Genomic DNA, 280,000 nt, shown 5'->3' with positions numbered 1-280,000 from the left:
CCTGCGTGTCGTAGAAGGCGACTAAAAGGGGAGGGAGCGGGTGGCTGGAAATCCTCCCCTCGTTTTTTTTTTTTTTTTAATTTTCCAAAAGAAGGAACAGAGAAGGGGGCCAGGTGAGGATATTCCCTCTAAGGCCCAGTCCTCTGTTCATAATGCTACCTCGCTAATGCGGGAAATGGCGAATAGTACGAAAAAAGAAAAAAAAAAAAAAAATATATATATATATATATATATATATATATATATATATATATATATATATATTGGTTCTCAGTGAATGTAGGTTTGCGGCAGGGGTGTGTGAAGTCTCCATGGTTGTTTAATTTGTTTATGGATGGGGTTGTTAGGGAGGTGAATGCAAGAGTTTTGGAAAGAGGGGCAAGTATGAAGTCTGTTGGGGATGAGAGAGCTTGGGAAGTGAGTCAGTTGTTGTTCGCTGATGATACAGCGCTGGTGGCTGATTCATGTGAGAAACTGCAGAAGCTGGTGACTGAGTTTGGTAAAGTGTGTGAAAGAAAAAAGTTAAGAGTAAATGTGAATAAGAGCAAGGTAATTAGGTACAGTAGGGTTGAGGGTCAACTCAATTGGGAGGTAAGTTTGAATGGAGAAAAACTGGAGGAAGTAAAGTGTTTTAGATATTTGGGAGTGGATCTGGCAGCAGATGGAACCATGGAAGCGGAAGTGGATCATAGGGTGGGGGAGGGGGCGAAAATCCTGGGAGCCTTGAAGAATGTGTGGAAGTCGAGAACATTATCTCGGAAAGCAAAAATGGGTATGTTTGAAGGAATAGTGGTTCCAACAATGTTGTATGGTTGCGAGGCGTGGGCTATGGATAGAGTTGTGCGCAGGAGGATGGATGTGCTGGAAATGAGATGTTTGAGGACAATGTGTGGTGTGAGGTGGTTTGATCGAGTAAGTAACGTAAGGGTAAGAGAGATATGTGGAAATAAAAAGAGCGTGGTTGAGAGAGCAGAAGAGGGTGTTTTGAAATGGTTTGGGCACATGGAGAGAATGAGTGAGGAAAGATTGACCAAGAGGATATATGTGTCGAAGGTGGAGGGAACGAGGAGAAGTGGGAGACCAAATTGGAGGTGGAAAGATGGAGTGAAAAAGATTTTGTGTGATCGGGGCCTGAACATGCAGGAGGGTGAAAGGAGGGCAAGGAATAGAGTGAATTGGATCGATGTGGTATACCGGGGTTGACGTGCTGTCAGTGGACTGAATCAGGGCATGTGAAGCGTCTGGGGTAATCCATGGAAATCTGTGTAGGTATGTATATTTGCGTGTGTGGACGTATGTATATACATGTGTATGGGGGTGGGTTGGGCCATTTCTTTCGTCTGTTTCCTTGCGCTACCTCGCAAACGCGGGAGACAGCGACAAAGCAAACAAAAAAAACAAAACAAAAAAAAAAAGATATATATATATATATATATATATATATATATATATATATATATATATATATATATATATATATATATATATGTATTTATTTATAGATAGATATATAGATAGCTTTTGTGACTGGGAGGGATGCACCCAGTTATGCAGAGGTGTGTTATGAGTTCATTCAGGTCTCATGACAGAATTCGTCCATCTTGGTTTGAGGACGCTCACTCGAATCTCTAGTCAACCAGCCATGCTACATTATGTCCACCCCCTGCCCCAGACAGAGGACACCCTTCATGCACGAAGGTGGAAAGGCGATCACAGCCTTGGGTATCGGGGAAAGTTAGTAATGACGACGTTGTGTGTAAGTCTTTGCTTCCCTTCCCCGGCTGAAGGTGTGTGTGTGTGTGTGTGTCTGTGCTTCACCTACACCCATGGTTTGCTGGCATTCAGTCCACGAAATCCTACTCTTTGTCCATATCATACATGACACTTGACAACGCATCACTCACGGCTTTCCCTGAACTCTTACTAGACTTTCCCCAGCCCCATGCTGTAAAAAATCTTGTCAGTACACGCATGCAGGAATTTTCCAGCACGCGAGCTCGCATGTGGTCAGAAATGGTCAGAAACGGTGTGAGAGCGCACAATTGATCGTGTGACACCCTAAGTGTAGGGAGGGTAATTAGGGACACCAAAAAGATACGTTGATCACATGACATCTCAGAGGTGTAGGGGGGGGGGGGGAGTAATCAGGGACACCAATCAAGGGACAGTGATCACATGACTCACCTGAACGTCTGGGTAATCAGGTACACCAAGCAGAGACGCTCTGAGCTCGAATGTCAGATTGAATTTGTCAACAGAGTTGACGGAGAAGTACTTGAGGAATTCTTCTTCAGTCGGTAGTGACCTCGTGACGGCTTCGTCCACCGCGATGAAGTACAACTCGGTCCCCTGAGGCGTCCGCTCGTTCACCTCGGCCACCAGAATGATAGAGTCACTAACACCACCGAACACGACATCGTCCGAGACGATCAAGTGATCGAAGCAATCGCCTGGAAAGGGTTGGTCAGGGTTAGGTTCAAACACACCTCCCCCTCCGTCCGCCGCAAAGCTGTCGCTGCGACGGGTGTTGACAGGTGAGTTTAGATAGGCATCCTCCGGGGCACGACGGTACGATCGGTGAGAACGACGGTGCGTTCCTTGAGCACAACGATACAACCTTTAGTGGTCGTATTACACTCAAGAGTCATATGGGTCGAGCTCAAGGGGTTTGACATTAGCCTCCTGTTTTAGCAGGGCGCGCGCGGCTTAGTTGAAATCTATATCACTCAGCGACTCCGTCTCCCGACGTGAAGGACAGTGGACTCCATCTCCAGACATGGAGGCCAGTAGATTCCGTGTCTAGACATGGAGGCCAGTGGACTCCATCTCCAGACATGGAGGCAAGTAGACTCCGCCTCCAGACATGGAGGCCATTTGTGATCATCGCTGGTATAATCAGGCCGAGTTGATCCCACCATTCAGTTAACGGTCGTATGTTGAGATAACCAATCTTAAAATCCTTATGAAAGCTTGTAACGTCTATCCCACCTGATGAACCTTCAAAACTTATAATTTTTTCCGAGGAGGAAGGAGGTCGTATTATGGTATTCAAAGTAAACTGAAGACGTGCAGATACAGCTTAGTTAAACTCCGTACACTAACGATCGGATCAAGAACTTGCGGTCGTGACTGTGTATATGGTCGTGTGTAAACAAGTTGTCACTGTGCATATGGCAGTCTCCACAATTTCATAAACAAGCCATTAATGAAAGCAATCTTAGACCTCAGAGATGAGTAGACGGAAAAGTTACATTAACTGACGTTTTAAGAATAATAATCCAGTTGTGGCGATTACGGCTATAGGGGAAGCTTTACCTCACGTTAAGGAACTCTTAAGGAAGTTCGTGGTTGCTACCACTATAGTCATCGTATGGAGGGGAGTGTTACCATTCCGCTCGTCCTTCGTTGATCACTTAAATGGCCAGATGTTGCTTCTCTTTGTAGTTCGCTTTCAGGAGGAAGAGGGAAAAAGATTGATAAAGGGATTTATCAGGCGAACAAACTGGTCAAGAGGAATATATTTGACCTGTTTTTTGCTTTGTACGTCTTCCTGACAATAACACGCTTTTGACGAGATTTCCTAATGATCATCAGGGTGACTGGCTTAAAAAACAGAAATAAAAAGGAATGAATAATTGGACATGGCCTTTTCTAGGGTGATCTAAGTACAATAGAGCATGTAGGCCTTGGATACAGTGGGTTACGCATGGTGGCTATTGTATACCGACGAGACAATGCGAGTTGATAAGATGGATCGAGGCGTGGCTGTTTATCTACCTTATTATGAATGCCCGATTGCCTCTGCTACCATCCGCTCTGGAGCGGATTACGGGAAGGGTTCGTGAGCAAATTGGATCAAGACTTAGCGGGGAGACAAGGATGTGGGGACGCTGCTAAAAGACCCATGGGACACGAGGAACGTGACGGGTTCCGTTTCGCAGCTTACCCGATGCTGGGGCGGGGGACATTACGACGAAGAGGATCAAAATGGCGGCGGCTGGCTGGGCACCGCAGCTGAAGGATCGTCTCCGTCCTTCCCTGGAGGCCATGATGGCCGTCCTGTGGGCCCCTCCTAGGGGACGCCCTGGTCACCTGGTTCTTCACCCGAGTGAAGAGCTTGCGTCTTGAGGTTCTTCCTCGTCCAGAAAGACACTTACTTATCTCTCCGACGAGAACCGGCTATAGCGATCTCTCAGAAGAGATATCGGGACGAGGCGCTGGAGGGCGCCCTAACAGGCAGGGATCTCTAGGCCCTTCCTGCCACTCGGCCTTAGCTGTTCTCTTTTTTCCTCCTGAGAGACTCAGAACCACACTGTCACTCAGGCACTGTCACCCAAACACCATTCTTAGCTCCTCGGTTCTCTAGGAAAGGCGTTCGCTACTCCGCAGCGCGCTTCACTGCCCTGAAGGCCAGCTATGACTCCCGCTGCCAGCCGATAACAACCACTGGTAACGGAGTTATGTGCTTGATAACACGGCCCTGATAAGAGAGATATGCAGCTGGTGATAAGCGAGACAAGTGTGCGATGGGGCAACGACACTTGTCATCATGCGTCACACACCATGGAGCCAGACATATGTGTGTGTGGATAATTCAACCTCAACACGGCAGATAATTATGTCGATTTTGGTCAGCATAAACCACTTGTGCATGAGTAAGATAAACCACCGATAACGCAGAAATAGCCAATGGTAATGACGATCACAGGGACGGAGTCACTACCTACATACGACACCAATTTCCACACAAACCGGAATCATGAGAAAGAACCACATTTTTTTCTCTGTTTCATCTGATAGTCACGTCTGCCACCAGGAGACTGTGGTGTCCTCTCACCTCCCTGCTTAAGGCCCTTCGCGCAGGAGGACTACAAACACACATCACAAGGATGTACTTCATTGCACCCCGTTACTGATAATGATGGCAGTCAACTCCTCTCTGATTCCTCTGGCGCCAGACCAAATGTGCTAGTCGTAAACGCGTCCCTGGCCGTCTCACAGATAGGCCTTCGACTCACCTTCAGCCTCTAGCCATCTCCCGCTACCACTTGATCATCGTCAGCAGTTGCAGATCCTCAGGTGAACTACGTCATCATCTTTGCCAGTGGTCATGATTCTCACACTTCTCTCGACATAACTTCTTGCAGCCATTAAACTTAGAAGTTGACGTTAGACCCAGAAATGATGGTTTATGATTCAAACCCTTGAGTACGACAAGACCGCTGACCTGACCTGACCTGACCTGACCCTTGAGAGTCATCATAACGCACGTTCGTACCGTCACACCACGAACAGTTGTGTGTATCAAAACCTCATTTTTCTTTTTTTTCAGAACTGCTGACTATAAGAGGATTTATAGTTTGTTCATTGCCCTATGAATTTATACACTAATACTGATATATATGAATCATATCCAGAGAAAATGGTTCATATCAGAGATTGATCGATGGTTTGCAAGACTTGGATGAGGAATAATGACTTGAAGTGATAACCTGGTGATACACATACATAACTCCTCCTCAAAATGTCCAGACCTTTTGATGATACAGCAGAGGGGAAGCAGGTCAAACTGTGACGGTGTGATACATTTCGGAAATTCCATAGCTGGGCCTACCTGGTTCCGTTATCAGGTCGTTACCTTCGGAGAATGTTAATCCGTTACCTCTGTCTAGGGGCAAAGTGATTGTTAAGCTCATAATGATAATGATAACGAAAATTCTGATAATGATAGTAACGTTAGTAGTAGCAGTAATAATGATAATGATAATAGTAGTAGTAGTAATGATGATAAAGACAATGATAATGATAGTAGTAGTAGTAGTAGTAATAATGATGATAAAGACAGTCATAATGATAATAAAAATGGTAATGATAATCTCTTTCGCATCAAGAGAGGCTGCACCAGGCCAGTGTGTAGACACAGCTATGTAACAAAATGGCCGCCTGGCCCACTGGTTCAGGTGATCAATACTCTATCCCAAACACCATCATATCCCGCCCAGATATGACCAGTTATCTAACCAGTATAACCTGTTATCCTCGCTCTTTATTATACTTTGACTTTTAACAACCCATTATTTAACGAGTGTACTCTGTTATGTTTGTTCTTTTTTATACTCTGACCATTTGTGACCAGTTGTCTGACAGGTATACTCGGTTATCTTCGATCTGCGTTATATCCTGACCTGTAATAACTAGCTATCTAACAAGTATACCTAATTGTCTTTGATCTTTGTTGTACCTTGACTTATAAGAAGCTGTTATCTAACAAGTATGCTCTTATCATCTTTGTTCTTTGTTATGCCCTGACTTGTAATAACTAGTTATCTAACAAGTATACCTAATTATCTTTGATCTTTATTATACCTTGACTTCTAATAACCAGTTATCTAACAAGTATACTCTTATCATCTTTGTTCTTTGTTATGCCGTGACCTGTAATAACTAGTTATCTAACAAGTATACCTAATTATCTTTGATCTTTATTATACCTTGACTTCTAATAACCAGTTATCTGACAAGTATACTCTTATCATCTTTGTACTTTGTTATACCCTGACCTGTAATAACTAGTTATCTAACAAGTATACTCATTTATCTTTGATCTGTATTATGCCTTGACTTCTAATGACTAGTTATCTAACAAATATACTCTGTTATCTTGCTCTTTGTTATACCCTGACCTTTTGTATCCAGTTGCCCAACCAGTATACCCAGTCATCTTCGGCCTGTGTTATATCCTGAACCTGTAATAACCAGTAATCTAACAAGTATACTCTGTTATCTACGCTCCCTAATATTCCTTGACCTATAATATCAAAAATTGTATAGCCATTACGGTACGAGTATGTCGTAGTGTGAGTGCCAGTCTATTGAGGTTCAGTGCAGTCTTTGTTGATGACGTTGTGGTAGTGTTGATGACGTTGTGGTAGTGTTGATGACGTGGCAGTGTTGATGACGTTGTGGTAGGATCTGTGACTGATTTTACAGTGTTGCGGTGGAGTCTCTGTCTATCTGTGGGGCTCTGGTAGTGTCTATGACTGTCTACGGTTCTTATGGTATCGTCTGTGTCTGACTGTACCTTTCTCATGCAGTCTTTGTCTCAGTGGGTTGCGGGAGTCTGTCTCTGTAAGGCTGTCACATCGTCTGTAGAGTGGTGTTGTGGTAATGTCTGTGGCGCTGTGTAGGAGTTTGTCTCGGCCGTGCCGCCACAGGGACAAAGGAGTGTGGAGCAATACCACAGGAGCTGTGGTGGTACCGTAGGCCTGACCATCACAACCACAAGCCACTCTCAGAGCACCATAGATAGGCACAACAGCAACACAGACAGTAGCACAGGCATCACCGCATACATTACCACACCACCACAACCACAACCACCATCACCACCACCACCACAGACACTACCATGGCGCGACAGTGATTTTCAGAGCAGAATTCAGACTTTCATAACACGACAGGCAGGAGCATGAGCGCTACCACAGGCACTGTCATGGCACTAAAACTAGCTCCAGAGCGCTACATCGAATACCACAATACCACAGGAACTACTAGAATACCACAGGGACCACTACAGTATCACAGGCACTGCTACAGTACTGCAGGCAGTACCACAGCACAACTAAAACCGTTATTATATCATTACAGACGCTACCACAGCACCACAGATACTACCACAGTGCCACAGCCACTGCCACAGTACCAGAGGCAGTGCCCCAGCATCGCAGAAAGCTACCACAGCTTCACAGACACTACAACAGACACTGCTAGAGGACCACAACATTGGTCAGCAAACGGGGAAAGATTTCGGTTGTTTTAACAATGATAGATCTAGTGATGACCAATTTCAGCTTAACATTTGATGCAGGATACGTTGATTTTTTTTTTTTTCTTTAACTTTTTTTGACGTACGGAAACCAAACAACTGTTCGGTTCTTGTTGCATGTGTTCATAGTTTGTATATGCAAATGATGGTTGCTATTTTGAAAATAAGATGAAACATCATGTTTGAAAAATACACTTTCGTCTTCTCCTCCCGTGACCATAAAAAGAAGACATGCACTAGATACATGTTGAATGATTCACTTGTCTATGTTGGAGCTATCCAGCAAAGCACATCCGATTAACCTGCTTTACCTAAAGCCAAAGAACCTTCTTTTTTTGCACTGTCCTCTCACTTGTTGCCTCAGGATCGTCAGTTTTCAAGTAGCAGTAACAGCAGAAGTAAATCAAACGTCACATAGTCATGCCACCAGCCTCAGTAGCGCCTTACCATTTTAGAAGAGTCGTGGTGAACTCTTGTCATCCTGTTCCTCACTCACTGCCCCCCCCCCCCCCCCCCTCAGGTGTTCTGGGAAGAAAGCTACATTACAACCCAATACGTTCGTACTTTGCGACATATGTCCCCGACAGTATCGTCATCTTCACCATACGACTTGTCGTTTCTTAGAAAGATGTTTACGACGGCCTCATATGCGAGACAGGCATCACCTCCGTGGCTTTCCATTCCTGGAAACCTGTCATTGAACAGGTGTAGTATATAAGAGTCAGTAAACATTACTACTTTCACTTTTGCATGGCTGATTCTGCGAGAACCCGAGACAGACATAATGGAAAACCTTGGCCCTCTTTTCCCATTGCCTGTCTCGATTTCTTTTCCTCAGTCCAGGTGTAATGTGCAGCTTTGACGGCAAGACTGTTATTCACATGAACCAGTGATCATCTGGACAGCTCCTTGATACTTGGATGAATTGAACTTCCCTGGGTCAATTTATCTTAAGGTCATGTCGGTCCCTGGCTCGGCTTTCTTACGGCCATAGAAAGCCTCGGATTTTGCAAACCCTCCTCATGTTCCCAAAAGGAAAGCTGTTGAGTTTTAGATCACCGTAGTTGATCTCGGCTGAAAGAATCCCATGACTCTCGTAGCTTTTCTTAATCTGAATCGAATGGCTTGCAAGAGGAGAGACAATGTTGTCTTCATTGTATACAGTTGTAGCGCTTTTAAGCTTCGCTTGTGAGGGTCTGTGAAGTCTACAGTGATCAGTCATTCCTAGCCATCTACCTTTACAAGGCTGGTACGTTGTTACAATAAAGCCAGAGATTCAGATTGGGTAATTGACTGGATCTTTTTTACCTTCTCGCTTTTGATACTGGTAGAAAGTGTCTGTAGAACGAGTAAGCACCATTCTTTCTGCACTCACCCAGGTGATTTAAGCTGGTATCGTTAGGTAACGCTAAATCTCGAAGTCATTGAGGTCAACCATACTGATTCACCTCAAAAACTGTTGTTTACTTGGCCTGTTATCCACGTCATCATCTGCCCACGAAGTCCCTTCTTGGGCGTCATCTGAATCAGTGGATGATTTCCCAAATGATTAGAGGTGATTCTGATGTCGGAATTTCTCGTAGACACGATCCAGCCGTGCATGGCAGAGGAAAATTTGGGGTAATCAATGTTCCTCTTGCTCTTATTGGCTGTATCCAGACAAGTTAGCTTTACTGAAGTAATAGTGATCGAGATGGTTAGTCAGTTCCACACTATACCATCATTGGAACTTCATATAACGTACTCATATCCATTCAACCAAATCGTCGTCGGAAATATAGACTTAAAGGCTGGATATAGTTCCCATGACTTCTCATGGTCGCCAATTTTTTGCAGCCGAAACTGAGGTGGTGGCATTTTCCTCACATACTGAGTAGAAATCTACTTCTATCTTGCATTAATAAAGAGTCCACAGATACAACCAACTGAATCAGCCTTACTTTTTTACACACTAGAAATCTGAGAACGAAGCATGATATAGTACACAAAGAGTACTTGAGATAACCTTGGGTATGACTTTCCAACATACGTCCATGCTTTATGGGTGAGTCTGTAAGCAAAACACGGACCCATGGTGTTTCTGTTGAACCACAGGGGTTGATGCAGTACACAGAGATACGCTGTAAAGTGATCAGCACGTGATATACTTCTCAAACAATGCCACATATTTGCACACCGTTGCCATCTGTGACCACAACATTACAGACACTACCACAGCATCACAGGCAGTACCACAACACCATAGGCACTGCCATAGTACCACAACATCATAGGCACCACCACATGCACTGCTCAAGTACCACAGCTCCACTGGCAATACCAGGCATTACAGGCTTTGCCACAGCACCACAGCAATCATCACAGTACCACAGATATCGTAACAGTGCCACATGCAGTGCTACGGCATTACCGGCACAACCACAGTGACTATGGCAACATTACAGCAAACATCACCGCACCACAGGCGTTACCAGAACACCACAGACATTACTACAGCACCACAGGTTCTACCACCGTACCATAGGCACTACCACAGTGCCACAGGAACTACCACAGTATATCTCAGACACTACCACAATGCCACAGACGCTACCGCAGCGCCACAGTCGCTACCACAGTACCACAAGCTCGATCAGAGACCTATAAACATTACCACAACAGCTGCAACAATTACCACAGGACCACAGGCGCTACCACAATACCTCAGACCCTATCATGGTACCACGGAAACTACTACACCAATACAACAATTACCGCAGCACCACAGGCTCGACCACAGTACCACCGCATTACCACCAGCATCTCCATACCACAACAAGTCACTCTTCACAACACCTTAAGCGTTACCAAAGCAAGAACCGTCACCACAACACACATAGGAACTACCACAACACTGGTAGCACTACCAAAAGATATCAGGCGCTACCACGGGCTCTGCCACAACACGGGAATCACCACCATCATACCATTATACCATTCCTACCACACCACAGACTCCTCATACACTACCATACCCACCACCTCAGCGTTGCAAGCGCTACCACAGTCCTAAAGGCAGTGCCACATGATTGACCGACACTAAACGCTGGCACCGACACAGCACTGCCATCATTCCCCAGACAGTGTCACAGCACCACAGGCAATACTACAGGACCTGCAGACACTACGGCACAGCACAGACAAAACCGAAGCACCACAGACACGACCGCCGCGTCACGGGTTCGACCACAGAACTACAGGAGCAAACCATAAACTACCACAGTCACTACCACAGCAGTGACCACAGACTCTACCACAATACCACAGGTGTCATTTCAGTACTACAGGCACTACCACAACACCAGTAATTCCCACTGCACTTACAGATGCTACCACAATGCCATAAACACTATCATAGTACCACAGGCACTACCGCAATGCCACAGACACTATCATAGTACCACAGGCACTACCACAATGCCACAAACACTATCATAGTACCACAGGCACTACCGCAATACCACAGACACTATCATAGTACCCCAGGCACTACCACAATGCCACAGACACTATCATAGTACCACAGGCACTACCACAGTGCCACAGACACTATCATAGTACCACAGACACTACCACAATGCCACAAACACTTTCATAGTACCACAGGCACTACCACAATGCCACAAACACTATCACAGTACCACAGACACTACCACAATGCCACAAACACTGTCATAGTACCACAGGCTCCACAAGGGTGCTGCAAAGAACGCCACAGCACCACAAGTACCATCATGATACCAGAGACCATTACCAGAGTACCACAGACACTACCACAGCATTGCAGGTACCATTACAAAACCGGGGCCACTACAACAACACAATAGGCGTTATCTGAACACCACATCTATTACCACAGAGCCACAGGCACTGCCACGGTACCACAGACACTACCACATTACCATAGGCAGTACCGGAGCACCACTGTCACCACTACAGCACCACAGCTATTACCAGAGTGCCACAGTCGCTACCACATCACCACAGGCGCTGCCACAATACCACCGCAGGCGCTACCACAGCAAAACGGTCACTTCCAAAACGCTGAAGGCACTACCACAATACCACAGCCACTATCTTAGTTCCACAAGGCCGTACTACAGCACAATGACAATTACCGCAGCACCACAGGCGCTACCACAATACCACGGCCTCTATCACAGCACCATAGGCATTACCACAACAATACGACAATTACCACAGCATTAACGAGGCCACCACAATATCACCGAAGGATTACAAGCATTTTCAGAGCACCGCAGTACGCTGTGGTAACACCCCGGGCATTACCATAGCAACGTTCATTATCATAGTACCACAAGCATTAACACAGCTCCATGGTTGCTTCAGCATTACAGACAATACCACAACACCACAGCATGTCAGGCACTGCCACGATAATAGAGGCAATACCACAATACCACAGCACTGCAGACACTGCAACAGCGTCAAGAATACTACCACAGCGCCACAGGCACTACCACAATACCACGAGCTTCATTACGGTACCACAGGCAATACTACAGCAACTACCACAGCGCCACAGGCGATACCACATTGATCACAAGAAATACCGGAACAACACAACAACAACTACCGCAGTCCCCACACTCTACCACATTACCAAAGGTACCGCCACGATGTCGGTGGCAGTACCACAGCATCAGAACACCACAGGGGCTACCACAATACTGCAGACTCTATTCTAGTCACACAGGCCATACCGCAACACTGTAATGATTACCGCAACACCACAGGCGCTACCACAATACAGCAGACACTACCACAGCACCTAGGCGGTACAAGAGTACCACAAGTACTACTACAACATGGGAGGCGCTACCACAATACCACAGGCAATATCACCGCACTACAACCATTATCACTGTATCAGAGGTACTATCACAACGCCACAATAACTACCGCAGCATTGCGAGCAATATTACGGGCAGTACCACATCATTACCCACACTACCACAGCATTAAAGGCTTTGCCACTACCACAGACACCTCCATGATACCACACGCTACCACATTACCACTGGCACTAGCACAGTATTACACCCATTCCAAAGCGCCACAGACATTGCCGCATCACCACAGTTTCTACCACAGTACCACAGTCTTGACCACGATCTAATAAGCGCTACTGTAAATCTACAACGATTACCTACATCACCGCAGGACACTACCACAATACCACGGTCTCTATCACAGCACCATAGGCACTACCACAACACTACCACAAGTACCACAGCATTAACGAGGCCACCACAAATATCACCGAAGGATTACACGCATTTTCAGAGCACCGCAGGACGCTGTGGCAACACTTCGGGCATTACCACAGCAATATTCATTATCATAACACCACAAAACTACAAGCATTACGAGCACTACGACAACACTTACAGCACCACAAGACTACAAGCACTACGACAACACTTACAACACCGGAGGCACTGCCACAGAACCACAAGCACTAACACAACTCCATGATTACTTCAGCACTGCAAGCCGTACCACAACACCACAGCATGTCGGGCACTGCCACAATGATACAGGCATTACCATAATACCACAGCACTACCACCGCTACCGCAGCACTGCAGACACCATCACCGTATCACAAATACTACCACAACAGGATCTACCACAGCGCCATAACACACAGGCACTAAACACAACATTACAGTCATTACCACAGCCCCTCTAAGCATTACCATAATACCACAGGAACTACTTCAAGATCACAGGCACCCTACCACAACACCACAGGCACCATACCACAACAGTTACCTCAACACCACAGCTACGACGACTACATCACAAGCGCAACCACAACATTACAACATTCACCCCATATAACCACAGGCGCGACCATAGTACCACAACCACTATTGCTGCACCACAGGCGCTATACCATGATATATCACAGACCACTACCACAAATATGTCCACGTGCCGCAAGCCTCATCATAGCACCACAGTCACTATTAAAACACAGCCACCATTATCATAGCACCACGGGAATTACCACAGTACCACAGGCACTACCATAAACAAAATAACTACCACAGCTCACTCCCTCAAAGGCACAGGCTCTCCAACATTACTACAGTCGTTACCACAACGGCTCACAAGTTACCACAGTATCCCAGGCTGTACCACAGCACCAGAGTCAGTTCCTCACAACCACATGCTTCCCAAGATTACCACAGTCGTTACCACGACGCCACAACAGTTACCACAGTCGTTACCACAACGCCTCAACAGTTACCACAGTCGTTACCACAACGCTACAAGTTACCACAGTCGTTACCACAACGCCACAACAGTTACCACAGTATCACAGGCAATGCCAGAGCGCCACAGTCAACTCCCACAAACCCATAGGCTCTCCCACATTACCACAATCGTTACCATTACCACAAGCGTTACCACAGTGTCACAAGTTACCACAATATCACAGGCACTCTTACAACACCACAAGCACGACCAGCACAACGCAGGCACTGTCGCAGCGCCACGGGAACTACCACAGAATCGTGTGGACAACCACAGTACCACAGGCACTACCACAACGTCATTGGCACTACCACAGTGACACAGGCACAACCACAGTGCTGTTGGCACCATCACAGTAACACAGGCACTGCGACAGCACCATATCACAACCACAGTGCCATAGGCACTGCCACAGCTCCAGAGACGCTGTCACAGGGCCACCCTTGTAAGAACTACCTCAATAACACGTTCAGGGATTAGTACCCGTGGTGTTGTGGCAGTGTTGTGGTGGCGTCTGTGGTAGGACTGTGGTTCTGGAAGTGCTTTTGTGGTGTAGAGGTTTCTCTTCTCGGTCTGTGAGGGCGACCTTTGAGCTGTGGCACAGTCTGCAACGTCGCGGCGGTGTTGTCTTTGCTGTGGCTGGGCTCACTCTCCTTACCTGTGGTAGATGTGGCACAGGATGAAGTAATTTCTTTTACTGTAGGAGTCTGTTGCTGTGCCATGATATTTCTTATGGTAGTTGTTGTCTCTGTTGCTACACTTCTTGTACACATTACAAAGGCGTTGTGTAGCTGTCTGTGGTATATGGGCTCCAGACTACCCACCTATTACAACCTGTTTTACGCTGTGTTAGCGTCTATGTTTGTCTCATGAGGGCTTTTTTAGAAGTGTTCGTTTGGTCCCCCTGAGCACGACGGTACGACGGGCAAGCACGAGAAAGGGTTCAAATGCCATTCAGTTAAGCATCAGACCAGGGTGCTTGTGATGGCAGAAGAGAGCTGAAACACAGAGTTTTGAGAGAACAACAGCAGCAGCAGCAATTGATGATTGAGGAGACATGCCCATAACATTTTGTTAACCAAGGAAGCGCATGTGTCATGTCGGCCCTGGGCTTGAAGCGAAGTATTCATTAAGTCCGTTTACAAACATTGATGATGTTTTCAACGACTGTGGTTGGCAAGTCGCCCCATATGTCAACTTCAGTCCCGTCCTGAGGAAGAATTACTTTGTATCATTCGAGATATACTCGCGAGTTTGTGTCCACCACAGCGGGCGAAACCAGACAGATTCTAGTTTTAGATAGCTGTTTAGATCATCACTGTCGAAGCCTTCAATAATTTTGAATACATGTATCAAATCACGTCCTAACCTTCTCTCTTCAATGGTCAGTAAGTTAAGGTCGTCTTGATGGTTTTCAGAGCTTTTGTTTCTGAGTCCAGGAGACATCCTGGTAGCTCGCCGCTGCTCTGTTGTATGTGTGTCTCTTATTCAATCAGAGTGACTAGAAATGATCAACTCAGTGTTCAAGCTGGGGACGCACCAGTGAACTATGAGGAGTGAAGATTACTTTCTTGGAGTTGAATTCGAATGCCGTGCCCCTGAGACCCAGAAATCTGCTCACCATTTTCTTACTACTTACTTGGCTTTAGGTCATGAGAGAGATTATAACACATGAGTCTTCTGCTTCACTTAAATCTGGCTTTAAGATCATGAGAAATTATAACACATGAGTCTTTTTCTTTACTTAAGTCTTGCTTTAAGGTCATGAGAAATTATAACACATGAGTCTTTTCCTTTACTGAAGTCTAGCTGAGGTCATGAGAAATTATAATACATGAGTCTTTGGCTTTACTTAAGTCTGGCTTTAAGGTCATGAGAGATTATGAAACTTCTTGTACTTTATCTTTATTTACATTTATAACTCATTAGATGAGTTTCTGTTGTAGTTATGCTTCTCAGTACTTATTGCCAATGTGTCAGACTTTACAGTAACTGATATGAGATTCGTCTGTCGCACGTTACTGCAGTTTATCTCTGTGTTGTATCAGGTTGTAACTGACCCTTTTTTGATCGACCTTTGACCTCACCCTTAAGAGTCAGGTCAGAGGTCAGGCCATTATACTCAGGGTCGCACGCTCTGCGTCAGGAGTCATTGGATATAAAGTTTCATTATCATCGCCTGTTGTGTGGTAGTCGTTTGTGCGTCGGCTGTGGTAATGGTTGTTGTGTTTGCCTTTGTGGCTCAGCGGTAGCGCCTGTGGTCATTGCTGTGTGGTGATCTAGTTGCCTATGTGGCGTCCTGGTTGCTTGTGTGGTTCTGTGGTAGAGTCTGTGGCGTCCTGGTTGCTGGTGTGGTTGTGTGGATCTGTGGCGTCCTGGTTGCTGGTGTGGCAGCGTGGTTCCGTGGTGGCGTCTGTGGTATTCTGGCTGCCTGTGTCGCACTGCAGTGGTGTCTGATTCTAAACTTCAGACGCTGTAGTGGTGCTGGTGCCTCTGTGGTAGTATTTGTGGTGGCGCTGTTGCCTCTGTGGTAGTATTTGTGGTGCTGTGGTGGCGCTGTTGTTTCTGTGGTAGTATTTGTGGTGTTGTGGTAGCGCTGTTGCCTCTGTGGTAGTATTTGTGGTGCTGTGGTGGCGCTGTTGCTTCTGTGGTAGTATCTGTGCTGCTGTGGTGGCGCTGTTGCCTCTGTGGTAGTATTTGTGGTGTTGTGGTGGCGCTGTTGCCTCTGTGGTAGTATTTGTGGTGTTGTGGTGGCGCTGTTGCCTCTGTAGTAGTATCTGTGCTGCTGTGGTGGCGCTGTTGCCTCTGTGGTGGTATCTGTGATGCTGTGGTGGCGCTGTTGCCTAGGTAGTAGTATCTGTGCTGCTGTGGTGGCGCTGTTGCCTCTGTGGTAGTATTTGTGGTGCTGTGGTGGCGCTGTTGCCTCTGTGGTAATATTTGTGGTGTTGTGGTGGCGCTGCTGCCTCTGTGGTAGTATTTGTGGTGCTGTGGTGGCGCTGTTTCCTCTGTGGTAGTATCTGTGATGCTGTGGTGGCGCTGTTGCCTCTGTGGTAGTATCTGTGATGCTGTGGTGGCGCTGTTGCCTCTGTGGTAGCATCTGTAGGGTTACACCGCACACCCAGCACAAAATACGTTTCCCCGACTTATTTTTTCTCGTTCCCTGAGACGTGAATTCGTGATATCCAGCTGTTGGACACACACGATAATGTCATGTGCGACTGAAAGTCAGTGCTGGTGTCGTGCATGATATATCCCCGTTAGTGAAAGGTTAGAAAAAAAAATAATACATAGATTTTTCACATAGATCAGTTATATCTCGCTGAGTGTTGTTAGGAATTGGTAGATACGTGGCGAGTTACACATTACCACGGTATCATAGAAACTAATTTCAACCAGCTGATCGGATAGTGTGGCTAGAAAAATGAAATTCTTCTGAAAATTGTCTTATTTTGTACGATCGAATATAGTCATACACACGTGATTTGAAATGAGGTGGCATTTCTGACAATTATGTGTAAATGAGAAGACTACATTTCATCTAGATATGTAATCCCCCTCATGTGCTTAAGATAAATGGAATATAGGAAACTTGAAGTAAGATATCAGTACATTAGTAACAATTACCTTTCATGTTAAGAATACATTTTATGACTGCTAAATACTGGTAATTTGTAGTGAACTTTTGATAATTAAGAACCCCCTCAATTTCATGCCGTCACTTTCATAAGCACAAGTAGAAATGATAAAGCGTAATGTAGTATTGTCTTTTCACTCACTTTCCATTTTACTTGTTTGTGAGAAAGCATATGCACGTGTGTGTTCCACACAATCTCCAATCTCGGGACGCTGTAGTGAAGAGATAATGCTAATATTTTCCCTGATGTGGCTTAACATAGCAACTGATAAAGTGTCTGTTTGAGATTACTCATTTGCCTTGGACGTTATGCTTTTATTTTAGGTATATAGACTTCAGGCATAAGCATTGCCTTTTTTTTTTTTTATGACGCCTGTGTATTTCTGTACATGTTGATGACGCCTGTTTACTTCCGTACATGTTTATAACGCCTGTTTATGTCTGTACGTACATGTTGCTTGTGACGCCTGTTTATTGTGTACATGTTGTTAATGGTGTCTGTTTACCTCTATACATGTTTATAACGCCTGTTTATGTCTTGACATGTTGTTTGTGACGCCTGTTTATTATGTGCATGTTCTTAATGACGTCTGTGTACTTCTGTACATGTTTATGCCGCCTGTTTATGTCTGTGTATGTTGTTTGTGACGCCTGTATATTGCTGTACGTGTTGTTTGTGACTCCTGTTTATTTCTTGATAACACTGGTCAGTCTTTCATGTAATGGCGAAATTATGTGCATTTACGGTGTTCTTAAGCGACTGATCCCCAAACCTGATCACGGTGAGAAATGGCGCCTGTGACAAGGGATGCCTGGACGCATGGACTCATGTTCCATTCAGAAGGTGAATGATCATGAGGAGAAATAGATCCAGCGATGATGACAGTGTAGTTGACTAGTTGGTTCAGGTGTGTATCAGTAACTGGATAAATCCTGTCCAGGGATATGATTAACGATTAAATTGTGACATTCTTATTGTGTAAGATTATGAAATGATCTGGTACCCTGTGTCACACCATGCCACATGACATCACCTGCCATGGCATGACATGTGATCTGATGCAGGAGTGCATCAAAGGAGAAGCTGCTCTGAAGGACATTGGTTGACGATAGATTTGACAGAACTGGAACTGAAGACTTGTAAGACCCTCCCACACCTTAGGTTGAAGACATTTCAAAGCCTGATCAAAGGAAAGGAATGTAAGAACACCAGACAGACTTCACTCCTGAACTTAAACTGGAGTATTTGGCCAACTGATGGTGACCGGACCGAAAACGTAACACTGAATTATTCCCGCATTACTTAGGTCCCATGGTCCTTAATGTGACTCCAGACGGCAACTTCGTTAAGACAGCTGAGGCCTTGTTGCACAGGGAACTGCAAGTGGAAAAGATGGTCTGTGTAACATAGCACCTCAAGGACCACTGATGGGCCGGCAGTCACACATACCTTGATTGTGGATGCAGTAATGACCCACAAGAGTATGGCACTTGGGATATTCAGAACCACTGCAAAAAATATATAAGAATACAAAGGAATCCAAGCAGTGGCAGACCATTGGCTTCTTTCGAGGCTATTTATGTCAGTGCAAGAGATCAGAAACTCACATATCAGTGTGGTATGAGTACAGAATGGCTTACAGATGATCCATAGAGAAAAATCCTGTATGTCCTGTTAGTATCAGTTCGTGTTGAGAGGGTTCTTTACATCTACCAGGCCATTTCACTCGAGAACGTTGAGAGAAATCGTCGCATGGGACACGCAGAGGTACTTGATGGTTACAGTGATCCATTGGTGAGAGTAAGCGAGCTCGGATCAGAGACTTGAGTGGAGAAATGCCAGGGGAGATTAAGTGTAGAATGGCAAAAAGGTGAGAGTGAATAAAGCTCGGGAAGTGAGTGAGGAATGGGAGGTGTTTATTCATCATAGTAAAGAATTGGTCACCAGTTTCACAAAGTCGCTTCTTGAACCAGACTTCAAGGAACACACACACACACACACACACACACACACACGGCTACATACTAGATGTGACAGTGGGAAGTGGTGTTACGTCTAGTAGGTGATTACTGTCATGAATAAAATCACTTCGACACTAATCCAGGAGCTGTCTTGTAACCATGAGGAATCAGACAGAAAGCCATGTACTCTGGCATACATTATTTTGTAGTCATGAGGAATCAGACAGAAAGCCATGTACTCTGACATACATTATTTTGTAGTCATGAGGAATCAGACAGAAAGCCATGTACTCAGGCATGCATTATTTTGTAATCATGAGGAATCAGACAGAAAGCCATGTACTCAGGCATGCATTATTTTGTAATCATGAGGAATCAGACAGAAAGCCATATACTCTAGCATACATTATTTTGTGACCAAGAGGAATCAAGACAGAAAGCCATGTACCTTGGCACACCTATTTTGCTGCCCGTCAATGCCCCATCATATTTGTATTCAGAATCTTGAGGTACTGCTACACTGACCCAGTAGTTCTGTCCATAGGTATAAGCCATGATAAACGAACGACTAGAATCTTTCGTCCAGTAACGCAAGCTACCTCACTTTCTCTGCCGCTGGATCTGCCCCTGGAGAAGTTGTATTGAAATTATTGATAGGATAAACTGGAATCATGGACACACCTGAGGCGAATATATTACATCAGGTGTGAGTCATCTGTCTGTACGTTATATGACCAACGTGAAGAACATTTCGACTATCTCTTCCAGTTGACCTGCCAGATTACCATCACATGAGCATCCATTTGATAAACACCTCTCGCGTGCAACGGATCCAGCTACCAGTTGGCCACATATTAGTATTGACTAGGAAATGTATTGCGAATCATCAGTTCTCTTGTCGTCATTGTTCTCGCTTCTGCTACTGTGCACTCTGCTGTGAGGATATGGATGACACAGCGGCGCTGTGGTAGTACCTGTGCGGAGGTTTGAATCTATGTTTGTGTGGTGCGCTGTGGACGCAAGGAAGAACTCGTCTGAGGTAATGTTACCTGGACAGAGGACGGGGTTAGATGGTACGGGAGCGAGCCATCACGTACTGAGGATTTGACCAGAAGGGTTTGGTTCACCTGACCGTAATGCCTTCTACGATGGTATGACCCATGAATTCGACGGTTCGACCTCTGGGCATGATGGCGTGGTTTCTTTCCCTTAAATCGGAAAGAAGGAGGTCGAATGCCAGACCATCGTAACTCAAGGATCGTACCGTCGTGCTAAAGAATCGTACGTGTTTAAGGAGCGTACCGTCGTGCTCACGGGTCGTGCCGTCGTGTTTAAGGGCCCCACCGTCGTGCTCAAGGATCGCATCGTCGTGTTTAAGTGTCCTACTGTCGTGTTCAAGGGTCGTAACGTCTTGCCCAAGAATCGTACCGTCGTGTTTAAGGAATCGTACCTTCGTGTTTAAGGAATCGTACCGTTGTGTTTAAGGAATCGTAACGTTGTGTTTAAGGAATCGTACCGTCGTTCTCAAGGGCTGCACCGTCTTGCTAAGGAATCCTGCCATCATGCTCAAGGGTTTGACTAACCATCTCCATACAAACCTACGCTTGTTAAACCAAAACAAAACAACATTCAAATCATTCCTATCTGATGGTGTAAAATCAGTCGACATGTTGCAGACATACTGACAGAGGTGAGTCTCGCAAGGGGTCACGTCTTGCAAGGCATTGTTTCCACTCTCTAGTCCTAGTTGGATGACGTAGCGTACAACCATTGTCCTAACAACCATTTGGTCATCGAGGGTGCAGATGCCCGCCATCCAGGGATTTGTCTCAAGGACCTCCAGGGGATATACCAAGGGTGCAGAAGCCCGCCCTCTGGGAGACTTGCTTGGTCTGCCCAAGACGGTTGAGGACAGGGAGGAGATAAGTTGCTCTGAGGGCTGGGTACCGGTGCGTGAAGTGACTTGTTCCCGAGGTACCCTCTCTCTCTCTCTCTCTCTCTCTCTCTCTCTCTCTCTCTCTCTCTCTCTCTCTCTCTCTCTCTCTCTCTCCCGGAGCAAAAATTCCCGTCATAGGTGTTCGCAGAGACGTAGGGAAATCTCCATCCAGGGGCGAAATTTCATCGTAGGTACTTGTAAGTGGGGTCTTAACAACACTCCCCCCCCCCCCCTCTCTCTCTCTCTCTCTCTCTCTCTCTCTCTCTCTCTCTCTCTCTCTCTCTCTCTCTCTCTCTCTCTCTCCTCTTCCTCCCTCTCCCTCTCTCCTTTCCCCCCTCCCTCTTCTCTCCTGCCCCTGTTCCTCTTAGCTCTCCCCTGCCCTTCCCTTTTCATCGGTCCCCCTCACACATCTATTCCGTTCGTCTGCTGCTGCTCTGCTTCTCCTGCCTTGACGTCATACCCTCGCCCCCTCTCCCAAATCCCGTTCTCTGTTCGTATTGATCTCCGCTCCGCCCCCCAACCAACCACACCCCCCGCCGCACCCGCCTACCCTACCCATTACCTAACAGAATTTTTCTTTACCTTCTTTCTTGCCTTAAAAAAAGAGAATAATGGTGGACGCGAAGGTAGGAGAATCTAAGCGGCTTGCCCGTCGCATACGTAGAAAATAATCATTCAGTGGATTCTAGGCTGCTTCCCCATATTACGTCATCAAATTCCTTTTTACCTTTTATCTTTTACCTTGAGGAAGTATGTGATGCACCTCACCCACGTAAAGCAATTAGCCAGGATTGTATACCCCGGATATTGGTGAGCATATCTCTCTTGCCCACAGTGTGGTATGTTATCCATCCTTTTCTGTTGTTATCACAAGTGTTTATATGATGAATAGTGTATATGATGAGTATTATGACTCAGGTCCTCCTTATATCACCTCGGGTTTATAGCCTAATGGTATACCAGCATACCTCGTCCCCACAATGCCTAAGTTCATGCCATCATACCCGTGTGAAATATACTGTCATGCTCTTCGGTTTCTGTTCCAGAGTATATCTTTGACAGTTTGTTTTTTTTTTTTCCCGTGGTTTATCGTATTTTTCGGCCATGCTTTACCGTACACCAAGTCCTAGTGTACTATATATGCTGCCAGGTTATGTAGTATAACGTTAGTATATCCTAGTTTCCTTCGTGTTTTGTTGTATTGTCTGCCATGATAGAATGCCCGTGCCTTTAGCATATACGTTATACTTACGATATGCCATATACCCTTTGTTGGTATACCTTATATCGTGCCGTTTTTAACACATATATCCTGCCTTAATGCATCGTGTATACTGCTGTGGTACAAGCTATATCCTGCCTTAATGCATCGTATATCCTGCTGTGGTACAAGCTATATCCTGCCTTAATGCATCGTATATCCTGCTGTGGTACAAGCTATATCCTGCCTTAATGCATCGTATATCCTGCTGTGGTACATGCTATATCCTGCCTTACTGCATCGTATATCCTGCTGTAGTACAAGTTATATCCTGCCTTAATGCATCGTATATCCTGCCTTAATGCATCGTATATCCTGCTGTAGTACAAGCTATATCCTGCCGTAGCGCACACTTTACCCCTGTCTTGGTGCGGTGCATCGCGTCTCGGCATCCCTCATATCCTGCCGCTGAAGTATGATCCATTTTTTCCGGTAATTTCATCCTGCATCCTGCTGCTGAAGTACATCCCTTGTGTTCGGCTCCACGTATCCTGTATCCTGCCATTGGAAATTTGTCCCATGTATCCGGTTCCAGTGGCGTGTGGTAAAGATGGCGTCACTTGCAGAAGGATATATTTTGCCACGTCTGTTTTAGCTTTTCCCTTATGCAGCGTAATGTTACTTTGGCTAGTCTTACCTTACCTTACCTTACCAAGCGTTGTGTTATTCTTACCTTATCTAGTATAGCGTTACCTTACCTTACCTGGTGTAGCGTTACCTTACCTTACCTGGTGTGGCGTTACCTTACCTTACCTGGTGTGGCGTTACCTTACCTTACCTGGTGTGGCGTTACCTTACCTTTCCTGGTGTAGCGTTACCTTACCTTACCTGGTGTGGCGTTACCTTACCTTACCTGGTATAGTGTTACCTTACCTTACCTGGTGTGGCGTTATCTTACCTTACCTGGTATAGCGTTACCTTACCTTACCTGGTGTGGCGTTACCTTACCTTACTTGGTGTGGCGTTACCTTACCTTACCTGGTATAGCGTCACCGTACCTTACCTGGTGTAGCGTTACCTTACCTTACCTGGTGCAGCGTTACCTGAACTTATCTTATGTAGCGTTACCTTACCTTAACTGGTGTAGCTTTACCTTACCTTACCTGGTGTAGCATCACCTTAACTTATCTTATATAGCGTTACCTTACCTTACCTGGTGTAGCGTTACCTGAACTTATTTTATGTAGCGTTACCTTACCTTACCTGGTGTAGCGTTACCTTAACTTATCTTATGTAGCGTTGCCTTACCTTACGTAATCTTACATAACCTGGAGTAGTCATATATTTGTTACCCAGCGGTCGTACCTAACCTAACCTTATCTTACCATACGTAAATAAAAAAAAAAAAAAGATAATGTCATATATATATATATATATATATATATATATATATATATATATATATATATATATATACATATATATATATATATATATATATATATATATATATATATATATATATATATATATATATATATATATATATATATATATGTTGTATGGTTGCGAGGCGTGGGCTATGGATAGAGTTGTGCGCAGGAGGATGGATGTGCTGGAAATGAGATGTTTGAGGACAATGTGTGGTGTGAGGTGGTTTGATCGAGTGAGTAACGTAAGGGTAAGAGAGATGTGTGGAAATAAAAAGAGCGTGGTTGAGAGAGCAGAAGAGGGTGTTTTGAAGTGGTTTGGGCACATGGAGAGGATGAGTGAGGAAAGATTGACCAAGAAGATATATGTGTCGGAGGTGGAGGGAACAAGGAGAAGAGGGAGACCAAATTGGAGGTGGAAAGATGGAGTGAAAAAGATTTTGTGTGATCGGGGCCTGAACATGCAGGAGGGTGAAAGGAGGGCAAGGAATAGAGTGAATTGGAGCGATGTGGTATACCGGGGTTGACGTGCTGTCAGTGGATTGAATCAAGGCATGTGAAGCGTCTGGGGTAAACCATGGAAAGCTGTGTAGGTATGTATATTTGCGTGTGTGGACGTATGTATATACATGTGTATGGGGGGGGGGGGGTTGGGCCATTTCTTTCGTCTGTTTCCTTGCGCTACCTCGCAAACGCGGGAGACAGCGACAAAGTATAATAAAAATAATATAAAATAATATATATATATATATATATATATATATATATATATATATATATATATATATATATATATATATATATATATATATATGTAATAACTAGGGTGTTCAAAAAATGCCCTCAGAAGAAATAATAAACTCACGACTTCCAAAAGATTTTCAGTAAACCGGTACACAAAACACATGACGTAAGAAGTGAATCCGAACGTTGTAGGAAGTCGAGCATGGGTGTGGATACTGGATGTATTTACAGCTAAGACAAAAATATTGATAAGAGATATGGAAGCATCCGACTGGCCTCAGCGTAATATGTTGGGTATACCGCACACCTCAGCGTATGATTTATTTGGTATATCACAGACTCAGCTCTAGGACCCATATTTTTCATGATATATATATATATATATATATATATATATATATATATATATATATATATATATATATATATATATATATATATGTATATCAAAGATCTGGAGGCAGGTCTTGCCAATGGACTTTTAAGTTTGTCGATGACCCGGAATTAGGAAGCAAACTTCAAAGTAAGGCTGCTTAATGATTCAACACATGGTTTACGGCAGGGGAAAAAAAGATATTCCTCAGGGATATGAGAAATGGGCTTTAGCGTAGACATATGCAAAGTAATACATATTGCGTGATAAGACTGGTAGTCACGAATGTTGGATATTCATCAAGCCATTGTCAAGAAGATGAGAAAGATCCTTGGGGTGATAATCTGCGGTAACCTTAGATAATATGATATAGTATATAATGTGATATGATATATAACACAAAATGTACAATACTTTATTCCTTGTAAGGCGCTAGTCATGCCTCATTTAGAAAATGCTATTCAGCCCAGGCACCCAACTTAAAGCAAAAATACAATGAAATGTAGAAACAAATACAGAGAAGAACAACAAAACTAATTTCGTCACTCAGAAATAAATCTTATAGAGAGAGACTGAGAATGCACAGACACTCCCATGAAATCGAGTAGAAGTCTTCAGAATACAATGTAGTTTGATGAGCTTAACTTATATCCTCTGTGTATCATGGTAACTATGATCAAACTTTCTAGTAAAAGCTACCCACTATAGCCCGCTACAAACACCTGAGTTCCAGAAGCCTTTGTGGACTAGAACAATGGTTCCAGTAATCCGACGACACAGCCGAGGCTTAAAACTCCTCAGAGCCGAATTTTGTGAAGACTTACTTGCCAAAAGTGTGTACCTCCGAATGGGGGAAAATTGTTAGGAAGCATTGTGATTATTTATATCTTGTCTACATTTCATTACCGTCTGCGATTATCATAGATGAAATTTGTCTAAAGATTTAATCACGTCGTTTTGGAGACGTGAGGTAGCCAGAGATTAGCCCTTTGTGTGTGTGTTTTACCCCTTTTTTAAGGTCTGTTTTGTTACCCGTACAATGCAAATTGTGCAGTATTAGTTCTTCACCTATGTATCCGTAGTGGCAGCAGTAGTAGTATTAGTAGTTGCAATAGTAGTAGTAGTAGTAACAGTGAGTAATAACCGTGTGAAGCATCTTCGATATGTGTTTACATTCCCTGTTATTGGACCTGTGTAAAGGGAACATGAGTAGTCTGTCATAAAGAAGGAATGTGGTCGGTGATTATAGTTTAGAATTTGCTTACTTTTTGTAGGAACAGGTGCTGTTCTATTTCAAGCTGGAGTTATCTTACTGCTTGCAGAATTACTCTGTTTTTTTTCTTAAAAGATAATTTCATACGTGACCGATTCTTGAAACTAAAGAAATGGTACTTTCATTCTATTTCATAAGAATATGAGCGGAATAGAAATTACAAATATCTTATGGTAAATCATTTTCTTTTTCTGAGAATATTCTTAACGTTTTATAAACTTAACCAGAGTGCAGCATTTTTCTTTAATGAGGCTGGAATTCAATCTCTCTCTGTCTCTAAATATCTCTAAAACCTTGTATATGCGCAGCATGTCTACGTTGACGTATTGCGGACGAAGGCCACATACATTATCATGCCAAATCCTGTGTGAATGTGTGTACATGGTCCTTCTCACTGGCAGTAGAACATCTGTCTTCATTCCTAGTAATGAGGACAAGCGACTGCACGTCTCCAGACACTGGCCAAGACGTTATCCCTGAAGGCCAGCACGCGAGTAGTGTGAATTATTTGTGCTTGTAGTGCAGTAATGCTTCAGGAGAACCTCTTCCCTTCACCAAGCTGAAGTAGTGTGAATTATCTGCGCTTGAGCTGTAGTAATGCTTCAGGAGAACCAAGCTGAGGCTACTAGAAGGATGAGGATAAGGAAAATGGATTATGGAGAGGGATAGAAGACGTACGAGAAGAGTAGTGCATCTAAGGTTGTGGTAATATAATTTTGTTCTTGATTTCGAAGGGTCTGGTTATGCAGAAAAGTCCTCTGTATGGCCAGGCCTTAACTATCCCTTAGGTGCCATACGCCTCTATTGCCATTCACCATCCATAGGTTCCAAACGCATCCATTTTCCTTTTAAGCACCTGTCATCATCCGTCAGCGTCGGAACACATAGCTCACCTAAGCCATCAGTTACATGAACACATCCAGTGATTTGAACTACGCCTCCCTCTAGGTTATTACCCTAAACTACCCTCCCTGCGAACAGAGTCGTTCACACCCATGGCAGCCGTCGTCAGAATATGTCTTGACTGCTTCGTGAAGCCAGACTCAGTACCCGAACACATCCGTACCCTTAGAATCACCCATCATGAAAAGAAAGTCTTCCTTAGCTTAGGCCTTCCTATCATCCAGACCAATCACGTCGTCTTGAAAACAGGGATGTTTCGTCATCCAAACACATCCATCACCTGCCCCAAATCATCCACCAGACACATCCATCACCTTCCCGAAAACCATCATCCGAACTCACTCATCATCCTCCCCAAACCATCATCCGACGACACCCATCATCCGACCACATCCATCACCCTCCTCCCCCCTAAAAAAAAACTACCCATCACCCAAGCACATCTGAAGACAGTCGGTTACACATAGCGAGGCCAGTCTTCAACATGGCCTCAGAAGACGGCCAACTCCAAGGACCTCCAGACTTGATTCATCCATTCCCGTGGACTTGGTCGTCACCGTGATTCTGCTGTGGCCACCGTGGTTCGACGCTCGGCCTGGCAATAATCCCGCTCGCTTGATAAGATAAGCGCTGGCGTGTGTGTGTGTGTGTGTGTGTGTGTGTGAACCTGTCGTCAGTCGTTATCAGATAACGCGAGAATTCCGTAGGCGTCGAGCGAATCATTAAGTACCTGGTTTGCTCTCTCCTGCAATCCTCACCTTCACTTGTACAGTCGTGGATGATGGCACCTGACCACGTCAGGTGTCAGTCCGTCACCTTTGTGTGTGTGTGTGTGTGTGTGAGTCATCTAGGCTCGTCTAGATTTGCCTGTGTCGTCATCTGGGTGTCATCTGGACCGTCACCGGGACCCGTGTATCATGTGTGTCACCTGGACCTATGTGTCATGTCGCCCTGTGTCACCTGGACCAGTGTGTCATGTTGCCTTGTGTCACCTAGACTAATGTGCCATGTAGCCTTGTGTTTCATCTGGTTGTCTGTGTCACCTGGACCGGTGTGTCATGTTGCTTGATGTGTCATCTGGTACTCTGTGTCACTTGGTCTGTGTATTATCTAGCTGTGTGTCACTTGGTGTAGTTTGTAAGTACAGTAAGTTTACATATAGGTTTTCTCAAGAGATAGGAGTAAATTGTAAGTAAAATAGTTTACAAGTAAGTTTTTGCAAATGGAAGTAGTGTTCTGTACGCTCGGAGTTAATGATAGCAGTAGGTTGTATCAACAGTTATTACAACAGTAGTTTGTAAGTACAATGCCTTTACAAGTAGATTTCTACGAGTGATATTAGTGATTTGTAAGTAAACAAACTTCATAGTTTTCTGCAAGCCATAGTGGTAGTTTGTAAGTATGATAAGTGTAATGATAAGTTTTTACAAGTGATAGTAGTTTGTGTGTGAGATAAGCCTGCAAGTAGATTTTTACATGTGATAGTATTAGTTCATAAGAATAAATGGGCCCTCAGAGAACACAGCAGATTTAAGGGTCCCAGAGAACACAACAGAGATTTACAGGCCTCAGAGAACACAACAGATTTAGGGGTCCCACAGAACACAACAGATTTAGGGACCTCAGAGAACACAACAAAGATTTAGAGGCCTCAGAGAACACAACAATTTAGGGGCCTCAGAGAACACAACAGAGATTTAGAGGCCTTAGAGAACACATCAGGTTCAGGGGCCCCAGAGAACACAATAGATCTAGAGGCCCTCAAGAGAACACAACAGATTCAGGCGCCTAAGAGAACACATCGCGTTCTGGGCTGATTTTAGAGGTGAATTGTCTTATCTTACTAATCCTACGTACGGCACATCTGTATCAATCAAGGTGATTAAAGTTATCGTTACGAGAAAAAGGAATGATAGTTGACTTTGTAAAAATAAGCAATATGAAGAGGAAATGAGATTTATATAACAATTCATGCCGTGGGCGATAGATTTATGATTCAATATCAAATATATAAATGTCTACTGTATCATTTTTGTTATATTCCCAACACTGAGATAGAAAGCTGAAAGGAACATTAGGTCATCTGTGGTACATTTGTCACAGAAAGTTATACAGCTAAAGTATTCTCCTCTGAACACTGTACATCAGAAATGTATAGATATAGTGATAGAGAACCAAAATTATTTAACATTTCAGTACATCATACAAGGAGAATATTTCAATATACACTCAAGTTCTCCTTAAAATAGGCAGAGAAGTGCTCATAATTTGACTGTACGGGAGGCAGTAAACACCAGCTTCAGATGAAGTGAGAAATTCAGCTGATCTCTCAGAGAAGTAGGAATAAATACGATACATCTTCATATTTCTGTTATTGTACGGGACAGTCCTAACAGGATTAAACGGCATTGGGCTGGTTATTTCCCATTGCTGAGTCCTTCTGTATTTGCTGAATTACGACAGTGATCTCTCGTGTAACGGGAATGTCCAAGATCCTGTCTTTATTTCAGTAACTGTTAAGTTCCCATGTAGTCCTCTCGATACTGCTTGAATTCTGGATTTCCGGCGAGGTTTAGAGCCTTGTGTAGCCAGAGGGAGGTAGGGCATCATGGCGAATGGATATATCTGTATAGAAGATTTTTAAGTATATTCCTTATAGATATAGTTAGAATTATGACAATCTAGAATTATAGGAAACTGTAATTATACCGATATATCCGCCGTGTTTTTTTTTTTTTTTTTTTTTTTATTCCGACTGCTAGAAGTATCCATTTCGCATGTATACTCTTTCTCCTTCCTTTACACGTAAGCCTATACATTTCGGTGCCAATCCTGAATGCTATAAGTATTGCTTAGAAAGTCGTATATGAGAACCGACAGTCACTTTAGAAAAGTTGGTGTTGGGTTTTAAGTGAGAGGAGACGGAGGACATCAAGGATGCGACCAATGTGCTTGGCTCGGGCAGCTAAGACGGGGAGGTAATACTGGGGATGGAGACGTGGGCAGATGATAGCGGAACTTTGATGAAATTCACAGTTTTCACCCCATTTTATGGGGATTAGTTTTTCTTGATTTGCGTGTCACCCTGTAGCTGGGCATCAGACTTGTGTGTCACCCTGTAATTGGGCATCAGACTAGTGCGTCACCCTGTCACTGGGCAGCAGACTTGTATGTCACCCTGTCATCGAGCATCAGACTTGTGTGTCACCCTGTAACTGGGCAGCAGACTTGTGTGTCACCCTGTAGCTGGGCAGCAGATTTGTGTGTCACCCTGTAACTGGGCAGCAGACTTGTGTGTCACCCTGTAACTGAGCATCAGACTAGTGTGTCACCCTGTCACTGAGCACCAGACTAGTGTGTCACCCTGTCACTGAGCACCAGACTAGTGTGTCACCTGGATTCATGTGTTCCCAGCCTCTTTGTTTCACCTGATTGTCTGTGTCACCTGAGTCTTGACATCGCCTGGAAGTGTATGTGTGTGTGTGTGTGTGTGTGTGTGTGTGTGTGCGTGTGTGTGTGTATGTGTTTGTGTCACCTGTACACTGTTTCTGGACACTTTACGTCACCGGATGCAGTGTCACTTGGACCTGTTATGTCCCCTGTACTTGCGTCTCGCCCGTACCTGATCAACAGCCACAACCTTGAGTCGTCTGGGAGTCACCCAAGACACCGTACAGTGTTGAGGGGCCTAAGGGTAAAACGAATATATAGCCTTAGGGTAATGTTTGTGGATGCTTTTGCCTGAGTTCCTTGACTCTCGTAGACCCAGAGATTGCTTTCCTTCGGTTAGTCAGTTCCCGACAGACCCAAAGTACACTCCACTTGGGATTCTAAGTTCCCGAGAGACACGATACTATGATCCTTCAGAGAGTGTGTTCCTGCAGGACACACGTCCTTGTGATGGACAATTGTTTCTCAGAGAGATAGCTCCTCGAATAATATGTCTCCAGTGGACAGCTGACAGACAGTTTGACGAATAATCCACATAAAAAAAGAACTCTTCACCCTCCTGAAGGTAAGATCCGTGTAGGACCACGTCGAACGGGTGATCATCCCCAAAAAGACAGTAACGTTCCGGGAAGCAACTTATTGTCTTCGTGAAGGACGCTTTCAGTAGCATAGCTGGTAATCAAACGACTCGACTACAACCCCGATGGGAATATCCAACCTCACCTGCATTCTGGACGCCTCACAGTTCGGTGCCATCATTTCTAGCTTCTCGCCCGACACCAGCCTGACGATCAGCTCCGTCCTACACTGGTACTCTACGGACGCCTTTCTATATCGGAGTATTCTTTTACAAAGATACTCTTGTGTTCTCACCACGGGTAGGGAGGTATACCCTGGTGTGGGTGTGGACTGCTGTCAGAGCCAGTCTGATAGACTAAGGAAGAATAAAACTCCTGCCCTCCTTGTCTTACTCTCACATCTCTTCCCTTTTAATCTCATATCATTATTTCTGGTCATTGAGAGTACCTGATGTGAAGGAATTTTCGTATGTCCTTTTGCCGAAGCCAGCCATTTTGTTATTCTGAAAATTCCTATTAGAATTTTGAGTCTGCGATTGTTCTGAAAGAGTGATTATAGGTCTATCTTCATAAGGCTTATCGTTAAATGATCTGTGGAGTTTTTTATATATTTTGTGGAATTTTTTTTTCATATCCTCTTTACTGGTTCTCATCTTCCTAATCTTATCTTCAATTATTGGTTCTGTTGGGTGATGCTTAACTTAGATGCCTCATAACCTCTCTCACAGCTCATTTTCCACTTCTGTATGGTCGCTATCTCTCTCTTTCTCCTTCTCTCTCTTTCTCTCAAGAAGTATTTCATTCTTGAAGTTATTCCACATCTTGTGTCACCTGCGACCAGGAGCCTTGAGGACATGGAGAGGGAAGAGTGAGAAAACCACGAAGAAACCTCCTTCTGAGAGGCGCCTACCCTCAGCAGCGAAACAACTCCACCTGTCGTCTGACTAGGATGACACCTGTGTGAGGGAGGGCTGCTCCCCTCCCACGAATCCCCAACACTAGACACCCAGCAGGGCCGGGCATACCCTCTGCCGTAAACATTCCCTCATGAACGTAGACCTATACACAGCTGTGAGCGGTCGAGGTTATCACGGCTCCCATGTGGCAATCTCCGTTGAGAGGCCTTCCTTATGGTGTCCCCTGATAACAATTCCCTCTTGAAGTGCATCGGGAAATAAAGGCGGGTTAACCTACGATGCAGTGAAAGCAGTCATTACATACGGTACAAGTTTGCTGAACTTTGGATTACCTGAAGTGTATGGGCATCCACTTAAGGATCGATTGTAGTGAAAAGTAATTCAAGTGAATTAAGCTAATTACATTCGCTTTAGGACCACTATAACTACTTAGGATATACAGCCGCTGGATCACAATGATATTCAGGATTCTTTACTTAGACATAAAAGCTTCACACACGGGAACTGTTTTGACCCAGAGCAACGGTATCAGGCAGAGATAGCAGGTTATCTCTCTTGATATCTGTGACGACCATCGTGATAATGAATTTTTTAGTCCGTTTCTACCGAGACAAAGCAATGTGGGTGAGGCGTAGCCATTTTGAAAATCGCACCGTTGTTAGATATGACATAGATCATCAAGCAACGGCCCAGTTCTATTATCTCACTCATAGAGGTGGGAAGATGGATAAACTAGAGCCCAACATCGGTTTACGGAAATACGTCATTCGCATATCTAGTATTGTATTCTGTATATAGGCAACACAGACGTCGATTCTAGGCTAGTGAGGTATGTTACAGTAGAGCCTGTGTGTTCCTCCATTAGAAGAATTGACGTGCCATGCTGACCACCAGCGGTAATTTCCTGTTGATCTCTTTGAAATCATCGTCAGCCAAGATCTTTCTGTGATAGACACATAACACAACAGTACTGGTGTTTGGTAAAACTTGATTCTCTTGCTGTCGCTGCCGAAACCATATCCCTCCTGACCACATCCAGGTCCCACAGACCTCTCTCTCTTCGTGGTTTACCCAGGCTGCTCCACATGCCCTGGTTTAGCCCAACGATGGTAGACTTCGCTGGCAAATGACAGACCTAAGAACTGAAATTGCGTATCGTCCCGAAGCCACAGATAGATATGAGATTGGTTGACCCTGACGGGGTCAGGGCTGTGGGAAAGATTATTATGGTGGTGTACACTTTCCCTTTTGTACACGTGTTTATTCCTTTGTGTGTGTGTGTGGTCCAGGCGGATTTTCCCTAGACTTACGGTGGTTGATTAGTTGTTTGAGCTTCAGGCCTATCACTTGCCAGGGTCGGTAAGGCCGTCAACGTCAAGCTTCTTCATCCACCCAACCGAAAAGACTTTTTAGCTAACGTCTCCTTCAGAAAAGACTTCGATTAACATCTCCCTCCGGAGTTAAGATTCTTTATAAGACTACTGTGTATATGGCCCATGGACTCATGGTTGGATTTGAGAGCAATCGTATTTAGTTATATGTGGTTTTGAATCACCATAAAGCCAGCTTCAGTCGCAATGGTTCTAAAATAGTTTGAGCAGGTCTGAGTTTCTGCGCAGCTGTTAATGTCTACAAAGGACAGTTGACAGCTACATATCGAATTGATCTGGGCGAAGTGTGTCATAACCTTGCATGAACTGTCCCAGATGATTAGATTGCGGCCATGACGAACAGTGAAGCAATGAAGTGATAACAGCATTTTATGAGCACTGTTTAACATCAGTGATATATTAAATGCTTCTCATACCACGTCTAACAATGGCTTCTCTTGAACTGCAATTCTTTTCCCACGAGAACTTGCCGCGGGTCGTGCTTTAAAGGCGTCGGGAGATGCTCTCCTAATGAGGCGTCCTCTGTACACTATTATAGGCCCTCCAGAACACGACGCTGCGACACTGCTCACTTGCACATTGCCGGAGGAACGTGTGTGACGAATTCATGCGACATGTTCTCAACGCGAGCATGTGTCAGTACCTGTGTCGCCAGGTGTTATAATGCGGTGCCGCAGTCCACGATCACCGTGACCTCAAGTCTGCCACTGTCCGACTTGCTGTTGTAAGATGAATGATTACATGGGACTTATGCTGGAAGGCCGGCCATGAGTTTGACACTTAAGGTTATTTAAGTGTTTTTTTTTCTTTTCTTAAGTCGTAATGGACGGTGCTGGTATAAAGTGCATATCTGACACCTAGGTTTGGGGAGTAGGGTGTACGAGCCCCCTCCTCGCATGACATGTCTGACACCTGGGTGTGGTCAAGGTGTCATATCAGCCTCTCGCATGACAATTGCTTGTGGTATAGGTGTCATATCAGCCCCCCCCTCCCCCGTATGACATAAATGACATCTGGGTGTGGTGAGGTTGTATCAGTCCCTCATATGAGATGCCTGACACCAGAATAGTTGATGGTGAATCTATTCCCGTTTATGTTTGGTTTAACTACTAGTTAATCCAAGTACCTGATGGACATTAGACCTTACTGGAGAGAATACGAGTATTTAAAGAAAATATCGCGTGAATTAATATTTCAATCGTCCTCCCAAGATATAGCTAAGGTTGTTGGGTTAGAATTATTCCGTTTCTCGTCGTCAGTTCAAGGAGATCCGCGAGATAGCTGGCTGGTAAAGGTTGTCAAATGGGGAGTGTTCCTGCTGGGAATTGTCCAGTGGCGAAGAATATGATGGGGTGAGCGCTCCTGGGGAATTTCCAGTGGGGAATTTTGCAAGGGGGACTTGTCCGATGGGCAGTTGGCCGATGGGGGACTTGTCCAATGTGTCCACCTGTGGTCAAGTGGCCGGTGAGGACTGATCCACTGCTGATCACCTGACTGGTGAGGGTTGGTCCATCTGACTGGTGAGGGTTGGTCCACTGCTAATCATCTGAGTGGTGAAAGTTGGTCCATCTGACTGGTGAGGACTGTTCCACTGCTGATCACCTGACTGGTGAGGATTGGTCCACCTGACTGGTGAGGACTGTTCCACTGCTGGTCTACTGGCTCTTAAGGACCTGTCCAGCCATAAGTTGACTCGTGTGGACTCATCCACTGGAGATTAAGGATCAAGAGGACCCATCCACAGACGAGATGACTGGTACAGGAAGGAGACAATAGGGTATCTTAGGGAGACGCTAGCTGTGTGTGTGTGTGTGTGTGTGTGAGAGAGAGAGAGAGAGAGAGAGAGAGAGAGAGAGAGAGAGAGAGAGAGAGAGAGAGAGAGAGAGAGAGATTATCCTTTTGGATGATGAAAGTGACTCTTCAGTGTTGATGGGTCTGGCCAGGGAACACATTTGACTCGTCTGTCGAATGTCAGTGTAGAAAATAACTAAGATGCATCTCATCTTAATATTAGCTCTAGGAGTGGGCTGGTACTGGGGGCCCCATGACTGCCCATGGGTCTTTCCTCTGTCACATGTTATTCTTTCCACTGTGGTAATATTTCTTGACCGTAATTCCGGCTTCTTACTTCGCTGATCTCCTTGTATCTGGTAATTTGTGTTTTCTCGGGGTAATTATCTTTACCAAAAACTTGAGCTACATCGAATAAGAAATTAGAGCTAATTGATTAACGGTCTGGAGTCATTTGAACCAGTTGTCGGAGGTATTTGTATCCGACATTGAGTTCTGGTTTACGTACATTATTCTACAAAGAAATACAAAAGGCTTTTCAGACAGCAACAGACCACTGGCTCCTTTCGAGGCTGTCTAATGATATTGGTAGATATCATAAGCTCACAGAATAGTGTGGTAAAAGTTAGAAGGCATAAAGGTAGTTGAAAAGAATAGCCAGCAGATTGCTATTTTCGTAAATTTTAGATTTCCTGGATATTGATAAACAAGAATGAACACCTGAACTTTAGGGGTCAGATTCAAAGGTCAGGTCGGGCTAGGTTTTCATCGTCTTGCTCATGGTTCGCACCGTCGTGCTCAAGGGCATGTACCGTCTTGTGCTCAAGGGCACGTACCGTCGTGCTCAAAGGCACGTATCGTCGTGCCACCAAAGGCTCGTACCGTCATAATGCACTTTTTTCCATCTCCGTCACTGCGTCATGAGAAACACAGCTATTCCGTCGTGTCCATGAGGATCGTGGCCAGAATGGCTGTGTGTGTGTGTGTGACGTAAGGTTACTCCCAGACTCTCTTGGGAAAGAACCCATTTTTCATTTCATTTTTTTTTCTTCTCAAGCAATCATACTTACCCACACCCCACCAGTACCGACATAAAACAAGTCATATCCATCTCATTCATCATCCTGCCCCGCGTTCGACCCCTGGGACCTCACGTCAGGAGGAGGATGGAGGAGGAGGAGGAGGAGGTAGGTGTTGAGTGAGGCAGGGCTGCCAGCCCCCCTCACCCCCTAACGTGTAAGAGCTCTGGCGGCGGCGGCGCGCGAGGCTCGGCGCAGCTCACATCACCGCCGCCGCCGCCACCCACCGTGAAAAGAAAATGGCGGGGCTGCTGCTCATGTAAACATAAACCCATTGGGTAGAATTTTTACGCGGTACGCCCCTATGCCTGCCTCCGCCTGGCCCCTGCTTCGTGCCCTTCACCCATACCGAATAAAACCGCTTTGTCCATGCATACTTAGACGAGTAAAACATTCAAATCCACCCAGAGTTTATTTCAGTATTGTAAATAATAGATTTAATCTGGGCTGGCATTCTTTTATTTACCATAATAAATGGACTCTGCTAAATGAATGCACTTTAAAAGGGAGGTTCATGCTGGCGAACAGGTCAGTTATGATTATCTATGGCCTTCCATGATTTATGCCACGCTCGTGCACTTCATTATACACAGAGTTTCGTAAATCTTTTACGGATCCCCGGAAAAAAAAAGTGACAATCAACCACATTAACAGTGTACACTAGGTTTGAGTTTCGTATGTGGAAAAATTCGGTGCGATTTTGAGTTAGATTTTTAAGATGGTGTATTGATGAATAAGGTCCCAATGAATCATACTACAGGAGCAAATTTACTAAGTATCTACATCGTGCTTAAAGAAAATAAGAAGGTAAATTACATATATATAGTAAACGATAAAAAAAAAATGGCGACTTTTTGTACCAAGGTGAATTATGAAGAGACGCCATAACATTGCTCACGTCTTTATGCATATATCTTGGTCTGTTATCATTATCACCGTTCCCATATCCTGTTACCATTAACACCATTCCCATATTATGATACCATTAACACCATTTCCATATCCTGTTACCATTCCCATATCCTGTTATCATTTGCACCATTCCCATATCCTATTACCATTAACACCATTTCCATATCCTGTTATCATTAGCACCATTCCCATATCCTGTTACCATTAACACCATTCCCATATCCTGTTACCATTAACACCATTTCCATATTCTGTTACCATTAACACCATTCCCATATCCTGTTACCATTAACACCATTCCCATATCCTGTTAACCATTATCACCATTCCCATATCCTGTTACCATTAACACCATTCCCATATCCTGTTACCATTAACACCATTCCCATATCCTGTTAACCATTATCACCATTCCTATATCCTGTTATCATTAACACCATTCCCATATCATGTTACCATTAACACCATTCCCATATTATGTTCCATTAACACCACTCCTATATCCTATTATTATTAACACCATTCCCATATCTTGTTACCATTAACACCATTCCCATATCCTGATATAATTAACACCATTTCCATATCCTGTTACCATTAATACCATTCCCATATCCTGTTACCATTAATACCATTCCCATATCTTGTTATTATTCACACCATTCTCATATCCTGTTACCATTAACACCGTTCCCGTATCCTGTTATTATTAACACCATTCCCATATCCTGTTACCATTAACACCGTTCCCGTATCCTGTTATTATTAACACCATTCCCATATCCTGTTACCATTAACACCATTCCCGTATCCTGTTATTATTAACACCATTCAAACATCCTGTTACCATTAACACCATTCCCATATCCTGTTATTATTTAACACCATTCCCATATCCTGATGTAATTAACACCATTCCCATATCCTGTTACCATTAACACCATTCCCATATCCTGTTACCATTAACACCATTCCCATATCCTGTTATTATTAACACCATTCCCATATCCTGTTACCATTAACACCATTCCCATATCCTGTTATTATTAACACCATTCCCATATCCTGTTACCATAAACACCACTCCTATATCCTGTTATTATCAACACCATTCCCATATCCTGTTTCCATTACCACCATTCCCATATCCTGTTACCATTAACACCACTTCTATATTCTGTTCCCATTACCACCATTCCCATATCCCAAGTCTGGATCAGAGGCGTAGACACCACATGGAGAATGAATTCTGCACAGGTGGGGTTCCTTAGATTGATCCTTGAAGGCTGGCGGCCGGCAGAGACGCCCAGCTCTCCTGGGAAGGGAAGCCTTCCTCTTAGCCTCATTCATAATATGGATTATGTGGAGGATTGAGGGACAAAGTCCACGTAGGAACATTTCTGTTGATGGAATTGATGAGGTTCATATTCGAGGTTTACCCCAGCACCTACAGTTTTTTTTGTTTTTTCTCTTTAAACCATTTCATAAGTTTTGCTGTAATGTCTTTAGTCCCGTTCCTGTTTTAGGTGACTTACAAAGATCCATCGTTTCTGTCAAGTTAAGCGACTTGTCAAGGTCTTCTTCCATCGTTCCTGTCAAATTAGGCCACTCGCCATGATCTTCCTTTACTGCCTCCTGTCAAATTAGGTGACTTGACCATATCTTCTATCGTCCCTGTCAAATTAGGTGACTTGACCATATCTTCTATCGTCTCTGTCAAATTAGGTGACTCGCCATGATCTTCCTGCATCGTGACCGTCCGCCACATATCTGTGCGTGTGAGCATGAATGTAACATTCAGTCAGAGGAAATGTCCAGTGTGTGGTGGTGGTGGTGGCGGTGCGGGCGACGGCATATTAATGCCCGTGTTGGAAGCAGGGTTCACCATGCCTCAAGGCTCGGCATCAGGCAAGCCGCCATACCTTATTTACACCAACAGGGTCGTGTCTAGACATTCTCCTCCATAATTAACCCGACCGCCCAATATATACCCGAGTCTCACAATGTCTCTCGGACAGAACCGATGATCCCTGGCGTTTGGCTAAATGATATGTACAATGCTTCAATGTATGGATGAGGAGTGTGCTTATTGTGTGTGTGTGTGTGTGTGTGTGTGTGTGTGTGCGTGAAGCACTTCTCATGGTCGAAGCCACTGTTCGATACCCTCTGATACCATGCAAGATATTCCAGCTTCCACAAAGTTGGTTCCCAAGGGGATTTTGCTGTACAACCCAGACTTTGTGGCACCTGCACGAGGTCTTGTATATATGTATATATATACCTCATCCCTCTATCTTTTTATTCCAAGAAGTTTACTGATTCTTAGATCATGCTCTACTTCCTTTCCTGGAAGTAAAGAACGACGGGAAAGAGTGACGACCATGTTTTACCTGCCTCTTGAGGTCCATGAGATCAGGCACTTTACCAGAGAATCATCAAATCATCCTTAAAAAGATAGAAAAAGGAAAAACGTTTCTGGTCTTAGTTGTCGAGTTTATGGATGGAAAGGTTAATGGCTGTAGAGGCCTAATTTACCGAGTGCATCTTAACTAGGGGGAGCTGAGGAGGAATTAGGGCGTGTGTGTGTGTGTGTGTGTGTGTGTGTGTGTGTGTGTGTGTGTCTGTGTGTGTGTGTGTGGTGAGCTAGGTGTGACAGCAGTACATGGCAGCTTGCTTCATGAAGCCCCGCTGCTCGTGTTCTATGAATATAATATACTTGAATGTCGGATGTCGTACACTCATCCCTGGCGACACCACCCCACTGCCTGGCCCCCCTGTAGTTTCATCCATAGTTTGGAATGTATCGCGATGTTTTCTGTGGTACAAAAGAGCTGGATAATCTACAAATGTTTTTCTGCTTGTGGTTACCTCTTGGTCAAAGGATTGGTTTTGCTCCTCTGTTCTTATCGTGCTTTTATTTTTCTTTTTTTTTTGCAGTTGGTCTGCGTGCAGATAGTGACATCCTTTGTCATGTGCGGTGAGGTAAGAGTGATATTCTCAGGTAGTGTTCATTAGAAATTGATACATCCCAAAGGAGCCAAGTGGAGGTATTGTGTAATGTGATCAAACTTTGATGATAGTGTGTGTGTGTGTGTGTGTAAGCTCTTGCTTTCTGTAGCTTTGCCATGTGTAAAGATGTTTACAATTAATTTATAATGAAAAATTTATATTATCTTCCATAAACCACAGGACATTTTGTTTTCACCCACCCAATATTCACAAAAAAGTAGAGACAAATATATTCTAGAATGATTTTGGAAGCATGACTTTTGTAGGATTTTCTTATTTTCAATAAACTAAAAAATATGTATCTGCATCAGTGAGGGCTCAGGTCCACAGTTCATTGCACTGTAGTAGTAGAATTATTTTTGATAATTCAGACCTTATCTTAATGAATATGTTTTTGCTGTATGCATGTCTCTGTGAGTCATCGTATTTCCTTCCTTTGATTTGTTAGATTCATGCTTGTAATACTTTAACTGCATATTTTAATGTATAATTATCATATCTATTACATGCAGGAAGCTGTCTTATAATTACTTTGGTTTCTTCAGAAAGATTTACTGCCTCTCGATCGAACATATCCTGACTATAATGTCATCAATAATTTCTCTCTTTTGACTCTTCTCAGAAAATGTTTAGACTGATGTATATACTTCTTCATCAAGTATTTCTGACATGTAATATTTTAGATCTTTTTTTTCTTATGTACGTAATTGTCTTTTTCTTCTTGACGAGGCAAATACAGACGAACAAACTGTTAATATCCGCATTCATCCACTTTTCTAGCTTCTTATGTATGACCTGATATGACAAGATGGTACAAAATTTATGTAATCATATTTGATTGATGATGTATCATGTTCCTATACTTTAGAGAGTGACTGAGGCTTCTCAGGCCTTGGCATACACTCCTCTTCCTGTAATGATAAAGGGCTGACCTCTTGACCTCTGAACTCAAGAGGGTATGACCCTTGACCACATCGGTAGAGTGCTGTTCGTGTATGATGGCCTGGCTTTTGATCTGGCCCCTTGATGATCAGATCATAATGAGGTCGTTCCATCGTGGTCATGAGTTGTATCGTCGTGGTCAGCAAGTTTAAGATTACAGCGTCGATATCTAACAGGGGAATGAGAGCAGTACAGTCAGCTCAGTTGTTATCATGTATCTTTCCGAATCGCGAAATTGAAATTATCATTTTCATGTAGATGTAAATGATAAAGGGGTAGATGTTTCGGGCATGTAAGTAGCTTCGTTTTAGTTCAGGAAGCTTAGCATTTCTAAAATGGAGGATGTAAGACGGTTCTGGGCACCACCTCAGCATTATTTTCCGGAAAATACCCTACATCCACTAATGTATTCTCGATATCGGTCGGTTAATAATTTACCCCATTGGATAATCCTTGTAATGTGGCGTTGTAGTGATAGACTAAGGTCCTGTGTCAACCTCCAGGTTCCCTCTCACACGTAGATTCCTGGTGTTTGTCGTCTGGAAGTTGACAGTCATAAGCTGGCCTCCTCCATTGTGTACCACCGTCTTCATGAAACATATATCCGGGTGGACCTTCTCCATCAGTCATGCGTCTGACCACAGATGGAGCCTCTCTGTGTCTCCTGCAAATTGTCCCAACTCTCTACACTCCTTCCTTCTCTCTTCCGTCTGCCATCACTCGTAAATTTTCAGGTTCCTGTTGTAAGTAATTTACGGGAAAAAAAGGGGAATGGCAATATCAGATCTTTTTGTGTCTTTTTTTGGTGTATTAGTATGTGCATGTGTGCAAATATATGTACGAATGTACACCAGAGCGTATTTGTGTTTGTTGGGAGGATTTCTGCTTTTTAGTGTTTCGTTAATGAGTTTGAAGGTGTGATCCTCTTCATTACTAGTCTATAGATTTTTTTTCTAATGCCCTTATCTTGAGGTGGGTGTCTGGTGGGAGCCCGCATACCAGGTCTTCGGAGGAGTTATCTGTGTTTCGTCCTTCCATCATGAAGGCGTCTTTGGAAATGAGTCATGCAGAGAACTGAAAATGGCTGTTATGGTACTTTTGCGTCCACTTCTTTCTCCTTAACGAAACATAAGTCTGTGGAATGAGCCACGAAGAGAGGAGGGAAGCTTTCAAGCAACCCGTATTGGAGGAAAGAGTGAGGGAAAACATGATAACTACTTATTACTTTACAAGAAACCATGACGACGTGAGCAGAGAACTGGTCCAGAACAAGAAGGTACACCTGGAGAGGTGTAGTGAGGAATGTGGGGAAGCACTTTCTCAGCAGCGCAACAGAGATGTGGATTCTTGGAACACACGAAGCGAAGAGGAAGTAAATACGACTAACGGAAAACTAGAATAATGATGATAATAATGATATGACAGTAAAGCAGGGATAAGAGGCAGGGCCTAATTAGTGTAAAGCTCCCTTTCCTTAATGAACAAATAGAGATAATATAAAGCGAGTGAAACGGGTGAAAAAAAAGGCACCTGTCGCATCCCACAGGGCACTAAGTTGGAACCTCTCTGATTCCTCATTCTCGACAGAATTACGTCCATGTCTCATGATATCAACGTTTGGAGCAGCTCTTTCGACTGCATCGTCCTCCAGATCATCCTCAACAGCAGTCTCCAGAACTGGGTTCGCTGCTAACCTATATCACCAACATCCGCAATAAGACTGTGGCCATGTACGTCATCCTTGCCTCCAGACATGCCCCACACCCTCCAGCTTCATAAGGTCCCAGCCTCCATCAGGTTGCTCATATCACCTTGGTCCTCGTTGCGAGTGACATACTAGTCTGGATAGCGCAGGTCTACGCCAATCTTCATCAGATCTTCTCGCTATTTTCTTCACACAGAACTCCCTACACCTGAACCCAAGAACATTCATACAACCTTCGTTCTCTCAGGACTCACCTATACACTTCCCCAGCCTGGCCTTCCCCCATAGCCACCAAACAACAGAGACTGCTAAAGAAGGTGCAGAAATGGACATGCGTGGCCACAATCGCTCCCTTTTGTCCCTCTTACACAGGTCAGTCAAGAGACAATCAACACACAGAACCTCCTGATTGTCCAGCCACCACTTGGACATCATCTGACAGGTCGGGATGAAGCTTCTACACAATCCTCCATCACCATCACCTCCTGCCACGAGAGATCCCACGTCCCCGAGTTAAATTCACCACCACAACCCCATCTAGCCCACAGAGCTCGTACAGAACTCTAATACAACAGTATCCCCGTCCCAGCTATTGTGATCAGTAATAAGTGGACTGTACACTAACCTCCACATTTGTATTTGTGTATAAAACTGTGTAGCAACTCGCCTTCCCCCCACCCCACTGTGCATTCTCTCTCTCTCTCTATTGTGCCTTAAATTTTGGTACATTGTAAGTGATAGTTATTCCTCAAATACTCACCTGTGTTCCTGACGCTGCTTTGCTTAGGCGAGAAATGGCGAATAGGCATGACAGAATGAGAATTGATATACTGAAACCAGTTGCCGCTCTTTCCAGTAAGTCACTTACAAATGGTATAGTTCCAGGGAATCGGAAGTCTGCCAATGTGACACCGATCAAAAAAGAAATAACAGTGTACTACATTTCTGCCCGGATGTCTGTAGTTGGAAAATTTATGAAGTCATGATTCTAAATGAAAATTGATTATTTAGAGGATCACTACTTAACAGATGATTCTCAGCGTGGTTGGCAGAGAAATCGTTCACGTGTGACAGAATTGCTCGATTTCGTTTATGATATAATCATATTGGACGATGAAAGTAAAGCAATCGATGTCATTTCTTTAGATTTTCTGAAAGCGCTCCGTAAATTTCCTCCGCAAAAGATTACTAGCAAAAGTTAAGTCATGTGGTATAGATGGGGTTCTGCTTGGGTTGTTAGTAAATCAGTTGATTGCCCTTAATTAAACAAGAAATAGTAATTAATCACCAAACCTCAGAATGGTTATCCGCAACGAATGGCGTACCACAGGGGTCAATGTTGGGTCCAGTTTTATTTCTTCTATACATTAATGGTATTGATATGGGTTGCGTTTTGAAATATCAAAATTCACAGACCACAATAAGCTAGAAAATGAACCTATTACAGAAATTGAACGTTTGCAGTTTCAAATAATTAGAGACAAAGTGATGGACTGAGCTCACAAATGGCGAATGAATTTTGATATCTAAATAACTGCAAAGTTTTCCACATCGGTAACAAAAACGCGAAGACAAGATACGGTATGAAACCTGTTCAACTACAAAAGGTAAAGCAGGATAGAGACTTAGGTGTAATATCATTTGATAACCTAAACCCAAAGGAAAAAAGAAAAAGAAACCGCCTCGAAGTAGTAAAAAGATTGAGTAGAATTCTCTGATTCATAGGTAGGCCTTTCGATTTCATGTCTGAAATAATTCTCATTCTTTACATTTCACTGATTCGCCCACACCTACTCCTTGAAAGCACAACGCACCTCTCTTCAGTGTTGTTTCTACCTTCACACACACTCTTTTCCGTAATATTCTGTTTCCTCATTATGAGGAGCATGTATTATTCAACAGATACCACCAATACCATTTTAAAAATCAGGTTTTCCACTCTCTGAAAAACTCTTTACATTAATCTTTTCCTTTTCGCCTTTTCTCTTAAGACCTGGCCTCGATAGAGATATTTTTACTTGCCTGGAAACTTCAAGATTAGATAAGTGACTGTGCCAGAGAAATATTTAGACATTTACAGATACATGTAGAGTTTACTAGATAAATTTATATACATTCTTAGATATATATGCAGAATTTACTAGAGAAATGTATATACATTCTTAGATATATGCAGAATTTGCTAGAGAAATGTATATACATTCTTAGATATATGCAGAATTTACAAGAGAAATGATCATACATTCATAGATATATGCAGAGTTTGTTGGAGAAAATGTTTGTCTAGTCATAGTTGTGCAGAGTTTACTATAGAAATGTCTATATATTCATAGATATATGGAGAGTTTACTTTAGAAATATCTATATATTCATAGATATATGGAGAGTTTACTTTAGAAATATCTATATATTCATAGATACATGCAGAGTTTACTGAAGAAATTTCTTTATAGTTTACTATAGATATATCCAGAGTTTTCTAGATAAATGTTTGTCCATTCTTAGATTTAGCCAGAGTTTACTAAAGATATATCTTCACATTTATAGATATATTCATCGTTTATTATAGAAATGTCTATACATTCATAGATATATATAACAGAGAAATCCTTTTACATTCATAGGTATACATAGTTTATGCAGTTATGTCGCGTCAATATATCAGACGAGGTGTTGGATAAGTTAAAGTTTATTAACAGATTTCGTATATTCGGTAGCCAGACGTTAGCTGCAAACCCTCATTCCTTAATGTAATATTGTTGTTTGAACTAATGTTCCAAGTTGGTCACTGTTTCTCGCATGGTGTCTCTTTTATATATATATATACATATATATATATATATATATATATATATATATATATATATATATATATATATATATATATATATATATATATATATATTTTTTTTTTTTTTTTTCTTTCTTTCTTTTAAACTATTCGCCATTTCCCGCGTTAGCGAGGTAGCGTTAGGAACAGAGGACTGGGCCTTTTTTGGAATATCCTCACCTGGCCCCCTCTGTTCCTTCTTTTGGAAAAAAAAAAAAAAGATAGATAGATAGATAGATAGATAGATATCACTTCAGTGGTATAATTCAGTCACTTAAATTTTGGATCAACATGTGGACGAACGTTTCATTTCGAAGAAGGCAGAGAACGTTTTAAACATAGAATGACTTCAGACTTAGAATAGAATGACTTCAGACTTAGAGTAGCTGAAAGCAATGCCGCACCTAAGTACAAGACTGGTCTTGACACATTCTTCGCTTCGAGTCCACGACTGACACTATTTGCGCTTCCTTAGCTACATACATATGATGTTTGAAGGCATTCCTCCTTCGGTCATCTGTTTGCTCTTCTGTTCGTAATACACTCGTCTCTACACTTCTCGTCTCTTCCATTATCTCGTCTCTTCCACAAACAACCTCAAAAGGACCTTGTGGTTTATTGCCATATATATTCCTGTGTGGGTAAAGATGGCTCAACAATACGCGCTGGTGCTATCCATTTCAGATATTCTGAGTTTCTCAAACATTTTGCTGGTGTGGCCACGTCTTTCCACGTCTGTTTTGATGTGAATCACCTTCATCTAAGGAGTCACTGGTTATTTAAAATCTCTACAAACTACAGTATCCCCAAGCAGTTTGGGATTAATGTGCGTTTGTAAATATACATAAATACATGCCTTGAAAATGGTACTTTTTCTTAATCCGTAATGCCTTATTTATGTAAGCATTCCCGTCTCTTGTATTTTCTCCGGTTTTCGTATTGTATTTAAGGCTATGTCTGTTACATTGCTGATGTCCTGCATTCCTCAACACTGACTTCTGATTATCTTCATGTTATATCCATCAGTAGAATATGAGTCTTTTAAAGAGGACAATCTCTAGTTTATTTCTGTCTTTTTTTTTAAGAATATAGTTCTACTTATGGGTATCAGTCGATCAGATGGTAGAATTATTTACAATCCAGAACGGTATTAGAATTTATGTTGTTCCGATCAAACTTGGCTGGGACTGGATGAATACAACCAAAAATAAACAATACTTCTGCAATAACAATAAGAAAATTCCTTCTTCATGATACTATTAACGTGAACAGAATGAATACATCTGATAATGTCTGAAAAGACAGTGAAAGCGTATGCTTTACTGTAATTCATTAACGAGGAAACTACTGAGAGAAACCTCCTTATGAACTGCAGAACTATGTGGTATTCAGGATTAAGAATCGCTTCAGACCATAAGAGTATAGGAATCTCCTGGTGTCCAAGACGTGCTCATATCAGCGGAAATGAAATAGCAGATGCTGAGGCTAAAGCTGCTATATCTAGCAATGTGTATGTGAGAATTGTACCTCACACTGGATTTATGAGCGTAGTGAATGATTATGTTAGATGTAACTGGCAAGGTAGATGGGACTTGTAAGCCCTAGGGAGAATAACAGACCCAGAGGATATATATATATATATATATATATATATATATATATATATATATATATATATGTATATATATATATATATAAAGGTGTTGAAGTATGGCGTTCCTCCTTCTAGAGGAATGGCCATTTTGAGACAATTGTTTGTGGACGTAGGATTGGTCATAGTGTGTTGTTGAGCCATGATGGAGAGGAGACCTGCTCCAGTATGTGACACCTGCAGGATTGCCTGGCTACATCTACCGACCAAGTGACACAAATATACGTGTGTTTCAAATTTGAATTATTCGATAAAATTAGAAGTAATAGAATTATCGGATAAATTGTAAAAAAAAAGAAAAGTGTCATTATGAAAAGACCGATGACTGTTTCAGAGTAGGCGAAAACAAATACGTTTCAAACATATGGTTTTAAGTTTTAGATACCTTGTAAACGCAGCCAAAATATATGATTCTGTATAAAGAGTTTTTGTTTAGATATTTTTCATCATTCTAGAATTCCCTGAAAAAAAGCAATAGATATTCTAGTGCCTTATGAATTCCACGTAATTATTAACATTTCATTATTGTTATGATAATAGCATCGGATTCTTTTTTAACCTTGTCCTATATTGATAACATCGATTGGCTTTATAGTAGTAAATAAGTATTCATTCCTCTGTTCTGCAGTAATAAAGTAGTGTCTCTTCCCTCATTCTTCACCTGTGAGGGCTGGTGTACCCTTAACCCTAACCCTGAAGGATACACATCTTTCAGTGGCCCTTAATCCTATAGGAGATGCTTCTTCCCGTGTCCTACATCCTACAGTACAACTCCCTCTCATGTCGTACTCCTTTACATGCCTACTGCTCTCTTAGTGCGTTATCCTTGTAGGATTACTGCTTCCCTGGTCCGTTAGCCTTGTAGGATACTTGCTTCCCCTGGTCTGTTGGTCTTGTAGGATTATTGCTTCCCTTGGTCCTTTATCCATGTAGACCTGCTCCTTCCTTGGTATCCTGGTAGGGCTGGTGCCTCCCTGGTTCCTTACCCTTGTAGGACACCTATTTATTTCCCTTGCCCATTAAACTATTACGGTCACTTCCCTTAGGATTACCTCCCTAGCCCTTTATCCTTCCTAGGGCTAATTTCTTATGCCTTTATCCTTCTTGGGGCACCTCCATCGTCCTTTGGCCTTCCTAGGGCTACATACCCGGTCCTTATCCTTCGCAGGACTCCATCCCTGATTTTTTAACCTTCACAGAACTACTTCCCTTGTCCTTTGACTTATTTTGAGGACTATATCTACCCTTACCTGATAGATACCTCTCGCCTTGTTCCTTACCCTCACAGTAGTAGGCTACGTATCATCATCTCATCGGTATAGGACCACCTTTGCCCTTTGCTATGTCACTCCAAAAAAGAATTACGTCTGCCATTTCTATCTCCTCCCTGCAGGACTATTTCACCCATGTCCTTCACCCTCAGAATTCTACTCCTGTCCTTCTCCCACAGGCCTGAAACCCGCTGTTCCTACTTTTGTCTTACGTCCTTGAAATACTACTACGACTACTACTACTACTACTACTACTACTACTACTACTACTACTACTACTACTACTACTACTACTACGCTTGTCCCATATGCCTTAAGTACTTTTCCTACACTAGTCCCACGCCCCTTAGAAGCAGCTTCTCACTGTCTTACCCCAAAGTTGCAGACAAATGGATAAAGTCGTTTTTTCTAATTCTGGTATATTTGGGTAAGCAGCGTTTTTTTCTCTGTTTTTTGTTATATGATCATAGCGTGCCTTTCTCTGATGTTTGCCGTCATCAACGGCTGCTTCGCTGTACCGGCCAGGCTTACAGGCTTACAAAGAAGTCACAGGGCATTCTCGTGAGTCGCCACCAGTGTAGAGATGGTGTTACAGAAATAATGCATGACATAAACTTCAGGGGGTTTTTCATATAGTAGACTTAATTCATATATGCAGTCTCAGACTGTCATTACCTGACCGTGAAGCAGATAAGATCGTGCGCCATCATCAGCAGGGTTTGGTTAGACATGTCTGTAGGAACTTCCCTCTCATTTTAGATGAATGCGAAGAGATTTTAGTGTATGTGTATCCCTATCACTGCCCCCCCCCCCAACCCCCCCTCACACTTCACAGTTGTTATGATCAACATTTGCAAAATGACTTTTAAGCGCTGGTTAATATGTATTTGTAGCCAAGCCTTCATGTAGCAGAGAACATGTCGTAGTTGAATGATCTTCCTTTCTACACACACACACACACACACACACACACACAGAAACATATACACACTGTCTCAGATCATAAATTTCATGATACTGGAAAATTTAATTCAGTACTGCGCTGTCTGCACTTTCGTTACTTGCTTCTTAGATTACGTGTTAGTTCTGTCTTGATTGTGGTCTTAAGTCTTCCGCTGAACGACTCAGCGTTGTGTTCAAAAGCATCTTTTATCTCGTGTGCATGTTAGGCTCCCTGGGGCCTGTGTGTGCGAGAGACAGTGCACAGCAGCGGGACTGATATCCCTCCACCAGTAATGCGTACATATCTGGCCTCAGGGACAAGCCTGTTACATTCTCGGCTCAAAGGTATTCTGGGGGTATTTAGAGGATCGGGGATAATTAAACTGTTCGTGGTTGTAGTTTGTGCAGGCTCATTACATTATGCCCGTGCAAGTACCTATGTTTTTTTGGGTTTTTTTTTTTTTTTGGGTCGCACGAGGTTTAGCAGTGGAGGATCACTGGTGATATAGATCATGGCAGGTTCAGACGTTCACCTCACCACTGTAGATAAGTCGTGATTGTGTCGATTATTTCTTTATTTTACCAGTTCGTGTTCATGATCCGACGTCTTTCTTGAACTTGAACATTAATGTATTTTTTCATGGAGGGTTTTTATCATTTGGAAAAACAGTTTGATTACATATCTGAGCGATTGAGATTTCGATACAATCTTCGGTGTGTATGAGTAATTTTTTTGAGAGAGATCTACAGCATTCTATCACTCAGTGTAAGTTTGTATATGTGAAGTACTTTGTTCAGCTGAAGGTCTGAAGGCTATTAACATTGTTTATAATACTGTGTCAGTGACTTCTGAAATATTTTTTGCCTCCTTTTCTTTTATTTCTGTTTTGTTTATTTTTTTCTCTCATTTTTATGAGGGTAACAAGAGAGTTATTGTTCTGGCTGAGGTAAGCAGTGTATTTCTGAGAACATTTCGTTTACAGTTGCCTGTATTTCTAACTGCAAGTTTCAGATATATATATATATATATATATATATATATATATATATATATAGGTGTTACCGGACTCCGCCTGCAGGAGGTTACACCGCAATGAAAAAGTCTCCTTCGGCGAAGCTGTATTATCGTCAGTAGACGGAAGGAGTGCATTCTCGACGAGGAACTTCAACAAAGATGTACATCGTCTTCCTGCTACTGATTGTAGCGCAGTCAGATGCATAAACCTATATATCAAGTGATGAAATATGGTGCCTTTGTGAAAATCACTAATGATTTCGAGAATCAAGTCTTGGAAACAAGAAATTGGGGTGAAAATGTAATTTCCCAGTATCGAATAACATCGGAAACAACAGAAGGAAATTATTTGTTCAGAATGTAATTGTGTCTGTGGTTTTGTGCTTTCTTTCATGACGTAATTGTGACTTCCATTTGTTCATAAGTTAATGGGACTTCCATTTCTTTTGTTCATAAGGTAATTGTGACTTTTTTGTGATTATGTTCAGAATGTAACTGTGGCTTCCATATATGCCATTATGTTCGCAAAGTAATTGTGACCACTTTGCCCATCATGTTCAGAAGACAACTCTGAACCTTCATTTCCCTTTATCATTTATTCCTGAAATTTTCCTCTACCGGATCACCTTGATGTTTACACGGCCCAGAACAATGGAGGAATTTCGTTGAGGCAATAAAGACGAAAGATTGTGTACACATACAGTAATCAGGAGCACGAAAGATTGTGTACACGTACAGTAATCAGGAGCACGAAAGATTGTGTACACGTACAGTAATCAGGAGCACGAAAGATTGTGTACACGTACAGTAATCAGGAGCACGAAAGCCTCGCACTGAACCTATACCAGACACCGCCTTACTGACGAACCAGGAGGCACAGTGTAAAGCTAATTGTACACAAACCTTGATAACTTCAGTAAGGTCCCTTAGTTATCATCAGACAAATACTGTGGCATTAACGTGCATGATAAGGTCTCATCCCCCAACACTCCCCAGCTTCACGCAGACGGTGGTAACTCACAAACATCTTCCATACAATTGAAGGACAAAATGACTTTGATACTTGTTAGTATGACATGTCGTCTCTCCACTGCTGGATTGTGCTGTGTCAAGCCACTGTGGGACTGTGGCACTCATGGATAGTAATATTAACACTGAATTACTTGATGAATTGTTAATTTTCCGTCCGAGAGTAGTTTTACAAAGGGATGCGAATGTTGCATCATGCATTTAGCCTTTCTCGTTTCTAAATTTGGTTAATTTGAAGGAAATATGCGTATATTTGCTGATACCTAAGGGGTTATCAGCAAATACTAGAGCACATGCATTATTGTGACCTCATTGCTATATATATATATATATATATATATATATATATATATATATATATATATATATATATATATAAACTAAGCCTTCTTTGTTGGCCGCTACCGAACTAAAAGAAAAGGACGTTATTTCATATATGTATAAAATCAGGAACAGTGCTTATGTTTTAGGCCACATTAAGCAGCATACTGCGGGTAAAGTATTAAGTATCTCACTATCCGTTTTGTATCAGATATTCCATCAAACCATCTTAATGCATTGCGACCAGAAAGTGCGAGTTTTTTTTTGGCTTCAGATACTTATTTACGACATTGAAAAAAGAAACAATAAAATCCAAGATCAGGGAAATCAAGAATTAGTCAAAAGACATAGACTGTATTTCCTTAAGTTTTGAATTATCTGTAGTAAAACGTATCTATGCGTATTAGCCATTCTTTTTTTCTCTCACGGTATCATCGGCTTAAAGTATGACGCTTCGAGCAGCTGGCGAATATGCCGCAACTGATGACATGCATCGTCTTCACGTTTAAAAAATCATCCACCATCATCTGTCTCTTTATGTTAATGCCAACACCGATCCTAACATTCGCCTCAATGGTACAACCATATGTCATCAGCAAAAAGATAAGATGCAGGTCTTTTCTTAGTGGCACCTGTGTTCTGGGTGGGTTGAGGCGTATTACCATGTCCCGCCGTCTGAAAGGCTTTGGACAAGAGGCGAGCCACTTGGACACTGTACTAATGACTACCAGAGCGGCGTGAGGTGTCCTTAGTGAATAATGGCAGGGCGGATTGACTTCACTTTCTTGTTCCGGCGGCACTTCGGGAGTCCGGCATGATATTATCATAGCTACAGGCTTCAAGGCTCTGGCTCTGGCTCTCGCCACACCTTCGTCATCATTCTACTTAAATCCCCTCGACCACTTAGCCACTAAACGCGACTCTCTGGCCGCTTTTTTTTTTTTTTTTTTTGAGCACGGCGGTACGACCCCTTAAGGGGGGGGGGGGCCATGACGGCCTATTTTCTGTGGCCCTTCGTATCCAAGGGTGGGTGTGTCGTGTTCAAGAGTCGGGTCGTCGTGCTCAGGAGTCGTACCGTCGTGTTCGGGCTAAGCCCGGTCTACAGAAAGAGTTAATGAGTAATGTCTTATTCCCAGATATAGGAGAAACGTGTATATCTTGAGTGCCGATGGATTAGCTTAAAATGATAAAAAAAAAAAGTGGGTGAGCCATGGATATGTAATTGTGAGGTCATTGACGGGAGGGCCAAAATTTTGGACAGAGAACGTCAGCTGCAATGGCATCAAAACCAATCATTGCGTCGCCACACACTCACATAATGGCGCTCTCCTGTCCACCAGTCAGTGACTGGGGTCCAGATCACTTCGCGTCCTTGTCTGTTTCGCTGGTATGTCCTGAAGTAATCATCAGGTTCAGCAGTATTTCAGGACATGGTTCTCGCCGACATTGGCGAAATTGTCATCCAAGGTTGAACAGTCTGGGAGGTTTGGCTGTTTATGCATTGTTCAGGCCAAGAGCTGTACAAGCTGGGATTGGCATTTTGGCATTACTTGTTTGTGTTAACAGTCGTTAATAATCGCCCAGATCCTCCTGTCGTCCCGTTGTACATGTCTCTGATTTATTATATGATAATTAGGTTTTGTTCCACGCACTGTGATGTGATGTCTGTGAATAACTTCACCTTGGGTTATATATCTGCTTAATTGTTACTCGTTTTCTTTTCTTTTCTCCTTTTATCTATCTCTTTTGAAGGATTGGCAAGAAACTTACAGTAAAATAATTATTTGAAAATGGTAGAAAAGTTACACAATACAAACAGTAAGATAATTATTTGAAAATCGTAGAAAAGTTACACAATACAAATTTAAGCATAAGGAATACTCAGGTAGTCAATAAATTTGTTTTTAATGATTAAGTAAACATATTAATATTCTCTCGACTTAAGCACATTTTTCACATATAACTGTTGTATATACAGGAAGGCATTCGATATTGTTCATATATAGTTGTACTTGCGAGGACGTACACCATATACTTTTGTCATGCACTCTCATAAAGTAGATGAAGTGGTTATGTTAGGTTAGGTTAGGTTGGTTAGGTTAGGTTAGGTTGGTTAGGTTAGGTTAGGTTGGTTAGGTTGGGTTAGGTTGAAGAGTTGGTTTACAACTGGCAGGATCAAGGGCATGTGTGTCTATAAGATTCTATTCTGTTATAGATTATCGAGGCAGAAATTTTGTCCCATATATATATATATATATATATATATATATATATATATATATATATATATATATATATATATATATATATATATATATATGTATATACAGATAGATAGATACTCGTGGAATTGATTGTTTAAGCACGTCAGGAAAGTTCCCTTTTTTTAACATAAGGAATAGAAAATTTCTTTTTAGATTTATGACATTGGTTGGAGTGTATCTTAAGCCTGTCACTAACGTGGCGCCAGACTGTTAGCCATCACATAACCCTCTGAGCACGACCGTACGACCACGTAGTATGTCCTGTTCCCTGAACCTGAAGTGTCAGGGCATGACATTTCGCCATCATGCTTAAGAGTGGCACCACCGTGTTCAAGAGACGTGCTTCCGTGCTCAAGGGTCACATCCCATTGATCAAAGGTCACACCATCGTGCTCAAGGGTCACACACTGTCGTGCTTTAGGGTCACACACCGTTGTGCTTAAAGGTCACCCCGTCGTGTTCAAGGGTCACAACGTCGTGCCTAAAGGTCACACCGGCATGCTCAAGGGTCACAACGTCGTGCCTAAAGGTCACACCATCGTGTTCAAGGGTCACACCGTCGTGCTCAAAGGTCGTACCGTCATGCTCAAGGGTCACACCGTCGTGCCCAAGGGCACTCAACATAGCCATCGTGATTCATACATCGCCAGCGAACAGGACCATCACAAGAAACGTAGATTTTAATTGAATCTCGTCGGAAACTAAGGTGTGTGTGTGTATCTGTGTAATAGGTACACGTCCTGTAACACCCTGCTTCATGTGGGTGACGAGAAACTGTCATTTTAAACCCTTCATGTCCTGGGTGTGGGGGGGAGGCTTCGGGCCAGGAGAGACAGTATATACCCCACACTGAACAATATATCCTGTAGTGAAAATGATGGGAATTGTTTATATGTATATATGTATTTTTCATCATCATGTGCTGTCACCAGACGTCCAGTCTTCACTGTATATATGTTGATTATTTACCTTTATTGAGGATTATTCATACGGCTGATGCGACCTAAGGTCAGGCAGGTCGCGTTTGAAGTTGTACGGAAATAAGAAATGTTTTCGTACAGCAACACAAAAATATATGTATATAAAAAAAAAAGGGGGGACTCCCTCCCCTGGACAACAACAACTGAACCCCCACCACTCCATAACCCCTACCCCCCCACTCCCACCCCTACTCCCACAACACCCCCTTCTAGAGGAAACTAACAAAACATTGATTTTGGCGGGGCTGTTCGGTTCGGCCAACGGCCCAAGCTTGAGGCGCAAGATGCGCTTGCGCACCAAAGATGTATGTATACGTGCCGGGGAAACCCCTTCACTCGTGTAAGCCTCTCACGCAGCAGCGATCCATGCCAATCTAACCATAGATTAAAAAAAGATATATATTTATTTTCCATAAAAAAAGGTAGAATTCGTAAACTAAACACAAAAAAAATGTGCGCTCCCGACCCTCAGAAATGAGAATGCCTTCGTCTGTGTTGTAATTAAGGTAATCCAGTCTTGTGGAAATTACAGCAGCCTGTGCGTCTGTATTTATTGCCCTATCACTCTTTTATTTCCTGTATTATCATGGGATGCTCTTTTCCATATCTATCCTGTTCAATACAATTTTTCTTCTTCGTGGTAACATGATTTGTTGAAAGTCTCTTCGATATTTTGTTCACCAAGTGTTTGTTCCCTTATCTGAAATACTCGTTAGGGTTGTATATTTCTATGCAAGAACATTTTTGTTCATTTTGTCTCTGGGGTTTGATCTGTGTAAAAGTCTTTGCCTCTGTTCTTGTTAGTTGACTCAAACTTTGTATAGAAAAATATAGATATATAAGTGACTAGAAAGTATATATATATATATATATATATATATATATATATATATATATATATATATATATATATATATATATATATTGAGAGAATATTTGTCTGTCCATTTATGACAGGAATTCCATAAAAGTATAAAGTCTGTCGTTCGTAACCTGTCCATAAAAAGAATATGTAAAATTCTTACTTTATTACACAGGATAGATTTACCAGGCATTCACCTAGACTACAGCATACAATGCTACAGTCTCCCTGCTATTGTATCTTGCAACGTCGCCTGTTGTATTATGTACAGATACGACGAGGCGTTTGAAACATACTAGGTCGATTTCTTTTTAACCTCTTTGAGCACGATGGTACGACCCATCGGGGGTGTATGTTTGATGACCTGACCTTTTGACCTTACCCATAGGGATGAAGCCAAAGGCCACGCCAGTATTGACCACGAGCCGACCAAACGGTGAGGGGCAGTGCCGCCGTGCTCAAGGCTCGCAATGCCGTGCCCTAAGAGTCTTACTTTGTGGGCGATTTCTACTGACAGTGTCCTCATCGTGTACGTGGTGACCTCTTCAGAGCTGTGTTGACCTTGAGGGGTCACCTCCAGGGCAACAAGTAGTATGATAAGAGGTACAGATATGATTATCATGTGGGAAGAACTCTTATAAAGTTACGACGTGAAATTCAGAAATAAACTGAAAATTCTCATTTGAAGAAGATACTGAAGATATATATATATATATATATATATATATATATATATATATATATATATATATATATATATATATATATATATATATTTATATTGAGGAGCTGAAGCAGAACAGCTTGAGAAATAATGAAAATGACAGTAATTAAAGGATCTCTTGGTTACATTCAGAGTTACCAAGAACGTGTTAGAACTACTACTACATAACTACAAGGAAACTTTAAAAAACTTCAGAAGAACCGTCAGTTCGATGCAGAGCATGATGAGCGTTGTACCGACGTAAAGATATGCGCTAGAGTGATGCATACCGTACGGCAAGACACTTAAGAGTAGCTAAAGAAGATGCCGAAGGAATACAAATTGACAGGGAGAGTTGAAGACAGAAGACGCTGGTAAAATGTAAACATCTTAGGCCGGTGTTGTTGATGAAGTCAAATATGAGTATGACTTGTGTATGTCTAAGTGATGTACGTGTCTCTGCATCGCTTCAGGTTAATGATGATTATGATTTTACTGCATGTAAAAGATTGGTTGTGGTAAAGTAGTCGATAGATTTATCTATTTGGTAATATAAACTTGCTGATTTCTGAGAGATTACACCTCTAGACTACTGGAAGTTTATATAGAATTCACATTTATGGCTTATTCTCTCTGTTTTTGTCATATACGTTTTTTTTTACATCAGCTGTCTCGCTATGTATTATTTTTACTAACGGTCTTGCCTTTTCATATCCATCAGAAATTGTATGCAGATTGTGGCCTTTCTCACAAAGGTAGCTAATATATTTTGATATCTTTATATCATCTTATGATAATTTAGCTTTCTCCTGTCGGTTAGGTTTTGAGAATTCATAAGTCATTAATGCCGTCAAGTTAAAACCAGTGAGGAAGGAAGGATATATATACGTGTTAATGATTATAACTGAGAGTCGAAAAATTCCTTTTGCTCAGGACATTTACCTGGGGATTGTATTCTCTCGGTATGACTCCCCTGGAGCTCGCATGCCTGTCGGGGACTCATGAAAATGAAACAACTCAGCCACAGCAAAAACATGCAATAATGTGCTGTATAGAATGAATAGAATATACTTACTGCTGGATGAGGGAGAGTGAGAGTGGTGTAACAAACAATTAGCTCAAAATCGCTGGACTTCCTCGTGATTTCCAGTGACCTCCTCTGATTTTTCAGCACAGCTGCGTCAGTGTCTCAGAGTGTCCTACACTGCACACACCACACCACACCCACACCCCCTCCACCTACTCCTGCCGCTGCAGTGAACAAAGATCACTCAGAGGTACGTTGATTTTGGAACCAAGAATGGTCAACGGTGCACTGTACGCAGTTCGTACTGCCAGTGATTCAGAGGAACTTGATATATATATAAATACATATGTACCGCGAGCGAGTCACCTGCGGCGAGGTTGTGTCACCATCACTGGACGAAAAGGAGTACAGTTTAGTCGACGAACTTATCAGGCTTGAGTCCATCGTGACCCTGTTCCTGATTGGAGCGCAGCCTCAAGGTTATAGGAACGCCAGAAAAGGCGTCATAGGGATGTATATATATATATATATATATATATATATATATATATATATATATATATAATATATAAGATGTCATTGACAAGGTAGATGGGAGTTGTAAGCCCAAGTGAGAACAACAGACCACAGAGTATATATATATATATATATATATATATATATATATATATATGTATATATATATATATATATATATATATATATATATATATATATATATATACATATATATATATATATATATATATATATATATAAAGGTGATGAAGTATGGCGTTCCTCCTTCAAGAGGAATGGCCATTTTGAGACAATTGTTTGTGGACGTAGGATTGGTCATAGTTTGTTGTTGAGCCATGATGGAGAGGAGACCTGCTCCAGTATGTGACACCTGCAGTACTGCCTGGTAACATCTGCTGACCAAGTAACAGATATACGTGTGTCTCACAGTTATATATAGATCATATAATAACAATGGAGGATGAAGGAATTTCAGACGATGGTGTTAATATAAATCATAGATATTTTAGAAGGCAAAATATATTGTTTCACACAGCTAGTTTAGCGTTTTTCGATTTATTTTGAATGAGGCCACAATGTGTAACCACATATAAAGTTTTAAGGTTTGATATATATGTATATTTCTCAGGGTAAAAAGCGTTGAGTAACCTACATATACTTTCCAGCGTTCCACAAATTCCACAAAATCAAGCCTGAATTCCTCAGAATCAAACCAATTAAAAAAAAAGAATAATTTCGTGGTTCTAATCTCCAATTTTTTTCTACTCCATCATCAGTAGGATACATTGCTCATGATCTCAACGTCAGGTTGCCCCCTTGGTACAAACACTCATAAACTTACCCGCCATCGCAGAAGCAACAACCTGGACGAATTTCTCTCTTAATAAGAAGACCGAAGTATTCCCTCTTGGTGTCCCTTACCTTATAGAGGTATATTGGTGAGCCGTCTACGCTGTCTGGGGAGGCACTGGTCTGTCTGTCCTGTTGCCCTTGGTGGGGTGGCGTCGCTTCTTAACTTTCCTATAATTTAAATGACTCTCTCTCTCTCTCTCTCTCTCTCTCTCTCTCTCTCTCTCTCTCTCTCTCTCTCTCTCTCTCTCTCTCTCTCTCTCTTTGTTTTTTGTTTGTTTGCTTTACATACATAGAGGTTGTACAGCTTCCTCGACCATCTACTGAGTGAAAACCGAAGCTCATTTGCTGCCTATCTTGCCAGGTCGTGAGGGGGAGTACGTGTGTGTGTGTGTGTGTGTGTGTGTGTGTGTGTGTGTGTCGTACTAACGGGAGTTCCCAGTGTATACTTGGCCTGGCAGCGAAGGCTTAAACCTCCTCTGTTCATTTGATACACCAAGGGGTCATTTTCCTCTGTTAAGATCCTATATTATAACGAGAGTGTGCTGCTATGTTGATATTGCTCCCCACCTTTCTTCTGTATTTGTCTAATACCTCCTCCTCCTCCTTCTCCTCCTCCTCCTCCTCCTCCTCCTCCTCCTCCTCCTCCTCCTCCTCCTACCCTTCCCCCTCCTCCTCTTGCTCCTTCTTCTCCTCCTCCTCCTCCTCCTCTTCCTCCTCCTCCATTGGAATATCTCTGAATCACCGGGTGATGTCCGTAGAGTTTATCCCATCCTGGACCCCGCGCACGTAACTGACGGACGGGGATAATGTGAGCGATTCTCATTATGCCTCATTTGCTGACGTTACACTGGCTTGAGGTGCGTCCATGACCTCCTCATCTGGTCGTGTGGCACAGCATATGAAGTACACAACACGTGCGTTTCGAAGAGGATTTTTGTGCAGGTTATCCTCACTACATTTGATGAAGATCATCTGTTAGATCCATTAATCGAAGGATGATGCGTCTGTGTCATGGGGTGTTATGGAGGCCTGAAGCCCACATGGCATCTTATGAATACCAGAAGCTAAAGCTTCCCTGATAGCTTGCTAGACTAAAGACTGAAGCTTTGGTGTCAGCTTGATACATCAGAACTGGAAGTTTTAATGAGAGCTGATTACACCAAAGATTGAAGCTTTGATCACAGCTTGTTATATCAGAAAGTGAAAAGCTTTAATGAGAGCTTATTCCACCAATACTGAGACTTTAATGGCATTTTGTTACATGAAAGACTGAAGCTTTTCTGACAGCTTGTTACACGAAGACAAGCTTTATTTACAGCTTATTAAATAAAGCTTGGTGTGTCCAAAGACTGAGGCTTTCCGCTAAAGTTTCTTTATCAGTTCGCGACATCAATTACTGAGAACACAGACTCCCTTGCCAGCATAATATGTTGAATACTTAGGCTTCCCTGTCACCATGCTATGCTGAACACTTAAGTTCCCATGAAAGAAGATCATGCTGAAAACTGATAGCCAACTTTCAGCATTGTTATACTGAGCTGAAAGTACTTCTGAAAGAATATACATTATGCTGAAAACTGAAAGTTTTCTTCGGAAAGAATATTTTGCTGAAAAGTTTTTTTTCTGAAGGAATATTATGTTGAACACTGAAGGTTTTCTTCGGAAGGAATATTATGATGAAAACTGAAGATTTTCTTCTGAAAGGATATTATGCTGAAAACTGACACTCCTATAGCAGCATGTTATGATAAATACCGAAGTTCTCCTGGAAAAAGATTAAACTGAAAACTGATACTCCTTTAGCAGCACATTATACTGAACACTGAAGTTCATCTGAAGAAAAAGATTATGCTGAAAGCTGTTACTCCACTGGCATTATATCGTGCTGAACACTGAAGGATCGGTCCTTTAGTAGTTTATCCTGTTAAAAAGACACTCTACCGAGAGCACATTATACTATATACTGAAGTGTCTTTATCAGCATAGTATGCTGAACACTGAGGCTGGCCCCTCTAGGAGCAATTGATAACAAAAAAAGTGAAGTTTTATCATGAGGCTGTACTATGGCAAGCCAGATCTCCTACGTGCATCACTTTAATGAATTAATTCAAATCAGTGTACCCTGTGTCTTCAGGACACTACCTGCCACCCACACACACACACACACACACACACACACACACACACACACACACACACACACACACACACATGCACCCCTGTTACTACCACGGCTGAATGCCTAATTAATCCCTCCTCCTCCTTAATGAAGTCTTAATCACCGATGAATCGCCACATTTTTTCTTTCCTCTTTATTGTACAACTTTCTTGATATTATCTTTACTTATTTCTTACTTTATGCAATATTTTTTGGCTTTTTCTTTCTTGCCATTCTTCATAATTCCGTTGTCGTGAATACGTTCCATATTTCATGCAATTTCAAATTCATTTCTTTATCTTCAAGTGGTGAAAGTTCATTCACAATTCTGTAATCGTTGGCGACATTTCCTTCATCGTATCTTATCTCTTCCATGTATTCTTTTTCAGTGCCTAATCTTCCTTCATATTTCTAATTTTTCATGTTGCTTCAACGGTCTATAAAATTCTTTTTTTCTATATAGCATATCATTCATTCATTCACTTTATGCAACTGATTGATCTGTTTCATGGCGTTTCCCACATATCATTCGGTTCTCTGAACGTATAGCTGATTTTCGATCGCTGTTCGAATATTGATCTGCTCTTGCTTCTGCCATTAGAAAATTCTCATTCTATTCTTATGTAATGTTGAGCTTATTAATGTCTGTGTATTGACTGTATAAGTTTTTTCTGTTTTGCCTTTTTTTTCTGATTTATTATGTGTGTCTTTTTAGCTCATGTTTCTTATTTCTGTTTTTATCCTTTTAGTTCTTGATTTCTTGTGTACTTTCCATATTGTTTATGGTTTATTTTGTCCTTTATTCTTAGTTTCTTATGTTTTTATTTCTGTCTCGTTTTCTTCAGTTTTTCCTATGTATTTCATGATTTCTACTGTTTTCTCTTTCAGATCTTTTTTTATATTCCTTTTTTTTTAGGTCTATGTCGGAGGCTCAGACTTGTTCTAAATATTCTAAACTTATTTGAGATATGTATCAGTTAGATTTCCTTCTAACATCATGAACGTCTAATTACATCTTTTATGTACATAACTCTGAATTTTTCTTGCAAATTTTGGCATTGATGGACGCCATACAACACAGTTTACTGAGGAGGTTTGGATAAGAGAGCACAGCATAGCTTTCTCATTAGGTATAAGGAGTAAGCATAGTGTAGCATTACTTATAAGGTATTAGGAAACAAGAAGACGCTAAGATACAGCACAGCCTAACTTACTGATGAGGTATTGGGAGACAGCATGATCTAACTTACAGATGAGGCATTAGGATACAGCATAACATAGCTTACTGATCAGATTAAGGATGTAGCATAGTTTTATGGTGAAGTATGGGGAAATAGCACAACGTAATTTACTCACGAGATATGAGATGGCAGTAGAACTTAGTTTACTGGTAGTGTAAGAGAAAGACAGCATAGCACAGCTTCCTGGATGAAGTATGTGGAAGCATCATGATACAGCTTATCTTAAAAAGTGTGAGGGGACAGAATAAGCTTAGCTTATTAGTGAAGCGCAAGGAGAACAACATAGCTTAGCGTACTGCCAAGGCAGCATAATATAGCTTGCTATTTAGACATAAGAAGGCTGCTTAGCATTTGAGGCCTATTTTGTAAGGTATGAGAAGTTATGATAATATCACTTCATTGTCTCCACTTAGGCAGCTTAGATTACTTGTACTATCCTAGAACTGAGCCTGAAATATCTCAGAAACTATCTTGATTCCTTCACAAATGATCACAATAGGCATTAAGACATTAAGAATAGTTCTTATGATGTATGAAAAAGAATACGAATAGTTCTGTGAAGATTATATTACATTATAGTACATAAGTATAAAGTTCTGTGAAAATTATATTACATTATAGTACATAAGTATAAAGTTCTTGAACGAACAGTTCTGCATGTTCAAGACATTCCTTTTGTGACTCGTGTTAAATGAGTAAACAATTGTTGAACTTACGTGTGACGTATGGTAGGAGTCTGCCTTAATGACGTTATCTGTCTGTGGCCATGAAATCCAACACTATGCGTAGATGTTTCACGACGACCCAATACCTTTAGAAATTAAAGGATCTGTGCATTGTATATTGCAGTAGAATACTCGTGATACAGCTGCCTGTGTCTTTATACATCCTGTGGTCCACCCCACTGTTGTTATGAATAATTCAAGCCTTTGGGCACGACTTTACGACCGTTGATAACGACAGCTCGACCATTTGGGGATGAGGGACCTGCTGGTCTCCGACGTTGACCTTAAAGAGTTATGTCAGAAAGGCATCGCCAACATAGCCCAGGGGTCGTAACTTGGCGCTCGAAGGGTTGATAGATTCACGTCGAAGCTCTGTTGATTCGTCACCGTTCCTGGATCATCACTATACTCATCATCCTGCATCGTCACTGTACTCATCATCCTTCATCATCACTATACTCATCATCCTGCATCATCACTATACTCATCATCCTGCTGTTCTGAGCATCATGGCTGGTGGACACCATCCAGTCACTCTCTGTTATCCTCAGGGTTAAGGAAATGATACAAGTTATTTAGTCTGCCACTAGCGTACTCAAGACGGTATTTCGGATGTCTTATTATGTACATCGATTCAGTGCTGGTAATAATGTTGAGTTTACGTTTCGAGCGCGACGGTGCGATTAACTTGAGCACGACGGTGCGTTCCCTTGGGCACGACAGTGCGTTCCCTTGGGCACGACGGTACGATCCTCTACAGCACGTTCCCCGATCACGGCAAGTACTGTCCTCTACCGCGATTGTATTAACCCTGGGGTCGTGATGGTGTGGCCTCAGTCCGACCCTCAAGAGTCACGACCCCGGTGGGTCATACTCACGTAGTTACTTAACAGTCGTAACACTGTGGGCAAAGCAGTCTAAGGAAAGGTAGCAGTGAAAATAAAAACTGATGGGTGTTTTCGGCCGTAAATGATACTGCTGCATGTAACGCCTTCTCCAGACTTGAGGCAAAGCTTTCTCGACGACCCCAGTGTTGCCACGCCGCACGACCTACCCAACCCAGCATAGAGTGACGAGGGAGCCCAGCCCACACCTTGTAGTGTGACTCTTAGTGTGCCTGTGTGCGTCTCGCCCGCATCACACTTCCTCCATCACACTTCCTCCACTCTCACTCACTATTAGTGTGTGTGTGTGTGTGTGTACCGGTAAGACTTTCGTTCACGTATATAAGTTAAGATATGGTTTTAAAGTAGTGTTTGTGGCTCTCCCCACATCCGTACCCACAGCAATCACTGCTCTTAATGGCATCAAGTCGGGTGGTGGACCGACTGTAATTCAGATAGCAGTATAATGCAGGATGAAATACAGTTAGGTCAATATAGACAACTTACGACGAACTGTTTGGTCCAAGGTGCAACTGCAGGTAGGTTGATGGGATGAATTTGTCATGGGTGTGTATATCCTTCAAGATGAAATACATATACATAGTTAAAGAGAACTTGTGAATAACGGTATATCGTACAAAATCAAAAGCGAAAAGATAAATATGTGGAACTGACGGATTATTTCGTGTTTTTTTTTCTCATGATGTCCTCTCTTCCTTTTTATTTTTTTTTTTTGTCAAAGTATTTCTCAATCCAGTGGGTAAGTAGACCAGTCGAGTTGCTGAATTTCACTGAATATTCGTTTTGAAAATGTCTGGGTTTATTCCGCAAGAGAGGATGCGTCTGAACTTGTGATTACACAGTGTGATAAATGTCCAGTGGTAATTCACAGAAACCGATCATTTCCAGTGGTGCGACAGTCATATGAACGTACACGGGACATCTGTACACATGCATCATATTATGTACGTTCTCTCTGTTACAGGTACAGTAATTCCTCAAATGGCACCTGTTTATGTAAGTTACTAATTACCAAAGTTAGTGCGGCTTACAGTATGCAGTGGTCTAACTTACAGTCTATCTGAATAGCATCTACTCTGATTTACCTCATTTAAACACATGCAGATCTGTAGTATGAGGTGATTGAGTCACTTACAAGACAAAGGTAATTGCTTTTGACGAATTGTGGTTTATTTATCTTAGTCTGATTAAAACCCCACAATTGCTTGTCTCATTGGTACACCTGTTTATCTTTGTTGTTCTGAACCATTCAGGATCCTAAGTTTTAAGCCCAAACGAGAAGAGCCAAATTCATACTGTGATTTCCCCATGACTGAGAGATATAGTACACCTGATAGTCACTGGTTATGTTGGTTCATGATGGTATGTGTCATGCTTCATGGAATTGTGCTGATAAAACACAAACACCCTCGTACGTGATGTTAGAAAGATATTCTTGTTTAGTGTTATCCTGTAACGGAATGAAGCAGTGAAATGAATAACACCAGACTAAATGCGGTTTTCTCTTTACTTCAGATCAGAAAAAAAAAAATCTAATGGGTTTATGTAACAAAATTTGCACAGGTCATCTGATGACCATTTGTTGGTTGAAATGTACTTAGGAGTTCACTCAAGTGTAAAGAACAGCAAACGGTACAATCTATTATTATTATTATTATTATTATCAATATTATTATTACTATTATTATTATTATTATTATTATTATTATTATTATTATTATTATTATTATTATTATTATTATTATCATTATTATTATTATTATCATTATTTCCAAACTTTGTATGGCACAATCCTACGGTCTTAACCGTTGCTTCCTTGTGTTGTTGTTCCAGATTTTACGTTCCTCTGTCTCTCTGTTGGAGTTTGACAGCAGTTCGCTGTTAGATGAAGAACATCATGAAGAAATTTTTTGAAGTTCTTCATGTGATTGTAGGTTTTGAGACGTTATACACACGTCTTGGGGTCTCGCCATGCAATGATTCTTTTTTCCTTTTACACTTCTGTGAATTCCTGTGTTTAATTCTATCTTTCTATCTGCTTGTCTCACTGTCTTTCTGTCTGGATATCACTCTGTAGCTAACTATCTATCTGTCGGTTTATCTCTCTCCTAGCTTACCTCACTGACACCTACGTCTTCCCTTCCATAATATGTTCTGGTTCTGAGAGTACAGTACCCTTGGCGTCCTTCTGGTCAAACCTCTGGGCCCCACTATCAAAATGTCTTTTCTCCAGACTTATGGTTTTCTAGTTATGATATGTCTGTGTAGTTACATCAGAGGAGTGTGTAACCTCTTCTGTAGAGCCATTCCAGGCCATGAAGGCCAGAGGACATCAAATATCTGAGATAATGATATGAATATCCGTGTGGCCGTATCTCTATTTGACGGCTTCGACGTCTAGCATCATATGAAGAGCTTTCCTTCTATCTCGCATCATTTGGTGTGTAGATTATTGCCTCCTTAAGGGTGTGAGGGACACACTCGCCACAGCACCTAGAAAGGACGCGTGAGCACTAAAGACCACTTAGAAAGGACGCGTGAGCACTGAAGACCACTTAGAAAGGACGCGTGACCCTTTAAAAAAAAAAAAGATTTATACGCACTTAAGACGCATAACCACTGAGAAAGAACGCATGACTGTTGAGAAAGGACGCATAGACATTTCGAAAAGGACGTATGGGCATCTAGAAAGGACGCATGACCACTTCAAAAAGGACGCGTTACCACCTAGAAAGGACGTGTGACCACTTAGAAAGGGCACATGCCACGCTGCCCTTGTGAATCATTCACGTCCGACGACTTCGTCGCAAGGAAATCTGGAGCAAGAATGACCTCCGGGCAACCGAGGAAACAAGAAGGTCGAAGCAAAAAGCGGATCATACCCCACGACTACATCACCGATCGTGTTCATATACCTCCCACCATATAGTCCAAAAATCAGTGTTGGCAGACGTAGCCACGGTGTTGGTACATGCGGGTTTTCCTTATTGGTGCTAACCGCTGATGAATCACTGGGATTATCACACTTATCACTCATGACAATGAAAGGTAAACAGATCTGTTGTTTAGCTGAGGTAAAGAGGGTGACAATCTCTGATTATGTGACGCCAAATTGTCCACAATGTCTGGCCAAGCTGGAGTTACTGTGTCTGAATGAATACTTTAGGCGCACTCGCCAAATAAAGCCTAGAAATCATAAGAGGGGAGATTATATGGGTATTTCAATGACACTTGATCCTTATGAATAAAGGTCGAACGAAAATCATTCCCACTGTGTTAGATAGTCAAATGACACTGTGGTAAAAGTGGTTAAAAGTAATGGTAAAATCTTATTAGTATTTCGCTCAGTAAACTTTATATAACATCCTATTATCAGTGAAGATAAAACTCATTTACCTGGTGAAGAGTATGATAGTGTAGGATTTATTTGTCGGTCAAATTTATTACTTTGTGGCATGAAATGTATTATTTTGTGTTGTTTGCCTTCTCGTTCGTTCTAATTTACAATGTTTCTCGGTAATGTATGCTGTTGTTCTTGCTTTGTTGTGCCCGTGTTTGCATTGTTTCTTGTCTCATTGATTACACACACACTGTTAATTGATGGTCTTGCTTCGTAATTAGGTATTGGCAAAAGAAAAAAAAATTGTTGGACCGTTCACATAGATGATTAGTTTTAATCGTTCTCCATGTGTTATTCTTGCAGTTCCTTTTGGTTATATTTCTTCTTTCTTAATTCTCAATAAACCAAACACAGCATAGTTGAATTTGGAAGATATTGCACTTGTCACAAAGTGTCAAAGTGCCAGGTCCATCGTGCTTGCAGGAGAACACTCATGGATGGAGTGACGGAAGAGTACATCTGTTTTCATAAACAATTCTTATTACATACCTATGATTATTGTACGCTGTGGTTGTGGTTAAATTGCGCAAAAAAAATACATATACGTATATTACTGTACCTTGTTTCAAGACCCAGGACACACATGTGTGATCCTAATAGATAACCTGCTCCCACTGGTTCTTGCATGTTTTGATGGTGAAAATAGTGTGTTCTTTGCAAACATTGTGATGTGCTTGTTGGGATGCTGTGAGCGTTAGTGTAACATATAAGTGTGCTATATATTGTCTAAACTGAGAAAGAGGCAGTTTTTGCCTCTCCTAGCATTGTTATAGATGCATTATAGCTGGTTTTCTAAATCTGGTGTATTTCATGTGGAAGTAATTATGAAAACTGATTCTTAGTGTAGCTTCAGAGGAGACTACCCTTTCTTGTGCTTCAAATTCCTATGTACTTTATTATCCAGAAGGATTCGCAACCTCCATAATTCCTTTTCTGTGTCTCCTACTGGTCTGGAAGGCTCTTAACATATTTTCCATGGTACCGAAACCTTTTTAAGTCGTCTTCCTTAACCCTCAACCCCACCCCATATTCATCTTCTGATTATTTTTCATACCCATCCTGAATTTGGACACCTTATATATCATCTTCAGTACCCACCGTGATATTTGGACACCTTATATATCATCTTCAGTACCCACCGTGATATTTGGACACCTCATATATCATCTTCAGTACCCACCATGATATTTGGACACCTTATCTATCATCTTCAGTACCCACCGTGATATTTGAAACATTCCATCTTATCCATACTTTCCAAGATACTGTGATGGTAGAAGCTGTGGTAAGTTTTCCCATACCTTCCATGATACTGGAAGATATGTAAACCTCAACCATTCCATGATGGTAGGGTTAGGATTTCCTTACCTACCATGGAACTGGAAGCTGTATAGCCTTTCCATACATTCCTTAATGATGAAAACTATGATAAGTCTCATACTTTCCTAGATACTGGAAGTTGCTTACCACTGCCATATATCTGTGATACTGGAAGATGTGCAGCTCTTCCATAACTTTCATAATACTGGATACCATGTTTTCCTTCCATGATACTGGGAGCTGTATAGCCGTTCCGTACATTCAACGATGATATAAGCTGTGGTATAGTTCCCAATCCTCCCATGATATTGTAAGCTCAGGAGCTCTTCCATTTATCCCATAATACTGGAAGCTTTGTAGTTCTTCCATAATGCTGGGAGCTACATAGGTCTTCCATAATACTGGGAGCTATGTAGGTTTTCCATAATATTAGGAGCTATGTAGGTCTTCCATAAAACTGGGAGCTATGTAGGTCTTCCATAATACTGAGAGCTATGTAGGTTTTCCATAATACTGGGAGCTATGTAGGTTTTCCATAATACTGGGAGCAATGTAGGTCTTCCATAACACTGGGAGCTATGTAGGTTTTCCATAATATTGGAAGCTATGTAGGTCTTCCATAATACTGTGAGTTATGTAGGTCTTCCATAAAACTGGGAGCTATGTAGGTCTTCCATAATACTGGGAGCAATGTAGGTCTTCCATAGTACTGGGAGCTATGTAGGTTTTCCATAATACTGGGAGCTATGTAGGTCTTCCATAATACTGGGAGCTATGTAGGTTTTCCATGATATTGGGAGCTATGTAAGTCTTCCATAATACTGGGAGCTATGTAGTTCTTCCATAATACTGGGATGTGTGTAGGTCTTCCATGCTTTCCATATTACTATACTTTATGCAACTCTTCCATACTTTCCATAATACTGGAAGCCATTTATCCTTTCACTGACAGTTTATGGTGGGCGGTATGTACCCCATCCAAACACTTCATGATAATAAGCCATGGGAAGTTTTCCACACTTTCCATGATACTGAAAGATGTTCAGCCCATCCATACATATCTCTAATACTGGAAGATAAGAAGCTCTTCCATAATACTAGAAACTATGTATCCTTTCCATGAGACTGGAAGCTGTATAGCCGTTCCACACATTCCATGATGGTAAAAGCCATATTTTCCATATCTTCCATGATGCTGGAGGCTAAGTAGCTCCGCTACACATTCCTTGATAATGGAAACCATGTGACCCTTCTGTACATTCCAGGGTATTGGAAGTGATGCATTTCACCCATTCTTTCCACTGTATTGGAAGTTCTATGCCTCGTCCTTCACACATTATATACCACTGGAATTTTGGTTGTCTACTTCTTATATATCTAATGGAGGGGGAACTGATGATTCGTCCCGATTTAAAGCGTTATATGATTCATAAGGTAACCAAAACATTTGGCATGGTTTAAGGCGATGAAGAATAAGGCGGTGGCTGTGCCTAAATGTACTGCATCACCTGTCTCCTTAATTATTCAAGAGTGTGGATGAGGCTATCCCGCTTCCCTCAACCTTGATGACTACGAAATGCGAGATGTTCATGTCCTGATGTATAGAATCATTCCCATCTAAATGTAAACTTACCTCAGAATCTTCTGCATCTAGTATATTACACATATGTTACCAATATCTAGTGTAACGCTTACCTCAGAATCTTCTGCATCTAGTGTATTACCCACATGTTTCCAATATCTAGTGTAACGCTTACCTCAGAATCTTCTGCATCTAGTATATTACCCATATGTTACCAATATCTAGTGTAACACTTACCTCAGAATCTTCTGCGTCTATTACCCATATGTTACCAATATCTAGTGTAATACTTACCTCAGAATCTTCTGCATCTAGTATATTACCCATATGTTACCAATATCTAGTGTAACACTTACCTCAGAATCTTCTCCATCTAGTATATTACCCATATGTTACCAATATCTAGTGTAAATTCTATTCTGAACTTATGTTAAGTCTTCCCAGAATCTGTGGATAAGTGTTTTTTTGCCATGTATGAAGGCTGAAGATAATGGGTGTGAAGTGTAATAGTGGACTGCAGTAACACAGTCTTCTGGTGGATTTGTGAACTAGATTATTGTTCATTTGAGTACTTCTGGAGACAGATGTAGGACACTCGAATGATGTTCCAGGATCATATACATCCTCCTCTCATTAGACTTGGACCGTGATGTGATCTTGTGTTGGGTAGAACTCTCAGTTCAGTGGCAAAGAGGTGTAAAGTGGCATTTTCAAAATGAAATTGCCCATCTGATCTTCTACAGTAGCACAGTGTCTGAAAGTAATTATTGGATGGCTGTACAATTCTTCGGTGTGATTTTGAAAAATGCAAGTGACTCAACAAGCTAGTAATAGCAGTTTATTACGCCACTTTTCAGGTTGATTAGTTGTTTGGGCTTCGGGGCTATTGAGTGCCAGTGTCATTAAGACCATCATACCTTTAAATTATCAAAAAGACACCTGTAGTAACATCTTAAACACCTTCCTCAGGTGTGCAAGATAACGCGAAGGCTATATATATACACACACTCTGTATATGTGGTCCCCCTCACCCCCTCCCCCTTGCATCTCATAGAAACATTGAGGATTGATGCTAAAGAGACGTTCATTTTCTCATGTTTTGCTATAATGAGAGAGAGAGAAAAAAATATATTGTTTCATCGAGAGTCAGAGTTCGTATTAAATGTTTTCTGTATTGAGGAATATCTCTTGTTATTTGCAGGCGTTTACGGAGTGAGAGGGAAAACGTTGTCAGGGATAATCATATCTCTCGTTTGAATAGAAAAAAAAAAACATACGGTATTGCCACGGTTAGTTGCCATTCCGTATTTTCTTTTTCGTCCTTAAATTGTCCATCTTGTTTCTGGTGTTTTTGATATATGGATCGCCATGTCCTCTGACTGCACTGCCAGTTTACCCTCGCCTTACAGGATGCACTTTTACCTATATTTGCTTCAGATTTACCCAAAAAAAGAGGGGGAAAAAGAATTCGCTCTGGATTTTTCCCTCGTGTTTTAAGGAAGGCGATATATATACGTACATATCTTCTTTTTTTTGTTATCGATAAATAATTCTTAATTGGCCTTGACAAGATTTTTCTTGAGTCTCCTTTTTCAGCGTGATTTATTGGGTTTATATTTTCTGAATAGCCCGGGCTTCGGGTGGCAACAGAGGCCCCGCCCTAAACACGTCACGGGAGTGTATTACCAACATGAGTTTCCCGGATGTTGGAGGTGGCGCCGCCGCCCCGGGTGTTGGTACCACTGCAGACGCGCCCCGCCGCTAGAGGCCAGCACCATCCAGAGGCCGCCATGCCTCTCCAGCTCCCCCTTTAACCCCCCCAAACCTTCCTCTCCTCCTCCCCCATCCCCTCTTTCCCAAAACCTCCCTTTCCCACCCCACCCCAACTGCACCTCCATCTCTCCTGTGTAATATAACCTTGGTATATGCATTTTTTCATATATATATTTTTACCACATCCAGATAGCCATGTTCTTTTAACTCAAAAAATTACACTTGATACCTTAAAGTGACTTCAGACCTATAATATACAAACTGCTTAAAGGATCTATGTCTAAAAAGGAAAAAAGAAAAAAAAAAGTGGGGGAAATCACATATTTTCGAGGGTGAGATTTATAATGGAGCAATTGGACCACAGCGGCAATCCTTTAAAAGGCCTTTAAGCCGGCGTGTAACTGGAGGTATCAACTATAAGCCAACCAGAGAAACGGCCTCAACCACACATTATCTAATGTCCCCCAATTCCGTCAGGAAATAAGAAAAAAAAAAAAATCTGAAGCGCTCCTCTTCCTGTAACCTATATATAAATCATCCATCCCAGATAAGAGACTTTGAACTATTACACCTTAAGAATTTTACATATATGTATATATATATATATATATATATATATATATATATATATATATATATATATATATATATATATATATATATATATATATATATTATATCTTTTTTTTTTATCATACCCCCACAGTAATGAAATAGTTTTACTGCATGGGTCAGCACAATCACCGACAGTTATCGTAGTGGGAAAAGTCATACGATGGTTTGGGAGGGGCACGACGGTAGGGTTGGATGCCTGTGCCAATGGATCGATTCGCGAGAGGCCCCTGGCCAACTCTGGCAGGAGGCGGAGCCATTCCCCGGGAACGCATCACTTCCTCCTCTTTTATCTCTCTGCCTTGAAAAATATATTGGGAGTCCTTTCTTTTTTTCCCCCTCTTTTTTTTTTTTTTTTACTTTTCCTGTTTCGTTAACTTTATTCGTTCGCAGTGTAATATAAACAACACCTTATTGTTGCTCTTTTTTATATATATATATATGTTCCTTCCCTGGGGGGAAAAATGGAGTGGACTTTGTTAAAATCTACGGATTTTGCATTTTACTATTCACAGAAGGAGAGGAAAAATAGGACAGCTTTCACTGATATTTGAATGTGTGAGACAGGCATGCGGGTTGGGACAGCCTCTCAGCACTGAAAAATTACATACTATGTTGCTTGTACTGAGTGTATACCCAATCGGGCTACATATGTGGTGTGCTGTACCACTGGTATTGAATGTGGTATGTGTCATCTCATCCTCGACACACTGTGTGATTGGAGTTCCGTTCTCCTCCCCAAGTTAGGCAACATATGTGGTGTGTGTATGTATGTGTGTGTGTCATCCTGACATAAAGTTAATTACATATTAATTACACCAGTTCAGAACACATGTGTGGTGTTTGCCCACCCACCCTACAGTAAACTGCCTTTCTGGTATATGTCTTCCCTACTCAAATCTAAACTGTGATATGTGGTATGTGCCTACCTCAAATCCAAGTAGACTACATAAGTGGTGTGAGTCTTTCTGACCCCATGGTAGACTATACATGAGTTTTATGGTACCCTCATCCCAAGCTGGACTTCATATGTGGTTTGTCCTGTCCCTACCACAGGTTAGACCACATGATGTGGTGCATGCTGTTTTGACCACATGATAGACTACATAATGTGGTGTATGCTATCCTGACCACATGTTAGACTACATGATGTGGTGTATCTTGCCCTGACCACTACATATGTAGTGTGTGTCGCTTTCAACACACGTAAAGACTACATATGCGATATATGCCGTTCTCATCACAAAAAGCCTACATAGGTGGTGTGTGCCACAGCTGCATACGTGGTGTGTGGTGGTAGATCATGACATCCTTACTGCAGTAAGAGCTGGGACAGCAGTACACAGGATGCGGATGTTCTCGTTCTTCCTGTAATAAGAATAAATAGAGTGACATTGCCTTTCAGTTAAGGACAAAGTGTAATATCGCTGCTAAAGTAGCTGGGTTATTATTATAATGATAATGATTATCATAAATTTCATTATTATTGACTAAGAGGCTCTGGATCAATAGATATCCCAGGATATTTTATTAGACGATTTGATAAATCTTAATCAGGTTCGTCATTCATTCACGAAAGAATTACAAATATTTTTAAATCTGTAGCTGTGTAACTCTGGGCTTGCTGATTATTTGGAATACGCGCCTTCTTTTGAGGGAACCGTAAATAAGTCATAAGTAAACGCTGATGAGATGCGTGTGCAGCAGTGGGTGGTAACTTAGGGTTGGGGGGAAGGAAGGTGGCGCCATGGGTGGAATGTTCTGGACGACGCCGGGCTGCTTGCTTGCTTGCTTGCTGCACTGACGCAAATTGAGCTGCCCCCGCTGAGCCATTACTCCCGTGAGTATTGATCATATTCTTTACGTACATTATAGATATTACCATCAGCGTTTGCCAGGTGGAGGAAATATATTACGGCCGCTCGTCTCGTCTCGCCAGAATTATGAGGATTTTAAGAACGTTTTCTCTGGCGCTTGTCTCCGCCCACATCCTCTCTCACTCCCGCCTGGGAGCCGTGGAGGTTATACCCCCGAGCTGGCAGCCGCACGGTATAAATAATTCGGAGGTGTAATTTCTCAGCGAGATAAGAAGCATACACGAGAACTGCGAGAGGTGAATGTTGGGTGAGGATGATGGCGTGTTGCGGTGCCTGGGTGATATCCGGGCCGCGGGCCACACACACACACACACACACACACACACACACACACACACACACACACACACACACACACACACACACACATCCGTCCACCATCCTGGACGCTACAAGGTTCTATCTATCAATTGGTCGTCCATAACGCGTTACGTGCTAGACCCGCCATGCCCCAGGAGGACATCAAGACACGTCTAGCTTCCGACCCTGCGGCCGCTTGCGAGCCAAACCCCCGACGCTACGAATATAGCTTTTCCTTCCCCCCTCAAAAAAAAAAAAAAAGAAAGAGGAAGATTATCAATACTTCGAATTTACGATTTCCATACATGAGTTACCTTAAAGTTAGACATATGTATTGAAAGATAATTTGTGGATGGGCTCCCCAGCACCGTCCTTCCTCAGAGACGTCTCGCCCTGGCTGTGTGAGGGAGGATTGTAGGAAGGTCTATGGTAGCGAAGTACCTGTCATCTTGGTTGACTGACACACATCAATCCCTGTGTGGGAGCCTCAGCCAAGTGAAGACTCGTATGCCTGTATTAATTACAAGAAAATCTACATCATACTTAAGACAGTCTGCCACTATCTGTGTTATCATTTGTCATGATCGCTAATGAGTTAGAAAATACGTGTGATAATTGGATGATACGATTCAGTAGGGTTTAAATCCGTATATTAGCCTTGACCTTAACTGAATCGACATGATAAATGCCAAAATTTGAAGAAAAAAAAATGGATACGGCTGAAAAGTATTTCTATTGACTCATTGTGATTATTTGCTAATAATTTCTTATAATGAGAAAAAAAATGTATTTATTGTTAAGATAATGAAGAGCAACATTTAAACATTAAGCTACATTTCAACGTAGTTACCAAACTTAATGGTTTAATGTATGGCTGAAGATTTTACCTTGAAAATTTGACAAGGTCTTAATCACTATTACCTAAAAAGAGATTATCATCTCGGAGATTAATATTAAAGCTATGAGAAGAACCTTATGAGAAATTAAAATCCGATTCGACTTTAGATAAAGTCAACAACTCAGGATTAATTACATGAATTTTTATGTTCCTGTCTCCTGCAGTATTGGCAAAGGTTTCCCCTTCGTTTTGCTTATGAAAAAATGTTATGAAAAATATTTTCAAATTCAGGCTGGGGGGAGGGGTCATTCCTCCCGTCCTGCATATCGATAAGAGACAAATTCTAAATATATATATATATATATATATATATATATATATATATATATATATATATATATATATATATATATATTTGTGTATGTGTGTGTGTACATGTACAGTTGGTATGAACATAGCAAATCTGACTAGTGTTTCATCAGCAGATTAATGTCAGTTATCAGGTTTTAAACTGATGTTCAGTCCCTCCACAACGAAGTTCGAGTATACAGGAAAAAAAAACCTAATACAGTGACACACATCCTTCGTTGTAAGTAAGACGAACCAGTCCTTGATGTTGGTGCCTTCGTCAGTAGATATGGTGAAGTATAAGTAAAACTTACACCGTTTGAAACACTCCTCAAGATTGTAAGTAAACAATATTGCAGAGAATTTACAGATATGCCAATAAAGTTAGATCTAGCCCAAACATAGATATCGGAAGATTGTGTGAAAATACTTGAAAATCAGGTATGGGAAGTGATACCTCATATTGATTCCCAGTATAAGATACTGATCTATTTAAGAATTCTCAAGCGATTTTCTCAGTCAAATGTCATCTATTTCAAAGCCATACAGTTTTGATTCGGTGTGAGACAGTGAGTGAAAATTGTCAAGGGGTTACCTTAACCCTAGCTAGCTCACATGTGAGCATGAGAACTCACAAAGTGCTTCACAAAAATACTTAACTTGGCATGTGAGACACGTAGATTTGTAAACAATCGCTGAGCAAGAGGTGGTACATAGCTAGTGTTTACGGGGGGAGTTTTTCTTCATTTACACTAATGAAAATGAATAGGAATTTCATGTCAGTATTTCATGAGGAACTTGGGAATATTTGGAATGTTATGGTTTTAGGAGGAACTTTGGTATATTTGGATTTTTTTGAATATATGAGAAATTTTAAAATCGTGGTAATTTTTGAATTCTATAAGGGAACTTCAGAACTTCTGTTTTATGATAAGGAAGTTAATCGTGTTTTAGATTTATCCCTTTTATTTATAGGGTGACACTGTGTTGAGGTCGAGTATTTCCTGAAGGATCTTAAAAAAAAAAAAAAATCGTATGCAGGAAATACAGCGTCTGGTGACAAAAAAAAGATTCTTATCCGGGTAATTTGTGCAGGATCACTGAAGCACTTGAACAGGAGGAATTAAAGCACTGATATTAAGGTCTGAATAGACGGCTCTCCTAATAGATGAGGGTAACATTTTTCCACATAAACCATATTTTAAAAGATGAAGAAAATGTATCGTACAATCATCTCCACATTCTCTGGTGAAATAAATGATGTGGTGGTGTTGTTGGGTGTTTGTGTGTGAACGTGAACTGAGGAGGGAGCAGCTTGTTGGTCCTTGGTGTGGTAGTGACGTGTGGTGATTACATGTGCGGTAACACCACAGTGAAAGGTGATGATCACATCAGCTGTGGTACACCAAAAAGAAATGTGAAGGTGATATTACCACATCTGTGGTAACCCCCACATATGATGATCATATCACAGCTGCGGTACCCCCACACAAGTGGACACCATAGCTGTGGTAGCCCATACATGTGAATCATCACGTCACAGCTGCGGTACCCCCACACAAGTGGACATCATAGCTGTGGTGACCCACACATGTGAATCATAACATCACAGCTGCGGTATCCTCACACAAGTGGACATCATAGCTGTGGTAGCCATTACATGTGAATCATCACATCACAGCTGCGGTACCCCACACAAGTGAACATCATAGCTGTGGTAACCCATACATGTGAATCATCACATCACAGCTGCGGTACCCCCCACACAAGTGGACATCATAGCTGTGGTAACCCATACATGTGAATCATCACATCACAGCTACGGTACCGCCACACAGGTGGACATCATAGCTGTGGTAACCCATACATGTGAATCATCACATCACAGCTGCGGTACCCCCACACAAGTAGACATCATAGCTGTGGTAGCCATTACATGTGAATTATCACATCACAGTTGCGGTAACCCCACACAAGTAGACATCATAGCTGTAGTAGCCCATCCATATGAATCATCACATCACAGCTGCGGTACCCCCACACAAGTGGACATCATAGCTGTGGTAGCCCATACATGTGAGAATCATCACATCACAGCTGCGGTACCCCACACAAGTGGACATCATAGCTGTGGTAACCCACACATGTGAATCATCACATCACAGCTGCGGTAACCCCACACAAGTGGACATCATAGCTGTGGTAACCCATACATGTGAATCATCACATCACAGCTGCGGTAACCCCACACAAGTGGACATCATAGCTGTGGTAACCCATACATGTGAATCATCACATCACAGCTGCGGTACACGACAGGACGCTTGGCTCATCAGCGATGATTCTTGATGATAAACCTGTATGTACATCAGGTTTAAGGCGGCCACGACGCTGTACTCACCCAGGCATATCTACCTGTTGCATGCGACGATAATGATGGGGTAAAGTTAAGTCCTTAACACTTGATAACAAATCTTCCCCGTCCCACCTCGTTTTACCCAGATGTGGCACATTTTGCTCCACTGCAAGAACAAACATTGACAACACCTTAAGGAATTGTTTTGAAATCATGCTAAAGAAGAATTAATTTCTTTTTCCAATGAAAAACTTTTCTAGTTTGTTTTGGATATTTTCTTTCATTTTATAGGTAATCTATCATATCATTTTTTGTCGTTTGAAAATGTTCTTGTTTAAAACATGTGAATTAACTCACTTTGTTGCTTTATGTCTGTATCACACACTAAAGTTTATAAAAATTAATTTGTAATGTATCACTAAAGGTGTTGCATATATATATTATAAAGATCAGTGCATAGCTTTTCTTCTGTATATGATAGAGTACTTCAGCGTTGGGAAGGCTCCTGGTAATTGCAAATATTCAGTAGTTTATAAGACGGTAGAATTTGATCTGTAGCATTGACTAGCAAAACAGATTACCTTTCTGACATGGATCAAATTCCTTATCGTACAGATTCTAAGAAATGCTCACATTGTATACTTGAAAACTCTCCTAAACTCGTTGAGCAAGACAGTCAAGTGGGATAGATGCAGCGAAAATGTATATGTTTGTTTATGTTTTTAGATCTATCCTGCATCCATGAAGAAGTTGTACAAAATGTTCGATCATTATTGATCAGTCTTAATGACCCTGGCAGGCGACAGGCCTGCTGCTCAAGATAACTAACCGAACTGAGCAAGATTGGTCGGTGTATCATTAAATATGTTTTACCCAAAACCATTACTGGAAAACTCTGAGAAACTCTGCTTTATCCTTCATCTTCAGCGGTCACATAAGGCCGCCATCAGGTGCACCAGTCGTCGCCCTCTACTTTGTCTACCTTACAAAACGTCTTTACGTGTCACTGACTTTGCCTCGTATTATCTGAGTCAACCACTTGGGACTGTGCTAGTAAAGACTCGTGTCAAATTCTTTATTGACTCTAATGAGGTCGTTGTGATGGCTAGCACAGACTTTAATTGAGTAGTTGTGATGGCTAGCACAGACTTTGAGAGACAGGGCGACATGTACTTGTGCACGGAGTGAAGCCAGTGGAATATCTGGGCCTATATCTAGACTGAGAACACAGGAGGAGATTCATTTTTTTTCCTTACGATTCTGTGTAACTTTCGTAATCCCTCACCTGGATTACCCAGTTCGGTTTTTGGGGGGATGTGTCTGTGTGTAGAGTGGATATCGATTCTCTGGAACGTAGACGAAGACGGACAGTATTGATAAAGAATCTTAGGAATTTACCTTAAGTTCATATAATAAAGTGGACTCACGTTCTCTTGGAAGACCCAGTGGGGGTTGATTTGATGTAAAGTGATGAGATGGATGAAGAGAATAAAGAGAACAGACGCCCTTAAGGAACTAGCATTAAGTAATCAAAACAGAACTGGATATAATGGTTTTAAACTATATAAATCTAGATATAAGGGGATATGTAGACACTGGTTTGACAATGGCCATGCTGTAGGAACTGCCTTGTATGGCATTTAAAACCCAATTCACTTTCTGCTTTCTACTGTTCTCACACCTCGTACTTCACTTTCAGTACTATTGGCCAGCTTTTGAGTATCAATTTTTCATATTTTTTTTTTTTTAAATGAATTTAGATGCTATCAACATGTACACTGATCGACTATACAGTATTCTCAGATGTGGTTTAATAAATAGGAAGAAATTAAGGGAAAATCTTGTCATTATGTGGTACGGATTGCTAACTCCTTTATCTTTAACATAGTTTCTATATCTTAAGAGTAAGACAAAAATGTAGAGAATTAATAATGGATTGCCTATATAACCAATTTCACGAAACATATCGTGCCACATGTATAGAAAAATTACATGTTAAATGAAATTGAATGAGCTCCTACTGAAGTGCGATTTTACCTTATATATATATATATATATATATATATATATATATATATATATATATATATATAGAGAGAGAGAGAGAGAGAGAGAGAGAGAGAGAGAGAGATAGATAGATAGATAGATAGATAGATTTTTTTTTCACAAAGAACCATTTGTTACATATCCAGCCTTTAATGTATCGATGATATGGTCATAAGAATTGCTTAAGTTACCTAAAGAAATGGTACATTACTTATGTTACTTAAAGAGATGGTACATTACTTGAACCATTACACCACAGACCATAGAACGTCTAGCGTTCGATACATGTTACACATAGCTTTCTGCCCAAGCTATATGACTGTTGCATAGCTTATCAAATAGCTGGTTAGCATGTTGCATTCTGCCTCATTGCACAGGATCCCTGGGTATACATTACGGTATATGTACAAAGAAAGAATGAGTATATAGGAGTATACAAGACAGTAATGTGTATAGGTGTATATAGATGTAAGAGAATGCAGTGGCAAGCATAGCTATACCCATATATTCAAAGGATAGTATGATCATGGACATAGAGCATGTGATGAGTTTGTCGAAAATCCTTGGAGAAAATAGAACAGAGATTTGCCATAGAAAAAGATGGAGGTACTAGCATATAAAATGTATGACCTCTTTAGATGTAAGATGTTCTTATATGTGCCACGTGAACACTCACCAACATTGTAGGACATTGAGGGCAAAAGCAGATGTGTTGTACGTACCTCTGGCAAGTTCATTGATCACAACCAACCGAGTCCTAAACAGTGTAATTGTCAATTATGTGATAGAGAAGAGTGACATACCCACACTCAGTGTATTACAGCATCCCTCGTCTTTTCGTACTTCAGATCTACGAGATATAATGAACCCTGAATTATACAACAATTTGAGTTACTCTAAAACACTCGAAAGACATCCCGCGTGTTTACACTAATTTTGTGATTTCAGGGTAATACTCACTAGGTTTGTAATTACAGGGTAATACATACTGGGTTTGTAATTACAGGGTAATACTCACTAGGTTTGTAATTACAGGGTAATACTCACTAGATTTGTAATTACAGGGTAATACTCACTAAGTTAGTAATTACAGGATAATACGTGCACCACAAGATGTAAGAAGCACGTCATTGATATTAGAATAAACTCTGACGATGTTATGAAGGACCACATATATGTATACACCAAAGTTTTATGTTCATCTACTCTTAAGTTGAATCGTATATTTCAATCCGTTCACGAGGTAAACAGTTTGATAACCGACTTTGAATACCTGACTAAAGTGTTTGTAAAACATTTTCCCGAGGTAATACCTGAAGTCTCGATTGGAATGTCCCTCTTCCTATACACGATACATGATGCTGTGTTCAGTTTGTAGACTACGTGTGCACTTGACATGGGAATCTATCACTGTACCCATGACACTGTGATGAGGTAGGGAGTAGCATTTATCTTGACAGAAATTGAGATATCAAGAAGGTTGTATTTTCCATCTATATGTATCTGACTCTCGCCATTATGGGTACTGGTGTTCTCATTTCAGAACTGAAGCCACCGGATCGGTCATACTGAGCAGGAAGTCATTGTTCAGTATAACATTTATTTGCACTCTAAATGCAGTCAGTTGTCGTGTGTCTGTGCAGTGTAGATAATCTATTCAGCGGCCATTTTGATACAGGTATCTTCACGAGGATATTTTCATATTGTAGTCTATGAGAGATTCCATATTGGTTGTATTTTCTCCCCCAGGAAAATGAGATTATAGCCAGGGATTAAAGATAGCTTGATTAAGGAAAATATTTTTCTAAAAAAAGAATGCTTCTGATCCCATCTTCCTGCATCCATTCGTTCATGTGTTGTGTACAAATTATCGTGTCTTAGAAGGCCAGGCTGAGGATTCGCTCGGTTGCTCTCAAGGACCAGAGAGGTCTTAGCTGGGCCAGTTGGGAAGGCGTGTTAGGTCGACAGATGGAGTACTTCTCACTGATGATATGAGAGAACGTCCCATTCCGTATTGAAGTTCATACCCCGAGAAGTCACAGTTTAAGGTGGTTGACATTCGTCTTCGAAAATAAGCATAAGAATCCTGGCATCTCATTACATGTAAAGGGGCGTAACAAGTATAAAATTATCTTGTTTGCCTCTCAATACATAATATCATAGATCACCATCGTATGTTCTAAACTTGGATCTCATTTACATTGTAGCAGCTGTGGCCGTAATTCATTATATTTTTCCGACCAGGCTTTGAAAAGTGTTGGCTTTCATCTTTCAGGATGTGAAATATTTGTCTCACACAAATTCCATTGATTTTAAGATACCTAAAATGTCGATGGATGTGGTAGCTGTATTTGAAAACTAGAGCATTTTCGCCTTCCTATTATTTTTAAGTCATAGAATCCAGTGTTCACTGCATCTCACAGTTTTGGAACAAATCTAAAACTATATATGCCATGACAACACGCGATCTTCGATATGCCTTCTTCATCTATGGTAAATAGGGTCAGTCTTCTCCGTACTGCTTATGCCCTATACAAAGATTAACTCCCTCGTTCTGATAAGCTTCTGCAAGTGATGTTTACCATGTATTGTAATATGTAGGTGATGCACAGCTCGAGCGTATCATATATGTAACTATATAAAACATTTTACTTGCTATAATATGTGAATGATAGCCATAAACACAAACGGAATTATGATATGGAATGGAGTGAAACATACTTCAAACCCTGAAGCTGTATCGTCAGTATCTACCAAAGAGAACAGTTTAGGTCTAGATTTTTAATCCATATAGGGAGAGACAGGATATCAGACCAGACAATTTATGATTTTTTGTTTCTTAATGTTTGCACACTTGGGCTGTGTTTCTCCTCGTTAGTACACGAAAGAAATTAGATGTCATAGCGTGAGGCGATCAACTCCCCCACCCACACGATTAGTCATTCATTGAATGAAGTAAGAAAAAAAAAAGAATGGGAAGTTTGTTTCAGCAGGAGACTCTTCTATGCCCGTCTCATGTGAAGACATCAGAAGCATAATTGTAAATCCTGTGGCAAGATGCGGGAGTATGGATGATGTCTTGACTCTTAGATCAATCCCCCTGATTATTTTTTTGCATGAACCATAGTAGCCAGATCATTCATGCTCATGCCACATTTCTATGTAGAATATCATGTTTTTCGGCCATAGAACCCTAGACATTCTCCGACATGCAAAGTACCGTTGGGAGAAAAATTTTAAGATTTCCTTTTGTCATTTAGAAATGGATGATTAAACCACATAATGCCTTGAATTATGACAAGATTTACAGGCAGTAAAATGTTTCCTTATACTTTCGCACTACCGCTTCCGTGGTCAACTGAACAGCTCCAATTATGATGAGGATGCTCACCTTGCGGTGGATGAGGTCACTTTGCTTTGGAGAACAAAATACTTGACAATGATGGAGTAAAGTAAAAGATTTCCTGTTTGTCAAACATCACCTGATGCTGTTATTTTAGACCGTGGCGAGAATGGAGGGAATTGGGTAAATCTCTTTGATTATTAATTTCGGGAATTTCAAGGATTTCTTTTTTGTCACGAAAGGTTCGGTTACTATCCCTGTCCCCCTCTTTCACACACACACACACACACACACACACACACACACCACCCCTCCACCTAAACTCACTAGATCGAATGTATCTAATCAACGCATAGTAAGTGTGCTACTAAGTAGGAAATGATTGGAAACCTCTGTCATACTCCTGCGAGGAAAGAATGTAACACGATCAGCAACGCTGAACACTGAGGTTATGAGTCTAGTTAACTTTTGTGAGTTTTTGTGTCTAGGTTTTGTTAAATTATACTTCTGGGTAATTTCTGTGTGTTTATCTATATAACTTAATTTTTAGGAGGCCAAACAGACCTTTACATGTCCAAGGAAAAAGCCAGATAATAGAAGACTTGATAGCCTATGACGAGGTTATCTGCTGGAGGATAGATAGCAGAAGACCTGTTGGTCTATGACGAGATTATCTGCTGGAGGATTATACATGGGAAGGATAGATAGCAGAAGACCTGGTGGTTTATGACGAGGGCATCTACTGAAGGACATTACATGGGAGGGATATTATGATATACCTGATGGTCTCTTACGAGGTTATGTACTGGAGGACAGTACGAGGAAAGGAAAGGTAAAAGATGGTTCGGTGACCTGGTTATATACTGGAGGACAGTAATGGGATGGGTAGATAACAGATGACCTGGTGATCCATGACGTGGTTATCTACTAAAAAAAACAGTTTAGGTCTCCTAGATTTTTAATCCCTATAGGGAGAGCCAGGATATCAGACCAGACAGTTTATAATATTGTTTTACATAATACCGTAAAGGTTCCTCAATGTTATGGTTGACATTATGGTGTGACAAACACCTTTTTGACCGAGAACTGTACAGAAGAACATCTTCCAACGATATTGGCTCAGAATTTGTCCCTTCAGTCCGTCCTGTCCGAGTTTTACTTCACCATTTTTTTCTTCTGTATAACATGGAAAGGTCAACAGCTATCCAGTTAGTTGTGTGAAGCGGTTAGCCGTCACTAACTGGCATATGCCAGTAACATTCGCCAGTCTTTATTGGTTGGCTCCCAGTGGTGTTCATGTAGGGAGGACATGGGAAGGACAGATGACAGGAGACCTGATGGTGTATGACTAGGCTATCTGCTGGAGGACAGTACATGGGAATAATAGATAACAAGAGGCCTTTTGGTCTATGACGAGGTTATCTGCTGAAGGACAGTGATTGAGAAGAGCATGTAACAAGATCCGGTGGTCTATGACGAGGTTATCAGCTGGAGGATAGTAAATGGGAAGTACAGATAACAGGAGACCAGATGGTCTGTAACCTGGAGGACAGTACACAGGAAGGACAGAAGCCGTGAGAGTCTGTGACGGGGTTATCTACTACTGGAGACATTGAGAGTATCCTAAATTAATCAAAATGGAGAGAAACAAACTAGTAAAGCACAACCTCCCTCCCCGCCCACCACTCCCTCCGACATATCCGCCGGCAGGAAAACACCTACGAAGGAGCTCAGTACACAAAGACAAATGAAAGTAGTTAAATACGCGCATTTCACGGTGTCCTTGAAGAGCCATACTGGCTGATATATATCATTTCAGCGTCTGTCTAGTCTTGATACTCAATGTATTGATAGCCCTCTCATGGACAGCGTCTGGTGGTAATTTATTCCCTGTGGCCTCATACTCTGGTCAGAATTGCCAATCTGCACCGGACGGGTGGTCATGAGTGACCTGCTGAAGGAAAGATCCGCTGCAGTGTTGGAAGACCCGCTGGTCGGAGCCCCTGTATTGACCCCGTGAGCACGGCGTTACGACCCTTGAGTACGACGGTCCAACCACTGAGCACCACTTCCCAACCCATGGGTATAGTGGCCTGACCTTTAACCTGACCTTTGGATAGTTAAGAGTCAGGTCAAAGGCTTAGTAATGAACCTCACGAGTGTCGTTCAGTCGTGCTGATGAGACAAATGATATGGAACCAGGTTGTTTTTGGATCATAATACGAACCTCCATGTTTTCCCGCCTTGCTAGGTATACATGGACGTGTAAACTGAGGACAGATCATCGTATTGGGATACTGACGTACACCCACCCCTCCCTCCCCACGACCCACCGACAAGAATACTAGGACGACTGCTGTACCCACACGACCCACTAGAAACGATGCTGCAACCCACGACCCACCATGCAACCCACGACCCACTACCACTAAGTGATTGGACGACTATGATACCCCACGACCCTCACGAACAGACACCACTTCAAGTTCACCTTCTTGATCAAAATTACCAACACCCGTCGCTACACGTAACCAAAGCCTCATTAACATTCACTCTGGCCTAATTACTATCTCCCAAGACCTCCTCCAGTAGTATATTCCATCTAACCTAACCAAACCTAGCCACTATAACCCATGGTAGCCCAGACTCATTAAACGCAAAGAAAAAATAAAGAGTTGAAGATCCCAACTTCAAACGCTGTAAAGAATCGAATACCCCTTGAGGGTGTTTTTTCGATATTGCTTTTTGAAGATTTTAAGCGGCATTTCTGTGATGTTTGGCACACGGGTTCCCGGACTCGGTGCTGAAAACGGATAGAAAAAAATAAATAAATAGATGGACTTTTCCACTCATTGATGTGGATATATGTGAACGAGGAAGGATCTGCGCCTAAAATCTAATTTCCAATCAATAAAATATTGAAAGCCCGGAGTTACAGCGTAACAATCCATCTCTTCCCGCCATTTAGGAGAAGGTTGAGCCGGGAGCCTCACGTGACGGAGCCGACCAATCAGGGGCTCGCTGGCCGTCTGGCGCGCAGGCGCCCCTCTCCCGCACAGGAGACCAATAACTCACCTTACATCAACGGTGACAACGCACGTGGACAAATACATTAAAAGCAACTGAGAATCGGCCGCAGGTTTTTCGGCTATGTATGTGTGTGTGTGTGTGTGTGTGACACACTTGTAAATAATAAGATGAAAAAACACTCCGCTGGGAAAAGCTATAATAATCACAACTTGGTAACGGGAGAAGCTGAATGGTAAATAAAAAAAAAAAAATCACATAAAAGTTGTTTATTTTATTATTGAATAATGTAAATCACATTAAAACTTGGTTGCTAACCCATGACAAAGATACCTGAATGGTATGATATATATATATATATATATATATATATATATATATATATATATATATATATATATATATATATATATATATATATATATATACTAAATGCTTTATCTTAGTCAATTAGAATACATTCTATTTTACATAGGAGTGGAGTTAAAGAACTCACACACACACAGACCAGCGTTGTGACCACAGTTTTAAACATTCAGAATAATGTTAGAAATATTGCAGGCTCGAAAAAACTTTGTCATGTCCGTCAAGATAAAAGTGGACAGATGCCCACACCACTCACGGTGTCAGATAAAGAAAATGCTCGCTTGTTCCCAGAAAGAGAGATTTGCAACTGTTGAAAAAGAAAATTGTGATTAAAAGGCAGGCTTATCTTCTGGCTTTCTGCTTGTTCAACCTATGTGTTTTTAATAATAACATATATATATATATATATATATATATATATATATATATATATATATATATATATATATATATATATTTATTTTTCCTCATGGTTATCATTATATAACTGATAACCATGAGGAAAAATGAAACACGATAGGTCCAAGTTGTACTTTCGTGTGATTATCTTGTCATGGGAGATACAAGAATGAGATAGAAGACGTAGAACAATTAGTATATACATATAAAAGAGAGGTGGAGTTAAGTCGCCGGTGGTACCAAAATGTGGTTTGTGGGTATGCCACCGTGCAACCAACAACCACAAAGACTTGTGTACCGACGGCGTCTTAGCTCAGCCTCGGTTGTATATACACACTGAGTATTCTAAGTCTTCTCATTCTTGTACCTCCCCTGGCGATGCCACCACACAAAAGTGCACTTGGGATTTTAGTGTTTCATTTTTCCCAGGGGTTATCAGCAAATACTAGATCACGTGCATCTCTGTGACCTACTACAATATATATATATATATATATATATATATATATATATATATATATATATATATATATATATATATATATATATATATATATATATATAAAATCCTGCTGCCAAGTTCCGTGAGGTCATGATTATTGGTCGCCATTTTTGCCCCAAAAGGCTAAGGTTCTCTACTCCACCATGTTCACTGCCATTAGCCTAAGATTCTTCCTCTACCATTGTCTTCCCTCTTACCCTTGGCCTCCTCAGTGGTCACCTGTAAGTCATAACATTTGTCTCGTGTGTTCTCGTCATTCTGTACATATAAACTGCCCAAACCAAGTTAACCTCGCTCTTGATATTATTAATTTATTGAGATATGTCCCAACCCTTTCTCATTAGATCCTCATTTCGTCTGTCATGTTAAAGCATGACCTAGACTGGGTTCATCTCAAAGACATAAACTGATTTTTATTTTTTCTCTTCCATGTCTGTTAGAGCCCAAAGTTGAGGTTCCGTACAGTGAAAAATGTTGTTATTGCTATGTTGTATATGTTATTGCTGTGTTGTATATGTAATTGCTATGTTGTATTTTCTAATTTTTCCTCTTTGATGTTTTGCTATTCCCTCACATGTGTGTCCTTAGGATGTTATAAGCTGTTGCCGTTTCTGCCTTCCTTCATATGAACCTCCACAATCATCTGTCAGATTTTATGATAACTCACAGATGGTTGATTATATATCTGTCACTTGTAAGCTGTAACGCCCACACCTAGATTTCGGGCAACTGTGTATGCTGTATGACAGTTACCAAAACAGAATTCGTTTTCATTATTAGTTATGAAGCCAAAGAACTGTGTCACTTCTTCCATTTCTCTCTTTCTTTTTTCATATATGTTGCATCAGGTTCACATGCATCAGCTAACCACTGCATCATCTGCAAACTCTAACTCCTGTTACAATAAAACCCATTGGCACACCTTTCCTGGGGCCATCTTGTTCTTCCCTGAGCTTGGCTTGTAAATTATTTGTGTAATGCTCTTTAGGTACATTTATAATGATATTTTTGCTAAGAAATGACAGCAGAATTATATATATATATATGTATATATATATATATATATATATATATATATATATATATATATATATATATATATATATATATATATATGGACAGATAGGTATATGATTATTATTATGAGTTTTTTTTCTTCATATTTTCATTAATCTATTTTTCTCAGTTCTTGCTTGTGGTGATAGGTAGAGAGCAGCACTCATGTTTCGCTCAGGACTTTAAGATAAACCAAACATTTTATATGATCATCGTCCCGACACCATCATGTAAAAAGAAATGAATATTCGGTTGTGACGCGTCACTGAAATAGACATTTTTCTCGGCGCTGTATGTTTAAACCGTGAGAGATAAATCGTCCAAGAAAGAAAATAATAATAAATCTATTACCCTACATTTTCCACCTCGAACACTATTTTGGCAACTGCACTTTCCTTATGACCATTAGGTAATGAAACCCTTACCATCCTGATGGCCTCTCGTACCTCCTCGACCGTCCGACTATCTATTTCGTCGCACTGAATCCCCAAAAGTATAAGATAAGAAAGGTAATCAGAATCTAAGAAAGGGAATCAGAATCCATATAGGAAGGTCCTATGAAACATCAGAACCCAGGATCGTACTTCCTCAAGCTTCTACAGGGTACAACAGGAATGTATTTTGATGATTTCCGACTCCAGTAACCTTCTGTTAATTTCCCCTGATGTTATGACTCGTCACTTTAATGACTGTCTGTGTAGTTTCTTCGTACCTGCACGGCTTCAGGAGGGTCATTAACGAGTCGGTAGGACTACGTGAGGACTTGAGGATGCGTTGGTGACTTATTGAACAGCACCCGAGGATGTGAGGATCCAGCGATGACTTATAAGTTAACGCCTAAAGACTTGAGGACCTCCTCGTGACTTAACCAGAGACCTCCAGAGGATGTGAAGATATACTGATGACTTGTCATACAGCACCTGAGGACTGAGGGGGGGGGGGGGGGGATCCCTGATGACTGAACAGACAACCTCAGAGGACTTGAGGAACCTGTGAATGATACATATAATAGTCGGACCTCGAGCCATAGCTAAACAGTTTGATAAATACTTGATTTAACGCTGGCAAATACCAGTCGGAAAATACTGACGAGCGAATACAGCATATCCTCAACATGGAAGGAACAGACAGAATATTAGAGAAAGTCAGGAAATGGATAATGCAGCTGACATTAGATTTTGACAGAACTCTTTCTCCTTCATTCTTTGCTCTAAATTAAGTACAGGTTAGAGACATCAATCCAACGCAAGAATGATGAACTGTACTAATTTCTTAGAATTATTATAGTGGTTATAGAAGAACGCTTGCATGGAAGATCTACACTTTCAATATTTTTGGGCTGAAATACATACACAAGCTAGCCCTTTTTTTATTCGTAACTAGTTTAATATCAAAGACTGAAACATCTATATTACTTTATGATCTTTCGTGTTATAAGTTACTACCATTCTGTTTGGGGTGCGCTAGACAATAAATCACTAGTGATTCTTGAGAAGAAAGTTCCCCTAATCATAGCAGGTATTTGAGGCTGGGGTCACTCTATTGAAATACCTGAAAAAAAAAAAAAAAAACAATTTTACCACTGAAATATATCAGGACATTTTCTGTCTCTACAAAATTCGAAGCCAAATATGATTCACAAAGATTTCCAAAACGTTAGATAAGAACGAACTAAACTTTTGAGATGGGGGGGGGGGTTACCTTTTCATGCGTCTAATGAATTCGAATCAGTCCCGAGCATTATTATCATGCCAAGGTGCGATGATTTAGAACAGATTTCTGGCTTTCATCATAGAAAAACTCTGTCAGCTGTTTTGAGTTATATCTGAAATGATTTTTGATGATCTGTATATATGCAACTTTGACTGTGTAGTGCATACCTATGAATGTATGTATATTCTTATGGATCTTTAAATACTCCAAGAATATATTTGACTATTAGATGATGCCCTTTAAAACTTAAATACTCCAAGAATATACTCGACTATTTAATGATGCCCTTCAAAACTTAGATACTCCAAGAATATACTCGACTATTTAATGATGTCTTTAGATTGTATATTAGATACAATTCTCTTGTGATGTTTTCTTGGTTATGAAACATCACTTGATCATGAATTCTTCTTTAGATTAAGATATTTTCCATGAATAGACTTATTAAAGTTATCTTTTGTATATCCACTTGAGATTATGTTCTGGACATATAGGTACAAACCTCATCAAAAGCCCTCACACCCAAATAGAACAGCCCTCATTCTCAAGTCAACATATAATATAAGATCTTGAGATTCCTCTTGGCACATTACTATACAATGTGACTCACAGATGTAATATAACCACAGGATTTAGTTTTAAGAGGATGTTATACAACACCTGTTTGACAAATACATCAAGGCTTGGTAATTTCCTTCAAATATATGGCGTGTCACTGGTGCAGTTTCAGGATTTTCCTTTGATAATGCCATTTCAATGTGTGTGTGTGTGCGTAAAACCGGCAATAGAGAAACGAGAGATTCGGTACCCTGACTTTAATAATTTTAGCTTGGTGAGTACGGCAATAATATATATATATATATATATATATATATATATATATATATATATATATATATATATATATATATATATATATATTATTTTATCTATTATACTTAATCGCCATCTCCCGCGTTAGCGAGGTAGCGCGAGGAAACAGACGAAAGAATGGCCCAACCCATCCACATACACATGTATATACATAAACGCCCACACATGCACACTATATATATATATATATATATATATATATATATATATATATATATATATATATATATATATATATATATTGAAGTTATGAAAAGAATTAAATGAGGAAGATTTTTCCCAGTATAGCTCCATTATTCTTATATCAAAATGAAATCCTGCTTAGAAATAAATGAAATAACAAACTTATGATTGAATGAAATGACTACATCATCACATGGATACTTGTGAGTGGAGGGAGGTATCCAAAGGCCTCAGAAATGTGCCGAAAGAAGCTGGATTTGAGGATTTCTTGAAACCATCAATGTTGGATTTGATAATCGTCCAGAAAATCACTCTCGTACCAAGTGATTGTTATATGAATGACACCAGAAGTGCCACACTGTCGAATCATTATTTTCAGTCATATGTAACAAAGAGGAGACTTTGATTAATGTTATTTAGAGGATTAACTAAAACGAAACGGATATATTCAACCAGTGAAGCAACTGAAAGTCATCTCGAAGCATTAAGTATGAATTGAAAATTATCGAGGAACATTATGTCATACAAAAAGAAAGTGGTTAGAGGGAATAAGGCCATATAGTTGGATGGCGTTGTTCGAGACATTTCGTGTTTCCCGTGGAAGTGAAGACACAGTTCAAGGATTTTTTGCTTTTTAAACGTGATATCCTCCTCTCATCTTTCAGTTGCTTGTATGGTGTCATCCCTGGCTCACACACTGACCAGGATCTTGGTGACCCGTGGCTGTACGGCGGGTGCAGAACAAGACCCGGACTCACTCCTGGGTCCGGCGATGTCTGAGGAACGTTCTAGATTCTGTTCCCAAGTCCATTGGTGACTTTCATGTCGGGTTTTACGAGGTGGAAAATGAACCTGACGACATTACAGATGACAATGTGTATTGCGAGAACCATCAAAAAAGGGTATTTTGCTCTAATGCTGAGGCTGGTATGATTATATATGTCTGGTTACACACCTGTGGTGAGGAGGAATTACGGATCTTTATTATACTATAGTCAAAGAATACGTCATGAGAACACATCTTGCACAGTAGGTTGGAGATGCTATCTTTCAACTCAAAAGAATATGGACACCTATGATTTTCCCCCACATAAATATACTGTATTTTCAAGGACATGTTTTAGGAAGGTGAAGAGGTGCTATCAGAGCTCTCTGACTTTAGTAAGGTTTATCTGATGACCAAGGATATGGAAGAAGACATTCATAAACTATATTTTCTTCCCAGTGAGGCAGAAGTGTGATCTGCTTATCTCTTCTTGATGCAAAGACCAGATATCGGCTTGACTGGCAGCCACCCGCCCGCCTGTTATACTGTTCTTCCATTATAGATGCATTTTCTCCTAAGACTGAAAGAGAAAATAGACTTCGAAGCAAAATATATGAGTATGTACCAGTGCGTCCTGTGCCTATATGTACATATAGCTCGATAAAAGTTGCTTGTTACTATCAAAAGCTTGTAGGGTCTTGTGGCAAAAGTTGTATCAAATGGAAATGCAAGAAGGTGGCATTTATGACGCAAAGAATTGACGAATGATTTACGATTATTTCAGAAAAGGGAATTAATTTTCAGCTGTAACAGAATATGGAACAAGCTCTGATCCAGTTTTCATCTGAAGCGATTCTGGTAAAACCTTGAATATCTGTCATACAATGATAACCTTTGATGTTACATATTTGACAGAATTACGGTTTGCCAGTTTTTAAGATAACCCTGAACAACAGCTGAAGTAAACTACTAGCACGGAGAGCGTTCATGGCAAAGCCAGTGATAGATTCCGCTCTGAAGACAAAACACATTAATAAATGAGTTTGTTTTCTTCCACACACACAGCCTCGTTAGGACCCAGTGGTCTGTCGCCGTCTGAATCAATTTATATTCATAGTATGTGAATATAAAGCAGCAGTGTGTGTGTGTGTGTGTGTAAAATCTTAGAACGTATGTAAATAAAGATGTGTATGACAACAGCCGACCTGAGTATGACAGTGATACTGGTGGACCGTTAGGGTGAAAATGACTAAAAACTTTGGGGAGTGATCAGTGAGTTGCTGGTAGACTATCCATGATAACATGAACGGGTTGGGAAATATCCAAACACGGCAGCGTTCCTGTTCTTGATGACTAGCTCGCCTTCCCCTTACCTAAGTGAGGCATTGCTTTACGTTTCTTAACATCCCATTTTGCCTCTGTTAATGACCAGAACCTCAGGTAGGAAGTACCAACCATTGATAGACAGCTAGGCCTCATACCACAATGCCGAACCTCCGGTAAGAAGGACTAACCATTGATAGACATCTGTACCTCATACCACAGTGCCATCCACTGGACCTGTGAGGTAGAGCATTGGAGGAAGGGGCAGTGTATCATACCGGCAGCTGTACTTCAGTTGCACATTACCCAAGAATCGAACAGCCTGAATAACTTACGACGGAGCGTCTGTCTCCTGTGCCGTCCGTCCTGGCGTATGCCGGACGCCGGAGTGTCTCCTGCGCCGTCCATCCTAGCGTATGCCTGACGCCGGAGTGTGTCTCCTGAGCCATCCGTCCTGGCGTATGCCTGACGCCGGAGTGTGTCTCCTGTGCCATCTGTCCTGGCCTATGCCGTACGCTGGAGTGTGTCTCCTGCGTCATCCGTCCTGGCGTATGCCGGACGCCGGAGTGTGCGTCTCCTGGGCCGTCCGTCCTGGCGTATGCCGTAAGATGGAGTGTGTGTCTCCTGCGTCATCCGTCCGGACATATGGCTAACCGAACTGACTCCTGGGTCGACCGTCTACGCGTATTATAGACAGTGAAGACAAAGGTTCTTGTGAGTCCACGAGACACGAAGTTTAAACTGACTCAGTAAGAACGTTGTGGACACCTACAGTGTAGAATTTTAAACAAATGAGAATATTTGTGACAATTATCATGACAAGATAATAGAACTAATTGAATATTTTCTGTGTTGTCTAATGACTTTAAGAAAACAGCACTTCCAGCTACTATGATGGGTGAGGATTAAGGAAGACTTTCGAAAAATCCAGTGTCATTCGGCTTTTCTATGTAATATCAGCGAGAGAAAAATCCTTTGGAAAGCGAATGTAAATAAAAGAAGAATGTAACACATCTTCAAGAGCATAGTTAAATAAAGAAATTATCACAAGGCAGGAAAACGATTTGGTAAGCAATTATAAGTTTTTAAGGTAATAGATGACTTAGATCAAGAGATCGAAACTATTATTAATCTTTGGCCACTAATGACATCCCTAAAAGGGTTGGCGTTGGCCTTAATAATGGCATCATACTATGCACAGGAGAATCAGATCCTCTAGACTTAAAAGTCTGTATAAAGATTCTGGCGAGTTCCTAATGAATTAAGAACGCGAAGAACTTGGCTTAAAAATACATCTTTATGCCTAGATATACACCTTCTGACTCTACACATAAGTATAGTTTTGCTGCTGTGCGGTGACTGGGGTGTTTGATCAACATCCAAATTTCTGTAAACTGGTATGAGAGTAAGAATTGCCTTTTAATGAGAGGGGTTGGGACATAACTCTTCTCAAGAAGTGGGTGGCTTCCTCCGTGTAAGGTGCCTGATGTCAGACTGCGGGAATTGGATGAAAATAACTAAAAGGAATATTGCTTTTGTAATCAAGTGGGATTCCTCCATTATGCTATAATGTCGTTAAAGTATTCATACAAATATTTACTGATGGCTCAAAATTGTGACGAAGGTGTAGGTTTTGCTGTGGCTATTGAGAATTTCACATTGCAAAACTGCCAAAAGAATCGTCCATACTTACTGGAAAAATATGCGGTATTCAGCATACACTTAAATATATTGAGCAGTCCGATAGAAAAATCTACTCTGATTTCCACAGTGTATTGCAGGCTATATCACACTATGCTCCAGTGCATCCTATAGTTCAAAAAGTCCAAGATTAGATATTAAGAATCGCCTGGAATACAAAAAGTCCAAAACTGGTTATTAAGAATCGCCTGGAATCATAGGAGGGTAGAATTCTGCTGGTGATCTGGACGTGCTGGTATCAGCGGTTAATGAAATAGCCGACGTTGAGGCCAAAGCGGCTATATCTAGTCAGCTATAAACAAAAGTTGTACCTCGCAGTGGACGGAGTAAATGTGTTAGATCAAGTAAATGGCATGCTAGATGGAAGTTGGAGGCGCAAAAAAGTGACAAGCTACAGAGGATACATATAAAGGTGATGAAGTATGGCGTTCCTCCTTCAAGGGGAATGGCCATTTTGAGACAATTGTTTGTGGACGTAGGATTGGTCATAGTGTGTTGTTGACCCATGATGGAGAGGAGACCTGCTCCAGTATGTGACACCTGCAGTATTGCCCGGCTACATCTGACGCAATGACAAAAACATAGCAGGCTTAGAGTGATAAATGAATTACATAATGAAAAAATAAAGGTATTGGAGAATTCTAGACAGTAATACTAATGTAAACAGATTGATGAACTTTATAAAAAAAAAGGCAAGGTATATAATTCTATATCAATAGTGTTAAGTTTTTGATATTTTTGAAAGGAAGTCGTAATATATATTTCTTTATATGCAGTTTTGTTTTTAGATATCTTTGAAAGGTTATGTAAATAATTCTAAAAATTATAGATATCTTTTTTCAGAACCATCAAGGCTGCCAAAAACAATGCGATGACGAGCAATTTTCAGATAACCCAGGGGGTCCTATTGGTGTCACAGAGCACTTTAAAGTACTGACACAGAGTTTCTAGGTAACTCAAGAGCACTAGGACGTGACATGGTAACGTTAGGTGTAGAGCAGTGCCTTTAGACCAAGGGCTTATGAGGCGAAACAAAACCTTTAGGAGCAACACAAGACTTCCAGGAGCAACAAAGAGAGTTTCAGAAGTGTCACTGGACATTCAGAGGTGGTTGAAAACGGTCATCATGGGTCACACAGGACCTTACCAAGTTTAAAAGGATCTTCACAGTTGACGTATGACCTTCAGAAGTGACTAAGGATCTTCACTGTATTGCGACGACTTTGATACTTCAAGGACTTGTCATCCTGACACTGCTTAACTCATTTACAGTTCATTTACATTTCACTTAAGGAAAGAACCTTATAGAGGGAGACTCAGAGATCCAGAGCAGCGATAACTAGCATATATTTGATACTTTCTGATAAGAGTTCCTCGTTATCAGTGGAGTAGCACAATATAGATAATCAGGAGTTTCAAGGAAGTAACACCAGTGTAGTTTATAAGTGAGATCTCATCTGTGTGCCAGCTACTACATTACCTGCTATCGTTGAAGACATTGCCGGACGAACGTTTCAGTTTATATTTCAACTGTGTTCATGTCTTGATTTCCTATATATGTGGGGATGTGTATCCCTCACGTACTTGATCGGTTTCATTATCTCTGCCGTGCACAGCGCCCTCAGCGGGTCTGTGTTTACTATGCTCAAGAGATCAGTTGGATATAGTGTATAGATTCAGTATAGACCATCGAATCAGTTGAGGCGGCATTTGTCCACCGATTTTCTCAGCTAATCTTTTGACGATCTTGTACCCACGAAACGGTTATAAAAAGCGGTGTTTTCTAATGTTTGAATTAGTTTAATCCCGCACACACATGTTGACTGTTTACCTGGACTTCCAGAAGGCCTTAGACACTGTCTCTTCCCCCAGAGGACTGATGATAAAGCTAGAGAGCCAAGCTGGTGTCAGAAGAGACCTTTTCCTGGATTCATCCCGATACAGACAGTGTATTCGTATCTAAAACGTTATTAGATAATCGGTTTTTTGTTTGACATGAATGAAGATAGATGTATGTGACTTAAGTACGTAGTAAGTCTGTGCGAAGCACATATATGTATATATAAAAGCCAAACAAGCTTTTCTTTCGCGCCCAGAATTTCCGTAGAAGGTTTCGACCTCCAGTGTAAGAAAGTCGGCCGTTGGTGCTGACATGATTCAGTACGAACTTACTCCAGTGGCCTTTACCTGGGAGGGGCCTTGTCTTGTGATGGTCCATAACGTCTTACGAACAGTTCAGATGAAGAACATCAACTACTCTTTGAATAATTTAATGAGAAGGAAAAAATCAACAATAAAGGTAGTTTGTGGATCTGCAGGAATTACAGACGTGAATACGATAAAGAATATGTTAAACACTTCATAAGACTTAAGTTCACCAAGACATGAATAATTTCTTTGTTCGGGAAATCATGAAAAATATACAGAACTATTGATACAACTCATAGATGATAATGATTATCATTTTCCATTTTGATTTGTTATATGATAATGATGTTCGACTTCTGATACAACTGAAAATTAATGATAATTATCATTTTTTGCCGCAGTATAGATACAGTACGTGGCCAGTGCCTGTTATGTAGAGCATGTAGTATTCATAAGTGATTTTTAAGCATAAAATAAGAATGATGAATTTGCGTACTTGGTCAAAGATCATATGGCATGACTTTGGTAAGGATAAAGAAACATTGTTTTACACTTCAGACGGTACACAACCTGGGAAGTATATATACAAGAATTCGCAAAATAATTGTGGGAATTTATAGAGAGCCGTATGTGTTTACGCTGACATTGAATGAAACAGATTTTCAATTCAGATTTGAAGAAGGCAAATTTGACAATCTGGCAGTTTATTACACATCCTCTCACCTTTGAATCGGATATCATTGTCAGACTTGTTACGTCTTAAATAAGGTACAGTGTGTCTACTTTTCAGTCTTGCAGAGTACTGGTGATTACGTTCATATAATTCTGGATAAGATGAGAAAGGGGCTATGGTTACAGCTAATAGCTTACAGGAGATTGCGTTTATATGATTGTGTCTAAGATAACAGAGAGAGGCTATCATTACAGCAGACAGCGTACAGAAGATTACGTTCATATGATTGTGATTAAGACAACAGAGAGGGGCAATGGTTACAGCGACAGTTTTGAACAAGCGCTCATCACAAAAAAATGGAGTGTATGTCACCAAGTGTAACAGGTTTGGTGATATGAAAAATGGAGCTGAGAGATCTCTGTGATGGGACCTAGATGTTTTCACATCTTCCTTCAATTGTAGGGGTAGAGGTTTCTTTAGAAGGGAGCTAGGTGAGCCCCAAGCAAAGGTAGAATATATTAGGTAGGGGTAAATTATACAGTAGATGAGGGTCAGAAACTAGACTGAGGAACATGATTTATTTTGGACTTTAAACAGTACAGTGTGCATAAGTGATATCTAAGCACAAGTAGATTTTGATATTTCGAATATCACTCTAAAAGACTTTGATATTTTGGACACCACTGCTACAAATTTCGATATTTTGTGCACGTTATGCTTGACATGAGTGTCAGATCTTGAGTTGGCTTTCCATGTGATTCCCGAAAAATTGGTCGGCAATGGTTCTGTTGTCGATTTATCGGCACGGTCGGCGACTAAAGCTATGGATATAATGTCTTATTTTTATCATAACTGAGTAGAAATGGTCTAAACCCACGATTTATCCCCGATACTTAGTCTTCAGTGCAAAAGATTAGACTTGATAATTGATATGGTATTCTTTGTATCAGTTTTCTTCGTGCTACCAGACTCCACTTGCTGGAAGTTACATCTGAAGTGAAAAATCACCTTTGGCAAGGCTGTATCACTGGACTACAGTCTCGTTAAAGAACTTCTCATTCCAAAGGAGTCTGCATTATCCTGCGATTGGGAGAAGCGCAGCCTAAGGCCGCAGGGGCGCTTAGAAAGTTCTTGAGTAACACTAGGACTGTTCATAGAAATCGGTCTTGGGGTAATTGTGATTAAACTTCTATATTTCTGGTGATTTTAATGGACAGCGAAGAGATTGGCCTATAATTATTGACACGTGTAGCCACGAGCCTGATGATCTGATGTTAGTCTTATAGTTAGGAAAGGAGTTATTATGATCAGAGTGATTAGAAAATGTGTTTTGGGTAGATTAATCTGCCGGCAAATTATAGAAATTAAACTGGGATTGTGCCTTTGCTTCCAGTTTTGTGTTTTCTATTTCCAAAAGTACTTTGTATATCTCATCTACGGTTGTAGGTAATACTGTCTGCTGGTAGTAGCTAGGTAGGTATAGGCACATACTACTAAAAGAAAAGATGGAATCATCGCTAAAAGATTGGAATCTATGGGGGTGAGAAACACGTCGAATAAGTAGCTACTTGAATTCTTTTATGCCTGTAAATTCTCGGCCAAAGTCTGTCATCTATGACTTAACTCCTTTACCTTAAGCATTGCCTCCAAGAGAGTAACCTTTGTTCACACCTTATAGCCTTTAAGAGCTCGTTTTTGTATAAGTAGATATGATATTGAGGCCGTAATCCTAACCGGAGTTCTTCTCCAGTGTTATGCTTAGGGTTGGTTGATCTGAATGTTGAATCCCTCAAACCACAGTTTCCATAGTCTTCTTAGAACGTTATTATCCTAAAGATTGCCTTTGTCAATAACTCCAGTAACCCTTATACTGAATATACAGTTATAAGTCCGAGTTGTTGATGTCTGTCCACCCTTTCCATCACTGGTATATTGGAGACAGACCCACACACACCGAGGATGTAAGCCAATCGCAGCTGAGACGGCCGATGAGGCTGGCGAAAGATAAGGTTCAGCAAAACTGTGAGCTGATAGGGTTTCAGACGTAGAGATCTACACACACTGCACCTGAGGGTATCGAATCTCCCATCCACCGCTGACGAGGTGCGGGATATTAGAACAAAAGAGCAACGTTTGTGTATTGTGTCCCAAGGAAACGAAGCTGGATGATCTCGTTCGCCATCGACACTTTGGTCACGGTGTGTAAGAAGGGACAGAAATCGTAGTGGTAAGGTGTGTATGTTCATTCGGAGTGACTTTCCATATGACCCCAGGATTGATACTGTTCGTGAAGACTTGCAGTCTGTTTAGGACAACATTTTGATACCCAAAACTAAGCCAATTTTAATAGGTTTCTGCTATCCAACTGCTGATCGGACTAATGCCTAAAGAGTATTAGAAGTATATACCAGGGCAGTGGGAATCCTCAGCTTGCGAGGTCATAATACCGGGTGTATTCCAAGGTGGTGGGAACCCTATTTTCGGAGGTCATAAGAACGGGAATATTCCAAGGTAGTAGGAATCCTCAGCTCGGAGGTTATAAGAACGAGTAACTTTAACGTCATAAGACCTGGTAGGAACACGTAATGAATACCCTACACTCATATGGTCTCCAAAAAGTGGGGCTTTATCTCCGTATATACTCGCAGCAGTGCTCGTTTCTTCATTTGCATCTGTGATTGATGCACGATGCCTCATAAAAGAACCAGTCAGCAGTACGGTCCGGAGAACACCATAGGGACAAAGGCTTATGAGGAGAAGGATTCTTCTGAAGGCCTTTTAGGACGAACAAAATAGGGCATTTCTGGGCAGGAGACCAAGAAGCTTGAGGCCCGCTCAGCCTTCCATCTATGGACGGCAGTGCCAACCAGTGAGCGACACAATTGATCCTTTTATAGACTTGAAGTCTGGAAAATCTCTTACGTTGGTGCCATAGCTTGTGACTTCTGTGTCCAGATGATTATCTGCTGTGCATGAGAGGACTCGGAGCGGCAGAGGAAATCTTATAACACTGACAGTGTTCATGCAGTTTAAGGACCATAACAAAGCATTCTTGTTGATTGGTGATCTACAGTAAGTAGATTTCAGTCTGTAAGACTATGAGCTACCGGAGTTTCTGTAACAATGTAGAGAAACCTTGGTTGACTTCTAAATCTACTCACTGGGTGGTACACTGTACACCATTGTCCCAGTTAATGCTGTAAGAGTCAGACAGCGATCTGAGCCATGGTGTATGGGTAAGCTCTTTAATGGTACTGAAAACAGTGAATAATTCTTCGTGATTTCTAGAGATTAAAGGAACAGTCAAGGTTCGCTGAATTTAAAAAGCTGAGGAGAGATGCTAAATGAACGATAAACAGGATTAAAATAGACTACTTTAGGGGTAATCCTAAAATCAAACTCAGATCATGCCAGTCTCTGAAACAGTTCGATTTAAGGAAAACTATTAAAACCAAATCCAGTAACATCGGTCGTAACACTGTCTGCAGTGTTTCCTGTGATAATCTTTGACTGAAGAGCTTAACTTGTTTACCGCCATTCCCCACTCTGATAAACAGTTTACCAACCCCACTGGGGCTGTTTGATAAACAGCATGTTTCCACTTACTATGCAAATAACGAAATTAGTTAGGGCTCTTTCTCTGTGTCGTTAGAACTCTCTGTCAATGACAGCCCGTTTTCGGGTGTGCCATTACTGGCATAGGTCGGGCGTGTGTTCATGGGCGTGCCACTACTGGCATAGGTCGGATGTGTGTTCATAGGGGTGCCATTACTGGCATAGGTCGGGTGTGTGTTCATGGGTGCGCCATTACTGGCATAGGTCGGGTGTGTGTTCATGGGTGCGCCATTACTGGCATAGGTCGGGTGTGTGTTCATGGGTGCGCCATTACTGGCATAGGTCGGGTGTGTGTTCATGGGCGTGCCACTACTGGCATAGGTCGGGTGTGTGTTCATGGGCGTGCCACTACTGGCATAGGTCGGGTGTGTGTTCATAGGGGTGCCATCACTGGCATAGGTCGGGTGTGTGTTCATAGGGGTGCCATTACTGACAGAGGTTTGGGTGCGTGTATTTGGGTTACCAATATGCGCACATATGGAGTGTTTATGCTCTGGATGCCATTATTGACACAGGTCGGTTCGTGTGTAACTGTGGTTATTATGGGTTCCTTTTGGTTGATGTGTGTATGTGTTGCGTAAAGACACGCGAAAACAGCCATTCATTGGCTGGTGAGTTGGGCATCAACTGTCAGGGTCATTAAGGCCATTAACGTCAACGTATAATCACCAATCGAGAAATCTCGAACACCTTCTAGTGTAATAAATAACGTTTAAAACCACAAATTTTACTGAAAAATGTAATACGATTTTTATGTTATCTTCGCAGTTTACCATCATATGATATGTAATATGTTGCTGTTATTTGTATATCACACTTTTACGAATTCGAAATAAACTGCTGCTATTCTTAGCACTACCTTTTCAAAATACACGAGTATGGGTTTGTCCGTTTTCATAAACTGATATGTTTATAGAAAACTAATTTGAAAGTTAGATTCTGGAATGCCCAACTTAGGTAAATTTATGTCCCCCTTTCATCGGATACTTAACCCTATGGTAAACAGTGCCTTGTTCTTGGCAAGGACCATATATGCAATGAGAATACCTTACGTTCATCTTTTTTAATTAAAGTATTATTAATCGGTGGATACAAAGTAACGTTGTCGGCCTCATTGACCATGGCAGGCAATGAGCCAAAATCAGAAATACTCAACCAACCAAACTCATATTTGTAATCATTCCTTCCAGTGTGATGTGCACTGTATTTTTTGTTATTTTAGTGGAGGAGTTGGGTTGATGTCATCAGTATTATAATGCCAGAAGACTTCTTGGCGATGATTTTTAATACATATGGGTATGCAATGTGTTAGAGCAGCAGTTAAGGAGTGTCATTCATGCACGTAAAATAAGGTTTAGAATATTTCCATGTGAAAAGTGGACGGTTTAACCTGGAGAATATATGGGCACCGTAGACATGCTCTCTCTTATATCTAATGACTTTCTTTGCATAATGTGAGCAACGTTGCACGTTCAAAACATGCCTCCCATATACTGTCGTCTCTGGTGAGAGGAGTAAGACAGACGGATGAGGAAACTAAGGAGAGCTCCTCAGATGCTTCTTGATCTGACACTTAAAGCTGGGAAGGTGAGAGGAAGAAAAAAAAATAGTTCCACAGCTCTTCTCTGCGAGGGAAGATGGAAGTATCAGTGGTCAATCCTCGTTAGTCTGGTCTCTTCACAGAAACTATAGAGAGCAGAAGTGAGTCACGGGTCTAGGCCTTGGTGGCAGGGATACATACGTATACAGACAGCTCAAGAGAGCAGTGGCAGGAATAATACCTGTAGAATAGGGATACAGAATAGGGAAAGGGACAGCAACATCACGACGGGTAGAGAGAGAGGGTCGGGAAAAAAAGCTGATGCCTGGAGATGGAATCAATGAGGTGGAAGACTTCTGGCTCCAATCTAGCTAACGAAGAGGTGGAGGAAAGCGCCACCCCAAATGCGTGAGCAGCACTCCATACTGGAGCGGATTTAACTTTTTAGATGCTAAAAAGAACAATAATTGTGGCACATATACAATACCCCTATAGAACTTGGGGAATCAGAAATTGTGGAGCTTATGATATAGGGTTTCTATGATAGATTGGAGGATATAGTCGTTTGTGCTCAGTACATTATCTATTCTAGGAGTGAAACGCGATGTTTGGACGTTGTGTAAAGGGAGACGAGTGTTCTTTGGAAAGAAGTACAGGAAACATCGTGTTATAGCCACACTGGATTTCACTAAACCGCTTCCTTATAGCGAAATACTACTTCTGTTATTGCTAATGGATTTTACTGTGACATTTCGAGGAAGGTCGGTGAATACTTGTCGTTCTGTTGCGTTTTCTCTTATTGTAGTCGTGGACGAAGGATATAAAGGATATCTTCCTTTATCAGAAACAGAATCCATATCGACACGGTGGAGTACAGAGGACTTCTGTCCTCGAGAAGCTGGAGGCGGAACGTCAGCCAAGGTGGAGACCTGCTTGAGAGACTGTGAGAGACTGACCCGTGACGGCCTACAGTAAGGCTTTTAAAATGGGTTGGAGTTGAGAACATAAGGCACTATATATGACTTGTTATGGTAAGTCAGCAAGCTTAAGGGTAAACGAGCTTTGAAAATTGAGCTCATCTTGTGTGTCAGGGGGCCATATGGCGACTGGTGTGCTCTACACCTGTTCTGTTTGGAAAATCAACAAGTTTGGTGATAAGCGAAAAAGTGACTCACTTATCTCTTCGTGAATAGTGTAAAGAGTGTATAACCTTCATGAAGAATGTTGTATAACATTCAGGATGGCGTCCACTGTTAGGCTTTGTCCTGCCTCGAGCGTAACACAAGTTGAAACTACTGACTCTCGCAACTTCCCTTATCTGTCGCTAATGGACTGGGCTTAAGTGTAGATTACATTCACTTAGCCACTACCGTCGCGCCTCCTCCTGCGTCTCTGAGTGGTCTGGCCTAAGAACTAGGGTCTGTACTAAATAATCTAAAGTAATTGTGGTATCAAAATCTTGGATATACAGGTCATAATACTAGAACATAATAAAGTACATAAAACAGAGTTCATCCTTAAAAATAAGTTTCTCAGCCTGCTACATGATGCACTACAAGCTCAGGGTCCCATAAATAGTTGAACACTACAATCACCAAAGTCAGATTCAACACAAATACTACTTCTAATGTCATTCACATGGATTCATTTTCTGACACCACTGGGTTCCTTGTAATGTTAGGTTCCTGTGGTCAATGAGTCTTCTATAACCTCTGACCAGTGGACAGGTTCAGACGTTGCTATTGGCACTAGTCTGTTAGCAGTTTATATATATATATATATATATATATATATATATATATATATATATATATATATATATATATATATATATATATATATATATATATATATTATCCCTGGGGATAGGGGATTAAGAATACTTCCCACGTATTCCCTGCCTGTCGTAGAAGGCGACTAAAAGGGGAGGGAGCGGGGGGCTGGAAATCCTCCCCTCTCGTTTTTTTTTTTTTTTTTATTTTCCAAAAGAAGGAACAGAGAATTGGGCCAGGTGAGGGTATTCCCTCAAAGGCCCAGTCCTCTGTTCTTAATGCTACCTCGCTAACGCGGGAAATGGCGAATAGTTTAAAAGAAAGAAATATATATATATATATATATATATATATATATATATATATATATATATATATATATATATATATATATATATGTAAGAGTAATATACTACTGCACGTGTCAGTATATTTAGTACTGCACTTTGACACTAGATGTATCTTTTACAAAAGATAAAAGACGCAGATTAATTAATCCTCAGAGTTTGCTTTTCAGATGAAGGTGTGGACTGCAGAGGAACCAACGTGCCTGTGATCACAGGAAGATAATGGTACATCTGAATGACTCCTATGAATGAACTACTGCTCCATGAACCCATGAACGAAGACCTACTGATAGCCTAATGACTCCAATGAGCGAAGAACTACTGCTCTACGAAGCTATGAACAGAGAATTACTGATAGCCTAGTATAGCAATAGACAAGACCTCATGTTGATGGGCCATTTTTATATTTTAGTGCTCTAAAGTATGTTCTCGTCTGGGTGCTTTTGACACTGGTCATCAGTTCCGGTCCTGTTGTTTAAGTACAGCATGAATACTTCATGGAAAGAAAAACTCTCTAGCCCTACTTGACTTGCTTTACCGGAAGTTGACACTCCATCAATAGGCTTTGGGAAACGGAAGAAGCTTACATGGGAAACAGAAGAGGCAATGGAGGCACTTCTCTCCTTGGTCGACAACCTTTACATGCAAGTGGGCCTCATTTTCTTACTTTGGGGCGGTTCTTTGTTCGTTTGATGAAACCCGTGTTCTCATATCAGTGAACTACGTTTGGAGGGAACTACACACCAAGAAGAACAAGAATATATAGAACTTTCCATCTACCCAGGTAGGCAACATCATTAAACTGGTCATTACTTGAACAATCATTTATTCGGTATTGGGCATCGATCACTTGTTTTTGACATATGGTATCCTTAATTTGCAATGTTCTGTCGTTACACTTGTTCCTTCTGTTTACGACGCATTACTTTAACACATCAGGCGAGTTGTGTGCCATAGGGGCATTTGGACGACCAGTAGACTATTCAGAGGGGTTCCCCCACCGTAGATGAAAGTGGACAAAGAAATGTCGTACATGGAAATCCATCTGGAATGACTGTTCCTTAGGCCATAAAGGTTTGTAATAAACTTATCAAATGTGGGTGAAGATCAAGACCTATATGGCATGTGCTAACTTGTACAGCTGCCTGTGTGAAAACCATACATGTGACAGACACTAGTATTGTTCATTTGCATACGTTACACATTATCTAAGGTCATCTTCCCCAACTTCAGATAGCACATATTTCACGTAAATCGTCACACGTGAATCTTGTTAAATTTCACTATCATACACACTGGTGTCTCTGCCCACCCATGTCCTTTCTGTTTTCTTGTCTTTTGGAACACTTCAGAAGGTGTGGTACTTTTGGGTCGCATATCTGAATCTCTTCTGTGGCAGAGTCAGTGGACCAGCCTGACCATAGCAAAGAAATACAAGCCACAAGTAGCGGAAGTCGTGCTAGCCCGTCTACGTCTCATCTCTACATACAACACCCACCTACAACCTTATATCAAACAAAACGTTTCACCAAGATGGAAGCATGCCAGACAAACTTGACGATAGACCCCACTTCTCATATAAAATGCTCGAAGCACCGGGAACACTGGAAGAGTTTAACAAACTATTTCAAGAAAAAGAAAATAAACTTCACCATATACAGTCTCATTGGTGATGATATTAAGATAATCAACAAATTGACTATCTTTCTCAAGGAAACGGAAATAATCAAGATGATAGATGATATAAGGTGGTTCATTGTTTCGACTATGTGCCGGAGCTGGCTTTGGGGTGTTGTGTGGTAAGGGAAGCAATTTGCTCAATATGTTGCTGGCCCGGAGCAGGAGCTTGGAGCTGGTTCCATTGTGGTGTCGAGCTGACAATTTGCCAATGCTAATATTTCATAATTTATGTGCTTTTCATGTCAAGGTGAATGACTATATCTAATGTGTCCAATCTTTTCCCAGTTCTTCTGGCAGCTGCACCAGTGAATGTTGCGCCGACTGGGTGGTGTTTGCTGCCAAGTGACACAATACCCACTTACCAACTTTTATTCCAAAATCTATATTTCTATCATTTTTGTATTATTATTATTATTATTATTATTATTATTATTATTAATTATTATCATTATTATTATTATCATTATTATTATTATCGTTATTAATCCTCTTCACGGCTAATAGCACTTATAGGTATTAATAGAATTATTATGTAGGGACTTTACACAGTCAAAAATCAAATAGGGCTGCAGTCATAGTTCGCTGGACGTTAAATTCAACAACAGACAAGGGGGTGCAATAAGATAGTAAGTAGTCCGTAGTACCATGAGAATGATAGTTTTGGAGGATCCTACGTACACAAGTCTTTCTGTTATAACTCTTGCATTTGGATTTCTCATATAGTGCAAAAGCTGACTCAGTAAACACTACACGATAATCAGAATCGGAAATATAATGAGGGTAATGCTCATGAATCACATGTGTTTTTGCTGCAATAGGGCCGTCTTAATTGAATTTTTGTCTACCGTCCTTTTTTTCGATACCGTGTACGTTTCTTTCACTACCTGCAGTTCATTTACTAAGCTCAGTTCAGTTGTTCTTTTTCTATTTCGTTTACCAGCTCCAGAGCTACCCATAACATGTGCATACCTTGCCTTGTCTTCATTGATGTGGCCATCTAGATCGCCTATAATTGAATTATATATCAGATAAGTACCATTATCTTTGGTTCGAATTTCCTCGTAAATCTCGTGTTTCTTGTATTCACTTTCCCCCTTGCTGGAGTGCATTCCTAAAATTCTTTTACTGATAAATTCGGTGGTGTTTACTTGTCACTCGACTTGGGGTGTTATCAGAATAGCAACTCCATGTCTGGTATCCTGCATTTGTCTGTAAGGTCATAGTTCTCATGCATGTCTTCTCCCTTCAACATTGTCTCTGAAATTCCTAGTTGTTCTTTACTTGTATGCCGATCAGTAAATGAATCCAACGCTGGCTTGCAAGGCGTTTTACAAAAAGCAATATACATTTAGAATTCATGTTGTCGGTATTTTTCTGAAGTGAATAGACATCATTTGATCTGGTGAGACTTGTGATCTCGCATGCTTGATGTAAGGTTATCCGGCCGGGCGAAAAGACTCGGATGTCCAGATGTGGTTTACCCTACCAGATATGAGCACTGCGTTTGATGGCATTAATTTTCTCTCCCTTTCAAAAGTAAGATTATTCAGTGTCACTGTGCGCTGAAAAAAAACTTTTTCTTCGCCAGTCGCCATAGGCATATTGGAATTAGTGTGTGAAGTGATAAAAGTCTGTGTGTTTTTCGTGTGACAAGTTCTTACATATTAATGGCGAAAAAATACATTCATGAAGTTTCATGTGTACATAATTCCATGACTTAAGAGCTGTGGTCAACCATGAGTAGAACTCTTATTTCTGTACAAGTGCTGACTACAAATAAGGAAATACCTCCCTATTACCTCAATATACGTTAACATGCTCATAACATTTGTGTAGCCTTCCTCAGCTTCATTATTTGTTTCAGGGACTCACATGATACGGCTGAGGGTTGGAAAAACCCCTGGATGGACATATATGTGCGAGTTATTTCCGCTTGCCACTCGCTCTCTCCCCCCCGTCTCTCCCCGGGGAAGTCCCCCCAAAACAAGTGACACACGAGTCAAAACACGGGAGAAGGTAAAGCATCGCGACTGGGGTCTCTGCTGGACGTTTCTGGCTTCTTTTCGTCCTTTTTCATGACTTGAAGGCTATGTAAGTACCTCATGTTGCTTTTGAATGCGTATTTGTTTCCTTAGTACTCGGCTGTATGACTGTGTCCAATGCTGTTGCCCCATTTATCACAGTTGGCTCTTACCCTACCTAGTCAGTCACCTTATCGTGAAGGGATTAGTTTATATTTCTTTATAAACGGGAAAAAATATGCTGTATTACCAGTATAATACATCATGACACAGTAACCAGCACTTCGTGAAATCCAGTCTCTTTTAAAATGAAACAGATTGACAGTAAAACTAGTGAGACTAACTGACTGTTGTATTATTAGTTTAATGAGAACCCAGAAAGGAAGGAAGGATGCGATCGCCACAGTCATCAGTCAGAGGACAGTCAGGATAAAGTCGTTACACAGGCTTAGGTGTGAAAGTATTAGTCCAATACAGTGGTCACTCGAACCCCCCCCCCCCCCCCATCCTCACCTTACGTGCAGGTTGGGTGACACCAAGTAGGAAGGGTCATGTGTGTGTGAATATCCACCATTGCCCTGGGTAATGATATGTCCTGGCTAGCTTGAGGATGAGGTTGGGGATGGATTTAGGCGCAGGTTGGTGATTACATTGTGAAGTGACGTCATGTGATTGGCGACTGTCCTTGTGGTGTATGTAGCACTTCATCCTCTAATAATGAGACTGACCATCCATTGGTAAGAAGCTAGTAAATAGATCTGATAATTTTGTAGAATATTTCTGTGTTGCTCTGAGGTTTAAATATTGAATGGCTGTAGGCTAGAGAAGTGTTGAAAGATTTTAACTATAGATGCAGAGCATGCATTGAAGCGTCATTTTTTTTCATTAAGCAATAAGTTTTATGAATATCAAGGAAACTTCAGGGTTGATTGTTGCAGTAAAATATCATCTGACCCATTAGCCTAAATGATAGATATATTCATTCGATACTGGGGCTCACATGTGTTATCCATTTCTTGATATCTGTTGTCATGTTGGCATTGCATACTGGTATATTTTGCGAAGAATATTGAAAAATAGAATAAAGTTTTCATACTAGAGAGGGTAGATGGTTTACACTGATGATTATTTGCTATGTGTGACTGTTGATTTATCAATTTAGTGACAACACCACATCAGTTATTAATGTGGTTTGTTGTGGTGATGGAGATACCTGTGGAGCATGATCTGGAGTGATCTGTTTTGTTGAATGATATTACATAAGGTTATGGTAGTATATCTTGGAAAATATGAAGCAAATTCAAGCAAAGGTCATTAATGCCGCAGAATCTGAGAAAATGTCATTTGACCTCCGTGGCAATTATAATTTATCTAAATTCTCAATATTCTAGTCAAAACACTAATCATGCTCATGAAAATGTATCACCAACACAGTGCTGGATGTAGACAAACAAGATGACAGTACAATCCTCAGCAGGAGACAAATATAATGGTATATTTCTAGTATCATTTCAGCTACTAGTTGAGGTGATTTTTTTTTTTTTTTTAGCTTTCTTGGTATTTTAGGTATTTTACAAGTGTATTATATTACATCAATCAGCCTCGTATTTTCCCAGTATTCATAATCCTTATTGCCTTACTTAATATAATTCATTAGAATATTTCAGTAGACAATATAAAGTACCGGTAATAGCAAATGTTGTCAATTTATTGTTAATTGTGGCATTTGTAAAAGGTATGCAATTATATACCTGTGGGAGTTGTATAATTAATATCAGGTGGGATTTACCCGGAATTTTAAAAAAAGAGTTGCCCCTTTATATCATACGTGGTTCAAATGTAATTTTATGCCATGAACTGACATGAAGATGAAAGTGTATATAATAGATTGATTTTTTTTTTTTCGCTGTCTCCCGCGTTTGCAAGGTAGCGCAAGGAAACAGACGAAAGAAATGGCCCAACCGACCCCCATACACATGTATATACATATGTCCACACACGCAAATATACATACCTACACAGCTTTCCATGGTTTACCCCAGACGCTTCACATGCCCTAATTCAATCCACTGACAGCACGTCAACCCCGGTATACCACATCGATCCAATTCACTCTATTCCTTGCCCTCCTTTCACCCTCCTGCATGTTCAGGCCCCGATCACACAAAATCTTTTTCACTCCATCTTTCCACCTCCAATTTGGTCTCCCACTTCTCCTCGCTCCCTCCACCTCCGACACATATATCCTCTTGGTCAATCTTTCCTCACTCATTCTCTCCATGTGCCCAAACCATTTCAAAACACCCTCTTCTGCTCTCTCAACCACGCTCTTTTTATTTCCACACATCTCTCTTACCCTTACGTTACTTACTCGATCATACCACCTCACACCACACATTGTCCTCAAACATCTCATTTCCAGCACATCCATCCTCCTGCGCACAACTCTATCCATAGCCCACGCCTCGCAACCATACAACATTGTTGGAACCACTATTCCTTCAAACATACCCATTTTTGCTTTCTGAGATAATGTTCTCGACTTCCACACATTCTTCAAGGCTCCCAGGATTTTCGCCCCCTCCCCCACCCTATGATCCACTTCCGCTTCCATGGTTCCATCCGCTGCCAGATCCACTCCCAGATACCTAAAACACTTTACTTCCTCCAGTTTTTCTCCATTCAAACTTACCTCCCAATTGACTTGACCCTCAACCCTACTGTACCTAATAACCTTACTCTTATTCACATTTACTCTTAACTTTCTTCTTTCACACACTTTACCAGACTCAGTCACCAGCTTCTGCAGTTTCTCACATGAATCAGCCACCAGCGCTGTATCATCAGCGAACAACAACTGACTCACTTCCCAAGCTCTCTCATCCCCAACAGACTTCATACTTGCCCCTCTTTCCAAAACTCTTGCATTCACCTCCCTAACAACCCCATCCATAAACAAATTAAACAACCATGGAGACATCACACACCCCTGCCGCAAACCTACATTCACTGACAACCAATCACTTTCCTCTCTTCCTACACGTACACATGCCTTACATCCTCGATGAAAACTTTTCACTGCTTCTAACAACTTGCCTCCCACACCATATATTCTTAATACCTTCCACAGACCATCTCTATCAACTCTATCATATGCCTTCTCCAGATCCATAAATGCTACATACAAATCCATTTGCTTTTCTAAGTATTTCTCACATACATTCTTCAAAGCAAACACCTGATCCACACATCCTCTACCACTTCTGAAACCACACTGCTCTTCCCCAATCTGATGCTCTGTACATGCCTTCACCCTCTCAATCACTACCCTCCCATATAATTTACCAGGAATACTCAACAAACTTATACCTCTGTAATTTGAGCACTCACTCTTATCCCCTTTGCCTTTGTACAATGTCACTATGCACGCATTCCGCCAATCCTCAGGCACCTCACCATGATTCATACATACATTAAATAACCTTACCAACCAGTCAATAATACAGTCACCCCCTTTTTTGATAAATTCCACTGCAATACCATCCAAACCTGCTGCCTTGCCAGCTTTCATCTTCCGCAAAGCTTTTACTACCTCTTCTCTGTTTACCAAATCATTTTCCCTAACCCTCTCACTTAGCACACCACCTCGACCAAAACACCCTATATCTGCCACTCTATCATCAAACACATTCAACAAACCTTCAAAATACTCACTCCATCTCCTTCTCACATCACCACTACTTGTTATCACCTCCCATTTGCGCCCTTCACTGAAGTTCCCATTTGCTCCCTTGTCTTAGCCATAAGTATCTGAACATGACTCCACATGATACCTTATTAACATTTAAGCGTTTGATGGAACAGAGTATGAACATGGCAGTCGTGTTACTGGTATGAAATATTCTGCATCTTAGGGAATAAAGTGGATTTATTGACCATTTACTCTGTCTTGTGATAGGATTGTTGAGGAGGAAATAAAGGGTCCGCTTTCTTTTTTCTTAGTAGATTTTTGGCAGAATGTTCCCACTGCAGCATTACTTGATGGTCTGCCATAAATTTGTGGACTACACACTGTTCTTCAAAGTTTGCTATATTCTCATTTGACTCTCATTGCCCTTCCAAACATATGTGCTTACCTATCTTTACATGCTTATCCCTGGGGATAGGGGAGAAAGAATACTTCCCACGTATTCCCTGCGTGTCGTAGAAGGCGACTAAAAGGGGAGGGAGCGGGGGGCTGGAAATCCTCCCCTCTCAATTTTTTTTTTAATTTTCCAAAAGAAGGAACAGAGAAGGGGGCCAGGTGAGGATATTCCCTCAGTGGCCCAGTTCTCTGTTCTTAACGCTACCTCGCTAACGCGGGAAATGGCAAATAGTTTGGAAAAAAAAAAAAAAAAAATTTTAAAATTTCTGCTCACATGTATTTGATGAGGTAACTTGCATTTCATATGCTTCTTAATGCTGTATAGTGGCTATTCTTTCATGTAATTGGTACCCAAATTACCCACTTTGTAATTTTTCAGGAAATGTTGTCAATGTTATTAAGTCTTAAACATTTGCGAAGTGGAGAGTCTTTGTAGTTGAATTTTTTATGAAGATCCTACTTGCACCATATTTCTCAGAATGTAGTGAATTTTTTATCATTTTTTTTATTTTTTTTTTTTAGTTTGCTTTGTCGCTCTCTGCCACGTTTGCGAGGTAGCGCAAGGAAACTGACGAAAGAAATGGCCCAACCCACCCCCATACACATGTATATACATACATGTAGTGAAAAGATATGATATATTGAATAAACTTGAAAAATTGTCTCAACAGAGTATTACTTCTTTCTCTTCCTTTTTTTTTTCTCCTTTTCTTATCCTATCATTATATTTACTTTTCATCATTTTACTTCTCTTCAAGTTTCTTTCATAAGATTATTGTTTTGTTTTGTTATTACGTACCTTTCAAGAGAAACATAGATAACATTGTTTTTGACCATTTTGATGGCTGCATTTCCATTTGCCATCCACAAATGTTTCATAAATTTGCTGAGTTGGTAACATAATGCAAATGATGATATAGGCAAGAAGGCATCTCAGAATGATGGGACTTACCCAAAAGCACTATTTTGAGTGGTTTAGGTCTGAACGTAAAGAGGGTGAAGGGTGTGCAGGGGATAGAGTGAATTAGAATGATGTGGTAGACAGGGGGCAGCATACAGTGAGCGGGCTGAACAAGGGCACGTGAAGATATAACAGATATGAATTTATAAGCTTATTTAAGTTAGTTTGCACAGTAAGATTTTGCTTCCAGGGCAATGGCAGCAACAGAGGAAAAACCAGTAACTTATCCATGGCTCAAGGATAAGGTGCTTGGTACTGGAGGATTTGGAACTGTTACATTGTGGCGGCACAGTGATACTGGGGAAACAGTAGGTAAGTGATATTTTATACTGTATTTCATTATTCAGGAATTTTTTGCTGATGCATCTCAAAAGTGTCAACTTTTTGGCAGTCATGAATTATATTATTTATCAAGAGTGTGGAAACCTTGTTTAGATTGTGAGTTTGTTTTTTATTATAAGCGTAAGAGGAGAGTTGTTTTCCTTGTTATAAGCGCAGTGATTATATTTCATTGGCTCAACTGTAGCAATATAATAGATGAATCCACACCATATGCTGTGTCTGAGGCACTATATTTTCTCTTACATGAGCATTAAGCATGGTACATAAATAAACAGACTCAGAAAGAGATTAAAACTGAGGGTATGTAAATGTTCTGAACATTAGAAGTGTGTAGTAACTTGGAAAATCATAGAGAATAAAACTTTTAGTAGAAAATCTTACTTCATTTTCTCATTTTGTTTAATTTTTTTGCCATCTTAGGTGTTTAAGACCTCTAAAGTGCTGTTTGATTTGTATGACAATACAGTTGCATTTAATGAAATAGGCAAGATGGAGAATTTACTGCAGAAGGGAAAAATATTCGTTGAAATGCAAAATATTGAAATGTTCGATTTCTGTTCTATTTCATCTTAGCAAATATTGTAAGAATAGGTCCATTTCTGTTTTATTTCATCTTAGCACAATCCCATTAGAAAGAAGTTTTATAACTTGGAATCATGCATTTGCCATACATATGATAAAATTGATTAGGTATAATGCCACAGTTGATGTTCCACCAGCTTAAGAAAAAGGGGTTTTTGTACCACGTGTAGCAGAGAGTACACACAGAAGAGTAGGGGTACAATTTCTAGAAATAAATAGAAATTACTCCTCTGTACTAATAAGCTTATTACCCTGCAGTGTTTGTCCTTAAATCTGGTCAGTCAGGTAACCTGGTTTAAATTGATATCTGCTGCATGGTATTCTGCTGAACAGTAGGAATGCCCATGAGTAATCTCTTCCAAAACCATTGGTCCTGGCACAAATCACCATCCTTTGTTCTTTTGGTACTCTCATACACTTCATTTAACATGCACTTTTATTTTCCATTACCATTCATTTGTATGCCTTTTTCCGTATAAGCACACAATTCTTGATCATATCTGCCTTACTCCTCTCTCGGTTCCATCTCATAAACTTCTTTACTCACTACTTTGTTTGCACTTCATTACTACACTCTCATCTTAGACCACTTATTGGTGGAGAATAAACCAAGATTACCTACATCCTTGTCACTTCTAAGAGGGTCATATAAGGTTCACACTCTCTGTATTGTCAGCCACTTGTTGGTGGTGATTATACAGAGATTACTTACATCTTGGTCACTTCCAAGGGGATCATTTAAGGTTCCCACTTTCTGTGTGTTGTCACTATAGTTCCTAATTACATAATTCTTATGGTAGTTGGTAGTCCCTACCCATTTGCCATCCTGTGGAGATGGGGACCAGTTGTGCAAAATTAATTCCCCAAAAAGCTACATGGATGCCAGTGATCCTTCTAATATAGAAAATAAAGGAATAGGCAATTTAGTGTTTTAATCAGTCTGTGAGTATCTAATTATTTATTTTTAACTTAAAAAATTTAGCTGAACCAAAGGTTTGTACTGTACATTCTTCCATTCTTATGTCCCTGATCAGATTTTATTTGATGAGCTCATGCTTTGTTCACAGTGTGTGCGTGATACAGTAAGCAAAATTTTAGGGATGGCCATATACTGTTTCCTCTTTTAATTAAGTGCAGGATACACTAAACTGATTTGTATCAGGAAAGTTTACCTGTCAGTGCCAAGCAAAAGGAGACATGGATCATTTTTTGTCAAGGAACGAGTAACCTTGTTTATGAGTTTTATATAAGCAGCCTCCCAGATGGGATATATGTTGGGTAAAGCCTATATATTAATAAAACCATTAACCTTGAGTTTAGTGGCTCATTGCATGAAAAGAAACATGGAATACTTCCCTTCTGCATTGGTTTCCCCACCAAATTTGTTTCCCTCTCATCATCATTACAAGTACCATTTGATATGTATAAACTTTACTATGCATTATATGTATGGATTCATTTAGAACTTTTCTAGACAAAGCAGTTTTCACTTTACATTTTTTGCAGCTCTGAAAAAGTGTCGTTGGGGTACTCCAGGTACAGGCACTGAAAATATCTTAACACCAAAGCATGTTGAGCGCTGGGAAAAGGAGGTGGAGATTATGAACCGCCTTTCACATCCTGCAGTTGTCAAATGTTTCCAGGTGCCTGCAGAATTAACTGGACCTCCTGGTGATTTGCCAATGTTGTGTATGGAGTACTGCAGTGGAGGAGATCTTCGAAAGGTATGAAATGGTGCTTTTACGTAACTCCTTCCCCTTGTTCAGCTATCTTCCCTTACTATTCTATCATACCCAGCTTTCACTGTGATTGATCCACATTTTGAGTATTGATGGATCATCTTTCCCTATTTCTGTATAAACAGTAATACTTCTTATGGTTCATTCCTGTCACCAACCCTTTCCACCCATTTAGTAACAGACTTCTTTCCTCAACAAATACAGTAATTCAATTGTCTCATTTGCTGATGACTCATCTTTACATTCCTTAATTCAGTTGTCTCATTTGCTGATGACTCATCTTTACATTCCTCCACTTTCAAATATGTCTCATTATCTCTTGCTTGATCAGTCCTGTCTCTTCAATTATGCCTCTTTAAACTTAAGATAGGGGTGGGATTTCACTGAGGAAAAATATCCCAGTTTTTTAGTTCATGAATGCTTTTTTAAACTTAGATATGGGTAGTATTTCTCTGAGAAAAATATCCAGTTTTTTACCTACTTTTATTTTCAGGCCTAAATTGCTCAAAATCTTTTTCATGCCATCCTCTCATGTATGAAGAATGTATGTAAGAAATACTCAAAAACAGATGGATTTGTATGTAGCATTTATTGATCTGGAGAAGGCATATGATAGGGTTGATAGAGATGCTTTGTGGAAGGTTTTAAGAGTATATGGTGTGGGAGGTAAGTTGCTAGAAGCAGTGAAAAGAGTGTTCCTGGTGAATGTCGGTTTACAGGAGGGGTGCGTGATGTCACCATGGTAGTTTGATTTGTTTATGGATGGGGTGGTTAGGGAGGTGAATGCAAGTTTTGGAGAGCGGGGCAAGTATGCAATCTGTTCTGGATGAGAGGGCTTGGGAAGTGAGTCAGTCATTGTTCGCTGATGATATAGCGCTGGTGGCTGATTCGGGTGAGAAACTAAAAGTTGGTGACTGAGTTTGGTAAAGTGCATGAAAGAAGAAAGTTGAGAGTAAATGTGAATAAGATCAAGGTTATTAGGTTCAGTAGGGTTGAGGGACAATTGGGAGATAAGTTTGAATGGAGAAAAACTGGAGGAAGTGAAGTATTTTAGATATCTTGGAGTGGACTGTAGCAGCAGATGGAACCATGGAAGCGGGAGTGATTCACAGGGTGGGCAAGAGGTAAAGGTTCTGGGAGTGTTGAAGAATGTGTGGAAGGCAAGAACGTTATCTCGGAGAGCAAAAAATGGGTATGTTTGAAGGAATAGTGGTTCCAACAATGCTATGCGGTTGCAAGGCATGGGCCGTTGATAGGATTATGCGGAGGAGGGTGGATGTGTTGAAAATTAGATGTTTGAGAACAATATGTGGTGTGAGGTGGTTTGATTGAGTAAGTAATGAAAGGGTAAGAGAGATGTGTAGTAATAAAAAGAGTGTGGTTGAGAGAGTAGAAGAGGGTGTGTTGAAAGGGTTTGGTTACATGGAGAGAAAGAATGAGGAAAGATTGATAAAAGAGGATATATGTCAGAGGTGGAGGGAAGAAGGAGAAGCAGGAGACCAAATTGGAGGTGGAAGGATGGAGAGAAAAAGATTTTGAGCCATCATGGCTTGAACATACAGGAGGGTGAAAGGCATGCAAAGAATAGAGTGAATTGGAACGATGTGGTATACCGGGGTCGATGTGCTGTCAGTGGATTGAACCAGGGCATGTGAAGCATCTGGGGTAAACCATGGAAAGGTGTGTGGGGCCTGGGTGTGGAAAGGGAACTGTGGTTTCGGTGCATTATACATGACAGCTAGAGACTGAGTGTGAACGAATGTGGCCTTTTTTGTCTTTTCCTGGCACTACCTCGCTGGAGGTGGGGGGATGCTATTTTGTGTGTGGTAGGGTGGCAACGGGAATGGATGAAGGCAGTAAGTATGAATATGTACATGTGTATATATGTATATGTATGTGCATTTTTTATGTAGTATACGTTAAAATGTATATGTGCGTGTATGGGCATTTATGTATGTACATGTGTATGTGGGTGGGTTGGGCCCTTCCTTGTCTGTTTCTTTGCACTACCTCGCTAATGTGGGGGACAGCAGTTGAGTATAATAAATGAATATAAATAATATTATATTCATTATTCTGTTGGGTGATGAGAGGGCCTGGGAAGTGAGTCAGTTATTGTTCGCCAATGATACAGCACTGGTGGCTGATTCGAGTGAGAAACTGCAGAAATTGTTGATAGTTTCGAAAAGTGTGTGAAAGGAGAAAGCTGAGAGTAAATGTGAATAAGAGCAAGGTTATTAGGTTCAGCAGAGTTGAGGGTCAAGTTATTAGGATGTAAGTTTGAATGGAGAAAAGTGGAGGAAGTGAAGTGTTTTAGATAATTGGTAGTGGAATTAGCAGCGAATGGAACCATGGAAGTGAGTCATAGGTTGGGGGAGGGTGCGAAGGTTCTGGAAGTGATAAAGAATGTTTGGAAAGAGAGAATGTTATCTCGGCATGCAAAAATGAGTATGTTTGAAGAATAGTAGTTCCAACAATATTATTTGGTTGAGAGACATGGTTTATAGATAGGGTTGTATGGAGGAGGATGGATGTGTTGGAGATGAAATGTTTGAGGACAATACATGGTGTGAAGTAGTTTGATTGAGTAAATAATGAAAGGTTAAGAGAAATGTGTGGAAATGAAAAGAGTGTGGTTGAGAGAGCAGAAGAGGAAGTGTTGAAATGGTTTGGACATATGGAGAGAATGAGTGAGGAAAGGTTAACAAGGAGAATATATATGAAGGGAACAAGGAGAATTGGGAGACCAAATTAGAGGAGGAAGGATGGAGTGACAAAGATTTTGAGCGATAGGGGCCTGAACATGCAGGAGGGTGAGAGGCATGTGAGGAATAGAGTGAATTGGAACAATGTGGTATACCAGGGTTGACATGCTGTCACTGGACTGAACCAGGGCATGTGAAACGTCTGGGGTAAATCATGGGAAGGTCTGTTTTGGTTTCAGTGCATTACACATGACAGCTAGAGACTGAGTGCAAACGAATGTGGCCCTTTTTTCTGTTTTTCTGGTGTTACCTCGTTGATACAGGTGGTAGTGATGTTGTTTCCTTGGGGAGGGGTGGTGTCTTGAATGGATGAAGGCAAGCGAGTATGAATATGTACATGGCTGTGTATGTATATATTGATATGTATATGTATGTGTATGGGCGTGTATGTGTATATGAGTGAATGGGTCTTTCTTCAACTGTTTCCTGGCACTACCTCTTCGACATGGAAAACAGCGATCAAATATAATGATAGTGTAAAATATATATACATATATTCCTTTACAGGTTTTAAATAAACCAGAAAATTGCTGTGGCCTACGTGAAGCAGCTGTCCGTGCTTGTATTCGTGACATAACGGAAGCAGTGGCATACCTACACTCCATGAGGATAATCCATAGAGACCTGAAACCAGAAAACATTGTCCTTCAAGATGTTGATGGCAAGGTTTGTTAACATTTCATTTGTTATTTACTGAATATATGCTCAAGCATATATCACATACATTTTTTTTATAGAAAACTCTTGAACCACACAACCTTTGTCGCTCCAGAAACCATATTGCTCTTCCCCAGTCATCTGCTTACACAACACCACCGTACTAACTATCACTTTCCCTTACACTTTACTAGATATATCCACAGCCTTGTACCTCATTTTTCAGACAATCATTTTTATCTTTCTTACATTTGTGTAAGAACACTATACATGCATGTCAGGCCTCAGGCACCTCATCTTAGGCCATACATATGTGGAGCGGTGTAAGAACACTATACATGCATGTCAGGCCTCAGGCACCTCATCTTGGGCCATACATATGTGGAGTGGTGTGACTAACCAGTCAACTGTACTGTCATCCTCTCTCTGGTGAAGACCATTTACAATCCCATCTTCTCCCAAAACTTTACCATATTCTATCTTCTGCAAAACTTTTACTACCTTGTCCCTTTTTACCTTAATATTCATTATTTTACCAAGATTCTGTCAGTCAGCATCCCACCTCTTCCTAAATACACATCAGCTTTCCTATTGCCTAACACATAGATCAGTCTTTCAAAATACTCATTCCATCTCCTCTTCACATCTTCATTTTTTAGCACTGCCCCATCTGCTCTCATCAGTTTCATCCCTATTTGTCTTGTTGTTTTCTTGACACCATTCATTTCCTTCCAAAGCATTTTCTTACTCTTTCTAGTTCATTTGGAGGAACTGTGTTTTGTACAAGAAAAATAATTAGTATTGGATTCGGGAGGGAAGGGAAAATGAGTTTCAACATTTAGAGTGGAATCATCAGCATAAAAATAGATAAGTTTAGATGATGTATAAAGATCACTTAAGAAAGAAGGAAAGAGAAAGGTGAGTGATAAAACAGAATCCTAAGAGACACCACTGTTGATAGGCTAAGAGAGAGAAGTTGCTGCATCTGTGGCTGCTGCAGTGGAATTAATTAGATGACAGAGATAAGCAGAAAAGCCAAAGGAAAGAAATTTAAAAGAGCATATTATACCTCTCCCTATAAAGTGCTTTAAAGATATCAAGGATCATGACAAAGGTTTCATCAAAATCCCTGAGAAAGGAGAATCAGAGGTGAGATGCACCATGAAAGCTATATTGGTAATTTGAGTAAAGGGATTAATATTATTCGTGTTCAATAAATTGAGAGTTAAGGGGAGTTTGCAAGACTTGGAGATAGCAGGAGGTGAGAGGTAAAAGGGTAAGAATGGTCTCCTTAGGGATGGGCTGCACCAAGCCTCGCCTCTTAAAAAGGAATGTTTAGGTTTTGAGACAGACAAAATAGACTGCACCAAGCCTTGCTACTAAAAAGGAATCTTTAGGTTTTGAGACAGACAACATAGACAAAAAAGGAATAGTAATAGGATATGAGAGGTATGCCACCCATACCATATACCTTGCCCATGGTAGCTAGGAGAGTACTCAGTAGACCATGCATGAGGAAAGTGTAGCAGAGGGCATAGGTTCAGTTGGAGGAGGTGGGGATGGGAAAGGAATAGATGTTTAATTATCCAAAGTAAAGTTAGAGGAAAGTAAGGTGCCAAAAAGAGTGGTTTCATCAGGTGGAGAGTTTGCTTTTGTTGATCACATCAGAAGAAGTCATTGAAAGTCAAATAATAGAAGTTATTATAGATGTTTCCAAGTAGGCACCAGAGAAACTAGTCAGTAGAAGAATTCAGATCAGAATGTTCAACTCTGTGAAAAACAGCTCAGTATTGAAAGTGAGCAGATAGAAAGGTGGAATAAGATTCAAGAGAGAAGTTTCATAGCTCTGTGCTATCTCCAACAACCATCAAAGCAATACCAAAGGTATTCTGGTTTAGTTTTTGAACAGGGAATATAATTCCATCCAAGCTAAGATTACCTGCACTTTACAGTTTACAAAGCAGCACTGGCACCAAGGAAAGTCATTATAAAAGTTAAGCATACTTCAAGAGGGAAATAGGGATGAATGGTACAGCTCTGGTGGCTGATTTGTGGGAGAAACTGCATAAGTTGGTGACTGGGTTTGGAAAAGTGTGTGAGAGGAGAAAGTTGGGAGTAAATGTGAATAAGCAAGGTTATTAGGTTCAGTAGGGTTGAGGGTTAAGTTAATTGGGATGTTAGTTTAAATGCATTACACATGACAGCTGGAGACTGAGTGTGAACGAATGCAGCATTTTTTGTCTGTTTTCCTGGCGCTACCTTGCTAAAGCTGGGGGTAGCGATGCTGTTTCCTGTGTGGTGGGGTAGCGACAGGAGTGGATGAAGACGAGCAAGTATGAATATGTATGTGTATATGTCTGTGTATGTATATATTGATATGTATATATTTGTGTATGGGCATTTATGTATGTATATGTGTATATGAGTGGATGGGCCATTCTTCATGTGTGTCCTGGCGCTTCCTTGCTGACACAGGAAACAGCAACTAAGTATAATGATGAAAAAAGTTTGAATGGAGAAAAATTGGAGGAAATTAAGTGTTTTAGATATCTGGGAGTGGACTTAGCAGCAAATGGTACCTTGGAAGCGGAAGTGAGTCACAGGTGGGGGAGGGAGCAAAGGTTTTAGGAGCAAAGAAGAATGTGTGGAAAGAGAGAATATTATCTTTGAGAGGAAAAATGAGTATGTTTGAAGGAATAGTAGTTCCAACAGTATTATATGGTTGCGAGGCATGGGCTATGGATAGTGTTGTACGGAGGAGGGTGCATGTGTTGGAAATGAAATTTTTGAGGACAATACGTGGTGTGAGGTATTTGATTGAGTAAGTAATGAAAGGGTGAAAGAGATGTATGGTAATAGAAAGAATGTGGTTGAGAGAGCAGAAAAGGTTGTGTTGAAATGGTTTGGACATATGGAGAGAATGAGTGAGGAAAGATTGACAAAGAGGTTATATGTGTCAGAGGTGGAGGGAACAAGAAGTGGGTGACCAAATTGGAGGTGGAAGGATGGAATAAAAAAGATTTTGAGCGATCGGGGCCTGAACATACAGGAGGGTGAGAAGTGTGTAATGAATATAGTGATTTGAAAAGATGTGGTATACTGGGGTTGATGTGCTGTCAGTGGACTGAACCATATAATATTGTTGGAACTAGTATTCCTTCAAACATACTCATTTTTGCTCTCCAAGATAATATTCTCTCTTTCCACACATTCTTCATTGCTCCTAAAACCTTTGCTCCCTCCCCCACCTGTGACTCACTTCCACTTCCATGGTTCCATTTGCTGCTATGTCCACTTCCAGATATCTAAAACACTTCATTTCCTCCAATTTTTCTCCATTCAAACTTTTTTTATCATAATACTTAGTTGCTGTTTCTTGCGTCAGCAAGGTAGCGCCAGTACACACACGAAGAACGGCCCATCTACCCATATGAAAAGGTCTGTAGGGTCTGGATATAGATAGTGAGCTATGGTTTCGGTGCATTACACGTGACAGCTAGAGACTGAGTGTGAATGAATGTGGCCTTTTTGCCTGTTTTCCTGACGCTACTTTGCTGAAGCATGGGGTAGCAATGCTGTGTCCTGTGGGACGGGGAAGCAACAGGAATGGATGAAGGCAGGCCATCAATAAACAAATTAAATGACCATGGGGACATAACATACCTTTTCCACAAACCAACCTTCACTAGGAACCAATCACTCTCCTCACTTCCCACTCTTACACATGCCTTACATCCTTGATAAAAATTCTTCTGCTTCTAGCAGCTTACCTCCCACACTATATAGTCTTAAGACCATCCACAAAGCATCTCTGTCTACTCTATCATATGCTTTCTCCAGATCCATAATTGCCACATACAAATCCATCTGTTTTTCTAAGTATTTTTTTTCCATATTTATTAGCCATTTCCCGCATTAGCGAGGTAGCATTGAGAACAGAGGACTGAGCCTTAGAGGGAATATGTACCAGGGTCGATGTGCTGTCAATGGACTGAACCAGTGCATGTGAAACATCTGGGGTAAATCATGGAAAGGTCTATGGTGCTTGGATGTGGATAGGGAGCTGTGATTTTGGTGCATTACACTTGACAGCTAGAGACTGAGTGTGAACAAATGTGGCCTTTTTTTTTTTCTCGAAGGTGCTACCTTGCTGACACAGGGAGTGGCGATGCTGTTTCCTGTTGAGTGGGGTGGCATGTCATAGAAGGTGACTAAAAGGGGAGGGAGTGGGGGGCTGGAAATCCTCCCCCCTCATTTTAAATTTTCCAGAAGGAAGGAACAGAGAATGGGGCCAAGTGAGGATATGCCCTCAAAGGCTCAGTCCTTTGTTCTTAATGCTACCTCGCTAGCATGGAAAATGGTGAATAGTATGAAAAAAATAGGTAAGTTTGAATGGAGAAAAACTGGATGAAGTGAAGTGTTTTAGATATCTGGGAGTGGATTTAGCAGCAGATGGAACCATGGAAGCAGAAGTGAGTCACAGGGTGGGGGAGGGGGCAAAGGCTCTGGGAGCATTGAAAAATGTGTGGAAGGTGAGAATGTTATCTCGGAGATCAAAAATGGGTATGTTTGAAGGAATAGTGGTTTCAACAATGTTATATGGTTGCAAGGCATGGGCTATAGAAAAGTTTGTGCAGAGGAGGGTGGATGTGTTGGAAATTAGATGTATGTGGTGTGAGATGGTTTGATCGAGTAGGTAATGAAAGGGTAAGAGAGATGTGTGGTAATAAAAAGAGTGTGGTTGAGAGAGCAGAATAGGATGTATTGAAATGGTTTGGTCACATTAAGAGAATGAGTGAAGAAAGATTGACAAAGAGGATATATGTGTCAGAGGTGGAGGGAACATGGAGAAGTGGGAGACCAAATTGGAGGTGGAAGGATGGAGGGAAAAAAAATTTGAGCGATCAGGGCCTGAACATACAGGAGGGTGGAAGGCTTGTAAGGAATAGTGTGAATTGGAATGATGTGGTATACTGGGGTTGATGTGCTGTCAGTGGATTGAACTAGGGCATTTGAATTGTCTGGGGTAAACCATGGAAAGTTTTGTGGGGCCTGGTTGAAAGGGAGATGTGGTTTCGTTGCATTACACATGACAGCTAGAGACTGAGTGTGAACAAATGTGGCCTTTGTTGTTTTTTCCTAGCGCCACCTTGCGCATGCGCAGCGGGAGGGGGGTGCTGTTTCATGTGTGGCAGGTTGGCAACAGGAATGGATGAAGGCAGCAAGTATGAATACGTACATGTGTATATATGTCTATATATGTTTATGAACTTATACGTTGAAATGTATAGGTATGTGCTTGTGTATGTGGGTGGGTTGGGCCATTCTTTTGTCTGCGATCAAGTATAGTAAAAAAAAAATTTTTTTTTATGTGTGTGTATGAGTGGATGAGTCGTTCTTCATCTGTTTCATGGTGCCACTTCACTGATGCTGGAAACAGCAAAGTATAATTTTTTTTATTATTATCATTTGTATTTATATTTAATATTTATATTTATATATGTTTTTGAACTAGAAAAGTTAAAGGGAAAGGCTACAGTTATGTCACATACTGTATACTATTTCCACCTCATGGCAATTCAGGAGGACCTGCAATTATGTGCTATTTGTTTGTTTATATATGTTCTATCTCGAAAGTTGTGGTTTGATTTCAAAATTGTTTCATTACATACGTGTGTATATATTCCATTTTTCAATATCGCAGGGACTGCCACTGCCAGCTAGTCTCGTCCATCCATTTTTGTCATTTTTGTTTGGTGTGTGGAATGTCAGTTTTGGAGATGTCACTGTCATCTGTTTCTCTTTTCTCTGCTTCTTCATCACTGTCTTTCTCTCTCTCTCTTTGGGTTTAACATATTACATTGCATTCAGGATATCAACAAATCTCACAGTATCTGTGCCTTGGACTTTAGATGGGTTGAAGATGGCCCAGCAACGAGTGGATATCATATTCTATCCTCCAGGATTTGATGGCTACCAGCCCATATACTCAACAACAACTGGTTCCTTGTCTAGCTGTAGTTTCGTGTGTTGCAATTTCTTAAAAGTCACCATATTTCTTCCTGTCAGGACCTCAGGTATGAATTTTAGTAGGATGTTGCTGTAACTGTACCCGTCAGTTAACACACATTATTTTAGGTTTATCTATGGAACAGTGAATGGGTTAACGAGGGAAATAGAAGTGCATCTTGAATGCACAAGGGTCATTAACGATGGAAAAAGAAGTGCGTCTTGAATGCATGAGGATCATCCTAAGTAGAGCCAATCCAACTTTGTAATTACCTATTTGTACAGTATAGGGTGTGGGGTCAATTCTCTTGAAACATCTTTACTGTCATACTACTTTCTAAACTTCTTTGTGCTGTCTCTTATAATTTTTCCATTGGGTTTATTCCATTCATCCACTGTAAAAGTACTTCTTTACATCCATTCTAACTAACAAATTCTTCAGTTTCATGTTATGGCATCTGGTTTTTCTATCCCTGCATTTCAGAGACCTCTTCTTAGTATATGTCATCAGTCTGGTTTAGAAACTTAAAGGTTATGAGTTACCCCTCACTCTTGTCTCTTAGGTAAATTTAAGGCCTGTATCCTTTCCCCTTAATGCACTTTTCTCAGTTCTAGTACCGTTTTTGTTGCCTCCCCTGGACTTTCTCCATTAGCTCTTTATGCTTCTTTGGGTAGGTGCAGTGACCAAATTGGAGAAGGATCTAGTTTTTGCCTTATGTTGGATGTGAACTGCTTGCTAGATACTTGTCCTGTGTACATTGGTATCCCCAATCTACCATATGGATGTGAAGAGAATAGTGCCATGTTGGCAGAATGTCAAATAGTCATATTTGTACGTGGTTGGAGGAGTAGGGAAGGAGATACATGAAACATAAAAGTAGAGTTATATTAGGTAAAGAAATGTGTATCAAAATGGCTTCAAAGTGGGGATACTTTAAATATTTGTAGTTAGCTGTAGGGTTTTTTGTATGACAGTAGGTACAAACACACCCCCTCTTGGAATGAAAACAGTGGTAGAGATTATAGTTAGAGATTTGATAGTGAAGACAAATGGGTATCACAGAAGATCAGGTAACAAGTTAGATAGATAGAGTGTAACTGTGGGGAGTTTAAATCTGAGACCACTGCAGAACCAAGCACAGAAAGAGGCAGGTCCACTTTGCTTGATGGCATTTAAGGGGGATGCCAAGTACCATTCAGCTCTCCCTGATCAGAGGCACCATTCTGATGTAGTCCAAGGGTGGCATTGCTCTGATGTGCTTTCAAGTGGTTTCTGTGAATTGAATAAAGTTGTAGTTCAGAATAAAGCCATATGAGTACAGTCAAGAGTTGTGTGTGATGTAGAGAGTGTGTTCATTGATTGAGTTCGAATGAACCCCCATATACATATGACAGAAAGGAAAGATAATTACCCTGGCTGTGTAGGGGAACATGACAGCCACTGCAGTGCTGGCTCACTCCACTGCCATCATGAACTCTCCCAATACTCAGACAGTAGTACCTCTGTGAATGGTTGTTGCCTGTCACCTACTTCCTGTTATATATTGTAGTTTTAAATGTTTTATCAGTTATTGATTTGTTTTATTGAATATTTTGGTGTTTGTGGACTTCACTTGCTTGTGGTTACACCACTAGTGGAGTCACCTTTAGCAAGGCTGTATCATCATGAGTTGACAAAAGGGAATACAGTCTTACAAGGAACTTCTTGCTCCTTAGGAGTCCATCATTTCCTGGCTCTGATTTTAGTGCAGCCCCAAAGCTGCTGAAGCCTCATAGAAGGGATCTGGGAGTAAAGATGTTGAATTGAATACTTTAAGAGACTCACATCAAATGTGGAAGAAATGGTAGTGGGAATCATTTGTAGGGTATAAGTGAGAATTAGTATTCTATAGTTAGATGTAGATAACTTTGTGCCATTGTTTTATTCATAAGGATTAATAATGATAAATATTTTCTCAGACAGTGCACAAACTTATTGACCTTGGCTATGCCAAGGAACTGGACCAGAGTAGTGTATGTACATCATTTGTGGGCACCCTCCAGTACCTGGCCCCAGAGCTGTTCCTTAGCAAGAGATATACATGCACCGTTGATTACTGGAGCCTGGGTCTAGTCACACATGAGATTGTTACAGGTGTCAGACCATTTCTTCCAAATATGACACCAGTGGAATGGTGAGTCTATTTGCAATTCAAAAGATTTACTTTCTATTTCATAATCAATATTCAATATTCAGAAAACATGTGCTAATAAAAAGTCTAATTAGTGCATATATGCTTTAGTAGTGGTAATTAATCCAGACGTTTAATCATTTTCCATGGAACAAGGTGTCCTGTAGGGTAATGGTATTAATCAATAGCTGTCCTTTTGTTGAGGGCCAAATAATTTCTTCATGAGTGTTCTATCACTGTGAAGGATGAAATATCACAAGTATGTTTTCCTGACGTGTGACAGTTAAACAAACATTTATCGTCTCTGCATTTGAATACTGTGCTTATCTCTTTCTCTGTGTATCTGTATCCTGTGAACCATTCCCATTCTCAAGCTAGACTCCATGAGGCTACTGGTCTCAACTTAACATATATTGTGCAGTTTGACTGTTTGATGCATGTGTGAAGCTGTGTACTAAAGTTGTTATATGAGGAAGTCCATGGGGTTCCCTGTTTACCATTAGTAGGTTGAACAGACTCCGACCTTTGAAATATATGATTTTATCATACTTTTTTGTTTTTTCTGCTTTATTAAGGTTGTACCAAGAATAATTGAAAATACTGACCTCATTTTGTCTCTTCCACTCCGTAGCTGTCAGGCATAATGCACTAAAACCGGAGATCACCATGCACTGCAAAGCCCTGCAGACCAATTCTTTTGTTTTCCTTGACTGTTTCCAATGTTCAGATTTATTCCATTGACAGTATGTGGTGCCCGTGTGCCAAATCACTCCATTTTTCTTTATTCGTTCTATGCCTTTCCCCATCCTGACTAGTTGGCTCTCGCTTCAAAGTCTCTTTCAACAATGCTTTCTTCTGTTCAGTCTACCTTTATCTCTTGCTCCCTCTGTTTTTGTCTTATTGATCCTCATTGTCAGACTTTCTTCACTCATTCTCTCCAAATGCTCAAACCATTTTAGCATACTGTGGTCGGCTATCTCAATTATACTGTATTTCTAACCACATCTTGCTCTTATACTGTCATTCCAAATATGATCACTCCTCCTTATACCACATGATGCCCCCAGAAATTTGATTTCCAACATATTCATTCTCTTATCTTTAGCATCCAGGGCCCATGACATCCTTACAACACTATCAGGACTAATATACCCTCAAACTTACCCATCTTTGTCACACAGATAATGACCTCTCTTATCACACGCTCCTCTTTGCATCCAGGACCTTTTCATGCACTATCCTAAACTCTGTCACCAACATCTGGTGTCTCTCATATGTGCCACCAGAACCATATCATTTGCAAAGATCATCTGACTCACCTCCCAGTCCTCCACCCCAAGCATACTGTAGACCTCTTGCTCTCTCTGAAACTCTGTCATTTACCTCTCTCACATCCCCTCCATGAACAGATTAAACAACCATTGTAACATCACACACCCATGATATTGACCCACCTTCACTTGAAACCCTCTTGCCCTCCTCCCTTAATACTAGCACCCTTGCTTTTCTGTCCAAATATAAACTCCTCTGCATCTACCAATTTTTCTTCCATGCTAAATACTTGTAAAACTTTGCCCTTCTCTAAGTAGTCCTCACAAATTTTTCAAAGCAAACACTTGGTCCACACTTTCTTTATCACTCCACAAGCCACACTACTTCACTGCAATTTGATTTTCTGTGCATACGACCACCCTTTCAATCACCACTCTTGCAGACACCTTACCAAGTATATGCAACAGGTGTAATTTAGACATTCAGTTTTATCCTTTATCCCTATAAAATGGTGTACAGGCTTTTTATTATTTCTTGGATACCTCACCTTGGGTCAAAAAATTACCAAGCACTCACTCAGCTTCTTCCAGAGTCCTTTCTCTCCTTCACCCCTCTTGCTTCCAGATGCATAGGCTGTGACATTCTCATTCTTATCTTCATCATTCTCAAAGTCTTCTCCTTATACTTTTCTACACATTCCACAGCTTTAACTTTGTCAGAAGTGCCACCCCATTTTTTGCTCCATCCTTATACTAACCTCAGACCTCAGACATTTCTAAACCAAAGTGCATACTGTATTATGTTGTGTGAATTGTACATGTGTTCTTGTAAGTAGTTTTAGAGCATTTATTCTGTCTAATGATGGTGTTTTGTTGTATTAATGCAGATGGTAAAGAGCCTCTACTTGCTTTTTGGTGTATTTTTCTTTAAGCCATGTAACGTGATTTTAACATGTAGTCCTGGAGTCATAGCCCTAGGAGCCCTGTATCTATTATTTTTATGCAAAAAATGGGTATTAGAATTTAGCCACCTGCTTCTATAACAATTGCATCATTTTAGGCAAATAGCTAATTTAAAACCTGAACTTGATTTGCATGCACTAGATTGATAGCACCTTACCTGTATTTAGTATCGAAACCAGCTTTAGAGTTCTAGATATTGAATATCACAGGAGAACCATGATGCTATCCACCTTTTATATGTAATTTAGATTTATTAATATTTTTAGTTGGAATTTTTAGATAGTAATTATAGGACATTCTAATTCATCACAATTTTGGAGATTTTACTTGAAGTTTACTTATCCTCAGGATGAAGCGGGTTCGAACAAAGCAGTCCCATCATGTGTGTGTGTATGAGGGACGAAATGGCGAAGTGCAGTTTTCTTCACACATGTTTCCTGAGTCTCATATTTCAGCTCCTTTTAGGTAAATGTACAATTCAGAATAAACATCTTTGTTTATTATTTCCCATCACCATATTTCTGCAGTCTGACATTTGTTAGCTATACTGCTATCTCATTTTTTTTGTAACATATGCTCAATCTTTTCACTGTAGTGCTTCACATCTCACACCCTTAGAGCACTCAAGGTTGCATTCCATGCCCTCATTTCCTCACTTCACCCATAAAATTCATTCTCACATCCATATTGATATCTTTTATCATCATATCTTTACCCATCTCTGAATACTAACCTTCACAGTGCTCATCCCTTATAACCTTTACAGGTGTCTTTTGTAGGGTCTTTTCCCTCTCATTTCACACACAATCTGTAGCCTTACTCTTGTAGACTCCACCATTAAATCCACTCTTATGACACTCATAATCTTCACTGGCACTGCTCACTCATTTTTCATGCACACTTTCACTCTAAAGAGTTTGTAATCTCAAGCATTTCAGTCTCTTTGGTGAGACATTTTCCTACCAAATAAAGTGAAAAAAAACCTGCGTGGAGTTAAGTACAAAGACTCGTACAGGATTAGAAAAATGGGTAAGAATGGTTTCAAATGAACCCAAGATTGACAAATATGCAATGTTCATGGCAGGAAAAAATAACATTACATAAAGATTTCTTATAATGGACAAGATGCATTCTTGAGTAAAGTTCATTATTAACATGCTTATGGAGATACATTCCTGACTGTCACTTCTTACATTAGTAAGTGCTCTAGGCTGACTTCCTTTAGTAACAATAATGGCTCTTCAGATGTGATTTTGGTATTTTATAGATAAATGGAAGACAATATTAATGTAAATACAATATGAAGGTAAATATATTCAACATTCACAAGTTTTTCGTAGCTTGCAGTGTTGTTCCTCACTGCTGCTACAGCTTGACAGCGCACCTACACTTTCCTTGTGAAAGCAAGTGCTTGTTTGTTTCTTATGTCATTATTCAATAGAGTTGTATTATTCTTTCTTCATTTCATCTTCTTTAATAAATTCATCCATGTATTAGTACCTTTTACAATGCATTGTTTTCTAACTGTTTAATCAGATGTGAACCCATAATTTTTTTGTCATTTGTTACATGAAGACCACTGTGATGCTTGTTAACAGTGCATTACACCATTGGATATTAGGCCGACCTCTGCTGATTGATATGTGTAAATTGATTCAGATTGTGTAGAAATAGTTTTGATATAGACCAGTCATTGTCTGTTTTATTACAATACATCCAATTCTTCAGAACTCGATTAGAGGAGTGGTTGCGTATAATGCTTGAATGGGAACCAGGTCTTCGAGGTCAAGTGCAAAATGATGATGGCAGTAAGCAAGTTGTTGCATTTACCATGATCAGTGATGTAATTAATAAAAAGGTAAGGATTATTTTTTTTTTTTTTTCAGTACAGTTAGGACTCTCAATTTAGCAAAATAAAGTATTGTACTCTCATACTGTTTGGAGAGGGAATCATAAACAGGCCTCAGTTACATGGACATTTCCTCACATTGATAGTGCTATCATATTCCTTCTAATATCCTTTCTCTTACTTTGTGGAACTGAGTCACAGGGTAGGGAAGGGGGCGAAAGTTCTGGGAGCATTGAAAAATGTGTGGAAGGCGAGAACATTATCTCGGAAAGCAAAAATGGGTATGTTTGAAGGAATAGTGGTTCCAACAATGTTATATGGTTGCGAGGTGTGGGCTATAGATAGAGTAGTGCAGAGGGGGGGGGATGTGTTGGAAATGAGATGTTTGAGGACAATATGTGGTGTGAAGTGGTTTGATCGAGTATGTAATGAAAGGGTAAGAGAGATGTGTGGTAATAAAAAGAGTGTGGTTGAGAGAGCAGAAGAGGATGTTTTGAAATGGTTTGGCCACATGGAGAGAATGAGTGAGGAAAGATTGACAAAGAGGATATATGTGTCAGAGGTGGAGGGAACGAGAAGTGCGAGGCGTGGGCTATAGATAGAGTAGTGCAGAGGAGGGGGGCATGTGTTGGAAATGAGATGTTTGAGGACAATATGTGGTGTGAAGTGGTTTGATCGAGTAAGTAATGAAAGGGTAAGAGAGATGTGTGGTAATAAAAAGAGTGTGGTTGAGAGAGCAGAAGAGGATGTTTTGAAATGGTTTGGTCACATGAGAGAATGAGTGACAAAGAGGATATATGTGTCAGAGGTGGAGGGAACGAGAAGTGGGAGACCAAATTGGAGGTGGGAAGATGGAGTGAAAAAGATTTTGAGAAATCGGGGCCTGAACATGCAGGAGGGTGAAAGGCGTGTAAGGAATAGAGTGAATTGGAACGATGTGGTATACCGGGGTCAATGTGCTGTCAGTGGATTGAACCAGGGCATGTGAAGCGTCTGGGGTAAACCATGGAAAGTTTTGTGGGGCCTGGATGTGGAAAGGGAGCTATGGTTTCATTGCATTATACATGACAGCTAGAGACTGAGTGTGAACGAATGTGGCCTTTGTTATTCTTTTTCTGGCGCTCCCTCACGCGCATGTGGGGGAAGGGGTTGTCATTTCATGTGTGGCAGGGTGGCGATGGGAATGGGTGAAGGCAGCAAGTATGAATTATGTACATGTGTATGTATGTATATGTCTGTATGTGTATATATGTATACGTTGAAATGCATAGGTATGTATATGTGCGTGTGTGGATGTGTATGCATATACATGTGTATGTGGGTGGGTTGGGCCATTCTTTTGTCTGTTACCTTGCACTACTTTCTTAATGTGGGAGACAGTGACAAAGTATGATAAAATGAAGGAGTCATGCGGGGAGTACTCATCCTCCTCGAAGGCTCAGATTGGGGTGTCTAAATGTGTGTGGATGTAACCAAGATGAGGAAAAAGGAGAGATAGGTAGTAGTTTGAGGCAAGGAACCTGGATGGTTTGGCTCTGAGTGAAATGAAGCTCAAGGATAAAGGGCAAGAGTGGTTCAGGAATGTCTTGGGAGTAAAGTCATGGGTTAGTGAGAGGACAAGAGCAAGGGAAGGAGTAGCACTACTCCTGAAACAGGAGTGGTGGGAGTATGTGATAGAGTGTAAGAAAGTAAACTCTAGATTGATAAGGGGAAAACTGAAAGTGGATGGAGAGAGATGGGTGATTATTGGTGCATATGAACCTGGGCATGAGAAGAAAGTCATGAGAGGCAAGTGTTTCGGGAGCAGCTGAGTGGGTGTGTTAGTAGTTTTGATGCACGAAACCGGGTTATAGTGATGGGTGATTTGAATGCAAAGGTGAGTAATGTGGCAGTTGAGGGAATAATTGGTGTACATTGGGTGTTCAGTGTTGTAAATGGAAATGGTGAAGAGCTTGTAGATTTATGTGCTAAAAAAGGACAGGTGATTGGGAATACCTGGTTTAAAAAGAGAGATATACATAAGTATACCTATGTAAGTAGGAGAGATGGCCAGAGAGTGTTATTGGATTATGTGTAAATGATAGGCGCGCGAAAGAGAGACTTTTGGATGTTAATGTGCTGAGAGGTGCAACTGGAGGGATGTCTGATCATTATCTTGTGGAGGCGAAGGTGAAGATCTGTAGAGGTTTTCAGAAAAGAAGAGAGAATGTTGGGGTGAAGAGAGTGATGAGAGTAAGTGAGCTTGGAAAGGAGACTTGTGTGAGGAAGTACCAGGAGAGACTGAGTACAGAATGGGAAAAGGTGAGAACAAAGGACGTAAGGGGAGTGGGCGAGGAATGGGATGTATTTAGGGAAGCAGTGATGGCTTGCGCAAAAGATGCTTGTGGCATGAGAAGTGTGGGAGGTGGGCAGATTAGAAAGGGTAGTGAGTGGTGGGATGAAGAAGTAAGATTATTAGTGAAAGAGAAGAGAGAGGCATTTGGACGATTTTTGCAGGGAAATAATGCAAATGAGTGGGAGATGTATAAAAGAAAGGGGCAGGAGGTCAAGAAAATGGTGCAAGAGGTGAAAAAGAGGGCAAATGAGAATTGGGGTGAGAGAGTATCATTAAATTTTAAGGGAGAATAAAAAGATGTTTTGAAGGAGGTAAATAAAGTGCGTAAGACAAGGGAACAAATGGGAACATTGGTGAAGGGGGCTAATGGGGTGGTGATAACAAGTAGTGGTGATGTGAGAAGGAGACGGAGTGAGTATTTTGAAGGTTTTTGAATGTGTTTGATGATAGAGTGGCAGATATAGGGTGTTTTGGTCGAGGTAGTGTGCAAAGTGAGAGAGTTAGGGAGAATGATTTGGTAAACAGAGAAGAGGTAGTAAAAGCTTTCTAGAAGATGAAAGCTGGCAAGGCAGCGGGTTTGGATGGTATTGCAGTGGAACTTATTAAAAAAGGGGATGACTGTATTGTTGACTGGTTGGTAAGGTTATTTAATGTATGTATGACTCATAGTGAGGTGCCTGAGGATTGGCGGAATGCGTAATGTCTCTTTGCATGCATAGTGCCATTGTACAAAGGCACAGGGGATAAAGGTGAGTGCTCAAATTACAGAGGTATAAGTTTATTGAGTATACCTGGGAAATAATATGGGAGGGTATTGATTGAGAGGATGTAGGCATGTACAGAGCATCAGATTGGGGAATAGCAGTGTGGTTTCAGAAGTGGTAGAGGATGTTTGGATCAGGTGTTTGCTTTGAAGAATGTTTGTGAGAAATACTTAGAAATGCAAATGGATTTGTATGTAGCATTTATGGATCTGGAGAAGGCATATGGTAGAGTTGATAGAGATGCTCTGTGGAAGGTATTAAGAATATATGGTGTGGGAGGCAAGTTGTTAGAAGCAGTGAAAAGTTTTTATCAAGGATGTAAGGCATGTAAACGAGTAGGAAGAGAAGAAAGTGACTGGTTCTCAGTGAATGTCGGTTTGCGGCAAGGGTGCATGATGTCTGCATGGTTGTTTAATTTGTTTATGGATGGGGTTGTTAGGGAGGTGAATGCAAGAGTTTTGGAGAGAGGGGCAAATATGCAGTCTGTTGTGGATGAGAGAGCTTGGGAAGTGAGTCAGTTGTTGTTTACTGATGATACAGCGCTGGTGGCTGATTCGGGTGAGAAACTGTAGGAGCTGGTGACTGAGGTTGGTAAAGTGTGCGAAAGAAGAAAGTGAGAGTAAATATAAATAAGAGCAAGGTTATTAGATACAGTAGGGTTGAGGGACAAGTCAACTGGGAGGTAAGTTTGAATGGAGAAAAACTGGAGGAAGTGAAGTGTTTTAGATATCTGGGAGTGGATTCGGCAGCGGATGGAACCATGGAAGCGGAAGTGAGTCACAGGGTGAGGGAGGGGGCGAAGGTTGTGGGAGTGTTGAAAAATGTGTGGAAGGCAAGAACATCATCTTGGAAAGAAACAAATAGGTATGCTTGAAGGAATAGTGTTTCCAACAATGTTATATGGTTGAGAGGCATGGGCTATAGATAGAATTGTGTGGAGGAGGGTGGATGTGTGGTGGAAATGAAATGTTTGAGGAAAATATTTTGTGTGAGGTGGTTTGATCGAGTAAGTAATGAAAGGGTAAGAGAGATGCGTGGTAATAAAAAGAGTGTGGTTGAGAGAGAGCAGAAGAGGGTGTTTTGAAATGGTTTGGTCACATGGAGAAAATGAGTGAGGAAAGATTGACAAAGAGGATATATGTGTCACAGGTGCAGGGAACGAGAAGTGGGAGACCAAATTGGAGGTGGAAAGATGGGGTGAAAATGATTTTGAGCAATCAGGGCCTGAACATGCAGGAGGGTGAAAGGCGTGCAAGGAAGCGTGAATTGGAACGATGTGGTATACCGGGGTCGACGTGCTGTCAATAGATTGAACCAGGGCATGTGAAGCGTCTTGGGCAAACCATGGAAGGTTTTGTGGGGCCTGGATGTGGAAAGGGAGCTGTGGTTTTGGTGCATTATACATGACAGCTAGAGACTGAGTGTGAGCGAATGTGGCTTTTGTTGTCTTTTCCTAGCACTACCTCACGCGCATGCAGGGGGAGAGGATTGTCATTTCATGTGTGGCTGGGTTGCAATGGGAATGAATAAAGGCAGCAAGTATGAATTATGTACATGTGTATGTAAGTATGTCTGTGTATGTATATATGTGTATACGTTGAGATGTATAGGTATGTATATGTGCGTGTTTGGACATGTATGTATATACATGTGTATGTGGGTGGGTTGGGCCATTCTCTCTTCTGTTTCCTTGCGCTACCTCGCTAACAAGGGAGACAGTGACAAAGTATGATAAGATATATATATATATATATATTATTATTATTATTTTGCTTTGTCGCTGTCTCCCGTATTTGCGAGGAGCGCAAGGAAACAGACAAAAGAAATGGCCCAACCCACCCCCTACACATGTATATACATACATGTCCACATGTGAGAAACTGCAGAAGCTGGTGACTGAGTTTGGTAAAGTGTGTGAAAGAAGAAAGTTAAGAGTAAATGTTAATAAGAGCAAGGTTATTAGGTACAGTAGGGTTGAGGGTCAAGTCATTTGGGAGGTAAGTTTGAATGGAGAAAAACTGGAGGAAGTAAAGTGTTTTAGATATCTGGGAGTGGATCTGGCAGCGGATGGAACCATGGAAGCGGAAGTGGGGAAGGGGGCGAAAATCCTGGGAGCCTTGAAGAATGTGTGGAAGTCGAGAACATTATCTCGGAAAGCAAAAATGGGTATGTTTGAAGGAATAGTGGTTCCAACAATGTTGTATGGTTGCGAGGCGTGGGATATGGATAGAGTTGTGCGCAGGAGGGTGGATGTGCTGGAAATGAGATGTTTGAGGACAGTATGTGGTGTGAGGTGCTTTGATCGAGTAAGTAATGTAAGGGTAAGAGAGATGTGTGGAAATAAAAAGAGCGTGGTTAAGAGAGCAGAAGAGGGTGTTTTGAAATGGTTTGGGCACATGGAGAGAATGAGTGAGGAACGATTGACCAAGAGGATATATGTGTCGGAGGTGGAGGGAACGAGGAGAAGTGGGAGACCAAATTGGAGGTGGAAAGATGGAGTGAAAAAGATTTTGAGTGATCGGGGCCTGAACATGCAGGAGGGTGAAAGGCGGGCAAGGAATAGAGTGAATTGGATCGATGTAGTATACCGGGGTCGACGTGCTGTCAGTGGATGGAATCAGGGCATGTGAAGCGTCTGGGGTAAACCATGGAAAGTTCTGTGGAGCCTGGATGTGGAAAGGGAGCTGTGGTTTCGGGCATTATTACATGACAGCTAGAGACTGAGTGTGAGCGAATGGGGCCTTTGTTGTCTTTTCTTGGCACTGCCTCGTGCACATGAAGGGGGAGGGGGATGTTATTCCATGTGTGGCAGGGTGGCGATGGGGGTGAGTAGGGGCAGACAGTGTGAATTGTGTGCATGTGTGTGTATGTGTGTGTCTGTGTGTGTATATATGTGTGTACGTTGGGATGTGTGGGTGTGTATGTTTGCGTGTGTGGACGTGTGTGTGTGTGTATGTGCATGTGTGCGGGGGGGTTGGGCCATTTCTTTCTTCTGTTTCCTTGTGCTACCTTGCAGGAGCGGGAGACAGGCAACAAAGCAAAATAATGATAATAATAATACATATATATATATATATATATTATTTCTTACATTTTTCATATGTATATATATGTATATATGTGTGTGTGTGTGTGTGTGTGTGTGTATGTGTGTGTATGTGCGTATGTATGTGAATGTATATATGTATGTATATATATATATATATATATATATATATATATATATATATATATATATATATATATATATATTTTTTTTTTTTTTTTTTCATACTATTCGCCATTTCCCGCGATAGCGAGGTAGCGTTAAGAACAGAGGACTGGGCCTTTGAGGGAATATCCTCACCTGGCCCCCTTCTCTGTTCCTTCTTTTGGAAAATTAAAAAAAGACGAGAGGAGAGGATTTCCAGCCCCCGCTCCCTTCCCTTTTAGTCGCCTTCTACGACACGCAGGGAATACGTGGGAAGTATTCTTTCTCCCCTATCCCCAGGGATATATATATATATATATATATATATATATTACAGAGGTATAAGTTTGTTGAGTATTCCTGGTAAATTATATGGGAGGGTATTGATTGAGAGGGTGAAGGCATGTACAGAGCATCAGATTGGGGAAGAGCAGTGCGGTTTCAGAAGTGGTAGAGGATGTGTGGATCAGGTGTTTGCTTTGAAGAATGTATGTGAGAAATACTTAGAAAAGCAAATGGATTTGTATGTAGCATTTATGGATCTGGAGAAGGCATATGATAGAGTTGATAGAGATGCTCTGTGGAAGGTATTAAGAATATATGGTGTGGGAGGCAAGTTGTTAGAAGCAGTGAAAAGTTTTTATCGAGGATGTAAGGCATGTGTACGTGTAGGAAGAGAGGAAAGTGATTGGTTCTCAGTGAATGTAGGCTTGCGGCAGGGGTGTGTGATGTCTCCATGGTTGTTTAATTTGTTTATGGATGGGGTTGTTAGGGAGGTGAATGCAAGAGTCTGGAAAGAGGGGCAAGTATGAAGTCTGTTGGGGATGAGAGAGCTTGGGAAGTGAGTCAGTTGTTGTTCGCTGATGATACAGCGCTGGTGGCTGATTCATGTGAGAAACTGCAGAAGCTGGTGACTGAGTTTGGTAAAGTGTGTGAAAGAAGAAAGTTAAGAGTAAATGTGAATAAGAGCAAGGTTATTAGGTACAGTAGGGTTGAGGGTCAAGTCAATTGGGAGGTGAGTTTGAATGGAGAAAAACTGGAGGAAGTGAAGTGTTTTAGATATCTGGGAGTGGATCTGGCAGCGGATGGAACCATGGAAGCGGAAGTGGATCATAGGGTGGGGAAGGGGGCGAAAATTCTGGGAGCCTTGAAGAATGTGTGGAAGTCGAGAACATTATCTCGGAAAGCAAAAATGGGTATGTTTGAAGGAATAGTGGTTCCAACAATGTTGTATGGTTGCGAGGCGTGGGCTATGGATAGAGTTGTGCGCAGGAGGATGGATGTGCTGGAAATGAGATGTTTGAGGACAATGTGTGGTGTGAGGTGGTTTGATCGAGTAAGTAACGTAAGGGTAAGAGAGATGTGTGGAAATAAAAAGAGCGTGGTTGAGAGAGCAGAAGAGGGTGTTTTGAAATGGTTTGGTCACGTGGAGACAATGAGTGAGGAAAGATTGACCAAGAGGATATACGTGTCGGAGGTGGAGGGAACGAGGAGAAGAGGGAGACCAAATTGGAGGTGGAAAGATGGAGTGAAAAAGATTTTGTGTGATCGGGGCCTGAACATGCAGGAGGGTGAAAGGAGGGCAAGGAATAGAGTGAATTGGAGCGATGTGGTATACCGGGGTTGACGTGCTGTCAGTGGATTGAATCAAGGCATGTGAAGCGTCTGGGGTAAACCATGGAAAGCTGTGTAGGTATGTATATTTGCGTGTGTGGACGTGTGTATGTACATGTGTATGGGGGGGGGGTTGGGCCATTTCTTTCGTCTGTTTCCTTGCGCTACCTCGCAAACGCGGGAGACAGCGACAAAGCAAAAAAATATATATATATATATATATATATATATATATATATATATATATATATTATCCCTGGGGATAGGGGTGAAAGAATACTTCCCACGCATTCCTCGCGTGTCGTAGAAGGCAACTAGAGGGGACGGGAGCAGGGGGCCAGAAATCCTCCCCTCCTTGTATTTTTTAACTTTCTAAAATGGGAATAGGGGAGAAAGAATACTTCCCACGTATTCCCTGCGTGTCGTAGAAGGCGACTAAAAGGGGAGGGAGCGGGTGGCTGGAAATCCTCCCCTCTCGTTTTTTTCAATTTTCCAAAAGAAGGAACAGAGAAGGGGGCCAGGTGAGGATGTTCCCTCAAAGGCCCATTCCTCTGTTCTTAACGCTACCTCGCTGACGTGGGAATGGCGAATAGTACGAAATAAAAAAAAAATGGGAAACAGAAGGAGGAGTCACGCGGGGAGTGTTCATCCTCCTCGAAGGCTCAGACTGGGGTGTCTAAATGTGTGTGGATGTAACCAAGATGTGAAAAAAGGAGAGATAGGTAGTATGTTTGAGGAAAGGAACCTGGATGTTTTGGCTCTGAGTGAAACGAAGCTCAAGGGTAAAGGGGAAGAGTGGTTTGGGAATGTCTTGGGAGTAAAGTCAGGGGTTAGTGAGAGGACAAGAGCAAGGGAAGGAGTAGCAGTACTCCTGAAACAGGAGTTGTGGGAGTATGTGATAGAATGTAAGAAAGTAAATTCTCGATTAATATGGGTAAAACTGAAAGTTGATGGAGAGAGATGGGTGATTATTGGTGCATATGCACCTGGGCATGGGAAGAAAGATCATGAGAGGCAAGTGTTTTGGGAGCAGCAGAATGAGTGTGTTAGTGGTTTTGATGCACGAGACCGGGTTATAGTGATGGGTGATTTGAATGCAAAAGTGAGTAATGTGGCAGTTGAGGGAATAATTGGTATACATGGGGTGTTCAGTGTTGTAAATGGAAATGGTGAAGAGCTTGTAGATTTATGTGCTGAAAAAGGACTGGTGACTGGGAATACCTGGTTTAAAAAGCGAGATATACATAAGTATACGTATGTAAGTAGGAGAGATGGCCAGAGAGCGTTATTGGATTACGTGTTAATTGACAGGCGCACGAAAGACAGACTTTTGGGTGTTAATGTGCTGAGAGGTGCAACTGGAGGGATGTCTGATCATTATCTTGTGGAGGCTAAGGTGAAGATTTGTATGGGTTTTCAGAAAAGAAGAGTGAATGTTGGGGTGTAGAGGGTGGTGAGAGTAAGTGAGCTTGGGAAGGAGACTTGTGTGAGGAAGTACCAGGAGAGACTGAGTACAGAATGGAAAAAGGTGAGAACAATGGAAGTAAGGGGAGTGGGGGAGGAATGGGATGTATTTAGGGAATCAGTGATGGATTGCGCAAAAGATGCTTGTGGCATGAGAAGAGTGGGAGGTGGGTTGATTAGAAAGGGTAGTGAGTGGTGGGATGAAGAAGTAAGATTATTAGTGAATGCCCAATGTTTGAGGACAATATGTGGTGTGAGGTGCTTTGATTGAGTAAGTAATGTAAGGGTAAGAGAGATGTGTGGAAATAAAAAGAGCGTGGTTAAGAGAGCAGAAGAGGGTGTTTTGAAATGGTTTGGGCACATGGAGAGAATGAGTGAGGAACGATTGACCAAGAGGATATATGTGTCGGAGGTGGAGGGAACGAGGAGAAGTGGGAGACCAAATTGGAGGTGGAAAGATGGAGTGAAAAAGATTTTGAGTGATCGGGGCCTGAACATGCAGGAGGGTGAAAGGCGGGCAAGGAATAGAGTGAATTGGATCGATGTGGTATACCGGGGTCGACGTGCTGTCAATGGATGGAATCAGGGCATGTGAAGCGTCTGGGGTAAACCATGGAAAGTTCTGTGGAGCCTGGATGTGGAAAGGGAGATGTGGTTTCGGGCATTATTACATGACAGCTAGAGATTGAGTGTGAGCGAATTCGGCATTTTTTTGTCTTTTCCTGGTGCTACCTCACCTTACTTCATTTTACACTTTATGCCTTCAAAGCATCTTGTACATCATCCTTCCACCTCTTGCTTGGGTTTCCCCTTTTTTTCCCCCTCTTCTGACATGTATATCCTCTTAACCATCCCCTCCATATGTCCAAACCATTTCAGCTCATCCTATTCAGCTCTTTCTTACATAGGTCACTTTAGTAATGCACCCATCTCTTATCCTTTCATTTCTTGTTCAATCAACCCTCCTCACACCACATATTGTTTCCAAACATTTCATTTCCAGCAATTCACTCTATCTTTTACATTTTTGTTGAAGACCCATGTCTCACTAATACAGCAATGACTGGACTACCATACCATCAGACTTACTCATCTTTGCCCTGAAAGACAGTGACCTATCTGTCCATACATTCTTTAGTGTGCTCAAGGTCTTTGCTTCCTCACCCACCTAGTGGCTCACTTCATCTCTTATGGTTCTGTTTGCTTCTGTATCCATTCCCAGGTGTTATAAACATTCCACAACCTCCATGTCCTCTCACTGTAAACTCACATTCCAAATAACCTGTTCTTTTCATGGGTGAACTTAATAACTTTGCTTTTATTCACATTGATTCTCAACTCTTTCCTTTGACACACTCCCCCAAAAACCAGACAGCAGCTTCTGTGCAGTTTTTCACAAGAATCTGCTACCAGTACTATATCATCAGCAAAAGACTTTCTTTGCTTCCTAGACCTCCTAGCCTGAGCTGACTGTATGGTTGTTCCTATATCCAAGATGCTTGCAATCACCTCCCTCACCACTCCATCCATAAGCAGATTAAACAACTATGATGACATCACTTAACCCTGCCCCAGACCCTTCTACCTCACCCTTCTCTCTACTTGCCTTATTCTCTGTGTAATAACTCCTCATTGCTTCTGGCAGTAATCATACACTGAAAAAACATAGACACTAGCCCAGAAATATTTATAATGGGTGAAGCTGGGCAGGGAATAAGTGTCAAACGACATGATTATCTTACAGCATCATATTTAAAACATAGCAACACAGAAGCTGTAATGATCAGTGGATAATCTTTATGGGTAGATTGTGAGTAAACCACAGTAATTGTTCAGATTATGCCCAAATATTATCCCAGTGGGAGCATGCCTCATTTATTTCCCATGCTAACTAGCTAAGTCATGTATTCAACAAATAGGAGATGAACAACTGTAATGCTCAGTGCATCTTTAGGTAATAATTGGCAGTCTTGAAATGTTGATATTTAGAATGAAGAAAGTTTTTGCAACATTCTGATAAAGAATACATTAATAGTTTTCTTGCTCATAATAATTGCAGAGTTTATGATTGATAATATTGCTGTATATTTTCTTCTTTTGAAGATGATCAAAGTGTTTGTTGTGGATTTGTGCCGTTTGCTGGAGTATGAAGTAACAGAAACAACATCACTATCTGAGGTTCAACAGTGGGTAGCTCAAGACAGTGGTGTTGCCATAGAGGATCAACGGCCACTCCTTCCCCGAGGCCAGCCTCCTGACTCTTCTCGACCAGCCATCCAGTGCTGGGCTCCACCAGTAAGCTTGAATAAACTGATTTATTGTTCTTGTTAAGGTAGTACTTTTACCATCTGTCTGTCATTCTATGATTTGTTTAACCTTTCTTAGTGTAGAACCTTAAGACTTTATCTTTATATCTGTACATTTTTGTTCTTAGTTTCATTCACATCAGTCAAATTCTGTCAGAGAGAATTCTGAACATATTTTTAGTTCTTTGATAAATAGGAAATATAGAATGTTAGAGTTAAGTTAGTTGCTGGTTACTGTTATTCATTTTGTAAGAGATGCTCTGTGAAAGGTATTAAGAATACATGGTGTGGGAGGCAAGTTGTTAGAAGCAGTGAAAAGTTTTTATCGAGGATGTAAGGCATGTGTAAAAGTAGGAAGAGAGGAAAGTGATTGGTTCTCAGTAAATATCAGTTTGCAGCAGGGGTGCGTGATGTCTCCATGGTTGTTTAATTTGTTTATGGATGGGGTTGTTAGGGAGGCAAATGCAAGAGTTTTGGAGAGAGGGTCAAGTATGCAGTCTGTTGTGGATGAGAAAGCTTTGGAAGTGAGTCAGTTGTTGTTCGCTGATGATACAGCGCTGGTGGCTGATTCAGGTGAGAAACTGCAGAAGCTGGTGACTGAGTTTGGTAAAGTGTGTAAAAGAAGAAAGCTGAGAGTAAATGTGAATAAGAGCAAGGTTATTAGGTACAGTAGGGTGAGGGACAAGTCATTTGGGAGGTAAGTTTGAATGGAGAAAAACTGGGGAAGTGAAGTGTTTTTGATATCTGGGAGTGGATTTGGCAGCAGGTGGAACCATGGAAGCGGAAGTGAGTCGTAGGGTGGGGGAGGGGGCGAAAGTTCTAGGAGCATTGAAAAATGTGTGGAAGCGAGAACGTTATCTCGAAAAGCAAAAATGGATGTGTTTCAAGGAATAGTGGTTCCGACAATGTTATATGGTTGCGAGGCATGGGCTATAGATAGAGTTGTGCAGAGGAGGGTGGATGTGCTGGAAATGAGATGTTTGAGGACAATATGTGGTGTGAGGTGGTTTGATCGAGTAAGTAATTAAAGGGTAAGAGAGATGTGTGGTAATAAAAAGAGTGTGACTGAGAGAGCAAAAGAGGGTGTTTTGAAATGGTTTGGTCACATGGAGAGAATGAGTGAGGGAAGATTAACAAATAGGATATATGTGTCAGAGGAGAAGGGAATGAGAAGTGGGAGACCAAATTGGAGGTGGAAAGATGGAGTGAAAGAGATTTTGAGTGATTGGGGCCTGAACATGCAGGAGGGTGAAAGGCATGCAAGGTGCAAGGAATAGAGTGAATTGGAACGATATGGTATACCGGGATCGACGTGCTGTCACTGTATTGAACCAGGGCATGTGAAGCGTCTGGGGTAAACCATGGCAAGTTTTGTGGGGCCTGGATGTGGAAAGGGAGCTGTGGTTTCGGTGCATTAAATATGACAGCTAGAGACTGAGTGTGAACGAATGTGGCCCTTGTTGTCTTTTCCTAGTGCCTAGAGACTAAGTGTGAATGAATGTGGCCTTTGTTGTCTTTTCCTAGTGCTACATTCATGCACATGCTGGGGGAGGGGGTTGTCATTTCATGTGTGGCGGGGTGGCAACGGGAATGAATAAGGGCAGACAAAATGAATTATGTACATGTGTATATATGTATATGTCTGTGTGTATATATATATGTATATGTTGAGATGTATAGGTATGCTTATCTGCGTGTGTGTATATACATGTGTATGTGGGTGGGTTGGGCCATTCTTTCGTCTGTTTCCTTGCGCTACCTCACTAATGCAGGAGACAGCGACAAAGTATAATAGATAAAATAAATGATTGTTAAATGTAAACAAAAATGGTGATTAGGAAAAAGAAAATATTCCTTCCTCTGTAGGATGCTTATTATGAGTAAGGGATATAATACACACCATTAAAGCCCACATTATCATTTAATGATTGCTGTTATATTTTTATGTGTTACTATCTGATATTTCATCATGTTTAGTCTTTTTCTTCTTCCTGACTTTGATGAATTTCCTTGTTAGTATGTGTTGAAGCAACTCGTTTTTGTAATGGATTCATATTTTGTAGGGCAGACATAAAGCTGCTGTTTCTCATATCTGTGAGTAGGATTCTTCAGCAAACATTCTGAGTGTCTACTGTTGCACACTGCATCCTAGATAGGGAATTTAGATAATGTTCTCTCATTGCACATTATCATTCACTTATTGCTGTTTGAATTATGTGTTGTTTCCCAATTTTAACCATTCTCTGCAGCTTTCATTGGCCTTTTTGTGATGCAACCACATATTTTGCTAAAATATTAATGTAATCTCTTTATTGTACTTGTTGATACTTGCTTGCCTTCAATCCATTCCCGGCACCACCCCACCCCACAGGAAACAGCATCGCTACCCCCTGCTTCAGCGAGGCAGCGCCAGGAAAACAGACAAAAAAAAGGCCACATTCGTTCACACCTGGTCTCTAGCTGTCATGTGTAATGTGCTGAAACCCACAGCTCCCAATCCACATCCAGGCCCTGAAAACTTTCCATGGTTTACCCTAGACGTTTCACGCGCCCTGGTTCAGTCCACTGACAGCATGTTGACCCTGGTATACCTTGTCGTTCCAGTTCACTCTTTTCCTTGCATGTCGCTCACCCTCCTGTATGTTTAGGCCCCGATCGCTCAAAATCTTTTTCACTCCATCCCTCCATCTCCAATTTGGTCTACCGCTTCTTGTACCCTCCACCTCCACACATTCTTCATTGCTCCCAGAACCTTGGCCCCCTTCCCCACCCTGTGACTCACTTCTGCGTCCATGGTTCCATTTGCTGCTAACTCCCAGATATCTAAAGCACCTCACCTCCTCCTGTTTTTCTCCATTCAAACTTACATCCCAACTAACTTGTCCCTCAACCCTGCTGAACCTAATAACCTTGCTCTTATTCACATTTACTCTCAACTCTCCTTTCACACACTTTTTTTTTAACTCAGTCACCAACTTTTGCAGTTTCTCACTTGAATCAGCCACCAATGTGTATCATCAGCTAACAACAACTGACTCACTTCCCTGGCCCTCCCATTCAAACAGACTGCATACTTGCCCCTCTTTCCAAAACTCTTGCATTTACCACACTAACCATACCATCCATTAACAAATTAAACAGCTATGGAAATATCACACACCCCTACTGCAGACTGACCTTCACTGGGAACCAGTCATTTTCCTCTCTTCCTACTTGTACACATACCATACATACATGATAAAAAGTTTTCACTGCTTCTGTGAGCTTCCCTCCATGCCATATACTCTTAAGACCTTCCACAAAGCATCTCTGTCAACCCTATCATATGCCTTCTCCAGATCCATAAGTGCTACATACAAAGCAATCTGTTTTTCAAAGTATTTCTCACACATTCTCCAAAGCAGACACCTGATCCACACATCCTCTACCACTCCTGAAACCACACTGCCCCTCCTCAATCTGATGCTCTGTACATGCCTTCACCCTTGCAATCAATACCCTCCCATACAATTTCCCAGGAATACTCAACAAACTTATCCCCCCGTAGTTTGAACACTTGCCTTAGTCTCCTTTGCCTTTGTACAGTGCCATTATACATGCAACTGCCAATCCTCAGGCACTTCACCATGATCCATACATAAAATGAATATCCTTACCGAACAGTCAACAACACAGTCGTCCTCTTTCTTAGTAAATTCATCTGCAATACCATCAAAACCTGCCACCTTGCTGGATTTCATCTTCCGCAAGTTTTTCACCACCTCTTCTCTCTTAACCAAATAATTCTCCCTAACCCTCTCTCTTTGCACACCACCCTGACCAAAACAACCTACACCTGCCACTCAATAATCACACACATTAAACAAACCTTCAAAATACTCACTCCATCTTCTCACTTCATCACTACCTGTTATCATTTCCCTCCTGCCCCCTTCACTGGTGTTCCCATTTGTTCTCATCTTATGCACATTATTTACCTGGAAACTAAAAGCATGAAATTCTTCAGCAAATGTTCTGATTGTCTGCACTTTGCATCATAGATAGGGAATTTAGAACTTTTTCTTAAAATGCATATTATCATTCAGTTATTGCTGTTTGTTGTATGTTGTTCCCTGTTCCTCAGTTTTAACCGTTCTTTGTGGCTTTCATAGGCCATATGGTATGATGCAACCATTTATTTCATTATAGTGTAAATTTCTTTAGTGTATAATTCTTTTCATACTTATTCTGTTGCATGCTGTAACGGTGTAGTGCCAGGAACAGACAAAGAACAACCATTGTTCACATCCATTCTCTAGCTGTTTTGTATAATGCTCTGAAACCAGAGCATTGTACATGACTGGTAAAGGTTAGATGTGAGCAAATTGGGTTGTTCTTTGTCTATTTTACTAATATTAGTTTATTTATTATTACCCTAGGACCCCTTTCCAAGAAAGGGTCCCGGTATTACCAGGAACCTCCTATCCATAGACTTCATCAGCCTAAGGTTGCATTACTTCCTGTAGTAGTTTTCCTAGACTGCTTATAGAGTAGTGAGGGGATGTCTTTTAATGGTCTGTGGGGCTTGACTGCGTATGGGGAGCTCGAGTTTTGATGTGTTAAACATGATAGCTGAAGAGTGGATGTGAGTGAGTAACTTCATTATTTGTTCCTGACACTACTTCACAGTGGCAGGGAATAATTACAAGCTTGAAAGAAAAAGCCCAGGACCCCTTTTATGAGGCAGCTGCAGTTTTAAGGCTGTGCTCTACTCCATGCAGGAAATGAAATCTTGACAAGACTATGCTTCTTTCCATTGTTGATGATGATACACCCTTGCCCTTTGACCCAGGAGTCCAGGAATGCCTATGAAACAAAATTTGGCTTGTGTATTAGAATATTAAAGGCTTTTCTTACTTTTTCAGTTTCAATATTCTGCTAAAGCCACAGTTAAAAGGTTCAATAGTCAAAGTTTTTGTAGATGTGAACATTTAAGCTAATTTTTTGTTTCAGGATGAAGATGAATGGTTGTTATACATCTTTGCGGAAGGTATGACACGACCACAAGTGCCACCCCACTTTCCCCCTTTGGTGGAAGCAATGTTACGTGAGCCTAGAACAACTGTGGATTACCAGACTCAGCGAAGGATGTGGGCACATGCCATCTTTTTCCTCCACCGTGAGGCTCGACTTCTTACACTCCTGACTCAGGCTCAGAAAGTGTCAATGTTAGTTTGGATATTTTATGTAAATAATTTACTGTGAAAAGAAATACATCAGTTGCTCTAACATTTTTAATCCTTGGCATGTTGGGGGACCTAGACTAATATCCCTAGATACTAACTGTATGATTCTTAATTAAACATTTATACTGTGAATTATTAATAAAACTAAAACCTTTAAAAACAGTCGAGATTCAGTGATTACGTTGATAATGTGACCTTGTAAAATACTCTTTTAGAATTATATTGTTTTGATTAATGCAAACAGATCCCTAGTTTTATATTGAAGGTATGTTCCAGTAAAATGCCTCATAAGTGAAAAATTGTATACTGTAGTGGAACCAGTTTTACCATAGATTACAGTGGGATAAATTTAGGGAGGGGTACATGTGTGAGGGAGATTGCTTACCATCATATGCTCTTAAATACTAAAATCAAGAAACATGCAGTACTGTACAGTTACATTAGTTTTCTAAGTATTTTTTATTAGTTTTTAACTATTTTTTATAATTATTAATCACACAGTAATATATGTGTGAGGACAATATGTAGAGTGAGGTGGTTTGATCGAGTAAGCAGTGTAAGGGTAAGAGAGATGTGTGGTAATAAAAAGAGTATTGTTGAGAGAGCAAAACAGGGTGTGTTGAAATGGATTGGACACATGGAGAGAATGAGTGAGGAAAGATTGACAGAGGATATATGTGTCAAATGTGGAGGGAACAAGGAGAAGTGGGTGACCAAAGTGGAGGTGGAAGGATGGAGTGAAAAAGATTTTAAGCGATCAGGGCCTAAACATACAGGGGAGTGAAAGGAGTGCAAGGAATAGAGTGAATTGGAACGATGTGGTGTGCCAGGGTTGATGTGCTGTCAGTGGATTGAACCAGGGCATTGAAGCATCTGGGGTAAACCATGGAAAGGTCTATGGGGTCTGGATGTGGAAAGGGAGCTGTGGTTTCAGTGCATTACACATGGCAGCTAGAGACTGAGCGTGAACGAATGTGGCCTTTTTGTCTTTTCGTGGCGTTACCTCGCTGGAGGGGGGGGGTGTGCTATTTTCTGTGTGGTGGGGTGGTGACAGGAATGGATGAAGGCAGCAAGTATGCATATGTACATGTGTATATATGTATATGTCTATGTATGTATGTATGTATACATTGAAATGTATATGTGCGTGTATGGGTGTTTATGTATGTATGTGTATATGAGTGGTTGGGCCATTCTTCGTCTGTTTCCTTGCGTCACCTTGCTGACATGGGATACAGCGATTAAGTACAATAAATGAATAAATAATTAGTATTAAGAATATATGGTGTGGGAGGCAAGTTGTTAGAAGCCCCCTTCTCTGTTCCTTCTTTTGGAAAATTAAAAATGAGAGGGGAGGATTTCCAGCCCCCCCACTCCCTCCCCTTTTAGTCGCCTTCTACGACACGCTGGGAATACATAGGAAGTATTCTTTCTCACCTATCCCCAGGGATAACACATACATATACATACCAAAATATACTCATATACATACACAGACATATACATATCTACACATGTACATATTCATACATGCTTGCCTTCATCCATTCCCAGTGCCACCCTGCCCCACAGGAAACAGCATCGACACCCCCTACATCAGCGAGGTAGCGCCAGAAAAACAAACAAAAAAGGCCACAGCTCCCTTTCCCAGACCCCATAGACCTTTCCTTGGTTTACCCCAGATGTTTCACATGCCCTGGTTCAATCAATTGATAGCCCGTCAACCCCAGTATATCACTTCATTCCAATTCACTCTATTCCTTGCATGCCTCTTACCCCCTTGCATGTTCAGGTCCCAATCACCCAAAATATACATACACATACATATACATATATATACATACTTACTTACTCATACTTGCTTGCCTTCATCCATTCCCAGCGCCACCCTGCCCCACAGGAAATAGCATCACCACCCCCTACATCCACGAGGTAGTGCCAGGAAAACAGACAAAAAAGGGCACAGCTCCCTATCCAAACCCCAAAGACCTTTCCTTGGTTTACCCCAGATGTTTCCTATGCCCTGGTTCTGTCCATTAATGGCATGTCAACCCCAGTATATCACTTCGTTCCAATTCACTCTATTCCTTGCATGCCTTTCACCCTCCTGCATGTTCAGGCCCCAATCACTCAAAATATTTTTCATTCCCTCCTTCCACCTCCAATTTGGTCTCCTGCTTCTCCTTGTTCCCTCTTCCTCTGACACACATATATCCTCTTTGTCAACCATTCCTCACTCATTCTTTCCATTTTTACTCTCCGAAATAATGTTCTCTCTCTCCACACATTCTTCATCACTCCCAGAATCTTTGCCCCCTTCCCCACCCTAAGACTCACTTCCAATCCCATGGTTCCATTCCCTGTTGAGCCCACTCCCAGATATTTAAACACTTCACTTCCTCCAATTGTTCTCCATTCAAAATTACATCCCAACTTTGTCCGTAAACCCTGCTAAACCCAATAACCTAGCTCTAAACTTTCTCCTTTCACACACCCTTTCACACACGCACATATACATACCTATACATTTCAACGTATACATATACATACACAGACATATACACATATACACGTACATAATTCATACTTGCTGCCTTTATTCATTCCTGTCGCCACTACACCACACATGAAATGACAACCCCTGCACGCGCACGAGGTAGCACTAGGAAAAGACAACAAAGGCCACATTCGTTCACACTCAGTCTCTAGCTGTCATGTATAATGCACTGAAACCACAGCTCCCTTTCCACATCCAGGCCCCACAGAACTTTCCATAGTTTACCCCAGATGCTCCACATGCCCTGGTTCAATCCATTAATAGCACATCGACCCTGGTATTCCACATTGTTCCATTTCACTACTCCTTGAATGCCTTTCACCCTCCTGCATGTTCAGGTCCGATCGCTCAAAATCTTTTCCACTCCATCCTTCCACCTCCAATTTGGTCTCCCACTTCTCCTCGTTCCCTCCACCTCTGATACATATATCCTCTTTGTCAATCTTTCCTCACTCATTTCTCCATGTGACCAAACCATTTCAATACACCCTCTTCTGCTCTCAACCACACTCTTTTAATTACCACACATCTCTCTTACCCTTTCATTACTTACTCGATCAAACCACCTCACATCACATGTCCTCAAACATCTCATTTCCAACACATCCACTTTCCTCTGCACAACCTTATCTATAGCCCACACCTTGCAACCATATGACATTGTTGGAACCACTTTTCCTTCAAACATACCCATTTTTGCTTTCCAAGATGATGTTCTTGCCTTCCACACATTTTTCAATGCTTCCAGAACTTTCAGCCCCTCCCTTGTCCGCTGACTCACTTCCGCTTCCATGGTTCCATCTGCTGCCAAATCCACTCCCAGATATCTAAAACACTTCACTTCCTCCAGTTTTTCTCCATTCAAACTTACCTCCCAGTTGACTTGTCCCTCAACCCTACTGTACCTAATAACCTTGCTCTTATTAACATTTACTCTCAGCTTTCTTCTTTCACACACTTTACCAAACTCAGTCACCAGCTTCTGCAGTATCTCATCCGAATCAGCCACCAGCGCTGTATCATCAGCGAACAACAACTGACTCACTTCCCAAGCCCTCTTATCCAAAACAGACTGCATACTTGCCCCTCTCTCCAAAACTCTTGCATTCACAAACAACCCCATCCATAAACAAATTAAACCACCACCCCTGCTGCAAACCGACATTTACTGAGAACCAATTACTTTCCTCTCTTCCTACTTGTACATATGCCTTACATCCTCGTTAAAAACTTTTCACTGCTTCTGGCAACTTGCCTCCCACACCATATACTCTTAGTACCTTCCACAGAGCATCTCTATCAACTCTATCATATGCCTTCTCCAGATCCATAAATGCTACATACAAATCCATTTGTTTTTCTAAGTATTTCTCACATACATTCTTCAAAGCAAACACCTGATCCACACATCCTCTACCATTTCTGAAACCACACTACTCTTCTCCAGTCTGATGCTCTGAAAATGCCTTCACCCTCTCAATGAATACCCTCCCATATAATTTCCCAGGAATACTCAACAAACTTATACCTCTGTAATTTGAACACTCACCTTTATCCCCATTGCCTTTGTACAATGGCACTATGCATGCATTCCGCCAATCCTCAAGAACTTCACCAAGAGCCATACATACTTTGAATATCCTCACCAACCAGTCAACAATACAGTCACCCCCTTTTTAATAAATTCCACTGCAATACCATCCAAATCCGCCGGCTTTCATCTTCCACAAAGCTTTCACAACCTCTTCCTCTGTTTACCAAATCATTCTCCCTGACCCTCTCACTTCGCACACCACCTCGACCAAAACACCCTATATCTGCAACTCTTATCATCTAACACATTCAACAAACCTTCAAAATACTTACTCCATCTTCTTCTCGCATCACCATTACTTGTTATTACCTCTCCATTAGCCCCCTTCACCAATGTTCCCATTTCTTCTCTTGTCTTACGCACTCTATTTACCTCCTTCCAAAACATCTTTTTATTCACCCTAAAATTTAATGATACTCTCTCACCCCAACTCTCATTTGCCCTCTTTTTCACCTCTTGCACCTTTCTCTTGACCTGCCTCTTTCTTTTGTACATCTCCCAGTCATTTACACTATTTCCCTGCAAAAATCATCCAAATGCCTCTTCTCTTCTCTTTCACTAATAATCTTACTTCTTCATCCCACCACTCACTACCCTTTCTTATCTGTGCAATAAATTATTATCTATGTAGGTAGGTAGTTCTTGGTAGGCAACCACCGACAAGGAAGGTATATTACTGGTACTACCCACCTGAGTATCAAGAGGGTTAGTGATGACTGCATAGTAAGCCAGCACTTCATTGGTTGTCAAATTGCACTCCTCTGACCCAGGTAGCTGTCTTTTCTTTCTGCCTCACCCACACATGGGCTGCGGGGGAGCATGGACTCATTCTCCATAGCCCTATTCTCTACTGTGCTACCTCCACCTTCTTTGCCCCTACACCATCACCTTCCAAGCTCCTCTTCCTCTACCTATCCCTCACATCTCACTCTTGTGATTGGCCGTTTTTGCTTTTTCGTGCAATAGATTATTATATTTATAGGTAGATAGTTGTTAATAGGCAGCCACCTGACATGGAAGGTATATTACTGGTACTACCCACCTGGGTATCGAGAGGGTTAGTGATGACTGCATAGTAAGCCAGCACTTCATTGGTTGTCAGTTTGCACTCCTCTGATCCAGGTAGTTGTTTCTTCTTTCTGCCTCACCCACACAGGGACTGCTGGCATTCTGCCCACAAACATACAGTTTCTCTTTCTCACACATAACACTTGACACTTAACTCACAAAACTCATTTTTTTAACTCTAGATTTCTCATATGGTGAACACTATGCTCTAGCCATGCCTTTTGGCAAAGTGGTAGGAGGAATAGATAGAAGTATTAGGTAGGAACATCAGATAGGAGCATCATGTAGAAGTAGTTGGTAGGAATATTAGGTGGGAGCATTAGGTAAAAGTAATAGGTTAGAACATTAGGTAGGAGCCTATGAAAACGTTTCATTGGATTAACCTTCTGCAAGTGGACTGTTACAGGTGAGACACTAAAGGCTAAAAAGTGGCACTGGAGTTCACTAGTTATGAAAACTCCTTTGCCATGGCCACCCCCTTGAGGGAGTTCATGAAGGGAACAGGCATCAGAGAGATTATTATATTTAGCAACCACAGATATCGTTGATTCAGTATTATTTAGGAAATATAACATTACTTAAGTCCATTCATGATGCAATAGAGATATGTTTATTGGAAAACCATTTTAGATTTCTTTTATGCACTCTGTTTTATAAGAACATTATTTTGCGAATATAGCACGTCAAACTGATATTATGATGATTTGTAGAATAATTTACAGAATCTTACCTTCCAGGCTTCATCTAATGTCTGGCCATGCACAGCTGACAAAGACTGGCCAGAGGATGCTGAGTGATATTGCAAAGTTGCAAGCTCGTCATCACTTGTTCATGGAGGCCTTAAATACAGATCTTGATTATTATGATGAACAGGCTTCATCAGGCAGACTGAGTAAGTTTTAGTGAAGTTAAACTGCAACATAATGAATATTTTTCTACTACAAGTGAGTGTGTATGCAATTTTTTGTATCTAAACCCCCCTTTTATATTTATGTATTTTTACTGCACTGCATAGGGATGTACTTTTACACACATAGGACCCCATTTCTTGAACTCATAGTAGTTTTATACAACTTAATATTTTTTCATTGTAATATACTTCTACATATTTTATAACAAATTTCTTACTGAGTTTCATGTCATGGTCTGTGGTTGTTCTATCTTCACATCATATGAACATCAGTTCATTGTTGATGGCATCATATTGGCTTAAAAACAAACCAGTGTAACTACTTATTTGTACTTACTGGGGAGGGAGTTCTACACCCATGGGGCCATTGCATCTTGAAATTCACAATTTCATATTCAGTTCATTCTAGTCATCCTATGCATTTATAGTTATCTTTCATAATAGTGATCCTTAGCTGTAAATTTTAGAAAATAGTCTTGCCTAACAATGAAGAAAGTAAGTAAAAAGAAAAAAGATTATTAATTTAAAGTAAATCTTATTTTTTAAATATTTCCTTACAGCCTCAGAAAAATTGTACAGTGGATGGCGAGAGATGGGAGAAGTAACCCTAAGGCAAGTGCATGCGGTGGTTGAACGAGTTCAGCAGCTGGAAGGATCTCTTACAGCTCTCAATACCCGCATACTGGAACTGCAGTGCTCACCATTTGCTCGTGCACGGGCCAATGACTCTCTTGATACCGTGTAAGTGAATTAATGGCTTTTTTATGCCTTCACTTTGACATGGAGGTATGAAGTTGCCCAATTCTGCTGATTAGAAAAATTGTCAGGTTATCATAATCACTGTTACACAGTTTACATCTGAATCATTGCTGAAGATGCCTCCTTTACCAAAGCCTTCTCCACATGATCACTCTCTTTGCTCTTACATTGTGCACTTTCTATACTAGTATATTTGCTGACTCTTACCTCGTTCAGATATACTCTAAGTGATTTTTCAGTATACATTCTCTGCACATTACCATACCATATACCATATATATATATTTCGTGTGTGGCGGGGTGGCGATAGGGGTGCGTAGGAGCAGACAGTGTGAATTGTGTGCATGTGTGTATATGTGTTTGTCTGTGTGTGTATATATGTGTGGACGTTGGGATGTGTGGGTGTGTATGTTTATGTGTGTGGACGTGTGTGTGTGTGCATGTGTGTGGGAGTGGGTTGGGCCATTTCTTTCGTCTGTTTCCTTGCGCTACCTCACAGGCGCAGGAGACAGCGACAAAACAAAAAAAAAAAAATATATATATTTCCTCTCTTCCTACACGTACACATGCCTTACATCCTCGATAAAAACTTTTCACTGCTTCTAACAACTTGCCTCCCACACCATATATTCTTAATACCTTCCACAGACCATCTCTATCAACTCTATCATATGCCTTCTCCAGATCCATAAATGCTACATACAAATCCATTTGCTTTTCTAAGTATTTCTCACATACATTCTTCAAAGCAAACACCTGATCCACACATCCTCTACCACTTCTGAAACCACACTGCTCTTCCCCAATCTGATGCTCTGTACATGCCTTCACCCTCTCAATCAATACCCTCCCATATAATTTACCAGGAATACTCAACAAACTTATACCTCTGTAATTTGAGCACTCACTCTTATCCCCTTTGCCTTTGTACATTGGCACGATGCACACATTCCGCCAATCCTCAGGCACCTCACCATGAGTCATACATACATTAAATAACCTTACCAACCAGTCAATAATACAGTCACCCCCTTTTTTGATAAATTCCACTGCAATACCATTCAAACCTGCTGCCTTGCCGGCTTTCATCTTCCGCAAAGCTTTTACGACCTCTTCTTTGTTTACCAAATCATTTTCCCTAACCCTCTCACTTTGCACACCACCTCGACCAAAACACCCTATATCTGCCACTCTATCATCAAACACATTCAACAAACCTTCAAAATACTCACTCCATCTCCTTCTCACATCACCACTACTTGTTATCACCTCCCCATTTGCGCCCTTCACTGAAGTTCCCATTTGCCCCCTTGTCTTACGCACTTTATTTACCTCCTTCCAGAACATCTTTTTATTCTCCCTAAAATTTAATGATACTCTCTCACCCCAACTCTTATTTGCCCTTTTTTTCACCTCTTGACCTCCTGTCTCTTTCTCTTATACATCTCCCACTCAATTGCATTTTTTCCCTGCAAAAATCGTCCAAACGCCTCTCTCTTCTCTTTCACTAATACTCTTACTTCTTCATCCCACCACTCACTACCCTTTCTAATCAACCCACCTCCCACTCTTCTCATGCCACAAGCATCTTTTGCGCAATCCATCACTGATTCCCTAAATACATCCCATTCCTCCCCCACTCCCCTTACTTCCATTGTTCTCACCTTTTTCTCAGTGAATGTAGGTTTGCGGCAGGGGTGTGTGATGTCTCCATGGTTGTTTAATTTGTTTATGGATGGGGTTGTTAGGGAGGTGAATGCAAGAGTTTTGGAAAGAGGGGCAAGTATGAAGTCTGTTGGGGATGAGAGAGCTTGGGAAGTGAGTCAGTTGTTGTTCGCTGATGATACAGCACTGGTGGCTGATTCATGTGAGAAACTGCAGAAGCTGGTGACTGAGTTTGGTAAAGTGTGTGAAAGAAGAAAGTTAAGAGTAAATGTGAATAAGAGCAAGGTTATTAGGTACAGTAGGGTTGAGGGTCAAGTCAATTGGGAGGTGAGTTTGAATAGAGAAAAACTGGAGGAAGTGAAGTGTTTTAGATATCTGGGAGTGGATCTGGCAGCGGATGGAACCATGGAAGCGGAAGTGGATCATAGGGTGGGGGAGGGGGCGAAAATTCTGGGAGCCTTGAAGAATGTGTGGAAGTCGAGAACAGTATCTCGGAAAGCAAAAATGGGTATGTCTGAAGGAATAGTGGTTCCAACAATGTTGTATGGTTGCGAGGCGTGGGCTATGGATAGAGTTGTGCGCAGGAGGATGGATGTGCTGGAAATGAGATGTTTGAGGACAATGTGTGGTGTGAGGTGGTTTGATCGAGTAAGTAACGTAAGGGTAAGAGAGATGTGTGGAAGTAAAAGGAGCGTGGTTGAAAGAGCAGAAGAGGGTGTTTTGAAGTGGTTTGGGCACATGGAGAGGATGAGTGAGGAAAGATTGACCAAGGGGATATATGTGTCGGAGGTGGAGGGAGCAAGGAGAGGAGGGAGACCAAATTGGAGGTGGAAAGATGGAGTGAAAAAGATTTTGTGTGATCGGGGCCTGAACATGCAGGAGGGTGAAAGGAGGGCAAGGAATAGAGTGAATTGGATCGATGTGGTATACCGGGGTCGACGTGCTGTCAATGGATGGAATCGGGGCATGTGAAGCGTCTGGGGTAAACCATGGAAAGCTGTGTAGGTATGTATATTTGCGTGTGTGGACGTATGTATATACATGTGTATGGGGGTGGGTTGGGCCATTTCTTTCGTCTGTTTCCTTGCGCTACCTCGCAAACGCGGGAGACAGCGACGAAGCAAAAAAAAAAATATATATATATATATATATATATATATATATATATATATATATATATATATATATATATATATATATATATATATCTTTCTTTTTCTTTCATACTATTCGCCATTTCCCGTGTTAGCGAGGTAGTATTAAGAACAGAGGACTGGGCTTTTGAGGGAATATCCTCATCTGGCCCCCTTCTCTGTTCCTTCTTTGGGGGGAAAAACAAAAAAAAACAAGAGGGGAGGATTTTCAGCCCCCTGCTGAAATGATCCCTTACCGTAAATGAAGCAGGAAAGTTTATAGTGCCTGCATTGTACTTATTGTCAAATGGATCACAACCTGGTCACCTGTACACATGCCCGTCATGGCCATCTTTCATTGAAAAAGTGAGCTCATCACTTCACAAGACACTTCTGAACTTAGGCATATCCCATATGACATTTCTTGCAAAAATTTACTCTTTTCTTCTGGTACCTATGGGTTATGAGCACTTACACGGTCCATGTGTAAGTGGCATTACACTGGCCTTACCGACACATCACTGAGCATTCTAGGGTTTTTTCTTTTAATCCTTTTGCACTTGATGTTTAAGAACATTCAGAGTACATGGAGAGGTTTCTTCTAGTCTTCCCAGAGTGTTTCACTTGGGTCTTTGTAGCAGTGCCACCACTATCATTAGATTTTTCTCCTGTCATGGTATTGATCTCAAGTTTACTGGCAGTATTAAGAATTTTCTTTAGTGCCTTATTTTCCTTGTAAATGAGTATTTCCAACCATAGTAGGTGGTAGAGGTTTGAAAAGGAAAAAAAAAGAAGAAAATCCGGGGCATAAGTGGGGAGCATAACAAAGCATTCGCACCTCCTACAACAGTTAAACTGTTATTGAGGTGGGTTCTTGTGGCACTCTAGCACATCATTTGGTTGCCATTGCTTTCTAGAGGATGTCAACTCCACTATTATAAGTGAGATGAAGTAATTTGCAACTATAATTGCCATGGGCCCCTGCCACTATTTTTTGCCCATCTGTATCATACCCCGAGAACATGACTGAAATGACGAAAAATACTGGAGCAGCTCTTGGACGTTGTTAGGGAGAGAGAGGGAGCCCTAAGGTATCAGCAGGTGGCAGTCAGTTAGCCTGGAGCTATTGTGATGAGTGAATGTCTTTTGTGAATGTTGTCCCCTACCCACATGTGCTTTGTGGTGGGTTTGTGCTGCAATGCCTGGCCCTAAGGACTTGTCTGAAGAGGATATTGCTGCTGTTGTACAAAGCAAAAGGTTCTGGGTTCAAGTCCTGGCTGTTGTAGGGTATTATGTTTGTGAAAGTGCACATTTATGTGTATTCATGTTCATACACCTCTGCATTTGTACTGCAAGGTTCTTATAAATCCTAGCTGCTGGTAATGTGAGCCTGATGGGATTTCACCAGTCTAGACCCCATTGCTAATGGATGTGAGATGAAGGGTATTCAATTACATATAATTGAATAGTCATTTCCCTATTAGGGGGTGATCATAGCTGAGCAGTTAGCATTCCCAGCTACCATGCAAAAGGTTCTGGGTTCAAGTCCTGGCTGTTGGAGAACTGGAGGGCTGAGGGACAAGTTAATTGGAATGTGAGTTCAAATGGAGAAAGGTTGGAAGAAGTGAAGTGTTTCAGATATCTGAGAGTGGACTTGGCAGCAAGTGGAATCGTGGAAGTGGAGGTGAGTTGGGGTGGGGAGGGGGCAGGGGTTCTGGGAGCAATGTAGAGTGCATAGAAGGAGAGAACATTATCTCAGAAAGCAAAAATGGGTATTTTTGAAGGAATAGTAGTTCCAACAATATTATATGGTTGTGAGGCATGGGTTGTAGATAGGGTTGTACAGAGGAGGGTGGATATCTTGGAAATGAAATGTTTGAGGACAATGTGTGGTGTGAGGTGGTTTGATCGGGTAAGTAATGAAAGAATGACTGAGGAAAGATTGACAAAGAGGATATATGTGTCAGAGGTGCAGGGAACAAGGAGTAGTGGGAGACCAAATTGGAGGTGGAAGGGATGGAGTGAAAAAGATTTTGAGTGATCGGGGCCTGAACACACAGGAGGATGAGAGGCATTCAAGAATATAGTGAATTGGAACAATGTGGTAACTAGGGTTGATGTGCTGTCAGTGGACTGAACCAGGGCACATGATACGTCTTGGGTAAATCATGAAAAGTTCTGTGGAGCCTGGATGTGAATAGGAGCTGTGGTTTTGGTTCATTGCACATGACAGCTAGAGACTGAATGAATGAATGTGGCCTTTTTTGTCTGTTTTCCTGGCACTTCCTTGCTGAAGAGGAAGTCAGTGATGCTGTTTCCTGTGGGGTGGGGTGACGCCTGGAATGGATGAAGGCAAGCAGGTATGAATATGTACGTGTATGAATTTGCGTTTGAGAGTGGATGGGCCATTCTTTGTCTGTTATTGATGCCACCTTGCTGACATGATGAATACCAATGAAGTATAATAAATATGAAGTATTATCAAAGCAGTTGGAGTGGATGGGACTGCAGTTAAAATTTTCAAGCAAGGGGTTGACATTGTTGTTGATTGGCTTATTAGGATTTTCACTGAATGTATGGCTCAGGATATGGTGCCAAAAGATTAGAGGCATGCTTGTTTGGTACGACAGTATAAAGGCAAGGGTGACAAAAGTGACTATTTGAAACATATAGGTATAAGTTCTTTGGATATACTTGATAAATTGCATGGGAGAGTGGTGATTGAGAGGATGGTGGCTTCAGGAGTGCTGAAGGATGAGTTAATCAGGTGTTTACGCTGAATACTATGTGTGTGAGATACAGTATTTAAATAAAAAGAATGATTTTATATAGTATTTTTGGATCTGTAGATAGCATATGATAGGGTTGATAAGAGATGATTTGAGGAAGTTGTTAAAAATATATGGTGTGGGAGGAAAGCTATAGGTGTAGGTGGGTCTTTGATAGATAGGGTTTTGCAGTGTCACCATGGCTGTTGAATCTGTTCGTGAATGGGTGGATGAGGAAAATAAAAGCAAGGGTCTTGGTGAAAAGGGTAGGTCTGCTGTGATGGTGTCTAGAATTACTCATTTCATGTTTGCTGATGACACTGCTTTGATGACAAACTTGAATGAAAAACTGTAGAAGCCAGTGTTTGAGTTTAAGAGAATGTATGGGAGATAATGTGCATTAAGAGTTAAGGATGTGCAGAGGCTGTTTTTACCTGATCCTTCTTATGGAATTGGGTACGGGTTTATAATAATTGGTAGATGGGTACAGTTTTTAGCTAGAGTAAAATATAGTTAAGGTTTACTCTTGTACTCTCTTAATTATTTAATTACTTTTAATTCAAAATATACTAGACTTTAGATTTTCTCCAAGGAGAATTTCTATCAATACATCAAAAGTTTTAGTTTATTATTGATTATTAGGATTTGCGTGAGAAGCATATAGTATCTGATCTGAAAAAGATATTGTTATTGACATGATTTTTCACATAAGACTCTAATAATTGATTAAGTGTGAAATTTGATTATAGATTAAATGTTCTAGCTTGACAGCTGGAGAGGAACTGTATTGCAACCTCCGACGTCGTAGCAAAGAGCAACGGGCCACACAACATGACAACACAGACATGTGTAAACTACTCCTTCAAGCACTGAGGAAGCGAGATAGGCTACAGCAGGACCTCTTCAAGCATGTAGAGTAAGTACTTCACTGAGACAGCTGATGTAACAACCTACCTCCATCTAAGTGAATACAACCCTATCGGCATTGTTTTTTAGAAATAGCAGTTTCTATGAATAGAACGTAGTTCTTTGTGTTTGCCTTACCTGGAGTGATCCAAACAACTGTGGGATTTACTGCATTAAAACATTTTTTACATTCTTTTCAATAACTCAGATCCAACTTTGTATGTTGCTTTTTAGTTTTAACCATCGTTTTTATTGTGAAAATTTTGAGTTGTTTTCTGCTTATTTTTACATATTTCATTCATAAAGAACGACTTGAAAGACCATGTCAAAAACTTTGTCACCCCCAGCATTCTTTATCATTATGTGTTTTTCCATTTTCTCAGCAACCTGCCCCATTTATAGACTTTTTAATTATTTTTTTTCTTCACATTCATTCACTCCATTACATAAGAGTTTGTATTTCAGGAAGCAGAGTGAATGTTGTAGTGAAGTAGCAGCACTTTCTTCTCCCTTAGAAACAGTATTGCAAGACGCTGCCAGAACAGCACAGCATATCTCATCTCTTCAAAAACAGCGTCAGAAGGATATATGGAAGATTATGGAAATTGCGGTAAGTTTTTAATGTTCCTGATGGTGGGTTATATAAGTTTAACTTGCATTTACATTGCTCCATTACTTGCTTTAGTTTCAAATTTTTCCACAAACTTCTTATAGGTGGTGTGCAAAGTGAGAGGGTTAGGGAAAATGATTTGGTAAACAGAGAAGAGGTAGTAAAAGCTTTGTGGAAGATGAAAGCCGGCAAGGCAACAGGTTTGGATGGTATTGCAGTGGAATTTATTAAAAAAGGGGGTGACTGTATTGTTGACTGGTTGGTAAGGTTATTTAATGTATGTATGACTCACGGTGAGGTGCCTGAGGATTGGCGGAATGCGTGCATAGTGCCATTGTACAAAGGCAAAGGGGATAAGAGTGAGTGCTCAAATTACAGAGGTATAAGTTTGTTGAGTATTCCTGGTAAATTATATGGGAGGGTATTGATTGAGAGGGTGAAGGCATGTACAGAGCATCAGATTGGGGAAGAGCAGTGTGGTTTCAGAAGTGGTAGAGTATGTGTGGATCAGGTGTTTGCTTTGAAGAATGTATGTGAGAAATACTTAGAAAAGCAAATGGATTTGTATGTAGCATTTATGGATCTGGAGAAGGCATATGATAGAGTTGATAGAGATGCTCTGTGGAAGGTATTAAGAATATATGGTGTGGGAGGCAAGTTGTTAGAAGCAGTGAAAAGTTTTTATCGAGGATGTAAGGCATGTGTACGTGTAGGAAGAGAGGAAAGTGATTGGTTCTCAGTGAATGTAGGTTTGCGGCAGGGGTGTGTGATGTCTCCATGGTTGTTTAATTTGTTTATGGATGGGGTTGTTAGGGAGGTGAATGCAAGAGTTTTGGAAAGAGGGGCAAGTATGAAGTCTGTTGGGGATGAGAGAGCTTGGGAAGTGAGTCAGTTGTTGTTCGCTGATGATACAGCACTGGTGGCTGATTCATGTGAGAAACTGCAGAAGCTGGTGACTGAGTTTGGTAAAGTGTGTGAAAGAAGAAAGTTAAGAGTAAATGTGAATAAGAGCAAGGTTATTAGGTACAGTAGGGTTGAGGGTCAAGTCAATTGGGAGGTGAGTTTGAATGGAGAAAAACTGGAGGAAGTGAAGTGTTTTAGATATCTGGGAGTGGATCTGGCAGCGGATGGAACCATGGAAGCGGAAGTGGATCATAGGGTGGGGGAGGGGGCGAAAATTCTGGGAGCCTTGAAGAATGTGTGGAAGTCGAGAACATTATCTCGGAAAGCAAAAATGGGTATGTTTGAAGGAATAGTGGTTCCAACAATGTTGTATGGTTGCGAGGCGTGGGCTATGGATAGAGTTGTGCTCAGGAGGATGGATGTGCTGGAAATGAGATGTTTGAGGACAATGTGTGGTGTGAGGTGGTTTGATCGAGTAAGTAACGTAAGGGTAAGAGAGATGTGTGGAAATAAAAAGAGCCTGGTTGAGAGAGCAGAAGAGGGTGTTTTGAAATGGTTTGGGCACATGGAGAGAATGAGTGAGGAAAGATTGACCAAGAGGATATATGTGTCGGAGGTGGAGGGAACGAGGAGAAGAGGGAGACCAAATTGGAGGGGGAAAGATGGAGTGAAAAAGATTTTGTGTGATCGGGGCCTGAACATGCAGGAGGGTGAAAGGAGGGCAAGGAATAGAGTGAATTAGAGCAATGTGGTATACCGGGGTTGACGTGCTGTCAGTGGATTGAATCGGGGCATGTGAAGCGTCTGGGGTAAACCATGGAAAGCTGTGTAGGTATGTATATTTGCGTGTGTGGACGTATGTATATACATGTGTATGGGGGTGGGTTGGGCCATTTCTTTCGTCTGTTTCCTTGCGCTACCTCGCAAACGCGGGAGACAGCAACAAAGCAAAAAACAAAAAAACAAAAAAAAAAAAAATATTTTCTTAACAGTGGAGCATGTAATAGTTTCATTAGTTTCTTTATTATGAAAATATAGTGATAGATGGAGGCAAATGAGGTTGTTTGATAAAGTGTTGAGATAGGTCATCATTCGATATAATTTTCCTTGTGGCGAGGTACATATGCAGTACAGCTCAAACCCACACACAGCTTCCATTCTTATTGCATGTACTGCCACACCTCTCTTATACTGTCATTCCTTACACAGTTAACCTGCCAAACACCACATTTCATTCCTAAGTGCCCATCCTCCTACATTCTTGTGCATTCAGAGCCCACACTACACATCTGTAAAACACTTTTGAAACCACAGTGGACACACACTTAATCAACATCTATTTCCATATAGTTTTAACTGTTCATTACTAACTTTGACTGTACTGTTAATTGCCCTCGTCCCCATCCCATCTTCCTGTACTTTTCAAAAGCCACAGCTCACGCTTTAGCTCATACAGTGCTTGTCAGGGTCACACACACACCTCTGTAATTCATGCATTCACTTTCGTCTCTCTTGTCTTTATATAAGGGCACAAGCATTCTGCCAGTCTTCAGGTACCTCATCTTGGGCAATAAAAACACCGAACTGACTTTTTGTCACCCCCTTCCTTGAGAAACTCAGCTGTAGTCCCATCCAACTCCTACAGCTTTTTCACATTTAATCTTGTATTAGGCTTTCACTACCTCCTCTCTTTTCACCAAACCATCCAGCAAGATAGGCTTTGCATTCAACCTCATCCCAAACACACAGTGACCATTACCTTATCATCTACACGTCCAACATTCTTTTAATATACTCACTACATCTCATTTTTACCTCTTTGCCCGTTACTAATACCCTATCAGCTCATATCACACCTCAGTTACACTTGTTATTATGCTATTCATATCTTTCCTATATAATTTCTTCATTAAGGTGAAATTAATTACTACTCCCTTACACCAGCTCTCATTTGCCCTCTTTTTCAACTCCCATATCTTTCTCGTGACCTCATGACACTTTTGTACACTCCCACTTTTTTTTTTTTGCAGATACCCTCCTTATACATACCTGTCTTTATCCCACCACTCACAAAAGCCATCCCCCACCCTTTAGCACATACAGTGCTTGTCAGGGGTCACAGTTGGCCTCCCACACTACCCCCATCGCAACTCACCCCACATGATTAGTACGTGTCATTTTAGCATGCTCATTTCCCACACTGCCTGCACATGCAAGCACTACTTCCTGAAATAGCTTCCATACCTTTCTTACTTCCCCCATTTCGTTTACTGCTACCCTTTGCCACTCTAAACTCTGTATTCCTTGGTATCTTGAATTACTCACTACACACTACGGTATACCTAGAAGTGTGTTTGGGAGAGTGGTGATTGAGAGGAGCAGTGTGGCTCCGGACGGGGTAGAGGATGTGTGGACCAGTTGTTTCCTTCGAAGAATTTGTGTGAAATACTTAAGAGAAAGAACACCTATGAACTAAAGAAAGCATGTGATTGGTTTACAGGAAGGTTCTGTGGAAAAAGTTAAAAATATCTGGGGGGGATGGAAAGTTATTAAATTCAACAAGGAGTTTTTAATAGAACAGGCAGGAGGGTGAGTTATCCTGTGTCATAGATGTATGAAGTCATCGTGGTTGTTTACTTAATTTGGACTTGGTGATGAGAGAAGTGAATGCAAGGGTTTTAGAGTAAGGTATAGGTGTACAGCATACTGAGGTTAGTGTGGTCTGAGTGACTAATCATTTGCTGTTTGCAGATGACAGCTCTGGTGGAGGACTAAAGAGAGAAGCTCCAGGAGCTGGTGACAAGAGTTTGGGAGACTGATTGAAAGGAGAAAGTTGAGAGTAACAGTGAACAAAAATAAGGTGATAAGATACAGCAGGGAGATGAGACGGGATGGTTTGAGAGTATGTTGAATGGGGAAGGGACTGGAGGAAAAGGAGTGATTTGTGTACCTGGGAGTGGGTATGTTAAAATTCCATTGCTACTGCATTTACACACACTTTTTTCAGGTATGAATGTTAAACTGGGTATAGGGGAGGTGCTACCAATGTATTTCCTTTGTGTCATAGATGGTAAAAAGATGGGCCAAGGTGGGAAGCTGTAAGTCTTGACATTTATTATCATCTAATAGTGGAACAGAGGAGCAAGGAAATTAGGATTTTTGCTCTGACATTCATTGGGAAATGACAAGCAGGTTTGAAAAAATATTCATTGCATTTTTATTATTATTAAAACCATGATAAACTTTTCAGATCAATCACAGTCGCACCATTGGCAGTGGGGGCTCCTCACTGGCACCTGTGCAACCCATTCCTAATGCAAAAAATCTGCCAAAAAAGCCACCATCACCAGCAGCTCTCAACTCGCTTACTGCTCTGCTTGAGAAGTCAGGAAAGGAGTCCAATGCCATAATTGCAGAGAATCGTGCTCTTCGCTGCCAGTAAGCATACTAGTCAGGATTACACTTCACAAAAATGTCTAGTCCCTTATGATAGCTTGTAGAGAAACCCTTCCAGTACACTCTATCTCGTTTTTATATCTGAACTCTTTCACTACAGCTAAACTGTTTCAGCTCCCGTAGGGTCCTCTGACCACAATCATATTTCTATCACTTCTGAAGGGGCACATCCACCTTTCATCCCACCCATGAAATGCACTTTAGGTGAGCTTTTTACTGCTTTCCAAGGGGCAGGTAACACTTCACAGGGCTGGATGCCTCTTTTTGTGCTAAATGTAAAGATCTTATCTACCTCTTAAATCATGGAGTGTCTACAGAAACATTCTAGATAAGAACAGACTTGTGGTTGAAGATAGCACAAGATGAACCTCAAAATCAATGTCTGCCAAAGAAGTGGTTTGTAGGCAGCCAAAGATGAGGGAGGTATATTACATCAGTACTACCCACCTGGGTATCAGGGGTGTTAGTGATGGCTGCACAGTAAGCCAGCACTTTAGTGGTTGTCAAGTTGCATTCCTTAGACTCAGGTAGCTGTCGTTTCTGCCGTACCCACACGTGGACTACTGGCATTTTGTCCACAAGCATTTGACAATGCCCAACTCATTCTTCTTAATTCTAGTTTCCTACGTTGAGCACTTGCTTGCCCTGTCTTTTGACAGATGTAAGGAACATTTAGGCAGGAGCATTTGGTAGTAGTCAGTATGAGCCTCTGCAAACTGTGCTAGAGTTGCCTTCTGCCAGTGGACTGTTAAGGGTGATGATGCACTAAAGGGTAAGTGGCAGTAGAGTTCTCTAGTTGAGGAGACTATTGGCGTGGCCACCTCCTTGAGGGAGTTCCAGGTAGGAACAGGCCTCAGATATATAGATACCAAACTAGCTGAAAAAAAAAAAAAAATACGTTAAGCAAGATAAGTCACAAGAAGGGGGGAGAGGCAGTCTCTTCAACACAAAACAAGTTGTAAAAATGAATTAAACCTGCCTGTACTGGCAAATTCTCATCATTGGTACATGTGTAGGTTAATGCTTCTAATAGTCATTAATTTTCTATCTACATCTCTGATGCCTGTTCCCAAGAGGGTGGCCGTGACAATAATTTGTAGGTGTTTGCATTGAATTTTATTGTGTACTGCTAGTGTATTTGCGAATCACCTGAGATGGACTAGATGAAATGCATGTTGCTGTGTTCCATGTGACTATTACTTCATATCTTAAACTTAAGCAGTCACTTTACAAGATCATTTACCATAAGATCATACGTGATAGCTTTTCATTGTGGTGTTATTAGTTAAGATGTAGTTTTTCCTAGCTTTCAAGTAATTAGATGTTTGTTGCTTGTGAGTAATAGTTTCTCTGAAACAGAATTCTTATGTGTAATTGCTCTTACTTGTAAAGTGAATTATGTTAGTTACATGGATATATTCAGGTAGTTGGAGAGTTAGTGTATGCCTCCCATTCCATCTACAAGTGTATCGTTTAGATAGAACCTGTTCTCCCATATACTTCCAATATATAATTGAAGATCCATCAAAGCAGAAAGAATTTTTGCCAAAAACACATATCTTTTTTATTTTTGATGTATATAAGGTTATTTTTTTCATTTATTCATACAAATAATATTGTGTAAACAGTATGTGAATAATGCATATGAAATATAAGATATGTGCTGTATGTAGATGTAAATAAAATTTTTCATGCTTGATTGTCACTTCCCAAATTAGCAAGGTAGCGCCAGGAACAGATGAAGGCTACATCCGCTCACATCCATTCTCTGTCATATGTAATCCACTAAAACCACAGCTCCCTATCCACATCCAAGTCCCACAGGCCTTTCCAAATGCCCTGCTTTAGTCCACTGACAGCACATTGACCCCAGTACACCACATCATTCCAGTTCTTTCTATACTATGCAAGCCTTTTGCATGTTCATGCCTCGACCACTCAAAACCTTTTTCTCTCCATCCTTCCACCTCCAGTTCAGTCTTCCCTTATTCATCTTCCACAAGTTTATCCCTGGGGATAGGGGAGAAAGAATACTAAATTAAAAGGGGTGGAAGAAGGGGGCTGGAAATCCTCTCCTCCAGTTTTTACTTTTCCAGAAGCAGGAACAAAGGGGGCCAAGTGAGGATTTTCCCTCTAAGGCTTGGTCCTCTGTTCTTGATGTTACCTCGCTAAAGCGGGAATTGGCGAATATGTATGAGGAAAAGAAGAAAAAAGAATTCCTCAAGGAATACCCTATGCCCCCCAAGTATACCCTAAGCTGCATTCAAATCACCCATCAAAACTGACACACTCACTCAGCTGCTCCCACAGCAGCTGAGTGAGTGTTAATAGCTGTTATTGGCCTTGCATGGCCAATAACAGCTATTAACACCTACCAGACTGGTGACCCCAGAGTCCCAAATGGTAGGTCAGGTGACCTGTTTTGAGAGGGGTCATGTACTGGAGGTTATACCATTGAGGAACATTAAGTAGAAGCCCCTGCAAGCACTACAGTAGAGTTGCCCTCTGCTAGTGGCCACCCCCTTGAGGGAGTTCCAGGTGGGAACAGGTGTCACCATTTTGCCTACATTGTTAAAACTGCTATGGTGACCACATTTTTGATGCAGGTATAGATGAATGGAGGCAGTACCAGAAGCAATATGGATTAGAATGTGAAATATTCATCATTGGCTGGAATTTCCACACTTTTTTGAAAACCAGACCACAGGATCCTCTCAAGCATAGGGTTCAAGGTAGTTACCCAGGTTTGCCATGCCTGATTCATTTTTTGCTCACCATTTTGCCTATATTTAGACAAAACTGCTATGGTAACCACACATTTTTGATGGATATTGATGAATGGAGGAAGTACCAGAAATATGGATTAAAATATATGTTCATCATTGACTGAAATTACTTTCTGAAACAAAACCATATCACAGGATCCTCCCAAGCATAGGGCTCAAGGTAGTTACCCTGGTTTGCCATCCCTGATTCATTTTGCTCATCTTGCCTATAGGCAAGACCCATATTTTCAAGAAACCATTAGTGCTCTTCCCTACTAGCACACTGAATTTAATAATTTTCCATTTATTGAATATATTTTTCAAGATCTACAAGGTTTCTGTTCACATCCACAAATGCCACATGCAAGCCTGTTTTTTTGATTGCATGTTATGTTTCCCTCCACCCTTTTTTTACCATGCAATGGTGGCTTTTGTTAGAATCCATGATAACTTCATGAGCTTTGCACTGACCTTGGCCATATTACTGAACAGGATAAAGTTTCTTAGGACCATGGAAGTTGAATTCAGTCTCATATGCATTACAAAGTAATTTGCTGCAAGCTACATGTGGACCTACTTGAAGCAAACTATAACCATAATTCACTTAAGGTAGACCACAGTGCATGCAAATTACAGTAAATACACTTATTTTCTTGTCTGAATGAGTCAAAACAAGAAAACTGTTTTCAACTTTTTGAATAGCTCCATTTCAAACTTTTTCCCAACAGTGATGCACATCTTTTCTTGCTTCACCATACTGTATGAATTTTTCCGTTTGTAGTTGGCTGATATAACTACATAACTTGTGCACATACTTGGTCAGTTTATATTGGGTTAATTGGAAGCTTACCTTTTCATATGTAAGAGGTATTAAAATTCTTTATAAGATTTTATTTACAAAACATTAGCACTCTAGTAAGTATTTTCTTGCATCTATAAACAAAACCAGAGTACTTTCGTAATACTTTATCAACGCAAAATATTCTTCTTCCCAGAATGGTTGAAATGCTGAGTGAAAATGTGAATTCCAACCTCTTGGTGGGCGACAGCAAATCTGCATCTCAAATAGTTTCACCACTCACAGTAGATGGTCTTCAACCTCCATCAAATCCCAGCGACCTCAGACGTACTCCTTCTCCATCCTCTGTAACATCACAAAAGAAAGCAGTTGAAACATCTTTGTAGCATCACGGGATATTAGAATTCATGTGAATCAAGTTTATTAGGATAATTATACTGGATACTTGTATATATAGATATAATGGAGATCTCATGCTGTGAGGTGCAGTATACAGGTAACATTATTACTACTACCCTGTGCAATTCCCAAAAATTATCTATCATCCCAAGTAAATGTTACAAGGAATTTTTTTTCATATGATATATAATTTGTCTCATAACTTCAATTGGTATTACAGTTCCGCAACTGCTACCTTCAACTGTCAAAGAACTCCCTCCAAAAGAGTCCATTCTTTCCCTACTGTTGATAAGGCCCCAGGAAGGAGAGGGTCCTGGATTATTTAATAACTTTAGTTTTTAATTAGTGTTAACACATACTGTTGTAGGATTTTTTTTGACTGTAATTTGTGATTATATCCATTCTAACAGCATTTTCTCCTTAAAGTTAAATAGTTTTACGGCCATGTTCAAGCAAATTTATTCCTAACTTAGAACAAAAGCAACTGCACATATTTCCAACTGTAATCAACAAAAATATAAGATAAAAAATCTCATAACCTAGAGAAATGCACATGGCTAACCACTTGCTTCTGAAATCTTAAAATTATGAAAATTTGCTTACCATGTCAGTTAAATATTTTGGAAGTCCATGTTTCTATTACCATGATAAGGTAATAACAACAGAATGAAATATGGTTTTCCCATTTACTTGGCCCTTTTTACTATAGCTGTTGTCCATGCTTATCACATGTAAAAATGTATATAGATGAAACTCAAGGTTAAGGAATGATGCTCATCAAAATTTAGTTTAAGGACGATCATGTAAGGACCTAGTAAAATCTTGATTGGGGATTGTTTTTAGTAACTCAACAATTAACTTGAGCGAGGATACAATATAGCTTTTAATACACTTTTCTAGAATCAACTGAAAAGTAAGATTTAAATTCAGAATGGTATGGGTTAATTCAAAGTCATCAGACAAGGTAGATTAATTAACTCAATTCCATTGAAAGGGAAAAATTATAGATTGTTCTCGATAAGCACATCATGTTAGCAAATTGAAAGCACCCGTGTGAATTCTTTGTTTTACGATATACTTAGTACCTACTTTCTAAACTGTTGCTTAGTGAAGGATGATGCAAAGAAATATGGTGTTGAAAAAGGGTATTACGGCAACAAAGAGATCTCCAGTTTAAATATCTAGTTTAAAATCATCCAAAATTTGAATTTCCATGCACTAAAGGGCCCAGTGAAATGCATATGAGACTGAAGTTCCTAAAGCTCCATGCTTGTTTGTTACATGGTTTTTGCCTTTGTTCTACCCTTTTGATTGTTTTTGAAAGTAAAATATTCCATATTGTGCTGTATGAATGCAAGGCATGGGCTATAGTTTAGAATATATGGAAGAGGGTGAATGTGGAAATGAAAATGTTTTGAGGACAATATGTGGTGTGAAGAGGGTTGATCAAGAAATGAAGTGTGGTAATAAGAAGAGTATGGTTGAGTGCTGAAGAGGGTGTGCCGGAATGGTTCAGACATGTTAAGGTAAAGAGTAAGGGCAGGTTGACAGAGGATGTCAGATAAGGTGGGGACAAGGAGGAGGCTGGAGTGAATTTGAGTGCATGGGACAGGGGGAATTGAAACAATCTGGTATGAAAGAGGCTATGTGCTGTTGACAAACTGAATCAGCATATGGAGCAACTGGGGTAAACCATTGAAAGGTCTGTGGGGATTTGTTGTGGATGTTAGCTACATTACTAAAGCAAGAAATGGCATTTCATTATAGATAATAAAACGACTTTTAATTTCATATATTTCAGTATTTTTTTTCATACATATTCGCCATTTCCCGCGTTAGCAAGGTAGCGTTAAGAACGGAGGACTGGGCCTTAGAGGGAATATCCTCACTCGAAAAATTGAAAAATTAACAAAATGTTAGATATAATCAAATAGGAAGATAAAATCAGACTAGAGATCTTCTACCTGTATTTGTTTGTATTCTCAACACTTTTACCTTTTTTTTTTTTCAACTTTAGAATACTAAAACATGCCCTATACATCTTATAAGAAGCAAAGGTTCCTGCTGCTATGGTTACTGGTCACAAAAGATATATACTATATCAAGTTTGTAACTGAAGATAGTATTTTGTTCAGATCCTAAGCATCAAATGTATTTCTTTAGCAGCAGAAACTGTAAATGTTTGCGGGGTAAACTGGATTTTAAAGAACGCCGTAATGAATATTAAGCTTGTCATTTACAACCCGTGAACCCTAGGTATGATCCTAGGTCTCACAGTCATGAGGGTGTTAAATTACTGATGTGAGCTAGAACACCCCAGATGGAACAACATTTCTTGCAAAGATAGATAACACTGTAAACAGATATCTAGTATTGATAAAAAGTACTCTCTGGTATCATAAACTTTCATATTGCATGAATCTTGTTCCCAGCAAACATTAATGTACCGTATGTTTTGCATTCTTTTATTGTGAATCATAATGGCATATGTATTTTTTATATGATGGATCTAGTTCACATTTTGGTGCTACTTATTTGAAATGCTAGCTTTTTACTTAATTATTTTATAATTAGGTTATATTCAAATGAAGAGGTAGGAGCTCACAATTATTATTTTCATTATAATGTACACAGTGATATTTCAGTGCCTGGAAAACTAATAATAACTTGATCATTGCTCCCTACCTCATTTTGTTGTGGATTGCTACTGACAGTTCTCTTATAAGAGGTTGGCTGGTTATGTTAAGTTACCCGAAATGTCAGTTCTTCCAAGTTACCTTTGTTTCACAAATTTCTTTGTTAAATGTAGTTCATCAGACATTAATGCCACTGTATCTAGTGGTAAGTGTCCTGGCATATCATTCAAAGCTCAGCTGTTAGTATTACTCACTCGCATCGTCTCTAACTAAACCATTACATTCATAAATTTTTTCAATAGGTATATTTCACCCTTCTGTGTGACATTGTGATATATGTAAATATGATAAACCACTAAATTCATGGACTGTTTAATCTAGTCATTTTATATTAATAAATGATCTGGTTATTGCCTACTGTATGATTTCTGGACCTCCATGTCATTAAATACATTACGACTTCATTTCAAAGTGAATTTGTCAAAAAAAAAAAAAAAAGTTCAAAACTATTTTTAATGACATTCTCATGATTACTCTTATTGTCAAAGTAAAGCAAGGTCTTATGAAACCCGGTGTTCAATGTTGATTTATCAGTAATTCAATTTAACACCCAGAACAATGTTAAAAGTAGATGTTTCAATTTTTTTATTTTAATCTGAGGATATTCTTTATTTGGTCCTCATAAAAGAATGATTTTTTGATAAAATCTGTGCTCAAGAATGCAGTTTTTTTGGTAAATTATCGAAAATTCAATCAAGCACCCAGAAAAGCATTTTAAAGATATATTTTTAGGGTTCTTCTCGTATCATATTCTAGGACACTTTCAAAAAAGTAATGGCGGTTAAGCATGGCATTCCAAAACCCAGTTTTCTGGGCTGGTTTATCAGTACTTAATTCTAAAGCCCAAAATTGGAGTTCTAAAGATTGATTTTTAGGGTTTTTGCCTGACATTTCACCGGATGCCATTGATATAAATAATATCTGTGATTAATAATTCCATTCAGCACCCTGAATGAAGTTTTAAAGTTTTTGAGGGCTTGAACTGCATGAAATCCTAGATCATGTTTGTATAAGTAACATGTGAATATTCTGCATCGTGGTTTAAAAGTAAAGTGTATGATTTTTGCTAAGATTAAACTCGGGAACATGGTATTCTGGGTCTATTTATCAACAGTGCAATTTAAAGCCCAGAATGGAGTTTATTAGATAGGTTTTTACCCTGTGACATCTTTGATAATGCTGGTATGAATAATGTCGTAATTGTTATGGTAACCAGTGTTCCAATGATTTTTAATAACTCAGTTTAACACAAACAACATGTTAAAAGGTAGGCATTTAAGGCTTTTACCTGAGGATATCTTATATCTGGTTCTTATAATAGTAGTATGAATTTCATTAAGCTGAGCATGTTGATATTATCAGTAATTCAACTCAGCAATCAAAACGGCATTATAAAAGTTGATTTTTAATTTTCTTTGTTCATTCATACTACTTGCCATTTCCCGCGTCAGCGAGGTAGCGTTAAGAAGAGAGGACTGAGCCTTTGAGGGAATATCCTCACTTGGCCTCCTTCTCTGTTCCTTCTTTTGGAAAATTAAAAAAGAGAGGGGAGGATTTCCAGCCCCCCGCTCACTTCCCTTTCAGTTGCCTTCTACGACACGCAGGGAATACGTGGGAAATATTCTTTCTCCCCTATCCCCAGGGATAATTTTCTACCTTAGACTATTCTAGATCACATTACTGAAAGTAATATTTGTTCTTATAGTTAAGCTAGGCATCACAAAACCTGATTATTCAGGCTGATATATCAACAATTAAATTTAGCCACAAAACAGTTTTAGAGTTTCTATCTGTGAATATGCTAGAAAACATTGGTATAAGTAACGTGTCATTTTGGTTAAGGTAAGCCATATGAAACCTGGAGTTTCAGGCCCATTTATCATTAATTCCATTTAGCACCCAGAATGGAGATTTAAACATAGGTGTTTTGACATTTTTACCCTATGAAATACTAGATCACAAAATTATAGGTAACGTATGTCATTTTAGCCGAGCTAATTCAATTCAATACCCAGAACAAGAATTAAGGGTGTGTTTTTATGAATTTTATGCAAGGATATCCTTTTATCTGATTCTTACAGGTAAAGTGCAAGATTTTCGCAAAGCTTTGAGCTCCAGAATGCTGTGTTTTGGCCTGTTTATCAATAATTCATTTAAGCACCCAGAATGGTGTTTTTAATGTTTTTACCTTGTTATAGTTAAGCAAGACACATCGAAATGCAGATTTCCAGGGATATTTATCAATAATTCAATATGATGCCTGAAATGTAGTTTTAATGATAGTTTTTAGGGTTTTAACCTGGGTATTTGCTAGATGACATTGGTATAAGTAATGTGTGTCATTTTGGTGTTTTGGGCCTATTTATCAATAATTCTGTTTAGTTCTCAGAAAGAACTTTTAAAAGGTAGGTTTATGAGGTTTTTACTTCATGACATCGTAGATCACATTTGTATAAGTAATGTGCGTCATTTCAGCTGATCTTAAGAATTACAGAACCCAGTATTGCAGGCTGATTTATCAGGAATTCCATTTAATACTCAAAATGCTATATAAATGGTAGGTTTTTCATTTTTTTTTTTAACATTTGGATATTGTCTATATCTTATATACGTAAATTGTATAACTTTTACTAATAAAAAAATCATTCATTTTACTTATGAAACCAAGATATAGGATATCCTAAGGTAAAACCTTAAAAACCTATCATTTACGCTGTGTTTTGGAAGTTACAATGAAGTTATTGATAGACCAGCCCGCAACACCAGGTTCTGTGAGTCTTTGCTCAGCTAATATTACATAAATTACTTACACCAATGTGATCAAGGATGTCTAGAACCTAAAGCCTCAAAAATCTTCCTTTAAAACTTCTATCTGGGTGCTAAATGGAATTACTGATAAATAGGCCCACAAAACTGGGTTCTGGTGTTTTGGGTTTATATTTGACCAATATGACACATATCATTAATACCAACGTCATCTAGCAAATCCTCATGAAAGAACTAGAAACCTATCTTTAAAACAACATTTTGGCATTGAATCTATTATTTTTTTTATTATTATACTTTGACGCTGTCTCCCGCGTTAGCAAGGTAGCGCAAGAAAACAGACGAAAGAATGGCCCAACCCACCCACATACACATTTATATAAATACACGCACATATATACATTTTTTTTTTGTTTTTTTTTGCCGCTGTCTCCCGCGTTTGTGAGGTAGCGCAAGGAAACAGACGAAAGAAATGGCCCAACCCACCCCCATACACATGTATATACATACGTCCACACACGCAAAATATACATACCTACACAGCTTTCCATGGTTTACCCCAGACACTTAACATGCCCCGATTCAATCCACTGACAGCACGTCAACCCCGGTATACCACATCGCTCCAATTCACTCTATTCCTTGCCCTCCTTTCACCCTCCTGCATGTTCAGGCCCCGATCACACAAAATCTTTTTCACTCCATCTTTCCACCTCCAATTTGGTCTCCCTCTTCTCCTCGTTCCCTCCACCTCCGACACATATATCCTCTTAGTCAATCTTTCCTCACTCATTCTCTCCATGTGCCCAAACCATTTCAAAACACCCTCTTCTGCTCTCTCAACCACGCTCTTTTTATTTCCACACATCTCTCTTACCCTTACGTTACTTACTCGATCAAACCACCTCACACCACACATTGTCCTCAAACATCTCATTTCCAGCACATCCATCCTCCTGCGCACAACTATATCCATAGCCCACGCCTCGCAACCATACAACATTGTTGGCACCACTATTCCTTCAAACATACTCATTTTTGCTTTCCGAGATAATGTTCTCGACTTCCACACATTCTTCAAGGCTCCCAGAATTTTCGCCCCCTCCCCCACCCTATGATCCACTTCCGCTTCCATGGTTCCATCCGCTGCCAGATCCACTCCCAGATATCTAAAACACTTCACTTCCTCCAGTTTTTCTCCATTCAAACTCACCTTCCAATTGACTTGACCCTCAACCCTACTGTACCTAATAACCTTGCTCTTATTCACATTTACTCTTAACTTTCTTCTTTCACACACTTTACCGAACTCAGTCACCAGCTTCTGCAGTTTCTCACATGAATCAGCCACCAGCGCTGTATCATCAGCGAACAACAACTGACTCACTTCCCAAGCTCTCTCATCCCCAACAGACTTCATACTTGCCCATCTTTCCAAAACTCTTGCATTCACCTCCCTAACAACCCCATCCATACACAAATTAAACAACCATGGAGACATCACACACCCCTGCCGCAAACCTACATTCACTGAGAACCAATCACTTTCCTCTCTTCCTACACGTACACATGCCTTACATCCTCGATAAAAACTTTTCACTGCTTCTAACAACTTGCCTCCCACACCATATATTCTTAATACCTTCCACAGAGCATCTCTATCAACTCTATCATATGCCTTCTCCAGATCCATAAATGCTACATACAAATCCATTTGCTTTTCTAAGTATTTCTCACATACATTCTTCAAAGCAAACACCTGATCCACACATACTCTACCACTTCTGAAACCACACTGCTCTTCCCCAATCTGATGCTCTGTACATGCTTTCACCCTCTCAATCAATACCCTCCCATATAATTTACCAGGAATACTCAACAAACTTATACCTCTGTAATTTGAGCACTCACTCTTATCCCCTTTGCCTTTGTACAATGGCACTATGCACGCATTCCGCCAATCCTCAGGCACCTCACCGTGACTCATACATACATTAAATAACCTTACCAACCAGTCAACAATACAGTCACCCCCTTTTTTAATAAATTCCACTGCAATACCATCCAAACCTGCTGCCTTGCCGGCTTTCATCTTCCGCAAAGCTTTTACTACCTCTTCTCTGTTTACCAAATCATTTTCCCTAACCCTCTCACTTTGCACACCACCTCGACCAAAACACCCTATATCTGCCACTCTATCATCAAACACATTCAACAAACCTTCAAAATACTCACTCCATCTTCTCACATCACCACTACTTGTTATCACCTCCCCATTTGCGCCCTTCACTGAAGTTCCCATTTGCTCCCTTGTCTTACGCACTTTATTTACCTCCTTCCAGAACATCTTTTTATTCTCCCTAAAATTTAATGATACTCTCTCACCCCAACTCTCATTTGCCCTTGAATCTAATTAGTGATAAATTAGCCTGGGGAAACCAGGTCTCAACATGCCTAGCTTAACTAAAACAAGACATTACTTTTATTGTTCTAGGTTATGATATGGAAAAACCCTGAAAATTTACCTTTAAAAAATAACATTTTGGGCGCTCAAATAGATCATTGATAAATAGGCCAAAAACACCACTTTCTGGAGTTTGGATATTAATGAAAATCAAACAATTTACTTAAAAGACCCAGATAAATGATATCCAGATAAAATCCTTAAAAAGCTTACTTTAACACTGTTCTGGACTTTAAACTGAATTAATGATAAATCAGCCTTAAGTTCTGGGTTCTGAAAGCCCTTGATTAGCTAAAATGACTTACATTAGTTCTACTAAAGAGAACTAGGATTTCAAAATGTAAAGGCCTTTAATTAAAACCTACTCTTAAAATTCTGTTCTGGGTGCTAAATGGGCCTGAAACATCGAGTTCCATATGGCTTACCTTAACCAAAATGACATGCTATTTTATACCATAGATCTAGCATATGATTAGGTAAAAGCCCTAATGAGCGAATAAATCAGCCTAAAAAAACCAAGTTTTGTGATACCTAGCTTGCATGCATGTGATCTAGAATACCGTAAGGTAAGAACCTTAAAAATACAACTTTATCATGTCGTTTTGGGTGCTAAATTGAATCACTGATAATAAGCCAGACTCTGCTTTTCAGAGTTCAGAGCTTAAAGAAAATCGAATTACTTATAAGAACCAAATGCATAATGTATTAAGGTAAATATCTTAAAAGCCTATCTTTAACTCCATGCTCTTTGTGTTAAATACAATAATAGATAAATAACCCTGGAACTCTGGGTTCCATAATCCCTAACTCAGCAAGAATGACATTATTCATACCAATTTGATCAAAGATGTCACAAGGTAAAGACCTCAAAAACCTATCTTGAAAACTCCGTCCTGGCTCCTAAATCGTATCATTCATGAATATGGCTAGAACACCATGTTCCCAAGCAAAGAGCTTTACAAAAATCATACTCTTTACAAAACCAATATATAGAATATCCTAAGGTAAAAAATCTTAAGAATCTACCATTAACACTGCGTTCTGGTCATTAAATGGAATTACTGATAAATCAGCGAGCAACATCGGGTTCTATAAGTCTTACCTTGTCTAAAATGACACGCATTGCTAATACCAATTTGATCTTGAACTTTATGAAGTAGAAACATCAAAAACCTACTTTTAAAACTTCTTTCTTGATGCTACATGGAATTAGTGATGAGTAGGCCAAAAAAAAAAAAGTTTCAAATTCTCATCTTCAAAATGATGTATATTACTGATAACAATGAAATCTAACAAATCCTCGAGATAAAACCTTAAGAATATATCCTTAAAATCCCATTTTTGGGCGTTAAATTGAATCACTAATAAAATAGCCTGGAAAACCCGGTTTTCTTATGCCTAACTTACCTATAATAACAGATAACTTTTATGACTGTCTAGAATATCGTAAAGTTAAAACCCAAAATATACCTCTAAATTCCTGTTCAGGGTGCTTAATTGATTTATTGGTAAAAAAGCCAAAAACACTAGATTTTAGACCTCAGTGCCTGATGAAAATCGTACACTGTACTAATAAGAACCAGATAAAAGATATCTTCAGATAAAAACCTTAAACCTACCTTTAACACTATCTTCTGGGTGTTAAACTTAATTTCTAAACCTAAATACTCCACAAAAACTATTATATACTGGAACTCGAACGAATAAATCCAGTATATCTTGCAATCAATGGAGCGGGGGTCTGGAAATCCTCCTCGCTTGTTTTTTTTTTTTTAATTTTCCAAAAGAAGGAACAGAGAAGGGGGCTAGGTGAGGATATTCCCTCAGAGGCCCAGTCCTTTGTTCTTAACGCTAAATTGCTAATGCGGGAAATGGCGAATAGTTTGAAAGAAAAAAGAAATATTGCAATCAAGAGAAAAAACTCAAAACGGTCAATTTTTACACCACTACGGATCTATGTTATCTTAGATATGTCATAGCAATAATTACTTAATTAGGTGATATACTTAAATTAGTGACACTTTAGTTCCTCGGCGTTTTGCACAATTCTCCAAAACTAACACTTAAATAAAAGGCCACTGAACCTCTTGTTTAAATACTAGGGACCATAATATGTCATAAAAGACCACTGAACCTCTTGTTTAAATACTAGGGACCATAATACGTCGTAAAAGGCCACTGAACCTCTTGTTTAAACACTAGGGACCATAATACGTCCACCAGTTATTACTCGCACTCCACACCTGAGCTGTGTAGTTAGCACTACCCTCACACCATCAGTAATGTTGCACTTATACCTTAGAATAACAGCAACCCGAAACTCACCATGCTGTGGACGCCCTAGGGAACGTCACTGCCCTTAGCTGCACGTATTCAGTGATAGGACCAGGTTCCCGACATCTTCCAACAGTCCAGTCCAACATCCACGAAATTAAGGACGCCCCACCCACCTCCACACCAGCCGTCAACCAGACCTGTCAAAAGTTAAATTCTCGATATATTCCAATTACTACTACGGCCTACACACACTCCAAACTATCTACAGAGTTCCACTTACATACCCGCCTAGTACCCCATCCCATGTCACGATCACATACCTGTTTATTTATTGTTTTTTTTTCCTCTTGGTCTCTGTTATTCGGGCACCTAGTCTTTAAAAATGGCCGGCCTCTCCGTCCCCTACACCAGCGCCACCTACACCGAAGCGCGCCAAATTTGAATCCCTCACTCGCGCTCATTTTGAGCACCAAGTTCTATTATTTGATAAATAGGCCAAGGACACCACTTTCCAGAGCTCAGAGATTAAAGGAAATCATACACTTTACTTATAAGAACCAAATATACTATTTCCTCTGATGAAAACCTAAAATATTTACCTTTAATTACTGACAAATCTGCCCGGAAATCCTGGTTCCGTAAGTTCTAGCCTGTTTAGAATGACGCATATTATTGATACTATGTTATCAAGGATGTTATATGGTTAAAAAAAATGTCGAAAACCTATCTATAAAACTCTGATTTGGGTGCTAAATTTAATCACTTGATAAATAGGCCCATAACACCGAGTTTTTGAGCTCAGACCTTAACGAAAATCACACTTTACCTATAAAACCAAGATATAGGATATCCTACGATAAAAAAGACTAAAAAAAACTACTAATAACAGTGTGATCTGGGCGTTGAATGAAATTGCTAATACACCAGCCTGCAACACTGGGTTCCGTAGGTCTGAGCTCAATCAAAGTGACATTTATACCAAAGTGATCTAGGATGTCATTAAGAAAAAAACAATTCAAAAACTTACCTTTTAAACTTCCTTCTGGGCGCTAAATGGATATTTTTAAGGTTATACGTGACGATATCCTACATCACATTCATGTAATATGTTAGTATAGTTAAGCTATGCACTTTGATACCCAGTTTTCAAGGTTGATTTTTTAGCAATTCAATTTAGCACCCAAAGTGGAGTTTTCAGTGTAGTTTTTTTACGCTTTTTACCACAGGATTTGCAAGATCACACTGGTGTATGTAATACAAGTCATTTTGGCCAAGGTAAGACATCTGAAACCCGATGTTTCAGACCTATCTATCATGTCCAGAACGGAGTTTTAGAAGAAGATTCTTGTGTTTTACATAATGACACTCTAGATCACTTTGATATAAGGAATATGTGTCATTTTCAGCAAGCTAAGGCAAACGGAATCCAGTGTTTTAAAGTGATATGTCAATACTTCCAATTAATGCATAGAACATTAGTGTTGTAGGGAGGTTTACAAGGGTTTTGTACCCTATAACTGGTTCCTATAAGGAATCTGCATGATTTTTGCGAAGCTCTGACCAACAAAAGGCGGTGTGCTCTGGGCCTATTAAATCAATACTTACATGCAGTGTTCATAACAGAGTCTTAAAGGTAATTCTCTAATATTTCTACCCTACATCACACTCGTATACGTAATGTGTGTCATTTTATTCTTAAGGAACCCCAAAATCCGGTGCTCCAAGCTGATTCATTAATAATTCTAGTGCCAAAAATCGTGTTTTAAATGTATGTTTTCTAGGTTTTTACTTTAAGGCAAAAGTTTTAAATGTTTTTACTTTATGATAATCTAGTTCACGCTCCTTTAAGGATACCGTTTCGTTTTGACTAAGACATAAGACATCCAAAACTCGGTGTCCAGATCCTATTCATCAGTAATCCTATCATTTTACCTAAGGTAGGACCTACAGAATTCGGTGATTGAACATTATAACTCCTGACCCGAGCCTTCACCACCTTGCCTTCAAATACTGAAATGTTTGGTGAATTCAGGAAAATGGCAAGTTTATAATATCTGATATTGCTGGTAATTACATTTATTGTAAAAGGAAAAAAAAAGTGCGTATAATTATTAAGTTACTGTTAAAGAAATACCCGTTTTCTTTGTATACCTGGTGATATATGAGAATGGGATTTCACCGTATACTTTCCTATAAAGCATTAACGTTCTCTCAACACCTCTCTTTCTGTATTCCAGTGACAGAAGAAAACAAAAACTTACCATAAGCTTTTCTACAAAGCATAACATCCTCTCAACATCTCTCTTTCTCTTTGTATTCCGGTGATTATAACATCCTCTCAACATCTCTCTTTCTCTTTGTATTCCGGTGATAGAAAATAAAACACGAACTTACCATAAGCTTTTCTACAAAGCATAACATCCTCTCAACATCTCTCTTTCTCTTTGTATTCCGGTGATAGAAAATAAAACACGAACTTACCGTAAGCTTTTCTACAGAGCATAACATCCTCTCAACATCTCTCTTTCTCTTTGTATTCCGGTGATAGAAAATAAAACACGAACTTACCGTAAGCTTTTCTACAAAGCATAACATCCTCTCAACATCTCTCTTTCTCTTTGTATTCCGGTGATAGAAAATAAAACACGAACTTACCGTAAGCTTTTCTACAAAGCATAACATCCTCTCAACATCTCTCTTTCTCTTTGTATTCCGGTGATAGAAAATAAAACACGAACTTACCGTAAGCTTTTCTACAAAGCATAACATCCTCTCAACATCTCTCTTTCTCTTTGTATTCCGGTGATAGAAAATAAAACACGAACTTACCGTAAGCTTTTCTACAAAGCATAACATCCTCTCAACATCTCTCTTTCTCTTTGTATTCCGGTGATAGAAAATAAAACACGAACTTACCGTAAGCTTTTCTACAAAGCATAACATCCTCTCAACATCTCTCTTTCTCTTTGTATTCCGGTGATAGAAAATAAAACACGAACTTACCGTAAGCTTTTCTACAAAGCATAACATCCTCTCAACATCTCTCTTTCTCTTTGTATTCCGGTGATAGAAAATAAAACACGAACTTACCGTAAGCTTTTCTACAAAGCATAACATCCTCTCAACATCTCTCTTTCTCTTTGTATTCCGGTGATAGAAAATAAAACACGAACTTACCGTAAGCTTTTCTACAAAGCATAACATCCTCTCAACATCTCTCTTTCTCTTTGTATTCCGGTGATAGAAAATAAAACACGAACTTACCGTAAGCTTTTCTACAAAGCATAACATCCTCTCAACATCTCTCTTTCTCTTTGTATTCCGGTGATAGAAAATAAAACACGAACTTACCGTAAGCTTTTCTACAAAGCATAACATCCTCTCAACATCTCTCTTTCTCTTTGTATTCCGGTGATAGAAAATAAAACACGAACTTACCGTAAGCTTTTCTACAAAGCATAACATCCTCTCAACATCTCTCTTTCTCTTTGTATTCCGGTGATAGAAAATAAAACACGAACTTACCGTAAGCTTTTCTACAAAGCATAACATCCTCTCAACATCTCTCTTTCTCTTTGTATTCCGGTGATAGAAAATAAAACACGAACTTACCGTAAGCTTTTCTACAAAGCATAACATCCTCTCAACATCTCTCTTTCTCTTTGTATTCCGGTGATAGAAAATAAAACACGAACTTACCGTAAGCTTTTCTACAAAGCATAACATCCTCTCAACATCTCTCTTTCTCTTTGTATTCCGGTGATAGAAAATAAAACACGAACTTACCGTAAGCTTTTCTACAAAGCATAACATCCTCTCAACATCTCTCTTTCTCTTTGTATTCCGGTGATAGAAAATAAAACACGAACTTACCGTAAGCTTTTCTACAAAGCATAACATCCTCTCAACATCTCTCTTTCTCTTTGTATTCCGGTGATAGAAAATAAAACACGAACTTACCGTAAGCTTTTCTACAAAGCATAACATCCTCTCAACATCTCTCTTTCTCTTTGTATTCCGGTGATAGAAAATAAAACACGAACTTACCGTAAGCTTTTCTACAAAGCATAACATCCTCTCAACATCTCTCTTTCTCTTTGTATTCCGGTGATAGAAAATAAAACACGAACTTACCATAAGCTTTTCTACAAAGCATAACATCCTCTCAACATCTCTCTTTCTCTTTGTATTCCGGTGATAGAAAATAAAACACGAACTTACCGTAAGCTTTTCTACAGAGCATAACATCCTCTCAACATCTCTCTTTCTCTTTGTATTCCGGTGATAGAAAATAAAACACGAACTTACCGTAAGCTTTTCTACAGAGCATAATATACTTACAACACCTCTCCTTCTCTCCTTGTAACCAATGTGAGACAAGCAGCCACACTTTCCCCTCCCATATACTCCCCTGGTCACCCATCCCTGTCGCCAAACGGATAGAAAACATTTCCCAGCTCTTGCTTTCCAAAAACGTAAACAATAATAGAATGGCAGTATCTTCCCCGTGTACTACAATATTTTTTTTTCTCTCTCTCTTTTTCTTCCTACAGTTAAGCCTGAGTGAGTAGCGGGTATAGAGCTAGGTGCCTTTCGTTTCGCCATCCTCTATCTACCACTCTATTTAGAATATCTACACGGGTAATCTCGTTATGCACCACCAGGTCACCTGTTACTTGACCTTTCCATGTACACCCATACACTCCTCTGACTGCCTCCTCCATACAGATCCCTGACATCACTCTTTATATATTCCCCCACTTTCCTTGCCTCTCCTCCCATACACTCAACTAGCCTCGTATCCCATACACTCCCATCTTACACACCCTCTAGCTCTCCTCCCATGCATTCACCTGGTCACCCCAACATACACTACCCAAGTCTTCCCTCCCATGAACTCCCATCCATACACTTGTCCTTCCTCCCCTCCCATACCCTGTCCTGACACTCCTTCCACAGACCTCCCCTCCCATACATTCCCCAGACCCTTCCTCCCATGCACTCCCATTATCCCTCTTATACATATACCTGATCTCCAATCTTATACTCTTTCCTAACTTCTCCACACACACACACACACACACACACACACACACACACACACACACACACACACACACACACACACACACACACACAAACACACACACACACACACACACGCTAGAACTCCCCCCTCTCTCTATCACACACACACACACACACGCTAGAACTCCCCCCTCTCTCTATCACACACACACACACACGCTAGAACTCCCCCCTCTCTCTATCACACACACACACACGCTAGAACCCCCCCCTCTCTCTATCACACACACACACACACACACACGCTAGAACTCCCCCCTCTCTCTATCACACACACACACACACTAGAACTCCCCCTCTCTCTGTCATACACACACACACACACACACACACACACACACACCTCCGCTGTCCCCTCGCACCTGTTGCCATTTCGCCATTTACTCCAGTTTCGTCTGCTCCTCCGTCCACGACTTGAGCCACGAACACTGTCCGACCCCACCTCGCCTTACACGACCCAGCGTGACCCTGATCTGACCTTTGCACGCCTGGGAATGTATAACCCCCCATCCTCTGATGCCGGCGTCAGAGCGACCCCCTCCATCACCCCCATGTAAAAAAAAAAAAAAAAAAATAGAGTTAAAGCTTACCTGCACAAGCTGCATGCAGGGCCGTGTCCTCCGCTCGTGGGGTCAGTAATGGTGTTCAAGGACAGATTTTTCTGCAGGTTTTCAACCATCCTTATGCTGTTCCTGTGGCGGGGGGATTATAAGGATATGTGAGGTTAGGCATTATTCAGAAAGGGGATGTTATTCAAAGGGGAAGTGTTATGCAAGAGTGGAAGTCATTCATTGGGAGGTGTTATTCACTGACATCATTCATCGGGAGGTAGCATTCAACAGTTATGCAAAGGGGTGGCACTGAAGGGGGGGAGAGTGTTTTTCAATAGTTAATTCGCCAGCAGCGATTATATAAGCAGCAGCAGATATCATTCAAAAGTGGGTGTCATTCATCCCCCCAAAAATTCCTCTATGTCAGGTATTAAATCAACATCAGTACTACTTAGTAGCAGGTATTACTCTAAACCAGATATCGTATATTATCATGATGCAAGGCAGATGTTATTCAAACACAGGTGTTTTTTTCTTTTCTATACAAGGCCAGGTATGACTCAAGGGCTGATAATGACGACTATTCAAGGCGAGTTGCGAAGTTATTACTCGGGAGGAAGGTATCACTCAGGTACTGCTCAAGGGCGAGTAATACTGGAGGAGGGATATTCTGTAAAGCCTAGCATGATTTAAAGGAAAGGTCTCACGCAGGAGGCATGTGTGTGTGTGTGTGTGTGTGTGTGTGTGTGTGTGTGTGTGTGTGTGGTGGAGGGGGGAACATAAGTCTGCTCCACAAGGAATGCCTTTCGTAACGCCTCTCTGCCAATCAACCCATTACCATACCTAGTTCCCCCACTGTGCTGACAGCGTCACAATGAGGCCTTAAGACGAACCCTGGTTAACGAGGGGATGACGAAGGTCTACAAACTGAGGCAAGAGGGAGAGGGAGGTAGAAAGCCCACAACTGATGTAGCAGGTGATGTAGACCTCTCCCTCTCTATAAGTCGAACTACGTAACACACTAAGCAGCAGTTTCCAGAGAACCTGGGATTAGTTGTCTAGCGAACAAGGAGCACACCCCACCCTCCCCACACACACGTGATGGCTCCTCACAAGTATAAACTCCCTTCCCGTAACACACACATAGGTAATCACACACACACACACACACACACACACACACACACACACACACACACACACAAATTCCTAAATCATATATTGAGTTGAAATACCTTGGAAAGAGGCCTGGTGTCACGAGGACATTATTTCTAAAGGCTCCTGCAAACCAAAGGCTGAGCTACTTCCAGGAGCAGGGAAATGTGAACTCCTTTGGACTGAGAAGTTCCCTTGAAGAGACAGTTAGTTCCTCCGGTGATACAGCCTCGCTGAAGGCCTTCTTCTCATTGCGTACCGTCTTCATCGTAGGCCAGGTGTTACTCAAGAGCGAGGTGTTCTCAAGGAGAGATGTTACCTAAGGGATGTAAATATTTCTCACGGGCAGGTATCGCTTACGAGGAGCTCTTTCTCAAGGGCAGAGATATCATCTAAGGCCAAGTACGACTGAAAATAAGGTTATATTCAAGGGTGAATATAACTGAAAGGCAGGTATGACTCAAGGGCAAAGGCTGGTGGTACGAGGGTAGTTTTTATCAATCAAGGGCACTAGATAACATTCTTTATCACTTACTATTCTAGAGCAGCTCTATCTCTAAACCATCTTTCCCCCCCATCTATCTGGTTTATCTTTAAACCATCTTTTTCTCCCCCAATCTATCTGGTGTGCCTATGGATATTTCAACAGCAGGCATGTTCCTTTGATCTCACCTCTGGCCTCCTAAGCTTAATCCAAACAATAGGAGGAGGTAAAAGTCCACTTTTCTTCCGTGTAAAAAAGATGAAAATGTGTGGCCAGTTCTTACACCTGATTCACATGCCTGCATCAGCCTTGGAAGAGACGTGACCCCGCCCGTGTGTGATTGGCTTACGATCGAATTACCTCTCATGCTCTTGTTTTCCCGAGGAGGGGCGTGACCTTGACCTCCCAGCCAAGCCCAACAAGGGCGGAGGTGGCGTGACCTTGCACGCTGTAAGCCCTGGGCCCCTCACGTGTGTACCAGCGTCCTCCTCCCTCCGTCTACCTGGGGTGAGGGGCCAGGCGTCAGGTCGCAATGCGTCTGACAGCTTCAGCATTTATGGGTGTTGCTGCTGTCTGTCCGTGGCTCCCTGCTGCTGTCAGTGACTCTCTGTTACTACTGGTAGATTCCTGTTACTACTGGTGGCTTCCTGTTACTAATGGTGGCTCCCTGTTACTACTGGTGGCTTCTTGTTATTACTGGTGCCTTCCTGTTACTACTGGTGGCTTCCTGTTACTACTGGTGGCTTCCTGTTACTACTGGTGGCTTCCTGTTACTATTGGTGGCTTCCTGTTACTACTGATGGCTCCCTGTTACGACTAATGGCTCTCTGTTACGACTAATGGCTCTCTGTTGTTATCAAAAGGTTCCCTTACAAGGCTTGGGATTAATATTATGTAAGCGTTCACTGACCAGTTTTTGGTCTTCATTTTGCTCTAGTTCCTATTTCGTGCATTAATGTCGATGCAGATCTACTGCCGTACATAAATATATGTCTTCTTCTCTGTGTTCATAAAGCAGCAGCATATAAATAAGAATAATCAGATGGGCAATACAGATCATATTAATGATACAGGGTGTGATCCCTAAGAGAGCTTATTTATTCATTACGACAATCATCCTTTCCCTGATGCAAAACACGATGTTTTGATTTGGCAACGATTTCATCAGAAACCCCTAATCACCTCATTAACAATACGGGGTGTCATGACCTTCACGTGCGGACGGTCGTGTGATATGCATTGCAAATGAGGTATTCCAACCCTTGTCCTGGTATTCTTGCAAATGCGTCATATCTCTTGCAATGAGTCGGTGTGGAGGGAGGAGGCTGAGCAGGGAGGAGGAGGGGGGGAAATGCTTCAATGTACCATCCTAACCACCTTTTCTGAAGTGTTCGTCTCTCCAGCTGTTTGAGTGGCCACCCCACCTATGACCCACCTGCAAGAGCACATACCATCATCGGCCTGAGTGTGTGAGTGGTATACAAACCCTACGTTTCATGTGGTGTCGCCGTAAACGTAATGAAAAAAGCGATGGAACCGATCCTCTGAGGGTTCATCACGTGACCCAGGCACATATGGGAACGAGGAGGAACACACACACACACACACACACACACACACACACACACACACAAACAAAAAAAGTCTTTCATTTTACATCAGGTAAGACAGCGACTGCCAGAAACCTATATAGCCCCTGTGTGTGTGTGTGTTATCCCTCCCATCCCTATTACATCAGATAGGCACCTTCGTTGTTCTCCACCCGTTGGTTGCCTCGTGTTATCTCACCTTTATGAAATGCTGGCTGGCGGGTGCGCTGCGCAGGGCCAGTCGCGTTAGTCCTGGCTTTTATTCTCTCTCTCTCTATTCTCTCTCTCTCTCTCTCTCTCTCTCTCTCTCTCTCTCTCTCTCTCTCTCTTTACTACCTCCAGGCGTCAGCTTCTCCTCCCTTCCAACACACACCCACACTCGTCCCTCGCCCTCGTTATGGCCTCGCTTTGTTCTCCACCTTTGCGAGGTATCCTTCGGCCTCTGGTCGTCAGCTGCTGTCTTCCAGTCGTCAACCGGGTTTCCCCTGTTGTCATTTCCTTGTCTCCTCCCCGGGCAACCTTCCCGGTCGTCTCCCCAGCCTTACCACTCGCTTTCTCCCCTCTCCCCAACTCTCACAATCCCCCCGCATCACTGTCTCATCGTCAGTCACCCTCATTTCCTCTCCCTCACTCCCGATCCTTCCCAACCTCCTGTCCTTCACCTCCCCAACCTCCTCGCTCTCACATTGCCCCAACCTCCTTTCCCTCATCTCCTTTCCCCAACCTCCTCTCCCTCATCTCCCCAAACCTCCTTTCCCTCATCTCCCTAACCTCACCGGAGGGGTGGCGTGGTTTCAAGCGCCCTCCCCTGAGCTTTCCCCTCAGAGCCACGACCAATTCCCCTTGCGTGCCCTTGAACCACGCTGACCTTAGCGGCCGTATTATAAAAACCACGACGTCACAGCAGAGAGAGAGAGAGAGAGAGAGAGAGAGAGAGAGAGAGAGAGAGAGAGAGACGCGTGCATTGATCCGCTTGGTCCCCAGCCTCGAGCACCCGAGCCCAGGCTTCTGAGAACTGCTGAATGGAATCCAATACTTCGCGTTGCTTGCGGCGAAAGGTCAAATGCTATTCTGGGCTGCGTCACGTGAACCCGGCTCCCCTCTCTAGGTAGGCGGGGCTAACAAACGCTCGGCCACACCTACGTCTAATTGTCATATGACGCCTGCCTGGAAGGAAGGTATGGCACTAACTTGGCACGGACAGCGGTACGACACCAGCGAGGCACAAACTGGTATGACATCTAAGAAACAGCGGCGGCATGACAAACTCTGGCATGTCACCAGCTAGGAATAAACACTTATGACACCAGCTAGGAACACACACTGTTATGACACCAGCTAGGAACAACCCCTGTTATGACACCAGCTAGGAACACACACTGTTATGACACCAGCTAGGAACAACCACTGTTATGACACCAGCTAGGAACAACCACTGTTATGACACCAGCTAGGAACACACACTGTTATGACACCAGCTAGGAACACACACTGTTATGACACCAGCTAGGAACAACCACTGTTATGACACCAGCTAGGAACACACACTGTTATGACACCAGCTAGGAACACACACTGTTATGACACCAGCTAGGAACACACACTGTTATGACACCAGCTAGGAACACACACTGTTATGACACCAGCTAGGAACACACACTGTTATGACACCAGCTAGGAACACACACTGTTATGACACCAGCTAGGAACACACACTGTTATGACACCAGCTAGGAACACATACTGTTATGACACCAGCTAGGAACACACACTGTTATGACACCAGCTAGGAACAACCCCTGTTATGACACCAGCTAGGAACACACACTGTTATGACACCAGCTAGGAACAACCCCTGTTATGACACCAGCTAGGAACACACACTGTTATGACACCAGCTAGGAAAACACACTGTTATGACACCAGCTAGGAACAAACTCTGACATGACACCGGCTAGGAACACAGTTATGACACCAACCAGAAACAAATAGCGTCATGTCACTAGCTAGGAATAAAAGCTGGTATGACACCAGCATGAGACAAAGACTGGCACGACACCTGGTAAACACTGGCATGACACCAACAGCGATCAAACACTGTTACGAACACCCACTGGGAACAAAAACCTTGGTATGACACGTGATAAATACTGACATGACACCAGCTAGGACCAAACACTGTTATGACACCCACTAGGACCAAACTCTGTTATGACACGCACGAGGAGCAAACACTAATAAGACACCAACAACGAAACAAACAAAAAAAATAATAAAATAAACTCGAGACGAAAATACAAATATTAGTGAACCAAATCACCCATATGGAATTACGTCACAGGCGAAATTCAAGGGCAAAGCGGTTATTTCTGGTCGTGAGAGAGAGAGAGAGAGAGAGAGAGAGAAAGAGAGAGATAGAGGGGGGGAGAGTTGCAGTGGTGGTGCAAGTGTAGACAGAAGGTAAAAATAACAGCGGGGCTAAGCACTGGTAGAGGTCCATGTGGTAAGAGAGGAGGGAGGGAGGGAGGCAGCGCAGGAACCTATAGCACCGCACGTGACCTTAAGAGTAGGGGCGGAGGTGGTGGTGTGGGGAGGAGAGAGAGCCATTTGCTCTCGACCCGTGCAGCGGCACCTGTGTAGCTTCTGACGTCATGGGCTCTCTTCTTTTATCCCCCTCTCTCCCTCAACCCCACCTACTCTCTCTCACCATCCCCCCATCCCTCCTCCCCCCCCCTCTCTCTCTCTCTCTCTCTCTCTCTCTCTCTCTCTCTCTCTCTCTCTCTCCCCGCGCGCGCCATGACCTGACGACCCTCCTGCTGCTCCTCCTTCTCTCGGCTGGTGAACTCGCTCGCGTGCCTGGAGCGACATGCTCCCTTTAGCCATCCCTCAGTGGCAGTGAGGGATGGACAACACCTTAAACTTGGCCGTGCCTTCCAGACACTCTCATTAACACGGGAAAGAAGAGACGTTTTTTTTTTTTCCCTTGACCTTTGCCAAAACACCATTCACGAACAAAACTTGAAAATGACGAAACTTTGAAAAAAAAATTCATCTTGGCTCTTCTGTCTCATTAGCGCTTTAACCATGTCTCATTTCAAGGCCTGTCCTCAGTGGGGTTGGACTGTCTATGACCGAAAAACCTTTGACGTCAAAAGTTCGAAGATGAAATGGAATAAGTTTGGGACGACTTCAGGACCTGAAGGTACCAAGAATACAGCACACAGCTACGCACAAACTTCCACGCACGGAGATAGCAGCTAAAAATAATAAAAAAAAACTTCGCACAGACCTCAAGATGTGAAGATACTGTCAACCCATGTTGAAACTTAAACTCGTGTCATCTTCAGGATAATTGCCACCAGAGAGCGAGAGAGAGAGAGAGAGAGAGAGAGAGAGAGAGAGAGAGAGAGAGAGAGAGAGAGAGAGAGAGAGAGAGATAACTTCACAACATCTAACTGTTAACTTCAAGATAACCAAGGACAACCCCAGCGTGGCACACATTTTGACATTTTCTGCCCCCGCGAGCAAGCAGGGAAGATAACTTACTCTTCCCCCCCACTTCCCCACACCCCACCATCCCTTCTGAGTGCGTCGACGCACTTCAAGTTGATTCCTCCTATCAACAGGTGTGTTATCGGTGAGTGTGTGTCACCTCCTCTCTGCGTGTGACTCAAGGATATAAGGTTCACTGTGAGGGACGGACGGCAAAAGGGGAAGAGAATCAGGCAGGGAAAAGTCATTTGTACCAAAGATGTACGCTGGTGTGTGTGTGTGTGTGTGTGTGTGTGTGTGTGTGTGCGTGTGTGTAATAACCTACCTGTAATGACCTATCTGTTCAGGACAGGGAGGAAGTTCTACACCTGTGGGACCGTATCATGTGTGTGTGTGTGTGTGTGTGTGTGTGTTTATGTGACAACAATTTCATGTGTCGACTGTCAAAATATTCTGGAAAGGCCTCTCAGGTCGAGGTCGTAGAACAAAGTAATCACAGGTCATTGACGGCTTAAAGGGCACCGTCGGGAAGCGTGGGGGGGGGGGGGGAACAACGAGAGAGAGAGAGAGAGAGAGAGAGAGAGAGAGAGAGAGAGAGAGAGAGAGAGAGAGAGAGAGAGAGAGAGAGAGAGAGGCGACGAGAGAGCAGATATACAGAACTGGAAACGTCACCAATGATAATCGCAATACAGGGTCACCGGGAAACAAGAGGATATGGCAAAACAGGTCACTGGGGGAAACAGAGGAAAACTGTTCACTATGAAACAGAGGATATAGCAAAACACCTCACCGGGAAACGGAGGATATACCAAAAACAGTACACAGCAGCCCAAGACAGAGTACACCGCCAGACAGAAGGATACTGGGAAAGAGAATACACCTTGAAACAAAGGACACTACGCACCGTGGGGAACTGAGGTAGTAGGGTGGGGGAGGGGCGCCGCCGGAAACAACGCCCAGCGGAGCAGAGGGGCACCGTGAACCACAAACACACACACACACACACACACACACCTGGAAGGAAAAGCACGTCAGGAAACAAAGGCTTTAGCATAATCCAGAACCGAGGAAAGAGAGAGAGAGGGAGAGAGGACAACGTGGAGAGAGTGGCCTCGCCGCAAACCAGTGGAAGCTGAGGGAGGGGACGGGAGACACCGCGAAGGAGAGGACATCGGAGAAAGTATGAATCTCCGTAAGCTGGGCGAAACACACTGTGAAACGAGTGTACGATCCGAAACTACCCGTCATACCGACGAGACGAGCCGAAACAGTAAACTACTCGACCAGGAGACAACACACAGCTTGTGAGGACCGGATCAGGAGTGAGGATGAAGAAATAGCGAGACAAACAGACGCTGTGTCACTGCAATGAGGCAATACATTAGCGCAACGGAACGCTGAATTAGTGGAAAAGATTCCTTTTTCATGGGTAGCGTGGTCCTCTCTGGTTCGTTATATTTGGTACTTTCTATCCTTGTATTCATGAACCGTCGCTGCCTTCACTGTCTCCTCGTCTTCGTGGTCTCTTTCCTTCAATGTCTCGACCCTTTCTCGTTCGGTGTTTCTGGGTGTCTTGTTCGGGGCCTCGTCTTCCTGTGTCGTTTTCTTTGATTCTGTCTCTCGACTTACGAGTTCGTATCGTTTTCTAACTGTGTCTCTTCGTCTTTATCAACTTATTCTCTTCATGACTTGAGTGCGTGAACTGGAGAAGGCCGACAAGACACATCGAGTAAAGAAGGAGACTGGACCAACGAATCAAGACACCGATGCAAACACAACGAGGAGGGGGACAGAAGAAAACGAGACCTCGAACACCGCAGCAACTTATGGATCCAAAAGAAAGCACAGAAGACAACGAATGAGAGAGAGAGAGAGAGAGAGAGAGAGAGAGAGAGAGAGAGAGAGAGAGAGAGAGAGAGAGAGAGAGAGAGAGAGAGAGAACGCGACGCTCTCCGCCCTCAGGGACAAAAGGCTATCGCCTACCGGCTGGGGTGGGGTGTTTGTTGTTATCTTGTGTGGATGACATCAACGGCAGCCTTGACTCACACAACGCCCTTCACCGATTCCTGGATCTACTTAACCCTCTTGGACACGCCGATGCGACCGCTACACACACGAACGGCACGACCCTTGGATGACTGGCCTCTGAGTGACGCATGTATCTGATAGGAGGTCACAGTATGATACTCAGGGGGGGTCATACCGTCGTGTTCAGTGGCAGCACTGCCATTGTTCGAGACGAACATATGTAATGTTTAACGCATATACGGCGTAGTGACAGTTCATCAACCAACTCCATATCTTAAAGTTCCCTTTGGACCTTCCTCACGACTAAACCCTTTGAAATACAGTATGGCGCCTTGGATATCCCTCTGAACTCACCTTTCGCCCATTACAGTGAGGAAAACAGCAGTAACAGATTCTCCTCCATTACCCTTTCCTTTAAGATTTGTTGAACCACAGTTCTTCAACAGAGTTACAAAAAAAAAAACGTCGCCTTTGTTGGATCCACACCCAACTCCTCCCCCCGTTGCCCTCAATTTAAAGCTATACGCTTTAGTCAATGCCGCCCCCCATTTCCTAAGGTACGTGGCTCTTTCCTCCCCTAAGGTACAAGGACCTTTACCGTCCGCTTGAGTTTACCTGGCACCCTCGCGCATGTCGGAGAGTAAATCGTACCCAGTGTACGCACGCTCTACGCTTGCCTCCGCCTAACTTACCTTACCCCCACCTTGCTATGTGCCCTTTAAACCCCACCATCGCTTTGTCCGCGTACGCGTGAACCCACACACATAAAAGGCTTTGGAATTAGATCCTCAATCATCATTTATTCAAACGCTGAACTTACCATCAGCCTGGTATTGCTCTTTCTTTGGGAGGGGGAACCAGAGAAACGAGTTTAGAAGGAACACGTTTCCTTCAAAAGGAGAATAACTATAGGACATCTTAAAGAATGATAAGAAAAATAACGGAACTTTTTAAAGGCTTCATTCACCTTCGAGGATACGTTACGAAACCACCCACCACCATCCCTCCTCCCCCTTTGCCACTGATGAATCTCGTTTTGTACAGAGGGTACGACTTACTAGCTCCCCAGATTAAACTTTAACCCTCGGTTGAGCGAGATAATAAGCGCCGACAAAGAGTACCCAGCTGCAAGGGTTGTGATGAGTTTCAGAACCGCGTGATATGAACCTGTAGGATGTGATTCCTCGAAACCTGCCTCCGGCTTCGATCCCAGGAAATCGCGAAGCATTGAACCCGGCGTCTACTTCCAGCTAACCCTCGTTTACCATGGGATACCAACACGGTAACTGAGAGAGAGAGAGAGAGAGAGAGAGAGAGAGAGAGAGAGAGAGAGAGAGAGAGAGAGAGAGAGAGAGAGAGAGAGAGAAACGATTTCGCTTCTTGAAAAGGCGGTTTCATAGGCATACGTGCATGAATGTATGCATCCATGCTATGCGTCTAACGCAGTCAGCGTGTTCGTGTGTGTGTGTGTGTGTGTGTGTGTGTGTGTGTGTGTGTGATCAGTACGGATTCATTTTGATTTTTGCCGTCATTCATAGTGCACTCCTACCCACCCCCGTGGGGCGGTGTCGTGGGGAGAGGCAACAAGTCCAGAGGGGCTGGTCCTCATTGACTGAATCACATTGTAGGTTACACAACGAGAGAGAGAGAGAGAGAGAGAGAGAGAGAGAGAGAGAGAGAGAGAGAGAGAGAGAGAGAGAGAGAGAGAGAGAGAGAGAGAGAGAGAAGGCCCAACAAAGACTGGGTCGAGCTGAATAAATCACTCGACAATTTACCAACGTACATGAAAAAAAACACACACACAATCTATTACGTGTCAAGATACACAACAAGAGAATTACCTACAATAAACAAGAGTTAGGATAGGTTAGACAGAGCACTGCTATGGATGAAGTACAGAGCACTGCTATGGATGAAGTACAGAGCACTGCTATGGATGAAGTACAGAGCACTGCTATGGATGAAGTATAGAGCACTGCGATGGATGAAACGCATTCCAACATATCTCGTCATGTTGGGCAGGAATCATTTTGAACAGGCGCATTCTACAGCAGCAGTCAGTTGCATAATGTTACAAGGTGCTGGGAGTAGCTATGTTGGCAAAAGGTTACGTCTGGTCTGTTCATCAAGGGCGTGTTTCTTTGGGTGCGTTGTTCGCTTCACCGTGAGCTATAACTGTAGACCTCACCACCAGCAGACATGCGTGGCTCTTTCGTGCATATGGAACGTACAAATGCACACACACACAAAGTCTATCTATGAATACATGCGTTTGAATAAGGGTGTGTGTGTGTGTGTGGGTGTGTGTGTGTGTGTGGGTGTATGGGTGTGTGTGTGTGTGTGTGTGTGTGTGTATGATTACCTATTTGTGTTGTATGGGGAGGGAGTTCTACACTCGTGGGGTGGCCACTACCACTTGGCTCTCTCAATTCCGGTGCCATCCTTGTTGCCCTCCTCCTCTGGACCTTCTCTACTAACTCTTTCTCCGGTGGCACAAAGAAGCATACTTCCAGATCCATGAACTCGAATGGGGTTCTACTGTTCGCCAGCAAACAGTTTTGTCTCCTTCACAGTTCTCCTGAGGTAGAACTCCGGTCTCTCTCTCTCTCTCTCTCTCTCTCTCTCTCTCTCTCTCTCTCTCTCTCTCTCTCTCTCTCTCTCTCTCTCTCTCTCATAAGTATGCACACCGCGCGAGCGCGCGCACTGAACATCTGTCTACCGGGTATACACGTTTTAACTATTCCAAATTACTTAATCGATCAACCTTCTTTTTTTTTTTTTCTATCTTCGCAACTGGCTCGTCCGTTCACAGTCGACGCCACCAGAAAGTTGGCAGTCCCTTTGCTGCATTCTCTGGCCTCTTACTACTGCAATACACTGCCGTAAACTACAATTACCGTTCGCACATCCAGCTGCTCCGTACATAGACTATAATACTGGGGAAAAAAAAAAAAGGGCTTCAAAAACACCGTTTTCTGTTGGTATGTTTTCAAACCAATACCTCCATATTTGGAGGAGGGGTACATAAATGTCTAGACGAAGGAAGGGACACAAGCCCTCAACCCCAGGGTAGGTAGGAGAGTGGCGCTGGCTGACTCCTTTTTTTTTTTAAAAAAAAACTGTCGTGAATTATGCGTGAGCGTGAATACAACGGCGCCAGGCGTCGGCGGGGCGGGTTACGTAAGGCGAAGCGCTTGACCTATCCCGCGACCACGTCACGTCGCAAAGGTCGTCGGCTCATACTGTATTCCTCTTTGTTTAGAGGTTGGGCCATGTGGCGTGGGCACGGTACACACCCAGAATGCAGGACTCACACCGCGGAGTGGCATGATCTCTCTCTCTCTCTCTCTCTCTCTCTCTCTCTCTCTCTCTCTCTCTCTCTCTCTCTCTCTCTCTCTCTACCGCGCGCGCACAGGGTCCAATTGGGTCTCTTTTGGAAATGAGCCCGTGGTCTGTCGTATGGAACCCTCCCCCTCCCATCTCCCATCCCACCCTTCAATAGCCTGTTACTGTCTGTATCTCGCTTGTATGTCTCTTATCGCACTGCGCAGACCTCTGCGCACAGAGTTTCGTATATCAAAATGCGAATATTCTTAACCACTGAGAAACATATACAGCGCTTTCCCTACATGTTATCTGAATACAGGTAAATATTTCTTTCCGAAATCTATGTCAATTCATCATGACTAGGGCTATGTATATTCATCATGACTAGGTCTATGTATATTCATCATGGCTAGGGCTATGTATATCCATCATGACTAGGGCTATGTATATTCATCATCATGGCTAGGGCAATGTATATTCATCATTGATGGGACAATGTGTACATATATAGTTCCTACCGGTAAATAAATGTAGGAGTGGGAGAGACAAATATCCATAAATTAAGATAGATAGATAGATACATAGCTAGACAGATAGACAGATAGATACATAGATAGACAGATAGATAGATTGACAAGCAGGTAGATAGATGAAATACTCATGGTGGCAATGATGATTTCATTGATGATGACGCGATTCGCGTTGGCTATGATGACGATGGCTTTGTGATGGCGACAGCTTCGGTGATCATGATGACAGTGATGTGACCATGATGATGATGATGATGACCAGACTCCCTTCAATGACGGTGGCGATGATAACGATAACAATGACGATACCCGGATGAAAATAATGGCACGAACAAAACATAACGACGGTGATAAATGAAGATTTAAAAAAAGAAAATTATTATAATGGTCTACCATTACGTTATTCAACGATGGCTTAAGTAAACAGGAAAATGAAAAATATTATTCGGGAGATAATAATAATAATTACCATGCTGATAAGAACCGAGATAACACGAGCCAAACCAGGGTGACCGTATCGCTAAACAGCCCCGGTCGTGATCTAAGGAGAGGGAGGAAATGGCCCAAAATCCTTCCTCCCTCACAAGTAACACCATCTCCATAACCCCAATACAATTACCCAACCCTCCTCATCTTTCCTGATATCCACCTCGGTATTAGTGGCTTCTGGTATCAGGCGTGGCTACAGTAAGCAAGGGGGAGTTAGGCCTGAGAGAGGTAGCCTTATTCTTCACACACCCTCCTCTCCCATTACCTCCCACCTCCCTTACCCAAGCTTCCCTCCTCCTCCTCCTCCTCCTTCTTCCCCCTCCCCTGCTCTCCCCCTCCTGCTGCCAGTTGGTGGTGATGGTGAGTCAGTCAGTGAAGGCCAAGGTCAGGCCGTGCGTCACACCAGGTTACGTATTAATGGTGGGAGGGCTGCAGGGGGAGGGGAGGGAAGGAGGGAGGGAGCCTGCGGTTGGAGGGGGGGGGGTCCGGGAAGGGGGCCGGAGGCACGTGTCCATCTCCTTCCTCGCACTGACTCATTTACTTCTTCATTATTCTTCTACTACTTCTACTTTTTCCAACCTCATCATCATCTTTCCTTTTCTTCTCCTTCCTCTTCTTATTCTACCTCCTCTTCTTCTTTTTCCTCCTCTTAATCTTGTTTCTCTCTTTCTTCCTTCTCCTCTTCTTCTTCCTCCACCTCTTTATCTTCTTCCTCCACCTCTTTATCTTCTCCCTCTCCCTCTTTATCTTCTCCCTCTTCTTCTTCTTTTTCTTCTTCTTCTTCCTCCTCCTTATCTTCTTCCTCTTCTCCTTCTTCTTCTTGTTCTTCTAATATCTTCAGGGTCGTTGTCGTAAGGGGACGTGTGTGTGTTCCACTGGCACGTCAGAAGCCGTTTGCCTTACGTTAACCCCTCCAGCGCACGTCGCGCCGGTAGGATCCCCGACCACAGCGGTACGAACCCTTCCTAAGCACGACGGTACACGACGCTTGGCTTCATGATGGCTTCGACCTTTGACCTGACCCTTTTACAAGACACATCGTCGTGCTCAGTGGAGTTTACCGTCGAGTTAAAAATTCGGGCTGTTAACATCCTGATCATAAAAGTTAACATCCAAAATGGATTTTTGAGTCTCAGACACACCCACTCACACTGACTCACACACACAAAAAAACCGAACACGTTTCGAAATACTCCGAAATAACTCTTGACCTCTGAACTTTCCTTCTTATTTTCCACTGTCGTCCGGGCTGGTCAACCTCACTAAATACTGTATGACGTCCTTCGCTATGTCTTTCCTAATGTGGTTTCCTACAGCTGTGAGGACCAGTCACATGAGCTCATAAACTCCACTCACATCCGTGTTTTGTGACGTATCTAAAACAGTTTCAGATATAACTCTTTTATATATATATATATATATATATATATATATATATATATATATATATCTTTCTGGGGAAGAGAGTCGAGTACTTAAATGAGAAACTGATATACATAAACAGGAAACCGGGAGCGTTACGTAATAACTTATAATCAAAACTCATAATGGAGTAATTTCAGATAATAATAAATTCATTTCCGGCCATCAGAAGACTCGGTAAACAATAGAAAAACACTGTCTTCCACCAAAACAAGTAGAGGGCAGAGAGTGAAGCGACAAAGAATGAAGTCTTGGGGAATACTCCATCCAAAACCGACCTTACGTATTTATTATATACTCCAACAGCTACCTTGCCCTGGACCAGCCGCTTGGTGAATAGACGATTTCGCATTGTAGATTATAGAAATCTTAGGACTGGAAAACTCGAGTGAATATGCATAAGAGTGGACCATATGTACTCTTTAGGAGTGTCAGATCTTAACGAATGGCAAGAGCGTCCATACCCAAACCACCCACAACCCTGTAACATCACTCCAAAAATATATTACGTGAATCACCATCCAAATAACTCACTATCTGAATCATCATCCAAATAACTCACTATCTGAATCATCATCCAAATAACTCACTATCTGAATCATCATCCCAATAACTCACTATCTGAATCATCATCCAAATAACTCACTATCTGAATCATCATCCAAATAACTCACTATCTGAATCATCATCCAAATAACTCACTATCTGAATCATCGCCCAAAGTAACGGCAGGATTTTTACCCAAATAACCAAAGAATACACAACCCCAGAGAATACACAACCCCAGAGAATACACAACCCCAGAGAATACACAACCCCAGAGAATACACAACCCCAGAGAATACACAACCACAGAGAATACATAACCCCTGAGAATACACAACCCCAGAGAATACATAACCCCAGAGAACCTCCAGATAACCCCCAGATATTCACAGGATTCCTAAACTCTGCATTAAAGAAAGCTATTAGTTCTAATACTAAGTTGTTATATGTATAATGATAACAATGATAAGTCTAACCAAGTCGTAACCTGAGACACGACGGATAAGGAAAAGTAAGATAAATCAATAAACAGGTGGGTGATAATTACACAAAATAAGTAAATAATTCTGGGGACAAAACGCAAACAAAACGACTATAAATTGGTTCCAACAAAGAAGACAGACCAGCATGATAATAAAGCAGGCAACAGTTTAAAAGTCCACGACAAATGAGATCATCACATAAACGAACAAGCACCCAGACAGCATGGAGACCATACACACACACACACACACACACACACAGGGACACGTACATATACGAAGAGACACAAACAAACACATTATATTTGAAACAGTGTGAGAGCCATGTTCAGATCAGCTGACGTCAAGAGATCTCTTTATATAGCCAGCTGACTTATATTTCATGTTGCTCCTCTTACACGGTGTGGTGTGATTACGGTGTGGTTATGGTGTGTGGTGGATGGTGGAGTTACGGTGTGTGGAGGTTGATGAGGTTATGATGTGGTTCGGTTATGGTGTTGTGGATGGTGAAATGAATTATGCTATGGTGTGGTTATGGTGATGTGGTCAGTGAGGGTATGGTGCGCTGTGGTGTGGTGGATGGCGGAGGTGTGGTGTTGTGGGTATGGTGTGCTAGTCTGTGAGGTTATGGTGTGGTATGGCGTGCTGTAGTGGCTGATGAGTCTGTGATGTGATGTGGCTATGGTTGTGCTTGATAGTGCGGGCATGGTTTGATGGTAGATGGCGAGGTCATGGTACTATGGTGGTGGATGGTGAGGTTATGGTATTGTGGTGGTGGATGGTGAGGTTGTGGTATTGTGGTGGTGGATGGTGAGGTTATGGTATTGTGGTGGTGGAGGGTGAGGTCATGTTATTGTCGTGGTGTATGGTGGGGTATGGTGTAGTGACGGATGGGATGGTGATGGCTCATTTTGGGTGTATACATCTGCGTATGATGGTGGATGGTGAGGTTGCGGAGTGGTGGTGGTGGAGGATGTGTGAAGCTGTGGCTTTCGGTGGTGGATGGTGAGGTCATGGTGCTCCCGATGGTGTCTAGTGAGGCTACAGTGAGGCCATCGTGACTTGACGGTGAACGTACACCATCATGATGTCAGCTGGTGGCCCACAGCACAACAAACAATATCAAAACAGTGTTCCTTCATGGTGACATGCACCGCTGCATTATGCATGGACGTCTGAGAAGGACAGCCTGAACTTTGACCTGTTGCGGCGAGGCACCTTTTGAAGCCATCTATAACTTGGAGGTCAAGACAGAGATATCTCATTAACGAGCTTATGTTTCATTACCGGTGGAGTGCCAATTCTGTGCCAGTGTGACCTCGGCGACATATCAGAGTGGGGAAAAAAAAAGGGGGGGATTTCGTTGTAGGAATTTCTAGCTTCGGAGACTCGCAAAAGGAAGGAGCATGCGCAAGAGCAGGGCTCGTATTACAAAGTTAAACATGTGGAATCTTCACTATACTATAGGTGTAGGAAGGTGACGTGTGTCTATGCAAATTATCTTTTTTTTCTGAAACCGATGAAACATAAAAAGCAGTTCCCAAAAGACGCGTCTCGGACGTACACCGAAAAGTAAATACGGAAGAAAGGAGAGAGAGAGAGAGAGAGAGAGAGAGAGAGAGAGAGAGAGGGGGGGGGGGGAGAGGGGGGGGAAGATATGGTATCTCTATATGTCTTATTAACTTGCACAAGGCAATGTGGTGTCTCTATGTGTCTCATTAAGCGTCTAAGATTTTTATACGAAGCCAAAACAGTGTCTCTCACGCCCCTCCCTATCACCCAACAGTGACTTTCAATGGCTCACGCTCCTTGTGACAGTGTCTCCGACGCCTTGCTGTGCCTCCAGCAGTGCCACTGTGTAACCTCTACCTCCTCCCACACAGTAACTCCCATGACAGTGTTATCAAACACGCTGTTAAGGCTTGAAAACCCGTCCCTTATAACTCCCGTATATTATATAGTATTTCTTTTATAGCATAAGATCTTCCTTGCGTGATGATATATATATATATATATATATATATATATATATATATATATATATATATATATATATATATATATATATATATATATATATCGTAAACAAACGGGACTGTGGAAGAGGTCAAGATATCTTGAATACGTTTTTTAAATAGCTGCACACGCGCTCAATCCCACACTAACGCCTCCCGTGCTCTATATGCCGCGTGTCCGTTGTACCACGTGTTTGATCTACCACGTGTGTTCGCTGTACCACGCGTTTTCGATGGAAAGTGTTCGATGCTTCACGTGTTCACCGTAAAAAGTGTTCGCTATACCACGTGCCCAATGCATCACGTGTTCGCTGTACCACGTGATCGATTCATCATACGCTGGCTGTACCACGTGATCATGGAAGAGGAGGAAAGACGGTGCGACCCTTGAACACGACGGTACGACCCTTGAACACGACGGTACGCCCTTGAGCACGACGGTACGACCCTTGTGCACGACGGTGCGACCCTTGGACACGACGGTACGACCCTTGAGCATGACGGTACGACCCTTGAGCACGACGGTACGACCATTGAGCACGACGGTACGACCTCTACTGTTGAAATTCCTCGCAGAAAGACACCTGGTTACCACACAGCAGCAATAAAACAGCTGAGGAGCATATGCAAGACACCAGCACAGCACAAGAGTAACACCAGAAGAGCCTGAGAACACAGCGAGAGGACTAAAACAGCATCACTAGCAATAAGAAGAATATAAATCGTATCAAAACAGTACAGAGCAACACAGTGGAAAATACAGCCACAGCGGCATCAAAACAACACGATATTAGCACTGTAACAGCACTATAGCGGGGACCACAAACCGAAAGCAGGACAATAGCAGCGAGATAACAACATCACAACACGGGAACACAGCGAGAGAAGGATCACAGCAGCACTCTAATCAGTACCAGGACAGCACGAGAACAGCACCGTAACGAAATCAAGACACCAGCAGGACAGCACGACCGTATGAACTAAGCAGCACCCAGGGAACTGTTGAAAACAGCATCTAAAACAGCAGCCAACAGAGTAGGACAGCGGCGGGAGAGCAATAAAACAGCTACATCAGTGAAACCGCAAGACCGCAATTAACGGTCCAAGAACAAAACAGCACGACAGCATTAACGTCAAAACAGAAACCAGAGAGAGAGAGAGAGAGAGACGGGGACGCGAAAGTGATTTTGAGTCCGGGAAAGAAAACAACTTTATTTTTCCCCTCCAAAGCTGCAATCACGACCTGTTGTTGTTGCTGCTGCTGTACCCGTTGCTGTCACTCTTATGGTCGTACTTTTAGCTTGTTATTTTGTGACTGATGTTGCTGTAGCGATTATCACCGTAATACCATCACCATTAAGAGATAATATGACAATACGTACTAATTATGAAGCATTATCATTAACACGTCAACTAATGATCATTAGCATAACTATAACAGTATATCATCCATCTATCTACAAGTTTTTAATCTATTCCCTTAACTAACGCCCTAACTTAAACTGTTTATACAGTCATTAAGATTATCATCATTATCATCAACATAATCATTATCACACAAGGCATCGAAGACTCGCCTTCTCGTTCCTGAAGTGGAAGCATATTGTGAGCGGCCTTGGGGCTGAGGCAGATCCTGAATAAAGGTGGTTTTGTCGTCAGCTGCAACTGTTGGTAATGACATGAGTGGCTGCAGGAGTTTGGATGTTTGACGTAGACGCCAAACAAATGCGGGTCATGTGTTGGTGGAGGTGGTGGTGACCAAACAGCTGTTGGAGTGGACGTATCCTGAAGGTGATGTACCAAACTGTCGTACAAGGTACTGTGTCGACGGTCATACCACGCTTCTACAGAAGGCCTCCTACCTCCCCTAATCATCTTTTTTTTTTATGCCATCTTTAAGGCAGTGGTGCTTGATTCTTCTTATATCTTTCTTCCCTACGTTATCGTTTCACGGGAAAGCCAACATCGATGATGGCTGCTTCGTTGCTGAGACCCTGAAGGCGAATAGGGACGACTTATAGTGTCTCACGGCTCTCCTCAAACTTGCCCAGCCGGAGAGGTGATATTTCGAAAGATCTTCCATTCCGCTGTGTCCCGCGTCAGGAGCTGTCTCACATGCTCCTGACGGCATATCCTTCTGGGGCGGGTACATCCGACCATAGAGGTCCCAGGCCAGGTCGCTCATTGCAAATCTGGCTGGGGCAACTAGTGATAATGTGCATAATAAGTTCCTCAGGGATTCTCTGCCACCACCTCCTGTGTGTGTGTGTTAGCGCTCTATACGTGGACCCCATGCGCGGGGCCTTTACAATCCCGTGCAGCTGTGATGAGGCCTTCGCCAACGGGGCTTTGATGATGGCATGTGTAAGAGTCAGGGTCCTGTGCACCTGTGACGAAGGTTCCGCCAAGGGGACTTTGAGCCGACTGGTTCTAAGCCACTTAAATGATTTTGTTTGGGATTTTCCCATGTTTTGGTCTCCGTGAAGAGTTCCTGTGTTTATGGTGATTATATATATATATATATATATATATATATATATATATATATATATATATATATATATATATATATATATATATATATATGAGGCTGGGAATCGAGGATATATAATGTCAAAGTCTTCTGAACGAAAACCAGAATTTGTGTTTCAGTAAGTCGACAGAATACGACACGGGGGAGCTGGAGGCTGCACGTCAGCCCAAGAGAGGAGCCCGAAACAAAAGAGTACAACTTCGCGATAGAACTTCTCGCCCCTAAGGGGTCGGGGGTCCATCTTGCCCCTGCTACTGAGTGTAGCGCAGCCTTGAAGCTGGAGAGGACACCCCCCACCCGGCGATGAATAACCCTTGACACAACGGGAGTGCAATTCTGGGGTGTCTTCATACTTAATGTAGATGACGTTATTATTAGCTCTGCCTGTAAGCGCACCGTCAAATAACATTGATAATGTAGCGTTGTCTTGGATCTCCGTATCGGGTCGGCTACAGCAACAATTCTGTGAGTTATTCCTATCACTGCTTTCCGGACTACCAACGTATACACTACTGTTGATATATATATATATATATATATATATATATATATATATATATATATATATATATGAACACGTGTGTTTCTAGGGTTACTGATAAGTTGGATAAATTTCTACCTAATAAACTATCCTCTATTTATCATATCAAGTGCCTTTTCTTATATATATATATATATATATATATATATATATATATATATATATATATATATATATATATATATATATATTTCGTAACTGATCATTAAGGGTTACAAATTGATACTCTGCCTTCCAGCGTAATAATAATTTCTCTAAATCTTTTTCGAATATCTGTTTCCACGCGAGTATAAAACTCGAAGTACAGAAGGATTCATACCAACATCCGTTTCCACACGAGTATGGTCGAGAATCATATATCAAATCGTATAACTTGAGCGTTGATGGCGATCCCCCCTCCCGCAGCTAATCTGGCACCCTTCCCCACAGTGCCCACCTTGACAATGACGCCGTCAAGTTATCGTATGTTAATTAGAGGCACATACATTGAGCAAGTTATGACGACGAGTATTCAACGCATTGAGTACAAGGGCATCACGACCCATCCCCCTCCCACGCTCCCGTCCAAGACGCGAAGGGGCGTATGCGTATGTGCAACGCCCTCACGACCGAGACGGTAGCTCCATCGCAAAGCTTTGTGGAAAAAGCTGGGTTACGAGGTGAGGAGAGTCAGCTCTTGCTAATTAACGAGGTTGAGGTCATTCTCGAGGGGTCTGACAACACCCCGCCACGCGTAAACATTACCAAGGTCATCGCACGGCCGGTGTTAAAGCAATTACGTCCCTAAGACCCGGGGCGGTGAGGGTGATTTTAGGGAATGCATGTTCAGAGGGGAGGGAAGGTAGGTGTTGGGTGAGCTGGAGGCCTCTGGCAGCTGCCTCGCGTGTCACCCGATGCCCAGGTGTGTCATATATTATTCCAGGTGTCATACGACACACACACACACACGTGTGTCATATATACTTCCACGTGAGATGTGGCAGCCACACAGGTGCCGTATATTATCCCAAGTGCCATGTGGATGTCACGCGTGTGTCATAACTCATTCTAAGTGCCACACAGCAGCAACATGCGTGTCATACACTATTCAAGGTGTCGCACGGCAGCACCACGTGTGTCATACTTTACTCAAGGTGCTTCACCACACCCGCCTCTCCACGTTCTTAAGTGGCTCACTACACATTAAGTGCCACACTACATGAACACTCACAACACATGGGATTGGTGCGCCACACACACATATCTAAACCTGCTGTGCGACACGAGTGTCACAAACTGTGTTCCAAGCTAACACCAAGGGCTTTCACAGCACCCCAGGTGCCGGAGAGAATCTAAAGTGCTCTAAAACGGTGATTCAATAATGCTACAACACAATATCAGAGGTGCAGTGCCCTATACTACCATGCAAGGGTGTCACACAAGATCCAAATGCTTCACCCAGTCCCCAAAGACAAGCTTGTAGTAGTCAAGGATGTCACACGGGAAAAAGTCGAGATGAATCGCACCATTCCAGTTGTGCCACATTGTACCGAAGGACACGATCCCATTGGCGCTCCATTACGTACATCAAGGGCTTCCCCTGGTTCGCAAGGCAGCCACGCAATCCCCAAGAAGTGTCGCATATTATCCACGGTTAAGGCAACAAGAACTGTCTGGGATATACGTGTGTATATTGTATATATATATATATACACACACATTTTCGGACCACACTTCAAGCCAGAGGCTCCGTGGTGGCGCTCAGCGTCAGCCAGGAACAACTGCACCATAAATAAAAAAAACATCTTTTTTTCTTCTCTCTCTCTCTCTCTCTCTCTCTCTCTCTCTCTCTCTCTCTCTCTCTCTCTCTCTCTCTCTCTCTCTGCTGCCGAAAACGTGACCTATCCAACGTACTCCATGACACGGCGGAGGTGCCTGCCTGCCTGCCTGCCTGCTCTCTCTCTCTCTCTCTCTCTCTCTCTCTCTCTCTCTCTCTCTCTCTCTCTCTCTCTCTCTCTCTCTCGCTCGCTCGCTCCCCTCCCTGACTCCCCTCACTCCTCCTGTGCCTCTCTCATTTTCTTAATCACACTCTTTGGAATCCCTCTTCTTTGACCAATCCCTCGTCTACCTTTTCCCTTCCCCCCCTTTCCCCAACCTCCTCTCTCCATCCTCCCCCTTACCTCCGCCCCCCCCTCTTCTAACACCACCCCCACCTCCCACTCCAACAACGCCCCCTCCTCCCTTGGTGACTCAGCGATAGCTTCCCCTGATAAGGCAGTGTGCATGCCAGAGTGTTTACACCATAACGACCCACGGGTGCTGTACCTGGCGACAGCCTCGTCCCCTCCTGGTTCCTGGTATTGGGAGGGGAGGGAGGGGTTGGGGGAGGAAAAGGTGGAAGGGGGGGGGGGGAGTGAAACAGTGTGTGTGTGTGTGAGAGAGAGAGAGAGAGAGAGAGAGAGAGAGAGAGAGAGAGAGAGAGAGAGAGAGAGAGAGAGAGAGAGAGAGAGAGAACATGGGATGTCTGTACCCTGACACTTACATATCACCTCATTTGTCCCCCCCCCCCCGTTAAATGATAACAGAAAACTCGACATTCCATTATCAAGACGCCAGCTACTGTCCGTTTTCTCATTACTTATACTTACTGATAGGGTTCGTCCTGCACGTTCACATAAGTATTGAACAGATTAATCATAAGTCCACAGACAGGGTGAGGTAAGTTCTAATGTCCGTGAATCATTGATGAGAGATGCAGAGTGGATGCGTTCAAATCAGGCCATTGTACTATATTTCCTGACGCTACCTCGCAAAGGCGGAGGGAAAAAACAATTGGACAGAAAGTGAAAAAAAAAAGAAACAAACACTCGAGAACTTGCCCTAATCAGCCACTTGGAAGACAAGTACAATGGAAAAGAGTTAGAAAAAGAGAGCAACATATCACAAGGCATGTTAAAAGGGGAAAAAATATATAGTTAAAATGCCAAAATACAGAGCACCATATTCAAAATACCTTTTATATTCTAGATGAAGTGGAGATACTGGGATCAGACGAGAAGAACACTCGTTAGCTTCTTAACAGCCTTAGGTTTCAGTCCAGAAAAGCAATCACTGATGGGAGACCAGCCTGCTTTCTATTTCATCGCCTCAGCATAGCAGTCATCCTGCTGAGAAATACAAGCTGCATTCATCGAGTCTTATCCACTTTCAGAGGAAATACAGAATATAAACATGTAACTGAAACCAGTATCTCAAAGCCTTCATAGAAATCAACATCTTTCATCTGCAACCTGTGGATGGGAAGAAAATAGCTTATCTTAAAAAAAAAATATTCCATAACTATTTTCATTCTCTTAGCTAAGGCTAAAGGCCCCTTAGAATCGACCCCATCGTTGATTTCCCCTCAATATATATATATATATATATATATATATATATATATACATACATATTTGTAAGTGTTTGGAAAAATCTGTTTCCCTTGACCTTCAGCAGCTTGCGATGTGCTTGGACGCAGGTGGCCTTGCTTTTCACATCACCGTGATGCCCCATTGGGGGAAGGGGGCGTTGGGGGGGGGGGGGCTTGGCGTGAGGTGCCCCAGTTCATACAGCACACACGTGACAGCTCAGAGGGTGAGGGGTAGGCACTGCGCTGGGGAAGGCCGGGAGGTGGTTAAGAGTCGTGTGGGAGACGCCGGCCGAGCGGATTAGGAGGCCAACATGAGCGACTTGCCAAGGGGGGGATTATTTCCTTCCTGTTGTTGGGGGCAGAGATGAAAGGGGTGAATAGATGGGGAGGAGAGACCAGATGGGGGAGGAATACGTCGACCCTGATGGTAAAGGTCAGGCATAAAGTGAACGGGGAGAGGCTGGGATGGGAATAGCCCAAGGCAAGCCCCACCAGGGACAGTTAAGTGTAGGGGCCTTGATAGAGAGAGAGAGAGAGAGAGAGAGAGAGAGAGAGAGAGAACAACAAACTCAAGTGAAGGGCTAGAGACATTCGTCAGGAGAAAGAGACCTTGAAGAGGGAGATCAAGCGACCAAAAACTCGGTGAACAGAGACAGTATCCAAGCGAAGGGGACCTTGATGAAACAGACCCAACGACAACACAGAGACCACAGACAGCCGTCGTGTGAAGGGGACCTTGATGAAACAGACCCAACGACAACACAGGGACCACAGACAGCCGTCATGTGAGGGGGACCTTGACGAGACAAACCCAACGACAAACAAGCAAGGGGACCCCAGACATCTGTCGAGTGAAGGGGACCTTGGAGTGACAAGCCCAACGACGACAAGCCACGAACCAGGGACAGTCATCCGATGGAGGAGACCTTGAAGTGACAGACCCAGCGACCGCGAGCTACTGAGGCGAGAGGGTGGAGCGGGAATGGTAAACGACGGAGTAATTAGTTTTATATGTAACGTCGCCCAAGGTTAATCAGATCTCTCACGCTCTCTCGCATTCAGTGCCAGTGTATGTATTTATATCTCGCGTTTGCCTGCCTTGCCTTACTTTCCTGCCGTTTAGCTTATCTGTTCCTCTGCCTGCTCTCCCGTCCCTCCGCCTGCCTCCTCTGCCTATCTGTCTGTTTGTAAGTATACATGCCCGTCCCGCCGCTCTTATTATCTACCTCCTCCCCTGTCCACCTCTCTCTCTCTCTCTCTCTCTCTCTCTCTCTCTCTCTCTCTGTGTCGGCCCCAGCTCGATCCTGCCTCCCCTCTAAAGCCAAAGAGCTTGGTGACCGCCTCAGGTGCCAGCGCTCGGTCAATACACGTCACTTGGGCTACCGCTTGGTGAAGACACAAGTGTCGAGTACTTGTTTGAGGATACGAGCGGGCTGTTGCCTAGCGAAGGGTGCTCGTGCCTGGTGAACACGTGAGCATAAGCAGAGCTCACTGTGATTAACTGCGTGTGTTTCAAGGAGGGCGATCAAGGTCAGGTCGGGCGGCTCTGAGGATGTGATAAACATGTTTGGCCAAGATAATTGTGAAGGCCTGGGGACGTCTTGGTGGGTGAATGGCGATGAAAATATGGTGTTAGTGAGGGATGAGTGGTGGTGGTTGTGGTGGGGGGGGGGGGGAGAGTCTCTCTCTCTCTCTCTCTCTCTCTCTCTCTCTCTCTCTCTCTCCTCTCTGGGAGGAAACTGTCGGTGACCGATTACATTTGGACTGGGAAGTAACCAGATCTATTTTGAAATGTAATCTACGTACGTATATGCTTATCAGTGTTACCGGACTCTGCCTGAAGGTTTACACCGGCAGTGAAAAGTTATGCAAGGGGACGAAAAAAAAAAAAAGAGCATAGTCTCGTCAAGGCAACTTTTCACTCCAAAGGAGTCCCTCATTTCCCTGCTGCTGACTGTAGCGCAGCCTTGAAGCTGCAGGAGCTCCATAAAAGGGGTAACTCGGGTTGTGTAATATTCACACACGTTAATCCATCACAAAAGAAAGTCTGTCATAAAAGATGAGCAAAAACACAAGGAAGATCACCCTCGATCCCTCCTCTTACATCGATCCTCGTAACTCTTCCTGACCATCACCTTGACCTTATTCAGCTAGTCGCAAAGAAGCTACTGAACCACTTCCGCCACCGTCAGTGCCTGCTACCTGAGATCCCTTGTCCCCGAGTTGCAGTTTAGGTACCACAACTGCATCGAATCCATAACATTTCGTACAGATCGCTAAACGAACCGTTTCATCCTAGCCACAAGTCAGTATTAACGATTAGCAGACACGGTGTAAAAGTTCTTTAATACCCGCTTAATTACACCCTTCCCTGTGTTTACCATTGTGTGTATATTCCAATGTGTCTTCAGCCTTTGGCTGCATTTAACTCAGTAAGTTATTTATCATTATCATTATTACATGTTACATCCTCTGCCTCTTCATGTTTGATTCTACGAATCTGAGACAGACCTCGTCAGGAGAGAACTTGAAAGTTGAGTGAGGGAAGTGTACGGAGGAACGTGAGGGAGCAACCGTAGTTGTGAACGGGCAGCCATAAATGATCTATATGACTGCAAGAAGCACTTGGACCTTCGACAGCTCAGGTGATGGAAATGAGGGAATGAGAGGCGAATCCTCTCGACCCCCGAGGGTACAAGAAGATGAGTAAGTGATGGAGCATTCTTTCATCATGTCTAGCTTCAGTCCTGTGGCTCACAGCGGCCGGTTCATTGTGCAACCTATGCTTATCGTATGAGTGGTGGCCCGAGAGGATTACAGAAGTCACAAAGGATCTTTGTCTCGTTGTTAATCAGTGATAAAGGCTCCTCTGGCACGTTGGAGATGACGCTGATCTCCTTCATGTTTGCATATGCAATGAAGAGAGAGAGAGACTTGGAGGACAACTCGCCACCCTCATGTACCCACAGTGTGAGAAGACGCATCACTGCCCAATTTTAGTGGCATGAGAGCATATGCATCCTCAAATCTCTGAAATTCCCAAATGCTTCGAAAAATCTGAAATAATTCCTTCATCATTCCATATAGAGACAGAGCACCACACGCAAAATGAGACACGTATACATGCTTGCAAAAATACAGGGACAAACACGTAGAAACCTCATCCCCTAACTCACTTGTGGCGGCCCCTCTCGTTGGTACGGCACAAGCCTCGGGTGATCGTGATAAAATCGTAATCCGACGGCATCACCGACACCTGACCCGCTGTCAGCAGCGGATGACCTTGCCTGACTTCTCCAATCCGGTAACAACGTCAAGCTGGCGGCCGCCCTCACACAATCAACACTATCGGCATGGACGACCCGGCCGGGGTGCAGCAAACTTGCATCATTCAGTCAAGTCAGTCGGTCAAGCAATTCCACCGGCTTCGAGACAGCGATGCACGCCCAATGGTGGAAGCGCCCATGACTGTGACTTATCGCGCGTTACTCCGGTAGGGGTTCTTTGATAGCCCTTATCTAATACGGCTCCTGTCCCCTTCTGCAGGATCCCCCGTGCATGTCGAATCTCAACGCTTGCCCAGCCCCCACGTCCAATCCTCACGTCTACCTCGCCCCACCTTCCAGTCTTCACATTTTCCTCTCCCCCACGTCTAGTCCTCTTTCCTAACTAGCCCCCACGTCCGGTCCTCACTCCTAACTAGCCCCCAGGATATCGCCAATGTCCGTCTTCTGCAGCAGCCTTAACAACGGGACCTCACGACTCAAATCACAAAACGTAGGTCATCCTCCCTCCTCCCCAATAACTCAGGACCTCAACAATGCTTCCTCTCTTCTGCAGAAGCTCCGTCAGACCCGGAATCCACACAACTCTCCCACAGAGCCCTTGCCTCATCACACCTCACATCTCTGGCATCAGCGCCCCACGGTGCCCCACTCACCAAGAGATCTACATACGCCACGGGTCTGATTCAAATCCTGGGAGGAAAGTCTGGACACCTCGGCCACACCTCGGTGCCATGTTTTTACTCTGTCCTAACCTCATCTCTTCGGGGTGGGGGGGGGGGGGGTATTCTTACGACTCCTTGATGACCCCGTTTTTCCCTTCCGTCTGTTCATACAGCTTCGTCGAAAGGCAACCCGTTTGTTCACGGTGTCACCACTTACAAGTGGAGTATTCCAGCCACTCCCCTCGAGCGCACACAGACCCACCTGTCACATACACTTGCACAGATGCCAATTGGCTGGGCCACGTCAACCGACAGCTGCGTGAGTCATCCACATCAAGCCTGCCCCCCCTCACGCACAGCTCCCCCCGACGCAAGCGCGCAAGTGTGCAAGTGTACAGGTGTATCAAAGCACCGGGAATAACAAGAGTGAATAAAAATCTACACAGGTGGTCGAGATGATCTCTGCTCTCTGTGCTTTTTCTCTACCCGTCTGTGTCACTCTCAGACGAGGAGTATAAGACTTCTATGTAACCCCTTCAGGTCATCGGTACGACCCTTGGGTATAATCATGGCTTGACCTTTTGGCTCTGATCTTAAGACCATCATGTCCAAGGATCATACCAACGTTCCTATGAAGTGCGCTTGTCTTTGTCGTTGACACATGTGACCGAATGAACATACATAGATGTTTATATGCTTATACACATGAACACAAACATATGAGCGGAAGCACGTAGGTGTAAGTTGGAACATATGGAAGAGTATCAGTTTGTGTTCCCGTGTCTGTGTGTCCTACAAGCAGGTGTAGTTAGGAGTGCTTACACAGGCCACTGCGTGTTCCGCTAACTGCAGCATTATGTAAATTTACGAGTGGATGAAATTACGCGTCTAGGCTCCTGTGGGTCTGTTCATACAAGTTCTAAAACGTTTGCATGTAGCCGCCGGTAACTATACGTGATTTTTAGTGTGTGTGTGTGTGTGTGTGTGTGTGTGTGTGTGTGTGTGTGTGTGTGTGATTATCTATTTGTATTTACCTATTTGTACTGTTTGGGGAGAGATTTTACATTCGTGGAGCCCCACTTCTTGTGTGTGTGTGTGTGTGATCTTTGTGATTACTGTCTGGACTGTATGTGTGTATGTAATTACCCATTTGTAATTACCTATTTGTGCAGCATGGGGAGGGAGTTTTACACTCACGAGGCCCCCATCTCTTGAACACCTACCAAACAACTTTTTTAAGTTCATGTATGCTGCCTGAACTGACCACGTGTGAGTATAATAACAATAATAATAATAATAATAATAATAATAATAATAATATTAATAATACATTTCTCCTAGCTTTTCCTATGTTTAAGCCTCCACACCGTTCTTAAGGCGACACAGGAGAAGCTGTTTGATTCCCATTCTCCCATCTCTTTGGTCGGGCAGAGAATAAAACAAAATCACACGAAAAAAAATATGTATATATACATAATTTTTTTGTTCAGTCTCTGACTTATCCTCTCCCTAATCACGATATACATCACGTGATCACGTGACCTTGGCAGTGAGACGCGCATTTCCAGGCCTTATCAGAGCGGTGTTATTTTAGACTTTCGACCTTCTGATATCCTGTTATCTGCGCCACCGATGGGGCGAAGATAACCCGACAGAAGGCCAAGCGGAGGGAGGTTAAGGTCAACTCAGGGGGGAGGATGGAGGAGGGGAGGAAGGGGAAAAGTCCAGGGTCGTACAGTCGAGCTCAAGGGTCGTACCGTCGTGCTTCAAACGGTCGTCGTATCGTCGTAGTCAAGGGGCGTGATACAGTCGTCCCTCGAGTAACGTTACTTATAGCAGTTCGCGTCAATGGAGTGTGGGGAGGGGAGGCGCACGACCACCTGCCCCCTAGCGACACCATCACAAGGTCGAAACATCCCTACCGACACTCACGTGCTCCGTGTCACATGACGCCCGCCACCACGCTTGTCATGTCGGTGTATCCAGTACCTCATCTCGGTGCCAGTCCGAAGTGCCACACACACACTCTCGGTGCCAATAATAGCGCCCCACGATTAAGGTGGCAATAGCGTGCCAATACCTGTGTGTGTCACAGAGTCTGGTGTCAATACCGTATGACAAGAGGTTTGGTGGTAGAGTCAAACCTCGAGGTTTGGTGGTAGAGTCAAATTGATGTGCGCGCCCCTCCCCCCAAAAAAACAACCATGAGCCAGTACGGGCGGATCACATTCTGTAAACCCCCCACCCACTTTGAGTACCCACGCCTTCAGTACGTACAGTTAACCCCCACCCACTTTGAGTACTCACGCCTTCAGTACGTACAGTTAACCCCCACCCACTTTGAGTACCCACGCCTTCAGTACGTACAGTAAACCCCCACCCACTTTGAGTACCCACGCCTTCAGTACGTACAGTTAACCCCCACCCACTTTGAGTACTCACGCCTTCAGTACGTACAGTTAACCCCCACCCACTTTGAGTACCCACGCCTTCAGTACGTACAGTTAACCCCCACCCACTTTGAGTACCCACGCCTTCAGTACGTACAGTTAACCCCCACCCACTTTGAGTACCCACACCTTCAGCGCGTACAATAGACCCTGCGCTCCCCGCCTCAGCCCACCTCCTCACAGCATGGGTTCTTCAAGGGGACCCGCTTGAAACGCCGGGTCATTTGCATCAGTCGGTAAGGCTGACTACCGGCGACACCACCAGTGAAGTGTGGGTGGGAGGTAGAGGGTGTTGACTGGGAGTGTTACCCACCACAATCCTGGCGTCTGTCCCCGACTAATGCCTTCGTTACCTTTCTGGCATCTGCCAAGGAAAATAAACGATGACCCCCAAAATACGTCAGAGAATCTTTTTTAGGGAGGTGTTTTCTCCCGCCTGAGCGACACGGTACGACCCTGGAGCAGAGCAACACAGTACGACCTTAGGGAAACATGGGACGACCCTGAAGCAACAAGGTACGACCCTGGAGCGGCATCAGTACGACCCTGGAGCAACACAGTACGACCTTAGGGCAATACGGTACGACCCTGGAGCGACATCAGTACGACCCTGAAGCAACATAGTACGACCTTAGGGCAACAGGGGACGACCATGGAGCAACACGGTACGACCCTGGAGCTACACGGGACGACCCTGGGGTACAATAGCACAACCCTGGAGCACACACACGCATGAAGAGATACAGACAAACTGACAGACAACTTACTAATCCATCACACCCTCACGAAACCCGCAAGGGAAATCTGACTTCGTACAGGAGGTAGATACGCGAAATCGTGACCTGGTGTGTCACATGTAGTGACCTGATGTGTCACAGAGTAGTGACCTGGTGTGTCACAGTGTAGTGACCTGGTGTGTCACAGTGTAGTGACCTGGTGTCTCGGTGTAGTGACCTGTCCTACGTCGTGACCTAGAGCGGACTGTGTCTTTCAGAGACCGGCCAACTCGCACCACGCCACAACACACCACACCACCAGACGACCCTCGTTACCCCATCTCTTGAAACCGTGCCATGTCTTCAGTGCTATGCGTACTCCGTTTTCTTTAAGTTACACCGGGTGGGTAGGGGGGTGGGGGTGGTTAAGGGAGGGGGGGGGTCTTCTCCTGACTGTAGCCAAGTGAGGTGTATGACGAGTGGCGAGCATTTGGTATCATAACTCACAAAAAAAATTTATTTTTCGCCTCCCGTCTACACGTCAACCATTACAACCTTTCCCAAACCTCGTATCACAAGAGGGTGCACAGACTTCACCATATTTCGCCTGGGCGTCGAACGCCCCCCCCCCCCCCCCCCGCCTCTCTCTCTCTCTCTCTCTCTCTCTCTCTCTCTCTCTCTCTCTCTCTCTCTCTCTCTCTCTCTCTTTGCCCGATCACTTCCAGTAAACGGCTCGGGTGCACCAGATCCAACACAGAAATAAATCAAGGGCAAGGCAAGGCTCCCTGGCTGTGCCGGCTGCGACCCTGAGAGAGAGAGAGAGAGAGAGAGAGAGAGAGAGAGAGAGAGAGAGACTCCTCCTCCCTTACACAACAGGTGACGTGCGCTGGGGTACACACGGCAAGAAGAACAACAGTGACGCAATTAGCATATCTTGAGCAAGTTCTTGGCTTTTGGTAAACAAGAGACCGACACTGGGGGCAGGAGGGAGGGGGAGAGAGAGAGAGAGAGAGAGAGAGAGAGAGAGAGAGAGAGAGAGAGAGAGAGAGAGAGAGAGAGAGAGAGAGAGAAAGAGAGAGAGAGAGAGAGAGGAGCAGGAACCGAGGCATTTAAGGCTTTACCATGAAGATTACCAGGGCTTTTGTCAGCGTGGTAATGAGGTGATGACTGCATATGCATGCTTGTTTACAAACACAGGAGCACGTAAATAGTTATTCGGAGTCAAATCTAATTACCAGTGTTCTGAAAACAGTATCGTTAACCACCCAGGAAATTCTTGGAACTATTTAGACGGTATACGACCCTTGAGCACACGATGGTGCACGACCCTTAAGCACGACGTTACGATCTTCTGGGTATGACTGGCCATCGTATGCAAAGGGTCGTCATCGTCTGGCTCAAGGGCGGCACCGTCGCGCTCAGGAGGTCATGCCGTCGTGTGCAAGGATCGCAGCGCCGTGTTCAAGGGTCACCCGTCATACTTGAGGACAGCATCGTCTTACTCAAGGATCGTACCGTCAAGCTGAACGGGTCCTGCCGTCCAGCTCAAGGATCGCACAGCGGATGTCCTGTCAACACAACCAAGATGATGTTATAACTGAACTCCTTACCTTCTCATCCAATCCTTGTAAGTTGTTATTCACCCCCTCGTCAACTCTCTATTGATTCCTTGATAATATTCAACAGATCCTCGAACCCCTGAACAAATGCACGAACCTCTGAACAAATGCACGAACCTCTGAACAAATCCAGGAACCTCTGAACAAATCCAGGACCCCCTGAACAAATCCAGGACCCCCTGAACAAATCCAGGAACCCCTGAACAAATCCAGGACCCTCTGAACAAATCCAGGAACCCCTGAACAAATCCACGGAAACCTGAACAAATCGACGACCCTCTGAACAAATCCACAAGCCCTTGAACAAAGCCGCCGCCCCCCTGTCATCCCCCCTCCCCGAAGTAAATACTTCTACGCAGAACACTTAACGACCTGTCAGCTGAGTGATGCAGCCCCCTTTTGACGATCGTGAACTGGCCACTTGGTGACACAGGTCGACCCCATCGAACCCTGCTGGCTAGACGACAACTCCGGGTGAATGACGACCCCCGCCAATCTCGTGCCCTTGTTCCGGGTGTTGGGTCACCGGTCGTTACATAACACCAACCGCAACAGTTGTTCTTGCCAACCCCCCACCAACCCTCGTTGACCATCACCGCGTCTGTAAACGCGCGTTGCGATGCAGAGGCACAAGCGACCGGCCACCCCGAGGAGGACGACGCCACCCCACACCACCTCCTCCTCCTCCCTCAAAAAAACAAAAAAAACTAACCGCGTCGAAGCCACGTATTGAAGAAGCTCCAGAGAAGAATGCGGCCCGGAATGCCGCCAGCCACCGAGCCACCTCAACCAACATCGCTGCCGGACACCTTGCGTAACCCTCATCTGACTTACATCAGACCGTATCAGCACGAACACCATTGCGCTCCTCCGTCTACCTTGCCTCAATACTCGAATACATCAGAGTAATTCCCCTATTCATCTATGTATCTATACCTACTTATCTATCTATCTATCTATCTATCTATCTATCTATCTATCTATCTATCTATATATATATATATATATATATATATATATATATATATATATATATATATAACGTCAGGTTTTACCAGTCCATCCACCGACAGTTTATCTAACTTGACGTTATCTGGAAATACCAGCAAGCAACAACTGTCTATCTAACTGTACCACATCCTGAGTCAAGTCACAGTTAAAGGCATAAGAGAAATGCATGTATAAGAGTAACCCTGGCTGTGGTTTAGCTTCTATGGAAGTCACAGTTAAAGGCATAAGAGAAATGCATGTATAAGAGTAACCCTGGCTGTGGTTTAGCTTCTATGGGGGTTAATGGGGTAGTTCTAAGAGTTCTTCACGTCGCTAAGAGCATTTCTGACGTACTGTGTACCTTTCAAAGGGATCTAAGACTAATATATATATATATATATATATATATATATATATATATATATATCGTCCTTGATATTTTCAGTTTCTCACCTGAGTGACGCCTCGACCCAATTTCTTTCTACACATATTCCCATTTCGTCTTCGCGTAAATTAACAGCTCGTACCTCGTGGCATGTGGTGTACCTTGAAGGTGGAGAGGTGACAAATGGACTGATCCGACCCCCAGGTGATGCTCCGCCACCAGGCGATATGTACAAATATATATATACACACACACGCATATGAGAGAGACGTGTGGAAGGGAATTCCGGCACGGTACAGAGAGGTTTGCTGGTGAACCCTTTTTTTTTTATATATTTTCTTGGCTATGGCTGGCCAGCCAAGTTCAGCCAGGCCTTGGTGAAGGTTGAGGAGAACAACACGTGCTTGTGAGGTGAGGTGGTGAGGGGGGTGGGGGGAGCCAGAGTGTAAGGTCAAAGCGGTGGGGGAAACCCAAAGCGTGAGATTAAGACAGTTTGGTGGATACGAGAGAGAGAGAGAGAGAGAGAGAGAGAGGACGTTCAAGTCAAGAGGGGTTATGGAGGGGGGGGGTTAGTGAGGTGATGTGTGATGTCTGAAGTGCGAAGGATAGTCATGTCTGAAGTGTAGAGGATAGTGAAATAATGTCTGAAGTTCAGAGGATAGTCAAGAAATGTCTGAAGTTTAGAGGGTTGTGATGTAATGTCTAAAGTTCAGAGGATAGTAAGGAAATGTCTGAAGTTTAGAGGCTAGTTAGGTAATGTCTGAAGTTCAGAGGATAGTGAAGTAATGGCTCAGAGGATAGTTAGGTAATGTCTGCAGTTCAGAGGATAGTCAAGCAATGTTTAAAATTCTGAGGACAGTCAAGTAGTGTCTGAAGTTCAGGGGAAAGTCAGGCAATGCCTGAAGTTCAGAGGACAGTCAGGTAATGCCTGAAGTTCAGAGGACAGTCAGGTAATGTCTGAAGTTCAGAGGACAGTCAGGTAATGTCTGAAGTTCAGAGGACAGTCAGGTAATGCCTGAAGTTCAGAGGACAGTCAGGTAATGCCTGAAGTTCACAGGAAAGTCAGGCAATGTCTGAAGTACACAGGAAAGTAATTTATTGATTTCAAGATCAATATAATAAAGCGTTTCAACCATAGCAAAGTTGCATGATGTAGCTACGTGATGGGGTGAGGTTCGAACCCATACTCCTAAACCATCTGGAGTCGACCAGGGCTCCTTCAACCAACGGCACCTGAGGGACATCTACAGCAACTCTATTGCGACAGAGAGAGAGAGAAAAAAAAAGTGGAAAGTACAACAGTTTCAACAGGGACTTCTACCTACTGCTTCGGTGTCTGTTGAAGATTGGGGAAGAAAAAGAGAGGATAAACAGCAATAATTCGGTCGAAGAAAACAGCCTAAAACATAGTAATCTTAAAGGCAATAAAATCTTATCTGCCACTTTTGACATATTAACGTCTTTATCAATTCAGACTCATTTCTGTGAAGTCTCAAAATCTGCCACAAGTTTATCAGCTGAGATATGAGCATGGCGTCACCAAGCCCTTTTACGAGAAAATCATGCTACAAAAATATGCTTGCTTGACTCCAATGCAAGCTTAGGTATCCATCGTCTCACTTACTCAAGCACCTGCTGAAAGCAGGCCCAGGGCCACCGAGTCAGCAGTCGAGGAGAAGCCAGCAGGTAGGATCAGCGGGTATAAAAGGGGTCGGTGTGAAGCAACTGGTAACGGGAAAGACTCAGTCATAAACCAGCATTATCTGAGGTCAGCAGCTGCCATCCAGTATGAGGCAACATTCGAGGATGAGCTAGAACACTCGAAGTGGCCAGACGAGCGACTGGAATGGGTGGCTAGGCTTCGTTGAGGGGGAGAGGTGGAGATGTGCATGAAGAAATGAGGCAGTGCATGAGAAAGATAATATACGAGAGGAGCTGATGGTCTATGATGAGGCTATATGCTGGAAGACAGTACATGGATGTGTTTTATATCACTATTTTCCACCTGTTTGATCCAGAGTCTGTCGCTTCGTTACGCTTGTCAGAGAACCAGAAGGAAAATGGTCTTTGGAATGCCTTTGAGGAACGGACCGTGATTAAAAAAAAAAACAGTGAAAATCAGTCGAGCAACGGAAAACAAAAGGAGGGAACGTTTATATTTCATTTTCCTCTGTAAGAATCCAGTAATGGCACTTCGTTGAGGGGGTTGCATCAACCCAATACACAGCGTAGTGTCAACACGCGTCCAGCTTCTCCCATTCGCGTGCCCTCGTATGCCAACAATGCTGTCCAGGGTGTGTTACCGTCGTGGTGGTGACACGTGTTACCGTCTTCGCGGCTCCCCGAGCCGTCAATACCTGGTGACTGGTGATGTTATCTTTGGTGATGATGGTAGCCACTACTTGCCAGCAGAAAATGGGACGTCATCAAATTTTTAGATGGCGTTTGCACGTCTCGTCGAGCTTGAGGGTACGTGAGGTTGTCCTGTTGGTCGTGGTCGAGGGGGCTGTTGGTCGAATGGTGGCGACTGTGATGGCTGGTGGCGGGGCGATGGTGTGGTGGTGGTTAATGTGGTTGTACGTGAGCGAGTGGCAGGTGCACAGGTGGTTGATGTGGTGGCCCGAGCGCGGGGGAGGGGGGATGCATGGGTGTTTGATGCGGTGGTGGTGGTTGATGGGCTGGTCGCTACAGGAGGCGGTGGATGGTGTGGTAATAGTGGTGGTGGCTGGTGCACGGCTGGGGGATGCGTTGGTGGTGGGTGGTGTGGTAGTGGTGGTGGCCGGTGTGGGAATGGTGGTGGTTGGTGTGCAGGTGGTTGAGGTGGCCGGTGTGGGAATGGTGGTGGTTGGTGTGCAGGTGGTTGAGGTGGCCGGTGTGGGAATGGTGGTGGTTGGTGTGCAGGTGGTTGAGGTGGTTGGTGTGATGGTAGTGGATGTGGTGTTGGGTGGTGTGGATGCTGGTGGTAGTGATGGCCACTGTGGTTGCTGTAGGTACTCTTGGTTATTCTGATGGTGGTGGTGTTCATTGTAGTGATAGTAGTGGTGGTGGTGGTAGTGATGGTGGTGGTGGTTAGTGGTGGTGGTTGGTGGTGGTAGTGAGCCGCTAGCGTTAATAAACACTGGGTCGACCTTGGCCTTGGAAATATCCGGGGCGCACTCCCGGGCAACATCCCCCTTCCCCGCCCCACGTCCCCCTTACCCAACCCCCAGACCCGCCCGCCTAACCTCCCCACCTCAATGCCCCCATAACCCCTGCCCATCCCTTCCAGCGACCGCTCCCTTTACCCGTCCCCCGCTTCCCTTCCGCCCGTCCATACCCTTTCCCATCCTGCTATAGCCCTTATACACCCCTCCTTCCTGCCTCTCCCCGCCACCCTTCCCTTCCGCCTCTCCTCCCCTACAACCCCTGCCCGTTCCCCTCTTCCCACCCCCACATCCGGTGCTCGTCCCTGACTACTACCACCATATTCCCTGCCCACCTCCCCATCCCTCCCTGTCCATTCCCACCTTCCCTCACCCTAGAGCCCCAACCCGTCCTAGGCTCCCCTTCCCCAGTGTCACAACTTCCTCCCTCACTTCCTCTCTCTCTCTCTCTCTCTCTCTCTCTCTCTCTCTCTCTCTCTCTCTCTCTCTCTCTCTCTCTCTCTCTCTCTCTTCTTCCCTCCCTCCACGATGCCTCCCATCCCTCCCTCCCTCCTCTCTCCTCCCCATTCCCTCTATCTCTTCCTCTTCTCCTTCCTTCTCTGGCTTCTCTTCCTTCGCCGCCACTGCTTTACCCTTACCCGTTTTCTAATCACTTTCTATCTTCATCTACACCTTTATCATCCTCTCCCTTTACCTCTGCTAGTTATTTCCTCATCCTTCCCTGGCCTCTCCCCACACTGGGCCCCCTCCCTCTCAGGCCCCTCCCCATTCCTGGCCTCTCCCCACTTACTTTTTCATAACACCTTACCTCCCCGGGACTCTCCCCTTCCTACGCCAACCCTCTACGGGGCCTCTCTCCCCTCTATTGACATCTAATTCCCGGCCTTTCCCCTCTCCTGGCCTCTCTCTCTCCCCCCTCCCTCAGGCATCTCTACCCTCTCCCCCCCTAAGGCTTCTGGACCGGCGTTGCGCTCCCCCCCCCCACCCCCCTCGAGCGTCAGACTCCGCCTGACATCCAAGGTCGGAGCAGCTGGCCGGGATGACCTTGTCCCGCGGATCATCTTCCCTGTGGTTCTGGTGTCGGTCGCTCCCTTAGCCCAGGTGACTCCCTCACTCTCCATGCTGCCGCCTCCGCCACCCCGCTGACGCGGCGTCCTCCCTCGTCCACCTTCTGTCGTCTCTTCCCCACGTCTCTCTCTCTGAATGAGACTAGACGACTGCGTCTTGGGGCTAGACTACGTCTGTCCTCGACTGTCGCACCTCTGTGTCGTCTTCATCCATCACGTGATTCCTGTACAACTTCTGTCGTCTCTTCCCCGTCTCTCTTCCTGAATGAGATTAGACTATGTCTGCCGTCAACTGTCGCACCTCTATGTCGTCTTAATCCATCACTCCTGTACACCTTCTGTCATCTCCTCCCCGTCTCTCATTCTAAACAGGGCTGGAGTATGTCTATCCTCGACTGTCGCACCTCTATGTCATCTTAATCCATCACGTCTGTAAAAGACACTGTCGTCTTCTCGTCCCATCCCACCTCAACCCCGCTTCCCTCCAGTAAGCACGACATATTACTCTCAGCTGTCGTTTCAGCCATCTCCAACGCGACCACACAGCGTCGACCTGCAGCTGTCGGCCGTCTATGTCCCAGGTATCTGCTGCTTTTCACACAGCCACGAGTACATCTTCAACTGTTTTTTGTTTTTTTCTCATGTTTCAATGACCTTAACTATGTTTTCCCCCAGTTTTCGTTGTCTGTCCTGTCTTTTGTGACCTCGGCACGTTTTCCTTCTGTTATCGTCGGTCTGTCGTAATCTTGCACGACCACGACATGTTCTACCCTCGTTTTTCAGGCTTCGTCGCCACCTGTCGTTTCTCACATGATCACCTGCCGTTCTCATCTGCAGGACACACCAGTCGCTCGCTCCATTTACGATCGCGATATGTATATTTTTACCCTCACATGCCACTTACGTCACTGTCTCTTGCTTGTATCTCCAGACGAATCCTTATCACTGTCCATATCTATCGTTTTTCATCTGTCGTTCCCTGCAGTGAGACGAGGACCGAGTTTATCCTGGTCTGTCGTATCGTCTCTCCTTAGCTGTGGTCTGTCTTTCTCTGAAAGCTGTGTAGTGAACTTCAGTGGTTGTCGAGCTGCACTCCTTTTACCCAGGCAGCTGTTATTTTTTTTTTTTCATGCCTCATCCAATACATGGGCTTCTGGTCTTCCGTCCACAAACATATACAATCCCTCCATACCACACACGACACGTAACTCACACAGATCGTTTCAAACTCCAGCTGTCCGTGATAACCCCGCCTTTGGGCAAAGTCTTGCCGTGAGTACCCGTACGTTAAGTATTCTCTCTCTCTCTCTCTCTCTCTCTCTCTCTCTCTCTCTCTCTCTCTCTCTCTCTCTCTCTCTCTCTCGTTCACGACATGTTAGCCACAGCTTTGTCGTCCAGCGAGGCATCCATGCTACAGTATCCTAGGCCCATTACGACCTACGGTGAATACCAGATTTCCTCTTATCTTTTCCTCTCCTTTTTAAATCTTCGGTTGGTTTGGCTCGCATAGGCAGAGATGTGGGGTTGTGTTTTCCCTCGATCTATCATAACTTCCACGACGGACACGGATAACAAATGACGTAATCGGGTGACGGCGTCACATGACCGCGCATTAGAGCGGGGCTGCCGATGGGAACATAACAAGTGTTGTTTTTCGTTCAACAACCTGAAGTGGCTTTGAAATGATCTTCGGGAACACAGTGAGCAGCATGCGCTGTGCGTCAGCATAGAAACAGCATGGAGTTTGTGGTGGGAGGTGGGAGAGCGAGACACCAAATGGCCTTGGGTTGCTTCGAAGCATATCAACAACCATGAGATGCTTCGGAACACAAGGGGGGGAGGGGGGGGGGGGCTTTTTTGGCCGACTGTGTTACGCCACACGAGCAACGACCGTGGACGGAGAAGCTAAAAGGAATTCTCTTCCTGTTTTTAAGTCTTTCCACGATTCTCATTTTCTACCATTAAAGAGTCTGGGCGACAAACACCAGCCCACCCTGTTGAGCCCTGACTAGTTTATTCTTATTTTTTTTTTATCTCTCTCATTCTCCATTTTCTCTTCATCCCCGAGACGGCCTTGGCAGGGGCATGTTTTGCCCTCGTCATGTCGATCACTATTAAGAATGAGGGAATAAAAAACAAAAAACAAAGGCGGATTAATCTGCTCTGACCTAGAACACGTTTGGCAGTGGTCTCAACTCTTCTAAAGAACGTCAGAAATTATTACATTTCCTTTAAGAATTATATTTTCAGATGAACTAAAATACCATTTTTATTACTATGGAAGTACGTTCCCACCTACAAATGCGCTAATTTGCAGTAAAAGTACTGGCCAATGATGCTTTCTTTATGCCTAATTGCATTTCCCTTGGCGATGTAGCATCCGGGGCAAACGTACAGCTCCTTGTTACATCCAGCTCCGTAGCTGTCATGCACAATGTACTGAAAGCAAAGCCAACCATCCAGATCTAAGCTCCACACGGCTAATTCGTGGTTAGCCTTGGCTGCTCCATATTCCTTGGTTCGGCCCATTGACAACGGCAAGTCATGCCTGATAAACCACGTTGATCAAACTCATTACATACCATGCACGCCTCTCGTCCCCCTGAATATTCAGACCCCGATACCCCTAAGCTTCCTTCACTTGCATTATTCTCAGTCTCTTCCTTCTCCTCGTTTCTTCCTCTATTTCTGTCACATACTTGTTTAATACCTAGGCTCTCTTCACCCACCCTCTCCGCGTATCCAGATCACTTCAACACTCCCTGATCAGTTCCCAACCACACCTCGCTCTTGTATTTTTATATCCACGACAGTCAACCTGCTTCACATCACACATCATCCTCAGGCATCTAATTTCCAACATGCCCATCTTCTTCCTCTTTTTTGGGGGGGCATTCAGGGCCTAAGACTCACATCCACACAACACTGTTGAAGTTAAATAACATGAAAGATGTTCGTCTTTGCCCTACCAGACAACGACAAACTTTCAAAAGCGTCCAGAACCTTTGCCAATCTCTCCCAACCATGATTCACTTCCACCGCCAAAGGTTCTATAATCTTCCAAGTCCACTCCCAGGTACCCAAAGCACTCCACTTCCTCCAGGTCACTCCCCATTTATGTCCATAGTTCAACCATCCTGATTTGTCCACCTGCTACCCCTCATCACCTCAGTTCTGTTCAGATTTACTTTCAGCTTCCTTCTTTCACACCTTCTCTCCCAACTTCCGGAGCTTTTCTCTCGAGTCCGCCACAGCAACAGTGTCCTCTATAAACAGCAACTGACTCACCTTCCATACCTTCCCACCCCACAGCTTAATGCACATCCGCCTTTCGTTCCAAGCCCCTTCCATTTACCTCCCTCGCAAACCCGTCCATGAACAGATTAAACAGCCATGGTGACATCATACATCTTCGACGCAGAACCACCACCTGCGACCAAAATGCCACCAATCAGCCTCTCCCTCTTTCTTACTCCCACACACGCCTAATTACTCTCAAAGTAGGAAAAAAAAAAAAAAGGTCCTCACTGCGCAACGTAGCTTTCTTCCCTAACACCTTCCAAAGGGCAAGATGAATCGTTCCTATCAATGCGCAACGTACAAACGATATATCTATGTATATCCATCTCTACAACGTCACTGTGAATATGAACACTGGGGATAGTATATAGAGAATTAAGTCTGCCGTTGTTGTAATAATGGAACCACGTTAAAAGAGGATTGGACGAAGGTAAAAAGAATGTTATGGAAACAAGTGAATCGGTTTCAACTCGGAATGATTTCCATATTCATGAGAGCCAGCAGCGACCACTTCAAATTTTGCAGCAACACAAAGACAAAGACACATAAAATATCTCTTCCAGCCGTGGGGGCAAATTGATCGTTAACCAGTGGACCGTCAAACGGAAAGGAACAATGAAATTTGAAAACTGCAGGCGGACACATGTGTGGGAGAACTCCACCCCTCCAACAGAAATTCAGAAAGACAGTACAGAGAAAGTTGCCTCTGAAATATGCACATTTCAAGGCTGAAACTGAAAACGACAATTCAGGTATGGCTGAAACTGAAAAAGGCAGCACATGCAAGATACGTCAGAAGCTGAAAACGACACCAAAGGTACGTCTGAAGCTGAAAACGACACGTGTGTTACGTCTGAAATTGTATTCAACACAAGTTACGTCTGAAACTAAAAAAAGACACAGCTTCAATCCAAGCCATGATGCATATATACAAGTTATGCTAACAGCAAACTGGTGCATGCAAGGAAAACTACTGAAGTGAATAACGAAATACAGCAATAACAATGATAGAAAATAAACTGTAAAAAACGAAAAAACTGTAAAAAACGAAAAAAAACTGATACACAATTTAGTAAGATCTGAAAAAGGAGCCAAATGAAACCTACAAAACACTCAAAACTGGAATTTTTAGAGGGGGGGGGGAAAACCTACAACAACTATTGTAAACAAGCGAAAAGTTGAAAGCGAATAAGATGCGAAACTTTAACTTACCGGAGGGAGCTGAGAAATGAGACCCACAAATTTAGGAGCTAAGGCCACTGTAGACTTTCCTCAATGGTGGACGTCATTCCCAAAGTCTCCTGAGCTATGACCGACTCCCAAAGTCCTCGGCATCACCAGCGACTACGAGAATCCCTCCCAACACCACCTGGCTCACCTCTTATCAGCATCATTATCATGTAGGAAAAGAATGTTTCTCCAACGTCAGCGTCATCATGACACGACCGGACAGTCATCCTCCACTGCCGGCATCTCCCTCATCCCCCTCCGTCTGTGTCACCTCCCTCCTTCCACCACAGCATCACCATCAATTTATCTTCTGCCATCCACATCATCACCCGGCATCACAAACAACCTCCCAACCCTGTCATGTCCATCCAGCAGCCTTACCATCTCTTGCCAACAACATCGTTCATCTCTACCAACCTTATCATCTCCCATCCTTGTCATCATCTGCCAACATCACCATCAACTGCCCTTCTTAAAGAAGACCCCGCTTCCATCCCCTCAATATCATCATCTCCGTACAGCATCTTTGTCATCTACCAACATCATCATCATCATCATCATCATCAACCTTCCAACCCCAGCCGTTTCCGTCCAACATCCTCGTCACATGTTGTCAACCATCATCGCCACTCAACAACCGAAGCTGCTCCTCCTCCTCCATCCCTCGCCAGGCTGCCTCCACCTCCGCCGCCACCCCTCCACCAGACGCGTCATTTCTGGCCATCCTCCGGAGTAGCAGCAGCAGCAGCAAGTTCCTCACATCCAGGGTGTCACAAGTCATCCCCATCAGCGTAACCAGGTATCTACCTCCTTCCCCACCTCTCACTCCATCTCCATCCTCCCTAAACACATTACCAATTTCCCTCCTCTCCCACACTTCCCATCCATCTTCCCTCTTCCTTCCCTTCACCCCCCTTCTCTCTCTGCCTCCCACTCCCTCTCACCTCTCCCCAGCCCCTCCTCTACCTTAAGCCTGAGGAGAACAGCTGGCAGGGTTACAATATAAGCTCGACCTTGGCCGTGACACGTTCAAGGGCAGCATCACAGCCTAATATATAACTGGCTCTAGCGCCTCCTCCTCCTCCTCCTCCTCCTCCTCCACCACCACCACCACCTTCTCCTCCTCCACGACTAAACCCCCTACCTCCCTACCCCCCCGTCCCCCGTCCCCAACACAGCACCAACCTCCTCTCTCCCTCACATCATGGCCGCGTGATGGCGCTCACATCTCCCCCACAACCTCTCCAACTTTATCCTCGTCCACTGAGGTATTGCTTACCCTGCTCCTGTTACTGTGTCAGGGGACGATAATATGATGACCTTCATTAGCATTGTTCGCAGGTAGTGTTGACGGACCGAGGAGGTCTCCTTGGTTGCTAATATCTTGCAACTTCTCTCCGGTTCATCGCAGCAGCTGTATACCAAATACCCTAATGTTTACATGTATGCCTCTGTGCGTGTGTGTGTGTGTGTGTGTGTGTGTGTGTGTGTGTGTGTGTGTGTGTAGACGTCTGATGCCGTCACTGCATACAAAAAAAAAAACTAGAGAGAGAGCGTCGCTTACCAATTACAGCAATGATAATTCCGTTTAATCGCTGCTACGAAATCTTATACAAGGAAGAAAAAAAAAGAAGAAAAAAATATATAATCGAATTGAATTTGGACGTCCAAGCGACCCCACGTGACTTGCACGACTAAGTCTTTACGTCCTGTGACTATGCTCAAACCTGAGAAGGGTAAACACTATGCCATAATGAAGCACACAAATACACACAGAATTCTCCAGCACAGAAGTAAACTAAATGAACACCGCACCGGTTTACCTCGCGTCCCGTCTTAAACCGGATAATACAGTAGGGGTTACGGAATAACGACCCCCCTCGCTTGCGTTTCATTCTCATGAAGAGAGAGAGAGAGAGAGAGAGAGAGAGAGAGAGAGAGAGAGAGAGAGAGAGAGAGAGAGAGAGAGAGAGAGGAAAACAAAAAAGGGGAGGGGGAAACGGGAGGATGTTTTAACGTGTGCATAGGTACAAGCACAATACACATGGAGGGTTGGTTGGTTGGATGGTTGCCTTTGGAAATACACCATCATCAGTGCCCTAGTACAAGGCGGGCCAAGCAGTATACACTCAGGAATGAGGAGGAACATCATCTGCACACGTGACGCATCAAGTTGTCAGGACGATTACAGTTAAGCATCATACGACTCTTCAGCGGTTCGAGGCAAAGGGCAAGGAGTGATGCGCAGCTCACCTGCGCAACGCCAAGTACATTCGTAAAAGTGTGACATTGAGGAATATCCTTTAGATTTAGAAATTAAAAAAAAATATGACCTTGCTGCGAGCGCCTGTGGATAAAAAAAAAAAAAAAGGAATAAGAAAAAGAATAGAACTTGAGCCATCATATTTTTTTTTCTGTTTTGTTTTCTATCCACAGTGAGCTTGTGCTGGCAGTCTAAATATTCACCCATGGACGAATTCCGCCATTGGCTAAACGGCGAATTTCAAGAGGGAATCACACATGTCAGGACGAACAAGTTCCAGAGTAAGAACCTTCAAGTTCCAGAGTAAGAACCTTCGTGACCCCTGTGATCCTCTTGCGCTACAGCTCACAGGATGAGCATGGGTGTGCACACCATATATATATATATCTGCCTGGGGGACACCGGCACAAATCAATTAAAGCAATCATATTCCCACACACCCAACCCCAGCGTCCCCCCTTTTAACCCATTTCCCTGGCGCCGAGTCAGCAGGGGGTTGGGTTAAAAATCACCCTGCGTTCTCCAGCGCTGACAGACTCTGCTGCTGATGCTGGCTGGCTGCCCCCATGGTCGCCGCCAGGACAGATGTGCGTGACCAGCGCTTTGCAAGGGTACAACAGACTCAGCAGCAGACGCTTGCTTTTCGCAAGAGGCTTTGAAGGCCACCGTCACAGTCGCTGCTGCTCATAACGATTTTTTAACCGTTTTTACTGCTGCTCATAACGATTTTTTAACCGTTTTTATTGCTGCTCGTAACGATTTTTTAACCGTTTTTACTGCTGCTCGTAACGATTTTTTTTACCGTTTTTACTGATGCTCGTAACGAATTTTTTAAACCGTTTTTACGGCTGCTCGTAACGAATACAACCGGTTTTTTTTTACTGCTGTTCGTAACGATTTTAACAGTTTTTACTGCTGCTCGTAACGATTTTTTAACCGTTTTTACTGCTGTTCGTAACGACTTCAACAGTCTTATCATTGCTGGTCATAATTTCTTTACCCATCTTACTGCTGATCATCATGACCTCAACCGTGTTATTGCTGGTCTTAACGACTTTAACCGTCTCACTGCTGGTCATCATGACCTTGTCTTATTACTGGTCACAACAAGTGAACTGTCTTACCGTCTCAATGCTGGTCAAAACGACTTTTAACTTCTTATGACTGGTCATAAACTTAACCGTTTTATTTCTGGTCGTAACCACATCAATCATCTTATTACTGGTCGTAATTACTTTAACTGTCCCATTTTACTGACCAGACTGGTCAAAATCAGTACAGTAAGACAAGAGGGTTACAGAAAAAGATTATTAAGAGACTGGTGTTGAATGCAACATTCTAAGCGTGAGGAAAAATAATGCACACTTTTCCTGTACTCTGAATCACACCCTGGAATAATTTTTTTTTTCTGTGCCTGGAATAAAGAACAGGTATATCGTTATCTCAACTACGCTGCACAGTCACAAGCATATCATAGCCACAAGGAGAGTGCGTCACGATCAGGAGCAAACCATAACGAAAGCACAAGCAGGCTACATCGCAGTTTACAAGCAGACCATGATGACAACACAGGCACGAGTAGAATTTCCCACAAAAGCATGCATACCATAACTCAGGCAAGCACAAGCAAACCATAACTCAGACAAGCACAAGCGAACCATAGCACAGGTAGACTCCTTCACAATTACAAGCTAACTGAAACAGGCGCAAGTAGACTACCTCACAGGTAGACTCCTTCACAATCATAAGCTAACTGAAACACAGGCGCAAGTAGACTACCTTACAAGCACAAAGCAGAGCATAAGACAGTCATGAGTAGCCCGGTATACCACAGAGTCACAAGAGATCCTCAAGACAACACAGTCACGAGTAAACCAACGCAGAGATCGTATGTAAACTGCATTAGTACCCAAGGATAACCACAGCTGTCGTAATGTAAACCACAGCACCGTTCCATTAGGGCCACGCAAGAGACCCGCGTAGACATCACAATCCTAGAGAGACTTACACGGCAATCTCTAGCAGACGCCACAATACCTGGAAGACGACAGCATGGGAGTGAGCCACTCAAACGAAAGGACGACGACAAAGAGAAGCAAGAAGAGAGACGGCATGAAGACGACAGGGAGAAGTACAGGGAGCGACGGCACACACACACAAGAACGACGGCGAGTACAGGACACGCAGGCGACATCAGAGCCCGGACACACCACGTACGACGACGTAGGTATAAAATGTCTGCGTATTATTAGAGGGAAATATGGAAGGAATTCTTTGCGATAGGGGAGGCTGAGATGGAGAAGGATGGAGGAGGTGCTAGGGATGAGGAAGGGTAGGGAGAGGGAGGAGAAATAGGAAGGGTAGGGAGGGAGAGGGGAGAGGAATGAGGAGAGAGAATGGGAAATGGAGGAGAGGGAACACAAATAATAATAATAATAATAATAATAATAATAATACTAATAATAATAATAATAATTATAATAACTATAATAATAATAATAACAATAATAATAATAAATTATTATTATCATTTATGATTATCATTATAATTTATGATTATTATTATCATTATTCTATATTATTATTATTATTATTATTATTATTATATTATATTATTATTATCATTATTATTATCATTATTATTATTATTATTATTATTTCTCGTATCATTTCTGGAATTAACAGTGAGATATCCGCCACACCCCTTTGAATACCTTGTACGCCTTTTACTGACATAAAAATCTCTAAATACCGGAATCTCGTACCATTATTGGCACAACACCTGACCCACTCTCACTCGAGATAACTGAGCTATCTGTATAGCAATGGGAACTCCGCGGTGTGAACCAAGACAGGGTCTGTCAGGAGGGTGCAGAACCAACCACGGGGCTTGACCCTATACTCTGAATCATGATTCACAGTCCTCGTACATACATGGACTCCGAGATATGAATCGTGGTGGTGGGTAAGGAGAGTTTATGACGGAAACCATTAGTACGTATACACCTGAACTCATCGATATGATCCATTACGTAACCGTGCCACGATATGACACACGTAACAGTGCCAAGTAACTGTCGGTGCCACGCAGGTGCTAAATCGTATGGAGCTGTCTGTGTGACACACGTAACAGTTGGTAACTTAGTGTGACAGGCAACACTCCTAGGGTACCTGTTGATGTGTGACACACGTAACAGTCAGTAACATGGTGTGACGGGTAACACTACTAGATACCTGTCGGTGTGACACTGTTGACAGTGCCAGGTAACTGTTGGTAACATCCGTAACAGTGTCAAGTAACCAGCATTTGCCAGATAACCGTCGGTGTAACAGAAAATAACAGTACCAGGCAACTTTCGGTGTAGCACAAGTAACAGAATCAATGACAGTCGGTGTAACACAAGTGACAGAGGCCTGTTACAATCGATGTCACGCAAGTAACAGAGCCAATTACAGTCGACGTAACACAGCTAACAGTCATCTACAGAGATTAGGAATCAAGGTCATCATTTCTGCTCTCCAGATGACGACCCCTGTCATCGACCACGAGGTCTTCCTGTAAGCCTCTCCTCCCCGCGTACCGCCACGGAGAGGGAGGTAGCGACATGCTAAGCGTGGCTGAGGGAGGCAAGCCAGCCAGGTGTTGTGACTCGGAGGACGAGGAGGAGGAGGAGGAGGAGGAGGAGGCTCGATAATGCTATGGCGACAACAGACAACGAGGATGATGGTGTAATGAGAGGCCGAGGGATGTGCTCGATTGAAGACTCTGTCCAGACTGTTGTGTCTCGCTAGCTTCACTTCCCTTCCTCTCTCTCTCTCTCTCTCTCTCTCTCTCTCTCTCTCTCTCTCTCTCTCTCTCTCTCTCTCTCTCTCTCCCCCCCCCCCCTGAGACATACAGGAGACGGAAGGCGGAGCAAACGCTACATAAGACATATACACCCCCCTCACGCCGTTTTCCCTCGTACAGCAGGGATTCCAGTGAGGAATCTTAACATACCGAGTCGAGGCATAAATTCCTCCATCCGGCTGACACACACACACACACACACACACACACACACACACACACACACACACACACACACACACACACACCCACTCCGTGGCACCATACCATCGGCCGCCCCCGCCCCCCTCCCCCTCTCTCTCCCTTAAAAGGGAAAGGTGGGACGGGCCGTCTCGAGTCGTGCGCCAGGATAAGACCCGGTTAAATCTTTTGAGAACACTCTCCTTCCACTCGCCCGACCCGTGAGCACATCCTTCGTCACCACTTCCACGCCCACGGCCATCACCTCCACATGACCCAGACATAACTCAGTGCCGTCCATCACGAACCCACACCACTCTCCTCCAAGGGTATGATGACTTGGCCTTTGCCGGGACCCTTGAGGATAAGGTCAAAGGCTTGGTCATCATACCTCAAGGGCATTATTCTCGTACTCGAGGGACGTACAGTCACGCTTGAGTGTCATAGCGCTACGCCCAAGAGATTAAGCCGATGGTACAGCACAGACCCGAGCCATGGCGACTGACAGTAGCTCTTTTTCTTTCAAACAGGACATCCTGTATGGTCGTCATTCGACCGGGTAGGTAAAAAAAAACCCCAAAACCTAGAGACCATCCAGCCACCGACCAGCGCTGACAGACCAATCTAGACGCTAAGCGCGACAAAGCATCCCCATGAAGCTCCACTTGCTCCTAGGATCCATCCCAGCCCAAGCAGGGAAAATTCATCTTGTCATGATGGCAAATATCTGAGTACGAAGTCCTGCAGTCATGTCGGCAAATAGCAGAGTACGCGGGAAGCCTGGGGTTTTCACGTGGCTTTTGCGTTTCAACACTGTGGCTCGGGGCAAGGCGAAACGCCGATCTGGCAAACACTCCAGAATATCTTCTTGAGTACCTGTTTAGTACCTTACGCATCATGCCAGATGACATACTGTGTACTACGAGTACATTATCAACTGAATGAATGAATATGTAAGTCTACCAGATAAATATATATAGAAAGGTGTGATGTATTTATATGCCATGATTTTGATTGTGCTAACAGAGGCCATTGCTTCACTGGTTCTTGACGCTTACTTTGCGAAAGCAGAAAAAAAAGACAGTAACATTTCCAATAAATAAGTACATGTTTCATTATTCATACCATACGTGTAACATGTCGTGAATAATAATCTACATCCTGGGTTAACTCTGATCTGAACACTGAGGACTGACTGGTGTGTGACGGGCTCTTCCACTCGCCTGGATGCACTCGTCACATCCGCTTGGTTATGAATGACCCATCGGCTTGCATCGGTACAATCTCTGAGCACGACGGTACTACACTTGAGCACGATGGCACCGACCCTTGCGAACGACGGTACCGACCCTTGAGCACGTCGATATCGACCCTTGAGCACGTCGGTACCGACCCTTGAGCACGTCGATATCGACCCTTGAGCACGTCGATATCGACCCTTGAGCACGTCGAAATCGACCCTTGAGCACGTCGATATCGACCCTTGAGCACGTCGATATCGACCCTTGGGCACGACGGTACCGACCCTTGGACACGTCGATATCGACCCTTGAGCACGTCGATATCGACCCTTGAGCACGACGGTACCGACCCTTGAGCACGTCGATATCGACCCTTGGACACGTCGATATCGACCCTTGAGCACGACGGTACCGACCCTTGGGCACGTCGGTACCGACCCTTGGGCACGTCGATATCGACCCTTGAGCACGTCGATATCGACCCTTGAGCACGTCGATATCGACCCCTGAGCACGTCGGTACCGACCCCTGAGCACGTCGGTACCGACCCTTGAGCACGACGGTACCGACCCTTAACCGGAGACGTCTGCCGTGCTTTGCGGTCGCTCCGCCGCGCTCAAGGGGATGATCGGAGACGTGGGAACCACAAGTCATGCGTGTGTGTGTGTGTGTGTATACACGGGTCCAACGTTGCTAGACATCCCAAGCATTTCCGAGGCGCGCTGGGCTCGCCAGCCTCACCGCTGTGTGGCTCCCAGTGCTGGAGGGAGGGATGGACTGGGAAGCTCATTGATTGTGACCCACTGAAGTGGAAGAATGAACTGGGAGGTTCATTGATCTGCACTCACTGCCTTTGAGGAGGAACTGGGAGGGGGTTTTGAGCGTCACCTTGAATTTGGAGGACGACCTGGGGAAAAGGGGGGTACTTGGGGAGATGGTAGAGTAGGAAATGGGGTATTTTCTCATCTGTGAACCCCAGATGCCTCAAAAAAAAAGGAACTTCGCATTCTCACAGTCCTCCTCATGATGTGAGGAGTCAGCACGAGTATGACCTCTGACCTTGAAAGCGGAAATGGGGAATTCTATGACTCCTGCCGCTGAGGGGCATGGGCCAGCAGCAGCAGCCGTCGTCTCCTCAGCTGACTTTGACCTTCTGGGTGATCTCCACAAACCCCCGGAGGGAGGAGCTACCTTGCCCCAAGCCCCCCCCCCAAAAAAAAAGCCCCACAGGATTTTCCTGATGTCTAGGGATGTCCCCCCCCCCCTCCCACTCGCCTCGCCTCGCTTCGCTCCGCCCACTGGCCTCAAGCCCGCCCATCTGGTCGTGCCCTCCGGTACCCCACGGTGGTCATTCAACATTCAGGTCCCAGGGGATGAGAGAAAGCCCTGAATGACTGACTACCTTGCCTTTTCCTTATAGTCATTCAGATTTCAGGGATGAAGGAGAGCCTTCAACCATTCCCTAGTTTCTTTCTTGCATCATATATCAGTTCAGGTCTCAGGGGTGAAAGATAGAGCCCTTATCTATTACTTTTCCTCATCATTAAATTCATTTAGGTTTCAGGGATGGGGGAACAGCATTGAATACTCCTTGGCCCTTCCCTCTTACCTTGCATACATCCTAATAGCTTCCACTGATCTACGTACGTTTTTCACATTATCCTTCTTCTCAATTGCTGTTTATCTACTCCATATATCTATTCTATCTTATCTATGTTTCATTTATTCTATTTCAACCTCTCATGTTCATAATTTACGTACAGTATCACAAAAAAATGTCCTTTTTGTCTTCAATAAAGCTCGAATCCATCAAATCAGTACAATAACCCCATGTTTTTCGTCATAATATACATACCAGTCAGTCCGTTGTAAAAAAAAAAAATCTATTTGTAAACCCCAACCAGTTTATATCTGTCTTGGAACATATATTCCTGTGGCAAGGGTGTATTTACATAATAATCTAGTCCCGGGCAGAGACCTGGCGAATCTAACAACAGAGGCAGCACTTCCTCCGCCATCCTGCTCAAACAGCAGTATCCAGTGGAGAGTCACATACAACCTGGGGACATGATGGGCCACCTACTCCCCACGAACCATGTCGGTCACTTTGGGGACCTTCGAATTACATCCGCCACACTTCACAACTTGGGGTCCGTTCGAGCTGCCTTCATTTAACGACAACCCAGGAACGTTGGTAGGCTCATCTGGAGCAAACCCATGACATTTCAACCCCTTCAGCAAGGAGGTGCGTTCCATGAGTACCACGGGGTGACCTGTGACCCAATACTTATTAAAAAAAAAAAGTCCAGGGTCGAGGTTATCAAACCCTCGGCTCGTACCGTCCGTCGTGCAACTATTTCACTTCTCAGCAAGAACGCCGGGCTATTTTGAGGCACCTGAGGAGACCAGCCGTCTTCCTACTTCAGAGGTACTCCTCAGTGACTAAGGGTGGCAAATGGGGGTACTTTGCACCCACCCTGGGAAGTACTAAAGTCCGGACTTAAGAGAGTTTCAAGTGATGCCCGGGACCATCATCCACCCTTCGTTCTCAGGAATGCTGGCCCTTACCTTCAGCTCATTGTTACAACAATGCAATCGGACGAGTCTCCTCGACATCTTTACATCACATAAAGAATAAAAAATTCATATCTTCCCCCCTTTTTTTCTATTCACACCTTTTCCCCCAACTATTTCTCATATTCCTCTTTTCTTCATTCGAAATCCTGAGAGGATTTCTGTCAGTGTTTGGAACCTATGTCAACACCACGAGCCTGTACGAAACCTTATATGAAGCCGCATTGCCAACACACGAAAAGGAGTTAACACCCTTGCCGAAGAACCTCTCACTCCTAAGGCGTCCATCATTTCCCCCTGCTGTTGATTGGAGGTCAGCCAAGAAGGTGCAAGAGCCCCCATAAAAGGGGTCCAGGGGTGGTGGTTGCATAATTAATTGTATTATGTATGTGTTATGTACAGACGATTGCTAGAGGCAACCTGGAGTTACCTGAGACACGATGGGAGGAATTTAAGTTGTGTGGAAACCTCAAGGCTCTAGGTAGTTTTATGGGCAGGTATTCAGCCAAAATATGGCTGATTCGGAAACACTAGTGCCTCATCTTCATCTATCATTTAAGGAAACATATCAACAATTTTATCCAAGGTCGAAAAAAAGGGGATGGTAACACCAACTGCAGCCAATTTTTTGCAATAAATATGGTACACCTTCCCTGGTGGTGATGGTATGTGAGGTAAGTTAGCACACAAATGAGATGAAAAAAAGGGGACTAGATCTGTGGCACTAAAACTACGATTAGGAAGACACGTTAAGAGCAACCGTAAGGAAAAAAAATGAGTCACCAAGCGAACAAAACCGAAAACCCCCTGAAGACTAAAACCATCCTAAATGCGTCGAGGCAATAATTACGAAAACGCTTGTAAGAATAACCCACACGGAGTAGGAATTACTGAGAGACCGGGAGAACAATAATGGAAGGAGTAAAGATACAATTAGGACCATCTGGTCATCCGGGTAGCAGGGTATTCCCGCCACCACCTTGAAGGTACTTACCCCGCGTCATACCACAGCCTCCGTGCCGACGCTTAATGTGAAGTGGTGTTCCTCGAGTTGCGAAAGAACGTCTTACCCCCAGCGCCCACCCGCCCGCCCGCCCGCCCACGCAACTCAATTTTTTTTTCTTTTTTTTTTCCTCAAATGTCAAAGGTTCCAGTCATGGCGAGAAGTCCCCATCAACGCCAGGCCATAAACGAAACATAAAACAAAAGGTTGCGAAGACAAAGAAGGAAAACAGAAAAGGAAGAAGAAAAAAGACGAACCGAAGACTTACGGAACACCTGAGCCGTAATTATCGCACTGTTTCTTCAAAGACTCATTTCCTCGCCCTCTGAAGCATCGCCCCGTCCATCACCTTACCACATCCATTTCACCAGAGGCCGTCTGACGCGGGCCGTGTGTGTCCCCTCCCCCCCAACACAGAGCCTACGTATAGATCGTTATCCCGAGCCACGACAACCAAGGACATATTATTATTATTCGCCTTGCGCGACTGTCTTCACCCGCTGGTAAAAACAAAGTTCCAGTGTTTCTCAATGTCGTCCGAAAAGCCAACTCCTCAGCCACTTCTTGCCAGTTGCAGCCTCTTCGCCCAAGTGACACAATGACAGAAAAACCGTTTCATAGGGCGAGGTCGCCCCTTTACTCTTCAATCCTCCGTGGTGGACAAATTTAACTGTTTGCAACCCTCTTAGTTACGGTGCCATCTCCGTCGCCCTCCGCTGGATCTTCTGTATCGGTCCATTGTATTCTTTCAGCACGGTGACCAAAAGCTTACTCTAGTGTTGGAATACTGTAGGGCAAGAACCTGAGGGTACAGCTCCTTTACCAGCCTCCTATTCAGTACCAAAGGCTTTCTGGAAGTCCAAGATAAAGATGATCCACCAAGCCTTCTCTTTTCGTCAAGAACGGAGCTCACTCTCTCTTGGAAATGGAAGGGGGTTCGTTACGCGTTACCCTTCTTACCTCGGGACCGTGTTTCCTCTCACGGTTCTTCCTCTGCAGGAAGTTATCCATCTGCTTTCTCATTATCTCTCCCACTCGTCAGGGAGACCGGTCTGTACTTCAGCGTGTCCTCATGGTATCCTTTGTTATAGATAGGTGAAGGAGGTTTGCCCTTGTCCACTCTCTTGGTATTCTGCCTTTTTTTTCATTTACTTTGTATGTACGTGTGTGTGTGTGTGTGTGTGTGTGTGTGTGTGTGTGTGTGTGTGTGTGTGTGTGTGTGTGTTTTGTCTGTCTGCCCTCCCGTTTAACCAAGCTCACATACATAAATGCATACCATGACAACATAGAGTGAACACAACAACCAAATGGACGCACTTCATTAGCTCTTTCATTCTAGCCCATCGCACCTCCTGCATCATTAACGAAGAGCAGCAGCAACAACAACAGCAGCACCGGCGGACGCAGCAGCAGCAGCAGCGGCGGACGCAGCAGCTGCAGCATCCCTAAAATACGTTCCTTGCTACACCACATCCAGCTCCACCAAACAATGTCCCCCTTCTGAACCACAACCATCTCCTTCACCAAACAATGTCCCTCTACTTAACCACAACCATCTCTACCACCAAACAATGTACCCCAGCTGAACCAAAATCACCTCCTCCACCAAACAATGTACCCCGGCTGAACCAAAATCACCTCCTCCACCAAACAATGTACCCCAGCTAAACCAAAATCACCTCCTCCACCAAACAATGTACCCCTGCTCAACCACAACCATCATCTCCAACAAAGCACGTCCTCTTGTCCACCACAATCGTCTCGGCTAAAACCAAAAGAACGCGATATATTCCGTTAGTTAAAACTTGTGTACAGAGACAGGAAAAAAAGAAATAATATCCCATCCACACATCAGCTAATTCTACGTCCAATAACATAAATCAATAGTGAATATGCAACGTCCTAAAATAACTTGACAATACCAGAGTCATTGCAACCCAAACAGCGACGGTGAGTTGGACTCGCCAACTCCGAAGTTACTGACTTTTACAGTGATAATGATAAGGACCCCAAGTGCTACTACCTCCATGCTTGGCACGACGACGGGGGAGTGTGGTGTTCCTCCCACTGCCCCAGGACAGTCCGCACCTCCGGTTGGCTTATCCAGTATGTGCGAGAAGCCACAGGGAACACCCGCGAAAGATGCGACAGGAACACACCCGCGAAAGAAGAAGCATCACAAGGAACAACACAGATCCCCCTGGGAGAGCTGGCGAAACTGCCTGGAAACCTAGTCAACGTGTCATGACTCTATACGGCAGCGAGAGGGACAAGGTTGTAAACACTTGAACAACAACAACGGCGAAAAAAAACACGATCCCAGTCCACAGCTACGAGAGACGTGAACATTTGACAATAACAGTGAAATGGGAGGAGGGAGGGGGAGGAGAGATATGACCATGAGAACAATAACAACATCAAGGACAACAATCACGACCAAAAAAGAGGGGTTACAACAACACCAACAACAACAACAATAAATGATGATGACAGCAACAAATTACAACCACAACCACCACCTCCATCATCTCCACCACCCACCATCACCTCCACCACCACAAAACAGATAACTAAAACAAAAGGAAAAAGAATCAATTCCCATCAAAAACTGCGTAAAAAGGCATTAAAAAAAAGGGGGGACAATAAATAAGATGTGATGAAAAGCGAGTCTTCTAAAAACAGCGGAGGCAGAAGCATGATGCGAAGGACGCCGCCCGTCCCTCCACCAACACTGTAGGTCACAGCAAGGTGATTCCTGACAACCAGGGCGGACCAGAGGACACCCAAAGGACATCCAGGGGAGGCAGGGGGTCTGCTGGGGGTGCTTTTGGGGGGAGGAGGAGGAGAGGAGGAGTGGGTGGGTTGGGGGGTGGGTGTGGTGTGAGGTGGGGGGGCAGGCAGGTGGGCATACTGGAAGAACGTTTTCGGCGAGAGATTAAGAATGGGCTGGACCACGAGGGAAAAGACTGACTCTCTGTCAGTCTCGGGCTATAGCATGGGAGATTGTGAGGGATGTTGCAACCATCCCTAGAGGGGAAAGGACGCTAGGGGGAGGTGGTTGCAGGGCAATGGGGGAGGAGGGGGGGGGCAGGGAGATCTTCAGTGGCGCACAGGCTACGGGCTTGAAAGAAGACAAAACTGGGAGTGATGTGTGGCAGAGCACAGGCACTCGTCAAGAGGTTACATAAAATCTAAAACGGGAAGTTGGGAGATGCATAAACCTGGCTGACATGGAGAGGGGACAAGGGAAGAGGGGATCGCCGCGTGTGGTGAGAAGATAATGGTACTGGGGAAGACGGATGTGGGACAGACGTGGAGGGATATAACAAAAAAAAAAAAGAAAAAAAACACACACCGAGATGAATGGAACTTCTTCACAAAGGCGTTTCATTCATGGCATTCTGAGTCGTGTAAAACTTCTGTGTCTTACAGCAATATGGAAATACGGAGGGTGAAGTGTGTTCCTACCCACGCTCGGGTTATTCATACTACAACTTGTTATATTTTTCCTGTTTAAGAGAAAGAGAGAGAGATAAGGTCTTTTTAGAAGAAACACACCCACATCCCCTTCAGTTGGGTGGCGGAGTATGGTTGCTTTGGCAACAAGGAAGTGTGGTTCTAACAGCAAGAATTTGCTCTATGAGTTGATTAGATTAAAGAATACGACGCACACACACACACATATATATATATATATATATATATATATATATATATATATATATATATATATATATATATATATATATATATATAGTCAATCTGATACAAGCTCAGATATAAGCATCTTCAGATGATACATCGATTATAAAGACATTTAAGTATAACCTGTATTTGACCTACAGCACATTAAGAAGACCATACGCTATGAAACACCATCTTTCTGTCAGCTGAAATGCCACGAAGACAAAAATCCACAATTACTACAATTCATGAGCTAAGAATGCCACTCAACATGTTAAGAAAATGAAGACCGTGGAGAAAACGTAGTCACACAAAAACGAATATGACTCTGGGATCGAGATGGTCATGACTGTTTCTTTCTCTTACGCTTGCGTCTAGGGCGTTTGAATGACGTGGGCGTGTATGTCACGTACGGTGCACAGGCGTGTGTTCTGCTAGGCGTGGTGTGCAGGCGCGTCTTATGCCTAAAGGGCGGCCGTGAATGTAATCAGGCGTGGCATGCGGGCACACGTGTGTTGTTGTGCCTGGTGCCTTGAGTGTTACAGGGCGCGGTGTGTGGGGCGTGTAATGAGGAGAGGGTGTGATTGTTACTAGGCGCGGTGTGTGGGCGGTGTGTTGCCATGCCTGGTGACCAGCCCTGAGTGTTACTGGGCGCGGTGTGTGGGCGGTGTGTTGCCATGCCTGGTGACCAGCCCTGCGTGTTACTGGGCGCGGTGTGTGGGCGGTGCGCTAGGTTTGACGGGCGGGTGTGAGTGTTACCGAGCATGATGCACAGGTCTGGGTGTTGCTAGGTGTACGTTTGTGTTTCTAGGGGGTGGCATGCGGGTGGTGCCACACATGGTGCCTGTCTCAGGCCCGATGAAAGCCAGCGTATTATTAAGCATGGGCAGTGCACCACTGTGTGTGTGTGTGTGTGTGTGTGTGTGTGTGTGTTCCTTTGGTGTTGCATATGTGTTGTTAGACGTGGCGTTGCAGGACTGCAGTGGGGGTGGCGTGAAGGCGTGAGTTGCTGGAGGCGAGGTACATGCGTGTGTTGGTGGGCGTGGTGTTAGGTAAGCGCGTTGCCAAAGACGTGGAGGGGTCGTGCATTGGTGGCCAGGTGGGGCAGAGTGGTGTCTGTAAGCGCGCCAGTCTGGGGGAAATGAGTGCTGCTTGATGTGGTGCGCGGATGCAGCCATGTTGTGTTGTCAGGCAAGGCGTGTGGGCGTGTGTTGCAAGGAGAGAGGCATGGGCGGGTGTTGAAAGGACTTGAGGTACGGGCGTGTGTTGTTAAGTGCAAGGCGTGGACGTATGTTGCTAGGAGCGAGGCGTGGACGTGTGTTGCTAGGAGCGAGGCACGGGCGTGTGTTGCTAGGAGCGAGGCACGGGCGTGAGAGGGTGGCACTTGGCACGGATTACGTGGTGACGTAATCAACCACTGAATGACGTCAGGGCCATGATGGCGTCATGCATCCTGGCTCTCTCGTCTTGTTACCGCTTTGAGAGCCTTCACGCAGCTATCACTATCAAAACTCCTACACAGTCATGTAAAGCCTAAATAATAATAATAATAATAATAATAATAATAATAATAATAATAATAATAATGATAATAATAATAATGATAATAATAATAATAATAATAATAACAATAATAACTCAAACTTGTTTAACTACCAAATTTCAGACCGAACTCAGATTATCCCAAACTCAAAGACAACAATATACATCTATCATCATCATCATGAGTAATTTACAAACTTATATATTTCAAAAGTTATGTAACCTCTGTATTACTTGAAATACAAGAGGCCGCAGATCTGGGAGGGGGTGATTGATTTTTCTTAAATGCGTAGGTGTGCTGAACTGACGTAAAATAAAAAAAACGAGTGATATTAACAATGGCTTTTTCCCCAGAGCGAAGGGGGTCATGAAACAAAGGCTCGTGGGGGGGCGTAGCAGGACGGTAATGGAGTGAAGGGGAGTGGAACTGGCATGGGAGAGGCAAGGGAGCGAAATGCATGAATGAAGTGAAATTGTAGTGAATGAAACGAGAAGAGGGATGGCAAAGGATTACAATTCCGCCACACACGGCTGACTGTTCAATCATAAACTTTAAGAAATTAATAACCTTACAAATTATATAATATTTTTTTTCTGAATGGTTTGGACACCACAGACCAAATAGTTCCCTCCCGTCGAATATCGCTCACCTACATCGGTATGATTCGTGGTATGATGGCCCTGCCCTTTGACCTTACCCTTTACGAACCAGGTCAAATACCTGATCTTATCATACCCAATGGTCGTAGTAACATGCTCAAGGGGGTCATGCACGTCGTGCTCAAGGGGTCGCATCGTCGTACACAAGGCATCGAAATCTTTTCCATTATATCATACAACAGTGACTTTTTTTTTTTGTCTATTTACTTAAGGAAGGATCACCACCCGTCATAATCCTAGTTTGAATAACCTCTGGATCCTCTTTAACAGGTCGTCTGGATTATTTAATATCAAGGTCTTAAAGCTATATTAAACCTCATGACAAGAAATCTAATCACATATCACGCCACGAACCTTTAGACAAAACACGTTAAACTTCTCTGGGATAAGTTCAGGAATAAATTCTACTTAAAGATGACTCTCAAACTCACTGGCGCCCTCTTCCTCTCCCCCTCGCACGAGAGTGTTTGATGAAATGACTCCTTGAAAACCACCCCAGGTGAAGATAGCATCCTGCAAAGCAACAGTGGATCTTTAGCTTTGCCAGAGACCATACTCCTTCCCTTTGGTGCATCCCACAGAAAATGATGTTCTAATGTAAACAGAGTATGTCCTACTGTGAACGTAAACATCGGGGTCATTCTACTGTAAATTTAGGGATACATCTGCTGTAGATCCAGGGCATCAAACATTACCCCGATGCTTGGTTTGAGCAGTTCAAGGAAGGCACGAGTGGGTTAATCCAGAACAACCCCCTCGTAACTACCGTGAGCACAGGGTGTATTCTGTCTCATTCAGTTTCTGGAAGGGGAAAAAAGAAAATAGTGTGGCCACCATCTTATCTTAGCAGCACTAAAAGCGACGTCATCCACAAAGGCCAAGCCAGATGATGGAATGAAAAGTCCGCAACTGCTTCTTCTTCTTCTTCTTCTTCTTCTTCTTCTCCTCCTTCTCCTCCTCCTCCTTCTCCTCCTCCTCCTTCTCCTCCTCCTCCTTCTTCTCCTCCTTCTTTTTCTTTTTCTTCTCTTCCTTCTCTCTCTCCCCCATCTTCTTGGAGAGTATATAATTCACAATCTCCCCAGCAGCTCACGTCTTCTTTTTTTCTCTCTCTCTCAAAAGAGTTGTTTTCCATTTCACAGAAGAGGAGCCATGTTCACTCTCCTCGTGCTTCTGTGAATAACAGTAACACATGATGGCCTTCGTGTGACCGGTCAAGCTGTGACAGTTACATACCTGGAAATCTTCCCACCTTCCAGCAATCTTCCCACCTTCCATCAATCTTCCAACCTTCCAGCAATCTTCCCATCTTCCATCAATCTTCCCATCCTCCAGCAATCTTCCCATCTTCCATCGATCTTCCAATCTTCCATCAATCTTCCCATCTTCCAGCAATCTTCCCATCTTCCATCAATCTTCCCATCTTCCAGCAATCTTCCCACCTTCCGGCAATTAACCCACCTTCCAGCATCAGACCAGCCACGCACACGAACTTCCTTGGAACCTTTCCCTATTCCAGCGATATCCTTTACATATTCCAGTAATACCCTAATTATGTTATCAAGCACAACTGCTGTGTAGACTCGTATCCACCTTCCAGCAGCAGCCCAGGATACATTCCAGCCACCTACGATCCTCTCCACCTTCCAGCGCTCTCCCAGCAACGCTCGCCAACCTTACAGGGTAACCTTAATTATCATGTCTACCTTCCAGCGTTGTGCCTGATAATGTACACTAAGCCATTCCATCACATAATAGCTCACGTTCAAGGAATGACACTACATGGAATCCTAGACGACTCAAGTTCAAGGAATGACTCGTTACATGGAATCCTAGACGACTCAAGTTCAAGGAATGACTCGTTACATGGAATCCTAGACGACTCAAGTTCAAGGAATGACTCGTTACATGGAATCCTAGACGACTCAAGTTCAAGGAATGACTCGTTACATGGAATCCTAGACGATTCAAGTTCAAGGAATGACTCGTTACATGGAATCCTAGACGACTCGAGTTCAAGGAATGACTCACCACTACATGGGACCCTTGACGGCTCGGGTCTAAGGAATGACTCACCTCGTGTACCACGGGTGAGGCGGGCAACAGCTCCAAAGTATTCCTAAAAGTAGTGGTTACAGGCTTGGGGGATTGGGGGGAGGTAGGGGTGGGGGGGGCAGGCTCAAGGGTGGGGGTTAGCTTGTGGGTGGAAGGTGAGGGAGAGCGGTTGGAGGCTGGCAGTAGTGGGTGGATAGTGGGGGGGAGGGACAGTGGGTGGATTGCGGCTAAGGGTGTTAACTACCCAGACTGGGGGAGTAGTTAAGTATAGGCTGAGAAACAGTGAGGAGAAACTGGGGTAGTTAGAAGCTGGGAGGGGGGGGATAGTTTAGAAGCTTGGGTAGTTAAAAGAAACTTGGGAAGTTAGAAACTGTGGTAGCTGGTAGATGCTGGGGTAATAAGTAGGAGCTGGGGGTAGTTAGCAGAAACTGAGGTGGCAAGTAGAACCGTAGTTAAGGGATGCTATGGTAGATAGCATACACACAAGGGGTAGATGGTTGAAGCTGGAGTAGCCAGTTGAAGATTGAGAAGTTGGTAGAGGCTGGGGTAATACAGAGCTGGTGAGGGGTAGCTGACCATGGCGGGGGGTAGTTAGTCTAAGGGGGGCAGTGGGCGGAGCCTGGGGGTGGGGAATGGAGGCTGGGGGTAGACTGTAGAGCCGCAGGGTAGTTAGCAGATGGTGGGTAGTTTGAGGAGACTGAGGTGAGTGAGTGGGTGGGGGTGGGTGAGTGTGTGTAAAGGGTAAACGCTGAGCGTACTGGGTTGAGGGTGGGGATTGAGAATGGTGACTGGGATACTAATATGAATGGTGAATGGGATACTAATATGAGGGTTGGGTCAATACTGTGAGGCAGGGGGAGGGAGCGAGTTGGGTAAAGACTGGGGTATTAAGTGGAGGCTGAGAGAGAGTGAGTATGTTGAGGCTAAGAGTAGATACGTTGAGACCATGGAATAATAGGGTGAGTCTGGTGGGTTAGAAAGGCAAAAGATGGAGTTAATAGGTTGAGTTTAAGGGTTATGAATAGAGGCCGAGGTTAACAAGGTTGAGTCTCGGGGGGTTAAATAAGCTGAGTCTGGGGTATAATAGGGGCTGAGGTTAACAGGTTGAGTCCCAGGGGGTTAAATAAGCTGAGTCTGGGGTGTAATAGGCTGAGTCTGGGTTAATAGGCTGAGTCTAAGGTATAATAGGTAAGAGCTGGGTTTCATAATTTGTCTCGGGGTTACCAGTTGAGGCTGGAGATTAACAGGTTGAGTCTGGAGGTTAATACACTGAATCTGGGAGTTAATAGGCTGAGACTGGGGGTTAATAAGCTGAGACTGGGGGTTAATAAGCTGAGACTGGGGGTTAATAAGCTGAGACTGGGGATTAATAGGCTGGGGCTGAAGGTTAATAGGCTGAGGCTGTAGGTTAATAGGCTGAGGCTGGGGTTTAATAGGATGAGGTCGGGGTAATAGCCAGACTGTGGGAGTGAAGACTGTGGGAACGGACTTGCCGAAGGTTGCGCGTCCAGGATGAGAAACGCCGTCAACTTTACCATACAGAAGAACCCCAACCATCACCAACACAGAGACACGGGAACGATGGAACATCATCGCCGTCTGACATTTTTTTTTTTTTGTTACCAGGAGCCGAGGGAGGAGCGGCGAGGAGTGGGAGGAGTCTGGGGTATGTGTGTGGTAGGAGGCAGGATGGCCAGGGGGCTGGCAGCAGTGGGAGGAGGTGAGCGTTAAGGACAGTCACAAGGTCGGCCACTGAAGATGAACTGAAGGTCAAGCGTCCCGCCCGGGCAGATGATTCACGCGTTGTGCAGCAAGCTAGTCCGGCCGGTCGGCCATTCCGCTGGCGGAGGCGGGAAAGTTCGTCTAGAGCGACACATTCCTTCGCTGGGAGGTGGAATGTCATGTCGTGTTTCACCCAGCAAGACCGGTACACGTACGTGTACATAAATGCTCCAACACGGTTCACACATTTACACTTCGTAATGAAACGAACGTAAGGAACCGGATGAATTCGTAATGCATACACGTTATCTATAATGAATCAAAAGTAAACTATAATGAAAGTGTTCTGAAATGACATACGGCGTCTGCAGCAGAGTTTCGCTTCGGTGCTCCGTCTAATCTTCTTGCAGCTTGGACGTTGGTTCTGTTACGGCGTTCGCTAATGGTGGATGAGTTTCCCATCATCCTATTATTCAAATGTGAGAAGGACGAGACTCCAACCGAAGCCAAGACGAAACCTTAGGACAGAGCTCGTGCTCTCTGGTTCAAAAAGACGTGGGTGTGAACTGAATGAACGCAGGCAGGAGAGACGAGATGAGACCAAGAAAAAGGAGAGGCACGGAGGTGTGGGAGAGGGAGGGAGGGAGGGAGGGGGAGGGAGAGAGAGAGAGAGAGAGAGAGAGAGAGAGAGAGAGAGAGAGAGAGAGAGAGAGAGAGAGAGACGGTGGTAGGATGTGGTAAGAGAGACAGGTGAAGAAGGTTTGGGATAGTACTGGGTTTGGCCAAGTTTTCTTTCTCACTAGAATCTATAAAACAGGTTGAATTTAGTCAAGATATCTTTCACAGTGGCTAATAAATAAATAGCGTTTGGCATATCAGTTGAAAATAGAATTACCACTTTTACAAAAAAAAGAAAAAAAGAAAATTGAGATTGTACATCTATCCTGTCTACTTGTGGAAATTCCTAAGTTCCAAATTCTTCTCAATTTCTTGGCTTGAAGACTTTCTGAAGAGCCCAGTTATACAATCCTAATACCAAACTATACTAATCTATAAAGCAAGCACAATACACCAGCATAATCTAAGATATTTTCCCGAAGTCAAAATCAGTAGTTGAGATAAATTACCTGCGAGATTATACTCGAAACGAAGATAATGGTAATACTTCGTCTTGCAAAAGAAAGTGATTAACGGAATATGAAAATGGAAAAAAAAATGTTTTTCAACCACTACACAAGAGTTCCTGTTGCTCAACCCCGGGGAAGTTTGACTTCTCTACCCTTTCCAAGAACCACACTTCCAAAGCATAAACTTAAATGCATATTCACACAGAAAACATCGACCAGTTCGTCTTGAATCATTAAAGTGCCTGGGGCTCTCTACACAGAACTTGTGCCTTCAAAATATAAAGACTTTTAACCAAGAACAAACTCCTGTTCTTGTTCATATACGTATATGTATATTTTCGACATATCAATTTCCTATTTCAGACACGAAAAAAAAAAGGAAGGTTCTCTGAACTTTTCAGTACTTTTCATGGCCGATTGATAGCTGAGAGACGGTACTCGGGATGCCATACACAATACCACACATGCCAACACATAAAAACGCAGTACAGGATACCAAAAGACATGACATCCACACGAACTTGATATCACGCCCCCATAACCACACTCGACATCCCACTCCACCAAGGGAACACTGCACGTGACATCACACAAAATACAATAAAAAAAAACATCAGAAAATAAAACGAACGTTGTAGAAAACACCGAACAGCAGAGCACAACAAAATACAATAAAAAAAACATCAGAAAATAAAACGAACGTTGTAGAAAACACCGAACAGCAGAGCACAACAAAATACCACAGATCAAAAAAAAAAAAAAGACTAACATCACAAAATACCACAAACCACACCACAAAGGCATCATGCAAGAACCAACCACAAACCACCACAACCCACAAACCCCACACACCAAACACCACCCAGACCCTAATACCAGACACCCATACATGGGGTCAGACACCACAAGAGACTAACCATAACACCTAACACGTCTGTGAACCAGACTCCACTTGAGGACGCCGACGACACACTGTAGGGTCGCCTTGCACGACACAGCGCGACGCGACGTGGGATGGACGAAGTCATTTGGCGGCTCCCCAACCAGCCAGCTGCCGCATAACCTCACCAAACGCTCTCCAAAGTGCGAGATAAGATTAGAGGACAGACATAACAAGGCATCATACAGGATGCCGCGTAAGCATGTGATTAACTCCTTCAGCAAGACGCTTCGAACCCCTCCAGTACGAGTGCAAGATCCGAGAGCACGACGGTGTGGCCTTTGAACACGACATGACAACCCTTCAGAGCGACGGTGCGAACCCCTTGAGCGCGACGGTGTGACCCTAGAGCACGACGGTGCGACCTTTGGCCTAAGGTTACGCCATCATACCCAAGGGTCGTACCAACGTGCTCACGGGTGGTGGCACTTGCCGTGCTCAGGGGTCGTGTCGTCGTGCTCCAGGCTGATCATTAGTATTATGGCGGTTGGCTGAGCGTGTGCGACAAGCTGGGAGTTGCGTACACGAATGTGCTTTGTAAACTGATCAGACTACGGGGCGCTGCGACACTGCTTTACGTAACTGTCTTGTCTTGGACGTGTGTCACAACACGATGGAGGTCGGGAGGTACTACTTGGGCTCGAGGGGGGGGGGGGGGGGGTTATACCAGGGCAGGATGTGGGGGAGAGAGAGAGAGAGAGAGAGAGAGAGAGAGAGAGAGAGAGAGAGAGAGAGAGAGAGAGAGAGAGAGAGAGAGAGGAGGAGGAGGAGGAAGGGGGGAGGCGCTGAGGGGATTATGGAGCAAGAGATATTGGGGGGTTAAGACTAAGCTGGAACTGGGGAGGGTGGATGAAGGATTGCTCCATCTACAAACGGATTCTGGTATCTATTCATCTAACTATTCTTTTGAATATAAGTGTGTGTGTGTGTGTGTGTGTGTGTGTGTGTGTGTGTGTGTGTGTGTGTGTGTCTTTGTTGATCTATTTTTTCTTTACATAAGTCTGTATGTTTCGCTTTGTCTTTTCCAACGGGGCCAGCGACACTCTCCTTGAACTTCAAGCACCAACACTGTTGCCCTCCGCTGGACCTTCATCACTAGCACATCTGAATGCCTCCTCGAAGTGAGTTTGACCGAATTGGTCATGCACGCCCGAGTCTGCCTGTCCCTGTATTGCATGCGTATATCATGGACGTGCGTATATATTTGCGTCATGTATCTGCTCGCAGACGTGTATGTGTCCACGTGTCTCAGCCCGCGCTGTGGGGTAGGGAAGGTTGGCCAGTGTACGCAACCCAGGATGAACGAGGTACAAGCGTTTACGTAAGTGGGTCATCGTCCTGTCTCCTGAAACTCTGCTAATGGCTGGTGCCCATCATTATTCTCTCCGCCTCTCTTTTCTTGTGGGGATCCATTATTCATTGTGATCCGTCGTGGCCAAGGATCGTACCGTCGTCGTGCTCAAGGCACGTACCGTCGTCGTGCTCAAGGCACGTACCGTCGTCGTGCTCGAGGGTCGTACCACCCTGCTCAAAGATCGTGGGGTCGTGCTCAAGGGTCGTACCTTTGTGCTCAAGGGTCGTACCCTCGTGCCCAATGATCGTACTGTTGTGCTCAATGATCGCACCGTCGCATTCAGATCCAACGAAGACTCGCCCCGTGTGCATCCTTAGCAGCCTCGACGCACGCGTCTCTTTCTCTATCTCGACGCACAACTTCTCGTGTACGTCCCTTGATTCGTCCACTATTCTTCACCCATTACTTTCCCGCGTCAGTGTCTGTTCGTGTCAGTTTCTGCGCCTTTTGATGAACGTCGGAGCCAGTGTCTGTCCTTGACAGTGCCTGTATGTGTCGATGTTTGTCCACGCCAAGTGTCGGTTCGTGGCTTCCCGCTCAGTATGTTTGTCCTTTTCCGGGCTCGACCTTGTCTCTGCACGTCCGTCTGTGTATGTTCTCTGCAGATGTCCTTGGCTCAGTAAGTACGTGTCTATGCAAGCTTATTTCCACGGACGTTTGTTCCTGGTGTGTGTTCAACAACATGTACTTTCATCTCTGTGTATGTCCTTCAACATTTTCCCTTATATATATATATATATATATATATATATATATATATATATATATATATATATATATATATATATATATATATATGCTTATGGTGACTTTCGAATGCTAATAGTTATGATGACATGAATATCTGAACTGTTCAGCAGATGTTCTTTCTACCACAACTACAAGACGTAAATAGTGTACAAGCCACACATAACGTCTCACTCTCATATCGAACCCACAAGCCACATTCACAAGCTTTTCACACAACCCTGGGCCACAGCCACATTTCTTACAAGGCCCGAACTACATACAGTACAAGCTCAGTCCACTGATAAAGGGCCTTCAATACAAGCTCAGGTCATTCTTACACGGCCCTCACCAAACAGCCCACTTCTACAAGGCCTGCGCTACAGGCTCAGTCTGTCTCTACTGCGCCTGCACTACAAGCTCAGCCCAGTGTTATGGCACATATACTATGAACTAAGCTCACTGCCACAAGCTCAGCTCACTGCTACAAGCCCTACTCAAAGCCGAAGGGCCTCACACCACAAGCCCAGCCCACAGCCCACTGCAACAAGCACTGCACTGTTACAAAAACCTTCCCAGTTCGGTTCCCAGAATCTCAACGTAAGGGATCAATCCTTCACTTGTTTTCAATGCAGAGAACAAACGTTAACAAAGAGGATTATTTTTCTCCTTTCTTTCTCGTGCATAACGGAAGCCTTCTGGGTCTTACGTAATTCTAAGTCTTATGTGTATGTTTTGCTCATATGATATAAATGAAATGACACACAAGGCAAATCAGTTCTTCCCTCCCTGAAAATATATACTCCTCGTCTGATCGACGTCATGTTATATCCTCCTCCTCCTCCTCTTACACATAAGAGGGGTAACTACCCAACCCTTCTGAGATGATGATGACATTCGTCTACAGACCCACTCAAAGCACTTCCTTCCATAATTCTCACGTTACCCTTTCCTCATCTTTACCCCTGGCACAAAGGAACTATCCCTGGCCTCATCCAATCTTCAAGCACCAGAACCATTTCCCCACTCAGTCCTTCTTCGAGATGGAGGGAGGACGTGAACTTAAGATATCGAAGCCCTACGTAACAAATATATTACGCTGGTTTCTAAATGTATTATGAAATCTTTACACTACAAAGCCAATCAATTCTCTTACTGTTCCACACTTAAAAGAACTTGTGACAGTGAATAAAGCACTATTCAGTTTCATAAGCACACTTGCAGTAATAGCTAACTTAGAACACTGGTGATAAAATGTTTTTTAATGCAAAAAAAATATAACCAGATGATTATAGACACAGATATCAGCCATAACCAGATGATCATAGACAGACACTTATTAGCCTATTTTGGCATGTCATTAGCAAAACAAGCTGATATATATATATATATATATATATATATATATATATATATATATATATATATATATATATATATATATATATATGACACAAACAAGTGTAATAGCAAAACTCGGACGACACCCGAACCGAACTAGCTCATCCTATTATGAATCATGCCACGGGTTGCCGGGTACAAACGAACCAGAAAAGGATTCATGGTGGCGAACACCACATACCTTACCAAGTAGCGCCAATGTTTTTTTTTTCTGCAAAAAGATTAATAAATCACCAAAAACTGCTATGATAAGTCTATCTCTAGTTATCCTCTCACTCTTAGAGACTGAAAGAGATAGATAACTCTTCGTCGTATAGCTTCTATAATAATAACTATACCGATTCGATTATCTTTTTTTCTCTATGTTGGTTCAGCGTATGCGAAGGAAAACCCATGATGCTGGCAACGTAGGCTCCGCCCACGAGGGTGTCCACATCAGTAATGTTATGCTTCCCTTCCTCACCCACGCTGCCTGCCGCACTTTTCAGAGCTCAGAATTCCTAAGTAGGTTTGCTCTAACGTCCACTAAATCTACATCCTCGTGCTCAGCGCTATTTACCATTCCGTCATTACCGAGACGAAGAGGATAAATATGTAATCAGTTCCCAAGGAGGCGAGGGAGAGGGAGGAATGTCCCAAGGGGAGGGGGAAGGGGTTATTATATTCTGAATATATGACGATCAATTCAGGGATCTGTTCCGTTAAGATGCGACACCAAATCGACTAAGCCGAACAAGAGTTTCAGAATATCGTATGAGGTGTGTGTGTGTATATATATATATGAGTGTAGCCCAGAAATGATGCAACGGAAGGATAGCGAGATAACAGGGATGGAAGGGGATGGGGGGGGGAGAAAGGATAAGGTGGGGGATGGACGTGGTGGCGGCGGGGTGAGGTGAGATAGGAGGAGGAGGAGGAGGAGGAGGAGGGTGGGAGGGAGGGAGAGAGAGAGAGAGAGAGAGAGAGAGAGAGAGAGAGAGAGAGAGAGAGAGAGAGAGAGAGAGAGAGAGAGAGAGAGAGAGCAGGCACCAAGGCACGTCGTCCACTACAGCCTGAGCTCAAGGTCGTGTTATGCAACCCCCCGAGCCACGCACCACCTCCGCCAACCGGCATTACAACTGCAACTGTTGTTGTTTGGCTCCACCGGCCGGCTGGCCCTCACCTCCTGACTGACGAATCATGAACCAGAATACGAATCACACACACACACACACACACACACACACACACACACACACACACACAAGCCAGATTAGCGAGTGCCTTTGGCTCTCGAGTATTCATTAGCTGTACAACGTAATGAACCCTACACAGATCGATGGGGCGTGGATCAAGACCCATATGGTCCATAGGCGTTCCAGGATCAAGGCCCATATGGTAAACAGGCGTTCCAGGATCAAGGATCATACACTCCATAGACGTTCCAGGATCAAGACCCATATGGTCCACAGGCGTTCAAGGATTAAGGACCAAATAGTCCGTCCATGGGCGTTCCCGGATCAAGGCCCATACAGTCCATTGGAGTTTCAGGATCAAACCCCACATAACCCATAGGCGTTCCAGGATCAAGGCCTATTCGGTCCACAGGCGTTCCAGGAGAGAGAGAGAGAGAGAGAGAGAGAGAGAGAGAGAGAGAGAGAGAGAGAGAGAGAGAGAGAGAGAGAGAGAGAGAGAGAGAGAGGAGAGTGCAAGGTGACTGGTTGAGGGAGAGGTCCTGTGGTAAGCGAACCAGGAAGAGATGCATAACACGGGTACGAGGGAGGAAGTCAGCCGCATGACTCACCCCCCCTCCTCAACCAATCATCCTCCACCAACAAGTTCCATACAGGTTTCAGACTGGAAGAACAAGAACTCATGTACACTACGTTATACCCCCCCCCCCCCATGATCCAGGGGGACAGAAGAGTATAATATCAAAAAATGACGGCAAGTGCCACCACAGATCTGTGTCAGACGGCGTGACCCTGGGTGATATGATACGGGCAAGTGGATATATCTACCAGCACACACGAGGATACGTGTACACGTTATGCATCAGGTGACACAAGGAAGTGAGTACGCATCGAGTGACATGGGGGAGGTGGATACGTACCAGGTAACACAAGGGAGGTGGATACGTACCGGGTGACAAAAGGGTGTGGATAAGCACTAGGAGACAAAGAAGCGGATACGTACCAGGAGACACAAGGAAGTGGATACGTACCAGGAGACACAAGGAAGTGGATACGTACCAGGAGACACAAGGAAGTGGATACGTACCAGGAGACACAAGGAAGTGGATACGTACCAGGAGACACAAGGAAGTGGATACGTACCAGGAGACACAAGGAAGTGGATACGTACCAGGAGACACAAGGAAGTGGATACGTACCAGGAGACACAAAGACGTGGATACGAACCAAGAGACAGGGAACTGGATGCGTGCCTAGGGACAAGGAAGTGGATACGTGCCAGCAGATACAAGCAAGTGATGTGGGAGGCTACACACAAAAGGAGAAACAAACAAATGCTCCAGGACATGGAGACAAGGCAGACAGTTGTTACCCCTTAAGTGGAGCAAGAGTTCACCACATGTGTTCATTTAAAACCCGCGGCCGTTCAAGTGTGTTCACCACAAGGCGTTCATTTAGCATGCACGCAACCACACGGGTGTTACTCCACCGAACGCGCAAGCGCTTAAACATGCACAAATCGCCGGGGGGGGAAAGGTGTAGGGGGGGCATGGGGATTGTTGCTTCATCGCACAAACACCTCGTTCACTTAACACTTCCTTCACGCACGTGTTTAGCAAGCACACGCGCGCGCGCGCGTGAGGGTATTTTACCACATACGTTCCTCGCTCAAAAATATATCCGGAGGTCGTGTACGTAAGCGGTGGCCCTGGGTGGCTCCGTCTATCAAAGCATCACCTAACATGACCCTCAAGGTCGAAGAAAATGGCGGCACTGATGCAGAATAATTTTCATTTCCCGCAATTTCCTGGGCGTTCCCCCAGGAGGGGAATGTCGGCCTTGTGCACCCGCGACCTTAGGGTCGTTGTCCAGTACTCGGTAACAGGAGGAGGAGGGAGGGAGGTGGGGTACGTGGGTTTGGTTATGTGGGGTGGTGGTTACTGGGGTGGCGTTTATTTATCTATTCATTATTCGTTTTTTTTTTTTTTTCTTTCTATCAAACATTTCTGAGGCACAGAGACCTTGAAACAATTATCGCCTGGGGAGGGTGTGTGTGTGTGTGTGTGTGTGTGTGTGTGTGTGTGTGTGTGTGTGTGTGTACGTATATTACACCGATTTGCCATGCATGCTGTGGGTATTTACTGCGTTGATTCTGCTTCGCCTTTCGTAATTGGTGTGTGAGGCCATAAATCATTTCGCTTTTCAAGAATTCCTGCATTAGGTCAGGACATCAAGTGTCAACTTTTATAAATAAGTTTCTCTTTACATATCATTTGCGTATTTAAACGTGTCTCTCGTATGATAACCTCCTTAGCTTTATCATTATTTCATTACTATCATTCTTTTGCTTTGCATTATTACCGAGTCTTGGCTCGTCCAAATTATTCATCGATGAATTATTGTATTCAAAGGTCTACGTTTATGAAGTGTCTCCTAGAACGCTACTGGATCGCTGTTTTTAATAAAAGTAGTTATTTCGTGCATTCCACTCGGTTAACATTCGTGAAAGAGCGAACGAAACGGTGCGTTCAGGTCATTCTTACGTAACCTAGGACAAGCTATCCCCTATCCTAACCTAACCTAGGCTGACCAGCCCTATTCTAACCTAACCTAGGCTGACCTGCCCTGTCCTAGCTTGACCTAAACTGGCTTAACTTCAATTCAACGTTGAAAAAAAGGGAAAAGAAAAAAAACGCTTGGAGGAGGTAAATTCTTCGTACAGTGAACGCGCAGATGTTGAAACATTTCGTTCCAGTGAACTCGACCTCCCCCCCTCCACACCCCACATCTCAAGCGTCGCTCCGACACTACTACTTGAAGGCGTGACCTTCGCGACCTTTTGGAGCTGCAGTGCCAACACAGAACAAATACCTCCGAGGTGCCATCACGACGCGCAGGACAACACGGAGTCAGAAGAGCTCGGGCCCATGGCATGGCACTATACTGCTTGTTTCCTACTGTCTCTTTGATCATCTACCCTGAACACGACGACGGCACGACCTTTCGGGGACGACGCTGTGACCCTTGAGCACGACCGTGCAACCCCTTGAGCACGACGCTACGACCCTTGAGCACGACGGCACGACCTTTGGGGACGACGCTACGATCCTTGGATCTTTGACCTGACCTATAGGAACCATATGCCATCCCACTCAAGGGTGGCACTGTCCTATTCAAGGGTCGTACCGTCCTACTCAAGGGTCGTAGTGCCTAATTCAAGGTCGTAACGTCCTACTCAAGGGTCGTAGTGTCTAATTCAAGGTCGTACCGTCCTATTCAAGGGTCGTACCGTCCTACTCAAGGGTGGCACTGTCCTATTCAAAGGTCGTACCGTCCTATTCAAGGTCGTAGCGTCTAATTCAAGGTCGTAACGTCCTATTCAAGGGTCGTACCGTCCTATTCAAGGGTCGTAGTGTCTAATTCAAAGGTCGTACCGTCCTATTCAAGGTCGTACATCCTAATCAAGTGTTGTAACGTCGATCCCCAGAGGCTGCGCGTATCTCCTGATGGTACTGAGTTGTTCTGGTTAGTAGTGGCGTAATTGTGTATCCTACAGCAGTAGTTCCCACCCTTACTGCGTCTCGTACCCAACCGCCATCTTCCCTCCTCTCGGTGCAACACAGTGCAATACCTTGACCTTGGGGTAAATCATGCGCTTATGGCGCTGCTCAGGAGAAAGAAAATATGTTTAAATCATGCTGTCCAACACTCATGTATGTTCAAATTATGCTGTCCAACACTCATACATGTTCAAATCATACTGCCCAACACTCATACATGTTCAAATCATACTGCCCAACACTCATACATGTTCAAATCATACTGCCCAACACTCATACATGTTCAAATCATACTGCCCAACACTCATACATGTTCAAATCATACTGCCCAACACTCATACATGTTCAAATCATACTGCCCAACACTCATACATGTTCAAATCATGCTGTCCAACACTCATACATGTTCAAATCATACTGTCCAACATTCATACATGTTCAAATCATACTGTCCAATACTCATACATGTTCAAATCATACTGCACAACACTCATATGTGCTCACAATCCTTTTCATCTACGGCTGGAGCTCCTAACACCACGCACCATGCGGACCGTCTTCGCGCACCGTTCGCAGTATACGTACATACCACACACACACACACACACACACTGGGAACGTTATGCCATAAAATGAATACTTAACGTCACTGCCCTTGAACGCCTCACCCAGCTAGGGTGGTGCTCCGAAGTGCCAAACAATAATTCTGTCTTGGAGTACAGAACCAACCTTATGATGCCGTCGTACAGTGCCATGCTAGAGCACTGCCCAGTTCTACCACGGTATGAGATCCTCACACAGCACAGCACTTCAGTACCAGTCTACATGTCACAGTCATAGCATCAACTTACACTGCCACACAACATCACAGCCCTATATTGCAATGGTATGGGGCACCTCTACAGCATCACACATTGTCACTATCCTACAACACTAGAGAAAGTGTTAAGATCTTAATCGAATTAACATACATTCAAATCTTAATCTAATATGATATAGCTATCACTGTATACGAAAACTACCACAGAATACTTAAATAAAATGTATTTTCACTGGCAACTGAACTCCAAACTTAAAGGCGTAATTTCTCGAGCAATACTTGACAGTGCGAAATTCTACTCACTGAAGGTTTAAAGCGAAGACACACACACACACAACATCCTTTCAAAGGTATGGCACCAGTATTGACCCAGCACTAGCAATGACCTCCCTGGCATCGACCGAATCCAGGCAGTAGCCTCACTATTGCAAGTGTTGGCCTCACCCATGCAATGACCTCCCTCCCAACTCGTCCCCACTAACTTCCTTACTCACCCTGGCGTCGTCCCTGTCCAACCAGTGACCTCCCCAACCCCAGCGCTGGTCCCAGCAGTGACGCCCCTAACCCTGGCGTTGCCCGGCCCCCTATCAAAGCAGTGACCTCCCAAACCCAAGCAGTGACTTCCCCCTAAACCTGGTGTTGACCCTATTCAAGCAGTGACTTCCCCCTAAACCTGGTGTTGACCCTATTCAAGCAGTGACTTCCCCCTAAACCTGGTGTTGACCCTACTCAAGCAGTGACTTCCCTAATCCTGGTTGTAACCTTCCACCTCAAGCAGTGACCTCCCTAGCCCTGCCGTTGACCCTACCCAATCCTCTCGTCTTCCCAACCCTGGCAATGTCCTCACCCGAGCCCTGACATTCCCCCACCCCATGAACGCATGGCTATAAAATGGGGCCGAGCCACAAGCCTGAGCCAGTGACGTAAGCACAAAACACACAAACGAATTGACATATGAATGTACGCATGGACGAATGGAAAGATGGACGAAGAGACAGACAGACGGCCTACTGAATGGACAAAAATGTATAAAAAGAAACGAGTGGAAGAGCCCAGATAACAGACGAAAGAACTACCTAGTGGGAAAACTCACGAGCGGAAGAGGGGACGAAGAGGACGAGAGAGAGAGAGAGAGAGAGAGAGAGAGAGAGAGAGAGAGAGAGAGAGAGAGAGAGAGAGAGAGAGACGCGTCTCTGCACGTTCCACACAGGTGTTGTGGCGTGATCAATATCTCTGGAAAGCTGACGAAACCGAAGCAGCAGATAGACAGCCAGCCCGACAGCCAGCCAGCCAGACAGACAGACAGACAGCCCGACAGACTGCCAGCCAGACAAAGAGACAGCCAGCCAGACAGACAGACTGCCAGACAAACAGACAGCCAGCCAGCCAGACAGCCAGCCAGACAAGAGGCGCCTCCCCTCATGGCCAGACCTTCCCCTCCCCCCAAACAACCACCGCCGAGGTGGGAGGAGGTGAGCAGCCACATTCCCTCCCTCCCCCCACAACCCCTCCCCATTTACAAGCCACCGTTAGAGCGGCGGTGGCCGCCAGGTGCGGCCAGATGGGAATAACCTGCGAACTATCTCTCTTACGAGGGAGGGAGCAAAGGTTGTGGAAGGAGAGGGAAGGGGGGTCGTGGGTGTGATGGATGCGGGGGTTGGGAGGAGCGAGGGTGGTGCAGAGAGGGAGGAGTGAGTCTGGTAGAGACGGGGGAGGGTGATGGAGACGATAGAAAGAGGGAGGAGTGAGGGTGGTGGTGATGGAGAGGGGGGAGGAGGAGGAGTGAGGGTGGTGGTGTTGCAGGGAAGACGGAAGAGTGAGGGTGGTGGTGATGGGGGACGGGATTGGAGAGGGAAGAGAGAGGGAAGCTGGTAGTGTTAACGACCAACACATTAACCAGTACGCACCAGCACGGCGACCAGTTCTCCACAGCATCCGCTCTCACCTGCCCTGCAGTACACTAACCCGTGATGGCCAAGGATAGACTCAAGTCAAGGGGGGAAAAAAGCGTCTCAAACCAGATCTCTTTTTCACGTCATAAAATGTTCCTTTAAGAAGAGTCTACACTGAAACTCCCAAATGTTCCAGTAATAAGGATACAGCAACCGAGGTTAAATCTGTTCATGCACAGTTACTATCCTCCAACAGCCAGGACTCGAACCCAGGACTTTTTGTGTGGTAGTCGGGAAAGCCTCCCGCTCGGCTTTGGCTCCAGTCTGTCAAAAGTTGCTACTGATTCACTGAACAGCCCACGCAAGGTAAACAAACTACCAAGGAGCATCGCGCATGCAGCTGTTGACGAAATGCAGCAGGAGGAGAAAGTTACCCGGCGGAGCAACAGCTGAGGTGGGTCCAACAGCCACACCGCCTGACAGCTGGGGATATATGAGAGTACTTCCTCCCGGGTGACTCATGCAGGGGTGGAAGGGGGAGGCACGAATGGTGTGTCTGGGGGGGGTGTACCAGGGTGTAGTGAGGAAGAGTAATGGTACTTGGGGTGGGTGGAGGCACGGCTGGTATGCGGGGGTTACCAGAGTGTAGTGGGAGGAAGGGTGTCAGTGCTCTCACTGGTACCAGGGAAGGGGGAAGGCACATCTGGTACTAGAGGAGAGGGATAGCCGGTATGTGGGGTACCAGGGTACATTAGGGGAGAGCACTAGTACCAGGAGTGGGAGGCACGGCTGGTATGTGGGGTACCACAGTGTAGTGGAAGGAAGGGTGTCAGTGCTCTCACTGGTACCAGGGGAGAGGAGGGCACATCTGGTACATGTGGTACCAGCTGGTATGTGGAGAGGGAGGGCGCTACTGCTCCACCGCCCCTGCTACGCACACCGGTATGGTCAGGGACGCAGTGAAAGCCTCCGAGCGACCCTCGACTGAAAGAAAGCCCTCATGATGTACACACACACACACGCTCTGAGTCCAGCGAGCTTAAATGCAAGGGGGTGCACGCCCGTGTTCTGGGGAAAAAAATAAGGGGTTTCCACAAAGGGGGTGGAGTGTCGGAGGTTGACGAGGTGTGAGCGTGTGTGGTGAATGGGGTATAATGGAGAGGGGTGTTTGGTATACGGGGATATAGTAGGGGATGTGGTGTACTGGGGTGATGCTGACGGTGTGGTGTATGGGGTAGCTCTGTGGGTATAGTCTACAGGTGGTATAGTGGGCGTGTGGCTTTAAGGTGGGGTAGGTATACTGAAGGGGATGTGGTGGACTGGTGGACGAGGGTATACTAGTGGTGGCGGGGGAGGGGTTGAGGAGGGGATGTGAATGCCAAGAAAGTGGAAAGAAAGACCGGGTGTCGATGCCCTGACCTTCTCTGGCCGGCCGCCTTACTCCCTCCCTCCTCCAACAACATACGCCAATAAGGAACTGCAAGGAAAAGATCAGAGAAAGTGAAAATAGAAGTATAAACCGGTATCATATGTGGAGCAACGACTCCACGTACGTGTGTGTGTGTGTGTGTGTGTGTGTGTGTGTGTGTGTGTGTGTGTGTGTGCTTAAGTGTTCTTTCACATAGGCCAAATGGGAAAAAAAATGTAATTCGATATCTAATTTCGGGGAATCGAAGCCCCTCTAATAAGCTCTCGAACCCAATCAAGGAGTAAGCAACGTTGACAAACCGATGATGCTTTTACTATCTTCACCACAACCACCCCCCAAACAACAACAACAACAACAACAAACATATTCTGGATTATCTGGAGGAACACTCGAGTGTCTGAACTTATAATTGAAGTGAAAGCGTTCGATCAGATGTCAGTACGAACACACATACGTACTTATGTTCATGGATGCACCTGGTAAGTCTTACAGTCGATGATTATATTCATGCTTATACAAAGCTGAGACAAGAATGCGGAACGCGTAGAATTATCGTGTAAAACTACACACACACACACACACACACACACACACACACACACACACATGTATATAAGGTTATACGTTAGGAAGAAATTGGAAATATGCCAAATTTCGCCCTGAAATGAATCAAAACGCTCCCTGGACGACGTGATATAAAACTATTCCAGAAGAGGAGGGAAATCAAGAGGGTTCATCACAAATTTAGGTGTACCTAATTGTATCTATCCATCTATCTCTGTAATATCTATCTATGAACTCTCTCTCTCTCTCTCTCTCTCTCTCTCTCTCTCTCTCTCTCTCTCTCTCTCTCTCTCTCTCTCTCTCTCTGCGCGGTAGTGGAAACACTAAATGGCAGTTAAACAAAACCGTTGTCTGGAAACAACAACATAATAACCGGAAATCAACGGGAAGTAACCCGGATATGCCGCAAGGCATGACCCGGAACTAATCCAAAAGATGACCCGGAAGAGAATAACCCGGAAATAACCTAGAGAATGAACCCCACCCCCTTCCAACTCCTCTACACCCCTCCCCAGGGACAACACAGAGCACCCCCCCCCCCCCACGCAACCCCGGAAATGAACCACTCAGAAATGAACCAAAGCCACCCGGAAATAATCCCAGGGTAGAGAACGAAGGAGAGCGCTATTAGATAACCCAGATCACCAGCGAGTAAAAAGTAGACCAGACTGACCGGTGTTCTCCGGGTGATGGAGAGCCAGCCACCCGTCAAGTCCCCCAGACTGAAAATCGTGTGTATTCCAGTTCCCCTTTACTCGACAGATCCTGAGGGTTTGGTAACCTCAAATCCATCCATCTCCATCCCTCCCCCTCCTGCTTAAGGAGGTTAAATCACACTCCCCTTCGACAAATCACCCTTTGGAAAATGGATTCTATTCCCTGTGTTGTTACTTTCACCGTTCATTCATCTTATTCATTCATTCACAGGGACATCTACATACTTTATGTTATGATCGTACATTTTCTTCTTTTTTTTTTTTTTCTTTTACAGACACGATTGCTAATGTCTGCCCTGTGGGAAAGTTATCGCTGACACATTTAAAAGAGAAGGTGTAGAACTGGATCCTAAGCCTCTCTTCCGTATTCTGCATCTTTTTAAAAGATTAACAAGTGACATTTAAATGATTCACTGTTATGGTTCCACTACACACTCTCATTATCTCTCTCTCTCTCTCTCTCTCTCTCTCTCTCTCTCTCTCTCTCTCTCTCTCTCTCTCTCTCTCTCTCTCTCTCCACACACACACACGCACACTGTTTGAGAGCCTCTCACATGGTTGCTCTTCAGCAACTCATTTAACACAGCTCGGGAAGCCTTCGGATCAAGCCTCAGTCATGGTGCAAAAATTCATCTTGGTCAACAAGGAAAAGAAAAAATCTTAATCTAGCATAGCAACCATGCTTGTTGGATGGCTATACAGTATGGCTTACCACGCCTGCTAGATTGCTATAGTATAGCTACCATACTTGCTGGCTATAATCATATACAACAGTGCTTTAAGATGGTGCATTGTTTTTCGTCTTTTTTTTTCTACTAGCATTATTTCGCAGCTGCAAAATTCAAGGACAAGTACGGCAGTAAAACTGTCCTTAGAAGTGTTTGTGGCGTGAGACGTCAAGGGCCTGCCTGGCACCCCTCACCACTAAAATACCCACGCCCGCTCGAGAATGTTGAAGGTCGAGGTCACCCTACAGAGGTCGCGGGATTAAACGCAGAAAAGGTGCCGCGTTGCGTTACGTCATTAACCAAGTCTGCAACACATGATATTACATAAACCTAGCCACGCCACCAACCACCCTCACCACCTCCACCAACCACAAGCGACACCCGATACCGTGACGGTCAATATTTCCACCGATGAACCGAGCTAAGACCTGATATTAGGGTCACTAAGCCACCATTCTACAAGTCAGTGTTGGTTTTTCGTCAGGTGGTAAGTCTGAAACAGAAGTAGAGAGGCAAAAAGACAGATGGCACTGGCGAAAGCAATGGCCCATCTATGGCAAAATCTGGCCTGAGAATTATATTAAATTATCTTTTTTTTTCTACTTGGTAACAAAGAAAACACGTACAGACAAACAACATCTTAATCCAGTGAGATGCAAAGGAAATCCACATTATTGACATCATCCAAAACATTTCCTCAAGGTCAACACTTTCGAGTTACTTTAATGTGAAAACTCATTGCGGAAATGTTCGGATGTGTTATGTTCGCATCCACTTCACATAACCACATCACATCATCCTCTTCCCTGTGCTATTCGCAGAAGATCCGGCACCAGCCAATCACTTTGCGTCTGAGGCAATCTCCCTGACCGATTCACAAAAGCCCCAGTCAATTAGCTTAATGGCTTCCATGTGGGATAAAAACCATCGCAGCGAATGGGAATCTACGTGAAAGTTTGGCATGGAGTTTTAGAGCCGTTTTCTTAAACAGCAAAATGCAGAGCTGGTCTGCGGTTGCCGTCGCAACTTTTGAGTCACACAGGTGCGTGTTCAGTTCTCTGACACGGCATCCGGCTCCTAGCCAACTTAGCCGTCTGGCTGCTGCTTCCCACAGTTTCTTTGTGGAGACCTAGCCATCGAGGATTGACCGTTATACCTCCCCCTCCTCCCTCACCATGTACTTACGTATGGCTAATATATATCATCACTGAACTCAAAATTTCTGCCTCGCAGAGTCCATCAACAGGTACCAGTGTGTTACAAACAACTCAAAAATGATTCATAAACGCCGTTTTTTAAACAAAACTGTACACTTAAATGGTTTAACTATCTTTCCTTATAAGACATTTTGAATAATACATTAACATCTTAACATGTATGCATTTAGTGTAAAAGGATCCACACCTAACAGCAAACAATTCTCTAAAATTACTAGGGACTGGAAATTCAGGAGGGTTAAAGGCGTGCATGGGATAAAGCGAACTGATACCATGTGGTATACTGGGGGTGACGTGCTGTCACTGAAAAAGAACATGGGCATATGAAGCGGTCTGTGGGGCTTAGCTGTAGAATGGTTTCGATCAATCAAACACGACAGCGCGAGTAAATAAGAGCAATTTAGGCCATGCCTCCTCTGTTCCTGGAGCTACCTTGCAAACGCGAGAAAAAGCGAGAATATTAGCTTCTGGAATACCCGAACCTACTCTTCAAATGACGAAAATTTTAGTTTTTCGCGAAGCCATTCCTTCAAGACTTTAGATGAGACTTTACAAGAACACAGAAACCAAAGCTATACTGCGAAAGAGATTTCTTCAGGACTCTGCTGGACTAATGTTTGGACCAGACTAGGAGCTGTCCGAGGCCTACCACAGACCCATAAAGATGTTATTCACGAAAGCGGTCACTTCGCAAGACATGCACGTCATGTGCGACTTTCCTACCCTCTCACATCTTGCGTTTTCTGAATGCAATTGGCGCATGGTGAGAACATCGTTCACCCCAGTTGTCGAAGCTGAAAGCAATACATTTCCGCACTTTCCTCAGGTGTAAAAAACAAATCAGGGGTCCTGGTTTCCTCAGGTCGTCAGCCAGTCAGGGGGTCTTAGTTCCCTCAGGTTGTCAGCTACTCAGAGGTCATTGTTTCCTCAGGTGTCAGCTACTCAAGGGTCTTGGTTCACTAAAGTGTCAGCTACTCAGGGGTCATGGTTTCCTCAGGTGTCAGCCAATCAAGGGTCTTGGTTTTCTCAGGTCGTCAGCTAGTCAGGGGTCATGGTTTCCTCAAGTGTCAGCTAGTCAGGGGGTCTTGGTCTCCTGAGGAGTCAGCAAGTCAAGGACCTCTGCTTCCTCAGGTATCAACTTATCTTGAAGATCAGGTCCATAACCAGACCATCATTACCCAAGGGTCGTAAAGTCTTCCTCGGGGGTCGTAAAGTCCTCCTCAGGGGCCGTACACTCGACCTCAAGGTGTCGTTTGGTCGACCTTAAGCCGTTAACAGTAAGAGTCTCCATTTGATATCTTCCATTTATGTGTTTAGGAAGTAACCAGAAGGCACCACTTACAAATACATGGGAGCAAATCACCCCTCGAAGTTACATCTGTCATGTGTGGATCCACACAGGAAATATGGAGTAAAAGGCAAATAAGACTTTCATTGGGAGCGTTATCATTACCCTCCCACTCCCCAGACCCACCCACAATAATGCTCTGGTTTAGATTATCATTTTACCCCTGAAAAAAAATCTGACATTTGTAAGATGACTTGCTCGCCGGGTGAAAGTAAGAATGTTTGGTACCTGATATGCAAGTAACATATTACAATACCATCGACTACTTTTTCCCCGTGCCATTTCTCGGGCTTCATACCACAAGTATTTCCATCACAACTGTTACGCTGTCTTGGGACTTGCACTGACGACTTGACGGAGGTTACTATCCCACGGGTGGAATCCCTCCGTCAACCTGGGAAGTTTTATGAGAGGTTTTATCACACTCCACTGCAAGTTTAAGCACCACTCTGTGCCTGTAATAATGCTGAGGTGGGTCTCTTTGAAGTCACAGCAGAGGCAAATGACTATAATTTCCACTTGAATATCCAGCCATTACTTGAATAGGAGGCGAGTCGGTCTTGCCGATGCGACACGAGGAGGAGGCAACTTGAAGCCATGGGTTCAGTATAAAAGTCCCGTGCTAAACTATCCAGAATATGCCCGTGCAATGATCCCCGATCGTAATGAGACGGCATTACTGAATGAATCTCATGAACCAATCTGGACTGGAATGCATTCATACGAGCGGAGTGAGATCAAAAAATGAACTAAACACACCTTCAGAATCCAGTCCGAATTCTCTTGCTAGCCATTCACCCGGAACAAGTGAGGCTCTATTTACGTCATCCCCATCTTCCAAATGCAGCAGCATCTACAAAAACAGTAACCAAAATAAAAAGCAAAAATCCTGCTTCAATGACGAGTAAATATATTGTAGAATGGTTGAAGCTGCGCCAGCCTTAGCTATCCTCTTTGACCCTCTAACTGTCCTGTCTTCTACCTGACGGCTCTGTCTACCTAGCCTACGTCCCTGACCTATCTCCTTGACCTTCCTGGTCCACGGGTCTGACCTATCCACCTGTAACTACCCGTTCGCCTCATCTATGTACCGTTGCAGGCTAACACCCCTGCCTAACCCATCTATGTGGTCTCCCTTGCACGATCTTACCTATCTGTCCCATTTTCTTATATACCTACCTTCCTATCTGGCTCGCCTAGCCTAATCTACCAATCCGGCAATACCTAACTAACCTACCAGGTCCGACGTGCCCTGGCAAATCCAGCTTCCCGGCCTCCCTGCGAAGCCACTGTGTCTGGCTCAGGTGACTGAGTCCTTCCCATCTCCCCACCAGCCTTGACCAATGGTCTTCTGTATCCTTCTGGCCTACGTGCCCGGCCTTATCTTCCATCCTGCCTGTTCACCTCACCTGCTGGACCACGGCCAACACATGGCATGTCTACACACACACACACACACACACACACACACACACACACACACACATACACACACACACACACACACACACACACACACACACACACACACACACCCACACTCCTGCTTCTGCACCATATCCAGGTCCAGCCGTAGAAGGATGTCTGGATCCACTTCCCCTCTTCACCGACGCAAGGTTGTGCCAGGTGTGAGTCAGAGAGAGAGAGAGAGAGAGAGAGAGAGAGAGAGAGAGAGAGAGAGAGAGAGAGAGAGAGAGAGAGAGAGAGAGAGAGAGAGAGAGAAATACATATATGAAAAGAATGTGTGACGAAAACGTAAGGAGATCGAGGAATTCACGAAAAGAAAATAACACACACTAATAGTATATGCACATCAACACGAATGGTCATGCACACAAGGATACACACAGGCATATACAAATGCACACACGGATAATGAGCCATAAAGCAACACACACACGCACACACACACACACACACACACGGAAGACGAGAGTGAAAAGGAAAAGTGAAAACGACCTAGCAACGGCCTAGCTTCCTCCCCAGCATGGAGTTCGTTCACTGAACTGTGAGTTCACCCGCCTCCCAACACATCCCGGCCCCTCGCCCACACACACACACACACACACACACACACACACACACACACACACACCGGCCCCTCGCCCACACACACACACACACACACACACACACCGGCCCCTCGCCCACACACACACACACACACACCGGCCCCTCACCCACAAACACATCCCGGCTCTCACCCACACACACACACACCCCTGTCTCTCACCCACACACACACACACACACACACACACACACACACACACCGGCCCCTCACCCACAAACACATCCCGGCTCTCACCCACACACACACACCCCTGCCTCTCACCCACCCACACACACACACTCACACACACTCACACGTCTCTCGCCCACACACACCCTAGTCCCTCTCCCACATACACATCCCGGCCCTTATCCAACATAGGAATCCCAGCCCCTCGCCCACAAACACACACTGACCCCTCGCCCACACACACACACACACACACACACACACACACACATCTCGGCCCCTCGCCCGAGAGCACTGGGGTCATACACCTCCGCCCACCATATTCTATTTATTTCATTTTAAATCTTGAGGTATAAACACTCGGGACAGCTCAGTGTATCACTCTTGTGACTTGAACGAACGAAGAGGTGAAAGTCATTTCGAGTTCATCCTTATGTTTAGTATAAATACCAGAAAAACAGGTTTAATCCCTTTGAGGACGACCATACAACCCACTGAACACAACTGCACGACCCTTTGAACACAACGGTACAACCCTTTGAACACAACGGTACGACCCTATGAACACAAAGGTACGACCCTATGAACACAAAGGTACGACCCTTTGAACACAAAGGTACGACCCTTTGAACACAACGGTACGACCCTTTGAACACAACGGTACGACTCTTGTGTTTAAATAGTATCCTCTCCAACCTAACCATTTAAAGAGTCAGGTCACAGGTCACGACATCATAAGGCAAGGGTTTTACCCAAGGATTTTAAGTTTCATAAAAGAGGCGAGCGTTGAAATTACTGCCTAAAAATCACGTCCACCCTCCCTCGCTCCTGCCAGTAGATAAGATGTTATCGTCTGGTGACAAATGGAAATAAAGACACAGGTTTGGAATTTCTGATACACTGATTGTCAGCGTTACTAAATCCAGCTATCATCTGCTAACGAATGAGAGTGAAAACGTAGATAGTTGGATGGATAAAGGATTGAAATTCCTCAGCCTGACTAAACACAGTGATCTTACAGAAAAAGAGGCAACCAACCCCAGATTTCTGTAGAAAATGAGATGCGTGTAAGTCATACTCAGCTGCATATCATGAAGTACACACACACACACACACACACACACACACACACACACACACACACACACACACACAACGTCAAGGATCGTGAGCTGCCTCGAACTGCAAGTGCATGCGAAGAAAAAAAGTTCGTCCAGGAAGCACATCAAAACGAAGAGCTCACGGCGCACAGGTGTGCAGAACACTTGCGTACACAACATCCTGTTCTCAATACATGAAACCCTCCCTTGCGAAAACAAACCAAACGCTTCAGTCCTTGAATACGTCGCCTGACGGCGTATCAGCAGCGTCCATCCACACCCGGGCAAAATTTCTGTACATCCTCCTCAATTTTACTCCACGTCCGGGTCAACACCAGCTGGGCCACGCTTGCATCTCCCTCCCTCCCTCCCTGCTACACGCCACGCACTCACACACTTACTAATTGCGGACCTTCCGTCATGGGTATTTCTGTGTGCGGGTGAGTAACGCCCCGGAGGAGGGGGGGTGGGGAGGGGCAAGCTGGCAATATAGCACTAGAGGGAGGGGGAGATGTGGTGTGGTAGTCCTGTCCGTTGCCTCGGTGAGAGCCAACTGCCCACGCTTTCCCCTTATGAACCAACATCAAGGCTGTCTTATCACAAGCACAAGGAGGATCAGCAGAAGAAAACTTTTCCCTATCTGCTGGCCTGAATGGATCCTACCATCTCGCTATTCCCTGACATTTTACATCAAACCCAATCCGTCGATACTCTAACCCCACGAGGTACCTGGCAACGTCCTCTGGCATGACCAGCGGCTTTTCATGCCTCGCTCTCCTCCTCTCCCACCACACGGGGGCTGATATACATCTCAGGGGATCAAGATCACAAAGCATAAGCCTTGCAAGGCAGCGCCCGCCACGGTCTTTAACCAGTAGCTGATATCCAGTAACCTACTGCACGTCTGGTGTCAGCACACGAACTTCGTGACAAACTAGTTCAACTTGTATTTTCATCCTGGCGAACAAGACGTTTTGTGGCACACCCTCTGACCTGTGTGGTATGCACGGTGTGTGAAGGGACAAAGCCGAGCCATTTTCGGCGGTGAGGAGTGCGTGCGTGCGTGCATGTGTTCCACAGGTCCCACTGCCCCCACTCCCTTAACAACCATCCCTCCCCAGCCTCACCTCATCCCCCCCATCCATCAACCACCGGCTGCAGACACTCACTCGAAGGAATCTTTACCTCCTTAAGTAATTTCATGGCTTTGATCTTCGTTCCTTTCGTTTTCTTACTTTTTCAAACAATAATAAAATCTACCACATCATGAGTTTTATGACCCGTGTCGTACGCCAGATGGTTCATCTTGCACAAAAACTGAACGGGTTTATTTAGTCTGGTGACGTCAAAGGTTTGAAGTGCGTAACATGAACAAATTGTCTTCTGTCAAATTAGCATTTTTTTTTTAAGGGGGGGTTTTTGAGGAGGAGGAGGAGGAGGAGGAGGAGGAGGATGTTTCATCAGTTCACTTCTTAGTAAATCACCCGGTCACATTCCTGGACACTAAACAAGGTCAGTGACCTAGTGTGGCGGCTTGGGTCTCCTGTCGCCTCCATTTGAGCACCAAGGCACAACCCTTGAGCACGGCGGAGAGACCCTTCAAGTACGACAGCTGAACCCTTGAGTAAGACGGTACGACCCCTGGAGGAGGAGGAGGAGGAGGAGGTTGGTGATGGAAAGACCCCTTGAGAACGAGGGTACGACCCCTGGGTATGATGACTTTTAATGGTCAGGTTGAGTTTAAGGGTCGTAAACTCGTGCTCAAGAGGTTGACACAGAGGAAGATGACAAGGACACCATTACTACCAGTCAAATGGGGAGGAAATGTGGGAAATGGGGATCAAATAGCCGGCGAAATGTGGCCGACATGCGGCGGGGAAGAGGAGGAGGAGTGGCCAGGGCTTGAGGGGCGACGGCGGGTCAGTGGCCTGGCGTGGGAGGCTGAACCGTGACGTCACGGAAGGTTGTAGAAGCACGAGAACTCCAACTCCTGATTCCCTTTACCGAAGGGAAACGACTGTGGTAAAGGGAACCGATGGCGAAACGTGGTTGGAACTGGTGAGGACCAGGAATGGGTCAACGGCCTGGCGTGGGGGGGTCGCGGGAGCTGACGTCATAGGAGTGAGGAGACCCCCCCCCCCTTTCCTCCTCCTCCCCAGTTTCAATACTTGCTGGTGGGAGGAGGAGGAGGAGGAGGAGGAGGGAGGAGGGAGGAGGAGGAGGAGAAGGCTAGAGAGGTGCGGGGTGGGATGTTCCTTCATCCACCACGCCGGGCAGATGGAACACCACCAGTTTTCACCACAGCGCCACATGCTCTCGCTACAAAACCCCGGCGCTACAACTTTCACCCTGGAGTCTTCATTCTTGGACCAGTACACCCTCCCCAAATGGAGTAAAGACCTGGCACGCTCGGGAAAAAAAAAATATATTTCCGACTATCGAAATGGTTATCTACACGATGCTGCAGTCGGGTCAATCTACACACACACAAGTTGTTGCAGTCATATGTCTCAGATCTATCTCTTTTCCTCCGACATTTACTTTTGCTTTGGGTGAAATGCACAGAGAGACATTTCGGCACACATGGCATTCGCTCTTCTCCTCCTACGTTCTCCCCGAGCTCAAGACTATGGCGACTGGCATAAGACCATTTCCCTCACATCACCCCCCAGCATTAAGCATTCCTTCAAAACAGCATCCAAGTCTTTCTCATCTGCCTACACACGAGTCATACTGCAGGCTTGGAGGATATACCCGGGGAAACTAAGGATCCAGATGTGGTCAGCAAATGTCCACATTAGGAAATGTATATATGTATATACATCCAGTGTTCACATTGTGTGTGTGTCTCATTGTCCTCATTACCTGCGCGACCACGTGCATCTCCGCCCTGACCCCAGCGATCCCGTACCTGTCTCTAGACCCAACCCTCTGCACAAACCCGAGTTTCTCTCCCTCCCTCTGTCCCTTCCTCCCACGCACCTTCCCTCCCTTGCTCTCCACACCCCTCTCCTCCCCTCCCTCGTTCCCCACACCCTTCTCCTTCCCTCGCTCCCTCCCTCGTTCCCCGCACCCCTCTCCTTCCCCTCCCTCCCTTGCTCCCCACACCACTCTCCTTCCCCTCCCTCCCTCCCTCGTTTTCACTTTCATTATTACCGTGAAGCATAAAGGTTAGGAGTCGACGGCCTGGCTGAGGCGTCCTCCACCTACAAAACTCCCCGACGCCCCCAACAGCAACGTACACACTTTTCCGCGGCCTCTTCTGCCATCGCCCCCACCTCAACCACGTTGCTACCACCACCACCACCCATCCGCTCCTGCTCTGCCACACACACACACACCCTCTCTCTTCCCCCCCCCCCCCCTCAACCACCGCTCTTCTCATACCCTCTCTTTCCCCCCATGACGTTAGCACCGATAAAGGTCAAACGGTTAGAGAGCATTTTAAGGGAAAGAGACCATAGTAGTGTGTGTCATCAGAACGAACACCGTGATCAGGTGGCGATTCCAGTGTACCAGATTCAGCCTGAGATACAAGTCTTTGTAACACTGCATGTGCTCATGATACCTTGGCACCACAGATTCAACCTGAAATACGAGTCTTTGCAACATTGCATGTGCCTAGGGTACCTTGGCACCACGGAAACCTTGGCACCACTAATGGCAAACTCATCAGATATCTCGCCCAGTAGGATATAACACGCGTCATGCAGGAGAGACAGGCATGGAGGATTCACTTGGAATCCTACAAGATGGCTCTCGACGATTTAGGAACTACATGGGTCCCGCATCTCGCAAAGGATTGACTTCAGACGTCCAGAATTCACATGAAACCCGCCAAAAAAAAAAGCTCCTTCCTTCGACGCTCAAAATTTCATACAGATCCCACAAGAAAAAGTGGGGCTTGGAGACATTCAGGACTCATATGGGACCCGTCCGTAAAAGAGATATTTCGACATTTATGAGTCAGATGGTTTCTGCAGAGAGGAGGTGGCTTTTGACACTCAAGGGGGTCATATGGAAAACACCTAGAGTGCATGGGACCCGCGAAGAACAACGACCTTGGACACTTGGGGATCAAAATAGGACCCGAAAACGGTGACTCTCGACTCTCAGGACTCACATGGGACCCAGGAACGGTTTCTTTTCAACCCTCATGGGACTCTATGCTCATCTGTGACCCCAGCATAGGGTGATTTTCGACATGCAGGAGCCACCTGGAACCCAAGGAAGGGTATGTCAAGGGTGACCCCCCTGACACGCAGGGATTACGTATGGTACGAACACACAGGCATAAGGTGACCCAGGGAATGGCCCCAGAACGATCAACAAACCTAGGGGGAAAATCTGAGGACATGGAGAGGGACCTGGGACGTGTAAAGGGTGGTCGCTGACACGCAGAGGGCGACCGGCAGGGACATAAAAGCCATGGAAGACAGTGCACAGCACGACACGCACTGAGCAGGGGGAGACTTGACGAAGACATGCAGAGGGGGAGGGGTAACCGAAGACATGCTGAGGACGACCTAGCACCAGCAGGGTGAATAACGACACGCAAAGGGTGACTGACCGACGCCATGCATTTGTCGATCGGCGACAGGTACCGTCTAACTGTCTCTGTTACCTAAGTAACTGTCTAAACTCCTCCGTCTGTTTCTTAAAAGTAGAAAACAGCAAGATTCCTATATCCAAATTTCTAATGTAATTCAATACCCTCACTCCCAGAGCCGAGTGCTTAATAATGAGCAGCTCAGACATCTTGCATTATGTAAAACTCTCTCCCAGTCATCTGCTCTTTCAACATCACCTCCCAACACACACCATATGGTAATCATCACTTCCCACCACCCACACCTCATGGTAACCATCGCCTTCCTTCGCACGTCCATTTGGGGTGAACTCCATTTAAATGTCTTTTTTATTCTCGAGGATCCTTCCTGCTCGATTCCCCAAGGGCCCTTCTGATTTCCATGTTGTCTCCTTGGCACCCTAACGCAACCTTCATTTCCTCCTTCCTCAACTAATCTCACCCACACCAACTTGTAATCGAGTTCCTCAACTTCGATCTCTTCTTTCCACGTCTTCTCGTCTCTAATCAGGCTTTCAGGTCTCCCACCTTTCCCCCTGAATCCCTCAAGTAATCTCACCTAGATCAGCGTTTAGCATATTTCCTCCGCTTCCATCTCTTCCTTGTTGAGATTCTTGTCTGTAATCATACCCCTTCACAAGTCTCTCTCTCTCTCTCTCTCTCTCTCTCTCTCTCTCTCTCTCTCTCTCTCTCTCTCTCTCTCTCCCTCATTCAACTTTCCAATCTCTCTAGTGGTGGCCTAATCTTTTCCATGAGGTCTGCTGGAAGTACGTCAA

The 280,000-nt window shown here is 43.2% G+C and overlaps 2 protein-coding genes and 1 long non-coding RNA gene across 12 annotated transcripts in view; 1 reads left to right on the top strand and 2 right to left on the bottom strand.

The window, feature by feature from the left end:
* The window catches only part of LOC139760430 (uncharacterized), a 43,241-nt gene extending 38,803 nt beyond the window's left edge, over positions 1–4,438 (bottom strand). Inside the window, exons 1-2 of the mRNA XM_071683669.1 lie at positions 3,947–4,438; positions 2,185–2,450 (exon numbers count right to left, since the gene is read on the bottom strand). Coding sequence (XP_071539770.1) covers positions 2,185–2,450; positions 3,947–4,049 — 369 coding nt within the window. The 5' untranslated portion in view covers positions 4,050–4,438. The remainder of the gene's footprint in view (positions 1–2,184; positions 2,451–3,946) is intronic.
* Positions 4,439–110,049: 105,611 nt separating this feature from the next.
* Positions 110,050–175,869, top strand: IKKbeta (I-kappaB kinase beta). Its single transcript, XM_071683241.1, has 15 exons — positions 110,050–110,247; positions 115,473–115,594; positions 117,713–117,930; positions 121,218–121,376; positions 129,336–129,550; positions 132,130–132,246; positions 133,510–133,639; positions 145,101–145,292; positions 150,296–150,510; positions 156,485–156,639; positions 157,218–157,398; positions 163,746–163,898; positions 164,354–164,498; positions 168,652–168,839; positions 172,618–175,869. Coding segments are annotated over exons 1-15 (2,382 nt in total). The 5' UTR covers positions 110,050–110,245; the 3' UTR covers positions 172,808–175,869.
* LOC139760281 (uncharacterized) lies at positions 168,595–254,478 on the bottom strand. 10 transcript variants are annotated; one of them, XR_011715299.1, is made up of 6 exons: positions 254,345–254,478; positions 212,288–212,438; positions 189,898–190,136; positions 188,702–188,803; positions 183,072–183,220; positions 172,499–172,766 (listed from the first exon to the last, which is right to left on the bottom strand). It is a non-coding gene; the product is annotated as an uncharacterized lncRNA (long non-coding RNA). The 10 variants fall into 10 exon arrangements; XR_011715292.1 differs by lacking the exon at positions 189,898–190,136; XR_011715293.1 differs by lacking the exon at positions 189,898–190,136 and having other exon boundaries at positions 212,288–212,441; positions 254,345–254,359.
* Between the last annotated feature and the right edge of the window lie 25,522 nt (positions 254,479–280,000).

Source organism: Panulirus ornatus, chromosome 36, assembly GCF_036320965.1.
Source record: "Panulirus ornatus isolate Po-2019 chromosome 36, ASM3632096v1, whole genome shotgun sequence".
In the NCBI taxonomy this organism is placed as follows: Eukaryota; Metazoa; Arthropoda; class Malacostraca; order Decapoda; family Palinuridae; genus Panulirus; species Panulirus ornatus.
This window is presented reverse-complemented; position numbering and strand designations above follow the sequence as displayed.

Bases quoted from the DNA above. Each gene is read 5' to 3' on its own strand.
- IKKbeta (XM_071683241.1), top strand. The intron at 129,551-132,129 runs GTGAGTCTATTT...ACTTATCCTCAG, and splicing joins AATATGACACCAGTGGAATG to GATGAAGCGGGTTCGAACAA. The intron at 156,640-157,217 runs GTAAGTTTTAGT...ATTTCCTTACAG, and splicing joins GGCTTCATCAGGCAGACTGA to CCTCAGAAAAATTGTACAGT.